This window comes from Triplophysa dalaica, chromosome 15, assembly GCF_015846415.1.
Source record: "Triplophysa dalaica isolate WHDGS20190420 chromosome 15, ASM1584641v1, whole genome shotgun sequence".
Lineage (NCBI taxonomy): Eukaryota > Metazoa > Chordata > Actinopteri > Cypriniformes > Nemacheilidae > Triplophysa > Triplophysa dalaica.
The window spans coordinates 2975776-3233521 of NC_079556.1; the positions used below are offsets into that span (position 1 = coordinate 2975776).

The window sequence follows — 257746 nt, forward strand, 5'->3', positions numbered from 1 at the left end:
TAATCCCTTACTTTACTTTTTCAAGAGAAAAGTAATAAATTACGGTAACAATTTACTTAGTAACTAGTTTCACCCAACACGGCAACCAACCATACATTGTCTTTAGACAATTTCCTAGTACAATATTCTTTGACGTACATGGGAGTATCATGGTATTTGTAATAAAACCGTGGTATGGTAATATAAAAGGTAGTAGCTTTCCTGTTGCTCAGTGGTAAGAGCATGGCATCATCAACGCCAAGGTCCCAGGGATTGTATATACTCAAAAATATTTGTATAGTTTCATGCAATTTAAGGCACTTTGGATAAAAGCGTCTGCTAAAAGCATTCATGTAAATGTAATCATTGTACTGCATAATACCATAGTTAATTATTTTTAGACCACCATAGTCCCATACAATTTTCAAATTAGTGTAACGCAAACAACCACAACAAAGTAAATGCTGGATTTTTTTGGTTTATTTGAATTTGACTCATTTCAACAATCAGTTTGGAGAGATTAGATAATCTAGTTTTTCATTCATTTTTTTTCCATTCAACTGATGACCTGTGAATGTGTCCTGGAATGTTTAATATCTATAACATTAGATACAGTAGTTGTGCCCATGTATCTTAGAGACTTCAAGAACTGTCCATTACAAGCACCAACTGGGTGAGTTTTTCACTTACTGCAGGATGTTGTGATCAACAATCCAGACAATTTGGGGACACCTAGTTTTAGAGAGAGGGCATAAAACACTAACATCTGCAATCAATCATGATACCAATGAGTTTACAATGAAAAACATCACTAGTGATATCCCACTTTGCCTGCGAGTTTACATGATTGGCCAGATTAGGTAACATTTCTATAAAAAAAAAAATACCCATCTAGACACTAATACAGAGTACCCAGATTGTGTGCTTGGCACTGCAATACAGCAAAATCCTGGTCCAATATAATAATCAAACAAAAACTGATAATAACAACACTAACAATAATTATTATATAAAGTTTTTGGATGTATTTTACTGAACGCAGCAGTTTTGACCATTGGCATCCTTGAAGCGCAGACGCATCTTGGGTTTGTATTTTTCAAGGTACATCAGTTGTTTGGCGTTGAAAGCCCCACGCCTTTTCCTAAAAATATATAGAATTTGCATAAAAACACACGTATTCCCATCAGAACTATGTGAACTATATTGTACTCTGTGACTCACTCTCGAATAAACTGGACAGCATCTTCATACATCATCCCACACTCGATCAAGGCTATAGCCACCAATACAGGAGCTCTGGACGCAAACATGAATGTAATTCAACAGAAATTGACATGATTAATCTACAGAACAGGACCAAAAGTTTCTAGAAGGACAGAGCAGATACTGCATCCACAAACAAGATAATGAGGCTGTAATAACTATGATTAATCAACAAAGAAACACCTGCTTACTGGTTCATAAATGTCATGATAATACTTACCGGCCCAATCCAGCAACACAATGTACTGCAATGCAACAGCCTGGTTCCTCCTTAAATTTACATTTCAGGAGATTTAACCACTCATCAACAATTTGGTCAGGGGGCGAACAGCCATCATCAAAAGGTCGATCCTTGAAAAATAACAAATTATAAACTGCTGCGAACAATTATCATTTAAATGACAAAAAAATTCCAATGTTTTGTTTTAATTCAAAACAACATTGAGCTAACTACAGGGTTTAATAGCAATTCTTACCAAAACTTCAATGCCTTCTTTTTCCACTGGAGTCTTGTCATAAGTCGCTTCACAAACCCGAACAAGCGTCTGCACTCCAAAACTCTTCAGTTCCTGAAAGTGTCAAATATTATCCATAGAGTTGATTTGTAATTCAGAATACTAGAGGAACAAGAATATTCAAGAAACAAAAAGGTAGCCTACAGATGAAACTCACCTCTGTAAACTTGGTCAGCTGTGAATTGGTGGGATTGTGGGTGATGAGAAACCTCATGCATTCATAGGTGATCTCGACTGGAGCTGGACGATTCATTTTGACACTTAAATGATTAATTGTACTTAAAAAAGAAACTTCCAAAACGGTGGGAAAAAATTATCTTAGCCACTTGGCATTCAGGTAAAACTTTGTATTTTCTAAACGTGAAATATTAAGAGTATTCCACTTTCACAATCCCTCGATTTGAAAATAAAAACTGAAGAAGGGAACTATCCTTCCGATTCGCAATTTCTAATTACCCCATTCAGGAGAGGAGAGGTGATCAGTTGGCACTAAAGAGAGGAAAAATGGTTCACTCTCTAGTACCTGGATTGGCTCAAACCGATTCATACACTAACTTTGGACAAAAACAGATGCTCCCCAAAAGTGCAGAATGTAAGATGGGCAGTCAGGTAGGAATATCTTCATATGGCAGGCCCTCTTTTCACTTGTCAACAATGACCAGGTGCTGTGCCTGGCAGAAGTCTCCACTCACACTGACAAACGCCATAAATGTGCAGCCTGGAAAAAGAACAGGATTAGTGGCAAATAACCAGGACGCTGGATCCTAAGGCGCATCACAACAAGCAAGTGCAGTGAATCAAAACACATCACCAATGACCTCAATGAACACTGGATGTAGCCTACAGCTGAGGAGAGACCTCATTCCAATGCAGTTAATATTGCACTGGCCAATGGACTCTCACCATAAAGCAAAGGCCTACCAGAACATTCTAACACGGTGAAATTATTTTATAATAAAAGAGAAAATATTTCGCTTATCTATTTGGAACAGGTTTATGCAAATACACACTTACTTTCAATAAGTGAACAGAAATAAAGTTGAGAACTCTGCATTCTATCCTCACCATTCGTGACTGTCTCTGCTTGGCATCTAAAAAAAGTCAAGAATGAAAATGTCAGTATAAGAAAATGTGAAATAATAATTAATAAAGTAAATAAATGAATGCTTAAACAGTAAATATATCCGTGGCACAACATAAATGCTTTAGTCAACTAGACGTATAGCTCACATCTGATGCCCATCATTTTTTCCCTAAAATAAATCTAACGTGTGGCCTAGAGGACAACACAATATCACACATGCCAAGCAATACACATTCACTATACACATTCACATTCACGAATTTGAAGTAAACACAACACTTGCTCTTAACGCAGAACGCAACAACAATACATCCCACCGCCTCATTGTGTAGATGATATAAATACTTTATGCAACCAGAAACGGTGTTTTTGATGAGCCCGGTAGCTGTGATTTTTCAATTCACTAATATAACATATAACAAATATTAATTTCACTATATCTACATTTGGACAGCTTGACATTCTCAATGTTTTGACGGAATTGCTTCGCTCTTGTCCGGCTAGCTCAGCTGCTTTAGCTGCTAACTGCTTATCTGTTTAAAACGTCACGCACTCCTTTACAATCCATTACAGGTTTAGGTGTTCGCAAATGACCGAAATGTATAATAGCATACAAATACTTACAAAGAATTGGCGGTACATGTGAATACCGTGACAAAGACGAAACGGTTTAGAGACGCTGCTAGCCGGCTAGCTCTCCTCTACCACAGAGCTCCCGTATCCAGGCGACAATTCCGGTTAGCATGAGTGAACGCCGATTGGCTGGAAGCATGTGACGTAGCTAAACGTCAACTGCTCAGCATTGAAATATACGCGGCTCATGGTGTTACTTTATTCACCGCGGTGGTGTTTAATTAAGAAATCCCAATCCATGTGCTTATTTTCCTATAATTTTCCCATGTTTGATTTGTTACTGTAACGTGGAAAAAAGAGATGACGAAAACATTTCATGCGTATAATAGTATTTATAACATATATACAGTGTACATGTAATCTTCCTATACTTTGGCAATGCAAGGGATATTCTTTCCTATATATGAATCTTAACTGTTCGTGAAACTATTTCACTAGCCTTGAACGTACAATATAACCACAGGAGTCTCAAACTTATAACTAAAAGGGAAGATGTCTGTATTTAAACTGGGCAAATCTTAAAACGCTCACTGAAACCAACGTTTGGCAATGTCTCCCTCTGCTGGACAGAAATGGCCATTATTTACGAATTAACCCAGGTTAATGGGATGATAGCCATTCTTTTTTATCCACAGCTAAAACAAAAGTCATTTTATCTTTGCAGCCTGCTCTAAATGTGTACTATCATCTTATACAAAGATCTGTTCTTGTAAAACAAAGCATCTTTATAGTTCTTTGATTATATAATGTTTGCATATTGCTGGGTGTGGCAATGACACACAACCATAGTTACATGTAAACTGGTACTTGCAAATGAGGCCTACCACATAGTTTGAAATTCCAGTCCCTGTATGTAAACACCTAAATGAAACGATGCATCACACACAGTACAGCGCCACACCTTTAAATGAGAAATACATCACAGCAGTATCACACTTGTGCTGTGGATACATTCACTTTAAACAGTGTTAGTTTCAGGTATGGCCGATAAACCCTCAATCAGGTTGGACTGGATTTATTGATGATTTTTTAAAGCTTTTTCTCATTTTTCTTGGCATTTCCTGTTTCTCGTATGTCTTAGAGCTTCCCGGCATTACACGGTAAGTGGAAATAAGTTTTGAAAATACAAATCTTATGATAATACAGGTCCAATATTTGGGTGCATGTTGTCATTTAGAATTTACTTTTTAGCAATTGAGATTTTTTTTGCTAATACCACAAGAGTGGTTGCCAGAGGTACAGTAGGTGAAATCCGTGACGATGTCAGTATTGAAAAGTAAAATACAAATATTAACGTGTGGATGAATGTAAGGATGGTGCAGGATAATTGTAAAAGTAGAAGTTCTTGTAAGTAACATTGTGTTGTATAGATGTCCTTTATAGGATCTTTTGGAGCACAAAGTCAATTCTTTCACTCTTCAGCATTTCATTGTATTATTTTAGCCTAAATTTATATTGTAATTTTGAAAATAACAAAATGTTTGTTTTGATGCACTTGTTGTTAATTTTGTAGCAGTTAAATCTTTATGCTTAATGAGATTTTATGCTTAAAAATTTAACGAAAGAGATACGAGTTTTGTACTTTGTTCTTAAATAAAAGTGCAATTCACACAGAATTTCAATTATAACCAAAAGTCTTTTTTATCTGCTCACAGCAAAAGTGACAATGTTGTTTTTCTCCTACGCATTTCTAAATATTATTTATTTTTCAATGGTGGACTGACTGGTCTAACTAGAAATGAAATGCAAAGTCATAGGGTTGTTACATTGCAATGTGTCACCATACTTGTAACATCATAATGCATACCAAAACGTTTTACAAATTCCATTTAATTGGAAAAGGGCCAGTGTTTTTCCACAAAACTTTGTGATCAGGCTTTGAAACAATTTGAAGTAACTGTTATAGATCGCTGAATGCCTCCAGAGTTACATATTAATCAAAGACCAAATCTCCACCGGCTAATTAAAAAGATAATCACCAACACAAAAAACGTCTTAATGACAAACCCATTAAAGTTTTTTCGGTAAATTTAGACCGTGCAGTCATGGCACCAGTTATCAAGAGATTCCTTGACCCAAACTAGGATGGCCTGGTTCTACGGATGTTTCCTTGTGCAAAAATATAACACATCAGTTGTCTTTCGTGATGTCTTAGAACATGTTTTGTGTTTTTCAGGACACCGGTGGTGATCAGGGATGAACTGGTCTGGACTAGAGTCTTTAATCAGCGGGGTCAATAAATACTCCACGGTGTTTGGCCGTGTGTGGCTGTCCGTGGTGTTTGTGTTTCGCGTGATGGTTTTCGTGGTGGCGGCCCAGCGCGTTTGGGGCGACGAGAGCAAAGAATTTGTGTGCAACACCAAGCAGCCAGGCTGCAATAATGTCTGTTATGACCATACCTTCCCCATATCTCACATCCGTCTGTGGGCTTTGCAGCTCATCTTCGTCACATGCCCGTCGCTCCTGGTTGTAGCCCACGTCAAATACAGAGAGGAAAAGGACAAAAAATATTTGACCGACCACAAAGGCACCCACTTGTATGCCAACCCAGGGAAAAAACGTGGGGGTCTTTGGTGGACCTACCTTCTGAGTTTGGTCATCAAAATATTGGTAGATGTCACATTTCTATATATTCTTCATTACATATATAAAGGCTACGACCTTCCCCGCCTTGTTAAGTGCTCGCTGGACCCGTGTCCTAATACGGTGGATTGCTTCATTTCCCGGCCTACGGAGAAGAAGATCTTTATGCAGTTTATGGTGATCTCCTCTGTGATCTGCATCCTCATGTGCATCTGTGAAATGGTTTATCTCATCGGAAAGCGAATAGTGAAAAATTGTACGAAGCCCCAAGAACGTCCAGAGCGTTGTAAGCGAGTTGACCCCACGAGATCCAGCAACCAAAGCTTGAGTTCACGGAAATCAAAGGAGACCAAATTAGACAAAATTGCCATTTAATGACAAAACCTTCAAACCTTTCAGACTCTTTATAAAACTAAGCTTATTTTCTCCGCCATTCACATTCAGATGAAACAAAAAAATCTTTATAGGGGTTAAAACCCTCAAATCTCATTTTACATTCAAATACATCTTTATTAATATATAATTTAGATCTTTCTATTGTAAGGTCTTAAATCTTATCTTCATTCACATGTAGAATGAAATCTATCAAAATGCTTCACTTTATAAATGTTCCGCCCCACTTTTGTAATTTAATACAAAACGTATCGGGGCGGTTTCCAGTTTAATGTGGTATTTGTAACTGTGACTGTATATGTCATGTTTATTATTTGTTGTTTTTGTTTCCATTTGTACATGTTGTGTACGTAACAATCAAACGTTCATTTACTTGTAGGTGTTGCCTTTGTTTTCTGGAGTCAACATGAGATGAGAAAGAAATGTATTTTGCACATTATAAACGTAAGAAAACGATGATGTCATATCAGGCTTGTACAGCTTTCTGTATGATATCCGTCATGCTCTCGTTCATTCAGTTTTCAGTTCATTTTGCACTTCGTTTGTACCCTGAATGCACTTAAAAACAAAATCTTTAGCACCCTATGCCCAGTGCACTTTAATTTACATGTTACATAAGAAACACATTTTTCCTTCAGCATCCAATGATCACATCCCTCCTACACACACATCTGTATCACACCACAGTCAAGCACTAAAAATGGATTTACTACCATCGTTCAACCATGAGAAATAAACTCGTTTTCATCCAACAAATCATTGAAAGAGATGAACCTGAAAAAATTCAAAGCATCGACACGTTAGCCTGCATATCGTCTCTTCAAACCTTCAGCGGGTTGACCAGAAACAGCACATGTCCTAATGTATGATTCACTCACTTCTGCGCTGCTCCTCCTACACATGTGCCCTGGCTTCATCTCAACCACACACTGCAAACAATCCATCCCACTCACAGACTCACACTCACAACCACACACACTTTTCTGAAATACCACATATCAACCAAAGCTTGAGTTCACGAAAATCAAAGGAGACCAAACATGACAAAACCGTCATTTAATGACAACATCTTGCAACCTTTTGGACTTAAAAAGAAGAATCTCCAACATTCATATACAGAGGATACAAAAATGAAGGACAAAACATAACCAAAAAAAAGCTTGCTTTACAATCGTTTAATCTTTGTAAGGGGTTAGAAATGTAAATTGTCAAGACCACTTATAAATGTTCCGACCCACTTTTGTAATTTAATAAAAAATATCAAACTCACTGTTTACTCAACAATGTGATTGGACGTTTTTATTTATAAGATAGCTAGACTTACACTCACCTAAAGGATTATTAGGAACACCTGTTCAATTTCTCATTAATGCAATTATGGTGGTGGTGTAATGGTGTGGGGGATGTTTTCTTGGCACACTTTAGGCCCCTTAGTGCCAACTGGGCATCGTTTAAATGCCACGGCCTACCTGAGCATTGTTTCTGACCATGTCCATCCCTTTATGACCACCATGTACCCATCCTCTGATGGCTACTCCCAGCAGGATAATGCACCATGTCACAAAGCTCAAATCATTTTAAATTGGTTTCTTGAACGTGACAATGAGTTCACTGTACTAAAATGGCCCCCACAGTCACCAGATCTCAACCCAATAGAGCATCTTTGGGATGTGGTGGAACAGGGGCTTTGGGCATCCCATACATCTCCATCAACTGCAAGATGCTATCCTATCAATATGGGCCAACATTTCTAAAGAATGCTTTCAGCACCTTGTTGAATCAATGCCACGTACAATAAAGTTCTGAAGGCGAAAGGGGGTCAAAAACAGTATTAGTATGGTGTTCCTAATAATCCTTTAGGTGAGTGTATAACTTGAATTGTATCAGTTTAGTTTACATTTTCAAAAGTAATTTTAAATGTAAATTTAAAGAATTGATGTAAAAAAAAATGACTAAGAAACATTACAGATAAAATTGTGATCACGGCATGACATTTTTACCATGAAGTTATGCAAATGTTATTCCTGAATCTTTTAATAGTTCGCTAAGAATAACCTTTTTAAGAACATTTAGCAATGACGGGAGTGTTGAAAAAATACTCTTTAAACCTTCCTGCAGAATTATTTTGCAACTTAAGACTGAATGTTGAACCTTTTGAGCCAAACTTCTGGGAACATCTGAACACATTATAGTTTGCAGCGGGATGCTGACATCATTGCGTCAAACCTTGTGACCATTCCATTTAGATAACACAAAATATATTTTTAAGGAAGTTGGTAACCCAACAACAACGATACCCATTCACTTCTACGGTATGGGCACAAAGTCAATGGGTACCGGCGTTATAAATATTTTCTTTTGTGTTCTGCAGAAGTGAGTAAAAGATGACAGAATTTTAGTTTTTGGGTGAACTTTCCCTTTCAGCCAAACCTGAAACATTCAGGTTGCACTGCAGGAACAACAGTGACGTTGCTGATGCTCATTGTGTTTAACAGATGGGGAACAAAACGATGACAATCTAGGTTACCTACTGCGATGGGCGGCAACAGAATCCTATGCGCCAGAATATAGTGTAAGTGGACACTCGACCCACTTATGTATTAACCTGGCACACAATGCTTTCGGTTTGGCCTCGTTTACACTGAACTAATTAAGTTACCCAAAAATAGCCCCTTTGGCCTCGACAACGCCACCAGAATTTCTCCTTCACTCCACTCTCAAACAATTCACATGAGAAATATACATATGTAGGCCATGACAGATGGAGCGATGGAAAAGAGGCTAAGGAGGGGTAGAGCTGAGAAAGAAGTCTGTCCGACAGCATGATACATAAACGGCTCAGAATGACGAGGAAAAAGACGTTCGCTTTCATCCTTTATTGAGAGTCCAGTGTAAAATACGTATTTGTGTTAACAAATGTATAAACTCCCTGTTGCTTTTTAAAACCACGTATACACATTTCACTGCATATCAAGCATTATCTGTGCTTCTTAAAGGAGTCGTTCACGTTCAAATTGAAAAGTCTGTCATCATTACCCTCTTGTCAATTCAAACCTCATGACTTTCTTTCTTCCACAGAACACAAAAGAATTTATTTTGAAGAATGTAGTTAACATTCACGTTACAATAGAATTTTTACAATCGATTTTTTTATATCTGATTTTGTGTTCTGCAGAAGAAAGAAAGTCGTACAGATTTGAAATGACAAGAGGGGTGTGTAAATGATGACAGATTTTTTATTTTGAAGGTGAACAACTCCTGTAAAGGGACAGTTCACTCCTTAACAAAAATACTACCATCATTCACTCACCCTCGAGTTGTTCCAGATCTTTGTAAATTTCTGACAAACATAGAAAAAGATATTTTGGAAGAATGCTACAGAACAAAGAAATGAAATAAGCAATTTTCCTCCTATGGTAGTCCATGCTGGCCAATATCCGTTTGGTTACGAACGTTCTTCCAAATATCTTTCTTTGTGTTCTTCAAAAACGTATACCAATTTGGAACAACTTCAGGCTGAGTAAATAAAGGCAGAATTTTCATTTTTGGGTGAACTGTTCCTTTAAAGACAATGTCATAATTTCACACCAATCGTCATAGTCATTCAATACTTGAGCTATTGTCAGTTCTTCAATTACCCCAGTGACATCAAACATTCACCATTACATAGAGCACACAGCAAATAGAGTATCTATTACTGACATTATGTTGTAGTGTGCGTCACAGTTTAAGCTTGTATGCTTGATGTGTGTAAAGTCATATTGCATCAACGATTACCTGTTATATATAGCCAGATCTATCATTTAACACAAATATTGTCCACCGTGACATAAACTTTACAACGGATATGCAGCTAAAAAGACCTAAATTGTGCTTCAATAAAACTGATTTCAACACTCAAGAAAACATCCAAATCTTACTTGCTATTTCTTAAGTTATGTTGGCGCCACTATTTTGATTTAATATGTACATAGTTAATTAATGAGAAAGAAACAAAAACCCAAAATACTTGCTCCTGACTGTTAGATTATTCTCCGAAGGCTCTGTAATACAATAGGTTTCCAGTGCAATAATAAGTGTTAGGATACAGACTTCACCTCAGTGTGGGTCTCTGCCCCCTGTGTGTACTGTGAGGACACCTCTTCCAGCTCAACTCTCTCCTGTAAAACAATAGCAGCCAACTCCCCATGCTGGCAGCAAATCTGCTGAGCTCGGTTGCCATGGAGCAGTTTGTCTTCATCCGATTGGTCCTCGCCGAACAGCTCCGGCAGCACCCCCTGCTCTAGCTCCTCCCAGCAATCCCACGCAGACTTGGAAGAGTTTGGCTCGGGATCAGAATCTGTGAGGTCTGAATCCCAGTCGCTATCCCCTCCAACCGCAGAGGCCAAAACATAATCAGCCTTAGAACCGCTGTCGTCCGATTCAGAATCTTTTGAGTCACCGTATACTGAGTGGCCCTCTGTAACCAGCAGGTGGCAATCCGGAGCAGCCAGGTAAACAAAACTGTCTGTGGAGAGGAAGTCACATTCGTCAGGGTAAGGGCAGGGTTTGGTAAAGGACGTTGGAGGTGACGGTTCCTCCACCGCAGGTTTGGTCACATTTTGCCGTACGGATGGAATCGGCGGCACTGATACAGCCAAGTAGACGAAACTGTCAGTTGCGACGAATGAATCTGTGTCAGTGTTGCCTAACAAATTTGGTTTAACTTCATGTTTGGAGGGGGACAGGGGCAAAGGCACATCACTCTCTGATGTGTTCACAGTGTAATGCATCTCTTGGCTTACAGTTCCTTTGTCCACGGGTTTCAAGCGTTCCTTTATTTCTGCAGCTTTGGTTGAAATCTCTTTACACAACGCTTGCCTTCTGGACTCTATGACGCTGTTAGATCTCAGTCCAGAGCGTTGTTTTGTGTATATAGTCACCACTTTATTTACCTTTGGGACTGACGTCTCAATCTTTCTTTCATCGTCCATCATCTCCTCTCCTTGGCTTAGAGATGTAGTACTTCCTAAACCTACGTCTGACAGAGGCCTATCGTTGTCAGGGGTGATATCCTCTCTACTGGTTTGGCTGGGATTGGACATGTAGATACCACTCGATTCTGAGTCTAAAGTCAGGGCGGAGTCTGGAGACTCACTATGGCTGTATTTGTTTTCCATCTGAGCGTAAATGGAGGCAAGATCCAAGCTGGTTGGAACCTTTGTATGAATAAGTTTATGTCCTGGCTGCGTCACAACGGTGTTAGTTTGACTCTTACATGCTTGTAAATTATACTGAAAGTCTGGTTCTTCGTCATCTTGGCTTTCCACGACCTCTCTGTTCATTCTTTCAATCTCTAGCATGTCTTCAGCACCCAGTTCTGAACTTGTACACGAGGGAGCCTGTGAGCCACCAAACCCAGATGGAGGATGTAAAAGAGGCCAGCGCCTCAGAGAACCAACACTTTGTGGATCCACATTCCACGTCTCATCCCAAAGAGAGTTAACCATCTCCAACACAGCCTCCCAGTTCTCTTCCTCACCCCCAAAAGCGGGTTTTTCTTCAGTGACCGGCTCTGCACTCTCTTGTATGGCCGCCATTTTGCTACATCCTTCTAAAGCATCCTCCATCAGGCTTTCATTTTGACTTTCCTCCTGTTCCCGCAACATCTTCCAGTCTTGAAGCGAGCAGTCCTTTAATTCTCTGGTTAATGTAGATCTCTCCGGCTGACGGTCGACATTGCCCTGGTGCTCAGGGAATGGTGAAAGACGAGGGATAGTCTTTTTATCGGAGACACTTCGAAATAACAAAGAGGGGAGTGGGGGGAGAATCGGGAGGTTGTGAACTGCACCACCTTGTCTCACCGTCCGCCTCCTTCCGATCAGCCGACGGGGCCAGGTGGACTCCATGGATGTGGGGGTGATGGCAGGTTTTTTTGTTGTCTGGGAGCGCAGAAGAGGCGTAGTGTCATTTTCGGGTTCTGGAGTGGTGGGTGGCAGTACTCTCTCAGGTTCAACGTTCTTGGGTTTAAAAGTCAGAAACAAATGATCTTTTGCCGTGTTCCCTTCATCCCTTATATATTGGATATCTCCTATATGGTCACCCTGGTCACATATTAGGGCAGTTACTGATAATTCTGCCAGGGGTGGTCTTGGTGAAGAGGGCTGGATGGGTAAAGACTGTCTATGGAACTGCTGGTGGAATGGCAAAGGAGAGGGCGAGAAGAACACAGAAGGTGTGTGCGTGCCAGTAGAGAACGGGGACCCAGAGAAGGGCGAGATCTGTGGAGAGGTGATGCTGTTAGGAAAAAAAACAACACCTGGATTTAAATAGTTCTTTTCACATGGAGACAGCTCCACTGGTTCTGGAAACTTTGGCGGGGAGAGAACCTTCCACGAGTGGCGACACAGATTGTCCTTCTTGCTGCTGTCCTGGTGATGATGTCGTTTGTTCACGGATCCACTCGGAGCCGAGCTGCAGGACACGCTGGGGGACGCCGACCGCACAAACCCTCTCGGCGACCTGTTCAGCTCATCATTTGCCAGTTTGAGGGAATCAAAAATGAACCTCTCGTCCAGTTTTCTGCCACCGCTGCCTAACATAGAAGACCTTGTGTCAAACATGTCTCCACCTGCTCCTAGCGAACCATTACTGGAGAAGTCAGTTTCACGACCTCTCCGGGAACCCAGAGTGCTGTGAGCGGAACTGTGGTCGATCTGTTCATTGATGCACATTGTGTCATAGATGGAGCGTTGAGGAATGTACCCATCTTCGTTGTAGCCCTCTCGGTCGTCTCCTTTTTTCGAACAACAAGGGCTCTGCCGTAGGCAGCCTGGACGACTTAATGGCTTTCCCATTCTGTCACCTCTTGACAGTGGATTTTAAAAGACCTCCAATACAATCCTCCGGAAATGTATAGCGCGAGGTTGCCGGAGCATGTGCACCAGGTCTTAATTATTGGAGGGAGACTCTTCGGTTTCACTAAAAAACAAAAATGCAAATATTTACTGGTCTTCTGATGCCTTGGTTAGCATTTAGAATCAAGCCTATAGTATCTCCACTGGAAATAAACATTTTCTCAAAGGTAAAGTGAGCAACTTTTTGAATCATAAAGCATTTGAAAAGAGTCCTTTAATAAACACACATAGAAAGCAGCACATTTACCGTTCTCATCAATTTGCTCTGACATAAGCTGCTCTGTTCCAAAATTAAAGCTCTCATGCACCCGAGACAAAATCTTATACTGTAAATATAAACAGCTTAAGATCAAAACTCACATGTTTCCCTCATTCAAACATGACATTACACCTCTCTGTGTTATTTTTGCATCGCTTCTTCATGTTGGTAAGCATAGATGTAACTTAAGCATTCATAGCATCTGAGCCATGACAGATGGACGGTCCCGGTCCCTCATGCGCTGGTGGTCCAGGTGTGAAGGCTGCTTAGGAATCCAAGCATCAAGTCGGTATTCCAGCATTATCTTTCAGCTGCCAGCCTTGTCCTTCCTCACACAGAAACACTGTTGGTTTGATAAATAGCCTCTTATTTCAGCACCAACGGCAGCTCTCTCTCTCTCTCTCTCTCTCTCCCTCCTCTCACAGCTCCCTCCCTTGAGTTTTAAGGCTGCTTCAGGGCTTTAGCACTTATCAGGAGCTTAGGACTTTTTTGCCTCACTCATTTAATTTCCTCTCATTCATTTTATCTCAATTTGGAACGACCTCTAATAAAACAGCTTAGAGTTTAATCAGACAGTAACTGCATTCGACAATAATTTAAATTCTTATTTAAATTGAAGTAGAAACATATATGGTTAGAAAACTGAGGGTTTTGGCATCATTTCGAATGTTAGTATAATACCATGGCAGTATTGTCCGAACCAGTCATGAAATGCCAGATTGTGTCTTTGTTGTACTCGTCTCTCCCACACACTCTCGAACCCTCTCAAATCACACCTCATCTGCCTGGAGCACGCCCACACTCTCTTTTGAACAGCCAACATGAACGTGATGTGTCCCTGAGATATTCGCTCTCTCAGTCCATCATGACCGATTGTACATTTACAAATGACAGTAAAAGATGGGGAGATCAGAAAACGAACGCCGTTACAACTTTAGACAAATAGTTTAACCGTCTGTCTTATATTTGCGATCCCAACATTAGCTTGCCGACGTTAGCGCTGCGAGGTAAATGAGTGGTCCTGATGGGGGATGTTCAGGTTCAGGTTCACTGTTCTGCACGACTCTGATTTTTCAAATCTGAGTTGCATGATTCTCAACAGCAGCACATTTAGAATCCAGTGTGAAGCACAAGCAACGGCTCTCGTCTCTGTTACCATGGTAGCGAATGACAATTGGCTTTACATCGTAGGCTGGCGCTGCATCTATCTCTGCAAATATCAGCATAATCATGTGGCTCAACATTGCTTATATGAGTCACCATTGTTGCCTTGTCAAGGTCCCGTCACTTGAACTAACAAAGCAGGAGTGCCCTCTGTTGACGGCGACGCCACACTTGGAATCCACCTGAAACACCTAAATGTATCTTTTCCGAGATATGAACTTACAAAGTCCAATTGAGGTGTTACAATAAATCGCTACAAGACTTTTAGTTAAACATTCCTTAAGAGCTACACAGCTATTCGAGGGCGTTATAAATGCGTTTTCAAATTGATATGCTAATGAAACCAGAGGAGGTTACAAGTTGCTGTAGGCGTTTCAATTCGACTGCTGTGACTTCGGCCGTTTCTCAATTCCAAGAACGAAAAGAATTGACTTGTGTTCTAGTGGAGGCAAGCAGCCTCGGAAGAACGAACTTAGATAGATGCTCCGCAAGGACTTCTGGGACTTCAAGCGGGTTCCGCAGGCACGCAAGGCCGTATTCGATGCATCCTTGATATCGAGAACACATCCGGGTGCTTTCATGCGTTCTCTGTTCTTGAGTTTTGGAACAGACTTTGACGGTTATTGATGACGCAGAGCGAGAACCTGAGGACACAAGACCGCTGAAGAACGCATATTGAGAAACGACCAGAGTCTTTACTGTTTGCCTTCTCAAAAAAAGCACCTTTTTAACACTGACAACCATGTTAGCGACACAGACATCCCGTACAAATCTACAAGCAACTCAATCGTACGTTTGAGAATTCAAATATATTTCCAAAGGTTACCAACAATCATGACAAGATGAACGTTCAAACATAAAAAGCTTTCCGCTATATAATTCTAAATACTGAGAAATGTCGTCTACAGTGACAAATAATTAAAAATCAAACAGTTTTCCTCGCAATTGTTCCTCTGAATTCTTGTGAAGTTAACCGTGAAGTTCACGATAGAATGAGAGCAGATGACTTCGAGGAATGTTTGTTGAGTGGGTGTACACAATGGGAAAGGACGTGTACAACGGTTTCAACCTAAAAGGTCATGACATTCCCTGTGCCTTCGAGTTCTAAAAAATATGTAGGTGTCAAATAACGTCTCATGATTTGTTTTCGAGTGAACATCCATGATTTGTAGTCTTTCTCTCCGATTCACAGATTTTGGATTGTCAATGAGAACTCTCTTCATCTGAAGAGTCTGGATATTTCTGCTGTGTAGAGTCCAGGTGAATGTCTCGTACAACTATGATGCGTGTGAGCATGCTCTCCATCATCGCGGTGTCCAAAGGCTGAGCTGAGTACCACACAGGGCTGCTGGGATGACAGGAGGTCTCGGGCTGCAGGTAGAACAGATCCGGACGCTGTTTCACGGTGTCTGAGCTGTGGACGTGACAGAGAATGAAACGTGATGAAGGATTTGACTAAACTAATGGCATTCAAATATGATGTAGAGTCGATGTGTTTGTTCTCACCATTTGGAGAGATAGAACTGGTAGAGTCTAACAGGACAGCGTAAAGGGTTCTCCGAGTTCTCGGGCATCTCCATGAACTGCTCCTCCGCCGTCTCCTCCTCCCGTTTCCTTTTAACAGCTGCTGGATGTTCAATAGATACATATCACAGGGATGCATACTGTAGTGATTCTATTCAGTTGTGAGATTTTTACAAAAACAGAGGTGGTTTTATCATCGGAACATCTCACCTCTCTTTTCTGTGGATTCCTCTTTGTTAGGTAGTTTGAATTTAAGATAAGCGGACACGCCATTTTTGATGGTCTTGGAACACTGGGTGACATTGGAGAACGAGAGGAGTTGATGCTGTTCGACCGTTTTGAGGTTTAGCATTTTGGCTCCGAAAAAGAGCAGCGTGTTGAGCAGGACGATAGGAGACAGTGCTCCCAACTGCTTACATTCCCAAAGGTATTCCTCTTCAACCCGTGAATTCATGTAGCCTAAAGAAACAGAAGAGCAGACCTTTTTTTATGTAATGCAGTATAATACACGTAACTATGTGATCAGAGGTGCATAAAGACCTTACATAAAGAAGTGTTATGTTTTTATTACCTTAGCGCTTTTTCTATCTACATACACCGCGGGTACCCTAACATTGAATTTACCATGTTGTTTCTACAGTAGCCCTAAAGGGACAAACTACTCAAAAGAGCGCATTCGTAAATACGTTATCTCCCCCGCCAAAGAAGAAGTAATGATATATTTGTCCTGTGAGAGCCACCGTAGTGCTTCAAAAGGGAGGGGTGAGCAATGGAGTGAGCCATTGCTTGCAATTAACAACCTCACTGCTAGATGCCGCCAAACCTCCACATTTCTTCCTATAAAGGAATACTTCATGTCAAAAGGTCTCAAAAGAACTGACATGTATAGCTCAGGCAAATTGCGGTTTGGTTATTTATTCTGTATTAGAGCACACGTGAATATTAGCCCCGTCAGCTAATGAGCGAGAGAGAGAAGACAAAAAGCTACTGATCATGTTGTAAATGAACACTAAAAAGTCAAAACCTGGGTAAAATACATTTTATAATGGCTAAAATCATAGTGTATATATAATTCGCAACGCTTTTGGTTATTTATATGTATGTTTATATTGTTTCTGACCAACAATATTCAAATGTATGAAAATACACCAAATGGTGTCTTTATATCCTTTCGTTGTTGTTTTAGCATTACTTTTATATATTTTTTTATCATACAGCACCTTATATTCACTGAAGAACTCATTAATGTGTCTGTGTTCAGTTTGGATGCCTGTGCCTGAAACCATTTTACGTCATCGATAAAGAACATGGCGGCCTCCTTAGGTTAAAATGAGTATTACATTTATTAACCCATATATCTCTCTTTACCCTGCGTTCCTTTTAAACATGTTTCAAATTGTTCATGATTTCACTGTTGCACATTTACAAAGTTTTATTTTTTACAGTATTGTTTGGTTATTCAAAGTTAAAGTAATTCAAAACAATTATGTGGGCATTAATTTAGCTGAGTTTTAGTTAAAAGCCTTATATTTACAGTAAATATGGATTCCATCTATGCAAATGTATTATTTTAAATGAAATACTGATAACTAATCGATCAAAATCTAAATTGAATTGAATTGAAACATATAAATAAGAATCGAATCGCCAAAATGGTCTCAAACCCAGGCCTAGTGTCTTGCATTTGTAAGTGGCAATAATGACAAAAATTACAATAACAAAGGCACAGTTCATCTAAAACTGAAAGATCCTTCAATTATTGATCCCTCCAACTCCTTTTACTTTAGTTTTTTCAACCAAACAAAACTGGCCCCACCGACTTCCATTGTAAGGACTAAATATCTTCTTTTGTGTTCCATAGAGGAAACAAAATCACATGCAGCTCGAATAAACGACAGAATATTTATTTTAGATGAACCAACCCTGAACAACATATAAACATTTCAGGACGCATCACACAACTAGTGTGATTTTACAGTGAAAGAAAAATAAAAGAACCGTCCATCTCCATATGATAAAAGAGATCCACAAGTGTGAGTAAATGATGACAACAGTCATCTCCAAGTAAACTCTTTCTGGAGTGATCTAATAAAACTGTGTGCTTAAATGCCAGTAATGTGTTAATTATTGTTTCAGAAAGAAGAGATAATAGGTGATGTTGAAACATTTACCCCCAAGAGGCAAAGTATTGCCCCAGTCTTTCAGCAGCATGGTGATCTCGCTGATGAACTCATTATAGAGCGAATCGGTGAAGATATTCTCCAGACGTCCCTTTTCGAGCAGACACTAAAAGAGTGAGAAAAAGATATGCACAATAACATCATTACTAACAAACACATTGAAAGATAAACACAATATAAATGCAAAACAGTACGACCATTTGCGGTTACTATGGTTTCAGTAATTTTCGCAATATGTTGGCAATTTCTAAGTAAGATCAGTTTAGTTTCGGACAAATCTACAATTTGAAAAACTAAACCAAATTATTAAATTTTGTTTAAACATCAAACCTGCTGAATGCCCAGGCACAGGTAGTAGACGCTATCGGGTTCATAAACCTCGCCGTTCGGCCTGCGGACCTCCTTGACGAAACGGCACAAACCGTAACAGAGTTCTGCAGAACTGCACTGTAACACATCCTCCTTCATAACCATGGGGCCCGCTGAAGACACAGTGGGAAGTGAAAAAGATGCTAAAACACATACTGGGTGAGAGCAATGTCACGCAGCAGCCGCGAGAGCGACCTTTACCCATGTGAATCATGAGGCACGGATTTCTCATTCTGACCAATCAACGTAAACTTACGGGACTGTTGCGCCCCTTCGTCCGATGTCTGTCCTTTTTTAGATTTTACCCAGCTGGTCCATGCTGCGACTCCGTACACTTGGTTAAGCTTTGAGCTGGAGGTGCTAAGCCAAACGCTGCTCGACGTGTCCGTTCCAGATCGCTTACGGCCCTGTAAGACACACAAAGAATATTATAGTTCAGTTTGATCTTGACGATGAAACCAAATTAAGCCGATAGGGTACATTTAGATTGATAAAGATGCATTGAATAAAAGGTCATTATGAATGAAAAGAAAGTGTAAACTTTACTATATAATCATAACCGAAACACACACAGTCTCACCTTCCCATTTATTCAAGCACCTACACTAAAAACAAAGTAAAAAAAAAAAAACAGCTTATGTGCCCCTGAACGCTGTATCAGATCTCAATACAAGTTGTATGTGTAAAACTGAAAACCATACATTTATTCACTCATTTATGACATTCTTGTTTTAAACTAGTAATATAGTCTATTATTTGTAAATTTTAAAATAAAACAAAAATAAACAGTTTGAGGCAGAAAGACATTTTAAGAAAGAAAGAGAAGGAAAGAGTAAAGCACATGCATGAATATAAATGTCACATGCACAGAATCTCGGACACTCGAGGAAACAGTTCTGTAAAACATTCAATTTTTATTAAGTAGGCAGCCCCTACAGAACGAAAAAAAAACATTTTGACAAAGACGCCTTCAAGCGTCCGTTTCCATCCAACACATTTGTCTCCTTTTATGGTGACTTTCTTCAACTGCAGCGGCCTCCATGGCAACCACATCTCCATCATCAACACCTTCAGCTTTTGCTTCTTCCTCATCTGGCCTGCACTCAGACTCCTTTTATTTTACCACAATGTGATATCAAAAAAAGTTCTGGATACCACTGCAGGTTTTTTTAAAGGGACAGTTCACCCAAATATGAAAATTCTGTCATCATTTACTTACCCTCAGATTGTTCCAAACCTTTATAAATGTCTTAGTTGTGCTAAACACAAAGGAAGATATTTGATAGAATGTCAGTAACCAAACAGATCTCATTCCCCATTGACTTCCATAGTATTTATTTTCCATACTATGTCAGTATATAGGGATGACATCTGTTTGGTTACAGACATTCTTCCAAATATCTTCCTTTGTGTTTAGCAGAACAAAGACATTTATAACGGTTTGGAACAATCTGAGGGCGAGTAAATGATGACAGAGTTTTCCTTTTTGGGTGAACTATCCCTTGAACAGCCTCAGACATTAAACAACAGACAGCCCAGTCCCTCCAGCAGGATATAAACCCTTCTAACTGCAACCAGACAGCATCCTCACTGGGCTAGTTCTTTGCTTTGTTGTTGAAATAACCATACGCTTTGCCACCTGTGATTAACACCAAGACACAAATAACAGATCAAAAGATGATACAAGCATGCTGACACGTATATTAAGTCCCACTGATATGTCTGTGGATACTGGCCAACTGTATCTGATATTATTATTTCCATTTTTAAATAAATTAACATGAAATCTGTTAATTTATCAATATACTGCACATTACTCATTAAGGTCTTAAAAAAGTTTCAGGAAACACAAAGTTAGCATCCTTTCAGAATAGGTTAAGAGTAGAGCAGACCATGTCTTTATTGTGTTTATAAAATCATATCTTACAGTCACATGCATTATTTACATTGAACTATATTACACACATCCTCTGAGCTTAAGGAAGAGTTAGGGGCGTAATGCCGAACTCAGCTCACAATTTGACCCAATGCACAATATTATGATGGTATTGTGAGAATTTGAACATATAAATATATATAAATAAAAGATTTATCTTCAAAACATGAACAATTTTAATGACATTTGTTATTTTGTAAGATAAATACAACATTCAAGATTTAATAGAATTTTGTATATATAAATGAATACAATTTAAAAAGGGATATCACAAAATAAAACTAATTTAACAAAATGAAAATAAAAAAGGAATTAACAATGCTAAACCTTAAAGGTCCAGTATAGAGGGAACTTAACCATGTGAACACCACGTGATCACGCCAGAGCGCGCCCCCATGGGTGGCAAAGCACTCGGCAAAATGACTGCTTACAATATCATTTAACGCAATTCTGCTCAACATTTCAGTGTCCAGGAACAGCGGATTACTTTGTACGTCGTGGGGAAGTCGTAAGAATCACCGTCAAGTCCAGCTGCTTGTAATTTCAGCAAATAATTGCGTGTTTTAGTCCTGGTTTCTTTGTTTCTCAGCTATTTTGCTAGATTTTTTGCCACCCAAGGGCGCGTGTCCCATTGAACTTTTTTTGAAGCGAAGGGAATACTTTATGTGTGAAAAACAAACCAAAATAAGGACTTTAATGATATTCTTCTCTGTCTTGTCAGTTTATAGTGCGTGTTCTCGAGAGCACTTTGACACATGCGCATTCGGTTTGAGAATATATCGATTGAAGCCGTTATTTTGATTTGTTTTCGCAAAAACTATTCTTGTTGCTTGACAAAAAATTATTTGAGCCGTTATGAGCGGATGGACCAATGTAACGTTGTCTTTGGTACTTTTCTGGACCTTGACAACACCTATAACCATGATGTCTATGAGGAGGGCTGGATATCTCTCGGATGTCACCTAAAATATCTTTATTTGTGTTCTGAAGACTTCAGGAGGTCTTAAAACATGTTGAAAGTCATGTGGGCGAGTAAAAAAATAACACACTTTTGATTTTGAGGTGAACTTTTCCTTTAAGAGAGAATTTGATCAAGCAGTAAAAGCAAAAAAAAAACTTAAGTTTTTTTAAGTTGAAAACAAATAATAAAATTGCTAGTTGGTGAAGTGGATGAAAATCTCTTTACAATCCTAACAGCAATTAATAATAAAAGTGCTATAAATATATACAGTTAATGACAGCAGAACATAGGTGAGAAACGCAGCTCTCCAGTTCACTTGTATGTGCAGATGTTTGAAGTGCATTCCTGCCCTCCCCAATATGGCGGTGCTCTGTTCAACCTACGCAACACGCTTGCAAAACTGCACAGCCTAACGTTGAATCAACACAATATTTACACGTTGTCTACTACATTAGAACGCAAACTTTCAGTTCCAACACCATTTTTTGGGGAGCGTAAGAACTCGTTGATTCTGTCCTTGACTTGCTTTTGATCAACCCTAGTCAAGCTGGGAAACCATTGGCAAACGCTTTCTATGATAAATTGTCTCATATTCAAAGGCAATGCATATTTGCCCCTTGCCCCATCCCTGTTGGAGGTCAACGCCCACTCCGCATAGAGCTTTTCAGGTAAGACAGCACGAATCAGCAAGCAACCGTATCGATAGGGCCGGCCTGGACTCTGAATCATTAACCTCTTCAACTGCTGCTTTGAAGGAGAAGTGATCTCAAAATCGGGATGGCATAATATTGGTGTTATTAAATATTGTCCTAGGGGGTCGTCAGAAGACGTTTTTTGCTTTTCATCGGTGTCCTCACAGTCCAGGGGAGTCCTTGGCGCCTCAGTTGTAGCATCCGACGCCTCTGTTGTAGCATCCAGCAACTCTGTTGTTGTCCCTGTCTCCTCTGTTATAGTCTTAGTCTGCTCTGTTATCGTCTCCACCGCCTCTGTTGTCATCTCAGGAGCCACTGTTGTCGTCATCGCCGCCTGCAACAGATACATCAGCCACCTTCAGAGGCTTTGTCATCTGCGGTTCAGGGCAACAGCGTCTCATAGCAGTTGTAGCAAATTTAGTGTAGCGCTTGCTTTAATCAACCAACCGTTTGACCTTAACAGTGTTTCGTTTTACTATCAGCAAATTAACAGTGAGTAATCCTATTAACCTTAAATCTTTTAATAAATATGAACTAGTTGTGTGTTCATCCTTTTTTATTATAGATAGTCTTGATGACGTACAGTCTATATTCTGATATGGCCTATAGATACTGCGCATTTAAATGCAGTACGTTATTTCATGCGCCACCTAATGGATATTGTGTGAAGCATAACAAATCTGTTTAGACTCTAAGAAGTCTGTGTGATCCATCGTGATGAATTGTGTGAAAAAACAAGCTCTAAATAGCCACATCTGTACGTCACAGCCATTTTTTACGTTGAAATATATAACTCAATGTATGACCCTATATCACTATCTTTTAATATTTCTAAGACGGAACTTGCACAGAAAAACAATGTTATCAAAAGCTGATAAAATATTTACAGGTTGCGAACTACCTCTGGATTAGACTGTAAACGTCCACGTCCAACACCAATTCTTGGAGAACGCAAGACTCAGTCTTTGATGCGCTTTCGGTCACTGCTGGTTAAGCTGGGGAACTTCTCCAAAGCGGTTTTGATGATAAAGTGCCTTAAATTGACAGGCAACGCTAGTTTGCCCCTTGCCCCATCACAGTTGGTGGTCGACGCCCACTCTGCATAGAGCTGTTTGGGTAAGCCTGCACGAAACAGCAAACAACCGTATCGATCGGGCCGGCCTCGACTCTGATTCATAAGAATCTTCCGCTGCACCATCGAAGGAGAATTGAACTTGAGATGAGGATGGCATCGTACAACTGGTGCGGTTGCCTGGGGAGTTGACAGAAGACCTTAAGTCCAGTTGAGTCATCGACTCTTCTGTTGTCGTCTCTACCCCCTCTGTTATCATCTCCACTGCCTGCAACAGATACATCAGCCACTTTTAGAAGGCTTTGTCATCTGTGGTTCAGGGAAACTGGGTCTCAATATGGATGAAGCAAGTTCACCGTAGTGTTCACATCAATAAATTAACAAACACTGACGTCTTACTATTAGCAAATTAGCAATTTCCAATGAGTAATATTTTAAATATTAAATTAAAAGTGTAAAATAAGTTAATTGCAGCTGCAATCTGTAATTTTTGCCATCTGTGTTTGAAACATCAAATTTCTGTTTATTTTCATTATGTCAGTTGAAATTATATACGACGGCTGATAATACGAATCATAACTGTAAGCTTAACATTGTGAATCAGCTTATGTAGAAGGCTTTGCATTTGCTTAAGCTCAAATGATTGTAGTTTATTATGAAAAAAAAAAATTACGGATTGTAGCTTTAAATTGTTTACATAATCATTTAATTTATATTTTTACTTGAATATGCCTCTTTATAAATCTGCAACAATAAAGAAGAAACTTATTGATCATGATTATTCGATTTGACAATACTACTTATTACACTTTATAAAAATAAGATATTTTTAAACAAAAAAAAATATAAACAAAGACTTGGTTTGTTATTATCGTACAAGTTTCCCAGTAGCGCAATAGCAAACTTTTCTTTGAGTAATGAGCTTTTAGTGCCATGCAGCAGTTTATAATAAATATAGGCTATAATATAAAATATTTTATTCATGTTTATAGTTTTCTATAGTTATACATTTTTCACAATCGCTCTTTACCATTTTTTTATTCTACTGTGGTGGATATTCGATTATTTATCTTTATAGATACTGTGCGTTTAAATGCAGTACGTTATTTTATGCGCCAACTGGTGGATACTGTGTAAAGCGCAACTAATTTATTTATATTCCAAGAAAGATTTTCTACGATCCATCGTAACGAATTGCGTGAAAACACTCGTTCTAAATAGTCACATCGGTATTGAAGTATATAACACAAAATGTTTGTGCCTATATCGCTGTTTTTAAACCTTTTCGAGACTGAACTTCTAAAGAAAAACGGTGTTATCAAGAACTACCTCTGAATTAGACTGTAAACGTCCACGTCCGACACCAATTCTTGGAGAGTGTAAGAACTCGTTGATTCTGTCTTTCGGTCACTGCTGGTTAAACTGGGGATCTTCTCCGAAACGGTTTTGATGATAAAGTGCCTTAAATTGACAGGCAACGCTAGTTTGCCCCTTGCCCCATCACAGTTGGTGGTGGACACCCACTCTGCATAGAGCTGTTTGGGCAAGACACCCCGTAACAGCAAACAACCGTATCGATCGGGCCGGTCTCGACTCTGATTCATTACTTTAGCTGCTGCTTTGAAGGAGAAGTGATCTTGAGATTGGGATGGGACCTTCCAGTGAGCGGTCTTGAAGTTTTGCAGGCAGTGTCAACAAAAGTTTTTGTTTGCTTCTCATCTGCGTTCTCACTGTCCTCGAGTCCTTCAGTTGTCGTCGCCGCCTGCAAGAGATACATCAGCCACCTTCAGAAGCCTTTGTAAGCTGTGCTTCAGGCCAACAGGGTCTCATCTGGGATGAAGCAAACTTACTGAAATGTTGGCATGTTTCTATTATCCACTTGACCAGAACAGTGTACTTTTACAACCGTTTCTACAAACATTGAAATATTTGTATTTGTCATTATTTTTAATAAGTTCCTACAGGTTATGAATAGCGTCTTTTTCTGTTAGATGTGCTTCATTTGAATTGTTTTCAGTTGGTAGGGAGCGTTTTGGGTGAAAAAATAATGAATAATTCACTGATAAATCAGACATCACTACATTATAGCTTGTGAGCGAGTATTATTTCTTACTACTCCATAGCAAATACTACCGCATCACATCACAACTACACAACTGACTGAATTTTACTTAATAAAAAAAAATACAATAATGACTAAACTGTCACAAAAATCCCAAAATGTTGCAGTTATGCTTGGCAGAAACAAGTACAGAAGTCCTGCAATCCAATAACTAATTTGCTCTAAAACAACAATTACCCGAAAATGAAAAGCCAAAATTAAAATTCTTTCCAAACCTGTATGACATTCTTCCGCAGGAAACAAAAGATGATACTGTGAAGAACATTGTTGAGCAAACAACATTGACTTCCGTTGTATGGACACAAAACCACTGAGACGTTTCTCAAAATATCTTTTGTGTTCCACACAAAGGGTTTGAATGTTAAACAAACAATGAATTTTTATTATTTGGTGAACTATCCCTTTAACATAGAATGTATTCTTTATAGAGGCACTGATGTTCATCTGCCAATTTACATTTGTTGGCTATCAATCTCTTGAATAAAGAATAAAAAACAGATGAAAGACAGATGAAGCAGAAAGCAAATCAATCATTTAAGTGTTCAAAAAATTGATTTTTCTTTTGTTAACATCTACATGTTTCAATTCAGCACAGCACAGAACACAACAGAATGAGAATCATCAAGTTAGAAGATCTTTGATGTGAACTTTTATTGCCATGCTTCTAGAGGAATCTCTCTATACAACTTAATGCAAAGTAGATCACACAACTTTATCACTGACTTTGTGTAAATGCACCCTTAAAATGCGATTATATAGGATTTTGGCAAAATTGTGATTACACTTTACTTCATGCAAATGCAAGCAGTCGATCTAAATAATACGATTAAGCTCATAATCGCAGTAAGACAACACAATTTACACAAACGTTGCGGCTACATTTTCTTAATTTTTCTGTATTTATCACGGTGCTGAATAACTATGAAACACATCTGGAGGAAGGCGTTTATCACAAATTCACACAAATAAATTAAAACGATAGCCAGTACAGTCCTCGAGAGCATCGATTGTACTGTGTGTTATAGCAAATAATCAGACTAATAAAACTTCCATGTAAACTGGAGTGAAGAGGTTTGCTCATGTCATGTCAACATGTTACTCTGATTATTGGAAATAATCGCAATATTGATGTGCATGTAAACGCACTCACTGATAAAAAAGACCAATTACAAACTGCACTGAAGGAATTTAATAACTTCAAATAAATGCTGTGCATAAATGATTTGAATCTGTTGTTGGTTTATAAATAATCCACAAATAATCAGTCAAAACTGTGAAAGCCAACATAAAGCCATTGCAAAAGATTCATTTTTAGTCTTAATATCCTTGACAACTGATACAGCCGAGTAATCTTATATGTTCAGACGATCTTTTATGAATATTCAGCTCCCTAGATAATCTTTCATCTAACAAATGACAAACTCTAGCGTCACAAAGTCAAACATCCCAAATTTTTTATTAAAACGGATTTTTGAAATGTCGAACTTCTGGACCGTCACTCCAAATCGACTCGAGTTCAACAACCATTCATGCCAAACCAGAAACATCTACACATATTGTGAAAACACTTCAGCCTTGATCTAAGTGTTTGGAAACACCACTCGCACTGCAAAGAAAGTTGAGCTAATTCTCCATCTCACATGAAACATCAGAGTTGACAATCAGCCATCAGATCTCTTCAGTCCATTTGTGTTACATACCCTTTTTTTGGCAGGGCAGCAGTCTCTGCCCTTCCTGCGCCGCTTCAATGTCAATACCAGTCTGCTCTCTTTAGCTAATCCAGGGTCAGCTAATGCTGGGAAATCACATGCTTTGGGTTAATTTATGGGAGATTTTACACATAATTACCAGCTTTTACAAACAAATACTTACCACGGGGAAAGTCATCTTCCAAATCCGGATGTTCTGGTGATGCTGTCGATGCCGCTACTTGCGGATCCTCTAATTCTGATGATGGGACCAATTGTTTCCTGCCGACCGCGGCTTCCTCATTATCTGCACAGCTGAAGGGTGTTGATGTGGCCTCGGACTCCAGATCTCCACTGTATGTGCTGACCTGGTCTGAAAAACGAAATATCATAATCAAATACTGCAGCATTCAGTTTGTCAAATCCCAACACGAACAAGGGCAAAGATTAGCAAAAAATGAAAATTCTTTCGCAGGTCACTCATCCTTATGTCATTTCCAACCAGTACGACTTTCTTTCTTTCGTGGAACACAAAAGATGATATTTGGAAGAACGTTGGATGTCATATACCTCCATTTACGAACACAAAACCAGATGTTTCTCAAAATATCTTTTTTGTTTCCCCGAACAAGTCACATTCAGGTTTTGAACAACACGGGTGAATAAATGACGACATGGGATTTATGTTTAAGTGAACCATCGCTTTAAGAGGGGAAGGTTTGGCTGGTTAGCGTGGCCACCTGGAGGTGGATGCCATAACTACACCATACTAACCTCAACCTGAAGTCATATTTTACATTTAAAACACCACAGCCAAGCTGATATTAAAGGAATAGTTCACCCAAATATGAAATGCTGTCATCATTTACTCGACCCTCAAGTTGTTTCAAATCTGAATACATTTCTTTATTCTGTTGAACACCGAGAGATATTTGGAAGTTCTTGTAAGCAAACGGTTCTTGGCCACCATTAACTACCATAGTAGGAAAAATGTCTTTGTTAATATTTTGAAGAATGTAGGAAAGCAAACAGTTCTGGGACACTTTTGACCACCACTGTAGTTTTTCCTAGTATGTTGGTCAAGAACTGTTGGTTACAAGCATTTTTCCAAATATCTTTCTCTGTGTTCATCAAAACGAAATTCATACAGATTTGGAACAACTCACAATGACAGAATTTTTATTTATTCCCATTAAGATCAATGAATAGCAATAGATCCTTTTAAAGTCCACGTTAACAAATGATCAAGCACGCAACATTTACCATGTGACAAAGGCTTGCCTTTTCCCTTGTCGCCCTCATCGTCCTCCACCGAGCTCTGAGCAGGCAGGCTGCTTTTACGCTCCCCTGGTTCATCCGCGTCTTGGGATCCAGGTATGACCACAGGTACAGGCACCTTGGACGATAACACCACAAAATAATAAAAGATGACCTTGTGATTTTTTCCTCATACAACCTTGTGAAAAGTGACCTACAGCTTTCGGGCCAACTCGGGGGAGTCCTCCGAGGAATCTCATTTAATCTTGTCCGGATAGGAAGGTCTGTGACTGGTATATTTTTACACAACACTTCTCATATATTTCGACCTTGGCTGAATCCCGTAAGTAAAGTCAAATTTAGCTGGTTCGATTATGGCTGGCAACGCATCTGACATACAAAGAGAATCAAATCAATCAGCATTTAGATCACAGGCCTGCTCGGTACGATGATGCACTAGTCCAGATCAGATGAACCGTCAAACTCATTTCTGATAAGCATGTAAAATCCCAGACATCCTCAAATAATTATTACATTGTTAAGAAAACAGAAATTCTATATTCTATTACATCATTCTACAGACAAGATACACAACGGTACTCACAGGTAGAGGAAGGCCCAGTGGAAACGGTGTGTACTGAGTGTACAGATGCATTGGAACGGGAATGTAAACTGGCACTGGAATGGGCACCGGGAATGGCACCAACCTCACTTTTTCTCCATTTTCATCAATCACTGCAAACGAAGAACATGTTCATTTATCATTCACCCGTGCATTGATCCATGGCTTTTGTAGTGATGTGCGAAATGCCTTCAGTTTGTGAAAGCCAACCTGTTTCAGATAGAGGTTGAGCTGTTGGAGGATCTCGCTGACACTGGACCCCTTGTTCTTCAGTGATGGGTCGGCACATGAGAGCTTTATTCTTTAACGTCCTGCGATGTGGAGTACCGGGCACTGCAGCGTCGGTCTGTGTGCTGGCCTATTAATGCAATGAGTACGTATTATTATGATTTATATTTTCAGATGTTTATACAACATGTGGAGTAGTGTTTGGTAATACTTACTTCACCAATGTTTTTGGAGTTGGCGTTCGAGGTAGGGAGAGCTCCTGCAAATGTACATTCATGCATTTAGTAGATGCTTTTATCCAAAGTGACTTACAAACATTTAGCCAATTTAAATCATGAAAACACAAATACCTGTAACAGCAGTATTTCCAGGTAACGTTGAGGCAAGTGACACCACACCACCAATAACAGGCATGTCCTTGGAAATGGATAACGGAGCTTGTACCGTAGTCAAATTAGTCAGAGTACCTTCAGTGATGAGAGGCAAAAAATGAGCGAATAAAAAGGTTGCAACATAATTATAACAATAGATTACAATACAACCACCATCAGATTACAGCATGCATTGTAATAATCGACAGCTCCATCTAAGAAAATCTCCCGACTGATTTTCATGGAAGTTTCAATGCAAAATGATGTCTATAGAAAATACAACATGACACGTACTGTTCCTAGACTGACGATACATCAGGGTTCTCGAGCAGAAATTCCTCAGACAATTCATGTTACAGAAATGTTTTTTGGATCCATATAAGACAAGGCTTTCCTTCAGCGGGCCCTGCTGTTTACAGTTGTAACATTTGGCCATCTGAAACACAAAGAGATATCCCTTCAAATCAACTTGATTAAAAAAAAAATTACATTTTAGGCACAGACAAAAGACATTAATGTAATGCTGTGTTCACACCAAACGCGAGGTATCGCGTTCCTCGCTGGAACTGGCGTTCGTGGCAATCTCGCAGCCAGTTCGCGTCATTCTCTTCACGCCTTTGCATTGACTTTGTATGTAATAAACTGGCGCAAAACACTCAATTTGCATTTTGGTGTGAACGCAACATTACATGTTTTTTATGTACTGAAACATTAAAGAGTTGATGCTTCTGATTTTATATATCCTTTATATGAGGGGTTTTCAAACTTTTTCATACATTTGAAAGTTAACATGCTTCTTTACACAAAAGTATTACAGATGGACTTGCATGTTAGAAAGGGGGACTCTCACAAAGATTAGTGTAATTTGGGGGTCCTTGGCATCAAACCATTGCTTTATACCATGGCTCCACCCATTCAAACACCTACAGGGTGTCTTACCTCATAAAAGAGCACTGTGTATTGAGACATGCAGTCTTCTGTGCAAAACTCCTCCAGCTTGCCTCCGAAAAAGTTCTGTACGGTTTTGTGTGTCATGTTTTGACAGTATGCGCAAAACCTGAACTGAACTCCTTGCCGTTTGGTAAGGTCATGCTTAAAAAGCAGTTTACAGCCTATGTAGGAAGAAAGAGTGAGATAAGCAGTTAAACATACATGTCAAACGATTATTAAAAACAACAGTTCCCTGTAAGATGTCAGACAATATTTCACTGTGCATTTCACTGCGCCAGGCAAACTTCCTTTTCAAATATTATTTAAAATATTATTGCATTTGAATTGTGTTTTTTCCCGATTACACAGATTAAAAATGCAGATTAATCACTGATGAAAAAATTAAGTCAGAGAATGAAATAAACCAAAAAAAAGGTTTACGCACCTTCACAACAAAAATATCGGAGCTGCTTTTCATAAGTGATGGCGTCTTTGACCACCTTTTCCTGTTTGCAATACTCGCAAAAAGCTGTCACATTATGCTCTCTCTTATAAGCGTCACAACAGGCTCGAGTGCAGAACGCCCCTGACAGACCCTAAAAAAAAGCAAGGTTGAATTTCAATGCAATATAAAGACCTATGTAATTGAAAAGTGTAACTGTAACATTATGTAAGGAACTGCAGACATGTCACAGACCACACACGTACCTTGCATTGAAAGACCTGAGGTTTGTCTTGGAACAGAACACGGCACTGCATGCACTCAAGTTCCTTTTTGTAAGCGCTTGGGATCGACTTGGTTGCTTTCTGCACGGTTTCTTGCGAGTTCACTGGACCCGGAGCTGGCGCATGAGATGGAACTGAATTTTGACTTTGGCCAGACAAATTAGAAGAAGAGGTCTGGGTGGGCGCGTGTTTCTCTGTGGGTTGCTCCGATGGTGCGCTTTGAGCGCCATGCGAGTTCCCGTTTATCTGGTTATGAGGTACAGATGTGTTCATCTTGTCCTGTACACAAGAGTACACAAAATTTGGCGATTAGCAATGAACGTTAAGATTTTTGGCAGATCACTTGTGATTCTGTTTTAAAAGCACAAAATATCCAATGTCAACAACCCAAAACAGAAAGAATTCAACACACTTGATTAAGGCTTTGTGAATACCTGAAATTTGCCGACACAATCTAATGAGCAGAAGTTCCTGATGGATCCGTCAGCGATGGCGAGGTGATACTGAGGAATGGCTAACTTCTTGCAGCTTGTACAGGGGAAAGAGGTCCCTAAATAAAAGAAGAAAAACACTTGAGGTGAATCTCACAAGACCCTGTAAGAAACATGTTTGGGAGAACTTCCACCCCAAAAGAAACTAAATTATAGTATTCTTATTTTGCACAAAGAAAATGAAGACGAATTTAGATGTAGATGAGACACTTAAATAGTTTTTATATTAAATTTACTAATAATTTATAAAAACAACATGTCTAAAGAAATGTACATCACAATGCAAACATCTTCACAGTGACTCCTTTTTAACTTTGAAATAAAATGATACACATGTACATTCAGCCGAAGGAAAATTGTGAATATTTTCAGAATTTACTATTTATAGGTGCGTGTGTTTCTCCTACGACCCGAGATTTGGTTTGGCTTGCATTTTAGATTTCTTCCAGCTATTTGGGGTTAAGAACCACCAATAAATATAATAACCAGATATTATCTTGGAACATTAGGCTCTTTTTGAAAAAAATGATGTGCACATGTGGACACTCGCTCTGTATCCACAAAAAACAATCAAGATGCAATCGTGTAACAAAGTGCAAATCTCTTTTATTTACAGCCCTAACGCGGTACCTGAACATTTTTCATAGTTACTGTTGCATATGTAACGGTTTCAACTTCTGAACATGGATATGAAAAACTAAATTCACAAGAAACAAGCTATCATATCCAAAAAAACATGACATTGTTTTCTCGTTTTTGTAACACTCCGAAACATTATCTACCCCAAACTAAGAATGTCTGTCTTTGGGAACAGATTACCGCACTTAACCGGTGTGAAAGACTGTGTAACAGTTGCTAGCAGCTTGCAAGCACAAGAACACTTTGCATGTTGTACATCGGACTCGACTTTTCCCAGAACAGCTTTTTGCTCTGCAGCGTGCTGCATTCTTCAGGGGGACTACCTCTGGAAGATGTGCATTAGCCCTTCTGCGGACTGAGATGATTGGTCTGTGCTGTCTTCATGTTCGGAGAGGTCTGTACTGTCTTCCTGTGAATTGTTATGCTGGGCCAAGAATGTCTTAGCAGCTTCCATTCGGAATTCAAGAAATTGCATGAAACCCTTTCTGTGAGTGCCACGTACTGTGTGGTCTTGGCGGTACAGTAGCCAGCTGTTGGCTAAAGCAACATCTGTGAAGTGCAAGAGCATTCGAAGCATCAACTTCTTGGTACGGACCCTCATTATATAGGAGCTGACCATCCTGTCTGCGAGGTCAAACCCACCCATGTTGTATTCACAAAAAATACTTGGTCTTCTAACAGACACAATTTTTTTCTGTTTCTTGTCCCATTGCTGGCAGGTGTCTTCGGGCTGTGCATCATGAACAACAGAAAGCATCAACACTGGCTTTTTGTCATACCACATTACAATACACATTTTCCCATCTTCAGTGGTAACTTGTGCTGAGGTACCTCTTCATCACTTGGTAGCTTCTTCACTGCTTCGTAAATCCGATTCTTCATAACCGTACCAGTTAGGTATACCTTCTTCTCCACCATTTGATTCACAGCTTTCATGTATGTAAAGAACCAACAGCAGTACACTTTCGTACCAGGCTTAAGAGTTTCAGACAGACGATCAATGTCCAAGCCTCCTAAACCCAGTTCTCCAGGTTCCTGGACCTGTGCAGTCAGTGCATCTCCACCCCGATATAATTCAAAGTCGAGAACGACGCCTTCCGCTGAAGCACAAACAAAGTTTTTCATGCCAACAGGATTTGGCTTCATTGGCAGATGTTGTTGACAAGGACAGGCTCTTGTAACTGGTATCATTTACAATCATGGACATTGAGGCACCAAAGAAATGATAAATCTCTTCAACTGATGTGTTAAGTGGGTGCCCACTCCTAGCTATTGCTGTAGCATTGGAGCAGCATGCAATCAGATTCATTACATCTGTATCAATATACTGGTTTACATAGTCCAGCGTGGTCCAGCCTTCTCTGTTCCGCTCCGCTTCCTCCTCAAACTGGTCTAGGTTTGAGGTCAATTGAGCAGGCCTCCAGCGCACTCCTCGCTCTTGCTTGGATTGCTCTTGAAAGCTAGGTGCCGGTGTTGACTCTTCAGTGTCATCATTTGAGCCACAAGTCTCATCCCGCGGAGTCTGACGTCTGGGAGTGCGTAAAATGGCAGTGCTACGGTCTGATCGATAACCAAAAGTTTCACCATAGAGACGTTTACGTCCCCGACTGGATTGAGGAATGGGGTCTTCACTCCCACTACTCTCCTTCTCACTGCTGCTTGGCTCCTGTTGTGGAGGATGGTAATCAACATCCTCTACGGTGTCATCAATCAAGTCCTCTACCTCGGAGTTGTCCCCAGAAATTGACTCCAGTACCTTTGACAGAGGAATATGCTCTGAAAATGATATCATGAGAAAATAAAAATCAATGCAAAGGTTTTCAACTAAGCTAAGTCTCCTTGTCCACATATGTGGACATGAAATCTACTGGCATAGTAAATCTTTACTGGTGCAAAAAGCAAATGTTAAAATTTGCATGCTATTTTAATCATTCACCACTACTATGAATAACTTATAAGTTGTTTACCTTGTCGATGTTTTGGTCTGATGTGGCTGCTTGACTTTTCAGGTGGGTTTGCCGCCATCTTGAAATTTCTATGTAAAGTGTTTTTCTCTTCTGACACCACCAGATGGCAGTGTGTATGTCCACGTTTGTGTACAACAGGTTTCAGTTACACAGAATGGAGTACTTTGGTGCACGCAACTAAAATTGTGATGTCCACATATGTGGACACCCGGTCGTAGGAGGTTTTAATAATTAAATATTTTAATGTAATTCGCTTGACTTTGTGAGTTGATAAATCCTCATAGTACTCCATCAAAACACAAAATGTACCTGTCAGACTGGGAGACGCTTGACTCAAGGCCACACATCTTTGGGAGCAGAAGAACTCTGTGACACCCTGTATGTTTGTCCCATCGATCATTTGATCTAAATTTTTGAACTCTTGGCAATAGGGACAAGAAAGCCTCTTGCCACTCTTCTGCAAGAAAGTCAGAAGGTTTATGTTAAACCACAAATTTGTGTCATTTTCATTAATGACAAATGCAAGAAGCTTTAAATGCTTTATAAAAGCTTTATATTAATAGTACAAACGATACGGTTAATATTCAGGTAGTGTCGATGTACCTGTTTGAAAGTAGTGATGCAGTCAGTGGTGCAGAACTTTTTAATACCGTCCTCTATCTGAACAAGATGATAGTTTCCCGAGGCGTTACAGTTGCCACAGTTCTCGCAGTAGCTCATGTAGAGATTTCTAGAGGATCGGAAGCGTGCAAAGCACTCATCGCTGCACAGCTTGTGCACAACCCCCAGATGAGTAACTTCATGCTGAATCTGCAATAAAAAAAATATTCCAATTGCATTGCATTTGATTTATTTTATTCTGTACTCACGTATAAGTAGCTTTGGATTCAACTTTATAATCTTAACACAAACGTTCCCATGTGCAAGAACCAAAACCAAAATGTTCAGATACTGAGTATTCAGCAGCGTCTTACCTCTCTGACCAGCTTACACACGTTGCATTGTGTGAATATATCCGGAGGTGCATTTTCATATCTGTCTTTATAAATATTTAGACAAGCAAGGCTACAGAATTCCTTTAGTGTATTCATGGAACCCACGGGGATGGTTATCAGGTCCTTCAGATTTACGATTACCCTTTCGGACAATGAAAATTAAAAAATGATTATTCTTTCCGTTCACATTTTAGTCAGTTTGTCACAAAATAAGTGGCTTTAGAAATCTTAGAATCATAACCTTAAAAGAGGCCGACAGCCTGGGGTCATTATACACTTTTTTTAATAAAAAGTCAAGTGACTAAGTGAATAGATATTTTTGAGTGAACTCTTCCTTTAAAGGGATACTTCATTGGCAAATCAAAATTTCCCCATGTTTTATTCCACCTCAAGTCATCCTGACTGAATATGGTTTTCCTCTCGAATAATAATGCAGCCGGAGTTGTAATACCATGAATCATTTTACTTCCAAGCAGTAGAATGGTTGTTGACTTATTGAAGCTCCATCGATCAAAGAACTGCTGGACACACCTCCGTGGTCTTAACAAAGGTCTTTTGAAGCGAATCAATGCGTTTGTTTTAGAGAAATATCCATATTGACAATGATATTAACGTTAATGTCTAGCTTTTGTCATCTCTCGAATGCACGTGAACCAAAGCCATTCTTTCCGGCAGATGACGGTAACAAAAGCTCCCGCTAGAGTAGACACTGTCATATTGGAACAAAACGAAAAATGCAGCATTCATCACAGGAACTGTCTGCGTCATCTGCCGGAAAATCAAGTCTCCGGTTCACATGCATTTGAGAGATGACAAAAGCTAGACATCAACGTTAATAGCACTGTCGTTATGGATAATCCTCTTAAACAAACGCATCGATTGGCTTCAGAAGAACTTGGTCAAGACCACAGAGCCGTGTCGAGCAGTTATTTGATTGACGGATGCACTTTTTGGAGATTGAAAAAGTCCAAACCCATTCCACCGATTGGAAGTAAAATGATACCTTATAACTTCGGCTTCTTTATTCTTCGAGAAGAAAACTATATTCAGTTAAAACATGGGGAAATGTTGATTTGCTAGTAAAGTATCCCTTTAACTTCATATTCAATTTTAAAAGACGCAACGCAAAGCAGATACACAAGCAGTACTCACTTAAGGCAGAGGTTGCAGGTTTTCCTGGGAGCAATAATGGGGGTAAACTGAACGGAGGGTAAACTGAAACTGGTCAGGCAGACCGTGGAGCAAAACAGCTGGTTGGAGCCTTTCCGCTGGAAGGCAGTTTGACCCTTCTGTAGGATTTTAGAGCAGCCGGAACAGCAGATCCTCACTGCTGGCGGGGGAGCATGGACCTGGGGGGCAGGGGGTTGGATGGGAGCCTGAGACAGTATTGCCGTCTGCGTCCGGATTTGAGGTTGCATTTGGGGTCTTGGCTGTATACGCAGCTGAAACTGAGGTTGGGCTTGGGTTGGCAGAATTAAAGTCCCTCTGAGTGAAGTAGACTGGGACATCAACGGGAATGATGTCTGCTGGACGGTCGCCACTGGAGCTGAGAGAGAACAATCCTGTTAAAGTAACACTTTACAATCGGGTTTTATTTTAAGTTAAGTTTTGTAAACTCAACTAACAGTACGGCTAATACAAGTCTCATTAAGAGTGAGCAGGGTATCTGCAGGTTTCTGAGAGTTAGATTTAAAACTTAAAGACCTTTTTAATACCGTGCAGAATGAAATTTAAGCATCAAAGCAATTTCCAATTTCATAGCATCAAAGTTGCACTTCCCCATGACTAAAGCTCTAACTTTTCTCCATGTGTTAATGTCCAGTCCACTCACCTAACGGACCCCCCCGGAACGTGTCATTTGTTAGTTGGTTCCGCCTATTTTGTTCTGCGTGACAAATAGACGTACATAATATTAAAATAAAAACAAAATCTTCTTTACGGTGTCGGTTCTAAGACCTTGGAAACGCTGATTTCATACATTTTAATGCTAATTAAGGCCTTATTTTGACATTATGGAAAATAAGACATTTTGAGGATCCGCGGACACCCTGAATAAAGTTATCGTTTGCAAAAACGGACATGAGCTCACCTGAAACTGTGTCGCTGTTGTTTCCACTAACAGAGAACACAGAGCTTATCCTCAACTCATCTGATGGAGAGGACGCCTGAAATGAGACAGCACATTGTTTATTATACCACACGTCTTCTCAAAATAGAGACTGAATTGAACATCGGAGCAAAATCATACCTCATTCTCATTAACCTCCTGTTTAACATTGCTGGTGTCAGACTGGGGTATTAATGCTTTATCATAATCCTCATCTATAGGTTCATCCTTAATTTGTATTACAGGTGGGAAATGGGTTTCTTTATCTGGCCCGGGAGGCTCTTTCTGTAACTGGAAAGGAAGGATAAGTGTAGAAAAAACATCATCTCTGTCGTGTTTAACAGTGAGAAGAATGTACAATTTAAACAAATCGGCCAAGACAGCGATATGGGAAAATTCACTTTATCCAAAGACTAAACAGTTACTCAAGCATCAAAATCGATATGTAATGTGATGTAAAGATGCGTTCACACAGTCACACAAAAGGGCCAAAGGTTTTGTCATTTGTTTATTCACACTTACATTGGCATCGCTTTGCGGTGTCGTAGTATCAACTTGTGACTGCGTTTCCGGGATATCTGATACAGTGTGGGGGGGATCAGACATACAGTTTCATAAACAGCCTCTAATGACACGTGACATTTTAGTGCTAATAAAATACAAATCACTTATGCACCAGAAAAATGAATATTTTTGTAATTTTTCAAGTACATTTGTACCTATAATGGCGTCAGATGAAGGCGTGAGAGGATTTTCCTCAGAAACTTTTGTTCTTTCTTCATCCACTTCTGATGATCCAATAGTAGAGGAACTGTTTTCGTCTATAGTCACAGAGAATCCCATTTTAGCCATTAAAACCAGTCAAGAATACATAGTTTAATTGAAACACACATATGTAAGCGAGTAAGATCTCAGACCAAAATGGTAAAGTTTTGGTTCTTAAATAATACGCCAAGTATGACTTCAGAAATGTAAACTTGCCTGGATTTGCAACAGTAGTTGGCGCTCCATCTCGGCTGTCATTTTTATCCTCGTCATCACTGTTTCTGTCTAACTGAGAGAACACCCTCTGACTGAAGGTACTGTCCATTTCCCAGTCATCGTCATCTGTCCCAAAGACAGGAAGTCCATCAAGCTCCTCTTCCATGCGAGCATCAGATGGACCACTGCTTCCCACACCCTGATCGTTCGATGTTTGAACCTCCAACTCTAAAATGGAACAAAAACAGACAGCATGACATATACCAGCTTGAAAGACTCCATTGGAAACTAAGATAAGAGTTTTGGATTTACCTGATGATTCGTCCATCTACTCCAAATCCACTAGTACTGCTTTGCTTTATAATAAAACAAAAACGTCAAGTTTAGTGGGTGTTTAACAAATATGTTATGGCGCAAAACAAAGCAACCAGATATGCGACTTAAAAAGGCATATTTTTAAGATTGAAAAGTTGTTTCTATTGCAAAAGAATCACCCTTCAAATCTTATACACCGGAGAACGTCAATAAAAAGAAGCAGGAATATATATATATTTTACCTAATAAACCAAACTTTATATTTAGGCGTACAGTTGACATACAGCTTATATTGTTCTGAAATTCCATCCATATTGTTCATTATTTTGATAATACAATGAATGACCAATACATATTCTGAACATCTCATCAATGGTTCTGATATTGTTACAAATAAAAATTTATATTGTATTTACAACATATGCAAATAAAACATCACATGGAAATGTACTGAAGTAGGTGTTGCTTATTAATTGTTGACAGATACACATGCCTACACAAGAAAATAAAAGCCAACCAAATTTACACTACATTTTTCAATTTTATAATGGCTCTTATAAGCCACGAGTTAAGTTCTATTCAGTTTAGAATTGAAATAGCGCATTAAAACCATACATACGGGAGAAAAAGCTACAGTGTTTTGGAGGCAAATTCCTTCTTCTGCGACAGGGATAATGGAGCAAAGTGACGTATTTCCGGTTCCCTGGATGTGAACAGAAGGCCGCCCCGACAGACCACCTCTACACATTTGGCAGACGATATTATCAAGACAACTTACAGTTTATTAAAGCTGTAGATGTCATTAGTATGTGTGTTTTAGAAAACGAACCAACGACTTTTGCACTCCTAACACTATGCACAGCGATGAGCTCACAGGAACATTGTACAGACCACATCAAATTTCTTCAGTGTACATACAAAGTGTACAATTCGCATAATACAAATGCATCATCAGACACACAACAATAACATAACATAACAGCAACATAATAATTTAAAAGCACTCATAAGGTAAAGATAGAAGATTAGACTAGATTTCATCTGCATTAAGAGCCTCCTGGCACTCATGCATGCATGCATCTTCATTGAGGAATGCCTAAATATATACATTGCTTTACACAAAGCTTCATTAAAGCTATCAAGCATAGAATTATAGCTGCAAATCTGCATGTGAAAATCCGGGGCATATGCATACTTAATTAAAGCATATTTAGCCATTAAAGCCAAACACCAATCTGTTATCATCAACATTCTGCTCATATACCTGCATTGCACAAACACGGTCATGCTAGCAGGCTAGGTGTGATAAATGCTATTCTTTTTGAAACGATACTTGTGTGTTTAAAGTACTTACGAAGAATGAAGGAACGACTGTCAAACAGGGACTCGCATGCGTAATATCAATTTGTTTTGTGTCCTAAAATCTTCACTTTTGTGTTGGACGTACAAAGCCTTTCACAAAAGCCACAACGGAAATCGACCTCCTACTGGTTTGCCGCGGGGCCGAATATGTTTGGCGCCCCCAAGCGTAACGGAGGACACGAAAAGCACGGAGTGGGGAAATAATAATATCCTGCTAAATAAATGTAAAAATAAAAAAATAATTGTTTATATATTAAAATAGTAAAATGCGTTTTTAGAAGTGTTTGTATAATATTACATCAATCACATTCTAGTATAACACGATTTATTTTAAGAGCATTCAACATCTTAAAAACATATCAATTAAATAGCAATAAAATAATACGCGTTTAACAATTTAAATATTTAACAGAATCAGAATTTACGTGTCGTTTTGGACTATTATTTTGAAAGGCAAATGTCTTGTTACGGTACTTCCGGTTGCTCAATGCTCTACACTTGAAGGCTTGAGCAGGTTGTTGTGGCTATTCAACCAAAAGTCTAAAAATATTGAAAATATTGATCATTAAACCGTATTGTCGTGGACAGCGATGTTTCGCAGAAAGCTAACAGCTTTGGAATACCACAACCCGACGGGATTTGATTGTAAAGGTAGGAAACAGCATAAAAGTCGCCGTCAGTGTTTCAGTGACGTGTTGCCTCATTGCCAATATTTCAAGATCTTTACATCAAGTGAACCTAAATAATTGACTAAAATAATCTAACGTTACGAATACGGTTCTCAACAAACAGTTGGTCTGTCGTATTGCTGCCTAACCAAAATATTTGTACAATGAAGTGACAGTTTAATGGAAACTGTCTGCTGAAGAAGCTATATACCCTGTAATGTTAATGTTATAGGTTATCAATATTCAGTGTTTGTTTTTCAATCTGCTCCATCCAGATGAAACCGAATTTAGAAATTTCATAGTTTGGCTGGAAGATCAAAAAATCAGACACTACAAAATCGAAGAAAGAGGAAACCTCAGGAACATCGCCAGCTCAGAGTGGCCTAAGTTCTACGACACTGTAAGTTAAACTTATTCTCAATTTATTTATCAAACAAGTTGACAACAAAAAGCAAGTGTAATTTTGATTGTACGCAACGTTTGCATGTCTTGCAGTATCTTCAAGATCTGAAGTGTCCATTTAACGGACAAGAAAGACAGGAGAACATCGACTGGCTTCTGGGTCTTGCTGTGCGCTTCGAGTATGGAGATAATGGTATGAAACGTTAATGAACATTTGATCTAATATTTGACCAGTGTGGGTTTTTCACACTAGATCACTAGATGGCAGTAGTTGCCCAGTTTGCAATACAATACAATAACATTCTGCATTTATCCACACACTACTGTCACATGATTGCGCAATGTATATTCAACTTATCTTTTGAAATGCTTAAATTAATTGTGTGATGGCTTAACTACCAAAAACGTCTAAAAAATATTGCTCTATGTAGCCATAGGATGTGGACAATATATCTCGCTTTTCCCCTTTCTTTTTGACATATGCATTGCAATGACTGCTCAAGTTATTTTGCTCTCCACAGTTGAGAAATATCAGAACTGCAAACCCATGAAGGAGGCCAATGATGATCAGAAGCCTGCAGACCCATTGATTAATCTGGACAGTGAGTGTTCTTCCTCTGTCTCTCTCTGTGTTTTTTATTTTAGCCTCAAGTAGTGAAGATGCAGAAGGCTGATTAAAGTAACCAGTCTGTCTACACTCACCGATTACACTCCCACCTCTCTCTACAACCCTCGATAAATGTGCTGAACCATTGACCAACAGCTTTGTGCTGATTACAATGCATCCACTATAAGAAACACAGGAGCCGTATGAGGCTGTTACTTGAATCAAATTCCTCTCTTGACTATAATTTTGGTATAAGCAGTTGGTTCAGTTGTCAATTTGTATCAATTGCGTTGGCTTCGTATATCAATGTAAATATGCTGTGGCAGTATACCCATTCCCTCTTTTATATGCTCTGGTTTCCATGTTCTTTTCAGAGATTCATGATTTTCCTTTCGTCGTTTTCCTCCGTTGTCATTAACTAAACTGATTGATTGGGTCAAAGAGCAGTTTTTCTTTTGACAAAAGGGTTTGGGGCTGTCTTGGCCAGAAACCATGGAACTTTAAATGAATTCCAGGCTCTGTGTGGATTCCTAGAGGGATATCTGAACTCCTGCATCAATAAGAATTTAAACATTTATCTCTTGCAGTGTAAATAATTATGAATGCTCTTTCTAGGTAACAATGCAGATTTTAAGGCTGGCGTCTTGGCCCTTGCAAACCTTCTCAAAATTCAGCGACACGACGACCATTTGGTGATGCTTAAAGTGAGTACCGTACAAGAAGTCAATAGTATGGAAGGTTATTCTCGATTAGCTGCAATTTAGTAAAAAGTTAATCTAATATTTGTTGTCACATAGGCCATTAGAATCCTGATACAGGAACGTCTGTCTCCTGAAGCAATCGCAAAGGCCAGCCAATCAAAAGAGGTAAATGTACTTTAAACACAAAAAGAATTTGGCTACACATTTCTTTCTATGTTTCACACCACTTTTTTCTCTGCTTTTTGTAGGGTTTACCAGTTGCTTTGGACAAGCATGTTTTAGGGTTTGATACTGGAGGTAGGTTGCACTAGTTTGAAAAAAGTCCACCATTTTGAAAAGTAAAGAGATTTTTTTTTCTTATTTGCTAAAAATGTAATGTGTGATTGTTTAAGATGCGACTCTGAATGAAGCCGCCAGGATCCTTCGCTTGCTTCACATCGAGGAGCTCCGAGAGCTACAAACCAAGATCAACGAGGCCATCGTAGCAGTTCAGGCTGTTATTGCTGACCCCAAGACAGACCACCGCCTAGGAAAGGTGGGCAGATAAAAAACATCTGCCTGAACTTTCCTGCAAAGACAGTCTCCACATGACATACTGCGTGAAATGTTTGTTTTCGTTAACCACACCGGAGATATTTGGGGGAAGGCATTCTTACAATGGAAAACAAAGGACTTGTTTCTTTTCTTTATTATACATTTGTTTTGCCAAGTTATAGAAAAGTCCCTAGATTTGTTGGAAAATTATTTGTACTTTGAATGTGGAGGCACTTATGAATAGCATAAAATGGGCTACATGCTTTTGTTGCATAATAAACGTAATGTAATAAAGGTTTATGGCGATACTGTAACTGTTTCACCACTTGAGCAAGAAACCCGTACCTTTTACTTGATTATACCTCATACTGTGCATGGCCAGAATATTCTGAAACACGATGTGAGCAGACATATGTTTCAATCACATTTTATTGTTATAAATATCACATCTTACAAAATATAAAAAGGATTAAAAATTAAACTAGTAAAAGACCATGTAGGTTCAATGCAATTTTAAGTGACATTGTGATGTATTTATACACATACAAATTACACACCTAAACTCTTGGGTTCATTATGTTTTTGGGTTTATCTTTTATTTTTTTTAACAAAAAGTCACATACAAAAGTACAGTAGAAAGAAATGAGGTATAAAACAAATTTACAAAACTATTCTGAGAAAATATTCGTAATTTCATGTTTGTAAATTTGCACTTTGGCATTTGCGACCGTTGTGATTGGCTCTCTCCTCGCTCCACCCACGACTGAAATTCCAACAGCGCGAGCACTTCAAGATTTGCCTGAAATAGCACCATGTTATGTTTGCTCTGTCATTAGCGTCTCCCTGTAACCAAAAAAACGACACTTTTTTAGAAAATCTTTAATAGCAAACGGCGTTTAGTGTAACACGGTAACGTTTCATTTTCTACCAGGGAAAATTGCCAGCTTTCACAGCTGTTAGTCATATACAAAACCTTACATTGAACTTTATGCTTTTTTCTGCACAGATCTAAAATGCTTTGAAGTGTTTCGTCACTTCTGTCAAAACCACAGTGATTTGGAAGCAGGTGCCTTCTACTTTTCTCTAAAGTGCCGGTGGCTGAAATATTTACTTCTCTGTCATTTGCTTGTAAAGTGTGGTTACCCACATTTCGCTGGCATGACTTGTTACTCTCATACGCTAAACTCAGAAAGAACGTTTCACTTGTAATACAACATTATGCAAAAACAATTTTAAATCATTTCTTCACCCTCATATACGTGCCATGCTTCATTTTCTGCAGAGCACAAAAGAAGATGTTTTGAAGAACATTTGTAACCACACAACGTTGGACCCCGTTGACTTCCCTTGTATGAGACATTTCTCCAAATATCTTCTTTCGTCTTCCACACAAAAGTCATGCAGGTTTTAAAAAACATGAGGGTTAATACATGATGACATAATCTCTTTAACAAAACTAAAAATTCATAACCACATACCTTATTAACAGTGTGAGGGAGCAACTGTAATTCCATACAGATGAGATCTCTGATCAGGTAAGAACTCATCTGTAAGCTGACTATCTCGACCGAGGCTGATAACTCCATCCCTGGATAATTCGAGAATCACATATGAGAGATAATATTCGTAATACACATCAGAGTTACGAATCGGTATAAAATAAATACCTCCTCCAGTCTGTGAAATAGTAGTGATTGGCGTAGGACACCATGCTGAAGGGGTAGTTTAGGTTACTTTGTATCACACGTCTGCCCGTCCCGTTTGGTGATATACATTCTATTCGCTTGGTTCCTGTCCATCACAAAGATGTTATATTGACTTCTTGGAAAAAGCGTTATAATAGAGTAAGGAGTCTTTAGAAGCGTACCTGCATCCCCCAGCAGACCTGCCGTGTGGTGGAGTCGTAGGTCAGAGCGTTGGGCAGTCCAATGCCGTCCCGCACCAGAACCCGTCGGTTTTGGCCGTCCACGGAGGAGCTTTCGATTTTAGGAGCTTCTCTATTCCAGTCAGTCCAGTAGAGGGTTCTGTGAGAAAATCAGGTTTTCCCAGTGAGAAGTCTGCCAGCGACTGAAATTCATGTTTTCCAACAACTTAATGAAGAAAGACAAAACCTCTCTGCTCTACTTAGAACTGATTCGAACAATATGTTTCAAAGAAACGCCTCAGAGAGAAATAAGGTCCCTCTGATAACACTAAATAAAAACAAGCATGTGCGGTCTTAAACGTTCCTCGTGGTTATGCAGAATCACTTGCCAAGCAAAAATATTTATACCCATAAATGATTTAAATGCTGTTGCTCTCCAGATATTTTCAAGCGTAAAATCACAATTTCGCATTATTTGATACAAAAAAATTGCGCAGGGAAGCGGCCAACAATGCAGTTTTGAACGATTATTTGTTACCTAAAACTCTCAACTAATGTACTAAACCTCAATCCAGACGACTTAATCTGAACCATGACATGCACACAAGCATTTATGTGGATTTACGAACAAATTACCGTACAGGAGTAAATTGTGCCAAAAAAAAACATAAAACATGCATTTGCAGCTTTTCTCACGGCCCATGAGGTTTGTATTATATCTCTGTCCTTCACCCGAGTTGGGGCGTTCAGCTCCAGATGTTTCAGACGCTTGCTGGCCCACACGTTGCCTGGCCTCCCCTGAGACCAGAGAGCCCGGCCAGATGCTGAAGCAACATCTGGCCCAATTTGTAGCACTAGTCTCTTATTTTCTCAATGCCATAACCTCTGTGCTCTCTCTCAATCTCTTGCTTTTTTTCTTTATGCTTGTTCTTGTTCGTTCCCCGACCCATTTAAAGTCACTCAGCACTACGCACAAAAGATTGTGAAGTGTCCTTGTAAAGGAAACATGGGAAGTCGATGAGGAAGAGGAAATGAGGCTCATTAAATGGAGTTTCCCCTTTCGATTCACAAAAGAAGTCAATTTCCAAACTGCCTTTGTGTGCCCTTTAAAGGCCGTTTCAAATTTAACTGAGTGACTGAATTTCTTCATGAAGGGCACTTCCAAATGGCCATTAGTGTATATAAGACGGTCAAACAGGAATCATTTTGTCATTAATGGGATGAATGTTTGGAGGGGGGGTGAACTAGCCCTTTAAATTTCAATGAAATAGGATAACGTGTTGCAAAATGTCAGTTTTGGCTTGGTAGAGCTCATTCTGCAGCACATACCCTGTAGAGGAGTCCACGATGATGGCTCTGGGGTTGACGAGGTCTGTGTCAAATAGAATCCGTCTGTCACTTCCGTCCAGATTTCCTGTTTCGATCTTATCCGGTGAGCTGTCCACCCAAAAGAGTTTCCTACGTGCAACATCTACAGCAAGACCTTCTGGACTCATCAGACCTGAATAAAAACATTAAACTTCCACATATTAATGGTCACTCCATCCAGGGTGTATCCTGCCTTGATGCCCGTTCCTCCTGAGATAGGCGCAGGCTCCCCGTGACCCGAGGTAGTTCGCATAAGCGGTAGAAAATGGAATGGAATGGAATATTAATGGTCCAGTGTGTCATTTTTTGGAGGATCTATTATTGACAGGAATGCAACATAATATACATAACTATGTGATTAGAGGTGTATACAGACCTAACGTTATGAAGCGTTATGTTTTAATAACATTAGAATGAGCTATTTCTGTGTACATACACCGCGGGTCCCATTGCATGGAATTAACCATTTTGTTTCTACAGTAGACCATAACGGACAAACTGCTGTACAGAGCGCGTTTTGATAATACGTTATCTCCTAAGGCAAAGATGCGAAAACATGAAAAGATCTTAGTCTTTTGTGAGCCACTGCAGTGCTTCGAAAGGGAGGGGTGGAGTGAGCCTTTGGTTGCAATTCACAACCTCACCACTAGATGCTCCTTTAAAAACGTTCCGTCTCTTTTGTGTTATTTTATTATCATATGTGCGGAACAGCACCTGTATTGATGATAATCTCAGGTTCTGATCCTGACTCCAGACCGGCCCTATTGATGGTCCTCCCTGCCAGATCTGTCCAATACACTTTCCTTTCTCTGCAGTCGTAGTCAATGCCCACCACTATAGATCCCTGTGAGAACACAGAAAAGAGTGATTACGCTTTTGTTAAACCTGCAGGGTTTGATCTTTCAATCTGTGTTATTAAAAAGAGTCTCACGTGTAGAGCAAGTAATACTGAAGATCTCTGCTTGTCCATCTGTGTGCCATTGAGAGGCAAAACTCCTATCTGCTGCCCCTGAGCATACAGCAGAGATGTGCCTGTTGGGGGCGGGGTCACGTCTGGGCGTGGCAGAGGCTGCATAGTGGGAGGGGCCACAGTAGGTATACCTGTAAAACAATGTGACATTAATATAGAAAGCAATAATTAATATTATACAATGTTGAATCTTATAATAAATTACATGGAGTGGTACTCACAGGCAGGTTTCACGGCATCGTTTGAGCGGGTTCCAGGTACCTCGCGACCGTCTCGGTCCACACACCAGCAGTAGCTGCTGTCTCCGTAGCACTGCACTGGGATAAATTCACCAGCGGAGTCACATTGCGGCAGATAGTGATGAGATTCAGGCTGACCTCCATAATGCTGCACAAGACTGGCTTTCCAGCGCTCACAGACTGACTCTGGACGCTGTGTTGGTAGTACGGATACTGGGTGGAGGGGAGAACCAAAACATGTTATTGATGGTGAGCAATGTGGGTATATAATGTATTTTAGCGTTCCTGTAGCTCAATGGTAAGAGCATTGCGTTAACAACGTAAGGTTGTGGGTTCAATCCCAGGGGATTGCAAATACCTATGTATAAATGTATAGGATAACGCAATGTAAGTTGCTTTGGATAAAAGCGTCTGCCAAATGCATAAATCTAAATGCAATGTAAATGTATTTTTAAAGATTAGAAATATTAAGTCAATGTTTTATTATTATTATGATTACATTACTCAATGTAGTGTTGTTATTTATAATAAAAAACAAGACACTAGTATTGTATTAATATGTTATTTTTATAATAATTATTATTATTAGTGATAATAATAATAATTAATTACATTACTAGGTTATTGTTACTCATTTTAGTAGTAGTAGTAGAAGTATTTATAAAAATGAATTATTACGTTCATAAAATAGTTGTACTATTTTCAATTATAATAGCATAATTATATATAACAATATTATAAATATATATTAATATTTTAAGTAATTCATTTAACATTATTATTAATATAATATTAATATATTAATAATAATTCATAATAATAGAGACGCTCTCTAACCAAATACCACTAATAATTGAGAAATGGGATTTAAAAAAAATCTGTTTTGTTCATGAAGAATTGAGACCAATTATTTGAGAAAGATGAATGTAAAATAACCAAGAATGCAAAGGTCAGGGCTGAAAGACACTAGTAAAGATTCTAATCTGTGTCAGAATACTAAATCACTTCATGTTCATCTTCATGGGTCCATTAAAGCCTCACATGCCCTCTCAAAATGTACTGCTAATCTTTACAAGCCAAGAAGACCACCAGCCACCTTTAAAGATCAGAACGATCTGACCTGAATTTACAACGCAGTACCATGCCGCGAAATGTGGGATGTGTAGGCATAACAAAAACACAAATTACATTTATTTTAAACCAAAGTCTGTTTAAATCAAACTCTGTGTACATAACAGGAGTTAAAACACCACGCCATGTGACCTCTTTCCCCTCACATATGCTCATATACAGTGTGCTTGTACAAAAATAAATGATTACAGTGTTTTTATCCAAAGTGAGATGGTACAGCATTGTGTTAGGTCATGGGTTCGATCTCCAGTGAACACACATACTGATAAAGTCTACTAATTTTCCAATTCTGTCCCACCGAACCAACCAGATAGTACTGGGTAAACTCCAATATCCCGTCTAAAGAACGACATGCAAGTTTATTTGTGTAATTTGTCTCCATCCCAAATTCAAAATATCAAAAGCAGATTTGCATCTTGTTCGTTTTTAGTATTTGGCAGAAGGACAGAGAAGCAGAAAAGGCATTTGTAACTGAGGTGGAATGGAACACATTCATTGACGGAGTTGACATGTCCAAACTGCTCAGCTTTTTTACTCCTCTATAATCTCACACAACACAGACCAGACTGGACTCTCTGTGGTCTGCTAGAGATTACAACGATTACTTACACATGATGAGAAACTACTTAGCAAATTAGAAAGCCTATCATTTGCGAGCAGCATTACAACATTAAAAACAGATGATGACCCTCAAAAACATGCTATGAATCCTAAAACATGTATGCCTTGAATGTAAATAAACGGAGCTTGTGTTGTAACCGGGCTAGCAAGTCTTGAGGTTTCTCAGTAGAGTAGACCTATCTAAAAAAACAAGATCTGATTGACTACGATTTTTCTATTTTCTATCAGTACTAATACAATTACTTGACCCTTCAAATTGAACACATCACACAAGCTTAGGTAAACGGCTCTCTTACCCTGCTCATCACAGTTTCTTGATGGGCTTCCGGGTGGCGTGCGGGTGCCCCATCTCTCCTGTCCCCTACTGTCCACACACCAGCAGTGACCTGTGGAGCCGTGACACTGCCGTGATCTGTACTGACCCTCCTCATCACACTGAGGAATGAACGCTCCTATCGGAGGAACATCACCGCTTCCGCTTTTAACACTGTCTCTGTGATGCTCACAATGGGTTTTGGGACGAACTTGGAATAGACAAAAGAGAGAAAACACAACGTTATTTCAAAATCCCTTTTTTTATATTGCGGTATAATACTTTCCTTAAATTCTCAACTAAAATCTCAAATCCCTGCTTCTTCTTGATCTCAATATGACAGTTGAATAACTGTTTTTTCATTACGGAGACGAATCATACCCTCCTTAAATTCTCAAGACTTTGTTTTGCCGAAATGTTGTGAGGTGTCAGTAAAGTAGCGTCTGGAGTTTGTGTAAACTTTGTATAACCTTAAAAAGCAGCAATTGCTGCCTCACAAATATATATGAAGACAATTAATTAAGAAAAATAGTAGAAATGTTAAATAAAACATGGTGTTATGTGACTATTCATATCAGTTTATTGGAAATATCTCAATCAAATTCTTGCATGTGTTCAAAAAAAACCTAACTGTCATTGAAACGCATGCATTTATATTAACCCTTCAAGTTAATATAAAAATGATAAAATTTCATAAATAAAGTACAATCTATAAATCCACACCAAGGCCCCCACATCTCCATTACAAACACATTCACTTCCTGTATCTCGTCTCTTACCCGGCTCATCACAGTTTGTCTGTGGGCTTCCAGGTGGACTGCGGGTGCCCGGTCTCTCCTGTCCCGTACCGTCCACACACCAGCAGTGACCTGTGGACCTGTGACACTGCTGTGTTCTGTACTGACCCTCGTCATCACACTCAGGAATAAACGCTCCTATCAAAGGAAAACCATCTGTTCCCCCCTGAGCACTGTCTCTGTGATGCTCACACCGGGTTTGGGGACGAACTTAAAGACAAAGCAGAGAAAACGAAATTTTAATATTCTTAAATCCTCTTATTCTAAGTAGTAAAGGTTGCCTCTCAAAACGATTAAAAATGATTATGAACGCATATTTACAAAAGTTATTTAAACATGAAAGATGACCTCCTGTGTTTTCTGTCTCTTTTCAAAAATCACACTTGACTTGACAGGTGACTGGTGAATTGTAAATATCTAGACATAACTCTTGCATGTGTTCACAACAAACACAGTTTGAGTTAACAGGAAATAAAACATTATGCATTTAAATTAACCCTTCAAGTTAATATAAAAATTATTAAATTTCATAAATAAAGTACAATCTATAAATCCACACCAAGGCCCCCATATCTCCATTACAAACACATTCACTTCCTGTATCTCGTCTCTTACCCGGCTCATCACAGTTTGTCTCTGGGCTTCCTGGTGGACTGCGGGTGCCCGGTCTCTCCTGTCCCGTACCGTCCACACACCAGCAGTGACCTGTGGACCTGTGACACTGCTGTGTTCTGTACTGACCCTCGTCATCACACTCAGGAATAAACGCTCCTATCAAAGGCAAACCATCTGTTCCACCCTGAGCACTGTCTCTGTGATGCTCACACCGGGTTTGGGGACGAACTTAAAGACAAAGCAGAGAAAACGAAATTTTAATATTCTTAAATCCTCTTATTCTAAGTAGTAAAGGTTGCCTCTCAAAACGATTAAAAATGATTATGAACGCATATTTACAAAAGTTATTTAAACATGAAAGATGACCTCCTGTGTTTTCTGTCTCTTTTCAAAAATCACACTTGACTTGACAGGTGACTGGTGAATTGTAAATATCTAGACATAACTCTTGCATGTGTTCACAACAAACACAGTTTGAGTTAACAGGAAATAAAACATTATGCATTTAAATTAACCCTTCAAGTTAATATAAAAATTATAAAATTTCATAAATAAAGTACAATCTATAAATCCACACCAAGGCCCCCATATCTCCATTACAAACACATTCACTTCCTGTATCTCGTCTCTTACCCGGCTCATCACAGTTTGTCTCTGGGCTTCCTGGTGGACTGCGGGTGCCCGGTCTCTCCTGTCCCGTACCGTCCACACACCAGCAGTGACCTGTGGACCCGTGACACTGCTGTGTTCTGTACTGACCCTCGTCATCACACTCAGGAATAAACGCTCCTATCAAAGGAAAACCATCTGTTCCCCCCTGAGCACTGTCTCTGTGATGCTCACACCGGGTTTTGGGACGGTCAGGGACTTGGAATAAACAAAAAAACAAATATTCTTAAACCCTCTTATAACACCCCTGGATATTTTTATCTCATATAAAAAAATATTATTTGCAAAAAAGACGTTATGCTAAGGCAAAATATTGTCAATAATATTGTTTGAAGCTAATTGCATTATGTTTACATATAAAGCTTCAACATTTTAGAGAGGAATGCATCAATGTACTACAACAGAATGAGGAAAATCTCTTAACAACTTGACAGCTGAATGAGTGTTTTATATTACGGAGATGGATCTTTTCCTCCTCAAATTCTTAGGGCTTGTTTTCCCAGAAACCTTTAAGCCTTGACTGAATTAACCTCCGGAAATCATGCCAATGAAACTTTCTAAGTAGCAATTGCTGCCTCTTAAAAAGTTTTAAAGACATCTGATTAAGAACGAATATTTAGAAATGTTATTGAAAGATGACCTCCTGTGTTTTCTGTCTCTTTTCAAAAATCACACTTGACTTGACAGGTGTTTGATGAATTGTAAATATCTAGACATAACATTATGCATTTATATTAACTCTTGAAGTTAATATAAAAAATAAACAGAAATTCATAAAAAAATAAAAAAATAAAAACAATTGAATTAAAATAAAATCAAAAAATCCACACCATGGGCCCCACATCATCATTTTTAAACACATTCACTTCCTGTATCTCGTCTCTTACCCGGCTCATCACAGTTTGTCTGTGTGCTTCCAGGTGGACTGCGGGTGCCCGGTCTCTCCTGTCCCGTACCGTCCACACACCAGCAGTGACCTGTGGACCTGTGACACTGCTGTGTTCTGTACTGACCCTCGTCATCACACTCAGGAATAAACGCTCCTATCAAAGGCAAACCATCTGTTCCACCCTGAGCACTGTCTCTGTGATGCTCACACCGGGTTTGGGGACGAACTTAAAGACAAAGCAGAGAAAACGAAATTTTAATATTCTTAAATCCTCTTATTCTAAGTAGTAAAGGTTGCCTCTCAAAACGATTAAAAATGATTATGAACGCATATTTACAAAAGTTATTTAAACATGAAAGATGACCTCCTGTGTTTTCTGTCTCTTTTCAAAAATCACACTTGACTTGACAGGTGACTGGTGAATTGTAAATATCTAGACATAACTCTTGCATGTGTTCACAACAAACACAGTTTGAGTTAACAGGAAATAAAACATTATGCATTTAAATTAACCCTTCAAGTTAATATAAAAATTATAAAATTTCATAAATAAAGTACAATCTATAAATCCACACCAAGGCCCCCATATCTCCATTACAAACACATTCACTTCCTGTATCTCGTCTCTTACCCGGCTCATCACAGTTTGTCTCTGGGCTTCCTGGTGGACTGCGGGTGCCCGGTCTCTCCTGTCCCGTACCGTCCACACACCAGCAGTGACCTGTGGACCCGTGACACTGCTGTGTTCTGTACTGACCCTCGTCATCACACTCAGGAATAAACGCTCCTATCAAAGGAAAACCATCTGTTCCCCCCTGAGCACTGTCTCTATGATGCTCACACCGGGTTTTGGGACGGTCAGGGACTTGGAATAAACAAAAAAACAAATATTCTTAAACCCTCTTATAACACCCCTGGATATTTTTATCTCATATAAAAAAATATTATTTGCAAAAAAGACGTTATGCTAAGGCAAAATATTGTCAATAATATTGTTTGAAGCTAATTGCATTATGTTTACATATAAAGCTTCAACATTTTAGAGAGGAATGCATCAATGTACTACAACAGAATGAGGAAAATCTCTTAACAACTTGACAGCTGAATGAGTGTTTTATATTACGGAGATGGATATTTTCCTCCTCAAATTCTTAGGGCTTGTTTTCCCAGAAACCTTTAAGCCTTGACTGAATTAACCTCCGGAAATCATGCCAATGAAACTTTCTAAGTAGCAATTGCTGCCTCTTAAAAAGTTTTAAAGACATCTGATTAAGAACGAATATTTAGAAATGTTATTGAAACATGAAAGATGACCTCCTGTGTTTTCTGTCTCTTTTCAAAAATCACACTTGACTTGACAGGTGCATCATTTTTAAACACATTCACTTCCTGTATCTCGTCTCTTACCCGGCTCATCACAGTTTGTCTGTGTGCTTCCAGGTGGACTGCGGGTGCCCGGTCTCTCCTGTCCCGTACCGTCCACACACCAGCAGTGACCTGTGGACCTGTGACACTGCTGTGTTCTGTACTGACCCTCGTCATCACACTCAGGAATAAACGCTCCTATCAAAGGCAAACCATCTGTTCCACCCTGAGCACTGTCTCTGTGATGCTCACACCGGGTTTGGGGACGAACTTAAAGACAAAGCAGAGAAAACGAAATTTTAATATTCTTAAATCCTCTTATTCTAAGTAGTAAAGGTTGCCTCTCAAAACGATTAAAAATGATTATGAACGCCTATTCACAAAAGTTATTTAAACATGAAAGATGACCTCCTGTGTTTTCTGTCTCTTTTCAAAAATCACACTTGACTTGACAGGTGACTGGTGAATTGTAAATATCTAGACATAATTCTTGCATGTGTTCACAACAAACACAATTTGAGTTAACAGGAAATAAAACATTATGCATTTATATTAACCCTTCAAGTTAATATAAAAATGTATGAAATTTTATAAAATAAAGTACAATCTATAGATCCACACCAAGGCCCCCACATCTCCATTACAAACACATTCACTTCCTTTATCTCGTCTCTTACCCGGCTCATCACAGTTTGTCTCTGGGCTTCCTGGTGGACTGCGGGTGCCCGGTCTCTCCTGTCCCGTACCGTCCACACACCAGCAGTGACCTGTGGACCCGTGACACTGCTGTGTTCTGTACTGACCCTCGTCATCACACTCAGGAATAAACGCTCCTATCAAAGGCAAACCATCTGTTCCACCCTGAGCACTGTCTCTGTGATGCTCACACCGGGTTTTGGGACGGTCAGGAACTTAGAACACACAAAGGAGACAAAACAATGTTTATTTATATAATGTTAATTTGTAAAGGAAAATATTGCTCGTCATATTGTTTATCGAAGCATAATGCATTATATGTGCCTATGAATGAGTGTTCTTCGGTATGGATAGTATAGATCACATCTTCCTCAAATTAAAAATTAAAAATCAGAAAAACCCAAATAAATATATAAATCTGCACGATGGCTTGCATATCTCCAGCCATATGATCTCATTCCCTGTAACTCCTCTCTTACCCGTTTCATCACAGTTTCTCGGGGGGCTTCCGGATGGCGTGCGTGTTCCCGCTCTTTCCCGGCCCAAACTGTCCACACACCAGCAGTGACCTGTGGAGCCTTGACACTGCAGTGGTCTGTACTGACCCTCCTCATCACACTGAGGAATGAACGCTCCTATCAAAGGAACATCACCGCTTCCGCTTTTAACACTGTCTCTGTTGTGCTCACACTGCGTCTTGGGACGACCATCTAGGTAAAGGACCAGAAACCGTTGAAATGCGTTTCATCTCAAATGCATAACAGTGATTTGTCGGTTTGGCTTTCATACAGAAAAACCAAGTCATTTAATGCACAAGCATCAGATTGGGCAGTACCGTTCTCAGGAAAGCACTGGAAACCATCTCCGTGAAATCCGGGTTGGCACTGGCAATAGAAAGATCCCGGAGCGTTGGAGCACAAGGCCTGGGCGTGGCACGGCTGGTCACGACATTCATCCACATCTGCACAAACAACATTTTATTCTGTAAGTCAACCAACCCAACCCAACGCAACCCAACATCCCAGCAGAAGACATGACTGCATTACTCCAACCCTAACCACATTTTTAGGATGTTCCTCTGAGTCATTTTCTCCCTCTAGAACTTTTACCGAAAGCTTCAAGCTCCCACAATCCTCTGCTGCAGTCGTGAGAGCTTAACAGGAGGGAGAAGAGTTAACTGTCTTCTGACCCCCTGGTGTTCTTCAGCTGCGAGTCTCCTACGCACATTCCCCAAAAGAGGACATTGGGTCATTGTTTAAAAAAAAAAACTTCCAAAAACATCTCTGGTTACCCCTGCCTCCGACTGGGTTTTTGCCAAGATGAAGCCTCTGTAACACTTCACATCCCACTGAGAAAACACAACTCAGCATGAATCGCACACATTAATAGCTGATCAGGGTACAGTACAGTATCCGTACAGTATCAATAGCATTGTTCAGAAAGTAAAACTCGCTACACACATTAAAATACACATTAAGAAATGCTTTTAAACAATAAAATGCTGCATTGTTTTAACACAAATGAATAATTGATGGGCGGCATCTGTTTTACATCAAAAAAATCAACGTTTTTTCTAAATCTAACCTGGCAGCTCAAATTAAAAACCATTATTCTTAGCTTGCCGTTGAGAATTGGGTTAAATTGGGGAGACACATTTGTATGTACTTGCTCATCTGGTTTATTCTCACCCAAAAAACGTTACAGATTGTACCTTTTAAAGGAATAGTTCACCTTTAAAATGAAAGTTCTGTCATCATGTATTGACCCTGTTGTCATTTTAAACCTGTGAGATTTTCTTTCTTCTGCAGAACACAAAAGAAGACATTTTGAAAAGTGTCTGTAACCAAAAACCGTTGGTCCCAATTGACCTCTATTGTATGCACACAAAACAAACGCGTCGATGGGAACCAACGGTTTTCTATTACCAACATTTTTCTAAATATCTTCTTCTGTGCGGAAGAAAGAAACCAATCAAGGTTTGAAACGACAAGAGAGTGAAACGATGACAGAATTTTCACTTTCTGGTCACTTTAAGATCTGTGACTATAGAGAATGTGAAGCTGAAGTCACGCCCTATGTTGCATGTTGCTGTGGAGCCGCCATCTTGGAAGGATAATACTCCACTGCTATAAATGTTTTGAAAAGTACCGTTACTTGTTTTGTTTGATATATGGAGAAATCGAAAGTAAAAGAACCATGGGCTTTTTCTGAACGACTCTACATAATGCTATTGCAGTTTTTAAAAACAGCAAGACCGACCTACCATAGTTGTATTTCCAAATTAAGCTATAAAAACTAACGCACTAGCAACATCTTGTCAAGGGGGCGCAACATTCAACGCAGCGAAACGTCGATTAACAAGCTCTATAAAGAAAGATACTTCTTTCAGTTTCACTTCAATTTAATAAAACCTAATTGTCGCTATTTTTCATTGATATGGTTGCTGTCAGTTAGAAACCATGTATCTCCATATTTTCTCATAAATCATCACTATTGGTCACTGGTTTGTTTGTAAGTTTTGCAAATATTTAACCATTGAAAAGTTTTAAAAAGAGTCAGTGATTTAGATATTTAATACCATGTTTATACCATTTCGTGCAAAGTTGTGGTTTTCAAAATACATGGTTTCAACCCGACTGCGTCAATATGTTCCTGTTGCTCAACATGTAAACACGGTGCGAGCCACACCAGGGTCGTAGATACAAATACAGGAATCCCACGAAACATAAATACTGACCAAATGTATACTTTTCATTGACAGTCTATGGATAAAACTGTCAAATGTGTACATATAAAAAATCATGTGAAGGCAGACCACACTGGAATGTCGGCAGAGTTGTGTTAAACCGAGGAAGAGGTCATGAGGAAATCTCTTACCGTGACATGTTCGTCCGTCGAATTTAAATCCGCTTTCACACTGACACCGATGGCTTCCGGGCAGGTTAACGCATTGAGAGTGAGCGCCACATGAATTCAGGCCTTCTGCACACTCATCAACATCTATAATTAAAAAGAAAGCATTTAGTTACGGTCCAGTTTTCCTTAAGTATTTTGAGACGTTGGGCAGGTGTGAGGTGTTATGGTGTCCATCAAGCACGTCTTCAGGTGCGAGATCTCAGGAGAGATTAACATGCCCTGAGATGCTGACGTTTGTGATGACAGAAAGACGCAGCGGGGGTCTCGTGTCTGTCGGTGTGCGTGAGAACAGGCCCGAGGCTCGGGTGGGTTAGTGGGCTGGTCAGCAGGAGACCTGGTTTTGATCATTGCTAATTACAGGGAGGGTAAAAAACCCATAACACCCCCCCACCCTTTTTTCATTCGTGCTTTTTCTCTGCTCTCTTTCCTGACCCCTTTATTATCTTCTCTAGACTGAGAAGTTGAGACAGGTGATGAAATTATCCTCTAATAGGAACATTCTGGCTCTAAACACACTCACGGCCACACGTAACCAAACCCTTGAGTGCACAGATAGAGAATCTAATCTACACTCTTTAAAAAAGGTGCTTCAAATGGTTCGGCGATGCCATTAAAGAACCGTTTGGTTCGATTTAGAACCTTTAACATCTGAAGAACCTTTCTGTTTTACAAAAAGTTCTTTGTGGCGAAAAAAGGTTGAGAGATTATATGTTGTTAAAAGTGGGTCTTCTATGGCATCGCTGTGATTAACTTTTTAAGCACCTTTATTTTTAAGAGTGTGTTTCAGAAGAAATTTGATATGAAAACTGTAAAAAAAACTGAAATGTTTATTTCTTATTTACCCATTTAAAAAAATAAAAAAAACTTAACAATGCATATAACTTACAATTGTAAAAATGAAAATATTTTACATATTTTTAAAAATATCTATTTCATTTTTTTATTTCTTATTAATCAATTAAAAAAAATCTAAAAGCCTAAACAATGCATATAATTAACAATTGTAAAAATCTAAATATTTTATATATTTGTAAAAAAATCATGTCATTTTTTTATTTAATGAAAGTATTTAATGTTTTTTTATTGTCTATAATATTTCATTTTTTTCTATAAAACTCAGATTTCAGTACAGCTGTAAACATTGTATAAAAGCAACTATTATATCAGCCATTTAAAAGGCCATATTGGTCGATAATAATAAAAGTTTTAATGAATGTTTTTTAGTTAAATTAAAACTATATATTCTCAGTATTGTTACCAATATTCAACATTCTACATTTGTATTTGTCACATACACAGCTATATAAGTAACTTGTGAAATGAAGTCTGGCTAACTCTGTAGCTTTTACAAAAATAAAATACAAATATATATTTACGAAAAATATAAATAAAATGATTTACAAAATCAGATCTGGAATTCTGACAATTACTATCGCATAAATTATGTTTTGAAATTAATGTTTTAAATAAAAAAATAAACATACATCGGAAATAAGTGATAATATAAAATCATACTTTTATGTATTTCAGTAAATGATTGAGTGTGTCCTCTGTCATGATCTCAACAGGTTGAGGTGAGACTAAAGACAGATCTTAAACAGGGGTAATTAACACATTTGTGTAATGATCTCTCTTCTTTTTTGGGGACCAGGTGTGATTTTTCATTTATTTTCAATCAAGGAAACATCACAGGACCTAAATGCCCCGTCCAACACACAGCTGAGGATGTGGTCACTACTTGTGTGCCAAAGCGACGTCTTTGTTTGTGTCTAGCCCTTTGTGTCATATGGCTCTGTATCAGTGGGAGGGAGAAAATGAGAGACATGAGGCCGAGAAAAGACCCTGGGTTTCCTCCACTTTGTGTCTGACTCATCGGATGACAAACGGCTGGTCGTGCTAATGTACGGCGGTGATGACCCCCCTCATGCTCAAGCCGTAGTGTTGATGTTACGCAGATGCGCGACTGTAATGATGGTGTGGTGCTGGGTAATTCCCAAAGCACTCCAGACCCTCAACATTTTAAACATACTGTCAAGCACCAGAACTTGAATTTACAGCTTATGCGTGTGTTCGGGAAGAAGGAAGATAAAAAGAAGATATTTACATGTAAAGTCTCTTACCGTAACAGTTGCGACCGTCTCCTATGTAACCCGTGGCGCACTGGCACGTGAACAGCTGTCCCTCGCCCGGCACACACTGCGCTGTTGTGTCACAGTCATGGTTTCCGGTGTAACAGGGGTTTAGGTTTTCTGGCTCTGGGTCTCCATCTGTGCAAATGGAGAAACAGTAAGTAAGAAAATGACATTTGATCTATTTCATTTAAATTTTTATTTCTCATAGACATCAATGAGATTAAATAGAGATTAAATGGAAACTTTAATCAATAGGTCACCATTCATCATTTAATCACCCAAAATCTGTATATATTTCTTTGTTCTGATGAAAACAGAGAACAATATTGGAAAGAATGCTTATAACCAAACAGTTCTTGGCTACCAGGAAAACTGACAATGGTAGTCAAAAGGGCCCAGAACTGCATGCTTTCCTACATTCTTCAAAATTATTCTTTTGTATTCAACAGAATAAGACATTTATAGACTGGGCATGCACAATTTCGTGACCCCGATTCAACTTCCGTTACACATTACAAAAAATAGAGTGCCTGTAGATTATTTCTGATAACAGTCAAAAGAAACCGAGAAGAACTGTTACTCGGCTAAACTTGCCTCTCCAGTATTTTGTATATAGATTGCGATACCAAGCTCAGCCGCTAGATGTCAATGCACCATACGGTTTCTTTAAATGCAGGACCCATTCAACAAATCGTTTATTTAATACAATTATTATACGGTAAAATAATAATAATAATGTATATTAAATAAAATATAAATTGTTAGATTATTAGAAATTACCCAGACATAAACCGGAAGTTAACTGGGGGTCATGCATGCGTGCCTCCGATAAATCGGTTGGCTATTTTTCTTACTATGGTAGTCAATAGTGGCCAAGAACTGTTCGGTTGCTACTATTCGTCAAAATATCTTTCTGTGTTCATCACAACAAAGAACTGTATACAGATTTGGAACAACTTGAGGGCGAGTATATGAACACAGAATTTTCATTTTTAGGTCAACTCTTCCTTTAAGATGCTGGGCGTCCCTACCACAATGGGGAACACGCACTGGAAATATGACTCATGGAGGCATGTTTGTGTGAGTCACTCCAGCTGTCACAGGATCCCAAAAGACACTCAGGGAAAACTAACGGACGCTGAAATATCAAGACCAGACATGATCCAAGTGATGTTAGGGAACCGCAGACGGCTTGCAGACGCTGAGTAATGTGTGTTAATGCTCATTCACGTGTTAACATATGGAGAGGTGTGAACTCGTTGCTTCAAATGTTCAATCCTTTCTCAAATGACCTTGGGGGTCAAAGCACTTGACCTGGAAAACACAACACCTTTCTTAAAGAGTCGTAAAACTGAAGGTGGTTCACGCACCATTAGGACAGACCACCAAGTGTACTGCGTTACAAGAAAGACGACATTACAGAACGTCTTCTATCGCCCCCATACGGACCAGCATGAGGGATCCATTGCTGAGGCCCTTGGGCCATCCTTACTGCCTTCACCCCCACCGAACGCCTACTCATCACACATTAAAAACGGCTTGATTGACTCACCTCAGGCCAGAGACCAATTTGGCCAATTATAAAAGGCAGACAGGAAGACTTTTGTTTGAGCGAGGGAGAATGAGAGAGACGGTCCCCTTTAAAGTGACTCCACAGGAGGTGGAGAAAACCCGAAGACAACATTGCCAAAGTGGGCAGGAGGGGGGTCCCTGGTTCTTTTAACTTGGTGCTAATTAAAGGGACAGCGATAGACCGGTGGGACGGAGCTCTGGGTAAGACAAGACTTTGAGGGGAACGATGGGGGAAGACAAACCAGGTGCGAAACTGCTGTCACAAGCAGGACAAAACCCTCACGATAAACTTTTGCTGGTAGGTGTTAAGGGCCCAAATTTTCTCTTTAATATAGTGAAACCTACTTGTGAGAACATTTGAAGTGGTTACCTTACTAAAAAAGGCCATTACAAATTCCGCAACACATACCAGTGTAACCGCGTATAGTCTGAATATGGTTTTAAACATGACAACAGCTGCTTTAGACTCTCAACATCTCAGACCTTTAAATAACAGCTGATCAGAAATGACTGTGAGGCTGTTCATGATACACTATGCATATTATTTTGGTAGTTTATTATGAATATTTGCACAGCTTTGAACTTTTCTTAATCTATTAATTATATATATATATATATATATATATATATATGTGTGTGTGTTTTTGGTCTTGTTTGTCTATGAAAAGTAAAGCCTGGTACATTGTCTTCACCGGACGTGACCAGCGACGCGACTCGGCAAAATACATAAGAAACGCATTAGAACCCATTCAAATTTAAAATTTTGTCCACTCTGGATGGGGCGCAACGTGACAAACCCATCAAGAACAAGCAGGTTGTCATGTCGGGTTGTAGACCAGGTGTTAGATTCACAAAGTGGTGATACGCCAGTGGTCCCCACATGAGAAATGGATTAAAAACATAAAAAACTGAAAAAAGGATTTCTGTGAGGGTGATGCTGGAAGTAGAGGATAGAAAACACCATTAGGTCAGTTAAAAAAAATAGAAGTCTATGGCAAGACCCTACAATATATAGCAAAACAAAACATATGTGGTTAAGGGAGAAAGAAGTGAGCAAAACCTGACAATTATGAAATGTATTCCGCTTTGGAACAATTTGAGGGTGAGTAATTTATTCAGTAAATAATACGCTGGTATGTTATTGCATTCCCAGCAACATAAATCCCTTCAACAGGACTATCGGGACATCTCAAGGTGATATATACCAGCGTGTGAATGTGATCCATGAATGTACCTCGCTCTAATCTAACATCCTTGTCATCAGATCTGATGAAGTGTCACCACTTTCCTAATTACATTACTAAATGTCAATCTCAAACAGACAGTGACAGCTGTGTTGTCAAGCCTCGGCCGGGGTCAGTGTGGAAGGAGATGCATGGATCTCTTGGGTAAAGGGATTCCGGGGTGTTTTTTCGTTTCCCACAAAATCACTCGGTAACTATTCCTCCAAAATTACAAATCGTCATAAGGGAATACTAAGAAAGCAAAACAATAACAGCTGGAGGGGATTGTACACTCCACTTTGCAGTCATGTCACAAATAACTTTTCTCAAGTCGAGTCAAATATCGAAGACATGATGGTGCAGTCCTATCGCTTCACTACTAAGGAAAGGAAGGTCATATCAGGTTTTGAGTCATGTGACCCAAAGGTCCTAGGATACGATCTTATTCTGCTTGCAAACTAGATACAAAACAGCTGGGGATATGCACATCCCAGCCTCACTTATCATCTTAAAGTCAACATCTACAGCAACGGCCAGGAACCGCACGGTCATACAAACCACAAAGCTGTCCCAGTAAACCCTCTCACGGGAACAACGCTGCCTTACAAGGACATAAAATCATAGGTCAAAATAGAAACCTTTGATTTATTCCATAAGAGAACTCGAAGGATTAAAGGGGTTTCTTACTAACACTAGCTCTATAAAATACTACAAGCCCAACAGTGGTATCGTTTCACAGACGCAGTTCATTTTAAGTGCAGTCGCTCCGCTGGGTCTAATGCCAGGCGGTGGTAGAAAGCAGCAGGTGGTTCAGGGTGGTTCTCCTATTTGCATGATGGGATATGAGCCAAATTTGAGCCCTGTGTGAAACCCAGACGTCTCATTGCTTTGTCTATCAGCGAGTTAATAAAGAAACTATTCCAAAAATGAGGGGCGGTATAAACGAAGGAAGAGGCCATATGCAAGGGGGCATTCGCCGTGTAAAGAGCTCCATGTCGTTTAAATGAGGATATTGTAGATTTCACACACGCAATAACTGAAATCTAAGAAGCCAAAATAAACAACAGATGTGATTTTTACACTAGAAAATGCTAATACGGTGTTATCCTAATCCTTAATAATTCAGGCTACGGGAATCCACCCAAAAGGGAAAATTCTCTCACAATCTGTGTATGACATGTCTGATGTATATGAAACACAGATGAAATATTTTATTTGTCAAAAAAAGTTTGGCATTGAAATATTCATAGCTTTACATCCTTAGGTTCACAAATGTTGACACTTCAAAAAGCACTCAAATCCATTCTAAAAGTAAAACAAACAACTGAAGTAGGTTATTAAATGTCTTTTGAAGTGAGCTCAATTCATTGGTTCTCATTGGACAGTTTTATAGACGGTTTCATCGGACCCACACACTAGGCTCAAGGTTCATTTCCGGTCTGTGTTTGGTTACATAATTTATTTAATAGTTAACTTATATCCATATCTTATGTAAGGAATAATTGACGACGGGCCGCTTCACGTCGTGGCCGCATTATTACCTCGGGTATGCATTAACTTTTGAATAGTTGCACGGACTGGAGTCAATTATTTCGCTTGTAGCACAGTTACCACACCACAGGACATTGTTCAAATGTTTATTTTCAGTGTTTGTCATGTTATAGTCTTTAAAATACTGTGATGGTAAGACTACTTTCTTGTGCATCTAATTTCCGAACGGAAACGGAAGTTTTAGCCACGTCTATCAAATAAAATTTGTTATCAGTTATCAGTTTATTAATGCATTTTGTTTTTCTATTTAGTTATTTAATCTATTCGATTGCAGTACATGTATTTCTTCTTTTTGAAATGCTTTGTTTATTGAGATGAAACTGCACACGTTTCCATCTACACCAAAGTTTGACATTATAAATGTCAGATCAAGAGCATAGAACATTTGTCAACCAATCAGATCGAAGCATTCAACAGCCCCGTGGTATAATGTATATTATTCTATTGAATCTAATGAAAACTACGCAAACGGTTATTGACTTTGTGGAGGTCAAAAGTTCAGTTTGGGCCACGTATAGTCTTTCTACTTCCTACATAACGTTTGTTTATATTGTTGCACAAAATACTCTTTTGTGTTCATCTGAAGAAAGGTCATAGTCAAGTCATAGTCACATGGCAAAATTTTGTAAATTTAAAATTTGAGAATTTTCATATTGAGTTAAACTTTTTCTTTAAAATTGCTCTTTTTTTCCTTTCTCAGTGGGAAAACATACAACAATTTCTAAAACCAAGTCATCACTATAAAAGCATCATTCAGGTTGTTTTATACTAGAAAATGTAAAGAGGTTCTTCAGCCAAGAAATGAAATTTCCCCATGTTTTACTCACCCTCAAGGTGAATATGGCTTTCTTCTTGAAGAATAATGCAGTCGGGATTAACAAGAGGCTTGTTTTTCTGGCAAATGATGCAGGCGTTTTGTACCAATAGGATACCGTCTCCTCTGTGCGGGAGCTTTCGTCACTGTCGTTTCCCGGAAAAACAAGCCTCTGGTTCACGCGCAGCAGAGGGATAACAGAAGCTAGACATTATCGTTAATAGCATTATCAATATGGATATTTCTCTTTAACAAACGCATCGGTTCGCTTCAGTAGATCAATTTTTAAACCACAGAGCCGTGTCAAGACGTTCTGTGATCGATGGATGCACTTGCCCCCCATTAACTCCCATTCTACCGCTTGTAAGAAAAGGTGGTATTATAACACCGACTGCATTATGCTTCAAGAAGAAAGTCATATATAATTAGGATGCCTTGAGGACGAGTAAAACAGCCTGAAGTAACCCTTTAACCAGTCAGCTGGGGACACGTCCCAAACACAACATGCTATTCTTGTCTTCTCTGCAGAACGCTTGTACCCAGAGACCTACCTCCAACGGGGCCGATCTTGTTGGTGATGGCATATCGAAGGATCCGCTCCTCTTTGACGAACATAACAAATATGCGTTCTATTCTCAACTCTTGTGTCTGGAGACGGCTGCGGGGTCCGTGACTGCAGTCTCTGTACGTGATGTTCTGTTTGACCTGGAGAGAAAAGGTCTCTGCTCCATTCTCAGCAGAAACAACTGTGAACCCACGCACCGATGATGAGGTTATCACTGTAAGAAAATAAACGTTAAAATAATTAAATGATCTTATATAAAATAAAACAAATTGATAAAAAAATGACAAAAGCACATGGCAAAATAGCTACAAATTACTAAATAAACTAAAATTAAGATAAAAAGTAAAAAATATCAAGTGAATAAACTGAAATAAAACTGAAAACAAAACTACAAAGACTGTAACTCCAATGTAATGCCCACGAAAACCTGTTGTCAGAGACTTAGTACACGACAACATTCTTCAAAACAATTCTTTAGGGTGCACCAACTTCAGACAGAGTTTCCGATGAAAGGAAATTTAGCAGACAGGAAAAGTAGCCTGTGTTTTTATTTCAATGTTAATTCTTTCTTACAGGCTAGACATTTGTCTTCCAACAGCCAATTGACCGAATACAGATTTATAGATCTGTTATCATTCCTTATAACTAAACTAAGCAAAATGAAAATGCTAATACATGCTTCTCAAGCGGAAAATGACTTACATGAAGGATAATACTGGTAAGTGTCTTTAAATGGCTCCATCTGCACGGTGGAACCAGGAGGGATGAAGGGTATGCTGCCATCTAAATGAGTGTCCACACTGAGGTAGTTCTGGTTGTCCAAACCCGTGGCCGTCTGGACGATGCTGAGACGCTGGTTACCGGGATAGAAAGTCACGTCAGCTCTCCTAGTGAATTCAGCACCTGTGAAAAAAATCATGCTTTTAAATTCAACGTGTTTAATGGCTCTTTGAGCTCACAGTACTCCTCACACATTAAACACCAAACAAATTTTAAGCTGTGAAATAACATCCAGATGGTGGTTACGAGGCTCGTTGTGGTGCTTGATAAACATTTGGTTTCTCCAAAAGAAAAAAATACACAAAGCCAAAACACAGAGCACCTGACTTAAATTAGGGATGAGGGGTTGAGTAAATAGTACGGGCCTTGAAACCGACCCCTCGTGCCCCTTAAGAAATGCTGCGGGACTCTATTAGCGAGAACAAAACCTCAGTGCTTAAAATCTCTCAGCGGGAGGCCATATGTTGAACAAACAGGCAACATCATAAAAGAGGCGGAAGGTGAGATCATGAAGGCCTCACCGGTGATACTGAAGCCATTACGGCTGTTAGGCAGCTCCAGGGCAAAGAGCCAACCGAACAGACCTCCGATGGGGGCCACGGGCATGAGGGCCCAGCCTACCGGCTCCGGGACCTCACTGATAGCGGTATACGCCCGTCCGTCGCCCACCACGATGTAGGCGTGCAGGTCGATGCTGTCCAGCTGCATTGGAGTACCGCCCACCGACAGGCTCCCCCTTACCTTTCCATTCACTCGATGAGGTGCACCTAAAAAGATGAAGCCAAATGGATGCACTCAACTTTAAATTAAACCATTATGTGACAATATTTATTGTGTGATTTTAACACTACCCAAAAAGGGTGGAAATGTATATATATTGATAATGTAATGTTCATATAATATTGAAGAAAATGTTGCCAGAACGTTTGTTTGGGGGTAAACTATCCTCAGTGGTTTGAATATTTTTGACCCACAGAGAAAATGGCAAGACCGTCCTGTTAGAAATCTGTCATGCCAGGTTCTCCCTCTCCACCACCCCTCTCTCTCTCTCTCCCTCGATTTTCACACAAAGCTCCTACTGTACACACGCATATCTGACAGCTGATGAAGTTTTTCCACTGAATATTTTCTCTCCGACACAAATGTCTGTCATTCAGCACACCCAGCCAGACGCAACACTTTGGAACGGGGCTCGAGGTTTCTTCCACAAACAGTCTTTGAATGGTTCTTAACAGGTACATTACAGTCAAGCGTGGCCGATGTGATGTCACGGCCTGTTCCCGAAACCTCATACAGGCCGCTGAAAGATTCGCAAGGGAATTCCTGTCAGGACCTTTTTTAAAACCCAAGTATTTCCTTCCACAAAATCTGTGTGGCAACCTCAGGAATTAGTTGTGGGTGTTTTGCACCGCAGTAAGTTAAGAGGAATGTTCGCCAATTACAGACAGTTAGCAGCCACACGGCACGCAAATGCTGCTGTCGGTAAACGTCGAGGTTTTGAGATGCGAGACGCAGCTCAACGGTGCGAATCTGACGGGGAATAACAGCGTATCGAACTAGACTGATGCGTATGCCAAATCAACATATTATCTGCGAAATTTGCATTTTATCACTTAAAATACTTTTTGGAAGAATCATGCGTTCCCAGAATTGCTGCTTTTTTGATGATCGTACATTCCCAGAGGTGTTTCACACATTTTAGTGCACAAACACTTACCGTTTGGCAGGCAGTGTCGGCCATTGCCGTAAAATCCTGAGTTGCAGTGACAGCAGAAGCCGGCGGAATAATCCGTACAGTCGGCATTCTGACTGCAATGAGTTTGGAAGCGTTCGCAGGTTTCCTTATTATTGGTGGAGTACTGAATCACTGCAGATACAAAAGTAGCGTTTAATTTTTTTCGGCTTACATATAAATCATATTTTACAAAAAATACATGAAATGCAGATAAAAATGCCACATGCGCATGAGGTCTTACCTCCAGAGTCAAAGTCGACTTTCTCGTCAACGCTGAACACTTGACCACCTGAGGTGTGTGGTGGGATGTCCTTCAAGCGGTTCGGGTACACCTGCAGGATGGCGTGCTTCGGGAGCGGCCGCTGTGGCTGGATCACGTCCGAGGGATAATGACGGGGTTCCGGCTTAGGAACATCTCCTGGACCAGAAACCGAAGGCTGAAGGGGCAAATTATTGAGGAACGTCTGCTGGTTGTGACCCTCCAAAACAGACGAGTCCTGCTCTGGTTCGATAAACTCTGTCGTGGTGGAGTCCTGGAAGTCTGGTTCTATTTGATATTCGTCTTCATCTGTGTACTCTTCATCAGGCGACAGGACAGTCATAAATGGGGAAACTGTGGTTAAGATGTGACCTAAGCCCTCATCTTGCGGAAGAACAATGTTTTGGAAAGATTGGCTGTTTCCAATGTGAAAAAGCCAAACTCCTGGCGTCCCTGTATTTCCCTTCCTAAGAAGAGTTATTTTGAGAAAGAAATATATTTAAATGTAGACACTGTTCTAGCTTCTGGGTATAAATATGGCATTTAAAATTCAGGTTTGCTTACTGATAAAGGTTCTTGATGGACTGCTCATTGCTGGTGACGCTGTAGTACGGACCCTCCTGCCGTGAGAAGATGAAATAGGACGTCTCTCCTCTGCAGAAGCCCACACGAGCTGGAAGCTCAATTTCAACATTGTATGATTCTTTGGGTCGAGTCCCAAAAAACTGCAATCCATCCTCAGGGTAAAGGAAGAGAGCGTATGTATCCTTCTCATTGTATGCAATAACCGCTTGGAATGTGTTTCTCTACAAGAATAAAAAGAGAAGAGGCATCAGTGTACAAAAGTCTATTTAAGCAAACCCTCCTTAATGTATCTGAGACGAAGCACCGATTAGCAGTGTTAGGACATTTTTATACAAAACTTGAAATATAAACTCTCAGGGAATGAATTTGTTATCAATATATTGAACCATTAGTTTATATTTTATAGACATCAGAAGCATATGAGTCGATAGATACACATTTTCTATATAAAAAAGGGAATATACAGGCATAATGGAAACGACGAAAAGGACTCTGTTTCTGAGAGGCGACATTTCTAAAATGTACGAACCAGAAGCAAAAAAAAACCAACAAATAGAGAAAGGATGGCTCTTGTAGTAATTACGTAATAATTTTTCATGTTCCCATTTATGTGACAATTCTGAAAGCGGCACTTACCTGATTATGGGAAACCTTGCTTTCAACATTAAAATTACTTTAAAACTTTAAGACACGACTTAAAAGCCGTGTGTCCGATGTCCGAATTACGCTTGTTAGACAAAGTCGGACCGAGTACCAAAACAAGCTTTTAGCCAATCAGCAGTAAGGTGCACAGTGCACAGGAAGGATGCTGACGAAACCGAAAGATGGGGTATGGGTGTGTCTTTTGGCTAAGAGAAATCGGACACTCCACCTTTAAATGACTATTTGAACCACAAAATATTGACATCTGAGCTATCTTACCACTGAGCTTTCCTGTAGCTAAGTGGTAATGGTGGTCTAGTGGGTTAAACCACTGAACTGGTAAATCAAAAGGTTGCTGGTTTAATCCCAGCAGCCACCACCAGTGTGTCCTTGAGCGAGACACTTTACTCCATGTTGCTCCAGGGGGATTGTCCCTGTAATAAGTGCACTGTAAGTTGCTTTGGATAAAAGCGTCTGCCAAATGACTAAATGTAAATGTAAACCCATTGCGTTAACAACGCAAGGTTGTGGGTTCGATCCCAGGGGATTGCAAATGTCTATGTAAAATGTTTGGGATAATGCAACGTAAATCGCTTTGGATAAAAGCATCTGCCAAATGTGTAAATGTCAATGTATCGGTATGGTGAAAACCTTCAACCTTTTTCATAGTAAGGTTGACCTCTGTATGGAATCGCCCATTAAATTCTGATCAAATAGAAAGTTCTCTGCATACATGATCTTCCAGTGCTTTTGCTTATTTGTACTGTCTTGAACTTCAACTAGAACCCAAATATGGTGTTTGCATGTTTCTGATTTTACAAAGCCTTGTAACCCAGCAAACATGTCAACTACAAAAAGTATTTTTAATACTACCGTTCGACCCATTCCTTTTGTCTTTCACACCTAGTTATGGGGCACTCAACACATCACTAAAGATAAGGTCATAGTCAAGACTATATCCACAATGAAAGGATTATTTCTGAATCCATGCAATATCTTCCCAAATTTAGAGTCATAATGTAACATAGTTAAACAATATTTAAAATATTTACTGGGAACAGAAAGGGTCATAATATGTGGCCTCTATAGGACAAATAATTAAGATAAGGGTTTGAAAATATGATAGTGTTGGTGACGTCAATCATTTGTTTCAGAGGCGTAGCATATCTAAAACGATTATAGGAACAAATTTACATTCATGCATTTGGCGTTTGTCCAAAGGCTTTTATCCAAAAGTGACCTAGTCAAGCTCTGCAATGTTTGTGCTGTTAAATGCATTGCTGTATCAGATACAGGAACACAAAAACAAAACAATTTTTAAATATTATTTGTAAATAGTTCGTACATTTTATACATTTTGTGTGTGACAAAAAGACATTTTTGTTTAGGCATTTCAGCACAAATATCAAAAGATGCCCCCACACCCCCCTCCCCCCTCTCACACGTACACACACAGAGGATGTGTGTGAAATTCCTCTCCTCTGTTTAGCACTCCTAGTTGTCCCTGAGCTTGAGCTATCACCTCCGCTTATAATCGACACCCAAACCATTCCTCAAATCTGTCTTACAGATAGCCCCGGGCCGCCTAATACCAGCCCACCTCAACACCGCCCAGTCCCCTCACCCAACCCCGCAGCTTCAAACTTCTAATTGCAGAAACATGCCATAAACAAGATCGTTTAAAGATGTTGTAGTACAAAAAAAATTAAGGACCCACTCAACCAGGCTAAGCTCAGTCTATAAGGATATGAGACGTTACCAATTATTCATTCAAAAAAACACAGGGGACACAAACACAAGTTTTCCACCATGAGGACCTCCTGACTTATCCAAAATCTTTACGGAGAGACCGACCGGAAGCATAGTAAATCAACTCGAGGATGAGCTTTCTACACACAACCCCTGTGGCTTAAATCTTTTCTGTTGCAATCAAGTGAAATTTAGTAAGCAAACATTGCTTAAGAGTGTAAACACTGTTGAGATCATGCAGAGCGGCAGGACTCTTAAGTCAAGGAGAATGACTGGGGTTTGACTTCCCATTGGGAATCCAATCCAGTTGGGCCAATTTGTCACAGTTATGAAGTCTGCTTTGGGAATCTCCACAGATTTATAACAGACTAGCCTATGTCTTGTGCTTTGATTAATAGCTCACCCCAAAATAAAACTGTCATCACTTATTCACCCTCGCGTCGTTCAAAACCTGTATGACTTTCTTGTACTTTGGAACACAGAATAGGATATTTGGAGAAAAGGCTTTTCATTTTATGCCCATACAATAGAAGTAAATGACAGGTGATGTTGTTTGGTTATCGGCCGTCTTTAAAATATCTTCTTTTGGGTTTGCAGAAGAAATTCAACCATACAGGTTTGGAGTAACATGAGGGTGAGTAAATGATAACAGAACTTAAATTTTAGGGTGAACTATCCCTTTAAATGCTTAATAAGCCAAGCATACGTCACATACATCCCAAAATGCACATTGCGAATTTGGTGAGTAATCGAGGTAATGTTCTGTACTGGACTAGGATATGTGCATTCAGGAAACAAACTTAAGACTTTATGAACTAGTGTGTTTCTGGAACCGATGAATAACAAATGATAATACTTTAAGAACCCTGCAGCTGTCTCTCCACAGCGGACTGGACCAAAGAGCCAAACATGCACCAGTAAAGAAAAGCTCATTCATGAATAGCCATTAGTAAACACCAGTGACCATCAGCATGTTTTTTTTACACCCAAAGACCTCTTTATACTGCTGACTGGACTTAAAGGAACAGTGTCTGGAATTTAACGCCATCTAGCGGTGAGGTTGCGAATTGCAACCAACAGCTCACTCCACCCTCCCTTTTAAAACACTATGGTGGCTGACACAGGACTGAGGTCGGCACATTTTCGCTTCTTTGACGAAGAATATAATATAGATACGAATCGCCCTCTGAAGAGCGGTTTGTCTGTTAAGGGCTACAGTTGAAACAACATGGCGAATGCCATGTAAGGGGACCCGTGATGTATGTAGATTAAAAATAGCTCATTCCAAGGTAAAAAACATCATCCTTTCTTAACGTAAGATCTTTATACACCTCTGTATATTATATTGCATTTCCGTCGACAGATCCTCCAAAAAAATGACACATTGGACCTTTAATAAAAACAACATCAACAAAACAATTTCTTAGTGAGAGATTTCAAAGAAGACCAGCGGTTTAATATGCAGCAGAAAATGTTATTATAACCAATTAAATTGATTTTTATCAAGCATTGTGTATTCCAGGACAACTACCCTGATGATTTATCTGCACATGTTAACATTCTATTTATTATTAGAACTCGCATGATTGAAAAGAAGAGAAATCCTCAAACACAAGTTTATGTGAATTGCGGGTGAAATGGAAGGCTAGGGGGTTTGGACGCAGATTAACCGGTATTAGGAGACGGTATTGTATGTGTATCCCCTCCAGGTTTAAGATTAGATTAGAAGAGTGGAACCAAATTGGGACAGACAACAGATGACCAGCTTTGATAACCTCTGCCCTAAAGGGGGATCAGGGTAATGCCAGACCTTCAGGGTCACATTCGGTCTCACAACATGAAGATCTTACCCGATTGGATGGGCTGGAGCTGCGGGAAACTTCCTCGTAAGCGGACACATTCTCCCAGGTGGCGATGAAGGCATGGTTAGGGGTAAAGACTGCGCCTTGAAAGCCTTTTCTTACATCCGCTTTCACCCGCTCCAGCACGGTAGTGGACTCCGTCTGCCTGTAGTAGATTGATCCTTTTCCCTTGCTGGTGTCAATGTCAGCCAGGAAGGGGGCGATGACAGGGAAGTCTGTGGGGATCCCGTCATCTACATACTGCTTCTCCATGGGAAGATCCGAGGTTGAGATGATTCCATTGGTGGCCACCTGGAACCAGCCAAAAAAAACAATAATCGGATTTGTAATAAAGTTGTATTTATATTCCTAGAACTTGAAATGGAAAATTCCTAAATAAGTCACTATAACACGTTTCTAAGCTCTGAAATAAATAAAAATTGTATTTATTTTAAGTCGAATCTACCAAACTAAATATGGTGGTTGTTAAGGACTAATATCTCTGTTTATTTATCTATAAAGTTACATCCTCTCTCTCTCTCTCTTACTTTATACAAAAGTATATGATATAGATAAAAAAAAATATGAGCTTTTCTCCACATTTCCAAACACTAAGCACAACAAAAACGCAACTGTATAAAAACACAACCAACATAGAAAATCACACATGTACTTACATATAAATTGTCAAAGGACGCCTCATAGAAATACAAGGGTTTGGTCAGGAATATCACATTGGAGGTCTCATCGTCTCCTTCTTGCAGAATAACATCGCCGTAGAACTGCCCATATGGATACATGTCCTGTCTTTCAATGGCTGTAACATGATGAAGCGTCCAGGAAAGTTGTAGAAAGAACAGCGCTATTCTGTCCCAGCCCATTGTTACTAGCAGCTACACATTCAGTTCGTATGAACCCGGAGCGGACAGTATGAATGAGTGTCGCCGAGATGTTGGGTATGAAGGTGGGAAGTTTCGGACCGAGGCCCTGGCATCGTTAAGAGGGAGGGATGTGGGAGGTCGCGGAGACGGTGATTGGCTACAATCGGGAGGTACACTGGACACCGTCTGGATTTAATTACATTTAAAGGATTAAGATATTCAAAGGAAAAATCTCGGTAAATTGGAATAAATATAAATAAATCGGTAACACTCTAAGGTACGATTAGTTGACATTAGGGAATTCATTTGCTAACATTAGCTAACAATAAACAATTTAGTTTTTCGTCATTTATTAATGCTTGTTAATGTTAGTTCGTGTCATTTAAATTATTCATGTCAGTTCATGGTGCATTGTCTAATGTTGACAGCAGTTCACGGTGACGACATTTGATTTTAATAACGTGCTGAAATTAATTAACATAAATTAATGTTAATAAATGCTGATCATTGTTAGCTCATGCATTAACTAATTGTTAGCAAATAGGCTAGCACATTATTGTAAAGCGTTACCAATAATACTTATACTTATTATTGTTATACATTAATAATAAAACAATAATTCAGCCTTAAAATTAGACCCTCGGAGTTCGCTTTTGAGGTCTTTAAAAAGTTGAGTATGCTACTGAGTGACACTCCAATGTGTATTGGTAGGTTTTCATCATCAATACACTCATATAGTGGAAAATATTTATTTACATACTTTATGTTTATTGTATCGATATTGTCAAGATAAATATATCCTGCTTTTCCTTCTTACAATCCCTAAATGTTGTAATCCCGTGTCCAGTCCAATTCCATTTGAACTCTTTGTGTATTTTGTAGTTGTTCGGTGATTTAAGGAGAGCAAATGGTTAACAACAAAACACGTGTAAGAATCTCTAGGCATTATTATCTTAGTGAAAAGTAAATATTTGGAAAAATTTATTTTTAAAATTTCGTTTTTCTGCCGCAGATGCAAAGATTTTACGTGTTTGTGGTGCCATCTTGTGGTCATACGAATATTGGTCATTGAAGTTTGGGAAAGTGGTTAAGGTTAAACATAGCCAAATAAACATTTATATTTCACCTCGAGAAATATTCGCAAGATCGTCAAAACAAAATCCTGTGCCAATCCGTCGGTTCTTCGGTGAACAGTACGCATGCGCAAACTGTAACCTAAACATAACGAGTTGGGATCCAAAATGACGTAACTTTGACGTTTTTACAATTGTTCAAAAATCATGTTTTTTTTTATTGTGCATTCCAATTTATAGCAATCAAATATAAATGGTTTGTTTTGATTTAAGCCATACTAACTAAAAAATACAGCCAATGAACACAATAAAAACATAATAAACACTTTTTTATTATTAAAAACGTGTTTATCTCATTTTGGAACCAAACTCTTCATTTAGTCACTTAACTTAATCTGCGAATTTAACTGTAGTGTTTCTCATTATACTGTTTATGAAGTAAACCAACAAAACAAACACATCACAGCCACTTCATTCATATTCATGATTGATACGTTTATAAATTCTTGCGTTCGACTACAATTGTAACTCCCTAAATTGCCCAAAATGACTCAGAATCCTAATTATTCCGTAAAAAAAATAATTTTCCGGTAAATAACCGAATACGCTCATGCTTCTCGAGAATCGCATCAGATGGGCTGCGTCCGAAATAGCCCCCTATACCCTAATGTAGTGCACTATTTGATGGTACATCTATTTTTTGTAGTGTTCGAATTCGTAGTGGACCTTATTGAGTGCACTCAACCGATGTACACTCACGGCAAGCCATCTATCACGTGATGCTCGCGCTGAGTGAATTCCCGCGTCTCGGCAGAAGATGGCGCCCGCAGCGTCTCCAGCGCACCGAGTGTCAGAACCCGGTTTTAAAAGTGAACTATATTAGTGAACTTATGTAGAGAATAGTGTGAATGAGGGTATAGTGGGCGAATTCGGACACAGCCATGGACTTCGGTATCCCATGAAGCAACGGGGGCTGAGGAGCGTTAAATTTAAATAGCAAAAGACGGAAATGATGTGAAGCTTTGAGAGATGCTATTTTCAATGTGCTTTATTACAATTTATCGTTACGTGTTTAATAACACCCCAGTAAATATTTGCGGTCTCGTAGTACAACACATTCGGGTAACATTGCAGACGACGTGGGTGTGATCTTTTATTAATGCATTTATATCACAAACATACGCACAAGTTGGACACAATAATATCGACGTTAACGTTGCATGTATCAAAATGCGTTTGATGGCACGCGATTTGTAATCCAAAGGTTTTGATGTTGAAAAGTCGCTAGTTGACGCCACGTGCTAATTTGCATATCAGCGACGTCATCACGTAGTGTCTGACAATATAAGCGCTTCAGGGCTGCCTCACATCTCTACTCTCTGAGCTGTTGTATATAGTATTGTATTAAAACAATTAAGCCAAATGCACGATAAATAGGTTCTTAAGTTCTATTCTATTTTATACTAATATAGTGTTTCTGTTAGCAGACAACAAGAACTATGTAATAGTGAGTGAACTCGACCCCTTAAAACTACACACCAGCAGTAATTTTCATTGAACCTCTCAAATCCGTCTGTGTTCATGTTTACACGTCCATAGTCATGTCACGTTTCCTAATCAAAAGTAGAGACGCAAACTTGTTTAGTTGGCAAAGTACCTCTTCGTTTTACCTCTAGAGGGCGCATGCTACCCTGTCAAATTTGACTACCTCAATCAAAACAGGACTAACCCCTCCCCTAACCCAACACCTATATGACCGCTCCCCAACCCAACCACAGCACGAGGGCAGCAAAATTCTATGGGTAGCACACATCGACAGAACACCTGACATAGTCAAACGATGAGTCATTCGAAGTTGACAGCTTAATTTGAAGACATGTTCTTGAGAAACAACTTGTATGTGTCCTTGACAGGCGACATTTAACCGTCCAAAATGACACGAAGATGTGTGTTGCTACGTACTAATGAAGCAAATGAAAATTGACCATAAACAAGGGGGCATTTATTTATCACATCATCATCAAACTAACCAACGTTAGTTATTAGAAAAGAAAATTGTAAATGCATTTTGTGAAAATAATATTCCTCATACCATAAAACATGCTTTGCATAAAGAGAAGCAAGCTTTGAGTAAATGAGGCAAAAAACCCTCTGGCTAAGCAGACGTGCAGAGACTTGCTATGATCGGACCGTTCTGTAAGGTCTCAGCTATGTGTCTCTTGAATCATCGTCTACAAAAGTCTTTTTAAAAGGTTTTACCTGGTCCACTCTCGTATTTGTCAAACAAATATGAAATATTTTGTATTATATTTAATCTTATAATAAAGTAATTTTGTCTAATCCTTAAAATGCCCATTAAGATCATTTAAATATATTTGAGCGATGTAACGCATATCAATTGGCTTTGACGCGCATACAGCATGAGGGGCTGTGTCATCATACGACCGGAAAGTCAACCTCAACACATGTTTAAAACGGCAAAGGTTTTTAGAAGTTTGCGCCTCGAGGGTGTGGCGTCAAGTCAATGACGTTGTTTCTTCAGTCAACTTTCTCCAAGCAAAGGAACTCGTGGCTCTCAGCGCATTCTCCCACCGCCTCTCTAAGAACGCGAGACAGCCGAAGAGTGTGGATGCGCTTTCTGGATAAGAAAATGCTCAGATTAACTCGATGCCTTTACTGCGGTGTGCAAGGGAACGAGAAATGACCACTGCGCAACGCACGGACTAAGAAAAGACTTTTCACAAACACTAATTTAAGCATTGCGGACGCCTAGGAGTCGTTCCAAGCGCTACACTTCAACAGCATGTGCGTTTTCTGGGAATCGAACCCACGGCAGTTACGCTGCTAACGCGACCACGGACCCATTGAGCTAGAGGGACGCTTTTCGTGTGGTTTTCTCGTAAACATCCCGACGTAAAGTTGTTTAAGAAAACCTAACTTAGTCGTGCGCACTTCAGAAATGACTACCCCATCTTCCAGTATGGAGGGCAAACACTGCAACGGCAACATAACTAATTTGATGCCAAACGAGGGACCGGCCATCAGTGCCATGATGTTCGCGGCCGGATTGATCGGGAATCTGGTCGCCTTGGTTCTCCTGGAGTGCCGCCGGAGGAAAGAGAGACACCGACAGCGCCAGTCGCTCTTCCATCTATTGGTGACCACATTGGTCGTTACGGACCTTTTGGGGACGTGTTTGGTCAGTCCCCTTGTGCAAACCGCATATTTTACTAACACCTCGCTGGTCGGATTGAGCGAGGGTCGGGAGGTGTGTGATTATTTCGCATTCACCATGACTTTCCTCAGTCTGTCGACACTTTCTATCCTCCTCGCCATGGCGCTGGAGAGGTGCCTCTCCATCGGGTACCCGTACTTCTATGGAAGACGTGTCACCAAGCGCTGCGGATACATCACAATTCCTTCTATATATTTAGTGTGCTTTACATTCTGTTTAATGCCTTTCGCAGGCTTTGGGGAATATGTACAGTATTGTCCTGGGACGTGGTGTTTTATCGCCGTGAATACTGACGGTAATGAGGACAAGGCGTACGCCAAAGTTTACGCAACGGCGATGCTGGTTATCATTACTTGTATCGTGGCGTGCAACTGTTTCGTAGTTTATAACCTGGTGTTGATGTACCGGAGGCGCAAACACAACCGAGGATCCGTGAACACTCGGAGTAAAAGGGACAGGAGATACTTTTCATGGGCAGAGGAGGTGGAACATCTCATACTTCTGGTCTTCATGACAGTCATATTTGTAATTTGCTCCCTGCCATTAATGGTAAGATTCTTACATACATTTAAGAAATATAAAATATGACAGATACTTGGTATAAAAGTGATGGTATTGGTTGCGACTTTACAGGAGTATTGAGGAAATGTAAGTTGCATACAAATTCCTCGATGTTGTGAATAAATTATACATAGGCTGTTTATAAACCTGCAAACATCCATTCACAGTTAAATGCATTTATGACGTTTAAAAAAAGGAAAAAGTTAAACATTGAAAACAAATCCCAAAATGTGGTGTGTAATAGTTACTGATGTTTCAGTTTATTGTCAGACAGTTACTGAAAAGGTCGTTTATATGAGGTACAATTTATAAGCTATTTTTCTGAATATTTCCCCGAAAATAGTATAGGCGTTATTTATTAAAAACAAGACAAACTGTAGAAACTACAGTATGCCAGAGTATTTAATTCCTTACAATATAGATTGTTAATCTGTCATTTGTGACTTGAGTTGAGGCCTTCCAAAAAAACCATGACGTGCCAATTTGGTTTCATTTAGATGTTGTCAAGAAGCAAACAAGAGGATTAGGGGAGCTTCCATTTAATATGAACGAGCCATTCGAAGCTTATGTTACCAGGCAAGGTTATATTAGGGTTTCCAAGTAACCAAAATTTATGAAAAAGTTTAAAATGGTCTAAAAGGGTCATAAAAATTATTGGAGAAGCCGGCACGCGTAATAAGAAATCGCATGGCAAATTTATAATGCGTGCATGCACATTAAAGGGAATTACGCACAGAGCTAACCAAGATCTTGTGTTACTGTGCAACAAGCACAGGACCATAGTGGCACATGAAACCGTTAACATGATCATCTCGTGAGCTTCCAACAAAAAGTATTTTCATTTTTAGAGAATTAGTGCTGCAGTGTGGGTTTTGTTCAGTCACAACTATCAGTTCTTGTTTTTATTTGGTAACACCTGTGCTGACACCAGACACTTATTCTACACCCATCGCTTGCACTTCAGTGGTCTGGAACAACAGCACCCATGTTAATAATTTAACATTAATAGTAGGTGAGATGATATGAAAGTATGAGATAGTTTAGCACACATGACTCCTGGTTTACACTTCACTGCACACACAGTTTTGTTGCTTTCCTTGGTTTAAATTTAAAGTAATAATTTTCAATCCCAGCAGGCCACTGACAAGGTAAACTACAGTTCCAAACCACATGACTTTGTTTTATCCAGACAAAAGGGAGATCTAAAAAGTTTAATTTTTCGTGTTTATTTGTTTTTTTTAAAGTGTTTCCAGACTTGCTGCCACGTACACAGCAAGACGACACCATTCTCATATCTCAGTTTTAGTTTGACTGCTCAAAACAGTCTTTTCTGTTAAAGGTGCAGTTTGTAACAATTGTGCTGTAAAATATGCAAAAACCAATGGTCTAGTGTTATATATTTTGTTCAGCTTAGTACTTAAAATATCTCAAATATTTCCAACTACTTGTGAATCGTGAGAAATTCACCATTCTAAGCAGTGTCACGGGGCTGTGCGGTCCTGTAAATGGTGTCATATATGTGTTCCCCTTTGTTACCGCCTTTCATGGCGTAGAAACCACATGACAACAGTGTCTGTTTCCAAGTGCGAAGAGCAGAAGGAACAGCTAGTATTAATGTCCTTCTTAAACTTAGCGAGAAAGTGTCTCGAAGACAACCGATCGCATCATTCCACGCTCCTTCACAGCGTCATCAAGCTACGCCGTTGTTGTTGTTTTGATTGTGTGCCCTCCAGTGTTTTTTTTTTAACAAAATGCACCTTTAAAGTCCGATGTAGTAAATATGATTAATTTACAAAAAAATAAATTTTTAGAGGATATTTTATTTAATTAATAAATTGTCATTAACCTTTTATGATCAAAGCCTTGAAACAGACAATTAATCTCCATAATCGCAATTATTTAATAGTAAGGATGAAACAATATTATCAATATCGTGTTATCGCAATAGCAAATTGTCTCTATTATCGTGGTCACATGACTGTATGAAATGATAGGTCTTCCGAGCCAGGATGTTTAGTTCATTTGACCCATCCCATACTATAAGTGATACCTCAAGCAACCGTTATGATTCAAGCATAAAGAATAAAAGGACGCTTATGGCACGTTTCCAAGTCATCATGTGCCATTTAAAATATTGCAATAAATATCGTTCCGTGGGCTTTACACCGAGGTATTACCGTACAGTGAGATTTTGACATTGTAACATCTGCATTTTAATAGAAAATGAATCATCAGCCAAATTGTATAATCGTGACAGCCCTAGTTCAGTCACCATTCACTTTAATGGCATCCTCATCAAATTACTGGAAGTGAATGGGGACTTTCAGTCTAATATATTTAGTTTAACAGCTTCCTTTGTGTTCTGATATATTTAAGTGAAGGGTGACAGAAAGTTTATTTTTGGGTAAACCGTCCCTTCAATGATGGAAGTGACCATAAAATTCCAGTCTGGTGAAAGGCAATGCATGATTTGTTTCATCAGAATTTCGTAATTCTTTCTTGCAACAGATCTTTCTATTAGAAATCAGTTTTTTTTTACAATAACTTTGTAGATTCAACCAGGATTTAATAAATTATTCACATATATACAAAAAAAATACCAAATGAATATGCACAGTACACAGACATATATTGTAAATATATAAACACAAACATTTATTCTGTATGCGATTAATCATTCAACAGCCCTATTTATATGCATCATTTTCAGCCATTTATCAAATAAACAGACTCTGACAGAGATTTTGAATGTTGCAGTAAGTTACTTTGTATATGAAGTTCAGATTTTAAATGAAATTTATTGAACAATACAAAACATTATGAACTGTTTGTAAAGTCACTGCCAGCTCAGGTGCAAGCTGTCGCGAAAACAAAAATAGGACATAACAAATTCTAAGAAAAAAGACTTTAAGTGGAAGTAAATACTTTAACATAAACTTTAGTCTGTTTAAAGTAAACACTTTACTAAAACGTTTACCACATTAAATTGGGCAGAAAATGTTTGATCTGTAATAAGTATTATCTTGACACTATCTTATGTTGTCTTAACAGATCTATTATCTGTTAATCTAGTTGATTATATTGATAAAAAGGATGAAAATCAATGGCATGTGGTATATATATATGTTTCTGAATGATCTTTCTTCTTTTTTTTGTAGATCCGTGTATACATCAATTCCACTGTCCCCAAGTCATTGGTAGCTATAGAACAGATCTAATAGCTCTGCGTTTCCTCTCGGTCAACTCCATCATTGACCCCTGGGTGTTTATCTTTCTCAGGCCGTCCGTTATACGCTTCATCTGGGGGGCTCTGTGTAAGACCTCCTACATCCCCTCCAGAAACTCCTTGTTCCAAACATCCATCACCAAGAATCCGGCAGGCCAGATCGAGCTGACGCAACCCAGTTCCACGTTTGTGGAGAACACTTGTCTCCACAAATCCGTTCAGATGGTTTGACATGTTTCGGACATAAGGTGATTTATTGATGACAGAGAACCTGGACGCAACAGAGATTGGATATGTGTATCCGGAACAGTTCTTAGCAGGACTGTTTAGCATTCCAAGAAAGTTTGGGTGTCTAAATATGGGTTTTGAAACCCCCTGAGGTTGTTTGTGATGGGAGATAAACACAACTGTAAGGTCAGATTGATGCCTTATGTTCCTACAACCACTACAATAATTGTTTTGAGACCAAGGAACTTGCAAACTGTGACCGATTTTCAAAAGTGGTTTTGGAGTGTCTGTAACGGTTTTATGACCTGAAGCTATTATTTCACATCATTGCTCATTCATGTTACTTGGATGTTGTTATGGTTTACGAAGTCAAAGGTTAAATGCTACTTTGTCCCATGCACATTGGATGTGTCATTCAGCGAATCATGATGTGGTTTCCTGTCGAGCAGTTGCATTAATGTCAGTGTTCCGGAACACACACTTGTAGCGGCTATCTGTTCCTATTTATTATATCAACAAGCAGTATTTATTGTTCTTTAATGTATGTTGATACAACAGTAAAACAGTGACACATCTCTCGCTTGAAATGCAGGCTGCCAGGATGGTAATGAATTATTTCTTTCATGTGAAAGATTATCGCTGTAGAAAATGTTTATGTTTTTGATTCTACAAACATGACTTATGCGGGTGTTGTACAGTAGCTGTAAATATATAATTTAAAGGCCTGTTTTATGGTGTGTGGTTATTTGTTTTCTTTGCCTTTGAAGATATTGAATGCACTGACTTGTAAAATAACGTGACGTGTTGTGTCTGTGCATGTTGTACATAGAATTTATGGTGTGTGGATATTTGCTTTCTTTGCCTTTGAAGATATTGAATGCACTGACTTGTAAAATAACGTGACGTGTTGTGTCTGTGCGTGTTGTAGAATGTATGGAGTTGCATCTTATACTACTTTGACCTTATAGATGAATATTGCTGTATTCAATTGTAAAGCAAAAATGTAAAGCTAAGGGAAAATGACCCTAAAATGAAAATTCTGTAAACTCTTGTCATTTCTAACCTTTATGACTTTCTTTATTCGACAGAACACAAAAGAAGATATTTTGAAGAAAGTTTGTTAGCAAACAGTATTGGCCCCTATTCACTTCTGTTGAACGGACACAAAACAAATGCAAGTGAATGGGGGCCAATAGCAGACGTTTTTCAAAATATCTTCTTTTGTGTTCCGCAGAAGAAAGAATGTCATACAGATTTGAATGACATGAGTAAATTATGACAGATTTTTTTTGTGTGGACTATCACAAGTGTACTCATCATAATGTCAAAAGTTTGTCGGACATTTTGCTGCAATGACACAATCTGGCTTTGCAGTGTTTTTTGCAAAATAGACAGTCATTTTTAGGGCATGGAGTTCACACGGGAATATAAGGAAGTGAATGCCGGTCAACACAACTTGACCTGTCTGACATTTTCATTAGTCAATGTCAGAGTGTTGCCGTAAAAGTTATGATTTTTAAAAGTTAAAACACATCACAGAGCATGTCTTGTTTTTTTATTCAGAAAAAAAAATTCAGAAGCAGTGAAATCTGTATAAGCATCCATAGTCCTCATCAAATACATATGGCGACAGAGCAAGACCAGTTTTCTACTAAATTGACTCTTATGTATTCATTGTTCGGTTACCATGAGGCCAACCCTATATCGTGCACAAAAATAATCATTCTATTTTCTCAGGGAGTCTGATGAAAGTAACTACTTATGATTTAAAATCACTTAGCTGTAGCAGAGATGATCAATACAACATTGTGCTTGTGGGAACGTGAGGTTATTGGGAGGCATGTGTAGAATAAGAACATGCGAATGTTTAGACAACATCGCAGGGTCTGATGGTCATGACATTGGCCCTATGGGACTGTGGGAAGCGGGACAGAGATCTTGATGTAGCTTGGCTTCATTTGGAGCAAATTCAAGCAAACCTCAGTTGTCATGGTGACGTTAATGGCGCAGAAAATACAGCTTGCGGTCATACGAGATGTCACGAGAGCTGTAATGTTCTGCGGTCCGTTCAGCTTTGTGACAAGAGAACCTAAAGAGGTGTCAGGGAATAACCTTTGCTCTGCGGTTGCTTTTCATGTAGTTCCAGATGGATATATTCAAGTACTTTTAAAAATTAAATAGACAAAAATTAAATCAAAAAATGTAAATTAATTTTTAAATAATTTACTATAGCATAGCTATTACTCACTTTATCTCCTATTTATTTTCTGTTTGTCATATGTTTGTCATACATACAGGAGCAGTGCTCCTCATTTTACAGAAAGCTTCTCTTTGATTTCTTTCCTCTATAGAGAGTTAACGGTCTCACCTAAAGAGGCTTTTTTTATCTCCTGATGTACAGACACAATGAGGTGTCGGTGTGATTTGTTTCTGTGTTTCCCATGATGTATGTTTATTTGCCCGTGGCCTGTGCAGTGACTTTATGATAGTATGTGTGCAGAATGTCTATTGATCTAGTCCATCGATACAGAATGCCATTTTCACAGCCTTAATATCTCATTAAAATGGCTGCACAAGCTGTTTCAGAGTTGATATAGTTGTAGACCTGCTAATCTAATGAACCATATGCAGAAACTGTGGTCATGACCTGTGGACATCTTGTTTTGTGAAGGTAATTGCATGTCAAACATCATTTGAAATAAACCGGTACGAAAACATCCTGAGCTTCATTTATTTTCATAATTGTGACTTAATGGGGCACTGCTGATGAGGGTTGTCACAATATATATGATAATTTAGTGCCAGTATCTGGTTGACACTTCAACATAGATAATGGTTTTGCACGCCACAAATTCTCTGCCTCCATACTTATATATAATATCACTCTTTGGCCAATACAAGGGCCCAGTTGTGCTGCATCTTAACAACTCACTAACTAGCAATTAGGATCAGTCATACTTTTCATATTTAAATTAGGCTTATCTACCTTTTTATGTAACTCATTCAAAGAAGTTATGACAAGTCTTGATGAAAACTTAACTTCTAAGCAGTTTATGCAACCGCTCCTAGGTAACAATTTTTTTTATAATAATTATATTATTATTATTATTAATTTCCATGATATCACGATAATATTGATATTGTGAATTCTTTTGGCCACGATAATGTGGAAAATCTGATATTTTGACAGCCCAACCTTTCATAAAATAAATGGGCTATTAATAACTTAAAAATATGATCAGGTCATATTTAACCTCAAAATGTTAATAAATATTTTGCATATATTTTTTGTTTATGTTGTGTAATATTCCATTTAAAGTATTTATATTTAAGTTTGTAGTGCCATGCATTTATGCCAATTAAAATTAAATCACATGATCATTTATTATCAAATTTATTTTAAATTGGATTGTAATTAAAATATAGGTTTGACCGTATCAAATTTTACTTACTGCTCCCTGAACTCACTGTAAGTCGCTTTGGATAAAAGTGTTGCTAAATGACTAAATGTATATGTTCAAACGTTGAAATTGCTTAATTTTGATAAATTAAAATGATGTAAAAAAATTGTGGCCACGACGTATCACATAATTTTTACAATGTACAGTAATTCCCCCCAAAACAGGCTTTATTTTCAATATGAAATTTTTTCTTTTCATTTCGGGTTGAAACGTGACCTGGCCATGTTTTATGCAATTAATCCAATTCCACAAATGATAATGGATGTTATCATAATTATCATGCATGAATGATGATAATGAAGACTTGATGATATAAGGAGATTCTCGCAGAAGCAGTTCATTAAATCTCACAGAAGATTTCATTGTAATCATATAAAATAGATTTATAAAATAAATAACTTTGAACCAAAGACAGGATCCATCTCTGTTTATTTCAGTGAGCCATGAGTTTATCTCGAAGCTCCGTCCAGGACACCAGCAGATGACTGGAAGGAAACAGCAGGAAACAGCTGCTCATCTCAAGGGAGATAGCTGATGCCACCTGTCACTGAAGAACCATCATCATGCATTACAAAAACACATCTATGACACATACACAGACAGACACTCAATACTGTCTTTCTCACCCGGGGCAAATAATTCAATTTATCAAGAGATATCTGGTGCTCTGTAAAGTTAATATGGAGTCAAATGAGGACATGTGTCAAGCTTAACCCTAAATTTACTGGTCTTCAAAGAAGAATTTGTCCCATTTGCTATTTACTTACCGTGTCCAAGTATGGACTTGGACAAAAAAAGATAAACTTTCATCCGATATTGGTATTAGCTAGTTTACTGCCGTTGCAGTACATGGTATTTTGAACAAGACTTGGTTTTGAGCGTTAATAATAGAGCAGCTGTATGTTTCATATTCCATAGAGAAGCCATTAAGTATTTGACCAAAAACATTCTGTGTTGACATGTTGAAACAGGAAGCTGTGGTAAAAGTCTTAGTTACAGACACAGACTTTTGATGTCATGCTAGTGCTTATTGTTCACAGCTGGTAATATGGTTAGAGGCATTTTAATGAAAGCCTTTTTAAATGAGTTGAATTCTTGTTATTTTTGGAAAGACTGTGAAATAAGTATACAGTTTATACTAAAAGTTCATCTGGGCAATTTATAGGATTGAGTTAGCATATAAAAATGTACATATGTATTCTTTCCCTATTAATTATTATTATTATGCATATTATGCATATTATAATTATTTGGGATTTAGTTTTTGTGTGGAACTATGCTTGCCTGTTTTTTAAATCTGAATTAATGTATGGTTATAGATGTGTATATTATTTATACATAACTGTATTTGTGTTATTGTCACTTTCTGTCAGACCTCAAATGAACCGAAGAAAAGAAGATTCATCTACTGTATTAGTAGCATTTCACATTTATATTTATTAATTTCATATCATTATAAAAGTGAATGAAAAAGGGCTTTATTCATCGATTTCAGACTATATATAGATTTAATTATATATATATATCTTGAGATATGATTAATGTCTTGCATGATGATGTCACCATGTGGGAAATTTTTAAATACCTAACCAATTTAAAATGAATTCATATTTATAGTTCGGGAAGTGACCGCAAATGTATTTTAAATGTCACCTTCAATCTCCTCCATATTTTTTTTCCTTTTACTCAGAAAGTATGACATCGTCCTGCATCTTCCATTATATCTGTGTCATGTAGAAAACCAACTATGAACGGATGCATTTTGATGCCAATTACTAACAAATAAGGCTGATTGGACACAACGTGATGCATGTTAGGATGAGTGCATATACAGGAAGACATATAAACTCATATCTGAAGGACTCCCTGGAATTCCCCAAAATAAAATGAACATTTACTGAGTAATTCTGGAATGCTTACTGAAGAAATTTAAACCTCAAGAGAGGCCAGCTCAGCTTTGCTGGTTATGAAAACTTGAGATTGGCAGGGACGATGGAGAATTTTAATGTGTGTTACGTGACAGAAGCTGAAAGTGATGATCTCCATATGAATCACAGATGAAGACAAATTGAGCGTGTGACTTGATTTACAGTCACACAAACTTCCACAATTAAAAGCAGGGGATGATGGATGAAGATGATGTTAAATGATTTTCCCTTCCCTATCACACACAGGGATAATTCATCCCAAATTGAAAATGTTTACTCATTCTCATGACATTTTAAACCTATATGACTTTCCAGTGCAGAACACAAAAAATGATAAAGTTGTTAACTTAACATCGTTGTCTCCAATTGACTTAGACACAAAACCACAGTTTTTTTAATATTTTAATAGTCACCCAGCTTTTGTTTCTTTTCTATTCCAAGTAAACATGCAAAGCATTTTAATGTCAACATTACACATTTCACCTTGAAGTGATGTAGCTTCTGTTGACAGCTCCGCATGCTGGATGATTTGAAAACCTTCTGAAGAAACCCTGAGCTCTATCCTTTGTTGACAACCTGCATTTATTAAAAGTGAACAACACATAACCAGTATGTCCATTCCATACACCTCTCGCTCACTGGCACATGAACATAAGGGTTAGCATCAGTAAACATGGTCAATAGTTACTTGCATAAGCAACAGATTGAAATGGAGAGTTATATAACGGTTGGACAAGGTAATGAAAAACAACGTTGATACCTCAAGATGGAAACACTTTTGAGTCTGCTTGGACAGATTAACTTTATTTGTTTTTATAACCAGGACCAGCAGGAGTGGGGGTGTATGGTGCATTTCAGCACAGCGTACCAAACTACAGAACAGGTCTCATGGTAGAAATGTAACAGACGTATGCAAGCACTCAACCAGGTTTTTTCTTTTTGGACAAATTAAAAGTTTGAGGTGTCTTGATCGAAAACAACTCGCAATGACATCTTGAAATATATCCGTGCCATTATTTTGTCTTAAGATGCACACCGGTAAGATTTTTGGGGAAAGTATGTTTCAAAAAACGACCTTAATATACTTTAATTTAGGAGACCGGAAGCCGCCCGATACTGTATATATTTTAAGTGAAAGTCTACTAGTCTTAAAAGTCTATATCTCAAGGCAAAGGGAGGGTTCACCCAAAAATGAAAATTCTTTCATTATTTTCACAACATCATATCATTCCAAACCGGCACGACCTTTCTTTAGCAGCACATAGAAGAAGATATTTGGAAGAATGTTGGTAACCAAACAACATCGACTTGACGTTGACTTCCTTTTTACTTCCATTGTATGGAGACAAACCATGGAGACATTTCTCGAAATAATTCCTTAAACCTACAAAAAAAAATAGCTAGATACAATTATGATGAATGCAATAAAATGAAAATTAAACATTAAACATTCTTACTTTCCATTTCTGACATTCTGTGACATTTTAACACCTTTTTTTTACAAAAAGTAATTTCTTCCATTGATGCAAACAAGAAAACTCTGAAAACTATTTTTAAATAATGCCATCTGAATTCAAAAGAAAAGCAGTTTCTGGTCTCAGACGTTTAGACGCCTCTGTGTAAGCAAGACACGTCTGTCTTCACTTTTAATGTCTGTGGATTTATCTAAATCCTTAACAATATTTTTGCTTTGCTTTCTAGGGGGAGAGTTAATTGTTCTCATATGTAAACATTCTTGTCTTTTGTTAAATCACAGATGAAACGACTGAAAATACCAAGTGCATTTCCCCACACACATCCACTGATGTTGTGATGTGATTGTCTTTGATGCTTAACAATATATGTTAGGACTCCAACTGTTGTTACATAACATATCAACACTGACCTTTGCCTGTCCCTACAGGTGCCACATGTTTGTTAATAATACACAACCCGTGTTATTTATAACAGTTTGTGACCTCTCTGCCGTAGGATGGAATTGGACAAAGGGCTATAATTCTTAAATGACCGACGGCACACTGGCCTCTATACACCATTGGCCTGGAGCAGGAGAGCTCTAAAGCCAGTGAAAGAAATAAAACCTGCACAGATGGAGAATATGGACACATCCATAAAAATAAAAGATTTGATCAACTGTTAAACTGCCATGTCTATATCTGGCAATTACTAATGCTTTGATATTATATACATTAAGTTTATTCATTTGCCAGATGCTTTTATCCAAAGCATCTTACAAACAAAAGAGCATTTGTCAATGAGATAATAATCGGGGAAGTAAAGAGTAAAGTTGAAGTTATGGGAAAGATATACAACATAAAATATTATATTTAATATAATAAAACCCAATCGTCACTTGCGTCAATTGAAAACCATTTCATGAGAATACGCAACTATTTTATGAGTTGGCTCATTTTTATGAAATTGTGCATGTGTATCGAACAAAAACTTTGCAATACTGAAGCCCCTCCCCTAACTCCACCCCTCAACCTAATGTCACTGGACTTATAGAATTCCTGTGAGATAGTCTTGGATGTTAAGAGTAGGCCAGGTTACACATTACTGTTACATTGACTTTTACTTGTAGTAGTTTAAACAGTCTATTGGTGGACAATAAAACATTTCAAAGGAATTTGTAATTCTACCAGGTTTCTGAAGAAGCCACACTCCTTAACCTACAGACGCAAACAAGATCAAGCAAATTTGCAAATTAACCACCACAGTAGTTACAAATTGCTGTGAGATTGTGTTGGAATATCATAAATATCAGGGGGTGGGCTCTTTTGACTTGGGCTAATAGACAAACAGGCTGTATCAAGTACCCACACTACCTTAGCAACTGCAGAAAAACACACTTGAGTGTAAACAACAGCTGAAACTGACCTGTCTGCTTTTTGGATGAAGTCAACAGCAAACATCAAATGTTGCTTTTGTTATCTTTAAGAGATGCAACACGATTCCCATGTAAGGTTTTGGACTATATGATATCGTGTCTGTCGGGCCTTGTAAATACCTCTCTGGCCCTGCCAATGTTCACCGGTCTCTAGGGCAGTGGGTTTTTTTTTTCGTTGTGCGGCATTGCTTTGTAGCCCCCCAAATAAAGATTTATGATCTTAAACTTAGAATTTAAATTGAACCACAAAGACATACTGTATTCAATTATACAACGCTGGAACATGAATTCTTTCTGTTGGTGGTATTAATTTTCCGTTTGATGGCACAAAATCTTTGATCAATTTCTATATTTCTTAAAACGCCTCACAAAAACTTGGGTCCCCCATGGACCCATCTTGGGCTCCCCCAGGGGGCCACAGCCCCAGTTTGAGAACCACTGCTCTAGGGACACAGACAATCAGTCAGTGTCTTGCATGGAGGAAGCACATGACGGCACAAGCAGATATTTGATTTGATAACAACTTTCTCCCTCTTCCCGTGAGGTCTCAAAAGCGGATATCACTCCTCACCCATTGCCCTGTGACTGGGCCAGACTGTTTGTTTCTGAGGCGCAGGACCTATCACCCGAAGGCTGTTTATGCCAGTTTGTACAAAGGTTAGTTTTGCAGATTCAGAGCACTAGTATTTTTAATCAAATGGAAATCTTGAATTTGACATCCATGGGATGGAGTCAAACTAACTTTGTAATGGAGAAAAAGTGGTCTGGACATTCCCAATGATTGATTAAATAGGGATCCAAATCTAAGTAAGGAATAGTTTGTGCAAAAATAAAAACTTTTTTAACTTTTACATATTCTACAGAACACAAAAGAAAATATTTTGAAGAATGTTGGTAAACAAAAAACATTGGACCCCATTGACTTTCATGGTATAAACAGAAAACCACTGGGACAAAATATCTTCTTTTGTGTTTCACAGAAGAAAGATTCATATACAGGTTTTGAACAACATGAGGGTGAATGAATAATCACAGAATTTTTACTTTTGGGTGAACTACTGCTTTAATGTCAACTGAGTAAAAAAAATAGATGGGTGCAAAGTTGAGGCATGCAGTTAACAAAGACATTTTAATACATGGGAAGATCTCTCAGGAGATTAAGCCCCTGTTGAATGTGGACACAACATTCGAAAGAAGATAAAATCAAAGTTACCCAATGCCCCGATAAACTCATTTTCATCCACAACCTGATTTGATTTCTTTTGAAGGAGGAGAGTTTTACTCACGGATATATACTATGGTGATAGACCCAACTACGAGATATGGCTTGAAGATCTTGCAGATCTAAACTTTGAGTCCAGTTTCACTAGATCTCTCTCCGTCAGGAACAAATTAAACCTGGAAATATTTAGATTATGTTTCTATCCAGATCTATCATTCCCCCCTCTTAATCATATGTGAAATAATTAGATTATGCATGATTATAAATCTTAAGGATTAAAAGCAAGCAAGCTCTCATAATCATGATAAACCAACAACAAAAAAACCCATAAAGTTTGGTTGATCAGGCCATACTTTTCCCTTCTCCATGCCCTTTAAACGGACAGGTCATTTTCTCTTTCATACCGCGCACTAGCATGAGAAAAGGGTTTGTGTCTAGTCTCAATGTGTCTAGTCTCAGCGTACGGATCTCAAGGTTGAAAATAGAGTGATGCCCCTCTTATCCAGTCTGCAGGTGGTTGACAACACGGATTGTCCTCTGTATGATAAGGGCTGAATCTCTCTGAATCTCCGCTGCCGACATCAAAAAGGAGAAAGAAAGGAGACAGAGGAGTTCCACATTCGAGGAAACAAATGATGTCATCAAACGGTGTTGAAAACGTTGACCTAATTTTAACTATTTTGACTCCCTTGCAAAAATCGAGCAGAGACCGTACGACTATGTAGTTTGATGTAAGCTAATAACCCATCGCCCTCCCCCCATGTTCATCGTGAGGGTGGCCCCAAGTCAATGAAAGACAAGGTTCTTCTCACGACGCCATCCTACAGCGATTCGCCGGCCTCATTTTGATTTTTGGGAGTATGAGCTTCCAGTCGAGCTAATGCCCTCTGATCTTTTCTCACATCCCCAACCTCTTTTGACCATTTAAACACTTCTTTGGCATTTGCAGGCACATAGTTGTAATGGACTTCATCACGACTCTGGATCTCACAATCCATTAACATGTTCCATCCTTTTTTTAATAAAAACTTCAGTTTTCTTTTGGCCTATTTTAACATCAACCCTCAAGGGTCTGAGTCTTGCCTTTGCTCCCTGAAATTCATCAGAATCGGTGTCTGTGTCATAATCAGTATCGCAGGATTTGAGGATTTTCCGTTCTCTCACAGAATGGGGTTTTTGGTTCTCTTTCTCCTGTTTACCCTGTTCAAACTGATCTTCTAACTCCTTGTACATGTCCTGTAGAGTTGTTAGTTCTACAGTCATAACTTCCTTCTCTTTGTTACAGTTTTCACCCTGGGATTTTAAATCATCACACCTATTTTGTAATCCCCTCAATTTGCTTTCCATAACATCTTTGTCTATTTTCATTTCTCATTTCCTGCATTTAGACAAGGTTACAAGAGTCCAAGGAACCTGCCTTGAATCTCTTTTCCTCATTCTCTCAATTTTTTCCATACTATCCAGATGTCATTAGGCTCCCAAATGCCACCTTTCTGAGGTTTCATCTTAACTTTTTCCACTATTTCTACCTCTGTTTGTTTAGTGTTAAAACATTCAGATAATTCATCTGACAATTCCCCAGCTATTTCGTGTAGTTTAATCTCTGCATCACCCTTAGTTTCAGACATCTTTTCCTCCCAATTTTTGTTTCCTGACATTGCCATACCCATAATGAACAATTAGAATCAATCCCCTAACACACAGTGTTAAACCAAGGTACCATTTAATTTTGATTCTTTAGATTCATTAGATGGAGGTGACAAACAACCAACTCACACTGTTGTAGGCGCGCCCCAGTTGCAGCAGCACGATGAGGAGAAGACCTGCAGCGTTTCCCTTCCTACCTCTCGTCTGTCATAAGTCCGGTTGTTGAGCTGTCATTCCATCCTGCCGACAACGCCATATGACAGATCCAACTATGAGATATGGCTTGTAGATCTTATAGATCTAAACTTTCCAGTCCTAAACTAAAGTCCAGTTTCACTAGATCTCTCTCCGTAAGGAACAAATTAAACCTGGAAATATCAACTCCGTTTTGAGTCAATCCTTTATCCCAACCATCAGGGAGATATAGAGCTGAAGCGAAGAACAGCAGGCAGGAGACAAAGTGATGTAAAATAAACAGAAGAATGATTTATAGAATAATCTCAGCTGTGTGTTGATGCTCAGTCAAGCTCTGTCAAACTTCGTCTGTCTAGAAACAGATTCAATATGTGTTTTTAACCATTCAAGATTACAGTATCAAGACATTGTCTCATGACATTATTATGAACCTTGAGATGGAGACCAATGGATGCTCATATCAGCATAAGTACCATTACAACTCCCAACAAGGTTAAACAACAGGCAAGTAAAGAACAAATAATACGAATAGAAGTGAATTATAAAATAAATTAGTGAATACATATGATAGATGAATATTGTAATAAATGAGATAAATGAAATAGAATAATAAAATGAAATAAAACAAGAAACCAGTTTCTATCCAGATCTATCAATGGCTAACCTCTAAACTCCACATTTCAGATTACCAAGATACACTTCTTTTAAAACAGTATTATCTGAGTTATTTAAAGGTTAGACATTTTTGAGTGTTGAGAATGTGGGTTTTTAAGTAACATCCGAGGTGAAACTCGCTGGCTGTCTAATTACCGGTATGGATTATCACATCCGCATTTTCCTGCAACCATTTATATTTATTGTGTAGTGATTATGGCATTATGTTACTCATCTGCCCTTCCTCTCTGATCATATTAGTCCAAAGCATCATTATTTAATACTGTAACCCTGTAAATTGCATTAGAGGAGATACATTGAACACTGATGCGAGCGTAATGTTTGCTAATGAGTCACGAATGAAAGATTGAGTTTTATGAGTGACAGCTGATGTCAGAGCCCATTGGACATCTTAGTATCCTCTCTGCATAGAAACTGCATGTCCTGTTTTCATAGCCTAGACTTACTTATTTTTTTTCAAAACAAACTGAGCAAAGCTTGCAAACTATATTCGAAATGATGAAAGTGAATAGGGACTGGGTCAAAACAGATGGTCTTTACAATGCTTGCCATGTCATTTCCTTTTTTCCTGTCATTTTCGAGATTCAGTACACTGTAAAAACATAAACCACAATGTTCTGTGTGAATACGTTTTTTTTACAGATGTTTCACCTGTGTTTTGAATTTTGCGGTCTATCATTTTATCTGTTAGGGTCAACGTAAATGTCTTACACTGTAAAACTTTGCTGTAGTTTTGCAGCGGGTTTGCCAGTAACTTACTGTAGATTTAATAACCTATTACTTCTGTTTTCAATTTGAGTTACATTTGACTTTAATCAAAACACTTTGACTTTTGAGATTCAAAATGAATGGTCTCATTATTGGCATTGGCACAGTTAAAATCGCATCATGTGGACCTTCCCGCTTTAGCTTAACCCAGGACTAAGCTGGAGTTGAATAAAGATATTTATGTCGCTATTATAAAAATGCCTTAAATTAAATTAGTGTCATTGTTTTGTCTCAAGATACACACCAGAAACGTATTATTCCAAGATATTTCTGGGCAAGTTATATTCAGCTACAACAGGTCACACATTCAGTTTAGTCTGGGACTAGTTTAATCCCAAGTGAAACTGGGCCAATCCTTATCAACTAACATTCTTTAATCTGTTTTAAACAAGTAAAGAACACTATTTTAAATGCTTCACCCTAAAAAACACCCTAAAAAATGCTGGGTAGTTTCGGGGTAAAACAAGCTTAAACTGGTTTTAAGATGAAAAAAAGTCCATATTCAACCCAACCATACATCATTTTCTGAGAGATGCCTTTGTTAAGATCTGAAATTATTTCCCGTGAGGGAAAATCTTGGAACATACTGTACGTGCAAAAATCCTTTTCAGTTAAAGTTGAAACTTTGAAACCGGTCTACCAAGTCTGCTTGTAGCTGCACGTAATGTATTTCACAATCTAAATGAACCAATAAAATAAAAAATAAAAAGTAGGAAGGAAAGATTGCCATCGGACACTCCCCACATACCAACTGCACAAGACAAGCTACAAACATCCCTTGATGTCACCCGCTTTAATTTTATTAAGCAGCGTTATCAGATCTTTAACTCCAAAACAAAAACAAATGACCACTTTGCGGTTCAACTTCCTTAAAATGCTGCTTTCTTTGAAAACGTACTGCACTTACTTGAATGTTAAAGGAGCTGTTCACCTTAAACGAAAATTCTGTCATCATTTACTCACCCTCTCGTCAAACCTGTATGACATTCTTCCTTCCCCAGAAAACAAAAGAAGTTATTCTGAAGAATTTTTTTTATCAGCCACCAACTCATTTATTAAAATAGAATGCTGTTCATTAGATTTGTTTTTCAACTTTTGTGTTCTGCAAGGTGAATTACACTTCAAAAGCAGTAAAAAATGTTTCTTGAGGCAGCAGCACAGAGAGAATTCTTCCCAGATATCATTGCGGCACTTTATCTAGTTTTTTATTTAGGGCTGAATCTTTTTGAATTTACTACAAATCACAAGCTGTTCTGATCCATTCTGATCCATTCCACCCACTAGAGAGTGTCAGCACAAGAGAGCGTTCCACACACAAGAAAACATAGCTCTGCAAAAAAGAAGTGCAACATCATTTTGAAACTTTGTTGACGGAGTTTTTGGCCACAGAGTTAACAACAGGAAAATCTATAACGGTAGACTGGAGGAGTGAAACCTTTTGGGGTTAGATGGTCTGATAAAACGTCGTTAAAATTCATGAGAATAAACCCAACACATGCTGTCATAACAGCGGAAGTTGATTTTATGTGAATGTGCAACACATTCTTCATAGCTTTCCGCCTGTCTCAAAATGACCAAAGCAAACCACAGAAAACCCATTAAAAATCCATTATAGTAATGGCAACCCTTACAAAAAAGAAGTCTGCTATTATTAGTAATACTTTTGAATTGAAAAACAGAAAGTATCACCATCTTTTTTAAGCAAAACAACAATCATTTCGTATTCACTGCTCATACTGCTAGTAGTCTTTCAATTTGTTTAACTGTTGGCCTATGGGCTATTGTAATTAGGATAATCGATTATTTGTTTATATGCGTCAATGTAACTCTACATAGGCTAAGCATTGCGATGCATCGTAAAATTAATACATTTTCCATAGCTCTATTAAATATATACGTACCACAGTTGACAGACACTTTAAATTACAATAGGAAGTGGGACAAACCCCAAGTCTAAATCAATTCTCAGCGTTACCACACGATCTCTCAAATGTACTCACTAAAAAAAAAATATGTTGGATTTCCATGAAAACTGTATGTACATCAGTTGCACAAAATAAAGTTACGTTTACTCGGCATAATCAAGTTATGTTCAAGTTGCCAAATGATTTCTTTATGTTGATGTTTCATACTTTAATATAGCGTTTTTAAAAGAAATGTTTCAAGTTAATATGACATCAAATTTTCTTTCATCTCTAACAAGATATTAAGTTCACAGAGCTTAACAGAAATTCATATTTGAAAATGTTAACGCCCACTACAAAAGCAAACGCAACGTATTTCTGAACAATGGTAACCACAAAACTGAATATGAATAACTTCTCTAAATCTTAAAGATAAATGAACATTAAACACGTAAAAAAACACATTAAACAACACTTACGCAAAGCATACTGGGAAATATAAATTCACGCCTAGTTGTAACTTATGTAAACACAACACAAATCATTTATGTAGTGCCAACATGAATGGATTAAGTTATATAACTGGACATGATAATATCATTTTAACAAAAATTGTGTTGATTTAATTTATCTAAATGAATCAGATTGGACGAGCAGCAAAAATAAAAAAATTCAATGAAAGCGTTGCATTCATTTTCTCAAACAAAATCGCATTCAGACCATGTGACTTGGTCAATCTGAGAACCTTGTCGGTGTGGACTTCTTCCGAGATACTCTAAATTTGCCGAAGATCGATATGACAGCTTCTAGTCAAAATCAATAAAACAGCAGATCGGTCCCAAGTGCATTTTTCTTAAGTAATGTAAATACCCTCTCAAAGCAGATCTTTCAAGACGGCGTGAGACACAATGTTGAGTGTTGAGATGTTGAGAAACATTGTTGAGAATGTTGAGAAACATTCACAAACAAACAACATCCCTTGACTCCCATCATAAAGACACAAGACCACTGAAGACATTTCTCAAAATGTACAGGTTTTGAACAACATAAATGATGGAACTATTGATAACAGATTTTTTGGGGGGTGAAATATCCCTTTAAGGCTTACTTCATTGTAAGAACGGTGTCTGTTATAGAGAAACCTGACAAAAAACAGACACTCTATCCGTTCAATGTTGACTCATGCAGGGCTGGATAATGATGTATATATGAAGGACTGGCATCCAAAAGAGTGTGCGCGAGCCACACATGGCGATCGGTGGGACTGAGACTTCCTGAAAATGTGGTATTTAAAACGTTTCACAAACACATCTGCATTATGTTTCACATGCCAGGCAGCACAGCGCAGAGGGGTTAGTTGAAAAAAAAAAACTGTTTGATTTAGAGAGAAGTTTCTTACTTAATGTGACGTAAATTGCACTTAACAATGCGATCCAGCCGAGATTCCTACGCAAGTCTTTCCATTATAGAAACAGCATGGTATTAAAAACACACTTCTCATTCCTCGTCTTCCGTGACTAAAGCAAGACGCCCATTTATGGATCCAATTCCATTTGTACTTCTGTATATGTAATGTGAACATAATCGAAAGTTATTCTGTTTTCAATTACACTTTTCATACAAATAAAAATAAGTGCTTAACTGGAGAAAGGAAATCATATACTGTAAATTGACGATGGCATTAGTTAGTCAATTATAAGATTCATATAATTTTTTTATAAAATTGTTACACTGAATGACAAAATTTGTATTAAAATATAAAAATAATAATTGGATAGAAGAAGTTCATGAATTGGAAAATACAACAGACAGCAAATAATCCGGATATTCAGATATGCAGTATCCACTTTTGTAAAAAAATATATGTATATATAAACAATAACAGCAGTGTAACACATTGACGATCAGATAACAAACATTCTGAATGTGAAATGCTCACACAACACTCCAGCAGCATGAGTCTCGCTCCTGAAGGAGTCTGACTTGACTCTACAGTTCGGAGTGCTTGTGAGGCGCTTGAGGTTTTGGAGATGAAAGTGTGGTTTGTCTTTGATTAGGGGTCATGTCCTGCTCTCTGTGGCCTCCCTTGGCACCAGTCTTCTTTTTAGGATCCCTCTGAGATGCGTAACCTGGCGCCTCTTGGTCCATTGTTGCCAAAAAGTCATAAAAGGGAACTGGAGGGCTCCATTTTGTGTCAGGTATCACACCTAAGAGTAAAATCATAGTCGAAATGTTACTGCACATCTAAGCAATAAATCCCAATTCCAATGACATATTCACAATATCACATCGCATTTCCTTTAGCGTATTATTTCTTATAACTCTTCGTCTTTGGAACAACTTTCTTCTGCAGGACACAAATGAAGAATTTTTATAACCAAACCACATTGACTTCCATTGTATAGACAACATAAAACCACAAGAGATATCTCAAAATATATTCTTCTGTGTTCCCGGACGTAAAAGTCATAAGCTTTGAATGACACAATGTGAATAAATGATAGGAAATTTGTATTTCTGTGTCCTTTAAGTTTTCACACATCGTTCAAATAAACTGTCAGTAATATTGAACAAATAAAAGCAATACAAATGAAGTATAGAATTAAAAGCAGTATCAAGCCAATATTCAGAAACACAAAAATGAGCGAATGTAAAATAAAACGGTCGTTTTTGGATGCGTAATATTCCTACCCTAAATAACAATGTGAAACAAAATCATACGAACGTCGTCGTCTCGTGTCAAGTCAGTATTGTGTGAACGTTCATAAAGAACATCCACCTTAACTTCTAGTAAACACCAAATGGACTGTGTACACACAACGTATGACAACAACCCAGACACAGTGAGTAAATGATGCTTGGTACCAGGAAATGTGAGGTAGGGTTTGCTAATAAAAAGTGACAACAGCTTCCAGATGTCAGTGTATAAAACTAAACTGATCTACCAAAGAAAAAAACTGACAATTGCTCACAACCAACATGATGTGAAAGCAGAGGTTTTCAAATTATGATGACACATGTTTCAGGTCTTTGCAAAGTAGTTGCCACATCACATCGTAAAAGTTAATAACAAATTAAAAGAACGTTATCTCAAATCTGCTCTACATCATTGCACTAATCGCCCTGTTGATGTTTATAGTTTGATAATGACCAGCTGACGTCTATTATGTCATACACGTGCAAGGTTAATAGGGGACGTTAATGGACCACGAACACTTTTTCTCATGCAATGACACGTGATGTCCGGAGATGAGAAATCACTGATGTCTGTGGTGTAGTGGGATTAAATGAATCCGCAGTAGGATGATTAGGCGCACTGATGAAATCCATAGTACTCAGTCCCATAGTTCCATAGTAACCATCCAAACAACATTGTTATTGCTCAAATTACAGGAAAACAGACATCATTGAAATCATTTTGAAAATGGGCGTTTATAATTTCAAACACATTTTAGGTGGTGTTTCAAGCATCTATATTTCTATTGCTCATACTATTGGTTAAGTACATTGCTGTGACCCACTTGGTAGGGCACAAAGACCCAGGGTGCACAAAAAAATTAAGTCGCTTGGGATAAAGTTTCCACCCAAATGCAGTAATGGGTTGGCTCAGACTCTCAATTTAAAATGGGTGTATTATCATTCACTTTTTTTTTTTAATATATTTATTATTTTATTTGAATGTATATAATTATAATATATATTGTATATAAAGTGACAACGGGAAAGGGACCAAAACAATATTAAAAGACTTATATCCGATACTTTTGACCCAGTAAGCAACTTTCCATGTAACAAACTTTCTAAGATCAAAATAATTCATCCTTGCTTAAACATTTTTCTGACGAATAGTTTTGATTAATTTTTCAAAGCTGCTATGTCACGCCAAAAACAAGCCTCCAGTCTCAGGAGTCCAGCACGAGGTTTCGGGGAAGTAACTCATAACAATCAGACACAATTAAAGGATAGAGTTTCCCCCCAGCTTCATAGGAAGCAGATGGGAGACGCTGAGAAGTGGCTATGAAACCAGCCCAAGTTTGACAAAGGCTTGACCCGCTCAGACCACATCAGTGCCAAGGAACGGAGCGTCTTTGGGGAGACTTTGTGAAAGCACCATTTGGAAAAGCATCAACAGAGCTGAGTGCTAAAATGAAGAGAATTGTTTTAGCACAAGTAACAATGGTAATTGTATTAGTGAGAAAAGGTTCTAAATGGACAGGGTGTGATCTCATGAACATTTGTGTATGTCCGAATATTTTGTGCCAGCTTTTCCAACTGGCGTGTGAGGAGTATTAAACCATGGGTGTAAGACACATTATACATCAGACATTCAAAACCAATAAAGGGACTTGAGGAAAAATAAAACAACAAAATCATATAACAACGGAAATGTTTTATGACAAAAATTTGTCAGACTAATTTAAATGTTGATTTTGAAATAATGAGCTTCAGAAATTCCACATGTTTTAACATATATAAATATATATATATATATATATATATATATATATATACACATACATATACTAATGTATGTATTAATTACTTAGTATATTTCATACATTTACATATTTTTTTATTTACTATTATTTAATTTTGGCCATACAGTGACTTGGTGTGCTGAAGCAAGTTTAAATTTACTTAAACTTTACCAATTTTTTGAAGTTCTGGACTAACATGCATTCCTCAACAAGACCCATTATATGAGGTATCACCTCTTAAACATTTTAGGGGTGTTGTGCAAATGCAAAATCACTTTCGTCAGGTTAGATCATACTGTACATCGAGATGAACGCAGAAGAAATTTTACTCCTGTTGTGTTAATGTGTTGCACATGGTTAGGACTCAAATCTAGCCCACTGAAATCTGGACCACATTATGTTGATTTGTGGTGTGAAAACCTCATAAAAAGTTAAAGGACTCGATGAAACTCACCTGCTGGCTGTTCATCTCTACTTTCCACACTTTGGAGCCACTGCAGGATGTTTTTTGCCGTAAGGGGGCGCTCTGTAGGGAACAGGAACACCTCTCCACCTGTGCTTAACTGTGACATCACCAAAGCAGGAAGTGGAGGTACAAACCCAAGATACTTCTCCAGGACAGACCTCCCAACAGGTGTCCGACCTCTACAACCACACGATTCCAATGATTAAAACTAGTGGCTAATATAGGTGCAATCCTGTAGCTAAATTGGAAAGAGCATCACTGAAAACCACAGAGACATTTCTCAAAATATCTTCATTTGCGTTCCACAGAATCATATACATATTTTAGTTGGGGTGAATTGTCCCTTTAAATGGATGCGCTTGCACACTTACAAATGAATCCAGCAGGGCAGGAAGGACGGCAGCGATCCAGAGCTCAGCAGATGTTTCATCTCTGTTAAAGATGTTTCTGTACGCTCTTCCTTTCCAACAAACAGCAGTAACAAGGGTTTCTCAAGCTCCAGATACCAGGGAAGATTCTCCACTGTCAGTTCAGGCTGAGGACAGATCAAACATATTAAACATGTCGCTTGTCAACCCCGTAGTGACTTTGCAACACAATCTAATAAAAACATTGCAGAGGAAATTTAGACTATCTGCCTCTGCAAAAAGCTTGTGCATGTCAACACAAGTGAAACTGTACACACTTCCAGGCTAACAGGAAACATTCTCAGAACATTGACTAATTTACCCTTAATAGTACTCTCAACATTTTTTAAACATTATCAAAAGCGTTTATGAAACAATGTTAAAAGAGCATTTTTTCAATATTATGTAATTGCTCTACATTACGCAATGTTAAAAACGTTGATATTAAAACAATATTTATAACGTTATGTAACATTCAGAACTTAAAGGGACAGTTCACCCAAAAATGAGAAATTCTGTCATCATTTACTCAGCATCAGGTTGCTCAAAATCGTTATAAATTACTTTGTTCTGCTGATCACAAAGGAAGATATTCAGAAGAACGTTAGCAATTTTCAGTGCTGGGACATCATTGACTACCATAGGAAAAACGAAGATGGTAGTCAAAGGTGCCCCAAAACTGTTTGCTTTCCTAAATTTGAAAATCGTATTTTGTGTTCAAGAAAAAAGAAATATATATACGATATTTTTTTCTACTATGGTAGTCAATGATGTCCAGGAACTAAAAATTGCTCAAAAAAATCTGTTGTGTTCAACAGAACCAAGAAATGTATACAGATTTGGAGCAACCTGAGGGTGAACTATCCCTTTAATGGGAATGTGCTGTAAGCAATCCATATTTTTGTTAGTTGGCTTTAGCTACAACGCAAAATACAACACATATGTAACTGAGGTCATTAAACAAAAACAACTAAAACTTGTTGTAACAAATCTCAATAAAATGGAAGGAAGGAGGCGGGAACCGGCAAACATTTAAACATTTAATAAAGTAATATAACAGCCGGCGGCCCCTCACGGACAACCGCCGGCGAACAAAACATAATATAAATACAAACATAACATACGTTCGGGCCCGGTCCTCTCTCTTCGACGGTCCGGTCGCTCGTTCCTTTTATATGCTCCCATCTCCTACGTGATTCGAGGCCGGTGTGCGCACAGCTGGCGCTAATTCACAATTACTCACCGGACTCGAACCACGGTCTCGCCCCGCCTACTCTACTACATACCCCCATCACCCCTCACAGGCCGGGGGATACCCCCGCGACTGTGCAAGCTCCCTCCCCCTCCCTCGGGGGGGGTGGGGTGGGGGGTATGCAGCGACGAGACGAGACAACGGAGACGGGAGCCCTCGGAGCGACCGGAAAGAGAGAGGGGAGAGAGGAAAAAAAAAAAAAAATCCGGTTCCCCGACATGCTGCCGCTCGTTCCTCAACCAGCCGGAGCTCTCCTTCGCGGTGCCTTGCGGTGGCCCTGGGGCTTCGGTGGACGGCTCGACCGTCCGCCCCCTGGCGGCCGGCGGTGGCTCCTCCTTTATCCGGGAGTCGGGGCGGGTTCCCCGTCCCCTGTTCCTCCCCCTTGGGCGGACGGACGCAGGCTCCGGCCTCTGGCAGGCGGTGGCTCACCCGGCACTTCCGCCCCCTGCTCCTCCCCCTCGGGGGACGGACACAGGCTCCGGCCTCTGGCGGACGGCGGCAACCCCCCCGCTCCCACTTGGACGAAAGCCACCCCACCTCGACCCAGGGGCGCGGCAGCAAAGGTCGCCGTTCCACCGAAGTTTTGACGGTGGCCGCACTGTGCACTTCCGTTTCCCCAGAGCCACCGCTTCGGGCAGCCACTGGCGGACGCCCTTCGTCCGCGCTGCCCGAACTCTCCGGCACCGCGAGGCCACTCGGCGGCGAGGACTCTCCGACAGCATGTCTCTCCTTCCTCCCGGGTTTCGGCACCAATGTAACAAATCTCAATAAAATGGAAGGAAGGAGGCGGGAACCGGCAAACATTTAAACATTTAATAAAGTAATATAACAGCCGGCGGCCCCTCACGGACAACCGCCGGCGAACAAAACATAATATAAATACAAACATAACATACGTTCGGGCCCGGTCCTCTCTCTTCGACGGTCCGGTGTTGTGCCGAAAAATGCACCCCTGCCAGATTAAGCACCCCCTTCTAACACACGCTGTCTGATTGGCTAATTCTAACCACTCCCCTCCCCACACCTAATCCTAACCCCTCCCCTAACACCTAATCCTCACCCTAACCATTGTGGGGATGAAGGGGTGCATAATCTGGCAGGGGTGCATTTTTCAGCATAACACCGGTCGCTCGTTCCTTTTATATGCTCCCATCTCCTACGTGATTCGAGGCCGGTGTGCGCACAGCTGGCGCTAATTCACAATTACTCACCGGACTCGAACCACGGTCTCGCCCCGCCTACTCTACTACACTTGTAAACTAGGTATTCTTGTAGCTCAGCTGGCAGAGCATTGTGTTCGATTTAACAAAGGTTACAGGATGGATTTCAAGGAAACACACTTTTCAATACCTTGTAATGCACTGTATGTCACTTGGGACAGTCTGCGAAATGCATAAACATAAATATAAAAAGTGTGATATCCAAATATAGAATCCAGAGACCAGACCCTAAATGCTCAATATTATAAATCTTTGAAAAGGTCCATAGGGCCTGTATCGATTTAAAGGGGCATCTCCGCAAATGTTCACTCTTTGTGTAAACAGACCCAGGAGGGTTTGTGATGTCTGGCACTAATGGAAGGTTTTAAAGCTGCTAATGTCAAATCCTTTCAGAAACATATAGCTACAATGAAAAAAAAGAGTTGTGTTTATACAAGAGAGTGCTGTTAGTCACCTCGATACGGAACACCAATCAATGTTCCTTAATTCCGGTAAAACTAATTGGTCTAAAGTGGCCCCGAGTCTCTGTGTCAAAGACTTCCAGAAGCAGCGGTTAAAAAAGAACTTACAAAAGGATCCGACACTGCTCTCTGTATGAGCGAGATGAGGTCATTAACTGAGAATGATGGGAGATTATAGCCTTCACGAGAAACTTCAGAGCCACGGGACAGCAAAACAGCGGGCAGGTTTACTGACAGCCCCTCCACCCTGAATACATATAAACATCCAGATTAAACAACTTCCTTCAAACTTGACTGAAAATCCAGATGTATCATCTTGTTAAGATGCGGCGAGTCAGCACGACTCGAACAAGAAGCTGCTTATCTCATGCGGGTTATAATCAATATTTAAGAAATACCATTTCTCTGCTTCTCGGTGCACAAAAAGTCCAAGTATTGCCTCTCCCCTCAGAAGTTTTGCTGCTTCTTTAAATGAGGTCACGCCTGAAACCAAAACAGGATTTATTACCTACGTGTCAGATGAATCAAGTTCTGCAATTCATGCTGAACAAACAAAATAAGTTTTGGTTGTCACATCAAAAGGAAAGATACAAATAAGTGATGAGACATTTAAGACTTAGTGCCTTTAAGACTTACAAAAATGGTTCAATTATTTGTGAAAAGTGCTGCAGATTTGTCTGAGGCAATACATTTTTCACAATGATGGAACCATTTAATAAATTAATGGTTGTCATTATGTTCTGATAGGTTGCTGAAATGTACCAAACTCTTCAATTCAGACCAATTTGGTTACCAAAGTTCTACAAAATATATGTTATGCTTTGAAAGTCATACAGATTTAAACCGACATGAGGATGAGTAAATGAGGAAATGATTTTTACTTTTGTGTAAACTATACATCCCTTTAAGGAACTTTAGAACGAGAGGTTTTACACAAAACAATGAACCTTTTTTACTTAAAATGCCGTTTAATTGATAGTCACGCATTGCTACCGTCCTTCTGAAACCTTGTATCTCCATATTTGGTTATTTTCCCATAAATCAATATTATAAGTCACCCTTTATGTTTGTCTCTGGGTTTTGCAAATATCTTACCAATAAAAAGCATTAAAACTTGCTTTTTAACTTTGGCAACACAGTATTTAATCATTTCAATTCAAATTCATTTTTTCCATTTCCTGAACAGCTATGAATTAGGTGAGGTTTTGGAAGGACAGTGACTATATTCTGTCATAGTGCATCGTATCACTCTTTCAATTTATATGCAAACACTGAATTACTTTAAGGTCTGTCCATACATTGCAAAAAAACAGCTTTTTTACCAGTGTCCATTGTAGAAGTAAACAGCCCCAGCACTCTAATCGGAGACAAATCTGCATGTTTGCTGTATAAATCGCCTTCTAAAAACGACAACACATCAGCCGAGGAAGATAGAGAGACAGGACCTGAGATCTGACTCCTACGATTAAAGAGAAAAAGACTGAGATACCCAGGCAACACAGACAGAAGGACGCATGAGATAACAGCGCATAACTCATCAATGCACACTGCATAGCGTCCATATGGATGAAGAGATGACCTGCTAATGCAAACGTTGCATGTAGATATTTCGATTAAGACAAATTGTCTTTCAAGACACGAGTTTAGTGTAACTAAATGGTCCTCGTGAGAACATCTATTCATTTACAGATAAGAAACCACAGTTATCTGCTGAAAGCGACATATGAATGTACAGAAGGTCAGAGTGGAGTCATGTAGAGCAGATGCACTTTACTCTCACACACTTCAATCATCAGACCTTTAATTTAACCCACTGACAGCCCTGTTTCAGGTTAGCGCTGTCGCTGAGTGACAGACACTTAATAACTCCCAGAGGATTTGACCTTGTGTGCCTAAAAGAGACATGACACTCACAGCAGTATGAACCTCTGAAGGCTCTCGGTTCCCAGCATGCCTCCGTAGGGCTGAGGAGCCTCCATGGGGCGGTAGATCATAATAAAGGGAAAGGATGTGATGTTCTGATCACTGCAGATATCAGTCCATTCTCCACAATCTACAGCCGCCAACACCAATCCGCTTGCACCTGACAGAGAAGAAAGAGGGGGAGAGAGAGAGATTTGCTGATATAGACAATTTCGGTGGCAACAACATTAGAAGTTTTAATTTAATACAATTATTATACAATGAAATATTAACATTAAAAATAATATAAATATAAAATAAATTGTTATATTATGACCAAACACAGACCAAAAATTCATGGATTTCAAGAAAATATTAAACTGTGTAGTATTTTTTCCAGATAGCACAAACACATTACTCAAGCACAATTTCTTTTTAGAAGTTGATTTTAAATGGTAAAACAATAGATTTACTGTTTTAATTATAGAAATAAAGAATTGAAATTTGGATGTCAGAAAAGTAGAACGTAAACATTAGAATTCAATGCAATTAACTGGTCTATTGTAACAGAACTGATAAAAAAAATAAGAAACATAAAAATTAAAGTATTAAAGATAAAAAATATACATTAAGAAAAAAATAAACAATAAAGCAATTTAAAAAGTAAGAACAATGTTTCACTGTAATATTGAGGATGTAGTTGAAAGAGGTTAAAAATACTTTTTACTTTCGATTTTAACAATAAGCATTGTAGAAATTGTGAATGATATTAAAGCTTATTTTGTAAATACCTTCCAGTGCATCAGCCACTTCTACGTATGTTTGCATGAAAGCCATACACACAGCATCCCCTAGTGGACAAACGTAACCATTACAGCGATATGTCACAAACAAATCCAAATTATCTTTAAAATGAGAGTCAAGAACTCACATTTTAAATAGAACAACACCACTGTGATTTCATTTTGCGTGACTTCAGATTGATAGTTTTCAGATGTGAGCTCTGTGATCGATTCCAGGTCCAGCATAAGATCCCGATCTCTGTACACAGATTCTGATACCTCATCATCAAGGATATCTAACAAAACAAAAAAATTAAACCGGTTTAAAAGAAATGCATGAAGGAACCTGAAGAAACCACTTTCTTACTACATATGGCACACTTTATTACATAAAACACAAGACGAGTGAGGGAGATGGCTAAAATTCACAGGCCCGGGCAACATTTTTAATGGGGGGCCCCCTCTCTCCTGGGACCAATAAGAAGGTAATACCATATGAAATAGAGTTTCTTAACCTTCACATGCAGAAGGGGTTCATGGGATGGTATCTTTTTGACTAGATTTTCTCATAAATTAGGTATTTATTAGTTTCATGAGTGTATACATCCCATCAACACATGTATTCCAGAATTGAACCCCAAACTAATAACCACAATTTCACTTTTTAATGAAGATAAACAACAAGATCCCTCCCATGACACGCAACTTAGGAATGATTGGCTAGAAGTCATCGTACCCAGGTCAGACCAATGTTCCTCATTTTCCTCCTCATCGTCAACCATCTTGTCTTGTAAAAGTTCTTCTTTAAGAAGTTTCATAACCTCTTCGGCACTATTCAGGGTAAAATATTTCACATCCTGTTGAGAGAAGTTCCCGTTATGGACAGAGACTCTTTTAAAAATGTCAAACATATTCGTTGAACAGACCTCCTGTGGAAGTCGGTAAGCGGCGTTGTACTGAATTGGAGTTTTAACGTCAGTACTGTCCCTAAAAAACACAAAAGGAAAAACAAGAAATAAATTAAACTAATTAGTTTTAAATGCATTTAAAATAGTCATCCCCAGTTCATCACTACCTATGAATGAGCACTACGCCGACCTCCCCGCGGAGCTGCAGGGCCAGACTTTGAGCGGTGGCCCGGTCCAGGTGTTGCGTTTGGGGATGAGAGAACAGATACAGCACGGGGACATTGAGATGGTTATGAAGCACGTCAACTTCAGAGGGGTCCACATTTGCCTCTGTCTGTCAGAAAACAAGCTTGGAATTAGTAAAGAGATATGCCACTTAAAATAACTTCTCCTATTCTTGCTTCGTTTGCAAAGACAGCACAAAGTTCAACACAGTTGAGCTTTGAGTAACCAATGGTTTGAATTTAGGGGCGGGACAGTCTCTTTTTCCAACCAATGGCAGATAAGAGTGAAACTTACCACAAGAGGTGCCTCCATCAGCTGGAGGAAAGTGTGTATGTTGATGGTGTCGAGTGGTTTTCTCATGGGAGTAAAAGGGCACTGGTCCATTTGCCTGGACATATCTTTACAGTGCAGAAACCAAAGACGGGCTTTTGAGACGGAGAGAGCGTCGATCCTTTAAATACACAGAAACCAAAGATTCATTCAATACACAATGAAGAACTGGAAGAATTTATTTGAACTTAGATTAGACCGTGTCCAAATATCCAACCTAAGATATCTTTAAACACAAACTTTATTTACATCATTATATTTTTGACTTACGTGCTTTGAGCATTTGAAACTTACCCCATGTGTTTTAAGAGTGGACCACCAGTCGTCTGAACAAACTGGTACTTTGTTCCATACACAAACGCCGCCTCCATTAAAGCCCGGTGCTCTTGTTTAGACACAAGAACAAGAGAAAAAGTTCTTTACAGACATGAAAACAGATTTTAAATATATAGAGGATACAAAACAAATCATACCTGGAAGCCCAAGCACTGGGATGTGACCAACCACAACATCCCTTTTTTGTTTGGCTGCATTCTCCACCTGAAGAAGCTCAGCTGGTGTATGAACATAGCGAACCTCATTGTACAGGACAGTGCTAAAAGAAAACCAGGCGAAAGGTTACATTCAAAGATCAAGTTCTTTAAAACAATGTGCAATCGTTATTATTTACATAGAACTCACAACAGGACGTGAGAAACTATTGCACTGACGTCAAATACAGTATCAATGTCAAAGCTCCTCAAGACCTCGGAACCTCTGGAATTATAAATGAAACAAAAAGAAAACTTTCAGATTGGTCATGATGCTGCCGTAAAGTGAAGGAGAACTCAAAAATGTAAATTCGTACCTGAGCAAATAAGTCTTTGTTATGAGCTTTTCTCCTGTGCAGTACTTTGCTATGGTTTCCTTTGAACAGTTCACCTGTAAGTCAAGTCAAGTCAAGTCAATTTATATATAGACCACAACTTTAACACAACCATAGTTGATCCAAAGTGATTTACAATAAAAATGGTAGATAAAAAGCAACAGAGATCAAAATTGAAAAAGGAAAAAATGTGATACAAGGAGAAAATTAAATCAAAATAGGTATAAATACACAAAACATTTATCGAAAGTAACGTACACAGCATAACTCAAATGCAAGGGTGTCAAAATTAGTCTTTAAATTTGATTTAAAAACACTGAGCGATAAATTGGCCCTGATAGTAAGGGGTAGTAGACTGTTCCAGAGTTTAGGGGCAGCAACAGGGAAAGCTCGGTCAGATAAGAGAAGCTGGTTACAAGTTCTTAATGAAGAGGTTGTAAATGGCTGGATAAGATCACAGATATATTTCGGGGCTGACTTTTGCAATGCCTCATATACAAAAAGAAGGATCTTAAAATCAACTCTGAGTTTGATAGGGAGCCAGTGCAATGAAGCAAGAACAGGTGTAATATGCTCCCACTTTTTGTTCCTGTCAACAATCTGGCTGCCGCATTTTGACCCATCTGAAGCCAAGATAGAGTGCTTTGAGGAAGGCCGACATATAGAGTTACAATATTCTGGCCTAGAAGAGATTAGTGCATGGATGACAGTAAAGTTTTACTTTCGCAACAGATCTGAGGTGGAAAAAGCTACTCTTTACAACCCAATTTACATCCTTGTCAAATTGAAGTGATGGATCGAAAAGGACCCCTAGATTTTTTACATGATGATGTAATTTATCACTTAGGGACTCTTACCTACTTGTAAGAGTAGTACTAAGTGCAGCGTGACCTAGCAGAAGCACCTCAGTTTTGTCAGTGTTTAGCAGCAAACCATTATTAGCCATTCATGTTCTTACTTCGTCAAAACATTAGAAAAGAAGTTGTAAAGAAGAGTAATTATCAGGTTTGATTGGAAGGTAAAGTTGGGATAATCGGCATAGCAATGATAGTTAATATTATATTTCTGAACAATGGAGCCTAGGGGAAACATGTAGAGCAAGAATAAAGGGCCAAGAATAGAACCCTGAGGAACACCATAAGGGATGGACGCAGAAGGTGAGGTAAACACCCCGATATGTACTGAAAAAGTCTTACCCTTTAAATAAGAGGTGAAAGGTTAAGAGACAACTACCACTCTTCTACAAAATGTATGCATGTAGTGTATTCAGGGGTTTATCCAGTATGATTTGATGGTGTTTTATTGGTTCCCATTGCCTGATAACATCCCAACAACAGAACCCAGCACATAACCAGTACAGTCCAACAAGTTTACGATAAAACTTTATCAGGATAAGTGTGTTGTATTATGGCCAAAAATACTTATATAAAAAAGTAAGCATTTTTGAAATGCTAGTTACCTTTACAACAGATATCCCATAATCCTCCAGTGCATCCGCAGACATCTCTAGCTGATCCAGAAAGAGTTGGATGGTTGGATTGACTAGGTGTATAAATAAATGTCAACTCCAACAAATTTATCAGATTCCTGTCACCTTACAAGTCTTACCGTGATTTCCAAAGTAAATGAAGGAAGTTTTTCCCGTCTTCATCCTCTCCGTAAAGCTCTGGCTGGAATCTTCTATTAGTTTGGTTGTGTTGTTGGAACATCGTACTGTTGTTATGCACAATATCAACGCAACCAAATAGAATACCCACATGTTGTCTTGTTAGCCTTTACCGATCTTTGAAATAAAATGTATGTAAATTAGTGTTAATGTTACGTTTCCTGGAATAAACGCTGGTAATTCCAAGCACATTCGCTATAAGAGTTATACGTAGTGTCTGCATACACGCTTGAGATCATTATACGACAACAACATCATCTTTTTGCAAATTAAATCGGGCTTATAATTCATTCAATGTTGCGAAAACCACTGCGTGCTACATTCTCACAAAAACGCACAGATTCGCGTCCACTAGCCAATCAAATAGCCGAAATTTCAAAGAGCGTGCTCAAAACCAATCGGATAGGCCAGAAAGCAATATCGGCACCAATGAGAGGCCAGAAAACACGGAGGCAGGGCATGTTAAAAGATAAATGATTGGTCGTTCGAAAGTAGGCGGGGTAAGACCCGCAGGCGAACCGCTGAGAAAAGATACCATTACGGCTCAACCCAAGCGGAATGATCCCATTCGCGTCTATTCGTTTTAGAGCCAACATGGCGACCCGAGCGTTCCAGTTTCCCGCCTCTTACCATTGGTCAGTAGGTGGGGCTCGAGCTGCAGCTGATCGCTCCTCACATTTAATAGCTTTTTTTCCAGAGTTGCCTTTACTGTGCTCAGAGAGAGCCGCTCTGCAGAGGCTTCTCTGTCTTTTACGTATTCTTACGTTATCTCGCGTATGAACATCCAATCATCTGCTTTTATCGGCTCATCATCTAACAGGATACCAACTTAGGACACATTTTATAGTCTATCTTTTATCTCACTTGTAATCAAGTTGGACGTTTCTCAGATTTCTGACGTCTGCATGAAAAGTTTGGGGCAGTTTCATCACGCCGTAGGAAACCGGTAGCGCGTTCTGTATAAGTCGCGCGCATCCCGTCGATATGTTGTTTTTTCTTCAAAACCAGGTCAGTGTTCGGACGGACCCGTCATCATCATCATCATCATCATCATCAGCCGAACAGATCGGGGCTGCTGTCCCCCCGTCCGTCCAGCTCGGGCTCACGGTGCTCTACACGGTCCTGTACTCGCTGCTCTTCGCGTTTGTTTACCTGCAGCTCTGGTTGATTCTGCACTACGGACACAAGCGCTTCAGCTACCAGACTGTTTTTCTCTTCCTTTGCTTGCTGTGGTCGGCTCTGAGGACGACGCTCTTCTCGTTCTACTTTAAAAACGTCGTGGAGGCGAACCGGCTGCAGCCTTTGCCTTTCTGGCTCTTGTATTGTTTTCCAGTCTGCCTGCAATTCTTCACACTGTGTCTGCTCAACCTTTATTTCACTCAGGTGAGTACCTGCATATGCACGATATTTAAATGCATCTGTGCATGAAATCTATTGCATTTGAGAGTTTGAGGTGTTCTTGCATTCAGAGTGGTTGTTATTTCATGCAAGGCACATTTGAGTTGGTCCCTCCCATCTAATGTGTTTACTTCATGTGACTTTGAACTTTATGTGTATGAAGCAATTCTCTGTTTATAACAAATATATATTATATAAACATCAAACATTGAGTTCTTGGTTACAATTCAGTCAATTTCATTTCTCATGCATATAGGTCATTCCTATTTCTTGTGTTGTATTATGCAGCAGCGTGGTCCGTGGTGTTTTGTCCGAGCTGTAAGGCCGAAATGACGAAGCTTGTCTGAAGTATTCAGAGATTCGCCACCTCTGTGATGACGGGACATGAGCGCAGCCGGAGGTCAACAGTTTCTGTTCTCAAGCTCCTATAGTTGACCACAACACATTAGTTGACAGGGAAGTCTGAATGAGGTCTATTATTGAGGCTTTCGGTCCATCCTTCAGCCCATCGTGGGATGCTGAAGTCTTGGCCGTCTGTGAATGCATAACCTCATCACGCGGGGAATGAAATATTGTTTATCTCTGATGCCTCGTTCATTATTGTCTGAACATTAGAGTCGTTTATTTCATTCTGGAAGCATTGAAGAAGGTCAAACATCAGATAGGAGAGGTGAGAGGTTTGATAGTAGCGTCCAGAGGTTGGAGGTTATTTGTTATCCGTTGATCTTATGAGGACACGGGAGGTTTAACTGTTTCCGTTGTTTATTGTGAATATTAAAGCATAAGTATCATGAGTGAATGTTTAGCTTTTTTGGGGCTTATTTGTTGCCTGTTGCATCTGGAGTTCTTGCGTCACTTAAAAAGATCCTTCTGTGTTTTCACCATAAAAGGCAAAAAAACCATTTTTCAGAATGTAATAAATAAAGTTCCTAAAATAACCTTGCGTGGCCATGAAGTTTAGAATTAGCCCTAATGTGTTTCATAATATTTTGACATGATGGTGAATCTGGGGATTTTATTTGCAACAAATCTTATTCTTCATCAATCTGCATGCCCAACGAATGTGTGCTCTGCTCTTTCTGTCCCGTCCAACATCAGCCGAGCTCTAATATTAAAAGGACGTTGCTTGTATTGCATTTTATTTCTTCCACAGTCAGCACACAACACGGTTACACATTGTCCTTTGTTCAGATTTATTGACATCTTTTGTTTTATGCATCTTCCAGTCATCCACGTCTTCAGCCTTTCTCCCTAACACCCACAGTGAGTTACGAGGGGTCGCTTGAGAGAGAGTTAGCGTTTGTTTGTGTGGTTCTCTCGGGATCTATTTGAGATGTGGGCACCGTACCGACGCCGCCTGAACTGTGCGAGTCGGCATTTGAAGCCGCAAACCAATCAGAGGCACCTGCTGCAAGAACATTACATCACCCTGCTCAATCCTGTTCTATTCCAGGCACAACAAAAGGGGTGTGCAGCATTCTGTTCCGAGCGCAGCAGCTACGCAGACAAATTCGGCAAGTATCTGTCAGTGGAAAACGTTTCGGATCGGTGGGGCGAGATGTTGTCTTACCCGCATGGGGTATATATTCAAGAGGGTGATTTAGTGTGGCGCAGTGATGTCACATGAACTGACCTCTGCGTGGGCTTGTGGCGCTGCTTTGTCTAAAAGGTGACGAATGAATCTTTAACATTGATGCAAAGTACCTGCTAATTCGATGTAGAGATTGAATAGTTGCTGCAGAAACGGTTAAAGTGATAGTTCACCCAAAAATAAAAATGTTTCATTGTTCGCGGTCATGTCATTTCAAACCTGTATGATTTTCTTTCATCTGCAGAACACAAAAGTAGATATTTTGAAGAATGTTGGTATCTGCCCCATTGACTTCCATTGTATGGGGACAAGACCACTGAGACTTTTCTCAAAATATCTTATTTTGTGTTCTACCCAAGAAAGACTCGTATACAGGATCTGAATGACATGAGGAGGGTAAATAAATGACGACCAAATGTTTGAGTAAGCTATCCCTTTAACTTTCATATGCAAGGGTCACTTATATTTATTGTGTGCTGGAGCTCATAATGACTTCTTTTATTTTACAGCTGAGTGAGCTAAAGCTCTTTGTAGTTGACTGCATATTCAATACTGTAAATAATGTGTTTTATTTTCTATGACTCCTCTGGGACAAGAAGGGAAAACTGTGAGATATGACAGAGGAAGAGCCAAAGTGATGACCGATTTATTTTTCAGATTACACTTTCAGCATCTCCGTGCGGAGGAAACGCATTAAAAGCACGTGTGCGAGTAATTCCCCTGTGAATCACGCCTGTGATTTCTGCATGTAGGAGTGTGCGTCACACGAGAGCTTAGCTGTGCGAAGAAAAAAGATGAGCCGTTTTTCAATCGAGAATTGTTTTTTGCTGTTAAAGCAGCTCGTATGCAGTTTTAGGTTCCTCAAGGACCGTTCAGAGGTTTATTTTGAACATCACTCTTTGCTATTAGCGCCGTTCAGACAAGAGGCCACAGGAGTCATGGCTGAAACAGCTGCACAAGGAAATTTGGACCAGCAAAGAGTAGTTTTGGAACATGGCGATGTGGGAAGAGTTTAAATGTATTACCGTGTTAAAACAGATTGATGTTTTTTAAGCAAGCCTCTAATATTTAATTGATTTGTCGAAGAGAGATGTTTCATTAGGTAGACAGACTACCTAAAAAAAGTTTTTTTCCCTAAAATTCAATATACAGTAGCTTGAGATAGGGAACAGATATGTATTATAATATATAGTAACATTAAGCATTATATAATGTATACAGTGCTTAACAAATTTATCAGACGAAAGGTAAGGTCTCCATTTAATGTTTCTTTAATGGTTACTAATATACCAGTATGTGTCAGCTTTTTAATCACAGAAGTATTTCTAAAAATATACAGTAATTGTTGTCATCCATGAATTTTACAATTTAAAATTGTAAAGCATTTTATTTTTGATAGATGCCCAATTAAAGTCAATAACAACGGACACTGTGGAAAAGTACCTAAAAACATTGCCAGCAAGAAAGCTAAAGTAGGCCATATAAAATATCAAGTTTTTGTCTTATTATGTGCATAAAGACTATTTAGTTATTTCAGTTTGTTATTTGCTTAATAAATGACGATACAATGTTTGGTTTTTAACAGATTTTTGACAAATAGAGAGAGCAGACAATAGAGACCGGATAAGGGCTGTTTTTTATTTGGCTCAATTCTTTTGCATGTTTTATCACATGACTGACAAGTCTCTGATGTGGCTAAAATGATATGGTCTGACTTATCTGTCATCTAACAGCCATAATAGTTTGATTGAATAAAAATGATGAAAACCTGCTTTGAATTTGACAAAGCTTCCCAGTTTGTTTTCGCAGCAGCATCAGCTGGAAGAGTCTTATTCATTTGCCAAGGAATTCTTTTTATACCCAGCCAAACAGAGGCATCACCCCCACATGGCTGTAAATGTGGTCCATAAGAGCTTAGTGGAATGTTGTTTCACAAGCCTCCTGTAAGCTTCATTGTCTTGGTTAACCATCTCCAGATATGCCCATTTGGTGTTCCTTGCTTCCATACATTTGTCTCCAGCGATTCCATAAATGTATGGCAACACAACCAGGTCAGTAGCAGACCTTTGCCACCTTATCTGTTTAACAAACAACTTCTAATAAAGCACCTGTTTATCTGGCTGGTTCTTACGGGAATAAATCTCAATTTGCCCTTTTGACAGGAGGTTCAAGCTAGAATTTTTCTGTTCTGTAATGATTTTAGCAGTTGTGTTGTTTGAGTAAGGAGAGATTTAGGACCGCTTTTGTTAACTAGGCCACAGTATCTTTGGCAGGGATCTCAATGTCCGGTGGACCTTGTTGTCTAATATTGCAAAGAAGTGGGTAATGGGGACAGCCCACAAGAGCATTGAAGAAAAACAGCTTTTTCATCTCCATGCTAGCTAAATTAGCCACTTGTTTGTTTAGTAGCAAACACGTTTTTTTTTCTCCATGATGTTGTATATATGACAAAAATAAGATATTTTGAGGAATGTCTCGGTTGTTTTTACTCACCAACACAATTGAGTCCATGTTGATTGATTTCATGTTGAAATATCATCTTTTGTGTTCTGCAGAACGACAGAGAATGTCAGAACATGACTGCATGTGAATGTTATATAAGGCTTTGTGTAAGGTTGGGTCTGTCAGGCACATGTACAATATGACTCATTCAGTTTGGGCTTCGTAAAGGACTCCAGCATCATTTCTGCTACCCAAACACACACTTGCCTGCTTGAACGACGGCAAGCTATTCAGAATCTGGTGGAAAAGTGGTAATGTGTCCCAAGGGTTGACAAACAGGTTTCTTTGAATCTATCCTTAATGTCTAGAAGAGAGACCGTGTATTTATAATCCAGGCTTATCTGTTATGGTCTCACAATGGTGCATTGTTTGGTACAGTTTTTATTTGCAGTATAATGGGATAACCCCTGTGGTTTGGGCGTGAATCTGCCATTCCTTGAGCCGGATGCTGTTCATCCTTCAATTTTGTGGCCGATAGGCATTGGTTACATAAAAACAATGATTTGCTGCTTGTCAATTCAGCCTAATCTTATAACTAATTTGTATGAATTTGTACATTAATAAATGGACAGTTCACCCAAAAATTTAAATTCTGTCATTCAGACTCAAGTTGTTTTAAACCTGTATCAATTTTATTGTTCCACTGAGCACAAAAGAATATATTTAAAAGAAACTGAACCATTCTGCGGAGAACTGTTTGGTTTCCTACAATATTCTAAATATCTTCTTACATGTTGAACAAAACAATGAAATATATAAAGATTTGAAACAAAGTAAATTATGACCGAAATTGAATTTTTTAGTGTAATGTACCTTTAAAAAAGCAATTCTAAAGCTACAAGGAAGCTGATCGTACAAAAACGTACGAGAATGTAGGAATCCATACGATTAGCCCATAAGAACATCTGATTCTGAACAAAAATGTTTTCAACACAAGTAATCAATATTTTTTTATCATTTTTCCTGTATAAACACACTAGCATAAAGATATTGGCCTTTAAACTTGAACCATTTCATCACCTCATACATGTGCATTTTTGAATTTGCACTATTTCTCAGTCGATTTAGATATTTTCTGTGTAAGCTGTAAAAGACAATCTGGCATAAAAGTTCAGGTTGATGAATGGCTGGTTTGGAAGTGCCTCTTGACATGAGGCGCTGAAGGGGAAAGCGTGTGTTCGCAGGCCTGCGTTCTGATTACTAAGAAGGAAAACAGGAAATGAAGAGTTGAGCCATGTATACACGTCAGAAGGCCTCCGTGTCCGGGCAGATAAAAATTTCCTTCTCTTCGGCTTTGGTAAATCAGTCATATGCACTGAGAAGTTGCATGTGATCTGCTGACTGGCTGAGCAGACCAGAGACGTGTCTGTGGTTTTTCAGTCGGGTGTACAGCTGCTCCCGTGGATTCTTCACGCAACAGAGAACTTTCTGGATGGTTCTGGATTTAACTTGTTTGGATGTCAAAAAAAAGAGATCTGCATTACAATCCTCGGCATAAAAAAATGAAAGAGCATCTTGCGTGTGTGTCACGAGTTCCCGTAACCTTTCACACCATCTGTAAAAGAGGAAGATGTCTTGGTGTCAGAAGGTCTTATGACAATAAACCGCAGCTCTCTGCAATTTCAAAAATATGACTCAGTGTGATGTGGACGTCTCGTGGTAAAAATGCATTTTAAGGAAAGGAAACTAATGTCTGCTAGTGCTTTGCAGAAAAGGCTCAAACCAAATATATTGCCCTATGAGTACCGCTGCCCATTTATCCCAAGAGAACACACTGGTGATGATCCGGAAAGGTCACGGCTAAAACATGTTATTTTAGATGTAATACAATGTGTATACACGACTTAAGGTTCAAAAACGCTGTATTTTCCACATAACCTGCATGTTTGTATCTACTTTTTGCCCCAACTCTCTGAAACACACAGATTTTTAACAAAGCTCATCGCTCTGAAAAGCGAGGTGTGCTATGATTGGCCAGCTAACCAGTGCGTTGTGATTGGTCGAATACTGCAAGCGTGTGACGGAAATGTTATGCCTCTTACCATATTTGGAACGTCAGGTTCCTCTAGAATTGTACTGACAGGTACGCCCACCTTAAATGTGTATACATTTGGGCGGTTTTAGTCAAATCAGACCACCAACTGACATAGATTTGTGGGGCTGTGGTTACACGAGGCGTTTCGGGGAGGTCTGGGTGAGCATTTGCTTTTAGACAGAATGCATCTTTTGTTCCAACATAAAACAAAGACACAAAAAATAATTTTCACATTACATGACCCCTTTAAAGGCTTTCCTTGACTTTATATTCAAGTGACATATATTGAACGTCTGTGTGAGTTTTGTGTTGAAAGTCATGGGTTCTTATTTTATCGCAACCAGTTTGTGCTCGTCATGGTTCAGCATCCAGTCCTATATTGATCTGTTCAGTCTCTCCCATCTTATGTTCGTATTTGCTTACGTTCGCTAGGATTTTTAGAAAATTCTTCTCTTACGAACGTTTACAGCAAGATGCAATATTTTTTTTAATGCTTTATTTTGCCTGAATTGGGTACAAAAATCATGAATCTTCTTATTCCCTGATCTCTACCATTTTTGCACCTTGTGACAAACAAGCAAGTGCAATATCTATTCCTTTAGTAGGCAGTGCCTGTGTTGAATGCAGTGCGTGCTGACCTTGTTTTTTCAGATGCGTGGGCTGTGTGGTTTAGGGTTGGGAGCAGATAGATATGAGCTTTTAATGCTGTGAGAGCTCTGCGCTCCGGGCTACATGGGTCCCCAGGGCCCGAAACTCTCTCGGGAGATGACAAACACGCTGCACGATGTTTATTTTGGGAGGCTTTCTTCTGCATTGCTCGGCATCATGGTGTCTGCTATCTGCTGCGTCCCTGTGGAGTCTGCTGACTGTGATGCTTATGAAAATGATACATGTGAACATGCACACATGCAGAGTGTCAACCATTTGTGTGTGTTTTGTAGCTTTTTACATAAACACATAATCACACGGTGACTGCTGTTTTATTTGTTGTGTTGTTAAAAACATTTAATGACATTATTTGGATTATTACGTTTTGCATTTTGTGTAGTAGTTTAGTAAAGTGATTTTTCATTCTTTTCATTTATAAATGTGTATGTATTTATATATCAATCCCTTACTTTATTTATCCCTTATGCGAAAATTTGTGTTAGACAAAACACATGTGTATGCCAATATGTTGTTGTGGCTAAAGTTGGATGAATTCAGAATAAACGTTTGTGTTTACTGTGCATATTTATTTTGCATTTATAAACACATACACATACATACAGTATATCTTAATTTTGGAAATATTTACATGCATTTATTTACAACCACCGATAAATAATTAATAATATAATATTCCTCAATATTTTTTTTCTTTGTACTTTTGTGTTAATTTTAAATTTTTCTTAAATATATGCATGTATGTGTATGTTTTTATAATGAAAAGCAAATCTTTATTCCAGATGCGATTAATCGTTTGACAGCCCTAACATTTTATCAAAGTGGTGACATTTTTAAATTCTCATGCCCCTTTAATGTTCTTTCTACTTTGCACAAATATGTGACATTTAATTCAGGTTATGTTTTGTAGATCATTTATTTTTTTACGTTTACTAATATTCCTAGCTTAATTCGTAGAATGTTGTGGGTTCGATCCTCAGGGAACACAGGCCAAAGCCACTTTGGAAGTGTCTGCCAAATGCATAAATGCACATATACAGGAAATGTCTTTTGAAGACAGAAAAGGCAGAAACAAAACTGTGCTAACAAGTTCAGTTCAGCATCTTCTTTAAGTTTTTAAATGTGCCATGGCTGTCAAACACAGACTGTGTGTCATACACCGGTGAATACACAAGCTCATACTCTCCTGCTGTGTTCACAGTTTTCCAGCCAGCCTGAACCCGCCTGCTTCTGCTGAGCAGATCCTGTAACTGATGTTCATTAAGAACCAGTGTATTGTCTTGTCAGCTTTGTCTTAATGCATCAGTGTGTCACTTCATTGATAGACGTCAAGTGTCCAATGATCTCTTGATCCGATTGACTGATTTCTAAGATGTAGTCATGAGTATTTTACCTACAGAGCTTCAGCACTAAAATCTCTGTATTTGATCTGGAATTTAGACGTTAAGTGTGAATTTTCACTGTTGTTTCTTAAACTGAATTTTGGTTACAGAACAACTGTGGTTTTATACAGTAGAAGTGAATGGGTACTGCCATTGTCCAGCTACCAACATTCTTCTAAATATCTTTTTACAAAGAAAAGTGATACAGGTTTGAAAGACCTTACAATATGGTATTTATTTAATAGTTTAATATCGGTTCTGACTTTTGGTGTGTCTGAAAATCTACAGAGTTTAATATGACTGAACGCAGTGTTCTCTGTGTTCTGGTATTAGTAAAGTGGCAGGTTTGGGTAGTGTGTGAGTTTATATGTTTATAGTCTGTACATCACCAGCTAATGGATGTTCTGAACTCTGTTTGAACCGCCTGAAGGTCACACTTTGAAATGAGTCCATGAGGCTTTGTGGACGCTTATCATCAACAACTGGTTGTGCAAGCTTTCGTAACCAAGCCTGTCCCAAAGGGTAGAGTAGTCCCGGGGATAAAACTTCTAAATCATTTAGCTTTCAGTGGTTATTGAGCTCTGATGGTGTTTGTTTAACCAGGAGATTTCTCTCTCTGTTCAAACAAACTCAGGTTTGGCCTGGTTCCTGGTCATCTTATCTTTGCTTAAGCACGAGCCAGTCACCACTTAAAGTACAGATAGCACAACTGGCCTGGTGAAAACAACTTTTCTTTAATAAACTTGTCTTAAAATGTTTGTAAGTAGCAAAAACGTTTCTTTGTTTTCTCTGCAGGTGATATTTAAAGCCAAAGCAAAATATTCCCCGGAACTAAACAAGTACAAGTAAGAGACTTTCTTTTCATTGCTGTTGAGTGTTTCAGTGTATTTTCACTTGGAGAGATGAATATAGCACGACGTATATAGAGAGAATAACCACAACAGACTTTTTCTTGTCTGGACTAAACTGCAAAGATCTCTGATATCTTGCAAAGCACTTTTTTGTTTATTTTTAAAGGTCCTATCTGTCATTTTTTTGGAATATCTATTGACAGAAATGCAATATAATATACATAACTATGTCTTCAGAGGTGTATAAAGACATTACATTTTGTTTTTATTTTCTTAGAATGAGCTATTTCTGTTTACATACACAGCGGGTCCCCTTGCATGGAATTCGCCATGTTGTTTCTACAGTAGCCCTAAAAGGACAAACTGCTCCACAGAGCACTGTTTCGTAAATACGTCATCTCCTTCGGCAAAGAAGTGAAAACGTTACCACATTTTGGCCACCGTAGTGCTTCGAAAGATAGGGGTGGACTGATCCCTTGGTTGCATTTCACAACCTCACAGCTAGATGCCACATCATTTCATACACTTGACCTTTAAAGTGTTCTCAATTTAAGAAATTTCTGCTCAACATTTGCTTTTGTGTTCAATAGAAGAAGAAAAATCATACATGTTTGGGACAACATAATGGTGAGCTAGTGATTTCGTAAAGAAGTTTTTTTGGGGGGTGAACTGTTATTTAAAATTTGAATGTCAGAAAAGCAAAAGCTAGTTTAAAACCTTTTATTCCATTTGGACTGTCAATCTGTACAAATATGAGCTTTGATCAGGAGATTAAAAACTGATTCTGAGTGAAAAGCTTGAATTCTGAGTTAGGATGAGTGGGCGAGAGGGCATGTGATGGCACGGAGGGGGAAGGGGGCTGAAGAAAGGATTGACACAGCTTGGACCCGACGGAGCTAAGCAACGGTTTTATGGTGCTCATCAGCAAGATTGAATTTATGTCTTTTAGCTGTATAGACTACCGAATGTTCTTTCCCAATGCTTTTAACCTACGTAATGTGTCCTATTCCAGAGTTAAACGGAATATGTGACTTAAAATAACATAGGGAGGGACAATTCATTGAGTACTCATCCTCATGTCATTGCATATCTGTATGAGTTTCTTACTTCTGCAGAACACGAAAGATGTTTTGAAGAATGTTGGTAATCAAAATACACTGAACCACATTGACTTCCATTGTAGGGACACAAAACCGCCAAGACATTTCTCAAAATATCTTCTTTTGTGTTTCAAACAATTCTTATTTTTGATGAAATATCCCTTTAAGACTATGATATTGTAGATGTCGGATGATATAATACTGCAGCTTTGTAAGAAACGGATATGAATCACATATGACTGACTCTATTCCTGTATGTTTGTCTAGTGTTGTGTGTTATTCTGTCTGACCGTCGTTCTCTCTCCGTCAGGGTACCTCTGCGGCTGGGCTTTCTACTGGCCAGTATCTTTTTTCTTGTGGTGAATGTGACGTGTGCCATGCTGGTTCAAGATGGCGCGGGCGAGAGTCAGGTGAAAGATGCCGTACTAGCGCGAGTGTTGATCAACGACAGCCTCTTCGTGCTCTGTGCAATCTCACTCGCCGTCTGTATTTTCAAGATCGCTAAAATGTCTTCTGCCAACGTCTACTTGGAGTCAAAGGTCGGTGGGCGGAGATCAACTTGTGTTCTTGGATTTAGGGTTTAAACTAAACATTTTAGTTTAATATGACATTTGAACCACGTCTACATCACGATTGGCACACTTCAGCCTTGTCAATTTAAGAAGATTTTAATTTCAAGTTTAGTTTTTGTACTCCCTTATTCAGACAGGGACACCTGTTATGTTTGGGTTTTTATAATGCAAATATATTTGTTTTCAATTATTTGAAATGTGTGATGTGTCATCATTATTCTTTCAACACAATCTAAACGTGATTATTTTTGGTTGAATGTGATTTAGGGAACATCAGTATGTCAGGCTACGGTCATTGGGGCAGTGGTCATCCTTCTGTACACCTCTAGAGCCTGTTATAACCTGGTTGTGGTGGCTCTTTCTCCTGAAGATCGGCCCAGCCCGTTCAATTACAGCTGGTACAATGTATCTGACCAGGTAGGCCAAACCGTAATCCATAGTCCAGTGGTTCTCAAACTGGGGGCCCGAAGATGGATCTGGAGGGGCATTTTATGAAATATAGAAAGTCATCATAGATATTATGCAATCAAACATAAAAAAATAAGAACACCAACCAAAAGAATTGATCTTCCAGCATTGTATAACTGAATATGTTTTTTGGTTTAATTAAAATTCTAAGTTTAAAATTAAAAGTCTTTATTTGGGGGGCCGCAAAGCAATGCATTCTACACAAAGTGGGACCTTACAACAAAAAAGTTTGAGAATCACAGCCATAGTCAATAACACACACTTATATTAAAATATCAAGTGGTTTTAAGTAGACTCCTCATAGACTACCATAGAAACAAACTTTAACTTTGGAAAAAGTGAATAAGATGATGTAACAAAAACTTATGGGGGTGTCAAGTTATCTTTTTCACTGTTACGATAATGATATTATTCCAGTATCTATCGAGATATTAATTTGATTGATAGAATTATTTATAAAACATAAATAATATTTAATTTAGTTCATTCAACGGTTGCTATATTATTTACTATAATATCATATTTGTAGAATTAACACGATATCACTGATTGTGTGGGGGTATATCACGGTTGCAAGTGCCGGTATATTATAAAATATATTAAGAAAATATTTGTGCAATTCTGATGTCAAACATTAACATACTTGTGCAGGGCATTTCAGCACAGATTCTTTTGTGAATCTATCAAGGTGATGGAAGCTTAAAAAAGCTGTGTTTGAGTTAACAATCAATGTTTTTTTCATCATCCGTGTACTACGGGAAAATCTATAACTTTGAAATATATTCAAATCTGTCATTTTCTCATTTGGGTATTTGTAAATTCCCACATGTCCTTGTGTTGTAGTGTATCCTGTCAGAGTTGTGTGTTTGTTGATGGGCGAGCGTTACCAACTATAATACACGCTACATAATGAATTATTATTTATGCATTTGTGTCATGGGGATAGATTCATTAATTCCAAATAAAAGTAGTTCAATCCGGATTACAAGGTCCGAATGAAACAATCCATTTGAGGTGATTTATACTGAAATGAGCTCTGCGGGGGAAAGGTTTTTGTTTTGTTATAAATAGCACAGGCAAGGCTGCTGTGCAGTTAGCCAGCGGATGGATGTGACCCAGTTTAAATTCACGTCTGAGACGGGCCAACAGGAAGACGAGGTTCTCCTGAGCAGCCTGTCCTCTCTTCTGACTCAGCTGGTTCTGTTTGGGTGCCTGTCTCTTTGCTTATTCTTCATAAAGCCATGTTGTTCGTCTCCTGTTTGGATGTGTTTGCCATTGTCTGCGTTTTGCTGGCAGGCATTTCATTCTGGGGTTGTTTACAACATTCCTAGTCTTGTGTTGCCTTTTTCTGTCTATTTTCGTGTCTGTGGTGTTTATTCTTTTGTTAGTCGCAGGCCAGTAACTGGGCTTTGTGTTTTGGGTGTATTTTAATAACTGTTTTGGAGCTGGGTATTCATTATTTTGTTCACTAAACATGAAAAATGTTTCATAATTTGTGCACCCTCGTGCGATCCCAGATGTATATGACTTACTTTTTTAAATCAAGTATTTCTTTTTACAAAAGTATAAAGGTTTTAGAAAGTTAAAGCAGCAACAGTATTGTCATTAGCTTAGACAACTTAAGTTTTGTTAGTAAAAATTATATTGAGAAAATTGCAATATACTACATGTATTTTAATTCCATTTATTCTGAGTTATATATTGTGAAGCTGCTTTGCAACTATACAAACTTGTGAAAAGTGCTTTTTAAATCAATTTGAATTGACGTGAACTGAAGAAAGACATAAGTCCACTATAAGAGTGAAACAAATGACTGCCGTTGGTAAATCACATGTTCTTAAACGAAACGATAATAGGTGAGAAAATGATTAATTCTCTAAATTCAAACACATTTATATTACAAAGCAGCACTTTAATTTAGAAAATCATCGATTATCGTGTCTCCTGACTAGACAAGACATTTTTATTTCATGATACATTCGCATATCTGAGCCCTAAACTGAATCAGATTGCTTATTTAATTTAATTATGATTTATTTTTAATTTTTGCTTGAACTAGTCCATTACTCAAAGGAAGGTTGACAATATGGTAACTATTAAGCTTATTTATTGTACAAATATTTCTAAAGCGCTTTTCACAATGCTTATTGTTTCACAGCCGCTTTACAGGAAGCACAAACTTTACATTGCCAAATCAGGAAAAAATTGGTTATTAGGGTCTCTTTGGGAAATGTAATGTTTTAAAATAATACAAACAATGCACTTATATCATGTATACATATAAGCAGAAAGAATGAATAAATGCATGTTGTGATAATAGTAATACAATAAGTGCTATTCCAAAAAAATCCTATTATCTCTTACTTATCACTGTAAATTAAACTGGGATAGTATAAAGTCAAATCAACACGCTTTAACTTTAAGATACTACTTTAGTACTGATAGGACCAAATTAATTGTATTTCAATCAATAACTGCCTTGTTTTCAATTGCTCCAGATTAAATGTGTCTTGCTGACTGAGATCTATTGACCTTTACACTGTCCCAATACATCAATGCAAACAAGAAATAAGAAAGTTCTCTGTGTTTAATTTGTCTCCCTATCTCTCTGTGTCTCCAGGCCGATGCGGACAAGATCAATGGAGAAGCCTTCGTGGTCTTCGGGGTCATTTTGTTCTTCTGGGAATTGCTGCCCACCAGTCTGGTCGTGTTATTCTTCAGAGTGCAGCGGCCCAATCAGAACCTGGTGAGAGTCTAATCCTGTGTCACTTCTCTAAAGCCCACGTCAATAACACAGCTGGACACTTACTCAATGACGACAGCCTGTGATCGGCTTTTTAAAGTCCCGCAGGAAAAGCTGTTTTCCCTTCAGATAGAATTAATTTAGAGGTTTGCTCCAGTCCCCAGAATGGAAACCTACAGACAAGCTGCTTTATTTGCCTGTCTGTGCATGCAAGCATGTGGTTTTATTAATATTTTGTGTGCAATGTTTCCACAGACGCCGGGTGGTATGATTAACAGTCACAGCTTTAGTTCCAGGGCGTATTTCTTTGACAACCCTCGGCGCTATGATAGTGACGACGACTTGTCTAGAAACGCGTCTACGCGAGGAGAAAGATGCAGGTTTGTGCGAATAAAAGAAATGAAAGGGGTCATATGGTGTGAATACGTGTTTAACTGTCTTTGGTGTGTTATAAGTTCCCAATTCATGTATTAGACACGTAAAATTGCAAAAATGAAAGTGTTTGAACAAGATATGTATTATGTGCAAAAGTGAAACGCCATGTGTAACCACACCCCAACAAATCAACGTCAGTTTCTGCATTCAATTTTAATGTCATTATTTGGGTTTTGATTCTCCAGCAGTATCACGTCATCCACACCTCAAGCGGGCCCAAGTTGGTACGGTTCGATCCAGAGGAACGGCAGCCTGACAGGAATCCCCCACCTGCTGAACGGACCCCAAACATCAACAGCCCCCCTTCTCTTCGCTTGCGGCAACATGCAGACCAACCAACACCATAACTACTATTCCACACCCCAGAATTACTACTCGCCCACTCAGACACACCACGCCACCCCTCAGAATTAACGCTGGATTTATCTAGATACGGACTGGACCGCAAGCCTCTCGGACATCTTTAAACAATACTTGTGGGTGCCTTTCCCTTTATTCAAATGATCCGCCATCTGCAATGCACCGGCCCAGCGAGCAGATTTAAAGGGACCTTAAATACAGCTGATATGACAGTGCACTTTATGTCAGAGTTTCTTCGTGGTATACTGGCGAGGTTCAGCGGTGAGCGCAACTGACCAAAAGCTCCCTAAAGATGTTCCCATCCCTCTTTTTCCTTAAAAATATCGATTCCATCAGACGTTAATAGGTCAAAACACGAGCACATGGACTCCTCTCAGCGTGTTTGGGTGTGTTTTTTGCACTTATTGTGGGCTTATTGGTGGATGGATGTAGATGAAGAGTGTTTATTATATCTCTTTGAGAAAGAGCCCGACAGACTGTCCTATGTCTTTCTTCCAAGAGGTTTTTGGAGACCAAGTGAAAAGAATTCTCAATATTTCGGATACGTCCAGGGGCGTCACTCACTAGGTACTAGCACCCAATTTGTGCACTACACATGAAATTCATGTGACTTTTAATATTATTACTTTGCCAAAGAGCCTGCGTTTAAATCCAGACTTCAGCAGATTTCCATGCTTCCCAAAGGTGAAGAATGCGAAAGACGAGACGAAAGAGTTGATTTTTCTTGTGGTGTATTTGAATGTACCGTGCGTGAATAGAAAGCTAACTCTACTTACACTGTCTTATATTTAGGTACTTAACTAGGCTTGTGGATGAATCTGCACGCGTATTTTCAGTACGCATATACTGTCGTGACATCTTTCATCATTTTATCAAGCATATCATTCTCCAGGGATGCCTAAAATGGTGCCATCGTAAAACTTTCCTAGAGAAAAACACATTGCACATTGTTTGTATCGCACATGTTTCATAAGCTTTATTCCTATGTAATTGTATTTCTGGAACGTGATTGGTGAGCATTTGATCTTCTAGATCCAGATTAAGTCGGGCGCACTCTTCCATTCCACAAAAAGGAATTGTTTTGTTTTTAGAAAATGAAAAATATGTTGTCTATTTTTATCGATTTGCTTATCCATGTGCATTACAGATTACGTAAAGTTAACAATCATTTGGCTTATGCAATCATTAAATGTGTAGCCTCATGTTTTAAAGATAGCCCGAATCTGAGTTTGTGTCACATACAATGAACGAATGAATAAGACTGTAATGTTGGAGCTCTAATGGTTTAGGCCACCTGCTCTAAATATATTTTTTATTACATTTATTTTTATTATAAATTCCATCATGCAGGGTTTTAAGAACCGGGTATAAAAAAAGTGGTGAATGATTTTAATTGATTGGATTTTTAAAATCAGCCTCAAGTGACTTTAATTCCTATCTTGTTGTTTTCCAGCTGATGTGTAGCATATGTGTGAAGCTATTCAGGTAGAACTGAACAGTGACCATCAATTGATGGGATTGTGCATCTAATGCTTATTGATACGCATAGTTCCAGGGATTCCGGTCGGTTCCGTGTGATGTCATTTCCTGGCATAAAAAGAGGCTGTGTATGAGTTTTCATTTTTTTCTGATTCAAAAATATTTTACTGTGAAATGTATCATGTTGTTTCTTGTGTCTGAGCAAGTTAAGCTTTTATTATAATTTCTTTAAATGTTTTGTTTGAGGCCAACGAATGTAACTTGTTTACCCATGTTCATAGTCCGTTAAAGATGTACACAAGCACTACCATTTCAAAAATAAAGTTTTATTGCACTGTTTTAGTAAAACAGCTTATTTGTCTTATTGTGTTTCATGTTGTAATTCTTAAGTTGTATAATATATTGATGACAAAATTGTAAAAATAAAAAACCTTGATGTTTCACAATAAATATCCAAAATGCTCAAAAAAGCATTAAGGTATAGTTCACCCAAAAATGAAAATTCTGTCACTATTTATGCACCTTCTCATTTCAAACCTGATAGACTTTCATTCTTCTGTTAAAAGATATTTTGAAGAATGTTGGTAACAGAAAACCATCGGTCCACATTGACTTGCATTGGTTTTGTGTATGCAATAGATGTCAATGGGGACAAACGGCTTTTGGTAACCAACATTCTTCAAATTAAACAAGTCATACAGGTAACAAAAAAAAAGAGTGCGAGTAAATTATGAAACAATGTCTACTTTTTGGTGAACTATCCCTTTAATTCCAAATTATTGTGTACATTTGTGAAATGTTAAAGACTATGTGCAAGTGTATGATTAACTGTAGAAGTAAAACATCCCTACTTTTTCTCCAGCGTTTTTGCTTCAAAATACCAGTGTTCATTTCTCTTGAGAACCCAAGTCTAATTGTGTTTGTTTCTTGGCTGAACTTCTGGCCACAATTGAATTTGCATTGGTTAAGTCACATTGGATCCTTGGAAACAGCAGGAATTAGGCCAGAGTTCCTTGTGAATCTGAGCTCCACGGCCCACATGAAAAACATTACAGTTGCCTATTCAGCACTTTATAATTCTGAGCTGCTGGATTAAGATGTTTAATAAAGAATTGCAACATTTGAGATTTTTGCATCTCGCACAAAAAGCAATGCGGAGATCATGAGCTCCAAAACCAGAAATCACATGCGGATGTGTATATAAATTATATCAATTATATATAAACACAGCCAAACTTCACAAACACACAGAAACAATAGCATGTTGTGTATAGCAAAAAAAAAAGATAATTAACAACAATATTCCAAAATAAAAGTCCTCTATTTATAAAAGGAAAATCATGAAAAATGTAATCAATATGTTCATATCTTCACGTGACTTAAATAAGCAAACATGTAAAGAAACTGTAACTTAACATCTGCGAAATAAATAAATGACTTTGATAAAAGTCCCTTTTGTAAACCATTTTGAACTAGATTTTATTTATGGTTTCCATTGGAGCTTGTAGTTTCTAAGCAATATTTAACAAAACATATTTCTATGTTCTGTAGAACGATTCCTAGCAACAGTTTCAGACTAAACTGCACAACTTCAGTGAGGTTGAACTGTGTATAAAGTACAAACGACTCTTAAGACAACAATTTATTCATCCTGGGGGCAAAAGCTGTGTCATATAATCCATTAGGGTGGACTTTTTAAGTCACTGTTTCAGATCTGACAACAACGAACGAAAATTCTCCAACTCTCTGACACTTGTGGAGATTCTAAAAAAAGCCATGAGACAACATTTAGACATTTAAGAATATTACAACTTTAAAAATCTGAAAAGATATTCCCTCATATTACCTTCCAAAGGCATTAAACAGGGAGACAATCTCCTGGCGACTCAGCTGGAAAGACGGAGTGCTATTTCTTGTGTTAGGCATGGCCTCTATTTGTCTTTCTGAGAACAGGATTTTGAGGGCTGTTCCCAGGCCCTGTGTCTACAAGAGACATTCATTCGGTCATTCACATATCAATGGTTGCGTTCAAAACCTTTCTTCCAAGCAACATTTATTCTCTTACCTGCAATTTGCCCCAAAGTCTGCATTTAAAACATTCAACACAGTCCATGATGCGTGAAATGTTCTTAAATGTACGCTTGAAGTCCTCCTAATACAAGGAATGATAGATAATTGCACAACTTTATTAACCTGCGTTTCTGTGAAATGGTTATAGCAAACTTCCATAAGAGCCACTCACTTTGAGTTTCAGAGCTTCTTTCTTATTTCCCGCAAAAAGTGTAGTCTCATCAAAATGCAGCGGAAAAGATCTATAAATGAATAATCAGATGTGCAATTTCAAACTATTAGACCCCAAACATCAGAATCATACTTTTACACAACCGCTGCAATGATCTTACTTTGCCACTTGGAGGAGCTCTAAAAGCATGTTCTTGTTTTCTGCATCCTGCTCAGACTGGCCGGTGTACAAATGAAAGGCGGGACGATCAAAATAAGGGAGGACTTTTGCAAGAGCACGCAGCTCGATGAGGTACAGGAAGTAAAGGTTCCGTAGTCTCTTCGGCCCCTCCCCTTTGGTCAGCTCTTCGTCAAACCTCACCTGGAACTCGGAGACATTGTGACCCCACTGCATCTCAAACCAGTTCTCTAACCAATCAAATCAAGACAAGACAAGATGAAGTGGATTCAATCGCACTTTTTGTCAAACGTCCAAAACTAAAACCAATGAGATTTCTATCATAATGGGATCAAACAAGAATTCAATTAGAATCTATTTGAGAACCTTGGACTTTACTTCCGACAGGACGTGACTCACCTTCTAGAAGAAATCTGGCACTGAGGTGTACGTTTATACTCGCGTGAAGTCCTGATATTAGTCTGAAGAAAGCTCGTTTTTCAACACACAAACCTGTAAAAATAAAAATCTCAGATAAACATTTACAAAATAAAAAATGTGATTTAGTGATAATGCACTCATTTTGCGTGGACACTTACCCTCAAGCCAGCGGTGGAATCCCTGACCTTAATAAAGAAGTGAAAGGACTTGTCAGAGTCTATCTGAATGAATTAAATGTAAAAAAGATTTGATTCAGAGAATGTAATATTACCGTCAATGTTTCCTAAAGGAGAAGGGGAGAGAAAAGAAAGAGAGAGTGAGAGAGAGCAGTTTACTAAGATTGAAAATCATCATCATTCTGATAATCGCACGTGCTTTAGTTCAGCCTGCCCCTCCCCCCCGCACGCACCGTATGATTTCGGAAATAATCGTACAGCTGTTTCTATCATTTATAAACGTGATCAAACTTAATACTCTTCGAAGATATAAAGGATGCAATACTACTCTATAGGTACTCAAGATTAATATGAGATCGGCAGACACCACGTGTGTTAGGGCCGCTTTAACAAAAGAAATCAGTCCAAAAAATACGTCAAATTAAATTCTAAGACTATAGAATGAAAACATGCTTACCGCTGTTGGACACCAAAGGATTCAGTGGCCGTTTAACTGAATACGGTCTGTAAATGTAAAAATGTTTGTGATAATATTTAAGATCATGTTGCCTTTCATTGAAATGCCAATTCATTTAATATATAACAACTTATACTGTCTTACAAATTCATTGCTTATCTGTAAAGTTGCTTCAAAACGATATGCATTGTAAAAAAAAAACGCTAAACAAACTATCGTGACTTGAAATAAAGTTTTACTTGAAACAATTCTCCTCATATATGCTGTTCCATATCCGCCACGCCTCTGGTCCTTTATAACCAGTGAAACGCTCAGGGTTCAACAGGAGGTCAACATACTGTGACTGGGGCGAATCTTCGTCTAAAAAAACACAAAACAATGTTTACGGCCTTAAACGTACAAATAAGGACATTTAACTGGACTTGCAACCCAATATGTACTTCCTTTTCATCAAACAAATGAAATTAAAGGCACATTATTCTAGGTGAATTGCAAACCTAAAAATAAGAGCGAACGTACCATCTAACATGCAGAAGCGGTCGGAATCGTCGTCGTGTTTCTTCCATTCACTGAGCGCCTGACGTGTCTCATCACTATACAGTGAGACATGGAGTAAGAATTTCCACCATTATGCAACATGTCAAGATACATTTTTGTTTATCGTGTAAGTTCTACAATAACAAAAAATCTGTTATACCTTAGGGAACCGTTGACAGCTCCTAGTTTCTCAGTCATGTCACATCCCTCTACATCCTGACTGGCTTCCTCTGAATACTATGATGAAACAGAAAACATCAACACCCGCCTGCACAAACATCTGTAGAAATACACAACATCACTTTCTTATAAACAATAAAGCAAATGAATACAGGCCTGATACCTTATAACTGCTGGACTTAATGCCCTCAGGTACCTCACCCTGCACAGAAATAAACAATGTTTATAATGTTTTATTCAGTTACTTACGAAATGAAAAATTGAATTAAACTCGTACTGGCGTGCATGATTTCACAGCACAATATGTGAGTCCACATTGACTGTGATCACTCCAGAACGGACAAGGGTTGTTTAGATTGACCTGGTGATCATATAACAACATGTTAGAAACTAAAAATATCACTAAGAGGGCAAAATTACAAATGACATGTTTAGATTTTATTTTCCACAACCTTGTAAAACCTGAAATAATCAGACGAAAGCAGTTTTTGCAGTTTGGGAAAGATGTCTTTATTGTTGAATTTGTCAATGGTCTCAACATCACATGCACAGTCATCCAGGGTCCCAGTGACCTACACAGACATAAAATCACTCAATTACTCAAGACACAAAGGTAGAAAACATTGTATTACAGGTGTATTTTGTTACATATCATAGTACAAGTCATTTTCATTTACCGTAGTATTTACATGGTATGAAAAACACGATGAGGTCTCACCTGGCAGAAACACCTGTGCGCAGCTGATTCTGCTGTAGTCACGTGGACGCTGGCGAGCACACACACCAACAGCATGAAAACGTTCATGATGAATGAAACGATGTTGTTGTGTTAGTGCTCTCTTGTTGTAATGATGCGATCGGACGTGTTTGTGTAATGTATATTCCAGGGGAATCACACGTCACATCTCGGATCACTTCCGATTCGATCCACCGGTACGTGAACTACGTGACTAAATGATTTCTGCGATGTGATTTAGCGCTGTAATGACGTCTGCTTGCCGATGTCTTATACTAAAACGCATAATTAAAACAAGAATTTGTAACACATTGAATACATTATTTTATAATTGGCGCCCAAACATATTAATATGACTTTAATGACGCAGATTCGTTCTGAACGTTGGTGTTTTACCGGCGAATCTGTCAGGCTGAAATGCGAAATACGTCGTGGTAGTTTCGTCAAATTAAAATCTCCGAAAATTGCGTTACATACAGATCTCCACGAGATGTCGCTAACGTTCTGTGTCCAGAACTGAAATAAACAACATTGAGTAAGCCATAGTTTTTTATTTAGGCAAAATGAAACATACAGTTTTGTACAAATGTAAGGGAATGTGTTATATATCTATCTATCTTCCTCTCTCTCTCTCTCTCTCTCTCTCTCTCTCTCTCGCTTCCAATATAAAACAGTGGCGTTAGAGCTCCATCTGATGGACGGTATTTGCAACTGCAACGCGCCTCAGTTACACTTTCAAGAATTCAAGGGCGGCATCGAGCGTATCCCATTTCGACACTTTTCTAACCCACTTTCGTCGCGTCACAGGGGGATATAGTTACCGTGTAACTTTCTAAAGCAAATACCAGCGCGAAAGCTTAAACTTTATTCATCAACCGGTCGTCGACGGGCTCGACGTCTAGCAACCCCCGCCTCTTTAAAACGGTGTAAACAAAACTGCACACTCGCTCCAATATCGTCGGGTTTGATGTGGAAGCCTAATTTCCCCTTAAAATTCCCCGATCCCCGGTCGTTCCGTCTCCTGTAGGATAAGCAACACGATCTCCTCCTAACTCCATTCTCTATTTTTGTGCTTCCTTGTGCTGCCAAGCCCCTGACGTAATGCTCCGTGTTAATTATTAGCATGTGGGAAGTGATGCCGAGACTCTCCTCTGCTGCTTAAACAAGAGCGACAGACTGCGGGGAGAAAAGCCTCGTCAAGATGGCCAAACACACTGACCCAGAGTGAAGGGACACCCGCTCCCCGTCCCGTCCTGTCCCGCGAACGGCACCCATGCAACTGCGCCTTTAGGTGAGTTAACGTCACTTTTTTACCACAGTTTTTCGAAGCCTACGTTGCACCATCTTTTGCTTCAGTTTCGCTGTAACTTCATGAGTGAAAGTGGATATGGTGTTTATGACAAATACGGACCAGGAGGTTTTAATCAAAACGTGGTTATAATAGGAATTCAAAAGGGGGGACGTTGGTTTGCTTTATATGGGGGTGACCCACCGGACTGCTGACCCCGAGTGGGTAAACGTGTTATCTCCGAATAACGTTAGTTATGAAATCTAATAACTGAATAGTGTAGACAGCCATGCAACGAGTTTTTGGGAATGTTCTGGACAGGCTGGGGGTTAAGTCCGGTTTTGTACGAGTCGACCGAGCTGCGCAAATATCGCCTATGATGTGAAGTACGTTGACTATGCGCATTAATACAGACCGAGACCGCGATTTATGTTCTTGAATGGTTGGGATTTGTTCATTTCTGGAAGCACATTTGGAGGTATGTGAGAGGTAACGTGTGTAAGTTAGGTCACGAGGACACCTTAAAATATGTTGCAGCATTAACGCGAAATTCGCGTAATATTTTGGGAACGTCCGCGCACACGTTTAACGTTGATCGGTAACCGATTCGTCACTCAACCATAGTAATGAACAATCTCGAGCTCGAGAGTGGAGCTGGCGCGATGTGTCAAAACGCTCGAGTATATGCTGGATGAAGCCGGTTTATTTTGGTCTCTGGCTTCTGTCGAGGCTAAAGTGGAGTCGTTTGGATTGGTAAACCTGCGCGTGGTTTATTTCAAGTACGCGTTGTGTTCCGTCTAAACTTGAAGTCTGAAGCAACAGGGTTGCGTCGCGTTGGGGTTTAAACTCCTATATTACAATTATACATATTTTCTCTGAAAAAGACATTCGCTTTGTACTTTCACAGGTGGATGATGAAAGTGGTTTTCTGTTGAAAATGCCACCAAGAACCAAGCTGGACGGACACTGTATGCTGAAGGAAAGCTGAGGAACGGTTTCTAAGCCTGGAGGGTTGGAGAGCTCTTGCACCATCTCAAAGCTTCAACAGGGATTCCCTAACGCCCAGCGTCACACAAAACCTCTCATTGGATCCCAGTAGCAAATAACACCTCCGAAGAGTGTTTGCCGTCAGCCAAAAAAGTAAACGCAGGTGTCAGTTTTGGATACATCACTAAGGTGATCCAGCACATTCGGAATCCAAAGTGTCGCAGACGTTTCACTTCCTCTCGACAAACCCGAGTCTTGGTGCCCGTGCCTCCCCACTAGATCATGATGTTTCGTGACCAAGTGGGAGTCCTCGCCGGCTGGTTTAAGGGATGGAACGAATGCGAGCAGACGGTGGCGTTATTGTCGCTCCTCAAGCGCGTCAGTCGTACCCAAGCGCGCTTTCTGCAGCTCTGTCTGGAGCATTCCTTGGCTGACTGCACCGAGCTGCATGTCCTGGAAAGAGAAGCCAATAACCCAGGTCAGTACCGAGGTTCTCCCTCTCCTCCCAACATGAACAGAATGAGAGCAGGTGGTACTGGGCCGTACAGGTGCAACATTTTTGGTTAATGTTTGGTCGTTTCTCTCCTTAAGCGTTGCCTTTATCTTTAAATCTGATGTATGTAGCTGGTTAGCTTATTTTGAGCCCACCTATACGTGAGAAGCATGTGATGTTGTATCCCATTGCTCTGGTGTGGGCTAACCCAGAATTATAGGGATACTTTTGGTTTGCTACAATGTGCTGGATTTATTTGCGCCATCTTTTGCATAAACAAATTTTATATGAACGTTTGGACATTTTATCATACTGGTGGGCTGGGACGCTGCTTCTCTGTATCTCGAAATTGTGTGTGTTTTAATGGATGGATTTTTATGCAACGTTGTCATTGTTTTCTAAAATATCAAAACCAGAACTCGTGAAGTTTTTTAAGGCGATATGCTCCCAGCCCTTGTGCCTACTGAGATTAAAGCCAGCTGAAGGGGTGCAATGCATCTCCATGTCTTTATCGGACGCTTTTATCCAAAGCAACTTTTTGGTCAATATGCTGAACAATTATTGTAGATCATGTTTACAAGTATGACGGGGGCTTGGGTGCTGCAGCTTTGTTTTTACGTGGCGATGGGTTGTTATGTTTTTATTGCATATTTCCATGCACATATTTGGTTGTCACATTTGAACTTAATATCATTGTGTCTGTGCTTGCTTACCTGTGCGATTGACCTAAGGCAAGATTAGGCGATCGTGCCTATGTCAGCTTCCTATTACTCACCAGACAGGAGGATTCTTTGGTTAATCAGCATGTTTTCATTCATTCAGGCAGACGTCTGGTTTTGCTCTAGCCCAAAATAAGTATCTGAAACGGGACACACTTCAGGCGATTTTTATTGTTTGACGGTTACGTTTTGACTTGTTTAGCTAAGCCAACTTTTAAGCTGTCTTGCATTTATATTAACAGTTTTCAAGTGTCGGTGTGGTTTTGTATTTGTTAGCAGTTTGGGGAGTGTCCATTTTTTGCTCGTACAGCAAAAATGTAAATTAGCTAACGCATCTGTCATTGTATCAAATAGGTCATTCTTAAGCCATTTGGGAAAATGATATATTATTGCGTTTGGTATGAACAGAGGGCTGTAAGGGATATTTTAGAAAAAGTGGTCACATCCATCCTCAGAAGTTAAACACCTTTCATTTTATAAACCAGTAAATAACTAATACCCGTTTGTTAAGCGGTGCGCACGGAGTTAACTCGCAGCTGGAAGTTGACTGGAAAGATGCGACTGCGTGGAAAGAACCGCTCCAATGACAGAAATCCTCACTGACCTACTTATTTCTCTCGGAGAAGGAGCTGCCTTGTTCCCTTGACCCAAATGATGCAACTGATTTGCCTCTTGTCAAAGTATCACACACTGTAACAAAATTGGTGCATTTGTGATTATATTTTGCATTTGAGTAAATGCAGTATTTTGTTTATTTGCGTTTGGCTCTGTACACTTAATATGCTGTTTTGTTCTTTTGATTGATTTTATATTACCTTCATCTCAGAATGACATTAGTCTTTTTATATGACATTAAAGCACGAGTGTGTGTCTATGTGTATGTTTGAGAGAGAGAGTGCATGTTTGTCTGAGCTGGTGTTTAACCCTTGATCATTTTCCACCCTCCACCTCTCAGCCCAGAGGCGGATTCAGGCCGGGACAGGAGGGGCACTGTTGTTATGAATGACTGACTTCATACCTCTGTATGTGTGTTTGAGATGATGGAGACCATCTCACGGAGAGAGAGTGCTCAAGAGTTGGTTTTTCCAACATGGTGGCCTCTCTTTAAAATACAGTGTAATGTAATTTTAGAAATCGAATGCACTCTTTACTATGGTAATCGGTTATGTGAGTTATTATGGAATCCTGATATTTGTAACTTTTTAATGTTAAACTTTGTTTCGGTGAAGTCATAATCTTAGGGATTGCAATCTATCCATACAGTATGATCATTTGGATGTAGAATGTCTCTTTATCGACTGGATTTGGGACACACCTTCCCTAGTAACCACTGTCCAGACTCTTCTCCAGTCTGAGTCATTTGTTCATTCCCCTGTTGCCTTTTCCAGATTGTCACTGTGCTTTTTGGAAAAGCAAGTGCTTGTCTCTTGTTTGGGTGTTGAACTGTTACATTTCACCCACGTAACAGCAAGATGTTTATTTCTTGCCCTCGCTGAGTTTTGTGAACTCGTACACAATCCAAGGCATAAGGTACAGCCATGAAGAACCAGAGAAAGTTCAATATCTTCTGCATCAAACACTTTTTTTAATGCTTTTCAGTACAGTCATACCTGAAAGCATGAGATGAATGAGTCTCGAATACATCCACAGTTTTTTCCTTTTTTCTTTTCTTTTTTTTTTACCCTGAGATCAGTGCTCTCTTCTATCTTATCTGCAATATTGGTGTTGCTGTTCTTAATTAAAACATATTATTTCTTAGTTTTTTCCTTGTGGGTTTATAGTATTTCTTACTTCATAAAAGGTTACACTTGTTTAGTCCCTCCCAGACTACAGACCTTAAGACCCTCATATTCTTGTTCAGCAAGAATGATTTATGACTTGTTGGTGGAAACATTAATAATCACCATCAGCCAAATGTAGGTTCATTTCTGTATTCATCTGAACTGTCTTCAAGGGCTTTGGCAGTTGTTACATTCTTTCAAACATCATTACGAGATAGAGAGGATTAGATTTGGAGAGATAACATTTCCTGTATTAGTTATTTTCAATCTTTAAATACTTTAGAGTAAACCATGTTCACAATTACTAACCCAGATTTCAGTACTGATCTTGGCACTCAATCTGAGCCATTTGTCTCTTTACGTCTTTAAATAATGTATTGGAGTCGCATCATAATATAAACATAAATGTATAATCTAAATGATAAGCATAAATTAACATAACCAAATAAATTATAATAAATTAACCAAATTTATATGGTTCCTCATTCCGGATCAGCAAATGTTATAAGATATCTTCATCAATCTCTACGACTCATCCATCAAATAATTGTCTCCGTTATTGCGTTGTATGAAGTCTCAATGTATAATGGGCGCTATTTCGTCTGAAAAATAATGTATACAGAAGCACAGGTGAGCATTAGTTTTTCACACGAGTATTGACACTTTTGCGCCTGCTAAGGTGTCTAGGGATAAATCCTGAGCTTAGATGACATCAGCACTTGAGTCAGTCTTGGAAACAACTCGGGCATCACCTTTACTGTTTTTTGTCCTAGTGAATGACCAAACATGCTCATTTTAGCATACAGGAATGGATGACATGCAGGTACTTGAAAGGTGTATATCATCCTTGCTCACTAACAAAGGTTTCCTTCACCGTCTGCTGTTGTTAAAGAGACTTGACTTGCAGTCAAAATGTCGATCTAAAATAACCAGTTTTTCAGCTAATAGGCATGTGATCAATTTTTAGTACACATGTGTGTTTAAATTAATTGTTACTTCTTGTAGTATGTTCTGTAGTATGTTTTTTCCAATGTTTATGTTTATTTTGGGCAGAATATGTATAGAAATCAATGTATAGAAGGTGAGTGTGTATTGCACACTGTTGGAATGGCACTTGTAAATGTTTAGAAATAATGCTTAATGACTTAAAAAACATATACACCCTGTATTTAAATTTCAGACAAGCACATTTGTCATATGTTGAGGTGTCTCTTAGTTAATTCTCGACCTCACATAATTAACCATTTACATGCTTAAGACATTTGCACTGTAAGAATGTACTGCGAGACGTTAGATATCAAAACAGGGACGGTAAGTAACTGTTTTATCATTAATATGTGATAACGCTATTAATTTAATAGAATGTTTGGGCACACCAACATGACATCATTGTAATGACGTCATGAGAAATGTATATAGCTCAATGGATTTATGTTTAATATCCATCTTTAAATGTACTGCTGTGATCCAATGTAAAATGACTTTAATCGAAGTCGATTACAACACACATACATGTTGTTTATAGTCCTGAGATACTAATGTCTGATTACTTTATGATATGAATTAATGTAGACTATACATGTTGTAATATTATTGGTCAGTGGTGGCCCCTTTATGGATTTAATAGTTTTCAGTTTAATTTCTTGTTACTAATAGAAATAGATACCTCTGTTGACATTTAGTAAGAGCTTTAAAGTTAATGTGCACATCTTTACAATTTCGCTTCGTGTCGTTCCTTGGAAAGAAGTGATAAATCAGTACAACAAAGGAAACCGAGCAAACAAAAATGATTTCGATCAGCCGAGTACAGGTACAGGTAATGTTGTTTGTAACCATTGCTTCAGTTCTGACTTTTTATTATTACCCTTTTAGTATTATTGATTGTTGTTATTTTACTGTAAATAATAGTTTTCTGTGAAGTTTCATTTGCTTTGGTAAACATGGGCCCATGGGAAATATCGGTCAAAAATGCATTTGTGTTTCTGTGAAGATGGTTCATTTAATGGTTGGTCATGTCGTTATATCATTAAGTACATCAAAAAGCACAAAAAAGATTATAGGGTGAAAGTGGATTAATGTTTTTCTTCATTAAGATCCTTATAATTTTTTTATTTTTGTCATGCACAGCTGTGATGTAGGTATCCAACTAAAATCTGATATTGCAGTTCATAGCCACCGATCATTTTGTTTCCTCAACCTCCTGCTCATGCTCTTCATCTCCCACGCCGTCAGACCGGCTCGGTCACTCCTGTCACACTCGCAGCGATCTGTCTGCGCACGCTTAACTGCAGCTGAGAGGGGCCGTTAGAAGAAACATGCTTGGTATTACACAAATGACAAGTCTGTTTTCTTTATATCAAATATAGCAATGCAGACTCTGGTTGGTCTGGTGTTGTCTTACTTCTGCTGCTGTTCAGCGTGTTTTTTTCTGCAGCTGGTAAATGCAAAGCGCAGGCAGCTGCATCATGGTGCCACAATGCTGGACTTTGTTGGAAAGTGCTGATTTTGCTTTTGAGAGGTCAGGCTGAGATTACCCCCTGCCACAGAAAAACTTTCTTTTCTGTGTCAGCTCCCTCTCCAGATGGTTGCTAAGCAAAAGTGGGTTTGTATTAGAATCAGAGAAGACGTGTTCCTAGCAGTGGCCCTAAATGGGATCTTTTGCACAGGCTGGCTCTCATTCTTTGTAGACTGCATTTATATAACCTCAGCGGAGGAATCTCTGAACGTTTCTTTTTTTCCTCTCCCTGCAGGTAATAAAAGATTTAAGATTTCTTCCAAATAGGAAAATGTCCAGTCCTCTATGAATGAGGACTAGCGCAGGGGCCCAGACATTTCCTTAAATAGGTTTCTGAGCTCGAATCCGCAGACTTGAGGCTCTCATTCTTGGAATAGTACCCGGCTGTGACATTCTGCGCCATACAAACACGCACAGCCCCTGGAACGTCCACAGGTAGACAAAATGAACGTTCCAGTCCATCGCTGCTTTTACGGCCGGTGCGGTCGTCAGGTTACAATGGAACTTCCTGTCAGGGGTTTGGTCTGTCTGAGGGCATGAATAGAGCCGATTTCGGGGCCGGAGTCTGAGGCCTCAGGGTTTCCTCCTAGATTGCTGGTGTGGTTAAATATGACGACTCTGTAGTAACGCTTTCACTGTGTTAGATTTTCATTACACAATTATCTTGGCCAAAAGAGTTCACAATAACGAGAATATCATGGTGTATATGAAATGATTGCAATGTTTTAATGGGCAAAATTATCCTTATTAAGGCTTTCACACTTTTAATATGAGTCTTGGGAGGCCGTAGAGAGAGTTTGTAACTATTGTGGCTTCTAAGGCAAAACTTTTAACGGTGTGTAAAAATTCACAATATTATGTGTAGTATTGACACGATACCGATAATTGTGAGTTTTACTGCCACGGTTATTGAGGTAAACTGGTATATTATGTCTAAACTGGTAACAATTATGTATTGTTGACATTGTCAATGATGGAATGTTACAAACCATGACAAAACTATTTATTTATGTAATATTTGAGAGATTATTCATAGTCATCCAACTGGATCTTATAAGAAAACATATTTTTTTATGAGGTCGCAATAAATCGTATGATTATTTGAATAAGCAAGAATGAAGCCCCTCCCCTAAACCTTACGTCACTGGGTCAAATCGTATTGATGAATTATCTACCTCCATAAGATCGAGTCAATGTATTTGTTACTGGTCTTTGCAGTTTTCTTTTAAGTTAATTGCGGTCTTATAAGTGGCATTGGATAAAAGCGTCTGCTAAATGTACATGTGGATGGAAAGGCACAGTCGCACAGATTGAAAGCTCATCTGGTCTTTAATCCAACACTGTGAAGATCCGATACAGATATCACTTCAGGGTCACTCTTCAATGGGTCTCCGGGTTCGTACGTTTACCGCGACGCGCTTCCTGTCTTTTAGAGGAACAGCTCATCCTCCGTACCGAACAATAGTGATGACTCTGAGCCACTGAGAATGCTTGGTCTAATGACAGAGGCAGGTGTTTCCCACTTTGTTGTCTGTCCAGCTGAGCTCAATGGATAGTTAGCCTGCGCTGCTATTTCCAATGGCGAACAGGATTAGCGTCCGTAAATATAACTGGCTTGAAGGAAGAGAGGAAGAAAGCGTGCGCTTATACGCAGACAAACTCTCGGCACAAAGCGTCTTCCAAGCTAAATTTAGAACTGCCGGCCTCATTCTCTAATTTCGACAGCAGACGTAACATTTTGCGATTGTGTGTGAAGAGGAACTGGGGGGGTTAGATGACCCGGGGCTTTGACACACGGACTTTAGGGTTATTAATCAGCTGATCGAGAACTTGTGAGTGTGAAGACTTGAGTGTTGGAGTCAGATGGGCAGCTGGTGGTTCAGGCAATCCAGTAAAGGGCTAGTTCACCAAAATATATATTTTTTATATGTGTCTATCTTCTGTGAAAGACAAAAGAAGATGAGAAATGTGTCTGTGGTTTTCCATACAGTGGAAGTGACAGTGTTGTTTGGTCATCAACGTTCTTCCAAATATCTTCTTTTGAGTTCAAACATGTTTGATTTGAACTCAAAAGAAGATACTTATGAAAGAATTTTCATTTTTTGGTGAACTGTAGCTTTAAGTTAAGAAAAACATGGTCATATAACCAAAGGGTTTTCTTGGCTCAGAGGTATTGAGAATCTATCCATACTAATTTTACCTTCGAGCTGTGAGAGCACATTTCAACACATAGCTTAAAATGCTACGGTTTCGCAAGTGAGTATGTTTATTTGGGAACATTAGTGTGCTGACATTTGCTCTATTTTTAGTACTTGCATACTTTTGTGTTTCGGATAGGATGTGCATGTTCATTTTGTTTAAACATTTTAACAAGCAATGGAATTTAATTCGTCGTCTGTGTTCCTTCACTATCAAGTTTTTTTAAGGTAACCAATGAAATGTTTTCTGATGTTGATAGTGGTTTGAAACCAGCGGGTATAAGAGGCCAGTGCTGATCTTGTTTTTCCCACTTTTTCTTTGGTGGACACTTGAGGAATGAGGCCAGATTTAGCTCAAGCTCACCTGGTCGTCTTGACCCAGTAACTATACAAGTATATTACAATGTATATTGGGGGCTCTTCAAGGCCCTGGCAGGGTGCCGGTGGGATCCGGGCCTGTACGGGCCTGTAGAGACCCAAACCGTTGCCTGCTAAAGCTGCTGTAGAGGAAAGGTGGGGCTTGTGAATGAGAACGGGGTATTTGCCAATCATAGTGTCAGCCTCTCCAAAACCTTACTCACACTCCCTGTGGGTGTCATTTCAGGATACCACAAAATTATTTCATTGATTCAGACATTTTTCATTCTTTCCTTTCCCTGGCTTATTTCTTGGAGTGTCATCTGAGGATTTTCTCAACATCCCACTCGCAGGAGTGTCTTTTTGCAGATTGGCTGCGACTCATGGGAGTTCTTTTCAAAAGGGCTCTGTCCGGCCACATGAAACAGGCGATTAGGTGGAATGGTTTAGCTATTCAGTATTTCTTTCTATCCGTCTTTATCATTGATGTCCCGCTCTGTGTTTCTCTCCACCCCCTGCTCTGCTGAATGCATTAGATCTTGGGGAGCCCGTTTAAGGAAGTGTTTGCTAAAGTAATGTTGCAGGGATGATCTCAAAAAGAAAGTATGTGTCTAACCAGCGTTGTTTCGGATGCAACGCGCCCAAGTCGGAAACTGCGCATTCTTCTGTTGGTCCTGTGGTATGCCAGCACATTCCTCACTGCTGAGCTGGAGCGAGCAGCCGGAGGGATGGGTGGGGCGTGCGCTTTCTCCCTCTCGCTCTCTTTGTAGGCACTTTTTCCAAATAGGCCATTTTTCCCTTCCCCACTTTTCCTCCTGGAAAATCTTGTTGATGCAAGTGTCCACAGACCAGTTCCAGCGTTCCATTTTTCCCCTCATAAGGGAAAAACTATACAGACAGACCATTCAGACACATTTTTAGTCCCCCCTTCATTTTTCTCGGTTGCCTTTTTAAAAGATCTGGATGTGCTATAGAGCAGACGTGGTTCTTTTTACAGCTGTGTCTGGTGTGTATTGGCAGTATTTCTCGATCTGTTTTTAGGGTCATTGAGAGTCAGAGTCTGTGATTGTAGGCGCTGTCTCCCTCCCCAATAGATTTAAGGGGTGGAACACCGTCCCAGGAACAACCTGTGAACTGTGTCCTGGCCATGTTGACTCAACAACTTTCAAATAAAGAATGATCTGTTCGAAACCACCTCTTGCTATGTTTGTTGTCCACCAAAACAAATACAATAGCAGGATTACAACTGGGAAGCCGCAGTATGACATCAAGGTGACTCCATGTACTATGATTGCTTTTTTTGAATTATATATAAACATACACAGATAAATAAACATATCAAATGCATTCTATACAATGTGTAAAGTGTTTCAAAGTACCATGTACATTTTTAAAAGGGTGACAAAGGTGAAAATGGGGTCTCGCACAGACACTCTATTTAGTCGCCCTTCTTAGTGCGCTCTGTGTCAGCATAGGGTGTGTGCGTGGTTCACATGATGCATCCGCCGATGGCCTCGTATAAATAGGGCGTTATCACCAGTCCACTGGTGTATGGTGTTGGTGTTTTGGTCGACCTATTTTTGGAACAAGAGAGTCATGTGTCTGACAAACAGATCCTCCCAGACGTGGGTGTGTGCATGACTGCGCGCGTGTTCTCGACAGCCGCCGCAGATCGTGTGCGTGTGTTATTGGAGCATCTGTGATGCGTGACGGCGGTCCTCTGTTATCAAAGCATGTGTCCAGGGCGAGAGTGTGTGGAACACTGATGTGATGGTGTTTGGTGAACTGTGGGGTTTATATCCGGTCTTTCATTAAGAGCAGCTTTTCAGCTAATTTAAAGGTGGAAATGTCCGTCTGTATACAGTCAGATGAACAGCATCTGTCTGTGTTTGGGTTCATTTCCTTTTACTTTTTCACTCATCGTGCCTTTATCTATGCCGCTTATTTAACGTAACAACATTTTCTGACATATTCCAGGAGATGCACTTGGATTAATGACATTCTTGTTGTATAGTTCAGTCTCTACTCTTACTTTTGAATGGTCTGTGTTGTTAGGTTTGTTTTTTAGCACCAACAGGAGCAGTTCTTGTCATTTTATTCTGTACAATGCTATCGATTTTAGTTAGCCCTTTTCACACAGTAATCCTGGTAAATGACCATGAAATAACTAGAACAACTTTTCTGGTAAATACACAATTGTGGTATTCGTGTAAGCAATGGTGTGGTCTTTTTACTGGTAGATTTTGACACTGTACCTTTAAGAAGACGACTGACTTTTCCAAGAGACCTGTGCGTGGGATGGATGTCATTCCCGCCCGATTCAGCAGGAATCTGTATCACTGCTGAGTCCTGGCAATAATACATCTTATTTTGTCCTGCTTTCCGCACGCATCATTCACAATGTGTCCTGTTTTCCTCCGCAACATTCACAATTTGTTGTGACACCACAAAAGCTTGCAGGTAAAGCCTAATGTTTCAGTGCGCTGTGCTTCAACACACAGATCTTGTAATATTATAGGCTATTTGTGTAATTGTTGCAGATTTAATAAAACAGGAAAGAAACCGAATATTTTTTTTTTCTTATATTGGCTCCTGTGTCACTGAGGTGCTGCGTTTGTAAGTCCACTATGATAAAGCGTCTACTGTATTAGGCTTATACATATATTGACTTTGTTTTTAAGTCCCAGGCCGTCACCAACAAACGCTACACATTTTTCTGTTGTTTCATTTATTAGTGCACATGACCCTTTCAGATGACTTGTTGTAAATGTCAGGGAAGTTTGGTCTGTAACGTTACACGCGCTTCAGATCTGAAGTAACGTTAGGCTGCTGTAGAGATCCACCTGCTGCTCTTTTACTGCATAGCCCCGCTACCACCGACCTCGCTCTTTAAAATAGTTTTATTTGAATTTAGTTGTTGTTGCTCTTGTGCAATATATGAATAACAGTTGCATTTAGATACTATATATTTAGAGCCTTTTTTGCGGGAGTCCAGCCATTCTGCTGGACTCACGAGTGTCTTACTGCCAGAACCCATCAAATCTTGTTGCAAAACATTCCCTTGCTCATATTTATTTATTAATGACGTCATCAACTACTCGACGTTGACGTGACTTTAGTTGCATAAAAGTCGACTTCATAAAATCTGAGGTCGTTCAATCCCTAGTACCAAAATACTGGTGAACTTTGAGATGGAATTAACGGAACGGTTCACCCAAAAAATGGTGTCTTCTTTTACTCACCCTCAAGTTGGAAGAATACGTGTAAACAAACAGTTCTTGGTCACTATTGACTACCACAGTAGGAAAAATTGCTTCTAAATGTCTTTCGTTCTGTTGAACAGAAAAGAAAATATTTTTAAGAACGTAGCAAACTGTTCTGGGGCACTTTTGACGACCATTGTCATTTTTCCTACTATGGTAGTCAATAGTGGCCAAGTTTAAGCCTCATTCAGACAGCCATGACTAGGTCGCTCTGTGTTGCTTGTCACTTACTATGAGATTGCTAGAAAGCGTTCCTAGTTTTTGTTTTCCTAGTAACAGTTTGGACAAACCGTTCAGTAACTGACGAGAGACTGATGACGTGAGCTTCACTGCTTTACTCCTGTTGGTAGTTGCTTGCAAAAGCTGCCCATCATTTGCATAAAGTTGAACAATTCTCAACTTTTGTCGCTTGAGTCCCGTCGCTGGGCATGCCCACTTCCTGTCCCCACCGGTCACTGTCGCCGGCTCTCCATTGAAATGAACGTGATTGCATCGCTTTGTCAATGCTAGTCACTGGCGGTCTGAACAGGGCATAAAGTAGACATCACAAACGTCTTCGCAATAGCCGATGTTGTGACTTTTGAGACCGTACGTACATGGTTTGTAGTTTTTTATTGCAAATGTTTACATTCATTTAGTTGCCCTTGACCCAACTTAAGTATAAATTTAAGTATAAGATGACTTAAAACAGCATTTCTGAACTGGTTGTTTGACATCCAAGGAAAGAAAACATGAGGTCATGGGTTCAAATTTCACTCTTCAAATTCTTCTTCAATTGTTGCTGTGACAAAGATCTCTTGTCGCAAGGGCAAGAGCTTGTTTCCTAGTGTAGTAGTAAATATTGTGTTGCTGAAGAGAGGCCTCTATTTTAAACCAACAGGAAGGTTAAGTGGAAGGGGTAAAGGAAATGCTAATTACAGCCGAACGCTGGGATGTTTCAAAGCTACACCCTCGACAGACAGTTCTGTTCGCTGAGAGCGTGTGCCACGTTTGCTAAAACGCATTTGTTTAACCTACTAAAAAATGACTCTAAAGAAGGGCTTTCCTCACCACTGTGAATCGACTGTGATTCATAGATTTTTTCCAGAATGTTACTCATGTTCGGTTTATCCCTGTACAGTAGCTCAGCTGGTATTGTCATGTGTTCGATTGGACGAAACACTATAGAAGCATTACACAGAAAGGCAGAAAGTGAAAAGTCGGAAAAGTTTTCGGAGGGAAGGAAGATGAGAATTCTGCTCTGTGTTTAGTTCTGTACCGGTCTGCCTGCGTTTTCTCTCTCTGTTGGATGATGTTAGCATCTTTATACAAAGGGCTTAAGATGGAGGTGTGGGCAAAGCAGAAGGAGAAACATATTCCTGTGAGCAGCCTGACTACTGCGAGATGAATTTGTTTATCATCACTGTACTTCCACTCCCTGCATGTCCAGATTTGCTGTTTTTAAGAAAATAAGATGTACTTAAATAATTCAACACTGTTGATTTAACAATTTACAAATGCTTTTTAATGGTTATTTCCTAAAACTCTGTGGTTAACATAAAGGATTTATGGCAAAAAAAGTAAAGTCACGAAATATGGAGATACAAGATTTCAGAAGGACAGCGAAATGTTATATTCTGTGACCGTACGTTCTGCTGGATGTCCATAGATCTTTTTTCAGCATCTCTGATATCTAAAAACATTTCAATTTACAGTGACGCCTAAATATCCTCATGGTTATTGGCTTTGAACTTAGATGAAGCTTCCAGATAAATCACATTAAAATGTCTTTAATTTATCCATTTTTAATTTGAGCCTTTTTTATTCTGTGAGAGTTATGGCTTTAAATTATGTCTTAAAAATGATTTTGAATGATATTTGCAATTTTAATCTCATTAATGTCCACGATGCATTTTTGGAACGAAGGGCATAGATGTGAGCCGTGTTGTTAAATGTTTACAAGTACATTTGATGCACAACGCACATGATGACGTTGAATGGTTTTGCAATATCTGCTCACTCCATTCTTGCAAAAGATCAGATTCATTCATGACACACGAAGAAAGCAAGAGTGTGAGACAGAACGAAAGAGACATCTCTCTGGAAGCTCTAGCATCAGGTTGTGAAGGAAGTGAACGGGGGGATGGTGGCAGAGGAAGTCCGAATCCCTCAGATGAGTAGGCTGCATTGTTTTAGCTGGAGCGCTCCCTCTAAATCCAGCTGGATGGGTGGAGCGAAGGAAGAACTGTGTAATGATGGAGGGTTTTTTTGCCACGGAGGAGCTGGCAGCCGCTGAGGTAGAGCAGGACCGTGGCCAAGTTGAATGCTGGGCTGTAATTTTAGTATTGGAGTGTTACTAAGGGTCACGAGGACGTTATTACCAGATAAACTCATCACAACCTGTGGCACAAACTGAACAGAGACGAGTGGTGACACGTAGTGGTGGATGTTATTTACAAACAATGTTTTTGAAGTAGCTTTTTGTCTGATTTAATCTTAGTGGTAATTTCAGTCCTCTTTATCATCTGGCAACCCCATGCTGATTTCATTTATTGATTGTCACGGTCGAATAGTCAAGTATAGTCTAACAAGACACGTGTTTTATTTTTTTGAGGTAGCTTAAGGGAGAGTTCTTTGACCCTCAAGTCCACATCTGTGTACGTTTATTTGTTCTGATGAACACAGAGAAAGATATTTGGAAGAACACTTGTAACCACACAGTTTGTGGCCACCATTGACTACCATAGTTTGAAAAATGACAATGGAAGTCAAAACTGCCCCAGAACAACATTCTTCAAAATATCTTATTTTGTGTTCAAGAGAACAAAGAAATTTGTGGATCAAATTTTTCTACTATGGTAGTCGATGGTGGACAAGAACTGTTTGGTTACAAGCTTTCTTCCAAATATCTTTCTCTTTGTTCATCAGAACAACAATATGTATTATAGGTTTGACATCAAAGTCACTGAGTGCAGCTGTGACGCATCAGAGGAGACCTCGACCTCCCGGCTGAGACTGGTTTCTCCCGAGTTTTTTTTTCTCCATTTATTTATCATTGGAGTTTGGGTTCCTCATCACAGAGCAGTGTTGGCTTTCTCACTGGGAGACTGCATTTGTTAGATATTATTGACTAGAATGATCTTGCTTGTTCTTTAAACGCCATGCTTTGTGCTGTGTTTTATCTTTACTGTGTTTTTCTTATTTTCTTCTATAAAGCTGCTTTGGAACAAGCAAAGTGTGAAAAGCGCTGTATAAATAACATTGAATTGAAATGAAACCTGTAAATGATGACAGAATTTACATTTTTAGGTGAGCTGTTCCTTTAATCGAAGTTTCCTCCAAACTCCTTTTACTTGTACTTTACTTTACTTTTAATTGTCTTAAATGGCTGTGGTTAGGTGTTAAGGTAAAGTCTAACTGTGCGATCAGACCGCCACCACCGAGAGCGTCAAAAATCGCTCTGGCCGCCCTGCCAACAACGCTGTAGAAAGAGTATTGGGCGCTCTGACGCTCTGACGACGTAGATCGAAATCTTGTCTTGTATTTAAAGGGGCTGCAAAGCAAACAAGCTTGTAAATCTTGTGCCGATTGACCACAAGAAATTGATCTGTGGAAAGAACTTTATTGTAGTTACACGTTTGCTAACGAAATAATATTCTGCAGCAGTAACACTGTGTTCTGGTGCAAAGTTAAGCATGAAATTCTCGCTTATTTACAGAAAATGTATAACATTCATGCACATCATCAGAAACTCACCAGGAACACAAACAATCTCCGACACCTTGGACCACGCATCATTTTTTTATGTATGTCCCTGTACGCAAACAGGGCCGCCTCATATGTGATTGGGAAACCTGCCACAGCAATAATCAACCTCTCCTCCATTTTGGGAACAAATGTGGTCTGAACCAAAGTTTACAGGGCTGCGCTCTCTGGAATCCTCTCAGGCGCTGGTTTTCTACGTTCCGATTGGTTACCGCCGAACTGCGTCATGGTTCATTACCAAAAAGCTGACCTGATTTCAACTCTCCTTCACACCCTCAACGTCCAAGACACCCCGCTGCTCGCTGCCGGCTCACATTGAAAATGAATGACTTCCGGCCACTTCGACAATCTCGACGGCGGCGGTCTGATAGCACAGTAACTGGTTGGAGATTCTAAGGAGAAATCATTTGTTCCCTAAAGCATGCCACCTAACCTCAACAGATTTTATCACACTCATGTTGTGTCAACCTTTATGACTGCACTTCTGATTAATACAAAATTTGACGTCACCATTCCCGTTTTATTGCAAGTGTATAGTGACTGAGCTGTAAAATTCTTCCTTAAGCCCATTGCACATTTAGTCTGAAATTTGCATAAAACAATTCAGAACGGGCTCGATTTTCTGCACTTTTCGCGTACGCAGCAAGCATTTTGAGTGGCCTTTTTTAACAATTCGGAGACACCGTACAAACAAGAGCCAAATACGAAAAAACACACATACGAAAATTTGGACTGTATGTGCAAAGACCTTCACAAATAAAAACATATTTTCCATAAATACATGTTTTGAATATGTCAAATGCTTTCTCTGTCTTAAAAATAAATGATTTAATAAAACACGCACCATCTCTTCTGCTTTTACCTCTCCCTCTTCCGACAGGTGTTGTCACTGATAATTGTTGAAAATGTCTAACTTCGTATAGTACTTCTCTTTATATTTCCTACTTGGAAAAAGGAACTTTCTCACTTTTCTAATTTGCTTTGGATAAAAGCGTCTCGAAATGTAACTTTTCAGAACATACGTGCAAGTAATTATTTTGAGAACTATCCCTTTAAATAGCATTTGTACATCATCACCACAAAATAAAAGAGCACTTGGGGGATATGAAGTGGCTTCATATACTTGCCCTCTGTAAGCCTTGTGGTCCATCTGTAAAAATGGAAGCGCCTGAAAAAGACTCCCAGAGAGACACTTAATCATGAATCCCCGTCGTCCTCAAGTCTGCATGCGTCTCTCTTTAGGTTGACAGTGGTATGAGCTCTAAACAAGCACAACATCCTCCTAAACATGACGGAAGACCCATAAAACATCTTGGCTCGTTCATTTTCAATGAAACATCAAGTATCTTTCTTTTTTATCGTAATAACACGACAAAAAATGTGAATCCCTTGACCTGCTGTGATCTAATTATATTTGTTTTGACAGGCTGTGTGAGGTGTTGTATTGTCTCTGTTATATGATCTGAAATCACTAGGTTACCTTAGATTTTTTACATTTCATCTAAAACCCTGAGGTGCGTGCATACAGTAAATATTCTATATGTGACAAACTCATGACCATGTATGAATTGCACAAGAACTACATTTTGGATTTGACTAACCCTAAGGCTCCAGGCCCAAAGAGCAAATGAGTCATCGACCATAGCCAGGGATAGCCAGAAGTTCTCTCTGCGGCCGGCGTTCTCTATTATTGGTGGTGAACAAAGCCTCTGTCGTGACCTCAAAGTATCTATAGTTCCAATAGTTCATTTCTGAGGCATGTTACATTAGGTTGCATGACCCTGGTTATGAATAGTGTCCTCAACAAATATTTAAAATGTGGCAGCTGAAAAACAGCGATGACTTTGATTTGTCCTCCAACCTTGGAATTCCATGTAACTTATTCAATTCAACCGAATTTGATTCATAAGCGCCCATATTAATGAGATGCAATGAAATGTTAGGTTTTGAGTTGTTTGGGATTTAATAATGTTTTGAAATGCGCCTTTGCTTTTTTCCTAGATCAATTTTGATACAAATGTTAAGGGGATAGTTGACCCGAAAATGTCAATTCTGTTATCATTTATGTACGCTGAAGTTGTTCCAGACCTGCATGAAATTATTTGTTCTTCTGAACAAAGAGAAGATATTCGGAAGAGTGTTTGTAACCAAACAATTTTGGGGCACCATGGACTACCATATTAAGAAAAACTACCACTATGGTAGTCAATGGTGCCCCAAAACGGTTTAAAGTATCTTCTTATGTGTTGAACAGGACTAATTAATGTATACCGGTTTGGAAAACTGGAGGTTAAATAGATGATGACAGACTTCTGATTTTGGAGTGAACTGTCTCTTTAAATCCGTCTCCTCTTGGTTCAGCTTTAATGTCTTCAATTGAATTAGTTTTAACTGTTACATCTCTCTGTTTTGTCATTGCAGTTCTGATCAGTCAGTGGCAGACCGAGCCTAAAGAGCGGGTTATCTCTTTGGTTCTGACCCATCTGCCTCTACTGAAACCGGGTAATGCCGAGGCTAAAGTGGAATACATGAGTCTGCTACCCAAGATCTTGGGGCACACTATCGAACATGGGCGCCACCTGGAAGAAAGCCGTCAGCTTCTGTCGTACGCTCTCATCCACCCCGCGACCTCTCTCGATGACCGGGCGAATCTGGCCTCTTGGCTCAACCACCTGGAGGAACGGGCGGCCGCCCGAGGAATTGGAGACTCCTTGGAGCGGGCGCCTTCATCTCATCACGGGCAGCCTCCGCATCCTTACCCCCACCACCAGCGCTACAACTCAGATGACCGTCTTAACGGCTGGCAGAGCTCGAGAGACTCTGGACTTGGAAGTTGGCAGCAACAGCCGCAGCAGGGTTGTGAAAACGGACACCTTTCGCTGTACCCATCATCCTCTGTTCCTTCCACTATCAACGCTGTGGGTACAAGCAGTGGGACCAACACAAGTGAGTCGACTTTTCTTCTTCACACGGGAGGGTGTTGCTTAGTCTGTCCATAACCCCAGGTATTTTGTATAAGCCAACTGCTATTTTGTTTGTAGTTTAGTGGATACGCCTATGGCAAAAGAGATTAGAACGGTTGCGGATAGAAACCTGCTAGTTGTCAGACACCTTGACACAACTGACCCAACATCACCCTCTACACATGTTCAAAGACGCCCTTCAAATCTCCACCCATTTCCTCCCGAGACAGAGGTCACAACCTTTCACTCATGACTTCAGGTTTATCTCTCGCTTGGAGGAGTGTTGTGAACAGTCGCCAGCAACGGGAGCGAAACGAAAGGGGAAAAATGCGACCATGCGGCGCTGCCGTGCCGAGGGCATAACAAAGATAGTCAGATTGAACATATCTGTGGTCGGAGCAGGGTATTTGTAGCTAAGAATGCAAGGATCTTTTTTTCCTGATGAAGGAGACAGCTGGGGATAAAAATAAGGGCACATTTAAAGCGCTGATCCACCAGATCCTCTTTATTTTTGACTGCTTAGATTTTTAACGGCACAAAGGAATGATTTCACAACTTAGTTCTAGCACCTGAGGTTACAGACTTCATTGCTCTTCATTTGGGCAAAATGCTGCTGTTCACTTTTACCCGTCATATAAAATGGGGTCTGGTTATGTGAAACCTTGCTTAAACAAAAAACATTTTTTAAGTTTTTAACCACATTTTAAGTTGTACCCAGAACTAGAGGTTAAGATCTTTGTGACTGTGACTGTAATTTGTGAAATGTTCTCTCTTAAGATAAGGCAATAAACCCCCTTTTGGTTCTTACAGGAACCTTTACTTCCTTTTTTAATGTCCCCACCATTGAGATTCTCATAATTTATAACACAACTAGCTGTTTATCACCAGTTTTCCTGTTTTATTATGGAGAGCTGTCATGCAACTTATGAGAGTAATGCATTTACGGATATAAAAACATGCAAATTATCTGTTTTGATTAGGGATGCACCGATATGTAAATTTTGGCCGATAACCGATAAATCTTTAACATTGGAAGCCGATGACCGATATATTGGCCGATATACAGTATCTAAATATTAATATAAAATTCCTTATGACTGAAACAAAAGAGAAAATGTGGAAAACTGCTTTCATTTGAAAACATTTACTGCAGAACATAAGGTTACCGTTACTTCCCTGAAAATCATTTACAAATTCTACTTTACACTAGTTAACTATTTTTTAACCTTCAAACTTTTCTGTTATATTTTTTATTTGATAGACAAATGAAATATGTTCTTCCAGAGCGACCCAGCATTCTTTTCTTAATAGCCACATGTTTAACAGGTCTCCAGACAGAAAGCATTATGACAATGTTCCTCTGTTCCTATAATTTACACATTCATAAATACTGTATCTACATACTAATCCTACATCAACAAAGTTTTGCTGATAGCAGTATTTATGATCACAACAGAATGATAGTACTGTACTGTACTTTAACTGTGAGCAGTGTGCAGCTGAAGAAGTTAAAACAGAGGAAATGATTTATGATTTATCGGCTATAATATATCGGCCTAAATTGTTTACCAGCCGATACGGCTGATAATTTATTATGCATCCCTAGTTTTAATTGTTGTTCTGGACAAAGTCTTTAAAAACAGACTTTTTTAGCTTGGAATGTGTTATAATGAACCTCATGAAAATGCATGAATCTAACATTAAATATATGTAGTGTTAATATATATATAATATATAAATTAATATATAGTGTTAATATAATATATCATATTAAAATAAACATTGTAAAAACAAAAATACAAAATATAATACAACAATACGTCATAAACAAAATATTTTGGTGGCCCTTGAAGTTTTGAGAATATGATAAAAAAAATGCCAGTGGAGGCTGTTAACTTCAAAAACCTTGACAGCAAAAGAATTACAGACACAGTTCACCCCAAAATCATAATTCTGTCATCATTTACCCTTGATTTTTTCCCTAATTTGTATAAATTACTTTCTTCTGATGAACACAGAAAGATATTTTGAAGAATGCTTGTAACCAAACATTTCTTGGCCAACATTGACTACAATAGTAGAAATAAGTAACAATGGTGGTCAAAAGTGCTCCAGAACGGTTTGCTTTCCTACATTCTTCAAAATATCCTCTTTTGTGTTCAACAGAACAAAGAAATTTCTAAAGCAATTTTTCCTACTATGGTAGTCAATGGTGGTTTGATTACAAGCATTCTTCCAAATATCTTTCTCTCTGTTTATCAGAACAAAGAAATCATACAGATTTGTAACAATGTTTGGGTGAGTAAGTAAATGGAGACAAAATTGTCATTTTTTTGATGAACTGTTCATTTAAGCATATATAATGGGATTATCCAAGAAGCATCTGTTCACGGATGAGACATTTATAGGAAGGAAAGTTGGTCTGTGAAAGGAAAGCAGCCAAACACGGTAAAATCTTCACCTTCAGCTTGATTGTGAAGCAAACCATCAATAGTATCCACCATCATAAAATGTGATATGATCTCAGAATAAAATGAACAAACATACGTAAACACTCTTCACACCCGTGGTACCTCCCGGCTGGGCACCGCATACCATTGCATCTCTTCCCTTGTAAGGTATCCTTTGTGGGGGTCTGTATTTAGGGTAAATGGCTAATATTTAGGGACTGGAACTTGTAATGTTAGCTGGGCCCTATTTTAAACTAGCCCACGACGACCTATACATAGTCCAAACATTTACAGCCGCGTGTAGGAGGAGAGAGCAAACTTTACACGGCTATAACGTATCTTCTCCATCTCACGATTTTGATTTGCTTTTACATCTTCTGTTTATCTTTGATGGGATAAACATTTTCAGAGGAAGACGGGCAGCATAGCTTGTTTGACTGTTTCATGTTTTCCCCCTCATATAAAACAAATAAGCTTGTGTCGGTTGAAGCTGGAGCGTAGGGATCCACAAAGTGTTAGTCAGGCTTATTCCATTTCCTCTGTCTGTGTAAAGTGAGTTTTACAAACGCTTTCACACTAGATCTTTTGATTCATAGCGAGTCTGTTTAACGTCCGGATGGTTTGGCTGGCTTGAAAGTTGTTTATGAATTCAAGTGTGTACCAAGCAAGCTCACTTGTATATTCTTATGGTATAAAAGTGTACTTTGGGTTCCATCCACTTTCATTCATATGCATGTAAATGTGTCAAGTGGGTATGCAAGGATATGCAAAGAATTACATTTGTATACTGCACGCTCTAGAATATTTTATTGGCTTTTTCTTCCCTGTAACGCAAAAGGAGATATTTTGTGAAAATAGTTTTTGCATGCACACGATGGAAGTCAATGAGGTTACTAACGTTCTTCAAAATATCTTCTTAAGTGTTCTGCAGAAGCAAGAAATCAAGTTAGGTTTGACATAACATTTTCTGTACCATCCCTTTAAATTGAATGTATGTCATGTTTCATATATTCAAAGCAGAATCTAGGTGCATGACATCATATCCTCTCGCTCACTGTCATTGCACTGTCTGACACAATTTCACGCATGTGACTGTCCCTTTAAATACTATTCTCTGATTCGTCTCCCCTGACTAGACAGAAAATAAACAGCGACAGAACAGAGCTACTAATAAGACTGGAAGCTTGTCATTTAAAAATGTAGAAAGGCAAAGGCTGCCAGAAGTGTAACTCGTCCTTTGGAAGAAGGGCCTCTACGATGACTCTTTCATCACATGTGTTCTCATCCTCACAGTGCTGACGGGCGGGCAGCACAGTCCTCTGAGGCGTTCGGTGTCTCTCACCCCTCCGATGAGCGGCGGATCTAACCAGCCTCTGGGGCACGGCTGGCTCTCCCAGGAGGACCTGCGTCCCCGCGGGCCGGCCCCCGACCACGCCCCTCTCTCGCCTCAGAGCAGCGTGGCGTCCTCGGGCAGCGGAGGTAGCGAGCATCTGGACGAGCACGCTGCCGTCCGGAGTACATTCCATGATGAGGGAAGCGGAATGAGAGGTGAGTCGATGGTTTTTGTGCATTTTAAAACTTTGTAAGGCTGAAAATTGCTTGGGGGGAAGTAACATGTTTCACTTGTGATTTTGTCTTCAGATGTGCCGGGGTGGTTGAAAAGTTTACGTCTCCACAAGTACGCAGCACTGTTTTCCACCATGACCTATGATGAGATGATGTACCTCACCGAGCAGCAGCTGGAAGCTCAGGTTTGTGTTCTCATCTGTGCTTTGAATGATATCAGCCATCATCTTCAATACAGTAACTGTGTATAGCTTACAAAAATACTGTGTAGCTTATCAGGGTTCAGAATGATGCTTTGATTGAGTTTAGCATTGTCTGTGGGTTGCAAAAGTCAGAGACTGAGGTCTGAGGATAAACTTTTAAACAAACTGAAAATAGCATTAAATGTGCAGTTTATAAACTGCTCACACAATCTATTGGCAATTCTTCAAGAAACAGTTTTTGGCCACCATTGTCTACTATAGCTTTATAAACGCTTTATAAAGAAGATATTTTGAAGAATGTAGGAAAGCAAACAATTCTGGGGCTCTTTTGACTACCTTTGTAATTTTTCCTAATATGGAAATCATTGGTGGCCAAGAGCTGTTTGGTTGCAAGCATTCTTCTGAATATATTTCTCTGTGTTCTTCAAAACAAAGACATTTACACAGATTTGGAACAACACGAGGATGAGTAAATGATGACAGAGGTTTTATTTTTGGATGAACTGTTCCATTAAGTATTGTACCGATTAGCCACCTTGTTAAATAGATCAGAACCTGCATGAGACTGGCAGAGTGTAAAGCATGGGATTTAAGTATTAAACTTGCGCAGCCCTAAAAGAAGGGAAATTTATGACAATGAAGTTAGAGATAATTCAATTTATCAATGTTTTTTGGTGTAACATAAAATACATTTTTATTTTGCTGCTGCGCTTCTGAAACCTTGTATCTCCATCTTTCGTGATTATTTTTTGTTGTTGTCGTAAATTAACTATTATTAGTCACCCTTAATATTTCCAGCTAGGTTTTGAAAATTCTTACCGAATTAAAAAGTGCTTTTCTATTATTTAAAAAGTACAGTGTTCCATTTCCTGATTTGCATATTCCACATTCCGAAGGAATCCCATGATCGTACATTCCAAATACAAGAAAATGTTGTTTATTTTAGAATAATTTAAAATCTATTTTACTACTTTAACTGTTAAACTGTTTTGTGTAGAAGATGGTATATTAAATTTGACGAAATGAATAGAATTTCTACTAGTAGACCCTTTGATATATTTCTTTACATTTTCATTCTTCACATACATTTATTAAGTAAGTGTATTTAGTTTGATAAGTGTATAATTTGTAATAAAAGAGCAGACACCCTAAGGGATACAGCTACAAAATGTAATTGTTTTTATTATACATTATATCATTCTATTTAATACTTTTCTTCCAATCATATACTGCAGCACGTCACCAAAGGGGCACGACACAAGATCATCATCAGTATTCAGAAGCTGAAGGACAGACAGAACATGCTGCGCTGCCTCGAGAAGGTCAGAAGCTCTCTTGCTCCATCTCTGTTTATTCCACCTGTTATCAAGATCAATATTAAGTGTTGATCACTAACTTAATATTGGTTTGATTGAACTACTTTCACCTGCAGCGAATATTATCTACCAGGTTTAATCAGCCACACAGATTACTTTTGTCACTTATCTTCTTTGTGGCCTCTGTTGTTGTCCATTTCACATGCGATTTATCACATTCATATCTGTTGATTGTAAAATGGCATCACTTTAATGTGAAGATGCGATTTTTGGAAACAACAAGAGACAGGAAGGAGCCAGATGACTTCTAATTTCAGTACAACCTTTTCAAGCTTTCAAACTCGATACATTTGTAGCACCAGAAATAAGACACCTGCTCTTGATAGCCTCATCCATTTAAAGTTTTAATGCGCTGCATGTGTCGCGTCCGGAGTTGCACGGCGCGACGGAGAAACAAACATGCACGTATTTTTGGTAGACCTTTATTTTGTCCTCGCATGTCATTTTCCACCTCATTACATATCTGAAATATCCTGACACCTGACAGTTGCTTATTGAATTTATGTAAGCTTTAAAATAATTCTCTCTCTCTCTCTCTCTCTCTCGGTTTGTCTTTTAGGACATATTGGAGGGCGGTAATCTACGTGCTCCTTTGCAGGAGCTCCATCAGATGATCCAGACCCCCATGAAGGCCAGCAGCACAGAAGAGACGTCACAGCGCCACCTGCTGAGCGCAGAGGGGAAGAGCACCATCGCCAGTTCACATCTGGGCGGAGGAGAGACGGAAGGCAGCTCTACCGTCATAGCCGAGGGAAACATACCCGCTCAGTTCACCCGTGTCATGGGCAAAGGTCGGCACATAGTTCTGCTTGTATTTGGAGAGTCGTTTTGGATTTTTAGGAATGTTTAAAAATGTTGCTTTCCATTGCCCCACCTCAGATAAAAAAAAAAGGTGTCAGAGGGTGTCACACAGAAAAACAAAGGTTTTGCATTATAGTCCAAGCTAGTTTTTGTGAATATAAATGTGCTTTAGGGGTACTATGGATTTTTTGCGTTTCAAATTTTTGGTAAAGAGTGAAATCAAAGTTTTGAATGAATATATAAAAATGTTCATGCCCATTAAATGTTTCTCGAAAAGCTGCTCTACTTATACTTCACCAGCAATTTTGTCATATTTTACTTATGCGTGTTATTTTGCTTCCATTTTTTCCGACAGTTTGCACACAGCTCCTCGTCTCTGGATCAGATGAGGAGAATATCAGTTCATATCTACAGCTTATTGATAAGTGCCTTATCCATGAGGTGAGTGTTTAACAATATTGACCTTCTATTACCAAACAACAGATCTGGGATCAGTCTGATCATAAAATGGTTTGACAAACAATTTACTGTGTTAGCTTGTTTTGCCGTATTGCCAACCAAGGTCGGTTTGTGTTGTTGTGTTTTAAAGATGAGGTTGTTCTTTAAATGCCCGTTCTCGTTTAAAATAGCTTATATTTAGGACGGTCAAACAATTAACAATTACGTGTACTGTGCATTCTAATTTTGCATTTATAACATAAACATAAGTGCATATACTTCAGAAAAATATTTTATATTCAATTTAATAAACATTTATATATCATGTAATAATTGTTAAATGTAAATAAATATATATATATCCTAAATATGGATATATGTATGTGAATGTTTTGTAAATACAATATTAATATGCATAGTACACAGACATATATTATGCAAAATTTTATTCTGGATGCAAATTAATCTCGACAGTCCTACTTTTATTGGATTAAAATCTGTGTTTATGCCTCTGAAAAAGATGATGTCATCAAAATGTTTGGTCTGGTTCTTTTGTTCCAGATAAAATAAATTATTCATTTATAAAGCGTCAATTGTTCTGTTATGTTGAATTCATAATCTTAAGTGTAAAATCTACAAAAACTATATCTTAATTATTATTTAAGGGATGTATTAAATTCTCTTATCCATGTCAAAGCATGCAGCTCTCTTTATTTTCTTTTTCTTTATTAATAAAACTCGAGCCGAAACCGCGTAGCAAATCCCTCACACGGTTTAGAAAAAACGGAATAATCCCATTAGACGATCAGATATGAGGTGTAATGTTCCTTTAAAAATAAAGACACGGTGAGCTGCTTTCGGCTGTAATGGAAAGCCTGAGTCACTCTTATCCCCCCTCTCACAACACACAGGCCTTCACGGAGACGCAGAAGAAAAGGTTGTTGTCATGGAAACAGCAGGTGCAAGTGCAGTTCAGGTCAATCTCACGGAAGACTCTGCTGGACCTGACAGGACCCAGGCGAAGGTAAAGTGTGGATTGGGATATTATCACTACACAGCTTTTGAATACATGATTTTGATTGGTCGACTGTGAAGTTAAGTTTTTCTACAAAGCTTTTATATAAAATGCGTCTCTTTATTTCCATATTACAAACTCTTTCTTTTCCAACACGTATTTTTTTCTGAATTTCATTGGCGTCTCAAAAGCGGCATTTTATACCGTTAGCCATTCAACAAGTTTACTAGACACATCTTTGCCAACACATTGCGTCATACAGCAATATCCGAACGTTTCCACTGATGAATAAATTTCACTTTCCATGACAGCTTTGTCATCCTGGCAAAACCGGGAGAAGTTTTGTTGCAATTCTGCAATTCTTCTAGGATTAGATCATACAGCGTGCCCAAAGCAGCCAGACCTTAGGCAATAACAACCCGTTTGAGGGTTACCCTGTCGAAAACTGCGAATGATGGAAACCCAACGGCCAAATTCATCCCATCTGTAGTTTGATTTATCGACTAAAACTATAATATCATCAGAAAGCAAAGACCACAGAGGTCTCCTGAATTGCATCATGGTCTAAAAATAGAGAAATGCGATCGTGTTTGAAGGGATAGTTCGCCCACAAATTATAATTCTGTCATCATTTACTTACTATCTTGTCATTTTGAACCTTTATTCCGCACAACACAAAAGAAGATATTTTGAAGAATGTTGATAACCCATTGATATCCATTGTATGGACACAAAACCAATGCTGCCATCCCTGTTCAGTCAACAACGTTTAAAATATCTTTTATTGTGTCTGCGGAAGAAAGAAAGTACATTTTGGGCGAACTATCACTTTAATACCAAGGTGTGAGACATCACAGGCTTTTACATGATACGTTTATTTCATCTAAGAGGTTTTATCTGCTTTTGATCTATTCCAGCAGCCGTTACGGCCAGTCCAACTCCCTCCCGACCACGGGCTGCGTGGGCAGCGGAGTTCCCACCCGAAGGAACCTGCGGCAATATCAAATGCGGAACTTGTCTGGTATGAGAACCCTTCTGGGCACCACCGGGTTGTTCGGACCGACCCCCCGGAGCAGCAGTAGCACACCTACCGGCCTGAAACAAGGAAGACAGGTTTGTTATTTCACAAACATGCTCGACTCACAGTGACTTCGGAAGCATAACTTAACCGTCACCACTTTTTTCGTGTTGTATGGAAATGTAAGCAATTTGCAGCATTCCAGAAATACAACATCACCGTTGAACGGAACGGCCGAGGAACCGCTCGTGGAGATAACCTGGCATTCTTGACTGACGGCTAGAATATTTTCCGTGAGGTTTTTAACAATGGGAGGAAGCTCCCGGTTCAGAGACCGCGGATTAGGTGCGTGAAGCGACCGATGAGTCATATTTTGGGAGAAACGCTTCTGGAGGGGTGGAGAGAGGGGAGAAAAGAAGGGAAAGAGAAAGCGAGTTGGAGCGAGGGAGCCGTTCAGAGGCAGTGAGAACAGTGCGCAGGCATTTCCTGTTTTTCCCTGCCGCTCTGTACGGGAGGGCCGGGAAAGGGGACGAGGGAGTCAAATGAAGGAGAGTGAATGAAAGCAGAATTACAGGTTAAGAGGGGGCTCTCTGTGAAAGGGTTTGTTGCTGGGTCATTCTAGGAAACGTCACTTCATAGTGAATGAAGGAGACTGTAATTTTAGCCTTTAAGTAAACCGATTTCGAAGGAATAGTTCACCTTCAGAATGAAACGTTTGTCTTCATTTACTCGCCCTCTTGTCATTTCCAACCTGCATGACTTTCTTTCTTCTGCAGAAGTTTGTAAGAGAAAACCGTTGGTCCCCATTGACTTGCATTGCTTTTGTGTCCATACAATAGATGTCAATGGGGACCAACATTTTTTTAAATATTTTCTTCTGTGCTTTGCAGAAGAAAGAAAATGACAACTGGGTGAGTAAATAACGACAGAATTTTCAGTTCGAAGGTCAACAATTCCTTTAATGTAAACAATCTATTACGTCAGTCCTGGAACATTCACACATGTGAGCACAGATTATGGCATGACGTGATGTTTTAACTGATGTGTTTTTTTTGTTAGGGTTTGTGGTTTGCCAACCCGGGGGGGAGCAACAGCATGCCCAGCCGCACCCACAGCTCCGTTCAAAGGACTCGTTCGCTCCCCGTCCACACCAACCCACACACCCTGGCCATGTTCCAGCAGGCAGGTAAGAGACAAGAGCTAAAACAAGAAACATTGATCTTTGATGCACGGTCTGCGCCAGTTTATCTTTTTTTACTCTGGGTGTCTGAGAGTTCGCAGTGGTTTGGCCTTTATTATTAGTAGTAGTAGTATTATTGGGGAAAGGGATTTAAAGGGACAGTTCACCCAAAAAAAGCTTTCATTTTTACTCACCCTCATGTTGTTCCAAACCTGTGTGACTTCTTCTGCAGAGCACAAAAGATGATATTTGAAAGAACTTTGGTCACCATACAACACTGAACCCCGTTGACTTCCATTTTATGGAAAGAAAACCACCAAGACATTTCTCAAAATATCTTCTTTTGTATTTGACAGAAGAAAGCGTCATATACAGGTGTTCAATGACACGAGGGTAAATCATTTTTGGAGTGAAGTGACTAGTGGATCAGATAAGACCAAACATCTGAAGCTCTAAAGTTTCAGTCTGATTTGTATAAAGTAAAAAAAGACTGTCTCGCGTTTATTAAAAAGGCATCTTTCTCACACCCCAGCTCAGAGACGGGTGTTCCACTGACACACATTTCCAGGAGACATGTGATCCTCTCACATTCTGTGCCTTCAGTCTGTGATGCTCCAACTCACTTCCTGTAGCGCGCTGTGTCTCATGAATTTACAAACACATTGCAGAACTCCCGCGGATGGGTGACTGGAGTGTTTCCGACATTACAATGAGTTTCTTTGTGCAGCATGCATGGCTGGCACTTTTGAATTCTTTCTATCTCAGTGTCACCCCGAATGCGTTCGTACGAAAGCATCAAAAGGGCCAGCGGAGAGGCCCAATAGAATTCGCTGCTTAAAAATAGCAGGTCTTCTGCTCCGTCCAGCCGGTGGTTGCCTAACTCAGCTCTTCTTTCCCACAAGGGATTTTCAAAGGCTTGTTTGCTGTTGACTCAGCTAAAGACAAGAGCGCTTGAGAGCAGCCCGGCCCGAGCAGCGCTGCAGGAGACCGGAGAGGCTCGAAACTGCCCCACTGAGAGTGAAAAAATAGACCCAGTACAGGGTTCCGGTTTGATCTTTTACTGAGGGACCTGTGAACTCCATTAGTTCAGGGCCTTTTGTGGATCGTAATGGCTATGAATTGGAGTTTGTAGTTGTTTTATCTGTTGTTCAGTTGTATGTGTGATGAGGGTAGTGTGTGAATAAGAGACATTGTTCAGACTTCAGAAAGTTAAAAATGGATCTTTGTCTGTTTTTTTGGCCTGTTAGAGTCTTACCCAGATAGAGCTTTTACACAGTTATCATTATCAGATTGTAAAGGGGTTATATTTGTGAACTTTTGTCTATGAGAGGCATGGTGTAGATGTTGGTTTGGTTCTGTAGCCAAAAAGAAACTTAAGAGTTTATGTAGATCTATGATCTATGTAGTGCAAACCTGAATTAGTGTAAAGTAAAACTGTGAAAATATTTAAAATATATACAACCAGGAAAAGAATGAAGGGCATAATGTTTTGTGGCCATTCCAGTCCAGTGTTTCAACTAAATCAAACCTCAGGAGAGACATAGTCATCCAACAGCAATGTGAAATAAAAAAAAATTGAATATAAACTTGGTTTCTTTAATACAGAGCATCTTTTCTGTTATTTTGACCTGATACTCCGGTTAAAATTTTCTGCAAATAAATACAAATAGAAACAATATTTCAATTGTAAATTTGGGAGATTTTTTTAGTAGTTCACAGAATGATCATTTTACCTAAACACACTTTTTTCTGCGGCTGTATATAAATAAAATATGCATAAATGCATTAGACAGAAATAAAATACAGCAAACATTGATTTGCAAAAAAGCCTAATATCCATTTAAGTAACTGACAGTAAAGTAATACTTTACTTTAATACTTTCACTCTTGAGCTTTCCTGTAGCTCAGTGCTTGGAGAATGGTGATAGCAACTCCAAGGTCATAGGTTCCATCCCAGGGATTGCACATACTTAGAAACACATGTATAGTGTACAGTATAATGCAATGTTAGTCACTTTGCATAACAGCGTCTGCCAAATGCATTAATGTAAACGTAATACTGACTCTGCACTTTAAGTCACGTTGGATAAAATCTTCTGCCAAAGGTTTAAAACTGGCCAAACAGGATTTCTGATATTTTAGCAAAACGCTCTTCTCCCAGATTGCTCTGGGGACGTTAGTGTTAGCCTTCAATAAAGTATCAATGACGATTTTGATAATCACTGGTTAAAAAAAAAGCAGATTTACGGTTTATGATATATAAAGGCTTTACATACTTATGTCTACTGCTATCAGATGTTATGTTTTTATATTCTGAAAATGTGGTGAGGTTGACATAGTTTTTCATTTTTCAGATTTGCAGGTGCCGGTGACTGAGCCCGACATCAATAACCGGTTGGAGTCTTTATGTCTCAGTATGACAGAACATGCTCTCGGAGGTACGTGACCAGTTTTTTTTAAATAGTTTATGTAGTATTGCACTGTTAGCCTTTTTAGTTTACCACTCAAATCTACATCAAACAACCTCTTGTCCGTCCTTTCTGGTTTTCCTCTCTAGCATCCACCACTGGATCCATTCACTGAAGATGCACCATTCATCCCTGAAACTGTACTCGTCTTGTCTTGAAAATGTTAACTGTGCTGGAAATTGAAGGGATAGTTAGCCAAAAATGAAAAGACCCTCAGGATGTCGGTGACATCTTCAGCAAAGACTGAAACTTGGGGATTCGTAAAATGCAAGTGCACATGTGTTAAGAGTAAGAATATGAGATAACGCCTGAATATTTCAGAAGGAGGGATTCGTTTGGTGCTGCATGTATCTGCTTTTTGAGTCTACCGGTGTTCTTGCATTTCATGAATCATTACGGACCACCAATTTTGAGGGGAAGTATTACTTTAACAATACTGTTTGTTTATATACCGATCTGTGTGAGAACAGAAGTAAAATCCCTGATCCGTGAGAGCGGAATTTGAGGAAACGGTTTGCATCTCTGCTGAGTGTCTGGGGCCGTATCGTGATCGCCCACAGGAAAACTTTTGTGTAATGAGGAACATCCTCGCTGACACTCTTTAAAAAGGTCAAAAAGCCCACTGATGTGCTTGAACCGTAAACAAGGCTTTGCGTTTTTCCTCTCTCCACAACATTTAGTTCACTTTTTGAAGCGTGTCTTTGGTGAAAGCTCGTCTTCAACAGACGGAAAATATTGTGACTGTCGGTTCCAGACGTGACACAACGCATCTTTGTGTCCACACTTCGCAGGATCGATGCGAAAAGCAGTCCGGTGTGAAGTGGAGGCTTTCTTTGCATAAAGAGCGTTTCTGTACAGTGTGCTCAGCGCTGGACAAGCGCAGCTTTGTGTGAGGGGCGAACGGAGAGACAGACAGGAGAGGCAGACAGACGGCTTGAGCAGAGAGACAGACTGAAGCAGTGGGCAGCTCTGTGGTGAACTCAGGAATGCCGGCTTGTTCCACGGCTGTCAACAGAGCCCCTAGTGTTCTTATGCCACCTTACCCCTAAACTTTCCCACTCCTCCACCCCTGAACCACCTTCTCAGGTCAACAGCAAGCCTGAGAGATTTATGTGCACTTGTTTACAAAATCCGACGACTTGCACAAAAAACCTCTGTCTGGGTAGTCCGATCATTTTTTGCGAAAACCAAAACTTACGTATGTAAGCATTCATTTTATCCACAGAAAGTCTGCGCCATAACATCCTGTGATGTCGCTTGTTTCCATAGATGGTGTCGATCGAACTTCTACGATCTGAAAAGAGGACGGAGAAGGACGACGGCATGCCTGGCAGCAGGGGAAAAGGTCATCGCGAGGTCACGAGCCCCTCTGTCTACAAACCCCCCTCCCCCTTCACCTGCCAATCTACCGCCACAGCCAATGGTAGAGGTGGCATTCGGTCTGGGGCGTGGTCTACACAGTGCCAATCACATTTTTCGAAAGGCTTCACACAAGCAAGCTCAGTCACAATGACTACTGTGTTTACATTCGATTTTGGGAGAATTTTGAACGCGACGTCTCAAAAGCAGGAAAACCACAGAGGGTCTTTGTGTCGGCACGGCGGCCCTCCCTGAGACCGCTCGCAACGTTCAGGTCGCTGTCAGGGAAGAGATCCAAACCAGCTCGCTGACAAGTTTTGTGTTAAGCGCCCAGATGTTTATACAATGAAGTCACAAATATTACGTCATTATATGTTGTTTACACATAATGTTGTCGAGGATATCAGGACAGTCATTTTTATTTTTGTTCAGGTGCGAGTGCTAAACGTAAAAGCTTTAGTTTACAATAGTGTTGTTGTTGTTTTATTACATTTTGTTTGTAGTTTTTCTTTTGCGCCAGCAGGAAAGCTGTTTTAGAGCTCTATCAAGACAGAGACGGGTGTGGGTACTCCAAAAAAAGGCAAAAGGGAATGTGAGAGGTCGAGAGAGATGGAGAAGAGGGTTCAGGCGAGTGGATACGGGAAACAGGAAGTGGCGTAAGCGAAGGGGTCTGGAGATGTGAAGGGAGCGAGGAACGTCGCAGATGGGCTCTGACGTAAAGAGCAGAGGTGGAGGGGAAATCAGGAGGTTGTCTCTGAAGTCAACAGATATGAGCAGAGAGGTCTGGTTACGTATTTGGGAGAAATGCCAGCAAATGCAAGTAGATGGAAAAGTTGAGGGCAGGTCAGAGATGTGAGCAGACATTATTTTCTGCACTTATTTTGAGGTCGATTGGGTAAATGGAGATGATAGTACGGTCTTATTCAAGGCTTAAAGAGTTTCAGATAAAATTGTTAATTCACAGCAGGATAGAAATGTTGATGTTGAGTGATGTATAAAAGTTTCTACGTAGCACAGGATTTATATTGGGAAATCTCGGCATGTGGTACACTGTCTTTGTTGGACACTACAGAGACATCAATGTTGGTCTTTATCAACAGAGAAAAGTTACTGTAACAGATTTGCAACACTAATCCAGCAGCTATTGGTCTGGAGCTCCGCCTGGTGGTGAGACTAATGCATGGCACCTCTTCTGAAACGGTTTTCTTCAGTATTGTCTTAAAATCAGCCATTAGTTAAATATGCCAGGTATGAAATGTAGTTTGTTTACACTAAGAAAGGAGCTCCTAGGACAGCTTTCGACTCTATACACGTAAAGATCTGATTTTCGGCATGGAAACACTTCTGGGACATTAACGTCCCTTTATGAGGGTGATTGTCGACGTTTCTTATTAAATTTTTACCTACAATAACTTTTGCTTTTCTCGCCCTTGGTGCTGTAAATCTATGCTGAAGTCATCATAAGTGAATTTGCAATGTGCAATAGACTTTCATCAGCAGCGCGGTGTGATGCATGATGGGAGCGTGGTTTCAGAAACATGAAATAACCCCGCCCCCAATTATTCCTTTCAAACGCTACATCGCCAAACCGGAGGACTTTATCGCTCAGCTCTTTTGGAGGGATACGCTGGCGACATGATGCACCTGCCCACACCTGAAGATATTGTTTTTTCTGCGCATCCAAAGAAACCAGTATTTTGACTGACAGAATATTGGTGCTCGAGCACAGGGTTCCAGGCACTTTCACACACACACACAGACTTTATCTAAAGATAAAAAGCAGGTGTCAAGGCACGTGTGCTGTACACGCATGGTAAATGTGGCCTGACAGAATGTCTCATGTATGCCACTCAAAGACTCTGTTTTAACCGATACGTTGACTGCAGCGTGTCGACCAATCGGCTTTGTGAGTTATGATTGGTTTGTCCAATCAAGTGCTTTCAAAGTGCATGAAATGCCTTAAATGGATCGGTAGCCAATGTTGCATTATAAAGCATGTTAAAGGATTGACGTATAGCGTTAGAAACCGTCGTGTGGCATGTTGTGTATTTGTACACTTGCGTCTTGTTTTGGGAGATGCATTCGTTCGTGTATGAAAAGCCACTCATCACTGCCATTTGAATGAAAACATTTAGCCGATTCAAATGATTATTTATTCATTTTTTCTATTATTGATGCAGAGGTTGTTGTATTCTTTAGATGTATTATTTAAGAAACCTTGTATTAACTTTGCTATGGCTGGTAACCATAAGTACATCTCAGATAACCTAGTTATTTTTTGACTTTTGTTTTTTCGACTTTGTCTCAAATTCGTATCTGATAGTCAAAAGAAACTTGAGTTTCTTGGTAATGTTTGGTTTTTTTTTGCGATGGCATATAAGTGCTTATATTTTCCTAACCCTCTCCCGGATGGTGTACTTGTGTACTTTACAGAAAGTGTTTTTTTTACTTCGTAAACAAAGAGCCAGTTTTGGGGGGATTTTTCTTTTTTTCTCATATTTTTTGTGATGTTGCTGTTATTTTGTTGCTGTTTTGAAAAAGGTCTCTTGATGTCTGACCACCTCAGCTGTTACATTTATATTAAATGCCAAAATGCATCCAGTCCCAGATTTTTAAAAGAATGCTGCTCTTATATGGCTGTTCAAGTGTGATGCTTATTCAGCTCCAAAACTGACAGCCAGACGTCCCCAAATGTAATCACATCTAGATCCGCGAATCATATACTTCTCGTGTGAATGAGCTTCTGTGCTATTCGGTCCGATGGCATTGGACCGCAACCATGCAGCAAAAATAAAAGATGCTGTAACAGTGTTAACATATACATGCTACCTTGATATTCCAAAAAAAATGAAAATAGATGTTTGCGATGATGAAGCCTTTATCGTTAGATTCCTTTGTAAGAGGCTCTGCTCATTAGCATATTGGAGCATGTCCGATGCTGATCAAATTTATTTTTTTATTTCGTTTTTTGTTTGTTTCGTATACATGCATCTATACTGTAACAAGGGTCTTTTTTGCTTTACTTTTTGTTTTCATTTTGTTACTTTCGAGAGCCGATGTCCTGTATTGACTGCAGGCTGACGTACATATACATATATAAAATATATATATTTTAAAACAATCTTATGAAAAAAAAAGAGTGAAAATAGCAAAAAAAGTGAAAATGGAAAAAAGAACAAAAAATGTTTAATTTATATTTTAGAGATGCATGCAAGAGGCTGGGAAGTCGTATCTAAAATATCTAGAATAACTGGCAGTGCCTTTTTTTGTATTCTGACATTACCCCAAATGTAAATAGTTTTATATGGCTCTAAAATATAAAGAGAAGCAAGACGCATTGATGGTCGAAACATCAGAACATACAAAGTCCATACGAGCTGATTTTGAAGTGCCTGCTCCCGTCCGTCTAGATAAAAAGTTGGAGGGAGCGTACTGACGGTTCATGGGAATCTGTATGCTTTAGGTACTCTCAGTGCTGATATGAAGTTATGAATTTACTTGTCTGTACAACACACAGATGTACATATGGTTTTGTTTTCTATGTGTGTGAATGTGACACTGTGTATCCAGGTGAGGAAGACACCAGATTTTTCTAATTTTGTAGATGTCCTTGTAGAAAACGGTGCAACATGGCATGATTTATTTTATAAACGGCTGTTTTATTACTTCCTGTTGTATGACACCCAAGGGAAGAAGTCACAGCTCATGTTACAGCTTTCTGCTCATTTAAGCACAGGTTTATTACAGATCTGGTTCAATTTACAAATGCTTTCACTCCAAAAGGTTCACTTCAGTCAAAAAGAAAGGATCTCTGTTATATCCTTTAATCTTTGACTGGTCAGTGACCAGCCGTGTGTTTATGTGTGAGTGAGGAAAACATGGGAGATTGTACTGTTTGTGTGTGTCCATTGAATGTGTTTTCTGTTTCATTGGGTCTGTGTCAAATGCTTGACATCTTTGTAATAACCACAGACAAAAAGTATTAAAGTATTAAAGACTGTTTTTTTTGTTCTCTCATTTCAAAAAGCCGTGACTTTTGCCCCTAAGAACTGCACGAGAGGAATTTACACCCTCCTCTCGACTTCAACCAATGAAAGCAACAGAAACGGGTTTTAGTTGCCAAGAGGCGGAGCTTCCTTAAGAGAGAGAAATGCTGAGTCAGTCTCTTTCAACTCATTTTAATGAACTCGTATATATCATGGGTCCAAAGACACTCACAAATGTATACAATGTTCCAAGATAGAAACGCAGATTACATTTAAAAAAAGAAAAACATTTCAGCTATATGTATATTTGCATAAAGAAAATTATAAGCTTGTCTTTAGGCTATTAAAGGGATCGTTCAACCGAAATTAAAAGGTCATCACCACCAATATATATTTCTTTGTTCTGCTAACACAAAGGAAGATAATGTCAGTAACCAAACAGATCTCATCTCCAATTGACTCCCATGGTCATTTTTCCGTACTATGTAAGTAAATGGGCGATGAGATCTGTTTGGTTACTCACATTCTTCCAAATATCTTCAGAATATCTCCTTTGTGTTTACCATATACTGGTTTGGAACAATCTGAGGGTGAGAAAATGAAGACAGAATTTACATTTTTGGGTGAACTATCTATTTAAGATAGTTACGTTTTACAAAATGTGCATTTGTTAACATTAGTAAATGCATTAGCGCATGATCTAACAAGAACAATATTTCTTCAACATTTCTTAATCTTAGTTTATGTTAATTCCAGCATTTGCTAATACATTTTTAAAACTGTTTACATAAGCAAATGCACAATGAACTAACTTCTTAAAATCTTAATCTTAAAAGCTTTTATTTTGGAAATGTTAGTTAATATCGGTATATAAGATTGTAACATTGTTTAGTTTCTACCAAAGGTTTCACTGTTCTAAAGAATGACAAAAAACAGCAGAAACAAATGTAACATTTCTTGAGATTTATTTAAACTGAAAATGACAATACATCAAATGTAAAGTCTGAAATATTTGAAAGACTCGTCGAGTCTTTCCATTAAAGAAGGCCACATGAATAACACTATAGAGTTTGAAATATCAAGTTCTTTTTCTCAATCAATCCACTGCTATGAAGTGAACACGACACTGAAACATCTCAGACACCGAGTTTACAAGCGCATCAAAATTGAACTTTTCAAAATAAGAACAATATAGTTACACAGGCAATACAACAGTATAAGTAAAACCTTTTTTCTATTTCTAAAATAATACATTTATAAAGTTAATATTCTGCTGTAGCTCAAACACTTATTATAAGAACCCAGACAGGGTAAACGTATCAAAGTAAATGTACAAAATATGTTCTACAAATGTAAAATCTTATCTCACGTTAGTTGGTAGGTTTCCGTCATGATTTAATCACATTTGCAATTACAAAGAACACATTTACCGATACACATACTCGATGTAGTTGGCATTCAAGCATAAAATGCAAAAACTCTTCAAATGTGCAAAATCACAGACTGCGTTGACCTTGACTGCACCTTTGGTCATTTCACCCCACAAATAATAAAGACGACCTTCAAAGCGCAAACAATATCGATCACTCGAAGACAGAACATTTACAAGGCTGGATCTGCTCATCACTTTAACGAACAACATCCAACACATTTCTGACAGCTGATTTTAAAGTAACAACGGTGCACATTGTTAGTATGTAAATACTATGAACAACATGATGAAATGAACACTTTGCTTTATCAAGCGTAGAACAGATGATACTATGAGTCTGGGCAGAAATATTGAATGATGCACAGGACACATAACAAATTACATTAAAAGATCAGCACGGCATTTGAAATTGGTTAATCAGTTAAGTACCATTTTAGAAAAGGTACAATGTTAAATCTATGCTTTTCTGGTAATACCATAGTCATCTTTGAAATTCCTTGGAGTAAATGTTGAATATCACGATCAGAGTTGGGTAAGTTACTCTGAAAAAGTATTTAGTTACTCATTACTAATTACTTTCTATATCCTACATCAACCTTGATTAGTTAAGCGAATCAAGAATATACATGAAACGGCTTATTGAATTCATTCAAATAATATTATTAACTGACCAAAGTATTACAAATGTGAGAATTATACATTAAAGCACAGATTTTAAAGTAAGACTTTGAATTTTGAAGTCAATTTCACCTGTAAATGTTTTTATGTCACTCTTTAAACATGTGAAAATAAAACCCTTTCTCATGCATCACCGGCAACTCGATTGCGTTTAATAGTGCCCAAATGTGACCTGACAGGAAAGAGATGTAAACACGTTTTGCCAAATTTGACAGTTTAGCGAGGTCGAATTGTGCTGTTTTATCAAAGATGTCCTTCAAAGTACAACATTTCCAATGACCCCACTCGTGTCAAACATCCCCCACATCCTCAAAAAATAACCTTGAATGAACCACACAGCACAAAACCTACAAGACATACACACAGATAAACACACACATGAAACAGGAGAGATGGATTTACCGAGGGAACCGCCCCGCAGACGGGTGGGACACTATGATACACAGCAGCAGTGTCTTTTCCGGGGGCAGAACCAGAGATGGTCCAGCGAGGCATTAGAGAAGAGGGCTGGTTCGAGTGTTTTGGCAGTGGAGGGGGAGGACGGACCGTCTCAGCTTCTGATCAGGGTCAGGAACTCATCACGTGTCTTGGGGTCTTCTCTGAACACGCCAAGCATGGTGCTGGTCACCGTCTTGCTGTTCATCTTCTGAACGCCCCTCATGACCATGCACATGTGACTGGAGAACACAGAGAAGTTGAAACAAAACCATGTAAAAGCATGAAACATTCGTAATATATATTTTTATTAGTTTATTATTATTTTTATAGTAATGCTGCTTGTACGTACGTTGCTTCAATAACAACCCCGACACCAGCAGGCTGTAGCGCTTCAGTGATCGCCACGGCAATCTGTTTAGTCAATCGCTCTTGAACTGACACAAGAAATACATCAAAACACGAAAATGATGCAGAAATGCTGGTGTTCAAAATCACAAATAGATTGTGTTACCTTGCAGTCTTCTGCTGTATATCTCAACAATCCTGATGCAAAACACAGGGTATAGAGTTAGATTGACAAGTGACGACAGAATTCTTACTTTGTTTGTAGTTTTGTGATATTAACATACATACAGAACCAGAAGTTATAATCTAAACTATTAACAGCCAGAAAACAGTATGAAAAAAATATATGAGGTGTGGAAAAGCGTAAAAAATATATGTAAATATCATGTTAATCATAGTTAATTTAGAAGTAACAAGTTATATTTTGATGGGTGTGTGTGCGCATGTGTGGTATTGTGTTGCACGGAGTACCGGTGGTACGGTAGCATAGCGATGTACAGCAGCCGGTTGTATCACAATGAAGGGGCTTATTTCGCGATAACAACCGGCTGCTTGTACATTATCCCGCTTATTACACGGCTACTTACCACATGAGAAAAAAAACTGAAATGTAAATAAGAAATATTTAGAAAATACAAATAAGTGCTATAAAAGTAAATCTGACTTGACTATATAATTAGATATTACATATCATTTCGTAATAAAACATTGTTGCACATTTTATCGGTGAAAACTCCAGTGTTATGTATTTTGTTAAACTGCTTTTTAATCACATAATTAGAAACACCACATGTATGTTTGCACTTGCTGAGTGTGTCCCATCGGGTTACAGATACTACATGCTCACATGGGATCTTCACGGCCACTAGAACACTTGGACCAAAAACTGTATGTAAACTTTAAACGTGTACTGTGAAGTATACATTTAGATCTGTGTATTAAGGATTTTTGGTAGATTTCAATTCTGAACATGAATTAGCACCGTGATACTACACGGTATCGTGATACTTCAGCAGGCAAAGCATCGTAAGATTCTGATGTGCCGTGTTGTTGTGTGTGTTCATTAGAAGAAAGCAGTATTATGTCTGGTACACAGTCAGTGAAAGGGCTTAAGCCACAGGTATTGGGGTCAGATTGGATCAAGCTTCTTTTTGTCACTCGCACATTGTATCTAATCCTCTTACAGACAATTATTCTCTCCCTGCTTCAACACAAACACACGCAGAAGTGTTTTGATTCGCAAACAACACCCCTGAGGGAAAGACAGACTTTAAAGGGATAGTTCCCAAAAATCCCTCATCATTTATTCACCCTCAAAACCTGTATATGAATCAATCTTCTGTGGACCACGAAGAAGATATTTAAGAGGTTGTTTCGTGTCCATAATGGAAGTCAACAGGGTCCAGTGTTGTTTGGTTATCAACGTTCTACAAAATATCTTCTTTGGTGCTCTGAAGTAGAATCTCACGCAGGTTTTGGATGACATGAATAAATTATGAAAGAATTTTCATTTTGGGGAAACCATCCTTTCGGTCTCATTGAACACCAGGAGAGTTGTACTTACCGTGCAAGTTTACTTAGACCAAGAACCCTCTTGTTTGGAAGATAACCAATGTGCACCTGTGAAAAACAAAACACATCAACTAAGACCAGACAAATCAAAACCTTCTGCGCTCGTGAAAATAAGAAGAAAACCATCTCAGAGAACCTGGTGTCACAATGCTAAAAGCTCGGGGTTGTTGTTGGGGTGTTGATACGCTATTGTTGGTTCTGAGTTGCTAACCGGCTTTTCACTGACTATATAACATAAGAACCCCTGCTATCCTCAATGCAAGTTTATGGTTTTAAACGTGATTTCTTGAGGAATCATTCGTTTCAATAAGTCCAGGATATAAATGACACGTCAAAGTTCATTATTTAGGATTAAGAATAGTTTCTATCACTAAGTATAAAAATATTATGATACACTGGGAAGCCACATGGCACAGAACTACATGACTTATACTTCAATGTCCCCCCCCACCACCCCATTGTTAAAACGGATTTACAAACAAATAATCTTAATAGTTCATGTGCACGGAAATACCTCTACATCATACACCCTCGCTCCCGGTCTTTCCATCTAACCTCCTCTCTCCGTCAAACTGAAATGTCACAGACAATTTGATGAAGCGCCCCAGAAAAGGGCAGCATCAACAGGCTCGCTAGGACTTGTTTCTTTGGCTCTCTGTTCTGATACGATAACTCCAGACGTCATTGAACCCCAAACTCCACTCGACATTCTCTGAAAGCCGCTCACGCTTCACCGCTAACTCGATAACCGAAAGGCATACAGATAGCGCTTGGAAATGAGCTTGAAAGTGCTTTTTGCAGCTCAGACCGGTAGGTGAGCACAAGATATGTCGGATAGGTTTTTGGCACACCTGATCGGCTCGGTGTTTGTGACGGACAATTAAAGAGACTTTGAGCGAGTGAAGTGAAAAGGAGAGAGGGACAGAAATGAAAGACAATAAACACATGTTCCTTTGAAAGAAATTGGCGAGTCATTATCTTGTTGTAGATGCGGCGAGGTAAATAGATGAGAGGGATAAGAGGCCGCGCCGCTGACGACAGGGAGCTATCAGCGGGGGCAGCAGCGGAAACGCCGGCCTTTCCAACAGCATCTGACAAACAAAATTGCAAGTAGCGGGAAAAAAACGTATGTGTGATCAATGGCTCGGTCTATCATCATCGACCGTTTGCGGCGTGAAAGGATCGTCAGTGTTTCTTTTGTCTTAAATGGCAAACACCTGCAGGGCTGAGAGATGGAGGGAGGTACTAAATGTCAAACCTGGAGGATTACGAGTGGGAGAGTATCAGACGTGATATTCAAGATGGTCTGAGATAACTTCTGGATTTTTCAGCTTGGATGTTGACAAGTCACATCACTTTTTCAGACGTTTCATAAAACAGAAAGAATTGTTCTGGTAATATATATAATAAGAATTTATAATTATATCTGATTATGTAAAGAAAATGAAGCCTATTTGGGGACTCTTTTTTGTGGCAGTATTGTCATAACAATTTCAGTACATAATTCTCTTTGCCATAGTAAAGAGGAGTTGTCATAACTGGAATGAAAGTTATTAAGACACAGTATTAAAACCAGGGTGAGTAAAATATATTTCAACAAATATTACCAAAATACATTTAAGTAATATCAGAGATTAAGATGTCAAATTTGACATCAAAAGCATTCAAATGCGTTTTATTGTCCTGAACGAGATGTTAAAAAACTCAGTGGACCTTAAAAAACGGTTTCTTTTCTGTATGCAAAATCTAATTTCTTGTTTTTCTTATCTTTTGAAGTAAAATCCAGACTTTTCAGATGTTTGAAATAAATTGTTAATGATATAATTGTATTAACGTTGATTAAAATGAAAAGAAAATGTTTAATTTACATGAAATGTGATATAGTTTTAAATGATAAATTACTAAAGATCTTATGTATTTGTTTAGTCGCATTAGTCAGAGAAAGTAAATTGCTCAATCTTACCCGACCAAAAATAGGAACCAAATGATGCTCACACATGGAAAACATGTCAATATCCTTCACAATCACCATCTCGTCGTGATCTTCATCAAATATTGCGTCATTCAGGACATCTGCAGGGAACAACAAACAGGTAGAAGTCAACACGTCATCTCACCGCTTCATTCACCTTTTCTGGAAAGTACAAAATCAAATCGTAAACAATGTTGCTGTCGTTTCGTCTATCATTTCTCTTATCTCATATCATTCTGCAAATATATCCTGTTTTATCTAGTTGTGGGTAGACACTTTTCCCTCTTTGTGGGCCTTTTTTAATTTCCTGGCCGCCTATCTCGGAGAGGGTTTCCAAGGAAACGTTTCCAAGGGATTGCGAGGCTTCAAGATCCAGTTGTGATGTGACTTCCGTATATGTTTTTGGCACTTTTAGGCTGTTATTGTAAAGCAAAAAAAAAAAGATTTTTTTAAGTTGATCATCAGATCACTTCAGCAACAGGTGCAACACGGTATGATGGCACTAAATTGTAGACATTTTACAAATAAATTGTCAAATTATCTTCTTAATATCTCAGTTGTTTCTCTTAGACATCAATAGAATTAAATAGAAAGCAAATAGAAACCTTTGCTTAAGTCTCCTGTGTCTCAGATATTTCTCCATGTGAAATAGACTCAAAAAGAGTTTAAGAAGAGATCTCAACAATGTCACATTTGCCAAGTCTGTAATCAAAAGTCCGTATTATTGAAGATCTCAATATGTACTCAAACATTTCTTGTAAAAAATGTACCCAGATGATTTTACCTTTACAATCTACATTCATTAGATTCATTTCTAATGACCCAAAAAAGTAGGGCTGTCAAGCGATTAATCGCGATTAATCGCATCCAGAATAAAGGTTTGTGTTCACATAATATATATCTGTGTACTTTGCATATTCATTTTCTATTTATAAAGACAAAACACACACACTTGTGTTTTCATTTATATTTGCCAAAAATTTAAACTCTAAATAAAAGTTTATTAATAGTGATATTTTATATTTTTCTTGAATATATGCATTTATGTGTATGCGTTCATAAATACAAAATTAATATGCACGGTACACCGACGTATATTGTGTAAAAACAAACATTTATTCCGGATGCGAATAATCACGATTAATCGTTTGACAGCCATACTAAAAAGTAATAATAAATATGCTCAATAAATATGTTTTAACGTGATACTCTTATGATGTCTCGTGATTTCAAGAAAACCTAGAAAAGATTTTTCCATAAAATCAATGTTCATTCTTATCGGGTTGAAGAAAACGCTAACCAGGATGCCGTTCAGAAAACGGCTGTTGCGTGTGTGCCGTTTTTTCGGCTAACTACAGAAGTCGATCTGAGCATCAGACGCACTCGGCTGAATTCACCCCGAGGGCAGCAGCTGTAAAGAGGGAACTGTCATCACGCTAGTCTTAAACAAACAGCCACACGAAACATATGAAAGGGTCTCACGTGTGACGCTGCCACCAACAAGAAGAACAGGAAATCAAATCATCCTGTCCCTGAAGTCATCTTTCAACCCCGTGCCCCCCCCCGCCAACCACACTCGATTACACTCACAAACTTGCTTGGACACCAAAGCAAACATACACTTGAAATACAATAAGTAACCATAGAAACCATTTCAAATTGTCAGGATGTCAATGAGCAGAGCTCTGGCTAAGGGTAACGTTCAGGGCTCGGTTTGTTCTGCATCCTTTAAATAAGAGACAGGCATCTCTTCAGGCAGTGGGGGCGGGGAACAACGGAGCGCATTGATGGGTAACACAGCAGAGACTGTGCAGAGCAACAGAAATGATCAGCGTAAAGCAATAGCACTTGACTTTGTGTGTTTTTTGCTTTATTGTGCTTCCTTGAAGCAAAAATTGTAATACCAAAACAAGGCATAAACTAAGAGACAAAATGCATGAGGGTATTGCATAAAGCAGTGGTTTTCAACTGGTGGATTTGCCTCGATCTTAAAGGTATGGCTGAAATAAAAAAAAATGCATCGCTGAGCTTTTATTATATCATTAAAATATTAACCTTTGTACAATAAAATTTTTGTTACTGCGTTCGGCAATTGATGTCCAATGTACTTTTGACATACTGTTTGACAAAAGTTCACCACCTGTAATATCATAAACTATAATATCATTGTCTGGTTAATGTGTCACCAGTTTGTAAATTGTAAATGTTTCGACGATGCAAAATATTGATCTTTATGAAATTTACGCACCATAATATGTTCATGCGTCAGGCATACAGAACAGAACCCCAAATACCAAATGATCCAAGCGGACCTCTAATATTCATTTTAATATTCATTAAAACATTGCGCACTTAATAACACTGGCATAATAAATGCACAATATTGCACCACAACCTCGCATAAATGCTCTGAGACACACTCGTGACCAAAAACACCTCAAATAGGGAGTTTAAATCACTTAAAATGAGGAAAACCAGATCCAAGAATTTTATTGCAGGGGTGGTGATCCTTTCAACCAATCGGGTCTCAAAAAGACAAGGAGTTTCTTATCGAACGCTCTTATCGTTGCACACCTCACCGTGACATTGCACATCATAACACTGTGAACTATGTGCGAGAGATGCAAGTCCTCCGAGGTCATCGGGGGCAAAAGTCTGCTTTAATGTGCATTTCCTCATTTTTGTATAGAAGTGCAACAATAACAGATTCCATATGCATGGGCCCTAAAAAGCCGAGCAAACTAAGTCCAGATGTGCCGTTTCCTATGTGGGGCCGTAATTGGTGGGCAGCACCCCGGCTCGACCACTTAAACAACACACTGACCCATGCACAAGTGTGCAAGGGTGTAACCTTTGCTATCAGATGGAGTACCTGTTGATCCAGTTCATCGTATTCATGCAAGTGAATGATGAAGAAACACTTTTAGTTGCTTGGCTGTGCATTGGACAAAGATGAATAATAAATGTTTGCATGATGATAGAACAACAAAGTTGTATTTGATTTAGTCCAGAACGCAATTCATTATTAAAACTTATTGGCCAAGTAGAATAAATATGGCACATAAACAGATAAGTTCGTATTCAAAGGGGAATTTGTTCAATAATTCAGTGCTTTTAGTGACGACAATAGGCGGCACGTGTCTGTTTTAAAGGGCGTTTTAGACGTAAAGCTCTTTTATCCAAAGCGACATACATTTCTTTTTCCTATACATGCAATCCCCTGGGATCGAACCCACAACCTTGCGTTGTTAATGCAATGCTCTTATCACTGACCTACAGGAAAACACTTTCTAGGTTTTCTGTATTTGACAACTTGCCGTGTTTACAGCCACAAGCGTTGCGTTTCAAAACCCCGTCAAGTTTAACACCTCAACTCTTTAAAACTTGTCAAATGTGGGGAATGTTGCGAAACATAAACTAAATATTATTTCAATTCAATTTTTTCTCATCGAATATAAATGTTGCTCATAACTAATAATACTGTCGTGTAACTCACCGATGATCTTTTCTTGGTAGCCTTTGGTAAAGAACTGCATGGCAGTTGCGGCTCTCCACGGAGTTTTGAGAAGTCCCTGCCGCTGCGGGTCCTCCCCGAGTCCCCGGAGGATCGTCGTGTAAGCGGCGGCGATGCTCGGCAGACTCGTCTCGTTGTCCTCCACGCTGCGAGTGCGCTCCTCTCGCCAGCTCTCCATCACGGAGGGAGACGCGGCGCTCGCGCTCCCGCCGGGCAGTTTCACCCGCGCGTCAAGGTGCAGCCCGTTCATCGCGGTTTCTGTACCTGCCGTGTCACTTTGTGTCTGTTTAGTGCGCTCCATGTTTGCCTGAAACAAGCTTCTTAAAGTCTGTTTTAAAGATACTGTGTGTTTCCTGTTTGAAGTGTGATGGACAGATTTTGTGAAGTCTACCGGTTGTCAATCTCCGCGCAGAGATCGCAAGTTGGCACATTTATAAACATCGGCTAATCCGCGCAAGTTCCTATTGGTGGAGAGGCGCGATTGCGTCATGCCGCAGAGATCCAATTGGTCCAGAGTCGTGATTGCGTCACGCAACCTGCGTCTAGTAATAGCACGAGGTCTCCTACTGGTCGAATTCGTTTCTCAGAGTCAAGAACTAAAAATGATCAAATAAGATCTTTATTTGTTGAGGTTTTTTTAAACATCACATGTAATTCTCAACTTTTTCGAGAATCTTAACTGTTGTTTTTTCTAATCTATTTTTTTACAAACGGAGTTAAAGTATCTTTTAAATTGATACACCGATTTGATCCTGTTAAGACTTCAAAGGTTTAGATACAATATTGAGATTTCATTTTGAACTCTGAAGTACACTTATTTTGGTTGTGCCAATACACAAGAGATAAAAAAACACACGTGAATGATGTAAAGTGCTTGAATTAAGTGTACTTTCCTATATGTATGAGATGTATCATATTTTGACTCAAACCTCACAAAAAAATATTCTTCTTAAGCTAATTTTGTTTAAATCAATGTAATGCATTGGGTCTTATCAAACACCCGAGGAGACTCGACAGCCTTTTAAGTTATGTTGAGATATAAAGTGGTACCTTGTCAAGTTTGATGATGTAAAATACAGGTCACCTTAAACATTAAAAACCTTCACTTAGAATTGAAAGAATGCCTATCATTACATCATCTGAAACGCCAGCAAATATTCCAACCATGCATTCACATTTCCAAGAATCGAATACAACAGATTGATTCTAGATTAGTTCACTTTTATTATGATAGTTAACATACAGTAGAAAAGTTCACAAAAACATTATGTACAAATAATACTCCAGAAAGGAGACCTAGTTATTGACCGTCTTGTCATATTGCGAAACGTTTAACAAAGCGTCCGGGCTTCATTTAAAATGCAAATGAGCTACGCAGTGAGCTCAAACTTGAGAACATAAATTAAAGATCAGAACACAATGAACGGCTGTTATACATGAAACTACAAGAGGACAGAAAACTACACTGACCAATGAATAACATCTATTAAAAGCCTCTTTTTCATTCACATTAAAACAAGTTGTAAATATACATATATATGAACAATTCACGAATTCACGCCAAGTGTTATTCTTTGTTAAATGCGAATGCGGAGAGTTTTGCAGAACTATCTGATGGCTTTTTCTTTTTGCCCACGCTCTCATCACTCTCCATTTCTTCATCTTCCTCTCCTCCGTGCTCACGCTTTCTTTTCTTCGGGTCAGATTCACTCTTTGCTTTCTCAGACCACTCCTGAAAGAGAAAGTGGAATTTTTGGTATCCCAGAACTGTTGTGCTTTTCCTCATACAGCCTGAGCTTTCAAGACCATATAGGATTGTGATTAAAATTGAGCGTGCCAGCGGAAACACCTTTGCGAGCGAATGTTTGTCGAGAACATTTACGGACATGATGAGTCACCCGACCCATTTCACATATGAGCACCGGGGCCCATTCTGCACGTCCTCACGACACGCCATTCATCGATGTAACACGCTCTTTCACGGCCTCATGCCACCCCCCATGTCATTAACATAAGATCAATGAGCGCAGCAAACAACCCCGGCAAGGGTTTCCAGAGCAACAGGCGTCCTAACCATTCCCCCTCTAGGCTGCTGGAGTGCGTGAAGAGTCATTCAACGCTGCACTGAGTGGCCCTCTGGGTGCGGGGTCACGAACAGATCCTTGTGCAGGTGGAGATCATGATTGTTTGTCTGTGAAGCCCACGCTCAGGTGATGGGACATTAGAAAGCAAGATGATATTGCTATGAACTGCAGGGTTAATCTGGATTTAATGTGCTGTGTCTAATAAAGGAAAGTAAACTAGAATAACAGGCGGTTGGATGCATCTAAGACTGGAATCTTGTACACACCCAAAATCAAAACAAGGAAATTCCCAGGTAAGCTTTCCGAGCAAACAAAAGGTCTAAGAATTTACGATCAGAAATGTCATGCATGCAGGTAACGCACTGTTGCTATGAATAGGAAATGACTTACGAGTCGCTCCTCGGCGGTAAGCGTGCGGAAACGGCCCATGCCATCCTTGATAACATCCATTTCCTCAAAGTCAGGATTGTCACAGAGAATACTCTTCCTGTTCTCATCAAGCCACAGCTGAAACCCCGTCTTTGGCCTTAAGGAAGTCAATTCAATTCTAGTTAAATAATGCTAAGATGTCTTATCAGTTCCTTAAACCAAATCATTTATTATTTCATTAGAATTGCACTAAATTAGTAGTGACAGACCATCGCATAGGCCCGTGGCTGATAACTACGTCTGTTTTGCTCATTAATGTGATTAGATGTGTTTTGCACATCTTCATTTTTACATTGCAAATTGATCTATGTAAATAAGTCTCGTTTTAGTAAAAAAATATGAAATTTTAGTGAATTTGTGCTTAAAACAAGCAACAAAAATACTAAATTCTGTTAATATAGCACATCTATTACTTTTCAGTAATATGTGTCATTTTCATACAATATACCATACACAACACGAATATATTAAAATACAGATATTGGCAACGATATTTCAAACCCCAAATTCAAACAGTTTACATACACAGCAAAATTTGGGAAATGTTGAATAAATATGAATTTCTGAAAATGTAATTTAGTACTACCCTGAAGAAGTTATTTCACATAAGTGTTCAAATATTATCAACAACACTGAACAGAAGGGCAATTTGCACCCATCTCATGTTTTTAGGTTTTTACACCTGGCTTTCAATATATCACGTTGCATTCTTGTGCATCGGTAAATGTTTGTAATTCTGCTAATATTTGTCTATGAGTCTCTTCAATGTCCTCAGCTTAAAAAGATGATCTCAACATGACACAGCCTCTGTTGGAAAGGGGTCAAATACGCATGGATGCTGGAAATGCAACCATTTGACAGTTTAATGGCTCAGCACAAACAAATGACTCATGAACAACTATCACAAGACATAAAAACAGTCATTGATCAACCATATAACACCACACCATTTTAAGAATCAAGGGTGTGTACTTCTGCAATGGGTTCTTTTTATAAACTCAGTTGTGTCATGTACTATATGTCAACATTATGCGCAATAGTTTGTTCAGAACGGTGCTAAATTAAACGCTTCAATTATAGACTATTCATCATTTTCAAGATTTTAGAGATTCTTCTATGCATTTGTAAAGTTATGACCACAACTGATTTAATAATATAAATCTAGTTATCATAGAAAGTGTTTTAGGTGTTAGGGTCTATCTCTTACTTTCTGTTTTCTGTATTCTCTGCAGATACCGGAGGTGTCGCAGCAGGAGCCTGTTTCACAGACTCTGTTCCTGATTGGCTCTGCTGTTTCTTACTGCTGACTTTAGTCGCGCTCATCTGCAGTAGAGTGGCCTGGGTCTTTAAAACAACACCAATAAAAATGAGGTTTGATTAAGACATGATAATATAAACATCTTGGACATTTCAGGATCGTTATTACAAAATTCCCAGTGCCAAACGATCCGGGATTTCAGACAGATTGTGAGGGAGTAGTATGGGGTCAGACAAGGTTTGTGACCCTGCGTGGCTGGAGAACATGTGTGTTTGGCCAGCACACCGTACCTTGGACTTGGCTTTGGGTGCCAGGGGCTTCAGGACTGGTGCTTTGCCCTGTTTGGATGTTCCGCTGAGAGCTGCAGGTTTTCTGCTGGACATCGTCATACTGTCCAGTACATTAGTCGTTCTGGACTGACCGGCCGGTGAACCTGATGACTTTCCTGCACTAGATACCTGTACAATAAAATAGATCATAATAAGCGATCATTGTCTAAAACGCATGATGTTAAAAATGCTAATAATACGAATAAAAAAAACATTCACCTTAAAAGGATTCGCACGTACTTCTCGGTTTACTGTAACAAACAAAATTGTTGGTTAGCAGTATCGCCCACAACATTGTGCCACTCAACAATAAAACGAAGGATAATTAATTCGAATAATATGAATGAGTTTGGTTAAATGAAATCTAACAACAAAAATATACCAAGCAAATAACAGATTTTGCATTTATATCAACCAGTGTGTTTTAAACAGTTTATTTAATACTACTAATAACATTTTATAATCGCTAATGCCAATACATTATACCTGGTTTAGGGGAGGGCCTTTCAGGGGATTTTGCTCCTTTTTTAAATGGATTCAAACCTGCAATGTCAAATACGATCAAATGAAGTCATAAATCTGTAATTCTTTGTTCCAGAAACAAAACGAGTATCCCTGTAACAGTTCTGTACACTACAGTATGAATGGCCGACTCAGGTACTTACATGGTTTCTTGGTCTCTGATGACTCTTCTTCATCCCTTTCCTCTTCCTGTGTGTATTCTTCCTCCACATCCTCATCATCGCAGCCGTTCATCTGACTCGATCCTCTAGATTCTCTTCTAACATGGTTAAACCTACAGACACAAGAACATATCAGCATCACTGTCCTTAAAAGTGAATGGAGGCCAGTGCTGTTCGGTAACCAGCTTTTTTCAAAATATCTTCTTTTATGTTATGAGAATGAAAGAAAGTCACACAAAAAAATACATTTTGGGTGGACCTTTCCTTTAACATGCAGCTCATGTACCATTCCCATTTAACAATAACAACAAAACATTAACAGAAGATACATAGATTAAAGCAACTCCTTAATACCGTGGATTTTGTGCTACACTCTGATAGGCCGGCTCCTCTTCTTCCTGCTCCTCCTCCTCATACAGCTGATTGGCCTTTTCCAGAGCGAGTTCATTGAGCTTCTGTGCCAGAGCCATGCGTCTGGAGCGAGATGCGTAACGGATGGCGAGCGTCACCACGTTGTGAGTCATCAGCTCCGCCAGCTCCACACAACGAAACTCTCGCTCCAGTTTACATGACAGCTGGGGGGCAAACACACACACACACACAGACACACAGACAATGAGTCGGCCGGAAGGGATGTGAAAGCCTTTATCTCATCAAATGTGTGCACATGAAGCACATGTAAAATCGTGTTATAGAATTCAGAGGGTAAAAGCCAGCGAAATCCAATCCAGGCACATGCAAATGAATTTAGCCAGGGCACAACTTCCTGTTCTGACCGTGAGAATGACTTACAGCAAACATTTTCATCAACAGCTCCTGCTGCTCTTTCTGGGCTCGAGACTGGCCCTCACTGTCGATTTCATAACCGCTTGATGACTGGAAGTCATAGTGGTTATGGAAGAGCATCGAACGCCAGTACTGCTCCTATAAAACACACACAAGGCATTAACCTCTTCTACGTTTCATGATATTTACAATCATTCACCTAATGTCAAATTAAAGCAATAAGCCCCGAATAAGTGGGTAACGGTGCATTTACCAACAGCTAAGGGCGTTGTGGCATGATGCGAAGCGGAAAAGCTGATATTAAATGCAATGTAACACACTGCTTCACGGGGCTTATTGCTTTTATAAAACGGTTTCTCAATATGCTTAGTAAGGTTTCCTAAAATAAAGTAAATAAAGATATTGAGGCTATGTGGTGCAGTCAGCGGGTATTTTATAACGGCTCAGAACTCCCCTCAGCCAATCAAGAACAAGAACTGACCGTTTTACAAACTACCTCAAGATATGGCAACATAGAAAGCTTCCTAAAAAACAACAACAAAGCTTGCTAGAGCACTCATGAATAAATTTGACACGGTTGATAGCCTTAGCAAGCCCCGGAAATGTTTTTTTCTTTTAATTTTGTGACATCTGGATTGGTGTGGTGAGGTCTGTACAAATCTAATATATCTGTGTCTGTATCTGACCCGACATCCAAAGTGCACATCCCGACATGATAAACAATTTGACTTTGTCTTTGACAGGCAATACCTCCATCTGGCCTTTCTCTGTGGTGGTCTGGCAATAAGGCAGTTTGAAGGGCAGGACAGCCACAGCAGGGCGAGGTAGGGTGGGTGGATAGCGGGAACCTTTGCATGGGATACACCTGAGATAGAAAATATTATTCTGAATTAGAATTTCAAAGTTGTCAAGCAGACTCGTCGGCGGATAAAAATAATCATCAAGAAAGCCCCACCTGAGCTGCTGAGGGTTCTCGTGAACTCCGACGACCCAGTAATTGTCAGATTTGCTCTTGCAGCTCTCTCTGGTGTTACACACCGGAGTCCAGGTGTTTCCCAGGGTTCTGTTCAGTATACGTACGACCCCCTCAGAATCAATACAGCAGGGGGTTCCTGCAAAATAATTGGAGAAATGACCGAGAACCTTATTTAATAAGCAACTCAGCACATTTTTACCATTGACGAAGAAGCATAAAAGCCACAGAAAATGACTCGCCTTCAGCAGTAAAGCCCATCCACGCCAGGTAAGACTTCCGTGAGAGAGGCAACCCCTCTCCCTGGATCACCTGCTTTCTCTTCCGGCCAAGCTGGATCAGCTGTATCCCAAGAGACTGATCTCCATCAAATCCAGTACCTAGCAGCGTACATGACAACTGATCTTAAACACTTCCTTTACACAATAGCCCCTTTCAAACCAAGAGGTAACATGAACGACGTCATAGAATTAGAAATAATGGTATTGAAAAAGCCATTATGCAATTATATTGACCTCTATGATAGACTATAAGGAGCTGCTCGCCGTGACCCGCCATGCACACCACAGCTCCAGGCAGGCTGAACATCTCCCTCTGTACACCACCAATGGAGAAGAGCCTGACCATTAGGGTGCTTGTGGCCACGGCAGCCCAGCCCTGACCCAAACACAACGCACGCGCATCTTCGCCTTTAGGAAGATCCACCATCCACTCCTTATGTGTGTCCCAGCAGGAATAATGCAAACACTGGATCTTGCTGTTAAAAGATAAATGTGTGCCAATGAGAGCCTAAAATCCGCACGGCCATAATACAATTACAATAAAAAATGAAATAAGCAAAACTTGATAAATAATGCCTTGCACAAAAAATTTGTAAAGTCAATATGACCTCTATTAAAATAAAGTCATAAAACTATATAACAAACATCTTTTACATTTTATAATAATTTACATATATTATCCAGCCCTATTCTTTGGTCAATCATTTTTGGTCTAGGTAGAAACTGAAAATCAGAACGACATATTCTAGCTTCAAAATGGCAAATATCTCCTTTTTCATTAGAAGGCAAAGGGCAAACTTGGCTTGCAAACAAAGATAACCAAACATAAAGGACAAAGGGGAAACAGAACCACAGAACAAAGTTCATACGCATGAACTTCTGATGAGAATCAGAGGGCTGTAATAGTAACTGGATTAAAAATAAACCCCAAATTCAACGAATCTGACAAATCACAAAAAAATCCATCACTAAATGTTAATAATGCACGACCTTTGGTAAAAATGCTTTACCTGGCTAGCTCATCAGTTCCCTCACATGCCAGCAGCACGGCCTCCTGGGATAGGTCAACCATAGTGTGGCCAAGTGTGTTGGTGAGGTGCATGGCGTGATGGATGGCTGTGTCGTGAAACTCCACATCAATGGCGTTGTCCTGGTCATCGTTATAGCCACGGACGATACCAATAGAGTTCCACATCTAAAAGATAACGCAGTGATCTTTAAAACAAATGAATCAACTTGAAAGTTATTATATTGTGATATAAACAAATACTATATACATATACTACTGTATAGGCATCATATATTGTTTGAATTATTACACTCGGTAAATCATCATTATTACCCAATTGCATAATATACTGTATTTTTCCTCTATACTGTGCCTTGAAAAGTTAATAGCAGTTTTCTCCTCACCATGAAGCGATGCATGAGGTGCACAGGGGTGGATCCTGGTTGGAAAGCCCTTTGGGGTGGGGTTGGCATGGGACCCTCATAGACTGGACGGGACACAGCGGGGACCACAGGAGGAAGAATCGCGCTGTTTCCATCCTCATCCGGAAGTTTATCCAGTTTTACCGACGCTGCATCTGCGAGGATACACTATTAATTGGCTTATTTCTGGTAAATTTGAAAGATGTATGAGTTCATCTTAAATTGTATTATGCTCACCACTGAGAAACCTTATGTCAACCACAAGATTGACATTTCTATTGTCTATAACAGTAATATTTTTGTCACTACACGATTTGTAAAGTTGACCTCACACAGATCATACCAAGAGAATTGTCATCATCCAGAAACGATGCTCTGTTTCGTGCTCGGCCCGTGGCGGGCATGAGGTCGTCATCATCATCATCCTCAACGAAGGCTTTCTTCACCGGAGAGCGCGAGTCGCTCATGCCCTCGTCCATCATCCGGTCATCGTCGTCATCAAACAGGTCATCATAATCTTTTTTTTCCTTGGCTGCAGTAGCCTACACATCACAAGCCAAATCACAAAGTACCCAAGTAGACACAATAGAGTCACGCTCATGTTTAAACAAAGTTTATGTTATTTAAAACAAATATTCCAGAAGCACACACAGCCTGAGAAGGTCGTCTAAAGATCATAAGTCATCTCTCATGACATTCGGTAAGTGATCTCACTTCTGATGCTGCATAAGCAGGAAAGAAAAGGTGATGCTGGAGATGATGACTGACCTTGGTGCTCTGGGTGGTCGATGAGGAGGTGGGGGCAGAGGCGGAAGACACTCCATCCAGGAGGCCGAGGCAGCCCTCAGTGTCAGTGTAAGCGATCCGACCCCCTGAGGGATGCCAGGCCATCCCGCACACAGTGAACCCTTTCTCGTGTTTCTGTCTGTTAAACAAGACCATCAACATTACTATCTGCATTTCTGAACCCTTTAGATACACACATGGTGCATGTAAACTGCATAATAATAACTGATTATTATCTCATACCTCTCGACACACAGTTTGGCCTCAACATCCCAGATCAACAGGTTTCCTCCAACAGTTCCAGCAGCCAGAAACTTCCCACAAGGCGACCAAACCACAACATTAGCAACCTGAAGAAAACAAAGATAGGGGAAAGAACGCTTCATTATGTCGTAGTGTCCGTTGTAATAAAAAATATGAAAGGCCAAGACAAAATCATAATGCCAGTAATGTTTTTCCCACCTGCTAATGATATTTGTCTAATTATATTGGCCTTATAAACCAAAATTACTGTTCCAGTTTAAATGTCTGGACGTGGATTATTCCTCCACTGACCTGTGTGCTGAGGTCATCTGAGAGCGTGCTAACATGTGTCCACGTGTTTCTGTCATACAGCTGCACGGTGGCGTCCACTGGTATAGCCAGAAGCTACAAAGACATGAAAAACATCAACAATTTTCATTTAATGGAAAACTCACCTTCAAAATGAAAATTCTGTCATTGTTTACACACCCTCTTGTCATTTCTAACCTGTATGACTTTTTACTTCAGCAGAACACAAAAGAAGATATTTTGAAAAGTATTGGTAACAGAAACCGTTGGCCCCCATTGACTTGCATTGGATTTGTGTCCATACAATAGAAGTCAATGATGAGCAACGTTTTTTGGTTACCGACATTTTCAAACTATCTTCTTTTGTGTTTTGCAGAAGAAGAAAAAAATTACCCAAGTTTAAACTGACAACAGTATGAGAAAATGATAATAGAATTTTCATTTTGAAGTGAACTATTCCTAAAAATTCACTAAATTTTCAGGAAGTAAGGCAGACAAGACATGCAAAATACTTCAATCTCAAAAGAGGTTTGTGAACCGGAGGTTGTGATAGTCTTCCATATTTTTACGCATTCCCAAGTGTAAGTACTTCTAATGAGAAAAATTGTGGCCGTGGCTTTTGTCTCCCGTTGCGATTTGATTGGATGTATAAAAACACCCGTTGCATTTTAAAATGGAACTGGCAGCAGACTGACAGTTGAAGGGGAGGAGTTAACAGATGCTCTGCCCAAGCCATCTAACATACTTTATTAAAAGGTGATTGTCATTATTGTGCATTTACAGATTTTAGCTAAAGATTATGAGGGCACAGAAATTAAAAAAAGAGAATTGATAACATTGATAAACTATTTACAATGAAGGGCAATATTTCATGAAAAAAATAGCCATAGGAATTTTTTATTTTACTGGGACTTTAAAAGTGTAAAAATGTTCAATACCCTTCCAGAACGAGGCTGCCAGGCAAGTCTGCAGAGAGATTTTGCAGTGCTCACATCACTTGACTTCTGAAGCACTTTCCAGTGAGCAACCTGAGTCTAGAACACAGAATAAGGATTCACAACCTTCACGTTAGATGCTGTGTGTTGAGGTGTATTGCTGTACTAAGATTTATCTTCAATCAATATTAAAGCCTCATACCTGCGACTCGACGGACCACACAGCGACTGAGCCATCACAGCTGGAAGAAGCCTGTCGAGAAGTGACATCACATGTTATAAATGTCCAGCTCCAACCCTGCACTAATGTGATGCTTAGACCTCTACAGGAATGGATGAGATGTTTCTCGGTCAGAGGAACTTGTACGACCCAATCATCTTCACCCCATAAGCAATGGCCTTGGGTAACTACGATACTTACGAGGAACTCATCAGAAGGGTCAAAGGCCACGCTGAGGACAGGCGCTTCATGACCACGGAGAGTCGTCTGCCTGCTGCTGTCCATCACCTCCACTATCTTCACCAGGAAGTCGCTAGAAAACAGAATCCCAAAATCAGCGCGCTATTTTCAGGTCTCCTATTGGAGCTGTAGATCTTTCCGATCTGAAGCAGGGCAACAAATGAAAACTCATTTCCTAAATCTACAGGAAGAGAAATCAAATAACCTGTTTGGAGGCCCAGGTGCCAACGCCGCCAGTGCATCAATATTCAAGCAGGGGCAGCGGGATAAAACCGCTCAATCAATGCAGTGACATGCTCCCTGCCTTCATTCATGCCATACGTACTTTTCAAACAATCCATATATCCAGCAAAAGGCCATTTAGGACAAATAGAACTAATCATAAAACTATCAAAACAGTTTCCTCTTGGTATTGATGCCGGTCAGAAGCAGAGAGATGTGAAGATTACAATCATACCTGACATCCAAGCACCAAATTATCTACATTCACAAACCTGTAATTTACATATAAATAACATACAGCAGCGGAAAAAAAATAAGAGACCATTCAAAAATTGAAAATGAACTTGTCTTTTCTGTTATTTTAACCTGATTCTCCAGTTTTTATTTTCAAGAAATAAATGCAAATAGAAACAATATTTTTATTTAAAATATGGGAGAAATATTGGAAGTCGTTCATCGAATGAAACAAAAATTATCATTTTACTTCACCACATAACTATAAAAAGTAAATTCAGAAAAACTGAATGTTATATTGAAATGGTCTCTTATTGTAGTTGTATGTAAATTTGCAAAATATTATTAACTGGTTACACTTAAATATCAGTTTAATTTCTGTGAGCATTTGTTTTTTATGCATTTTTGGCATAATAAAATAAACCGTATATCCTGTGACATGATAAAGTCTTTTCTGTCAAATAATCTTGTCCAATTTGAAGGTTCTCTTGTGTCTACCTTATCCTCATATTTTAATGGTTTGTTTAAACCTGCAGATCTATAATAAAAGGCAAATATACCCTTCAGGCATCACTTTTGGCCACTAATGTATGACATATACATAGTGTTTTTTAACCAAAAAAATAGGATTGCATTGCAGCTTAAAAACAAACCTCGAGCCTACAGCCACTTTTGAACCGCTGGTGCTGAATGTGACGTGGTTTGCGTTGGTGGTAAATCGAGTGAGAATTCCATCTGGATCTCCCTCTGGAAAAGTGTGAATCTGAACCGTGTTGTTGGAAACCGCAGTAATTAATTTTCCATTCTGTGTGGGAGAAAAACAATGAAATGAATTACCTTAAAAAAAAAAAACATTTAATCAAATCAGTATGTCTACAAAGCGCCAAAATACCTTCAAGGCCACAGAGAAGGCCTTCTCTCCAACATTTATAGATTTAGGATCATCGTCATCAAGACTTTCCCATATGCGGACATCTCCATCACTACCACAGGTGACAAGAGACCTGAAAAGATTAAATGACGGATTTAAGATCTTAATGCGCCTTAACCTTCTAAATTCTGATCAAAACAGGGTGAATGAGGTTTTTTTAGGGTAATACTCACTTTCCCTCATCATCAAAGCAGACATCAGTGAGTCCCTCTGAGTGACCGTAACGCATAGGCTTTCTCTCACAGGGCATGATGTTCTCTGGTCAGTAACTGCTGAAGGAATGTGGATCAGGCTTTGTTAATAATGTGCGTTATTTAAATGTACTGTAATACTTAGACTAGTAACACATTTAGATGAAATACTTTTTAGATTTAGTTTATTATTTCTTTAAAAAAATGTATTGGAGAACTATTACAGTATCAGCAACTTGAGTCAGGTTAATAGGATTGAAATACAAGAGCTTTGTTGTACATTATTATCTGATAATGTACATTAATAACAGATTACTTAAGTAAACAAATATCTTCACTGCCCTTTGACATAAGTGTCAACGCACCTGCTTTATAAAGTTGATTTTGTTTTAAATCAATCTAAACTATATTTTATCAGATGTCTATTATTTAAAAGAGAAATTTACTCCAAGACAGCGGAAAATATGTCAATCAAAAACATAAACAGTCTTTTGTCAAATTCAATTTTAACGCGTTTCGTCAATTTTTGGAGTACAAAGACAGTGTTAATGCACTTTAGCTGCACATCAACAGCATGTAACAACAATCACAGCACATAACGCGTAATCCACCACTGACTACACACCAGTTGTGATCGGACAACAACACAACAATAAATGTTTTGGAATTGTTTCGTTAATACAGAACTTAAAGCTTACGTTTGGCGGCAAATGTCTGTATTTCTCCTCGCACTTGCTTGCATCTCCCGCGCTGAAAACGATGACGTCAAAAGTAGGACGAACCTTTATGTCTTCTCAAACGCCATTGGCCGAATCGTGCCTGTTGATCCCGCCCCACAAGTGACATGATTGACATTTCCGGGTGTTCGTCTCCATGAGGCGCTGCACGGAGTGGTTGGTATGTATAACATCATAGCACCGCGAGAGTGACTTGAAAGCCGTGATTTTGACTTGCTCTCGCGGTACTTCGATGACATTGTCAGATCGGTGTGCGCAGCGCCGCATAGAAAAACGCAACACTTCGACTGAATAATTAATAAACTACAACAAAAATATAATTATTTGTGGTTATTAAATGTTAATAGTACTTGTGTACTTTAAATATTGGAGTGCGTTGTAGACAATAACTAAATGTTACACGTTTTCAATACAATAAATAAACGCCCAAAAGCATACTGTCTTAAAGACATCAATAATTGAATACAGCCTGGGGTTTGTTTGATATAGTCGTTTTCAAGAGAACATACAAATTACACATATATTATTTCTTAAATAATTTGGTGTGTTTTGCATGAAGGAGCGTTTAGCTTGCAATGTCAAATGCAACACCAAGATGAATGACCCCTTTGAGACATCTTATATATCTGCATCATCTAATGCTCTCCCTCCCTGATTTATTGGTATTCTCTTTATTATAAATCTAAAGTAAAACAAATTTATTTTTTAACCACCTAGACTCTAACGCATTGCACAAAAACATGAGCTATTTCTCGAGGTAAAGATGCTTTACTTTAAATTCATAATGAAGATTGGATCATCAGAGGCACATAAATATTTAACATCAATGGGTTTAGCAGATCAATAGTTATGGCTTCTGTCTCACTCAATTGAGAATAGGTTATTCAAGGTGAACACACATAGTTAATGAGGAGGATAGCCAATCTGGGTATCATGTTGATGTACCTCATTTTATGCTCACTGACATTTACTGGAACATAGATAATCTTTAAATTACGTTCCACATATACAAAGGCCTAATGGGAAAATCATAATGTAACTTTTTTCACACAGTGGAAATTGCTGTGATGAGAAGAAGAAACTAAATTGGTGTAAAGCACATAAAACATCTTAATTTACCTTATTGCTTTATTGAAAATAGATAGCCAAGGCAATTGTTGAAAGATCACGAGAGATATGTCAAATAATACTGAAAGTTGAATAATATATTGTGGTTTTGCAACACAAAACAAGGAGGCACTGGTCATTTCTCAAGTTTAACAAGCAATCCTAGTTGTGGCTAGACGGGATTCAGTTTCGGCAGGAAGGGATGAAAGATCTCCCCATAAAATTATAATAAATTGTATTAGCTAAGCCTACTCCTACCCCAAACCTAAACATAACCTTACAATAAAAAAGATATTAACTTTCAAAAATGATGCAGTATTGACATGCGCATGCGCAGTGGGGGTAGCTGTATCCCTTTTAGCCTGAACATAAAATCTTTCAGAGTGTCAAACCTCACGTCTGCCATCTAGTGGAAATTGGAAATACTACAATAGAAAACACAACCATCAGATAACACTGTTATTATTTTCATGTATTTCATGAATCTGGGGTATGAAGCTCTTTATTGCACACCAAAAGTTTAAACCAATTATATTAAGAAATGATGGTCTGGGGCGGTGGTCTCCAACGTGGTGCCCGCGGGCACCTGGTAGCCCGCATGAACTCTGTAGCCTACGGTGCCAGCCAAACATAGGGATCAACAATAATGCTCAGGACAGTTGATAAATCTGTGCCTATAGGGATCGGCCAAGTGCTAAATCATCATGTAAGCTTTTATCATTTCAAGTGCCAAAATATGCGAAAGAAAAAAGAATTTGGTCCTGTGAGCCTAAAAATAATGCATCACATGTTTTAAGTTTGAAAGTAGCCCCCTAGATGATTTTATATCTACAGGTAGCCCTCGCTTACAAAAATGTTGGAGACCCCTAGTCTGGGGTATTCAGATATAAAAAATACAAATGAAACTGGGAAAAAGGGTTTAAAAAGAGCTTTGCATGTCTTTGTTTTTTTTTGCACACGGAGATAGATTAGATACACAAAGGGCATTTGCCCTGCATGATAACTTCCTCCACCATAAATTTGCATTTATTAACCTTTTCACACTCTTCAAAGTGTTTTTAAGGACCATTCAAATAGCAGCATGTCATTTTGTCCCTTTTCTGTGCTGTTTGTTTTCTTCAAATAGCACAGGCTCCATTGCATCTATAGTGATACTGCCTTAGGAAGTGCCTCAAACTTTGGGGTAAAGGCAGGACATCAATGCCCGGATATGTTGTACGGCTACAGATAACCGCCCTGCACATGTGCTGTAGAGAAAAGGGGAAATTCCTAGGTAAAGGGCGAGAGAGAAGAGGCTCAAAAAACAGGCAGGTGGAGGGGTCGCTATAATGCTTCAGCAGGCCCGTGACACTGGAGTCTCTGTACATGCACGGGTCGCGCCCATCAAAGCTAAAACGCTTCCCATTTTGCTCTATCCGAGCGTGGAGGGAACGACTGTAGCGTCTGAAGCTAACCGAAAAGAGATATTCGTCCTGGGCAGAGTCTCGGAGAAGAAAAGTGCCCTCAGGTTGTCCCTCCAAAAGTTGCTCGGCTTCGAAACGGTCCAGGACGCCCCAGTAACAAGGGCTGTTGTTGATCTGAAGAAGATCAGGTACCAAAATGTAGTCAGTGTGAGAACAACACTGGCTGTCCCCATTAAAAAAAGACGGATCCCAGTCGTCCAAGCTGGAAGCTCCATTGGAACTGATCTCCTCCCAGGAAATGAGCGTCGGAGGCGAGGAAGTCAACACGGGCCTTTTGGGTTCCGCTGCGATGTTTAAAGGCGAAGGTTTGGTGCCGTGCTTCTTGATGAGATGCCAACACTGAGCTAGTTCAGACTTTGGGGAGAAGGGACACTTATCCTCCATGAGCTCAGAAACGTGAATCTTTCGTTTGGACCACAGAAGGACGGAGAACGGACGTGAAGAACCAGACTGGTGATGATGATGGTGGTGATGACTGCGAAGAGGAAGACACTGACCAACGGCGTCCTGAAACTTTTGTCTCAGGGATCGACGGGACAGGCCTTTTCTGCAAGGAGAGTCAGAATCAGGTTCTCCTGGGATCGTGCAGCTGCACTTTCTTTCCCTGCGTCTCCGGGGACACGAGGCGGAGCGCATGCTCTGGTCATCCATTCCCTCCCCCTCATCCGCTCTGGGAACTGTCTCGTGGCGGGACCCCCGGGAGCGTTTTTTAATGCTGCGGATGTAACTATCGGCACTCCAGCTCCGAAGGTTCTTGGGTCGTGCGTCTGGGTTTTTGGGCTTCTTGTCTGACATTTCTGCAGGCCGTTTTCAGACAACTGCTGCATGGAATTTGGAAATAAAATAAGGTTAGGAAAGAAAAATGTATTGAATAATACACTGTCTGGCATGTCTGGTTAGATATTAATTGTATTATACAGTATATGCACATTGCAAAAAATTTAATCTTATCGAATGAAATATAACAAAATTAACCAATGCACAAAATATTTGAAGTTGGATTCAGGGTCAAAATTTGCACGGTGGAGTTTTTGTCATTTTATGTACTTTGATTCTAAAGAGCCACATTCATAATTAGTAGCATTAAAAAAGCCCCCCAAAAAAGTGTAAAAATTAACCAGAAAACTAAAAAATCGCTTTTATCTGATTATATATCCAAGTGAATAATGCAAGAAACATGACCAAAAAACTACAATAAGAGAAACACACATGATTTCACAAGAAGCATGCAAGAAAGAATTTTGAGAAGTATACATAAATAACCTAGTACACATCATCATTTGCTTAAATTAAAAAAAGGTTAATAATTTTAAATGATCATCTGTCATGACTTATAAATTATAATATTCAGTAAATGAGAAAATAACTTGTCAGAACTGTGCCAAAACTTAATGTCAGAATTTTTGCAGTAATGTTTAAAAGATGTTATACATAAATTGGCAATAACACTTTCTAACATTTACCTTTAATCTAATCAAAGTTTTTTAAATAAAAGATAATTATACATTTCCTACCTTTATAGAATATCAGATGTAAAATCTTAGCTCTTCACAGCGCTGTGGTGAATTTGTCCATGTCTGAAGTTCATTCAGTGAGAGCTCAGCGTGAACTGAATGGGGGATGCACATCTCTCCTATTTAAAACCTCTCCAGTATCAATTCCTCTGAGGAATACTTGCCCTTCAATGGACGGAAGTGTGTACGTTTGTCAATGGGCAGTTAACCTATCATATCCGACAATGAATCTGCTGTCCTCAAAAAATGTCATTGACTATAGTAAAGGTACATAGTATAAGTATACTATGTTATAATAGTGTAATCTGTATAAGCTTTAGACTAAATCATATACTGTATTACATGCCTTTTTTATTCTTATAGCCTAAATGTGCAAACATCTTTTAAGGTTTATCTTTTGAATTTCGACTCATCATCAAATCAGTGAGCACTGAATCGAATTAGTCAATAATCACAGACATCTATTTACAAGGGCAACCTTGTTAGGAAGGAAACGGGTAATGTCCTAGCAGACATTGAAAGCTTCGCTTTATTGATCTATTGATTAGAGTCCTTCTTTAACTTTAGAACTTCCGGCGCAGAAGATCTGCACAAAAGCAATTTTTAACACCCATTTCAAATGTGTTCGGCGGCCCGTTCCCAGCTTCCAACCGGCAAGTGTCAAATATCAAAAGTAGTAACAGAGGGATGTGCATCCGGTCTGCTAGCATAAATGGATTGCAAATAAATTCAATAACTCATTACGGCCGTGTGGTCATTAGGTGATGTCATTCTCATGTTTTAAAATATTCTACTCTCATTTTTTAATGTCACAAGTATTCTACTTTATAGCAATGAATTATTTATTAGAGCAAGAATGTTATCATATTCAGGCTCGGGGTGGAGGGAATGTCATAATTTAGAAACAGAGCTGAACTGTTGGGGGGCATAAAATGGGACCAAATGTAACCATTTGCATACAAATGTAAAAAACATGAAACAAAGCCACAAAAGGGAGGAAAACTTAACAGCTTGTGACCAGGTTCAATCAAAAACTTAAATTCTGTCATCATTTACTCACCTTCACGTTGTTCCAAATCTGTATACATTTCTTTGTTCTAATGAACACAGAGAAAGATATTTGGAAAAATGTGCTCGTAACCAAAGTTCTTGGCCACCATTCCCTACCATAGTAGGAAAAATTGCTTTATACATGTCTTTGTTCTGTTGAACACAAAAGAAGATATTTTGAAGAATGTAGGAAAGCATACAGTTCTGGCCAAACAATGATGGCCAAGAACTGTTTGGTTTCAAGCATTCTTCCAAATATCTTTCTATGTGTTCATCAGAACAAAGAAATGTATACAGATGTGGAACAAATCGAGGGTAAGTAGATGATGACAGAATTTGTATTTTTGTGCGAACAGTCCCTTCAAGTGTAGAAATTGCTAAATGGTATTGCATTTAGATCGTGTTGGTGTAATGTCTTCTTTCGTTTTGCTCTCTCTCTCCAAATGTGTGTGTGGCTCAGACAGGATAGGATACAGGAGAGTGAGTGATAAAAATGGATTTGTTAAAAGTGGTTGATCAAATCAATGTGTAAAGGCACACAGGATTTAGTACTCCAGGTCACATGGTGGGTTGTTTGGACATCTCCTTGGCATCTTTCAGATCCTGTCAGTCTGTTAACAATCCTTTAATGCGTTTGAATGCTTGTAATATTCATGTTGTAATATTCAGAACAGCACCATCCTTTTCCCTCCAACCTCTCCTTTCTCTTCAGCGTTTTACCAGAATGCTGCCGCTTCAAATACTAAATTTGGATTCGTCCAGACCACACGCGGTACACGTTTAGCTGGAAGAAGTAACAAGATCATGCAACTGGGAGAACAAGCTCCTGTGTCCATCCATGTGTGCAGAACTGTAGCATATCTGCAAGAAATCATCTCTATGCGGACAGAGGACGGTAACTCAGTACACCCATTAACATGGCACAGTTTATCAAAGAAAGGGAACCGTGCCAAAGACATCTCATACGTGCCAGCTATTACTGCTCTATCGATCTGCTACCCAGCAGAACAACCAAGGATATGATGAATATTTCATACCACCGTGTTGTCAAACCAAAAGACACAGGGCCATATGAGCCTCACCCTTATTTTATGAGCACATGAACATTCTCAACACCTCCCTGATGACTTGTTTATGATAATATAGAAGTTTAAGGCTCTTAGTAAACAGACTTAGGTAGGCCCTACAGTTATAATGGTTCCATAGTCTGCGCCGGTTCGCAGTACGTCTGGCAGATAATATCGCATGACCATCATTCGAGTATAGATGCACTGATGTTGCTTGAGAATGGTGGCTCTTTGAGTGATGGAAAGTCTGTAATTAAATCAACAGGAAGTCTCTGGCTCCACGGCTCTGGCGTTCATGTTCTCTCCATTGATCTGTATCTGTTTCTGGACAGCTGCTCTAACTGCTGTTGCAGCCGGAGTGATCTGTGCAATGTTGTTTGGATTACACCTTATTTTCTATGAGTTATGAAAAAATACTTCACTACATAAACTATTTTTAGTTTTTCTAAATTTACTATGAATAGGTATGCGTTTAGGTACAATTATCTTTTTGTTTCATTTTACGAATTGTTAATAACGTTTCTCCCAAATTTAAAAAAAAATATTGGGTCTCACTTACTAAGCATGCACAAATTTATGCGTGAAAACTGCGTACGAATGCTTTCATTCGAATCATGATTCACAAAACTTTTGTACTAAAATTGATTCTAAATATAATAGAAAAGATAGGAACGGTTGAAAGCACACATACGCAAAAATCACCAGTCTCTTACTTTCCTTCTCTCTCTCTCTCTCTCTCTCTCTCTAAGACAAAATGAATTTTAAAATAATAAATATATATATATGCAGTATATAATATATAAGCATATTTAATAAATACGTAAAAAATAGCCAAATTCTTGGTGAATGAGACCCATTGTTTCTAGTTTTTGCATTTATTTGCATAAAATGAAAACTGGAGAAAATATGCTCTGTATTTTTTCAGGCCACAAATACTGCTATCAAAACAAGTTCATAGTCAGTTTTAAGCAATGTCACAGTGATATTGTACATGTATTTTGATAGATTTTATGGGTGTACTGATTTAACTACGAAATGATGAAGCAAATCTTAACTGAAAAGTGAAAACACAAGGGTTAAGTGTATATACTATGTATTTTCAAGAGATTTTGTTTTCTACACCTTTCAATTTCATTTGGCACAATTCAAAATAAACAAATAATTCCTAAAGTTTAGAAAATGGTAATTGATCCAACAATATTACAGTGCTCAATTCTAGTAAAGCTATTTCATTCAATTCAAATACATGATATAAGGCAAATATTTGCTGTCTCATTTTCTGTCTATGCACAGCCATTAAAGACAAACAGACAGTATTTCCATGATTTGTATCATCCGCTCAATGTAATGATCCATGGCGTAGTCATGTGAACCAGTATATCAGCTTTCTGCAGGCATTTTTCATGCTCTCAGCCTCCCTATTTCCCGCAAGGTTCATTCAATACCTGCAGTCTCCCTGCTTCGCTTTTCATGCATAGTTATTGAGCTTATTAAGGATGCCTTTTTAAGCAGTAATAGGAGATGCATTATAGAGAAACTATGTTGTCACAAGTGCTTTGTCTCTGTTATTTCAATAAATGTGTGCACCACACATTGACAATCCACACCATTCAGGATTCATCAATAATTCTGATTTATGTAATAATAAGTAATGAAAAAGACCTAAATTTTATTGCCTTAATTCAATTTTTGGTCTTAATTGCTGGAACTGGTACCTGTATTAAAAGGTTTAAGCACCCGTTACATGGACATTTACCTCATTTTTCCCTCTTTCATTTCATCTGGTAAATGCAGTTTACACTGGCGAAATAGTTTCCAGCCTGCATTCTGTATACGCACCGATCTATTGAAAGTAGTTTAAAATAATTGAAAATGTTTACTCTTTTTTTTTTAGACACTTGAGAAAATCAATAAGCATTTGAAACGAGATGAATGCCAGTAACCGGTGCTCTCTGAGAACACAGAAGTCTGGAAAACACTTAAAACAGTCTGACATGGAGCCTGGTGTGAATCAAGAGTCAAAAAGTGGTGTACATCCATCCCCACACTTTGACATACACTTGCTGGACAGCAAATGATAAGAACAAAAAGGAAGCTTTCCTACAATTTTTTACATATAATGGATTGGAATTAATAACACAAGATGGCTTTCCTGTAGCTCAGTGGTAAGAGCATTGCGGAAACAACGCAAGGTTGTGGGTTCGATCCCAGGGGATTGCAAATACCTATGTGTAAATGTATAGGATAAAGCAATGTTAGTCGCTTTGGATAAAAGTGTCTGCCAAATGCCTAAATGTAAATGGATACACGCTGTAGCTAAATATAAATAGCCTAACTTACGTGCTTTTAGAATAGGGGTGTATTATTACTCTTTATAAACTCTTCACTTTAAAAGGGCGGATGCTGACTGTATACTGACTGTTTGTGGAATAAAATGTCTCATGACAGCCGTCATGGTTAGTCATCCATCTTTCATACAAAACAAATAAAACCAACTATAGCAACTAAGATTTTTATCATACTGTGGTTCCCATGACACAGATTCTGTGTGTTTTTAAATGGTAGTCACAACGAAAAACGCTTCTCATCTTAACTTGACGGTCTTGTCAAACCTGATGACAACAAATGGTCAATTTAAAAACATAAAGGTAAACCTCGTGTGTAAACTGTTTTTTCCAGCTCAGTGAGACATCACAACACGGATGCAGACGTCATTCCATCGCGGTCGCGCCCACTTTAAAAGCCGTGCCACGTCATGTTCCACGCAAGCACACAGAGGGAGGAGCAGGCTTTACCCGACAAATCCCCGCCTTCATAATTATTCTCTACAGTGATTGGTGTAAACAACTTACTCATGAAGACAAGCAGCTCATGATTGGACAAACTAGAAGCCTGTCATTTAGATCTACCGATGTGATTGGATGAAAGGCGACACTGGCAAAAATGATAACGTAGGAGAAGGAAGTGTCATACTGGAATATTGAATATCCATGCTAGTGGACTTTTCAGGATCCATTCAAACACTTTAGTGAACAGTTCACATGTCTCCGTAAGTAAATTGCCTTCTTCATTAAATCTGAACATAAATGGAGACGTTTTAAGTACTTTTATTAGCTTTCTAGAGATTGGACGTTACATATAGATGGCATTTGGTGTATTGAGGCTTTATTGGGAGTGTAGGTCGAGTGGGTCTTTAGGCATTGAAACGATAGATTAAGATAAGGGCTAAACATTTGTTTAAAGGCAAATACGACTGTGGTGGGTTTATGCCAAATGTATTGGATTGTGATCTTTATCATTTAAATGTTGCTTGTTTTAGGAACTACCATAACTTGCTATGAGGTAATCTCTTTGATTTATCACTCAAAAATGATTAGTTAGTACTGTCTGGGAGGATACTAAATTAATGTGTAATACCGTGGTTTTGTTCATATATTAATAATACACACTTTAGATTTAGTCAATATTCAAATTAGTTACAATAATAATAATTATATATTACAGTTTATCTATTTCCTGCTGAAAAAAGAAAAAAAGTTGTAATGGTTTCCATCACAAGAACAGTCATGACCCTTAGCTGTTTACCATTAAAACCATTACAAAATTCCTTTTAAGTTGCGCTTCGGACCTTCTTCCAGTAGAAATAATGGTGTTCTATTGGTTGTGAAATAAGCCACAGAGATACACAGAAATAATTTTAGTTTCCATTACCATTACCATTCCCATTATAACCATTTAATCCATCGGTGATGGTCTGTTGCTTTTTGTTGAGCGGGTTTGGCTCCTTTTTAAGTAAAGACAACGGCACTCAACTTTGAAATGTAAATGTTTCGACAATCAAAGTCCAAATAAAATGCTGCCAGTAATGCACATTTGTTGATATAGAGATGCTTCATGCCTGATAAAGTTGTATAAACTTAACATCACTGATAATGTTTATTACTTTATTATACTTTACTGTATATTTAACTCCAGAATCTCTACAATGCTCGACGACACCCCGCTGTTCGATCCTTCTCTGCTTCATGAACTGGACTGGAGCAGCAACACTGTCTCCTTCTCACCCCCGATTTCCCCCTCTCAGCCTGGGGAGGGTCTGGTCCTCAGACCCCTGTGTACAGCTGATCTAGACAGAGGTACAGGTTAACTTTTCAATCCTGATCAGCAGTGTGCTCTATAGTTTAAGACATAGCCATATTTTTTACATTTAGCCTTTTTCAGGCTTCTACAAAGTCTTATCGCAGCTCACAGTAGCCGGCGAGGTGACAGAAGAGCAGTTCAAAGGTATTGCAAACCATTCTTATTCGACATGTGATTCAATGCTCTTCAAATAGATAAAATACATGTGTTTAAATCAAATTTTATTGAGTATGTTATTATTTTGTCTTCGTTTCTTAAGCAAGTTTTGAACATATGAAGAGAACTGGAGACTATTATGTCATTGTGGTGGAAGACACAAATCTTGGACAGATTGTTGCCACGGCAATGCTTATCATAGAACACAAATTCATCCATTCTTGTGCAAAGGTACTTGACTTCTCAATGGAACATTTGACAATATGTATCATTTCAAACGATTATATGAGGGTGTTCAAGACACAGTACTCAAATTTGATTCTGATATTGGAGTTGATCTCAAATACTAAATTTAATCATTTTAATTAGCATTGTTTTTTTATTTAAAAAAAATACGTACCTAAACATTGAGTTTCATCTTTGACTTGACCTTATTCTGTCAATAATAAAGGTTATTTTAGTTTTTACATTATGTACTTAAAACATTTTAAAAGACATTTTACTGTTGAACTGTGTTTGAACTATTTGTTTTGTTCTGGCAGAGAGGACGTGTTGAGGAAGTGGTTGTAAGTGATGTATGCAGAGGAAAACAGCTCGGAAAACTGTAAGTTTGGGATTTGAATGCACTTCTCTATTATTGTATACGAAGGAATTTAATGCTGATGATGACCAGTTTTACACATGCATTATAATTTTGTTTGCCTGGATTTTGTATTATTCTTATTTATCTTTTAACCTTAATAAAAATGCTGGTATAACTATTTAGGCAGTTTTATTTGTTTTTCAGGTTGGTATCAACATTGACGCTCCTCAGCAAAAAATTACAGTGCTACAAAGTAACACTGGAGTGTGCACCAAAAAACGTGGAATTCTATAAGAAGTTGGCGTACTCCGCATCAGACGAGACTTACATGCAGTGCCGTTTTTTTGACTGAACCCAGAAAGATCTAAAACATCATAGAATGTTTGGTGACTCATTATGAACTGTTATGAGGTCTTTTCTCTAAGTTGGTATGATCATACTACCTCGAAGTTGCACCTTTTAGCCGGCAAAAAAAGAACCGTAAAACTTGATACTTTGATGACAGGTTATGTGATATTAACTAGGCATTGTGAATTGAGATTTTTAACATGACTGCAACACAGAACAAAACATAGTCATGAATGTTCTGTCTAAATGTTTCAAGCACTTGCTTTGAAATGTGCAGTTCTTTCCTCTAAAACATGACACTTTTTTCAGAATTCGTATGAAGACCGCATTATAATTTGATCACATACTTAATACTGTGGCCTGCCAAAGAGGAAAGACCCAATTGGTTTGTCGTAATGTACTTGAATAATTTCTAATGGTTTCATACAGAGATCTTTCTGTACTAGGCGTTGTATCTTTTATTGTCGACGTCAAAGACAGAAAACAATAATTTTTCAGCTTTGAAGTAGTTTTAACAACACTATTTACAAAACTGCTTGTTGAAGGGTTTCCACTTAGAGGTATGGTGTAGTTTGTGCTTTCTGTTCTTTAAAAGGTACCGAAACGAAGATCACGTTTGTCATTATGTGTATTCTATGAAAGGTGAATTGAATCTGTCTGAATTTTAATATTCTTCTCATCAGCAGGTACTTGGCTTTAATGTAGAAATCAATAATAGAATGTTTACATTTATTTATTATGCTGATGTATTTGTCACAAGATTTTGGCTCTAGTGCAAGCCACTGTTGATATACAGTATATATTGAATCAATAGTTATGTACACATCAGAATGAAGGCAAATAAATTATTTTGTTGCAAAATATATCCTTATGCAACAAATTCATCTTTATAGAATAAATGCATCTATTTTTGTACTTTCATTGACAGCAAAAAGTGGCATTTAGTTGGACAGCTTTCATCTGTTCATTGTGTCAGTCATCAATTTTTTTAACTGTATATTGAAATTAATGTAAATCCATTGAATGACAAGGTGAATGGGTCTAAACTGTTACAATACTGTTATACTGTATTTAAATAAAGGTTTTAAATCAAGTTTGAGTATAACTTTCAATGGCTTGTCATCTGTAGCAAATTAAATGAGCAGTTAAAGCAATGCTCAACAATAAAGCCCTTCAGTCTTAATCTTATCATAAACAGTCAAAGATTTTTTTTGAATGGACTGATAACACTAAATACATAAGGTGAATAGCCATCTTTTATTGAGCAGAGGGATGTTAATTCTATGGCAAACATATCTCAATTTATCTCATCGTAATTCCTTCCCATATAGACTGATCCATACCACCAATTCATTGTTATGGCAGTGACAGTCTTTTTCCTCCGATATCCCGCCCACCCGTTCAGCGACAGTAGTTCAAGTATCAACAGTGCATTATTGCAATACTGTCCCGCTGCAAATGCAAAATGTTTTAAATACTATAAAACTGCAAAAATGTTCAGTGCATACAGCTCAAAAAAAAAAAAAAATCAAATCTTCCCCAACTCCAAGAGTCACAAGGAGCAGTCACTCCCTCCCAACCCTCTCCCCTGTACAAATATTTACATTTTTAATCCCAATAAAAATGTAAAAAGAAACGTCCGCTGCAGTAAAGCACGTAATGGTAAAGCCTATCCGTTTTGTGCCGCTGTAACTTGCATACTCCCGAAATCTTCGTCCTCCTCTAGTGTTCGCTTTAGGCTTCCTGTAGCACAACACAAATGCATGATGCGTAACTGTATATATTATGATCTCAGCTCTGTACATTAATGTACCAAATATAGATCTTGCTCTTAATACAATCATCCCAGTAATTTGTCATGATAAATGTATATGGACATACATTCAAGCATTTAACTTAAGTGATTTTCAAATGAGGAAAGTCATTAATCAACAGGAGCCGACAATATAAAAATTATTTTAAAAAATTGACCGTACAAGTTCAAGCTAGCATAAGAGTCTAAATGACTTCATAAGAGTAAACCACAAATTATACTAAAAAACTGACATGAAATGTCCCTCACCTGGCATCCCAGCTTGAATGGAGTAAGATCTGCCCAACTGAATGGGTGACATCATCTTGATGGTTAACTTGGCAAGATATATTGCTTCATATTCCTGAATGTTAACAAAACATCCATTTATTAGTGAATATAATGTGGTAACGCACAGTGAATTATGAGTGTGTTGAGGTTTCTTTCAATCTTACCTGTAGCTGATGAACAAAGCCCACATTAGGATTAATGCAAAATCGTCTCTCCTGTACATGACTAAAGGCATCTCTGTGATCGAATAACATACAACAGAATCAACTATAAAAGAATACTAACTCTGCATTACTTTTTACATTAACATATGTTGGTCATTTTGGTTGACTAAAACCGAGTTTCGACTATTACCTGTATTTTACACCAAATGTTTCCATAAGGTAGGCAATAACTAAGGCAGCACTGAATAAGAAAAACACCACAGTGTAAGGTTGTCTATATTTACTATTTTTAATCAAGCAAAATTAAATTGTGTTCATAAAAAATAAAGACATCCAAACATCATGAATTTGTTTAGCTGTAACATACCTTCTTGATATCCCTGCATTTCCGTGAACAAGTACCTTCCCTGCACAACAATGTATTAAAAAATAAAATCAGTTAAATCAGACCGGCTAAAATGTAAAACATGACTATCTGGGTCACACTACCACATGCAAACATATATTTTTATATATATATAATAATATTTTAGTGCAAAAATGCTGTGCTGTTATATACTACCAACTATGTCAATATGTTTATTATTACCTCCTGATTTTAAACATCCATCAATAAATTCTTTAGTCTAAACAGAGAGAGAAAAAACAGGTAAATGCATTGTTTATACAAACGAGGCAAAGAAAACACTTTTAATAGTTGAATTCAAGAAAACGTCCGTCTTACCATTGGGAAATATCGAATTATATTTTCCACAGGGTTATCTGCTATATCTAAAACAAGGTACCTATAAACAATAAAATAAGACATTTAGTCTTATTTAGAAACATGAGAAACAAATAATAACAAAAAAAAAAAAAACAGCGTAATACCTAAATTTAGAGGGAAAGTTTGGCTTTATGAAGTTGGCCTCGATGTCTTGTCGTACACACACAATGTGAGTTATTCCCTGCTTCTCCAGTATTGAGAGCTAAAAGACAGAAATGTGTTATAAGATCAAATCGAAGCACAGACTCTTTAATCTCGATGAACCTGAAATCATTCCCACGACACCTTGCTCTTCATAGCAGCCGAATAGGGACCAAGAAACAAGCCTGGGAGGATTTCCTAAAATCAAAGGAACATGCATTAATTCAGCAGACCACGTGATCACTTACATTAGAGATTATATTACTATTATGACAAACAGCTCAACTTCAAAACCTCTAAAATCACCCACCTGCATCTCTCTTCTCATTGGATATGCCCAATCCTGCAGAAATTGCGAAATTATATCATTAGGTTTTACACACATATCATATGTTACGTCACTAATATTACATGCAATTTCAGATTGAGAAATCTCCTATTATTAGCAGAACCATGTCTCTGTTTATAATCAAACCCATAAGTTTAAAAGCATAAATAATATCCAAGACGGCCTGTCATTTGCAATTATATATATTATGAATCCCATGACTTCTGTGCTGTTGTTATTATTAAGCACAGAAACTAAATAGCAAATGTCAACTGTTCTTCAGCAAGGACTCCAATAAGTGAATGTGGACCAATGTCCTCATTTATTTATGAACTTATATATTAGACAAACGTGCGTTGCTTTAACATGCACATATATCCTTATGGTGACTGTAATTAAACTGTTGTTAGCATTGGGCTAATATCTTTATAACATACCAGCTGCTCTTCTTTGGCGACTGGCAGGGACGGGAATTGAAGTTTATTCCCTTCGTCCATCCTGCGATTTATATTCCAGCTTTAATGCGTTCACGTCCCCAGTGATAAAGTGAATCTTAAGACGAACTAAGTGCAAATAAAGTGGACTTTGTGAAGGAGCTTCGCACGCACGCGCGCCATTCTGCTTCAACCCAGGTCGCTCACGTGACAGGGAGGCGTGGCTTTCTTTGTGTGCCACGCTTAAGTCATTTTGGACAGAGCTTTCCATACTTTTGAGGTATCCAAGGCCCTTTATTGTCATTTTTGGAAATTGATATTAATTATGCTCAACCCTACATTAAAAAAAAACGAATTTTTTGTGTAACTGTTGAATTTCCTAATCACAGCAAATGCAATACAATACATAAATGATCTCTAAACACATTACTTTTATTATTAGTTTACTTACATTTATAAATTCTATGTATTAAAATAACTAATAGGCCTACTGTAAACAATATATAGGAATACACATATTCTGCAAGGCTCCAATAGTCAAAGTTATATTATCTTATATAGTGCTTAAATGTTATTTTACGTAGTGCATTTGATGTGTATACATGACATTTACATTTACATTTAGGTATTTGGCAGACGCTTTTATCCAAAGCGACTTACATTGCTTTATCCTATACATTTTACATAGGTATTTGCAATCCCCTGGGATCGAACCCACAACCTAACGCAATGCTCTTACCACTGAGCTACAGGAAAGCTATGACATGTTATTTTGAACTAGTTTCATAATGTTAGCGATCCTCTGACTCTGTAGTGGTGTCTGTTTGAACACTGTCTAGACTCTCAGCTTTATACATCAAGTAATTTAGTCCGTCATTGCTGAGCACTGGAGAAAGTCCAGTTTCCATATTTTCATCTTCATCCACCCCTGTGCAGACCTCCTCTGGCAAATCTAGAAACAAAAGTTACCATTAGCACAATACTGTATGTTGAAATATACCAGTCTGCAAAATAGTTAGAGTCCCATGCAAACTCTTGCAATGTAATCCAGATGAATTCAAATAAATCACATTGAGGAAGGAACGCAAATATGTTGATGCTGATGTTATACAGTGGCTCCAAAATGTGAAAAAAATTCAAGCACTTTAACATAAACGTTTCTTACCATCCTCCTGATAGGCTTGGTTTACATGACCGTGCGTCATATTTTGGCTTGTTTCTTTATCAGCTTCATAGTCCCGCAATTTATTCAGGGTTTCTTGTAGCTGGTGAAAGCTTGGCCTCTCAGACGGCTCTTTTTTCCAACAGTCCATCATCAGATTGTGCCTATACAATACAATACAATTGAAATAAAACACAATACAATGTGCTGTAATGTAACATCATTTTCGGGCACGGATGAATTAAAAAAGTTTATATTTGATGTGTACCTTTTACATTTAAAGCTACTAGTCAATATATTTATTAATTATTTATGGAACTCACAGTCTCGGGGCACACCCTGTTGGTGAAGGCATTCGTCCACCTTGGCTGATATAATTTAAGACTTCATGGTTGGTGTAGGTTGGATATGGCTGCTTTCCTAATGTCATAATCTCCCATAGGAGCACACCAAACGCCCTGGCAATTTGCAAGTTAATATATCGGTTTATTTGGATGGACATGCATGCTACTTAAAATGTAAAGGCGATATTTGCAATATTTACCAGACATCTGAGAATTTATTGAAAATTCCATCCGTTAAGCTTTCTGGTGACATCCAGCGGACGGGAAGCAGACCTTCGCCTCTCTTCCTGTAGTAGTCATTCTTATACACGTCACGGGCCAATCCGAAGTCTCCTATTTTAATGATTCTCTTTGGGTCCATGTAGCTTTTCACTGAAACCAAACAGTTTCTTGCAGCAATATCTCTGCACACGAAAAAGTAAAAAAATTCACTGTTGAATAGAGTCCAATACTTTCTAATAAAGCGTCCCGCAAGTTAGTCAAAAGAAAGAACAGACCATATCAAATCTTTACCTATGAACAAAATGCATCCTTTCTAAATAAGCACACCCTTTAGCAGCATCCAAAGCGATGTCCAGAAGACTGGTCAGATTTAATAACTCTCTGCGTTTCTGAGAGACATAAAATATTTCAAAGTGATAAAAACTAAATATTAAATTGTGGTTATATTTATATGAGTCTATAAAACCAGAAACATGAAGCTTTGCATTTTTATACACGATCTGACAAATCAAAGGACCAGTCAAAATAATCTTCGCTGGTAATCTACAGAATGCGACAGATAAAGTTCACATAACTAGATTTAAGAAAATAAGAATAAGACACTTACATTTGTAGGACGAGCTCCTCTCAGGTAGGAAAGGAGGTCTCCTCCCTCCATCAGCTCCAGGATGAGATAATGTGGTTCGTTCAGCAGACAAACTCCAAGCAAACGCAGGATGTTAGAATGATTGAACTGGCTGAATACCCAAAAAACAAAACAATGCATGTTTAAATAGTTTTCTGTACCATAATGATATATAATAAATAAAAAATTAAAGAATATGTTTTATTATACCTCATTAAAGAAGCCTCTTTCAAGAATTCAGCTTTCTCGTATTCACTGGCACCGGTGTGCAGTGTCTGTGAACAGTTTGTAACACATTATACAATTGTAAAGCAGCTCAGGCTTGTGTTTATAGACATGTTTCTGTATATAAATTTGTGGAAGAGGTTATTTGTCAGTTGCAGAAAAAAAGAGATTTAAAAAGATACAGTGAATGTCCCACTATGAACAGATTAAATAGCACAATAATACGACTTCAGATCCAGTCCTACCCACGATTAAATTGCTCAGGATTCTTAAACAAACAGAGCACTGTTGTGAACACAGACCCAATGTTTTTAATATTTTGGGGAAGTCAGCTTAAGGCTTACTTATTACACCACCTTTATGTGATTTGTCCCCTAACTTTACTTATGTATTTCTGGGAGCTTTAAGAGATCGAACATACAGGACCTTATGAAAGGTCTATCTATACTTTACCTTAACAGCCACTCTTTCATCTGACCCTATTTCTGTGATTTGGCAGCCAGTTGTGATCCCTTCATAAACCTCTCCGAACGCTCCACTGCCCAACAGCCTTTGTAGTTTCAGACAGTCCCGGGGAAATACAGGAAGGGACTCTATCTCTCTTTGGCCAGGTATGTCACTGTCGATATTTATGCAGAGATGAATACACTTGAATCTTTAATATGCATTAAAATGATCAACTGTACAATGAAACTGAGTTTAGATATATTTTTGTTCACCTGACAGCATAGCATGCGTTGCCAAGACCAACCAAACCCCGAATATACTCCAACTCCTCATCGGTGTGGAGATGCACACCTGTTTGTTCAAATGTCCCTGGATCTTGCTTCTTGTGAAATCTTTGCCAAACTTCAGAAAAACAGAAGCATGCACAATTTTTGTTAATTGTAGTATACATTTACATATAATATGAAGGTGAGTTGTGTGCTTTTTTTACTTACTGACTGCAGCCAGGATGACAATAATTGCAACACAAACACAAATCGCTGTGATCACGATAACCAATGTGATGTCTGTATGTTTCGGAGTGTCTGTTGGATGACAAACAGAGACATATTGAACACACACAAAAAAAACGTTTCATTATACTAACAGTGTAAAATTCAGTGCAATTGAATTTCATTATTTCTGTGCAATTGTTGTTCAAATAAGCTGATTTATATATTCTAATTGAATGTAAATACAATGACGATGAAGCTTTCTTACCCATTCCTGGAGTATACAGAATCATGCTTGTTGATGCCCCTTTACCCCAGTATGAAAAGGGGGTTATGGTGATGTTAAATTCTGCGTCCGGCTTGAATCTTGTCACATTTATGACTGGTTTAAAAACTGTATTTCCAGGCGGACAATATCTGGTTGGAAAGTTCTGCAGCAATGAGTAAAAATACATAATTGATCCGATATAACGTTGAATAAATGAATACATATAAAATTGTATTTGTATTATTTGTAATGCTTTTATTTTTGGTACATTTTGAAGTTGTTCAGCATTTTGCGACATTTCCTTGGACACCACACAATAAAAGACACTCCCAAAGTCAATATTACTGGCATCCCAGAGAATCTGGAAAAATGTGTGATTCCCTTCAAGACGAACTGAGGTTTTGGGAACGGCGGGTGGAATGACAACAGGAGGAGATAAGAACCCATCTAGAACACACACAAATATATTCAAAATGCATAAATATTTTGCAAAAGAAGGGTTACGTTTGCTTTAAAATGTTCAGACATCAATATGAGATGTGAGCCGCTGACCTGGTAGAGGTTTGAGCATCTCCTGTACTAAAGAAAAAGCTGTCAGTGGGTTAGTAGAAGACATGCGGACACTGGTTGTCTGGTTCACCTCCTGAATCCTTAACTGTTTGTTTTCATCCAACCACAGAAGTCGCCCGCTGTAGTATCCCACATGATGATTGAAGATTTGAGATGTGGTCCATTGGACATATTCTACCCCTTTAGACGTTTGCATCCTTTATGGCAAAATGCACATTTATAAATATAAGCAAATATTATGACAGAATGAATGTCAATTAAACAATCCTGTTACACTACTTACAGTCTTTTTTAAGGGATACTTCACTCAAAAATGAAAATTCTGTCAAACAAATCTGTATAAATTAGTTTGTTATGATGAACACAGAGAAAGATATTTGGAAGAATGCCTATAACCAGACAGATTTTGCCCCCCATTGACTACCATACCAGTCAAAAGTGACCAAGAACTGTTTGCTGTACTACATTCTTCATAATGTCTTCTTTTTTGTTCAATAGAACAAAAAAACGATCAAGTAATTCTTCCTTCTACGGGAGTCAAGATCTGTGTGGTTAAAGCATTCTTCCAAATATCTTTCTCTGTGTTCAAAGAAATGTTTACAACTTTGAAACAACTCGAAGGTGAGTAAATGCTGACACAATTTTCATTTTGGGTGAACTGTCCCTTTAAATATTTGCTGTAAACCGACCTGTCTCCTCTAAAATTTGCTGTGTACAGATTAACCATGGTACCATCTTGCACCAACCAATATAGACTTCTCTCCATCACATTCAAAGTAATTCCAGCAACCTACAATGGAAGTTTAATAACACAAACAAACAATATTTGACCAGACCAGGATATGTCAGACTCGTACATGTTTGATATTCTACTGTATGTGTATATCGTACCTCTCTACCAGAGAACACACTCATTTTATCCAGAAGTTGGTATCCTTCTCCATCCAGTCTACAACCCTCCACGGATGTTTTAGTGGTCCAGTAGATGGCAGCATTCAATGAATCAATTACCAAACTGAGAATCTTATCATCTGCCTGGTGAAATATCTCAACATGCTGTGCGGATGTAGACCCTTTGCATATCTGATTTCAGAAACAAATGTTTTGCATTGAGCTTTCAAAGTGTCTCAGACTGAAGTCAATTGGAGCTTCTATTTGCCATGTCTTTAGATAGAAAATTTTGGACACTTTTAAACAGCACAAGGACGTACTTGGTTTGAGTTGCAACTCCAGTACAGATACTGACCCAGCCAGTCAAACGCCACAGATTCGGCTCTCATGGATAGTGGATCTGTGATGACGTTGCCGCTTAGAGACTGGTCACTCAGTTCAACCCAGTTGATGTGACCTGAACTGTTGGTCCAGTAGATGGTTCCATTATACGAGTCAATGTCTATTTCACAAAAAAAAGATTTATTTAAACACGCAGCCCATCACATACTTACACATGTACAAGGGTTTTAAATGTAAAATATCATATTTATAAATGGGTTTAAATAATATATGATATTTTTATCTGTCAACACCTTTCACATCTTTGATGTTAGACACCAGGGGCTCCAGAAAGTCATTGCTATCCAAATCCTGCTTCCAGATGCCATGACCGTCAGCAACAACTATATACGGTGCTTCATCCACTGATCGAGAAACATGAAATCTTATACTGTGTTTGTAAACACTACAATAAAGCTATGATCAAATGTATGAGAATACTCACCAGCCTGAAGAGTTGATCCTTCAAAAGAGACTGATCTCGAACATCCACCAGGAGAACAAGCTCTGACAGAAACACAGTACCGATGCGAGCTCTCCAGATCTGATACTGTTACATGTGTGCTAGTTACTCCACTGAAGCTTGTCACCAGCAGCCCATTCAATGAGCAGTTTACAAAATATGTCCAATTTTGCCAGCCGGATGAACCTACAGTGCGGAACAAAATTGAATTTGCATACTGAATCACCTTTATAAGCCAATTTCAAACTCAACCAACCTTCAAATAATAAATGACAAACGCTTATAAAAACACTTTGCTTCCAATAAGAAATCACTCATTTTTATCGTATAGGGTTTATGCTGCATGCAGTGATTATCAATCAGGCATTACGTTTTTAAATATATTTTACTTGCACAATTTTCCTGTGATTTATACCATCTTCTGTAAATCATCTTTAAATCATTCAGGGTTGCCAATTCTGCAATCTTTCCACACTTTTAAATTGTTGTCACGGGTTTTTTTATTTGGCGAGTTAAAGGTAGAAAGATTTTGTTACATAGGTGGTCATTCTTAAGATAAGATGAAGTTCTTTTGAAAATCAACTGTGTTTATTATTACCATTAGCCTACACAGCTATTTTCTATATGAAATTGTGTAGACTATAACGTTGACTGTAAAATATTTAGGTAAAAGAGCGGCAAAATTTGTGGTTTCGTATATTTGTGCTGTGGTCATTTGGTGAATTTTTAGGGTTGTTTTAATCGGTCATCGTCTTGTTTGTTTTTTTTGGCCTTTTGCATCTTTGTTTGGGATTCGAACTCGGGTCACTGGAAGTGCTGGAGCACTTGACGCCAACATCGTCTTGTTTTTAACCGGGATCTGGCAACCCGAAATCACTTCCCACTAAGAGAAGTTAACTTCCAGTCTGTGTTTGGCTACAACATATTTATTTTAGCTATAATTTATATTAAAATGTTATTGTATATTAATTGAATTGCATTAAAACTAATCAACAATTAAGTTATGTTCGGGCCACCTAACGTGTGGTTGCTGAAACATTCTACAGAAAATAAATTGAATATGAACTTAAATACTCACTTGCTCCGATCGTTATTTCCGGTTTATCCCAGTACACATTGGCCTTATCCGATCCAAACAGGATTTGTAGATTTCTCGGTCTTTGTGGCACCGGATATGGTTGCGCCAATGGACTAAAATAGCAAATATTTCCAAATCCTTCATACTGACTACTAAGGTCATCACAGTCCATAGGGAATTCATTAAAGATGGCCACCTGACCCTGGCCAACCTCTTTATAAAGTGCACGGCCATCAGAGAACATGAAGAAATCCTCCTCATAAGCAAAGCTGGTTGCTTCAAACATAATGCTTGTGTACAGTGTAACCGCATGTAACCCATCCAGAGATACAGCTTTGAGTGTCTGATCTCTTCTATCATGAAAAATAAGCCTCTTATTGGGGAAACTGACCACCAAGTCATACAGAGCATTTGGGGATGTGTTCACAACATGACTTATCTCATCTTGTTGGCCAAGAAGAGGGGCGCGGAATATACCGTTGGATAGCAGCAAGAACAAAAATCTGACGAAACACAATTTTTTTAGTTTCAGTAATTTACTTTTTGTGTTAACGTTTACAAAATACAAGCAATGTTTTCATGGCGTTGTAAAATAGTGTTTCCAGATACTCACCCATTATATGGATCTGCAATAATGTCCAAAGGGTCACTGGGTAGGGTGAGATTTACATGGACTGGAAAAGTACAGTCATCTATTCCACAATAAAAGACCTGCATTTATTTTAACATGAAATAAAGAAGATACAAATGACAATATTTTAATAACACAGCGATTAAACAAACACGATAACCCAGAACAATAAATCCAGATGGAAGTTTTAATTAAAAGTAAATGATGTACACACACTACCGCTGGAGACATAGTACATCCTCTGATAAAGCCAGTCGACTGTCAGTGCTGTGACCTTCACATCAACAGAGAAAAGAAGCTTAAGATCCGAGTGGTCGGTGAGATTTTCTGCTCCTTTAACCCAAATATGCGTCCCTTCAGCAAAATAGACCTTTTTTGAACTATAGTGCATGGCCACTCCTGTGAAATCATCAGACAGATGTCAGAAAGTAAAAGAACTTCACACCAAAGCAAAATCTTGTTGCATAGAGATTGTGGATTCATAGCTCAAGAGACATTATGTAGGGTCACAGTTGTACTAAAATAAAAATACAGGCATTTTAAACAATCACAGCATCAAGTTTACTTAAAAAATCCTGTTTTCATTTGAGTGAACCCTTAACATTATTTTACTGGTGTAAGTCAGGTTGATTAAGGAAATATAAATGTATATTTAAAACAAAAAATGATGCACAGTACAGATTTTTTGGTTTCAATGCATTTGTTTTGTCAATGTTTTGACTTAACTTTTATTTTGAAATACGTCATGTTTCTTTCAATTCATTCATTTTTAACATGTTTAAGTTCAACTTTTTAACCATTTTGTTATGTGCATTTGTTGTGTTAATATTTTTCTTCATTTAACTATTACCAGTTGTCATGTTAATGTTCATAAAATTATTTTAATATAGCTATTTATGTTAAATTTCTTATTATTTAAGTTAAAGTAAGTGTATCTATTTCCAATTACAATGCCACCATTTAAAGAAAAAATGGATACAAATTTGATTCAATAATATTTAGTCCTATATTTTAATTTATTTTAATGAACATAATTTCGATTCTATGAATTGTACTAGCTAACAATAATAAATCTGCAAATATTTTAATTTACACTGTAATCTCTGACTTGGACACTTTTGTTTAGGAAGCATATATGTGACCCCGGACAACAAAACCAGTCTTATGGGTCAATTTTACATAATCTGAAAGCTGAATAAATAAGATTTCTATTGATGTATGAGTTGTTAGAATATGACAATATCTGGGTGAGATACAACCTTTTAAAACTCTGTAATCTGAGAGTGCATAAAAATCAAAATATTGAGAAAATTGCTTTTGAAGTTGTGGCAGGCCATCCACACACAAAAAAATTAAGTTTTTATATATTTAAGGTAGAAAATTTCCAAATATCTTCATGGAACATGATCTTTACTTAATATCCTACTGATTTTTGGCATAAAAGAAAAATCGACACACAATGTATTTTTGTCTTTTACTAAATATGTTCCCATGCTACTTAAGACTGGTATAGTGATCCACGGTCACATGTTTATAGTGATGGACCTGTGATGTTGCTCTCTATAAGAGTATCAGACAGACATTCCGCTGTAGTGAAGAAATCAGCATTCTTTGCTCTTCTCCTCAGTGTGTTCCATCTGGATGCAAACACCCAGCGGCCTCCATCCTGCTCTGAAAGTCAACAGACAATGACCAATTATTTCTTCTCTCAACCCACTGCATATGTGCATCTGCCAGAAATGATAGCAAATGGTGTAACACTGTGGTAACATGATAGAAGCTGATCTGACCATGCAGGGCATGTTTCCCGATCGAAACCTTTGTTGCTTATAAACAACACTCATATCCGCCAATTAGATTCGATTGATTAATGGATGTTGATCCAGAAAACTGTTGGCAAAATCACTAAAGGACAACATAAAACTTTCAACTGTGAGTTGCATACCAACTTGTTCCGGTGTTGTTATACTGGCTTCAGCTACTGAACCCTGACCTTCTCTGTTAACAGCGGCTATAGAGATCCTGAATGAGACACAGTGAGAAACAATGACACTCGCTATAGTCATTATTGTGATTCACATCTCCAGGAGACCGTATCTACCTGTATGCAGTGTTGTAGAGTGTTGGGAAGAATGTGGTGAAGAAGATATTTCCTCCGGTTGCTACACTTATGACATGTTTGTTGGTGGTAAGGTTGAGGTTAAAGCCTAAGATGGGTCCTGCTGGTTTCTCAGGTGGAGACCAGTGGACGTCCACACTCTCTCCAGACACGCTCTCAATACTGTCTATGGAAGGACTGGATGGCACTTAAGACATGATCACAAAAATGGATTAGCATCCTTTAGTTTATGATTAGTTTATTCATTTTGAAACCTGAAATAGAAATACTTCACTTACGCCCAAATGGTTCTGTTTGATACCAAAGGCTTTCTAAAGAGCACATGTGTTCTTCTGCTATCACGGCCCAGACCCTGAACTTATAACAGGTGAAAGGTTCCAGCTGTTCAACAGTGTATGTAGATTCTGTAACATTCTACAATGAGGGAAATAAAACTGTTCAATGCAAAGAAATGCTCAAAGTTAAACAATTTGAAAGGTCCAGTGTTTGAAATATAGTGGCATCTAGTGGTGATGTTGCGAATTGCATCCAACGGCTCACACCACCTCTTCCGAAACACTACAGTTGCTGACACAGGATAAAAATGCTGTCACGTTTTCACCTCTCTTCCAAAGGAAGTGATGTTTTAACAAAAAACACGCTCTGTAGAGTAGTTTGTCCGTTTAGGGCTTCCGTAGAAATAACATGGCCAATTTTATGTAAGGGACCCGCAGTGTATGCAGATAAAATATCTAATTCCACAGTAAAAAAAGTAAACATAACGCTTCATTATGTAAGGTCTTTAGACACCTATGAAGACATAGTAATGTATATAATTTTGCATTTGCGTCAATAGGTCCTCTAAAAAATGACACACAGCACCTTTAAGTAAGTGAATCTCATGATCATGATCACACCAATCAAACCACACTAAAAAAATTTTTTATGGGATTAATCATAGAATGCATAATATTTTTCATTCAATATTAAATTAAGAACAAAACAATAATTTAGGAAAGAAAAGAAAGTCAACCGGGATTTAATTATCTTAAAGGGACAGTTCACCCAAAAATAACCTGAATATGAATATTCTGCGGAATGCAAAAGTATGATCTTCATTAATGTAGGCATTAAAACGAAGATAATTACAGATATATACCTCTGCTTGAGCCCAAACCCCAGACAGACTGGGACCAGTCCATTGAGGAATATATAAAACATCCGACTGATTTAGAGCTTTCCAGGTCAAAGTGATATTATGAGTTCCAATCCAAGATGCATATGGTGCTGTGAGCTGACACAGAACATCTGAGCAAGAATGAATGCAAATAAATGAAATAAAAGAAATTGAGAGACAAACTGTGATTTTGATTCCATTGCATGTCTACTATTTGTCCGAGTTTTTACTCACTTTGGCAAATGGCACCAGTATACTCTCTGGGACCACTTTCGGTTGTCTAGAATAACATTATTTCAGACATTTAAAGTAACTAAAAACAGTCTGGTCTATTTAAACATTGCATAAATAACTCTTTCAGTCTTACCATGGGTTGCAATGCTCTATCGAGATGGCATTTGTCACATGATAAGGCTCCGAGACAAATTAATAGACAAAAAAGTGTTAAAAGAGTCTCCGAACGACAAATCTTTTTCATTACTGAATTTCTAAAACCAAAACACAGCTCGCCACCACTGTAAATACAGCGTAAATGTTTACAAGACAGCAGACATCACCAAAGCCTAAAAAATATCAATCAATGAAAAGTAACCATGGCCGGACACTAGCACGTTCTGTATTCTGTAGTCACCTGGTCCGTGCGTCACAGGTGTGTCCTGAGCAGAGAGACGTGAACCGTGCAGGTGTTTCGTAAGAAACTCTAAAATTGTCATTCATTGGTGGATATCAAAGACAAGAGAATGAACTATGGACACTTGACTATAAAGTGTGGAAGTTGTTATCTTTACAGTTGTTGTAGGCCGATACAAGGAAGTGTTTATTTAATGGTTAAAATGTAATTGCCAACTAATCAAATGGAGCCAAATAAAAGTGCAAATTTGGTCAATAACAAGAACCGTCATTGTTTGATACAATTGTACAAAGTTTTTTTAGTGTCAGATATACCATATCCAAGATACTGTATGTATAAAAGCACATTCAAGTCACAGATACACAAGATTATTGAGGCTGGTTGCTCAGATCAAAAAATGTGTTGCAGTATGCTTTCACTGTACAGGCCAGAGTTCACCACTAGATGGTGCAACTTCGCATAACCATAACTTGCATAATTTAGGCATGTAATTTTTGCATTAATTAAAAAAGTAGGTTAAATGTAGTAAGGGGTGATGCATCTCACTCACATTATTTTTTCCAAAGATTAAAAACACACTGGTTTTCTGATCTAAACGACACGAGATTTAGAGTCCAGACTTTTTATTTTTTCGCCCACATTTGATAATAACAGCAGACTCATGAAAGCTAAGGAATAACACAAATGTAAAAAAACAGATGTGAAATATGTTTTGGGACTAAATTGAAATAAAACAAAATTAAAACAAAGCTAAATAATGTGTTTTATATTTAAGCATATTAAATTCATTAAAGGGGTAATTCAGAAACACGAGGTTTCACCCTGAAATGCTTTTTAAAGACTATTGAAAGAATTTCCATCTATGCTGGCCTCTCATTGGTTCTTTGGTAAACGTCATCTGTAATGTAAACTTTTGTAATAGAATTTCTGTTTAGTAATGAATGAAACGCATATAAAAACTAATTTAGTCAAGCGATATACATAAATGTGAAGTTAAATGTGAAGATGTTTTTCTACAAGTTATACAAAAGTTTTCTACAAAATATTAAGACAAAAACAATGCATGTTTATATAAGAAATTTGATTACACAACCTGAAAAACAAAGCTGACATTGGCTGTTTGTTGTTGCATGCATTTTGATTGAACTAGAGATAGAGGTTTTGATCATTTGCATTTTGTAAGTTAATAAATGCATCCAGCATGCAAATCTTCAGATACACGGGGACATGATGTGGGGTCATTTACACAACAACCGGACTTCCAGCCATGTGTCCCATTGCCAGTCTGTATCAGAGTAAACTATGTCGATAAGAGGACATTTTTTAAACCCACAAAGTCCTTTGTGATTGACCCCGTGGTGTGACAATGAAGCACATGTACTTGTATATGTGTTGATCACATGAGGTCTGACCCGTTAATCAAACCTTATAAATAGCAGAAATGTTTTTCCACTCTCTTCATCCAAGTTGTATCTACGCCAAGCCTAAAATATCACACAGTCACAAACTGAGTACATTGCGTGTTTAAAAGTAGCCTAAAAGTACTTGTGCAATATTTTATTTTTCTATTCTTGCTATTTGGAACTCCAATGATGGTCATATTTTCAATGTCCATAATAAACCTGGTAACAATTAACAGTAATGTTGTTTTGGCTGACATCAGTGAATGCATCATGAACTGAAAAGTAAGCAATACTTTTACAGCAAGCATTTACAAATATTTTTTTACAAATCAAAACTTATTACTGTTAACATTAGTTAACGCACATGAACAATTGTGTTGACATTAACCAACATTAACAAACATGAATAAATGCTGAAACTACATAGATCAATGTTAGTTTATGCATTAACTACTGTACAAACACAACCGTTCGTATAGTATAACTTTTTTTTTTCTTACACACTTGCTGTGTGTCATTTCTGGGGAAGATCTATTGACAGAAATGCAATATACATAACTATGTGTTCAGAATAAAGACCTTACATAATGAAGCATTTCGTTTATATTATCTTAAAATGAGCTATTTCTATCACGGGTCCTCTTACATGGAATTCGCCATGTTGTTTCTACAGTAGTCGTAAACGGACAAACTGCTCTTCGTTTGCGTTATCTCTTTCTGCAAAGTAGTGAAAACGTGTCGACATCTTAACCATCTGTCAGACACCGTAGTGCTTCAAAAGAGAGGGGTGGTGTGAGCCGTCGGTTCCAGTTTGAGACCTCACCGCTAGATGACGCTAAATTTCAAACGCTGGACATTTAATACTCATTCATGGTCATGTTCGTTCAAAAAAAATTAATAATGTTTTTCCACAGTCAAGCATCTTTCAGGAGGATGGAGTCCACCTGAGTCGACTATAAATTCACAGTCATGTCTGCTCCATTCCTGTATTACAATTTCCTTCACCCACCCAACCAAGATTCCATTCATAAACATTCATTCCATGCTGTGTAACACGGCTTTACATTCAAAAGGTTGTTTACGAACTTGTTTGGGTGGGCATCTAAGAAAACCATGCCATGGAGGACCTCATTCAGCAGTAACATTATAACAAAACAAATATAACACAAACAGCAACAACAAGACCTTTTATGGAAGTTGTTTCACGTGAGTCATTTTCTAACTATGATTGACGACAGTATCGTCATCTTTCTACAAATGTTTGTGTATCTATGAAAGTCCCTCACACCTGCTTAAGACATTTAAGAGCGAGTGTGCGCAGGGCTCTGGGACTCAACCGCATGCGAATGAAACATGCAAGTTTGCTCGTGCGATTCTCTCAGGATCAGGATCGGACCGCCGTGCCAGTTTTGTTTAGACTGCAGAGGATTTGTGGGAACAAAGAAGGTTTATTTTGGGAGACCCTGTTTGTCAGTGGTCAGCGGCAGTCCAAGAAAATCCCTAGCAAAGCTATGAGGGATGAAGCTTCTTGATGCATTAGGCATTGTAAATTCACAGAGCACAGGGTTGACTGGGACATTTTTCTTGTCTCTGGGATAGATCATGAAAACAGGTGTTAAATGTTCATAAGGATTTGTTTGTTTAGCATGGGGTCACTTGTAGAGCCCCCGCCCCTAAAAGATGGCCTTGGACTGTTAATGAAGAGACACAAAAGTTGGATTTTCTATTAAAATACTGTGGCCTGTTGAGTTGTGTTTCCATAAAAGGCCTGATGTGAATGTGGGGATAAAAATAGTTCAAGGCATTCTTCACAGCCCATCGCTCTAAATCCCTCTAAAGTGCTTTTTAATTTACAAAGCCTGGCGAAGCGTCTGTCTACGGCTAATATGTGTGTCAATAGCTGGTTGTGTGCGAATGCTCCTTTAACTCTTGATAATAAATCATGTATTGGTACACCTCTTCTGCATGTTTTTTGCATATTATGTTACCTTCTGATTCCAAATTTTGCATGGATATTTACAAATTGATGAGCGCACCAAAAAAAGGCTTGCAGGAATAAACAACGAATGAACTAACTTCATGTATAGTACCATGGGGGAAAAAAGAGACAACTTAAAAATTATTTTTAGTTTTTAGGAATTTACTTTAAATAGGTATGTGTTTAACTAAAATGTTTATTTTTGTCCCATTATACTGACAATATTTATTCCTAATTTATTGCATTTATTTGCAGACAATTGAAATTGGACAGACTGACCAATATAACAAAAATGATGTATGTTTTGCAGATCATATTCATTTTAAAGCAAAACAATAGCCAACTAATAGTCATATTCTTGGAAAAGTTCAGAAATGAATATTTGAGCCTGATTTTAAATTATGCATTTCATGCGTCTGGGCATTCAGTTTTTTTCTGTTGAAATTGTACAGACACTCGAATGAAATGGACACAATATGTGCAGAAATGCTTTTTTTTAAAGAAAAAAAATATACTCCTAAAATCATCTCTGCTCATTATAAATTTGCATGTATGCACCATCTTGAAACACTTCCAGACCAAAACTGTGAATCCCTCCTCAAATAACCTATGAAGTTCATCAGCTGACCTCTCGCCACGATGCATCAGACGCCACCACCAGATTGTCAGTTCTATGTGTCATACATGCAGGATCCACTCCTTATCCAGTGGAAAAGCAGCACCTTCTTTGACCTGACATTTCTGTGAGGAGCCATCCGTCTACCGCGACCGTGAGGTGTTGACAGGATCCTCTGCATCATCACTGTGAAGTGGCACGATTGCTCTCTCTGAAACGGCATAAAACAGATGGAGCTTTGAAAATGGAGAACAAAAACAAACAATGAAGGAATTGCCATCCGGCTGGAGCCCACATTGCATAGCCCTCCTCTTGTCTACTTATTAGGGGCGTGACAATATACCAGAATTGATCACAAGTAATCGTGATATTAATAACTGTGATTTGATACTGTGTTAATACACATAGGCTATCGTCGCTGTGCTTCCAAAACCTTGGATGTCCAAATTCGCTTCTGTTCAGGAAATGGAAAAATGATTAAATGGTGTTGTCAACGTTGACACGCATTTTTTTTAATAATTTTAATTGGTTAGATATTTACAAAATCCAGTGACAAACCAAATAAAGAGTGACTAATAATAAAGGTTTATGGCAAAAATTAAAACGTGATTTGACATGATATAGGCCTGTCATTATTTGAGTGATTAAATTCCTTAGACTAAAAAAAGACAAAACAAAAGATGAATTTGACTGATAGTGATGTTCGCTTAGTTGCAGTTGATATCACAACAATACGGATATCGCAAATTCTTTTTACCACGATAATTGTGTAGCCTAGTGAAAACCTGATATTGTGACAGCTTATAAATAAAAGCAATGGCAGGTAAAACAACATTACATTCACGCATTTAGCTGATGCTTTTAATGCCTTCAGGACGGACTTTTATCATGCATTTTCTGGATAGCAACCAGTTGAGCCGCAGGAAATCCAAACGCTTTATTAAAGGAGATTCTGAGTTCATAGTGTATCACAAAGTACAAGATAAAAGTAAACCACATCCATAGCTTTTCATTTAATTCTGTGCTTTTATTAGAGAAGACACTCCAGTGCCAACAGGGTTTATGCCGTGGAATCAAACACTTGTGCCTCCACATAGCTGCTGAACAGCAGGAGATTTGGAATCACGCCAAAGGCAACAACGGCAAATCCAGGGAAATCACAAGCAGCACACATTCCTTTACCCCTCCCTGGATGGTAGATTAAATCAGCGAGCTTAATTGTGTTCATCAAAGCTTGATTTAAATTATCCAAAGGAGTCGCCAATGTTTTTACTTTTATGCATTTGACAGATGCTTTAATCCAAAGCGACTAACATTGTAATATCACCTTTATACATAGTTATGTGCAAAACACTAGGATTGAACCCACAACCAATGCTCTTACCACTGAGCTACAGGGAAGCTTCCCAAAATACTTGCATTAAAGGGATAGTTAAACGCAAAATAAAAATGCTGTCATCATTTACTCACCCTTTTGTAATTTCAAACATGTATGGGTTTCTTTTATGCAGAACACAAAAGAAGATATTTGAAAGAATGTTAATAACCGAACAACGGTGGTCCCCATTGATTTGTATTGATTTTGTGTCCAATAGAAGTGAATGTGGTCACACCTTGATGAGTAAAAGATGGTATTCAAACCTTTTTTCATCCCTGTTGGAAAAAACAGCATATTTGTTTTGATGCTGGTGTGACCAGTTTAAACCAGTCTGATCAGCACGTGACCAGCTTAAACCAGCACAAACCAGCATCAAACATACCAAACCAGCATATACTGTTTTTTTCAACAGGGATGTCTTTTGTTTAAGAAACTTAATGGTATTTTGTATAAAAAGCACTTGCATGTGAATACAGCATCTGTCAATTTTCAGTTTTCTGTCAATACGTTGTGTTATTATATTTTCATTGGAAATCCTTACAAAATCTATTTCAAATTCCAGCTGTAGCACTTCACTATCGATATTTACTGTAATCTACCATAAGGTTTGGAGAGATAATTGTCCACAAAAGACTTCCTGCATTCATGTATTATCAAAACAAACATGAAATAGAAGGGTAGATACAAACAGGCTTGTCCTCTCAGGGACGTGCTTCCTTCTGTATCTACCCCGATACACAGAATACAATCCTCCTGTTTGGTTTCTCCACCCCTTTCAGTCCCTCCTATAAACTTTGTAACGTGTTGCGAGAGTTTGCGTTGAGTACATCCAGCGTTTTCCTGCTGGTTCACTCTGTGCCTTTCGTTTTGAGGACGACTTGGATCTGGGTGCAGTTTTACGGGTGAGATATTAAATCCTTAGTTTTAAGTTCATTTGAAAACGTCAAAACATTACAATAACTGCTTAAGGAGTTCTTTTGATCTTTCTATTTAATATTTGGCATATTTGTATGTTTTTTTTCATTGCTAGTCATTGCATATGGTTGAAATCAGATAATAGAGAGAGTCATCCAACTAAAATAAGCTGTCAAGAAAAAAGCACATTTGCATTCTGAACTGAAATGTCACTCGAATAAAATTTGTTTCCATGCAAATGAGTGAGCAGCAAACGGAGTATTCATGTTTTGAAAGTCTAAATAAACAATTGATGAATTTTTTTAATTTATTTTCTCTACAAAACACTGTCTCCATGTTTAGTCTTTAGAAGTTGAAGTCTAACCGCCTTTATTTAACATCAAAACAGTTTGGTAACAAATGCAAGTCTTTACATTACAGCTGAGCAGTTACAATACAAACGTCACTGGATCACAAATGGAGCCTTCATAAGAACTGTTTTCTAGTCTTTAAAATGGGATTTAGTAAAGTCATGTACACACTTGACTTTTGCTTTGATATTTTTGTCTTCTAACTGATGCGTGATTACACAGAACAAACAAAGTTAAAGGGACAGTTTATTCAGAAATGAATATTTATCATTTAAATGACATTTATTTTTGAAAGTGAATAATGATCAGAGGCCGACAATCTTGGAAAACAACATCAATAAACTATTCTGGATGATCATAGCAGAAGCCCACATCAGCAATATTTCCATATGATACATGGCCTATGTAAGTCTAAAGCTGTTTGGGAGGAGAGGCTGTGGTTTGCAGATATTGATGAATTTAAATCTGGTTTATGATAAACATGAGAATTCCTTTGTAACGCAACAGCCTAAAAATCTTACATCATCACAACGGTAAAGGACATTTTCAGTATCCACGTTCATTGTATGTTAAATAACAAAATCTGCACAACAAGCTCACGCATCAATGTAGAGGAAAAGATGACTGAATTTCTATGTAAGTTAAGAGTTAAATGCGTATGTGAGGCAACAACAGCTTAATCATTTTTTATAGAAATTCAAAAGCACATGTACAGGGATTGCATGGTCTTACAACATCCGCTTTATGATGTAGTGACATTTCCCTTCTGCAATTCTCCCGAGTCTTGTCTCTTTTTAATGCTCAATTAACTTTGCTTAATATGTTGTTAAAACAGTATCAAAGGGTTTTCACATCAAATGATGTCCTCCTAGGAATGTAGTCAACACATATGAGCTTTAGTAGAAACAAAACTAGCACTTCAAAGAAAGTATTAATGATTTTAACATCATTTAATTAAGAGCGAAGAAGAAAGAAAATCGACTTTTAAAGTCCAAGTGAATCTGTCAAGTTCAGTAAGCACATGGCAGCTGGAGACAGTTGATAATAATGTTAGTTGTTAGAAGTGGTTGTTACTTATGAGTGCATGTCATTCACAGCTTTTAACAAGAGTACAGTACCAAAGACAGGTGAAGAGTCTGACAGCGAATACTCGTAAAAAGTGCTACTACACAGTGTTCCTCTGAGACGACTGAAAGAAAAATATGTGCTTATGGCAAAACTGATCAAATCAATTCTATACATGTCAAATTGTATTAATATTTTTTTAATTGTAGTTTTTTGTGTTGTAAAAAGATTTTTAGCAATTTTGCTATGTGCTTATGTCATTTGTATTATTTATTTAGTCATTTTATATACATATATATATATATATACTGTATATAATACATATTGATAAATATTTTACTATTTTGTTACACATTTTTGCTAAGGCAGGATTTCTAATTTTCATTTTGTTTGAGTGTTTTTTCTAATATTTGATTTCAAATAACAAAAAATGCAAAATAGTTTTAGAAAACTATTTATAAACCTGTAGTACATAAAAATATATTTAGCTACAATGATTCAATGTTTAAAGGAGCAATGGTGGTCTGAAAGCAACATCACACCTGGTTGTTAAAAAATGCCTTTAAAGACTATAAACTATATATATATATATATATATATAAATATGTAGAACACAGATTTACAACTTATACTCTGTCACCTGCCATCATTTGTTTCCTAAAACATAAACAGTCTGAAATAAATTCATCTCTCTTTCATTTCCCATGAAGCACCACTAGAACGCAAACACCATCATCTGCTGAGATCCATTCTCTTTGCTCACCCGTGTCTGCAGTCTTGACTCTCGCCCTTTGGAACCCACCAGGATGGAAAGAGTGCAGCACATGACACGCTCAGCCATTCGGAGGGCATCCAACATCGAAGTGAACCCGCAGACCAAACGCAACTTACAAGATCTCATCATCAACTTTTCCCTCATCCTCATCTGCCTTCTGCTCATCTATATTATTGTCTTGCTCATGTGACAACCGGCCAAGATCTTGGACAGTTTTGGGAAACTGAATCTCCTCCTGATGATGTGACAGGTGTCAATTTGCTGAAATGTTTGCACTTTTCTTTCTCTATTCACCTTTGTTGCAACAATATATTTGACCTTCTTAATGTCAAAGAGTTTCACACATGCTTACATAGAAATAGGCCTATATGCTAACAAAAGGCTGGAAGTTGTTCACAAAAGCAGAATGACTTATAAATCATTAACTCTTGTGAGGCTGCAAATATATTTTACACTGATGCAACAGTTGTTCTTTGTATTCGTTTAGTTAAAATGCAAAATGAATAATCAGAAATCATTTATTATGCACAGAGTAAAGCATGTGGACACTGATGTAAACTAGCTTGTACGTTTAAGATATTGATGTCTCTTGCTGTGAAAACGATCAGAAATTACAAATATAGAGGTTATATGGATATTTTTAAATCTGCAAAAATGCTCTTATATGTTCTTAAAGATTAAATGAAGCTCAAGTAGCCAGAGAAGTCTTCCTGTTGAAGTCTTTGGAATTGCAGCATAATAAAAAGCACTTAAAATAATATTTCTAATGACAAAAACCCTTTTTACTATGCTTGTAAAACTACCACCCAACAAAAGATAGAAATTTCAGTATAAGATGTTTTAAAAACGTGTTTGGAATCCAATATATATATATATATATATATATATATATATATATATATATATATATATATGATACAATCTGTTTTTTTACAGTTGATGCATCGTTCGTAACAGACGGCACAAAAGAGTTTTGCGTGTTTGTGCGATTTATTGTCAAAACTGGCAAGACATTGGTATTCCAACAGTTTCAGTCCATCCAGAAAAGACATATATATTAATTCTATATGAAATTAATGTGCATCTTCTTTTATATTGAATAAATGCCTATATCAAAAGGGGAAAATAACAAAAATCACAGTGAAATACCGAGGACAGACGATGAACTATTGAAAACCGCAGTTTTACATGCTCTTTAGTTGAGTGTCTTGAAAACTTTAAAAGGAGAAGTACTGTGAAAATAGCTCTTGTGGTTCCTCTTCGTTTGGTGCTACAGTTGCGTCCTCAGACTCAAGAGGGCTGTACAGAACACACAGAAATCAAACACAACCAGTCACACTACTGTAACTTTAAAGATAGCATTCTAGTCAAACACGGCCCGCGTTGTCTTGATACTATGATGCATTATGCATATAGCGACCTTTAAAGGTATTTTCCACGATCAAGCCACATTTACTGTTAATGTTTATGAATGCATTGGATTTGGGGCAAGGTAGCGCAAATGGCTCTTCTTATGTAAAATAACTAATGTCAGAATACTAAAGACACGCAGTGAAAATAAGCGCTGAAAATGTATGGACACAGCTGTTTTCGTGACTGACCTTATTGAATAGGAGTTTCCTCTTAAGAGGCAAACTTTATGGGAGTAGATTATGTAAATGAATCATGCAATGTGATTTACTTTTCTATGGATTGCGCTCGTCTTTGTTCTGGTATTTTTGGTTTTATTTAACGCAAAAAACGTATGCCTTAAAGTCCAAGTGAAATTAAAAATGACAAGGTTGATTTATTCACGTTTATTGTGAATAGATTATCAATGTGGATCGTTCTCTTTTCAAAATTTGTGTGCCCTCATAATCTTCAGTTAAAACCTAAAAATGCACTTCGGTCCTTTAATGACTATTCACCTTAAATGATGTATGTTAGACGGCTTGGGCGGAGCATCCGTTAACTCCTCCCCTTCAACTGTCAGTCTGCTGCCAATTCCATTTAAAATTGCAACGATTGTTTTACACATCCAATCAAATCGCAGAGAAAGACGAATGCCACGGCAACTATGTTTCTCATTCGAAATTCCATTTCACTCGGAAATGCGACAAAATACGGAAGTAAAAACTATCGAACCTTCCGGTTCACAGGGACTTTAAACACTGCGCTAATATGTGAAACACCTGCAGACTTTTCACTCCCATCGGTGCGTTTTTTAAATTGCGCTCTGCGCTAGTAACAGCTTTGAGAACACTTAATAGGCAAAATGTAAAAATAATATGTTTGTAGTTGATTTTAAAAGATAAAACAATTGATATATTTTTGAAAAAACAGAACAAGAAGAAAGTCGAAATGCATGCAAAAAAAGTTTTTGGATTTGTTTTAACCCAAAATCAGTCAGACTTGATTGAAACTTAAATTATTTATCCACTAGAATGACCTGGAGGGCATTTGTTAAAACGTCTTAAAAAAACTAATGAAAAGAGAAATGAAAGGAATAGTTTGGTCATAAATTATGTTGTAATTGTACCTATATGACTCTTTCTTCAGGAGAACACAAAATAAGATATTTTGAGAAATGTCTCAGTGGTTTTGATCCATAATGGAAGTCAATGGGGTCAATGTTGTTTTGTTACCAACTTTCTTCAAAATATTGATTTTGTGTTTTGCAAAAAAAAGGTTTGGAATGACATGGGTGTAAATAAATGAAAGATTTTATATTTTTCAGATCTATCCCTTTAAATCTGCAAAACAATGCAGCATTATGTTTATATGACATTTGGTTTCTTATGCAAAGAAGTGTGGCTTGAGTGTCCAAAAACTTTTTTAGGCGAGTTTAATTCCCTTTTGCAGTATTTTTTTAAAGTTAGGTATCGTTTTGGTTGACAGCAGAAGAAAAATGTGACATAAGTAAATATCGCAGATTGACCGATAGAAAGCTGTGCTTCTCTGTTCAAGCATCAAATTAACCCCAGGCACCAAGCAGTCATGCTGAACTTGTATTTCCTCTAAACGCTAAATAAAATATGGGGCAGTGCCAGTGCTGTCTAACATTATCCCTCAGCCCGAAGCTTTGCGCAAGACTGCCGCCACGTACAGTAACTTGTAAAGAACATCAGGAATACCACAGATATAAGGAGATCATTTGAATATCTCATTTTAAAACCACAAAAACAACATATGCATGAAATGTAAAGGATGGAGTACAGCTAATGGGCAGGTCACATTCATGTGTTGTTGAAGGCATGTAATGATGTCATGAGATCAAACGCATGCTCGCTCTGACTTTCCAATGCCATTGTGTGATCACACACAGTTTGTGAAATTTCAGTCCTTTCTTCAGTCTCAACGGTGCAGTTTTGTGATCATTCAATAAACGTCAACTGTACACAACACACACACATCGGACAGAATTAATACGCATGATTTACCATGCGTATTAAAATAATAGCATTGGATACAAACTGTGTGTGCTGTTTACCCATAGAGATGCAGTAAAAAGTGAGACAAGCATATCAACAATTCACTCGGGACACACACGGCTGTGTTCTCGCATCAAAACGTCAACAGACAGACTGACGGTTCTGCGTCTGCAGCGCAGGACTGAGACCGTGTGATCCAACCAATGGCAGACAGCTCTGTGGTTTAAGCATGTCTCTCGTACGGTATGTGAAGACAAGAACGTCAAACGGCGAGGCGCGTCTCACCTCCGAGCGGAGTCGGCCTGAGGCGGAGGGGTCGGAGGGGGTTGAGCTTTGCTAGACCTGAGCTCAGGGTGGTGAATGGGGGAGATGGGGAATGACTCAAGGCAGGAAGAAGGAACGGACCTGCCCGTTGCCCCTTCACTTGGGCTTGGAGAGCTGGCGAGATCGTTCGCAGGTTTTCTACTCTTATGCTACATTAAAAAGGACACACACAGAAAGGAATTGTGGGAGGTGGAAAGTGGTGTCGAATCGTAGCTTCAGAGTTAAAGGGACAGTTCACCAAAAAAAACCAATTCTGTCATCATTTACTCATCCTCGAGTTGTTTCAAATCTGTATTAATTTCGTTGTTCTGATGAACACAGAGAAAGATATCTGGAAGAACGCTTGTAACCGAACAGTTCTTGACCACCATCATAGGAAAGGATGACAATGGTAGTCAAAAGAGCCCCATTCCTGTTTGCTTTCCAACATTCTTCAAAATATCTTCTTTGTGATCATCAGAACAAAGAAATGTATATAGATTTGGAACAACTTCAGGGTGAGTGAATGATGACAGAAAATGTATTTTTGATTGAACTGTCCCTTTAAGGATGACATGGCAATGAATGTCCTCATGAATGCAGACAGGGAGTAGAAATGGCAGACAATGACAGCTCTGTTAAAAATCTAGTGAGCAGATAAGATATGTACATTAGATAAAATAAGTTATAATGTGATAAAGATGTACTGTCCTCAGAATCTGCATTGCGAACATTTATCCAAAATCTGAGATATTGATTTTAGTATATTAATATATATGTATATTTATGTAAATAAATAAATAAAATATTTGAAAAGTATCAATACACAATAGTTACTTCACAGATCAGTAGGTTTTGAAACAGAGCTTATGAAGGCATGGAGGAACTTAATGCATGAAAGAACATGGATATAAAAGACAGACGATGGCGACTCAACAAACACAAATTATGCCACAGAAATAAACTCAGCGAACAGTAAAGAATTTGAAATAGTATTTTCAGAACAGCCCATTCCAGCAGTACCTTTGTAAAATACGTAACCTTTAAAGTATTTTTTATAATATTAGTTTTACGCTGAGCTCCATAAACTGTAGATGGAAGACTTTAAAAAGCTTAGGATTTATGCACCTTTTATTATGAACTCAGATCAGTATGACTCTCTAACCTTTATAAGGGGGTTTATGACCCCAACATTAGGGTTGGTGTTGAACACTTTGTTGAAGCCAGGCTCTCGATTCACCAACTCCAACTGATAAAACTTCTTGTCATCCTGGAACAGAAAGGCATAGTCAGACAGAATTTTGTGCGGAAACAAAATCAAACTGACATTGACTTTCATCTGAAGAGCTGTACTGTATTGCTTGGGGACTAAACGAAAACACTCTATAAAAAACAACATGTAGTATCACAAACAAAACCAAAAGTCTTATTGCTCTACCGCGATATGATAAACTTACCACGAGCTTCTTCACCAGAGATTCTCTCTCACACACCATTTCTCGGAGGTCAGCGATCACCTGGAGATCTTCTGGTCTGCTCTCTCTGTTCCTGAACTTATCCTCCGTTCCTTCCAATCTGCTCAGAAACAGACATTTATAATCATACATCAGTGAAAACAAGCTCGTTTACATTTTTATGCATCATAAATTGGTCATGATGCAAAGACATTTTCAAGAAGCAGGCATCGGAATAATACGAAGTGATAAAAAATTAAATCACTTAAGTGGTTTATTTTGCTTAGAATGCTGCTGCCTACATAGACAGCAAGGTCTAGTCTGGAAAGATTCTTGCATCTTAAAAATAATTCCCATATTGAACAATCTGTATTCGGTCATCTGCAGATGTGATGATGAACTCACAGAATCTGCAGAGCAGAGATCTTGTCTTTAAGCAGCTCTTGAGCTTTGTTAAAATCTGACAGCATGATCTGGGTCTCTCGGTTGTGGGTCGCGTTCAGCTCTTCAATCTCCCTCTCCAGTCGCTTAGAAAGGTCCTGTTCATGAGCCCTGTCAAAAAATGAACATATTGTAGCAAACATACAGCAAATAGGGGCAACTAAATACGGGTATCTGGGGCAACTAAAACGGATTCCTCAGCCCCAAAAGCACAGGATCTTTTTCATGTACTAGAAAGTAGCTCCTCATTTAAATAAAACCACAAAAACAACCTCATCTGACCTTGAGGCTTTTATATGGTGACAATAGAAGACTGTGGTGGAGGCTGAGAAATATTCAATTAGCTTCAGCTAGACTGACCTTTAGATACAATATAACAGATTGTGAATGCATAACACTTATGTAAGATGTTTCAACATTGCTCTTTACATAAAATAAATATATCAAAATTTTTACACTAACCTTTACATTAAAGTACAGTATAGGCCCTTTTCACAATGATGTAACCTAACGTCCACCTTTTGCAAAGCAGTGTATCATAACATCCGTCTTGCAACAAACAACAACAAGAAGAACTTCCGTTTTTCCGTCGCGCTGGAATTTAACAACAGTCCGAACACGTATTCAAGTACTTATCCTAGCACCTTCGCTACCACAAAGAGTAAACAAAACACTTACGCTCATAATCAAACAGGTACTGTTCAACAAAGAATTTGTATCCTTTATCTAGCTTTGATCTTGTCGTAAGCGAAAATTTGTCTGCAAGATGTTGTACATCCTCTAGTTGTATTTGTGGAAGCTGTTCAAGGGACTCCATTCTGAGGCGCAAGCGGAAGTAACGCTACACTGCTTCGCGGCATAACGGAAGATGCGTGACGTCATGTGTAAAGGGCCTATTACCATGTGCCCTGCAATTTCCTGGCTGAATTTTAAAAGCTGAAAAATGCTGCTCTCAGCAGGAATGTAGCAAGACAACTCCAAATCTAATGTTTGCTTCAATTCTTTTCTCCTGATATACCTTCGTATGACTGTTTTCTATATCAAATCTTTCTATATAATGTAAAGAACATTCTGTGAAGATATACTTGAATGTCAAAGACTGAAATCACAGCAAAATTAATGGTTGAAATTAAACTTTGATGGTTGTTATATCAGTCTGGTTTACAAATTTGAGTTATACTTTTATACTGAGATACTATTATTGCCGTTTTTAAATATATCATTTTCATTCCCGAAGCGCTCAGGAATTTTCTGAGGCTCTGGAACAAAAATAACAGAGTTGCTATTGTGTGGATGGCCTGGCAGCTGCCTGAGCTTTAAAACACAGCCCCTATTTCTTTATTTTTTTGTTATTCACAGAGATGGAAGACAAAAAATTATGAGAGAAGACAGGCCAATGGGATCAGGAAGTGACAAGAGCCAGACTCAAGACATCCACATAAACACAATGGGCCTCATTCATGAAACATTCGTAAATATATACATTTCGAGTAATTTGTGCGCAAAACAGACCTTCCCGAAAATTTTACTCCGGATTCATAAATACTTCGTAAACGTCAGATTTCATAGTAAAATGTGTGTATGTTAATGAATCGAGTTGATGCAACTTTCTCTCTCAATGGCTCTGTGTTTAGGTATGTATAGGTGAATACTACAAATAAAACAAGTTCATATTCACAATACAACAGTATTATTTAAACATATATTTAGGAAAAGACAAAAACATTTATAACCTCAGTTTTCATGTGTCTTGTCATTCTGCCATTCTTTCAGATTGCTACTGGATTTACTTTGTCACTCCTGAGGTTTGAATTTGTTGAAATTCAACATACACTGTAATTGCCAAAATACATCTAGAAATGCTGATTACATGAAAATGTAGATTTATGCCCTGAAATTTAAATGATAAATAAAGGTCAAATATGGCTCTTTCATCTACCGAATCATTTATTGGAACATTTTACTTAATGTAGACATAGTCCAACTAGAAAACCAAAATATCCTGCTTATTAAAATTTAAATGCTTAGTTGAAAAGTCTGTCATCACTTACTAACCTATGAGTTGTTACAAATCTGTATAAATGTATTTGTTTTGATGAACACAGAGAAAGATATTTGGAAGAATGCTTATAACCAGATAGTTTTTGTCCCCCATTGACTCCCATAGTTGGAAAAAAATGGTAGTCAAAAGTGCCCCAGAACTGTCCTACATTCTTTAAAATATCTTATTTGTGTTCAACAGAAGTAATTTTTCCTACTATGGGAGTCAATGGGGGGCAAAATCTATCTGGTATAAGCATTCTTCCAGATATTCTTCTCTGTGTATCAGAACAAATACATTTGTACAGATTTGGAACGACTGGTAGGTAAGTAAATGATGACAGAATTTCAACAAAGCATTTAAATTTTAATAAGCATGAGCTTTTGGTGAACACAAATAAGATATTTTGAAGAATGTAAGACAGCAAACAGTTTTGGGGCACTTTTGACCACCATTATTTTTCCTACTTTGGGAGTCAATGGGGGGCAAAATCTGTCTGGTTATAAGCATTCTTCCAAATATCTTTCTCTGTTGGAACAACTCAAAGGTGAGTAAATGATGACAGAGTTTTAATTTTTGGGTACAATATCCCTTTAAAAGCTAAATTGTGAAAATGAATAGATCACAGATCGTGGGACTGAACCAACATTACAGACCTAAACCAAAATGTTTAACCACTGGGCCGCACCATGTATAAAGGACAAACAGAGCAGCTACCTGATATGTATGTTTGCCTCACTGCGAACACGCAGAACTTCTTTCCCTTTAAGTTCCAGTTCCTTGGTCAAAGTGCTTATGGTCTCATTGAGAGTGTGGATTTCATGGTCCAGATCAGCGATCCGGTTCTTTCTACAGTTCACCTCCTGCTGTAGGTCAGACATACGCCCAAAGAGATCTTGCTCCTGTAGGTGACATACAAAGAAACGCGTAGAGATATAACCTTCAACGAATGTCTGAAAAGACAAACACAAGGGTAATACTTGAAGCACACTTGAATGATTTGCTTAAAAAGTATTGCAAGAATTTGTTTCAAACCAAGGGGCTTTCAAAATGTGAATATAGGTACATTGTAATCTATTTAATTATGATGCACTAAGTGAAGTGAGACAAACATGAGACTGAGAGAGAAAGAAATGGAGAGAGAAAGAAAGATTATAAATCAAATATGAGAAGGAAAAAGTAGTGTTAAGGCAGGCTAAGAATTCCCCCATAATTCAGAGCTCAGAAGCTCATTCTTTATTCATTGCGGTTATTCTTCAAATTCATGTAAAGTGCAGCTTAGCCTCGAGACATTTCATTATTGCCACTGCTTTCGGTTCTCAGAAGAACCCATGCTCACGCTCTATTCTCAGAAACCACATGGACGTCTTGAAGCCGAGAGTAGAAATGTATCATCTTGTTTTATCTTTAAGAAATCCAAACAGACAGCCGGCCCGACCCATAAGCTGAAACATTAAGTTATAAAGCCAATGTGAGGTTTGGTATTCAAGGTTGTTTATAGGTAGTGTAAACTATCCCTTTAAGACCTGAAGCAAACGGACAAAGAAGAAATGCTCTGTCAGATTGCTCTGTCTTTAAAAAAGTCTGCTATACATAAGAGTGGAGCTCGAAAAACAAAATCCTGCAAAGCTGACAGAAAATATGAAAATCTTTGATTTAACATTGAGGATAACAATGATACATATCATCTGTGGATATCCGGTTTTGCTCGGGGTCAAATGCGCTTTTCATCTAGTTCATCAAGTTCTCTTGGCCCTCTTGCTCTGACAGAAAAAGCTTCAAACACAGACAGAATTCAGGCTACGACCGGTTCAAGAACAAGCAGAGAACCTAATAAATAAAACATACACGGGGTCTTCAAACACCACCGTTTTAAACAACACATATATGAATGAACCATGACTCAAGTCAAGTCTTAAAAAGTCTTATTAAAAAGATGTTATATTTTAAAAAGTATTCATTTCAAAGGTCTTTGCACATATAGTCCGACATTTTCGTATACATTTTTTTGTATTTGGCGCTTGTTTGTACAGGGCTCTGAATTGTCAAAACAACTTTCAAAATACTTACTACGGATGCGAAAAACGCAGAATAAAGAAACCAGTCGAATTTTTTTTTATGACGGACGAAAATATCAAGGCCGTGTATAAATGTGGTTGACACACGTGATGTTGTATTTATTTTTTTAACATGCGAAAATTTTGGACGCAAATTTCAGATTCTATGTGCAAAAGGCTTAAGTATTTCTTAGACAAAAGATCTTCTGTAGCTAATGAGTATTTTTTTTATTATATTTTATTCATATTATACAGTATATATGTATATGTATGTATGCATGTAAGTGTGAAATATTTATGATATTTATATATTTTTTAAATAACTTTAAACCAATTTTTTATTTGCAATGTTCACAGAACCTATTTTATGTGCCACCTGAGTCCAAAAACCAAGATAGTCATCCATCACCAAGCCAAGAGGACAGGTTTGCTGATAACTCAGATTTCTAAATGGTTTAGCCTTCCGCTGCATTTTGTTATTGAGATGGTAATTTGTAAGTTAAAAAAATTCTCACGTGTTCTTTGCAGCGCTCAATAGTGTCGTCCAGGTCTCGTTTGGCGGCCTTGTTCTCCTTCAGATGCACTTGTCTCAGATGTTCAATGGCGGTGGCATGAAGATGATTGAGCTCTGACCGCAGGGAAGCTTCGGCAAAAACATTTTTGTCAGTATTAACCCTAAAAAATCAACATCCTTTTCCGTAAAGATACAATAAGTGAGTCACACCCTATTACCATCAAAGTCTATTATCCTCATGGTCTATTATCATCATATAGGTTAAAAAGTCGCTTTGGATAAAAGCATCTGCAAACAATAACTTGCATAACACGAGCACATACTGCATGAAAAGACCCGAATGACCCGATTAATAGCTTTGAAACTGGGTGTTGTGTGTGATGTTATATTTAATGGGGATGTGTGACTCACCCAGCATGGCTTTGCCCTCATCCTCCAGCTCAAAGCGTAAGGTCTGCAGCTCCTGCTCTGACTGTTGCCGAAGGATCTCAAGGGTCTGTCTGTGAGCATCTCGCAAAGCGTGTAACTCTTCCCTCTGTTCCTGCTTCATACGGTCCTCCAGGTCCTACACAAACACACACATTCACACACAAACAAAGGAGATGGTTAAGAATGAAAAATACATACACAACTGCTAATGTTTAAAGTCGCTTTCTAATTCTATGTTAATATTTGAATTTTAGTAAACGCATCTAATAGAAAAGCATATATTTAATTACGGTTATTATATTGTAGCTAAAAATAAAAAATGTAATGATGTTATTTAGTAATTATTTTAGCATCTTCTAAGTATCAACCATATATCGGATCCAAGTGCTTAATTTTTACAAAACATTGAACATGCAATTTCATATGTATTTTTTAATATATTGTAATACATAAACAATGCATCATTCTACATATTTTCAAATTTATATTAAATTATTTAATATGTTGAGAGTTAATACATAGGAAAATAGACAGGGTCAACAGGCTAGGATGCTTTAAAAAAAACAGTAGTATTGAAGGATACCGAGTTCTTATTGGCTGTTATTGACAGTCCATCTGTTACTCCATGTCTTTTACCTATAAACTTAAAAAATAAATAAAAGCTAAGTCTTAACTTGCTGGCACAATTATATTTTTGTCAATAAAAAATGTCAAACATGTATGATTTTATGACAAGGAGAAGTGACCCTAAACTTTTGAACAGTAGATTATAAGAGAAAACCACATGCAATGAATAGAACAAAAGGGATCTTTTGCAATTATATGCAAGATGATACAATGATAACAGAAAACAGCATCATTTAAAAAGAGAATCATTCATTTCAACCCATTTCATGTCTCATCTAATATATAGTTTTCGACTGCCCCTCTGGTTTGAGAAGACTGTGGAGAGTTGACAGTCCACCCAAAAACCCATTCTAACCCATAGTGGTACCTACTGCATTCAAATTCCAATAAAAAAGGAAAGAGGTAATGATGCTATATGAGAGCTGGCTCTTAAAGAAATAGTTCACTCAAAAATAAAAAGTCTGCCGTCCCTTACATGTTGTTCAAAACCTGCATGACTTTCTTCCATGGAGCACAAAAGGAGATGTTAAGCAGGATGCTAATTGACAGCCTCAGTCACTCTTCACTTTCATTGTACGGAAAAAAAACATAATCATCATCCTTTAAAGACGGATCAAAAGCGACACATCCTTAATATGAAACATGTATATTATTTGGGACATCATGATACAACATCAGGTCACAGATTGAAGAAGCACTACCAAATAGAAAAACGTCTCAATATTGACTCGAGTGTGATTCCTGGGTTCTCGCCCTCATCTGAAAGCTTACGTGTAGCCTGCATGTGTAAGTGTATGTCTTCCACATGTCGGTTTATACGTGTTCGTGTTAGCCGTGCTGGTACAGTTACCCTGAGCTCCATCTGTTGCGCGTCCTCCATATCCTGCAGGGCGCAGCAGTGGACCTCCTGCAGGCGGCACTCTCTGTGCTGATGCTCCATCGACAGCTCCTGCAGCTGCTGCGCCAGGTGCTCGCGCTCCTGGCTAAACTGCGCCTGCAACTGCTGCAGAGCGTTTTTTGACTGCGACATCTGCAGCTCCAGGCTCTGCTTCAGAAGAGAGATCTGACACGAGAGAAACAGGTTAAAAAGACTCGCAGGCGTCTTACAGAGAGAACTGTGACTCTGATTTGAGAGAAGCTCACTCTTAAAAATAAAGGAGCCTAAAAGGTTCTTCACAGATTGGTTCCATAAATACCTATTTATTTAAATGTTACTTAAAGAACCATCACTTTCTTAACTTTTTATAATCTGAAGAACCTTTTGTCACCACAAAGAACCTTTGAGGGGTCTCTGTGAGACAGAAAGGTTCTTAGGATGTTTAAGGTTCCTTATGGAACCATTTAGACAAAAAAACGATCATTTAGTCAACAGTTCATCCTTTTTTACAACACAAAAAAACAAAAGTTGAAATTACTAATAAAAAAATCGATCTATTTATTATAGCAAGTGAGTATAAAAACACAACAGTTTGTCATATTTTCCTTCCACACAAGATAAATACACTTTGGAAGCAAAATTGCATTAGAAATGAAGATTTGCTTTCAGAGAATATATCTCCAATTAAGTTTATCCCATCGGCAAAAATTATTTGATTTATAAACATAAACTCATTAAATTGAGTTAGATTTTAAAGAAACAATGTACCAGTTGGGTAAGAACAATAAACTTATATCTTCTAAAGATATGGAAATCTGATCACAGTTTTGATAATGGCATACATTTGTTGTTATTACAGAAAAACAAGACAACAGTACGCACTCAGAAAATAAATTTTCTACAATAAATAGAAATATCTCTGAAACGGATTCGAAAAACAAAACAGGAAATCAACATGTACAGACAGGAAGCTGCTATTCGAATCTCCACGGAGCTGTGTCATGAGTAATACAAATTAAATATTCATTTAAAACCATTTTTTTCTCTCCAGTACCCCTAGGTAACCTGAAATGAGAAAAGTAATGTATTCATAACAGCTCAATCTGCAGGAGACGAGGGTTTTAATTCTCTCGGACTGATAAATAAGATAAGAACAGGATTAAGATGAAGCAGCGGAAATAGTGAGAACATCTCCACATGCAGCAAACGGCAGGCCCAAAATAGGCACAGAGGCAATAAAATGAGGCCAACAAAGAGGAGAGCGTTTCGCTGGAGCTTCAGGATGAGGTTATACTGCCTTTGAAACTGGCTTTGAGTTTTGTCTTAACATACTGCTGAGGGATTTATTAGATTCAGGATTACGTGAGGTTGAGACCACGCTAGAGTTACTGCACTGGAAATGAAATCTGTCTTGCAGCTTGCTATTTTTGCCTTCCAGTTAAAATATCCGAACCTCCTTTAAAATGCATTACTGCATGTCAGAAGTAAAATGACAGTAGATATAAAAGCTATGCATTTTTTCAGAGACATTTATGATAGAAATAAGGAACTATTACAGGGTAAAAAATACGTAAATGGAAACTAACAAGTTGTTATTACTTACAAATATTGACCTATAGCTGTCATCTTCAATTGGCGGACCGCGGTCTGGAGCTTAACATCGTTATATCCGGACCGCAAGAAAACCTTATAAACCATTTTAAACTTTAAAAAAATATATATATTTGTTTGAATTGAGCCGCACGTCTAGAAAACGGAGAATAGCATCACACGCGCTCTCAGGAACATTTGTTGATATTTTGACCCTTTATCCTCTAATAACTTTATCTAGCGCAAAACACGCTTCATGTGAACCCTTTCTCGTGAAGTGCAGCAAACACATGGCATGCTTATTTTAACAGTAGTGCAGACACAGAGCAGGTAAATGACAAAATCGTCAAATATTAAAGCATTTATATCTGTCGGCCTGTTTACTGTTTGCTGTATGTCTCCAACCTTTCAACCAGGTTTGTGATATTTTATCAACAATTACGTTTAATCTAAATTTAGCATTTGCATCATTGATCAGCATGTAAACATTTTTGACCGTTTTTTTTATTTACAAATATGAAATATTAGACTTAGAAGCCACAGATCCTAACATACATACTGTGGATATCAAAATTTTAAATACATGGCCTGATAAAAGATCACATCTTGTATACAGTATATATATACACAGCATTTAGTCGATCATGATGAATTATTGCAACCGTTGTAAACACGACAGCTTTCTCCTTACATCAGACTACTTCGTGGCGTTTCCAGGCAGACTGTTAAAGAACACGACACACACGGAAACCCTGTGAAATTAAACCAATCAGATGACGACTTCGAATCAGACGTTTATACAACGGTCCATAGGCGTGTTATCTGAGAGTAGCTCTACCCTTCCCTTTGGGCGCACTACGATGGCTAACACAGAACTCCTTTGCAGGAGGAGATAAGGTATTTCAGGGCTCTAGACTAACTTTTTGCACTGGTTGCACTGGTGCGCCTTACTTTTTTTCTTGGGTGCACTAGCACAAAAGTAAGGTGCACCCAAATTTTAGACCGCATCGCATTTAACATTTACCTGCTTTGACCAGTTCACTTTTGTTTAATGTCCATATGGGCAAAATTTACTTGTAAATGTTTATCTTACAAACTGTTCAACATTAAGTTCTTTATTTGAAGCACAAATCTACAAGAAAGGTAACTTACTGAAAAAGTGTTTGTCCTTCAGTGAAGAGAAATTTAAACTTAAAAGATTTCAAGATAAATGGTCAAGGGCTTGAAGGCTCAGTGTCAGAGCATTGCTTGTGATTTTTGGACGGATCAGGCCTTAAAATAACATAATTTACGAAAAAGTTGTGAATTGTTCTTTTCATCTTCTCTCATCATCCCCTGCTACATTCACTCTGTTTAACTAACAGCATTAGTCTCCTCACCTCTCTGTCTCACTGCAGCACACGCATTTTCAAACGTACACACCAGAGGTTGCGCTACAGTTTTTTTTGTCCGTCATTTTGACTAACATGCTCGTAAAAAATCCGTCATAATCTGTTATTACCCATCACTATGGTTCAAGGTGGCGTTAGGTGCTAATTTGTATGTTCGTGACGTCATCACGCTGTACTGGCGTCTCAGAACTTTTTTTTGGCGTCCTGGAACTTGTTGTATTGTGATACAACCGAATGCCCAATAAAGCCGATACAGTTTTTGATACCATATTCAAGCCCTTTCCAAATCACTTTTTATTTTGCTCGTATCTTGTGTTTGTAACAAAAGTTATGGCTGATGTCGACTGAAGCGCTGTGATTTTTAGGAACGGAATTTGGAGTAAATCTTGTGTAAATTTCAGTGATGAAATTAAAAGCACAACAGTCCAGTATCACAAATAAAAGTCACTTTACAGTGGTGAGAGACTTACTCTATTAACAATAAAAAAAAATCCTAGTGTTGAAGTCTATAAAAATACTGTACAAAACCGTTTGAATAAAACGTAAGTAATGAAAATGGTGCAGCACACACATAAAGAACGAGAGCTCTGCCATTATCACTACACAAGGAAACTAACAAACATCACGGACAACAAATAATAAGCAATGAAGCAAGTTTTACGTTGTTTATCATGTGCATGTCTGGACTTTTGATCATCTCGTTTGTTTTGCGATCGAGGTCCGGCTCGCGTGAGGAGCGGAGGATATGTCTAGTCAGTAACAATAACAGGTGAAAACACGCAGGTCGCTTTTCGAGCATATCACGCTGAAGGGAAACGGGGATTTACAAATTTCCCTCATTGTAATCCGCCAAAATGATGGGCGGCCATCAGATTTTTCCGTCACGGGTGAAAAATCCATCAATGTCAGAGAATTTTGAGTTAACGCGACGTCGCGACCTCTGGTACACTCACGTGCAGGAATATCTGGACCACAGCCAATCAGAGGGGGGTCCGCCCTTCACTATCATTGATTGGTTTGACCACGATATGGGTCTAATGTGTGTCTGTTGTTGAATCACAGGAGACTTTCAGGGTTGCGGAGACTTTTTTCCCCCTCGAACGGCTGGTCGCACCGGTGCAACCTCTGATAATTTTAAGTCGCACCATTGAAAAATAAGGTTGCATGTGCGACCAAATTAGTCGCACTCTAGAGCCCTGTATTTACCAAAAACACTGTAGAGCAGTTTTGGATTTCCTGTAGCTTATTGGTAAGAGCATTGTGTTAACAACGCAAGGTTGTGGGTTCGATCCCAGGGGATTGCACGTACCTATGTATAAATGTATAGGATAATGCAATGTAAGTCGCTTTGTATAATAGACACAAAATGGCGAATTCCATGTAAGATGACCGGCGGTCTATGTAGACAGAAGTAGCTCATTCTAAGATAATAACAACAAAACGCTTCATTATGCAAGGTCTTTATACACCTCTGAAGACTTAGTTTTGTACATTTTACCCCAAAACGATACATTCAACCTTTAAAACAGCAACCGTTTAATTCTTATTGTCAGATAAGGGGCGCCTTTTCACTTTGTGTTACCTGTTCCAAAAGGTCCTCCACCTTCCTCTGCCAGCTCTCTCTGGCTGCCATCATCTCCAGATCTCTCTGTTGGGAAATTTGCGTCAGTGCCCCCTGTTTCTCTGCCTGATACTCGGCTGTTAGCTCCTCTCGCATACCCTTCAGCTCAGCTCTAGAGACGCAATAACAAAGAGACAGATAAACAAAGAGCACAACTGACAGACACAAAGATTATTTTAAAACTGTTTATCTCGCATAAACAAAAAAATGTCTCATCCGACAACAGTTGTGCAGATTAGATGGATAAAGCATGTTTTAATCCAAATGCACGCTTCGGGGAAAGGGATTTGTTGGATCGGTTTTGATGCAGGACATACTGCCTCCATTTATATTTGATTTAATGTGTGCTCCAAATACCAAACACTCAGTACAGTCAGTTTATTTAATTAAATGCGGCGTGCAAATCTCAGCTCCATTTTTAGCACCGTGTACATCGTTCAGCACCTCAGAGCGTCGGTCCACTTCAGGTCCAGCTCCTCCGTGATTTTGTCCATCTTCTGCTTCTCCTCCGTTTTGACGGCGATGATTCGAGCCTCGTGTTGCTGTTTCTGTGTCTCGATCTCCTCCTGTGAGTGTTTGAAGTGTGGATAATGATTCATCATGGGAAAAGCAAAGAGAGACAGTTTGCTGTAGAGCTTATTATAACACAAACTGGATTTTAAGGCACGCTATCTTTTTCCGCACTTTGCGGCCTTCAGCGTCGCACAAAAGTGGCCGTTTTGGGTGCCTTCGAAACTGAATGAGGCTTAATTTTTCTTTTAACATCACAGCCACGCTCCATTATCCGTTTCCTATTGCAGTTATTGCCACGCGGAATGCGCAGTCTCAGTTTAAACACATTCGTCACGCTCCTACAGAGTGAACGTTTTATATCGATAGCCTGCCTCTGTTTTTCTAGCAGAATGAGAGATTCAATCATTACGCAGGTTGTAAGAGATTAATGGAGTATAAAGAAGAGTGTTTTACTTGTAGGTCTGTGAGAAGGTTGCTTGTCTCTCTCACTCTCGCCCTGGTGACGTCTAGCTCGATGAGAAGCTTTTCCTGGCTGTCTTTAAGACAGGAGATGTGGCTTTCAGCGCTATCCAGATTTTCTTCGCTCTCTTTGACAAGATCCTTCAGATGAGCCACCTGAGATTAACCACAATGACACTCAAATGCACATAACGATTCACTTGATTTACATTTTATGCCGAACAAAGCAGTGCTTGCTAGGTTTAGGGAAACTTAGATTTGGCAACAATGAATAAATGTGGTAGTCTCTCTGCAGTGTTCAATATACGGTCTAGAGGAAAATGTAGCACGCACATTTACATTTTGAATGATGAGAACTAAATGTTTTTTAAGTATTAAAGGGATAGTTCACTGCCCTCACTTTCTAACCTACTTGTTATTTCAAACCTGTATGACTTTTTTTTCTTCTTCAGAACATTAAAGAAAATGTTTTTTGAAATGTTTGCAACCGAACAGTGGCGGAACCCATTGACTTGCATTGGTTTTGTGTCCGTGCAATAGAAGTGAATGTGTACCGGCATTGTTTGGTTACCAACGTTCTTCAAAATATCTTTTTTTGTGTTCTGCGGAAGGAAGTATGTCGTACAGATTTGGACGAGAGGGTGAGTAAATGATGACAGAATTTCCATTTTGGGGGAACAATCCAAGTATAAAACATGTGCCTTTAAAAACTAAAATCACGTGCACACCTCAGTAAGGATAGTCATTTTAACACAATTCCTTGTATTTTGGATGGATAGTATTTGAATTGGGACATAAGACAGTGGTGGATTTAAACCTCTTGGTTGGCCATATTTAGCTTTGTAGTAAGTTCCTCCCGTATGGTCTCCAACTGCTGCTGCAGGTGGTTCCGCTGCTCCTCCAATGACAGACATCGAATCTCAAACTGTTGTCGCATCTCCTGCGTCAGCAGAAATGAAAAGGCAACATTAGAAGAACCATAGCAGAGAAATTAAAGAAGAGGTACATCTAGACAGTGTGACAATCTGCCGATGGCAGATGGAGCGGATTTAATTACAGTGAGGAAAAAGCTTTGTCGAGGAAAGAGACATTTTCAAAAAGTAAAGTGACGTGACTGCCAAGAGATGACAAGTAGATTAGTCTCGATATCCGTCGTGATTGAAAGCTATTTTTGTGGCGCAACAAAACGGGAATGATATCACGGTCACTTTGTCAACATTGCAATGAGAAACGGCTGTTTGAATAACCAACACCATTCAGTGAACGGCAGAAAATGTCATGTAGCGGAGCTCTCGGGAGCTTTTAATAGAACTGAATATATATACACGTTTCATTTGTCTTGCATATGGGAAGCCCAGCTCTGATACACTCAGGAGATGTTAGTTTATTTTTAAACAGTTTGTTAAACAGAACTCAGAGAATAGTGAAAAACTGCTACTAGAACAAACCATACAGCAAACAGAAACACAAATGTGTCTTCTTTGGCAAATCTAAAGCTCCAAATCCTTACACATACGTGAATATGTTCTTACATTGAGTAACTGGCTCTTCTCTCTCTCTGCGGCATTACGTGCGCTCTCCTGCTGGATTGTGTGTTTCTCCTGTAGTTCTTCTAAGGAATCCGTATGGCTTTCTTTTAGACGAGACGTTTCCTCCTCGTATTTGGCCCTGACACGTGCCAGCTCCATCTCGTAGTTCTGCTTTTCCTCACGGAGAGACTGCCAAAACAACACAGTTCTTCATTTACACCCTTGTCAGATCTTAACAGTATCATGGTGAAGACCATGATAATTGTTTCCAGTCTTCAGTGGTGGATTTGTGACTTTACACACTTTGTGTAGAGTTTCTGTATCGTTCTGCTCTCTGGTTTGTATCAATGTCACCTATTTTAGGACATCCGCATAACAGTGTAAAAAATCAGCTATAAATGGAAACAAATGAGAAAAAAAAGAAACTGCAAAAATGTCGACTGTTTGCAAGTTTCCTTTAAGCGATGAGGAATGAGTTTCTCTCATCTGCTGATTCCACACTGAAAAACGTATTTCCTTACCTAATATTTTGGTTTTGTTTTGCAGAACAAATATAAAATATTCTTTAAACAAGATAAAATGACATACACCTTGGGTCCCCCTGAATGGAATCCACCATGTTGTTTCTACAGTAGCCCTAAACGGACAAACTGCTCTACAGAGTGTGTTTCGTATATACATTATCTCCTTAAGCAAAGAAGCGAAAACGTGACGACATCTTTGTCCTGTGATAGCCACCGCAGTGCTTCAAAAGGGAGTGGGGAGGGGTGGAGTGAGCCATTGGTTGCATTTCCCAATCTCACCACTAGATGTCACTAAATTTCATACACTGGACCCTTGAAAAAGGGTCCACATAATGTTTTTTTTTGTTGTTGCCTATAGACATTTGTATTGATAAACAAGACACAAATACTAAGAAAAAAAATTTGTTCGCAATGGGGCCCCAACTCACACTTTCGGTTAAATCTATTAGTGGAGCCAATGTTGCCACATTACGCTTAAAGAAAGAAAGATTAAAAGCACATAAAAGCACTTTGGGGTGAAATCAACCTTATAAACATTTGCATGTGCATTGCAGGGTGGGATGGGAGAAATTATCTGAAAAATAACACACCGAGAGAGGAAAAGCCAACAAGTGATGTACCTTCTCTAAATTGAGGATCTTCTGGTGCTGTTGTTCTTCAAGTGTATGCATCTGTTTCTGAAGTTCCTCTCTCTCCTCCTCCAGCTGTAGGATCTTCTCCTTCAGACGGTTCTGCTCGGAGCCTAGATCCCTGATAGTGGCCTCATGGCTCATTTGGGTCGCTTGAAGAGAGCCAATTTGACCTGTAGATAAATCACAGGAGATATTCAACAATTTTCCAATAACAGATAAATAAAAAACTAACTTTGCGTCAAGAGAATTGTTCGGGTACGTGCTCATCGTACCTATGTGACAGGTTACATAAAGCCGGCCTATCAAAGCTGCCGATATCAGCCATTAATTGCCCATTTTTGTGCAATACGCATCAGATGGTCAGTAAACAGACTGTGGGCGGTCAGTGGGCATGCTGTCTGAGGCTCCAGACCAAGCTGACCATAACCCTGTCAAACTTAAATCACGAAAAAGCAATCTCTCTAGAAAAAAAACTCTCATACAAGGCAAAAGAATGTAATTTGGCCATGACATTAGTCTCACTGGCTTTGTGAAGGATTTCATTGGCCTGCTGCTGAACTCGGTCCCTGCTTCCGTCCAGCTCATATTCTGTGTCCTTAAGCTGCATCACCCAAATCTCGCCGTCCTGTATCACCTCCTCCAGCTGCTTGTGTAACTCCTGCCAAAAGAGAAGACTTATTATTTCTATAATTCTCAGCTCTTGAATTTAATTCTTTTATTTTGACACCGTTTAATGGTGTTTAATCTGGGCAATAAACCACTTTGTCTCTGCTAACATGCTTTACATGCGTATCAATAATTTCCAATAATCAGAGTAAGGACTTAATCGCAGTAACATGTTTACATGACATGAGAAGACCTCTTTGCTCCTGTTTACATGGAAGTTTGATTAGTCGGATTATTTGCTATAATACAAAGCACAGACGCTGATCTCCGGTACAGTAGCAGTGTGTTACTAGCTATCATTTTAATATATTCGTAACCGTTATGTGGCTTTAATTTATGGTTATTCGGCGCCGTGATGAATATAGAAGGAATGTCTACGCAACGGTGATGTACGCTGTCATCGCGTTCGCACTGTTTCTGTAAGAAGATAAGGAGCAGAGACTGCTGACAGCAAGTTGTGTTGACAGTTAAGCCGCGGTCACACTTGACTTTTCCCTTTGATTTCCATTCATATGCATGCGACAGACCGGAAACATAGGCCCTTCCAACAATATTCCGCATTTTGCCGCATAGCAAAGTTCGAGTTAGGTGAACTCTGACATGCGAATTTGCATCATGAGAGTGCGTGAGACCAAGAGAAGGTCAAAACGTCACAGCGTGACCTCTCAGTACAGAAATGTTTAAATAGGGGAATTGCGCCCGCCCATTATCTAAAACGATCTTTGCATGCTCAAAGTCAAGTCTGACCGCGGCTTTAAACTTCGATTGTCATGTTTACCATGGATTTGTGCTTATGGTGCATGACAGAAGCACATGGGCACCTTGATCAGAGCAGCATTAATGCGTATAAGGTGTTTACATGCCTTCTTATTGCGATTTAAACCGGCGTACGCCACATATAGTATGCTACTTCGGTTATGCTTACTGCGATTATGAGCTTAACTCTTCACCGCCATTGACAAGTTATCTCGTCAATTAAAAAATACGTTTCCCCGCCAAAGACAAGTTATTACGGCAATCAGTGTTTGTACTGTTGTACAGCAGGTGGTGCTATTACACACTTTTGGGAAAAAGTACAGAATCCAAGAACCTAGAACGTATACGTTTTAGCAGTTTTTAATGATTGTTCTGAGTGTAACCTGGGCGGAATCTTGGAATCTTTGACAAAAAACGTTAATTATCTCAGCTGTTTAATCAATAATCGCATTATGAGGGTGTAGGTAAACTTAGTCGATGTCCAATAATAAAAATGGTTTTACTTTTCATTTACTATAATATACTCAAATTTTGTTTCTTCTCCAGAGCACAAAAGAAATTTTGAATAATGTTGGTAAGCAAACAATGACGGTCCCCATTGACTTGCAGTGGATTTGTGTCCATACACCAATATCAAAATATCTTCTTTCTGTTCTGCAAAACGGACAAGAGGTTAAGTCAACGATGACAGAATTTTGATTTTTAGATGAACTATTTCTTTAAATTTCTGTAGTTCTTAGAATGTAATAATTCATATTCTTATGATAGACTTCGTGAGTACACTCTGGCTGTGGGACAAGGGTAAAGGAATTAAACTTTACAAAATGCCAAAGACTTTTGAAAAGAAACAAAAAAGATTGAATGTGACCTTCGTAAATCAAATAAGTCAGATTATTTTAATAAAAAGACAACTCCTGGGACATAAAAGAGCACGTTGCCGAAGTAACACCCATCTCTATGAGCGTGCTGAAATCCACACCTTGATCGTGACCTCCGCGTTGTTGAGAGACGCCTGCAGTCTGTTGGTTTTGTCTCTGCTCTCTCGCGCCACCTCCTGAGCTCTGTGTAATTCAGCGCGGAGCTTACACAGCGTCCTCTGAAGCGCTCCCTCTTGCACCTGAAACTCCTTTCTTAATTCCACCTCCGTCCTCTTCCAGGCCAGCAGGTTCTCGGTCGTGAGCTGTTGCGTCCGCCTCATGGCCTCCAGCTCACGCTCGTAGAACGCCTGGGCCTTGCTCAGTTTAGCATCGTACTCCTCCACCAGCCGGACCTTGTCCTGCGTCAGCTCCTCCACGCGCTCCATCAGCGACTCCAGCTCGGTACGGTGCATGTCCGCCAGCTTCTCCTGCTCCAGACTGGAGGACGCACTCTGGTTCTCCTGGCTTTCCAGCAGCTCCTCTACCTCCTGCTGGTGGCAAGACTTGAGCTCCACCAACGCCCGCCGCTTCTCCTGCTCGAACTGAGCCTGCACCTGGCTGAAAGAGCGCAGCTTCTCCTCGAACTCGTGCCGCATCTCCTCCACCTCGCGGGACATGGAGACCACGCGCTGCGTGTGCTGGGCCTCCGTGCACAGCTGTGTGTCCTCCATGCGCTGGCGATACATCTCGAATTCGGCCAGGGCTTGACGTTTCATGTGCTCGTGCAGTTCCACGGATTCCTCCAGGGACTGGAGGCGGCGTTTCAAGTCGGCTTCGTCTCCGATCTTGCTCTTGTATTGGAGGATCTTCTCTCGGGTCTCTGTCAGGATGTGCTGCACCTCATCGTCGTGAGCCTCCTTGAGAGACTGAATCGCGTCTTCATGCTCGTCGTTTTTCGTGTTGAGGGCATAAATGACCTAGGAGATAAACAGTTAATGTTTCGGCTTCTCTTTTGCATCTTCTTTAAAGTGTCCACAAACACTTGATAATGCATGACATGAATAACTTAACTAAAATGAGGCAAAATGAAGGCAAGAGACAGATACCGTTACTAATACTCAATACAAATAAGAATCGTCAATGTAAATAAACCCAAGGGATCAAACTTTATATTGTACGTAGGGGTCTATACTTAAATTCACTTCTGCAGTCCTTCAGGTTCGATCGTCTCCTCCAGCCAAGCATTTCATCATTATCGCAGCTCTCTTTTTTTCGCTTAAGAGTTTCACATCAAAGCCAACAGCCCTCACTTGATGCTCTCACGCTGCCATGCTCCTTTTCATCTTTAATTGATTCCTTTCTGTCGCATCCCATGTTATTAACACACCGTGTAAGACATTCTATGTTGAACAATTGTAATTTTGCACTGTAGCCTTAAGTAGGTTACCGATACAGTACGGAGCTCAATTTCTGACCTGTAAAACTGAATTTCTTCACAGCTCACTGTAAGCGTCAATCGTGTCTTTTACGTCTCTAAATAACCGATGAAGGACAGGAATCATCCTTGAATTTCATTAACACTTCTATTCTAGTCTGAAAGATTAGTTCGATTTCGAGTCTCCTGTTGATGCGTCACAGCTGTTCCTAATCTTGATCATTAACTATATCGAACATGCATCAAGCCATCTTCAATAAAAACAAGATTCTCTGATCTGATGGTGTTCACGTATACAAGCATATCCCTGCCAGATGTTTATTGCATTTTTCTACGATATGTTTTACTCCAGTCGAACTCAAAACCAAACAGAGACAATGTTTCTGTTGGTATTGCACATTTCTGCAACGTGTTATGTGCATGCTGTGACAAACCAGGGTTTCAACGTCAATAATATTTGCCTGCTGGCTTTTGTTTGGTCAGGAGAACACATTCAAATATTTGTTATCTGAAATAACAGACTAATGTTTTTATTTTACACGTAACATCGACCCTCTGGGACCCCAAACGTAAAACTAGACTGATCTCTGCATTAAAGATGCATTCAGGACTCATTACATAAAGGTTTTCAGTCATTTTTTTGGGGTTGAAACTAATCATATAAGAGCAGCTTGCAAATCGTGTCTAGGATTATAAACAGATTTTTGCTGAGGAAAAATCCTGTGGTGCAATATTGCAATATGTAGGGCATCTTCTCTGTGGGGGATAAAGATTAAGCATCACGCAAAATATAAAAGTTGCAATAAATTGCGCAAAAATGTGACATGCTTCCTGAAATCTAAAGCAGTCGCCAGGTCATATGATGATAATACGACCAACCTTAGTGAGTTGTGCTATTTTTTTACTCATCTTCAGGTGCAGGTCCTGAGTGTACTCCATGCTCAGAGCAGAATCGTACAGAAGATTGCTGGATGTAGAAGATGGACTGGTCCCTGATCCAGAGGCAGCGGGAGCATTGATGCCTGGAGCTGAACTGTACGGCTGCTGCCATCCCGTTCCCGTCGCCATCTTCACGTACCGTCACGGAATAAAGATCCCCGCGTGTGGGTTAAGGATGATGCTGCGACACCGCACCGGTCATCCGTATGAATCCATCCAGACCGAGCGTGCTATTCCTCATCCTCATGTCATTCACTGCATTTGAGAGCACCGACGAAAGGGCTATATGTTCAACATTCAAGGAGATTTCAGTATTCCGAACGACTGGCATCAGATGCGTGGCGCGCGTGCGAAGGCATGTCATTTGGGTCTTTACGCATGCACGACAATGGGATGGACGCCCGTGCCTCATCACATGCTGGCGTATGCGGACTCTGAGCGGGAGTGAGAGAGATGCTCAGAGTGAGGAGAGAAGTGAGAGAGAAACAAAGAGTGAGCGAGAGAGTTGTAAACGATGACGTAAGAGCTGTTAGATCAGTAACGCGCGAGCGCATCGGTTACCTCATACCGCTGTCTCGTTTATAAGCAAGACTTCTGCCGCAATTACGTATATTTTATTTATGTAAGAATACAAACATGTAGAGTAGATTTACCAGATCTGTAAAAAAACTCGAAAACTATCAAATGGCCTCTAGTGCAAAACAAGCACCATATCTGTCGATTAAAACAAACTGACATTTTACACAGCTGTCGTCTGTAATATAACTATTATGCATTATATAAATGTGACCCGGGACAACAAAACCAGTCTTATGGTCAATTTTTCGAAATTGAGATTTTTACATCATCTGATAGCTCAATAAATAAGCTTTCTATTGACGTATGAGTTGTTAGGACAATATCTGGTTAAGATTGTTTAAAACTCAGAAATCTGAGACTGTAAAAAAAACAAAATATTTGAGAAAATTGCCTTTGAAGTTGTTAATCAGGGGCACTGTGGCATGCCAACCAAAAATAAAGTTTTTATATATTTAAGGTAGGACATTTATAAAATATCTTAATGAAACATCCTTTTTACTTAATATCCTAATGATCTTTGGCATAAAAGAAAAATAGATCATTTTAACATACTGTATTTTTGTCTTGTAGTAAAAATGTTCCCATGCTACTTAAGACTGGTTTTGTGATCCAGGGTCACATATGCTGTTTTTGCGTTTAGCAGACGATAGCACATTCCCTTTATGGAATGAAC

The 257746-nt window shown here is 38.6% G+C and overlaps 19 protein-coding genes across 37 annotated transcripts; 6 read left to right on the forward strand and 13 right to left on the reverse strand.

Moving 5' to 3' along the window:
• Positions 1 to 441: 441 nt before the first annotated feature.
• On the reverse strand, positions 442 to 3574 carry ptp4a2a (protein tyrosine phosphatase 4A2a). 2 transcript variants are annotated; one of them, XM_056767722.1, is made up of 7 exons: positions 3466 to 3574; positions 2772 to 2848; positions 1915 to 2475; positions 1719 to 1811; positions 1463 to 1593; positions 1201 to 1275; positions 442 to 1120 (listed from the first exon to the last, which is right to left on the reverse strand). In XM_056767722.1, the coding sequence occupies exons 3-7, from the start codon at positions 2008 to 2010 to the stop codon at positions 1009 to 1011; spliced, it is 507 nt and encodes a 168-aa protein (XP_056623700.1). In that variant the 5' UTR covers positions 2011 to 2475; positions 2772 to 2848; positions 3466 to 3574; the 3' UTR covers positions 442 to 1008. The 2 variants fall into 2 exon arrangements, with proteins under 2 accessions (XP_056623700.1, XP_056623701.1); XM_056767723.1 differs by having other exon boundaries at positions 2823 to 2848; positions 3466 to 3571.
• A 797-nt stretch (positions 3575 to 4371) lies between these two features.
• gjb9a (gap junction protein beta 9a) lies at positions 4372 to 9175 on the forward strand. Its single transcript, XM_056767037.1, has 2 exons — positions 4372 to 4574; positions 5651 to 9175. Exon 2 carries the CDS (start codon positions 5671 to 5673, stop codon positions 6430 to 6432), a length of 762 nt encoding a protein of 253 aa, XP_056623015.1. The 5' UTR covers positions 4372 to 4574; positions 5651 to 5670; the 3' UTR covers positions 6433 to 9175.
• A 136-nt stretch (positions 9176 to 9311) lies between these two features.
• On the reverse strand, positions 9312 to 14954 carry LOC130436409 (uncharacterized). The gene is made up of 2 exons (XM_056767036.1): positions 13707 to 14954; positions 9312 to 13410 (listed from the first exon to the last, which is right to left on the reverse strand). Exon 2 carries the CDS (start codon positions 13284 to 13286, stop codon positions 10530 to 10532), a length of 2757 nt encoding a protein of 918 aa, XP_056623014.1. The 5' UTR covers positions 13287 to 13410; positions 13707 to 14954; the 3' UTR covers positions 9312 to 10529.
• A 618-nt stretch (positions 14955 to 15572) lies between these two features.
• Positions 15573 to 40423, reverse strand: si:ch211-266o15.1 (zinc finger MYM-type protein 4). Of its 7 annotated transcripts, XM_056767031.1 has the most exons (31): positions 40297 to 40415; positions 39562 to 39682; positions 38940 to 38983; positions 38628 to 38855; positions 38366 to 38467; positions 38169 to 38224; positions 37788 to 37937; positions 37629 to 37704; positions 37371 to 37424; positions 36692 to 37085; positions 35519 to 35681; positions 35148 to 35354; positions 34854 to 35001; positions 31882 to 31997; positions 31430 to 31726; positions 31167 to 31317; positions 30731 to 30903; positions 30086 to 30227; positions 29771 to 29887; positions 29636 to 29679; positions 29403 to 29550; positions 29175 to 29305; positions 28577 to 28709; positions 27498 to 27686; positions 27326 to 27420; positions 19099 to 19249; positions 18804 to 18955; positions 18465 to 18579; positions 16504 to 16752; positions 16276 to 16396; positions 15575 to 16183 (listed from the first exon to the last, which is right to left on the reverse strand). In XM_056767031.1, exons 3-31 carry the CDS (start codon positions 38953 to 38955, stop codon positions 15973 to 15975), a joined length of 4329 nt encoding a protein of 1442 aa, XP_056623009.1. In that variant the 5' UTR covers positions 38956 to 38983; positions 39562 to 39682; positions 40297 to 40415; the 3' UTR covers positions 15575 to 15972. The 7 variants fall into 7 exon arrangements, 5 of the variants coding, with proteins under 5 accessions (XP_056623011.1, XP_056623009.1, XP_056623012.1 ...); XM_056767033.1 differs by lacking the exon at positions 39562 to 39682 and having other exon boundaries at positions 15573 to 16183; positions 28595 to 28709; positions 40297 to 40423; XM_056767030.1 differs by lacking the exon at positions 39562 to 39682 and having other exon boundaries at positions 15576 to 16183; positions 40297 to 40423.
• Positions 32833 to 34836, reverse strand: LOC130436411 (uncharacterized). The gene is made up of 2 exons (XM_056767038.1): positions 34545 to 34836; positions 32833 to 34353 (listed from the first exon to the last, which is right to left on the reverse strand). Exons 1-2 carry the CDS (start codon positions 34600 to 34602, stop codon positions 33653 to 33655), a joined length of 759 nt encoding a protein of 252 aa, XP_056623016.1. The 5' UTR covers positions 34603 to 34836; the 3' UTR covers positions 32833 to 33652.
• A 366-nt stretch (positions 40424 to 40789) lies between the features above and the next one.
• Positions 40790 to 43514, forward strand: rtraf (RNA transcription, translation and transport factor). Its single transcript, XM_056767942.1, has 8 exons — positions 40790 to 40955; positions 41248 to 41372; positions 41468 to 41567; positions 41896 to 41976; positions 42597 to 42685; positions 42779 to 42847; positions 42931 to 42979; positions 43075 to 43514. Exons 1-8 carry the CDS (start codon positions 40895 to 40897, stop codon positions 43227 to 43229), a joined length of 729 nt encoding a protein of 242 aa, XP_056623920.1. The 5' UTR covers positions 40790 to 40894; the 3' UTR covers positions 43230 to 43514.
• Positions 43515 to 43627: 113 nt separating this feature from the next.
• On the reverse strand, positions 43628 to 74284 carry nid2a (nidogen 2a (osteonidogen)). 2 transcript variants are annotated; one of them, XM_056767940.1, is made up of 27 exons: positions 73795 to 74282; positions 73127 to 73429; positions 68865 to 69106; positions 68283 to 68767; positions 68024 to 68173; positions 66828 to 67073; positions 66229 to 66429; positions 65513 to 65740; positions 59790 to 59936; positions 57631 to 57753; positions 55589 to 55714; positions 55233 to 55463; positions 54735 to 54968; positions 54100 to 54327; positions 53324 to 53557; positions 52691 to 52918; positions 51768 to 52001; positions 51135 to 51362; positions 50502 to 50729; positions 49706 to 49933; positions 47640 to 47870; positions 47380 to 47549; positions 47163 to 47292; positions 46410 to 46581; positions 44884 to 45240; positions 44695 to 44804; positions 43628 to 44059 (listed from the first exon to the last, which is right to left on the reverse strand). In XM_056767940.1, the coding sequence occupies exons 1-25, from the start codon at positions 73996 to 73998 to the stop codon at positions 45072 to 45074; spliced, it is 5400 nt and encodes a 1799-aa protein (XP_056623918.1). In that variant the 5' UTR covers positions 73999 to 74282; the 3' UTR covers positions 43628 to 44059; positions 44695 to 44804; positions 44884 to 45071. The 2 variants fall into 2 exon arrangements, with proteins under 2 accessions (XP_056623918.1, XP_056623919.1); XM_056767941.1 differs by lacking the exon at positions 52691 to 52918 and having other exon boundaries at positions 73795 to 74284.
• A 2876-nt stretch (positions 74285 to 77160) lies between these two features.
• On the forward strand, positions 77161 to 85038 carry ptger2a (prostaglandin E receptor 2a (subtype EP2)). Its single transcript, XM_056768587.1, is given in 3 exon segments — positions 77161 to 78855; positions 82026 to 82061; positions 82064 to 85038. Coding segments are annotated over 3 exon segments (1122 nt in total). The 5' UTR covers positions 77161 to 78030; the 3' UTR covers positions 82325 to 85038.
• An 11299-nt stretch (positions 85039 to 96337) lies between these two features.
• On the reverse strand, positions 96338 to 112306 carry txndc16 (thioredoxin domain containing 16). 2 transcript variants are annotated; one of them, XM_056767346.1, is made up of 19 exons: positions 111916 to 112306; positions 111767 to 111849; positions 110290 to 110363; positions 110124 to 110198; positions 109916 to 110037; positions 109737 to 109827; positions 109407 to 109563; positions 109055 to 109221; positions 108906 to 108966; positions 108716 to 108836; positions 108129 to 108275; positions 107989 to 108048; positions 107210 to 107378; positions 106618 to 106754; positions 105694 to 105778; positions 105404 to 105542; positions 102327 to 102490; positions 101944 to 102134; positions 96338 to 99218 (listed from the first exon to the last, which is right to left on the reverse strand). In XM_056767346.1, exons 1-19 carry the CDS (start codon positions 112064 to 112066, stop codon positions 99001 to 99003), a joined length of 2412 nt encoding a protein of 803 aa, XP_056623324.1. In that variant the 5' UTR covers positions 112067 to 112306; the 3' UTR covers positions 96338 to 99000. The 2 variants fall into 2 exon arrangements, with proteins under 2 accessions (XP_056623324.1, XP_056623325.1); XM_056767347.1 differs by having other exon boundaries at positions 111767 to 111817; positions 111916 to 112023.
• Positions 112307 to 112688: 382 nt separating this feature from the next.
• On the forward strand, positions 112689 to 129905 carry gpr137c (G protein-coupled receptor 137c). Of its 4 annotated transcripts, none has more exons than XM_056767355.1 (8): positions 112689 to 113356; positions 116939 to 117013; positions 122343 to 122392; positions 123809 to 124037; positions 124338 to 124487; positions 127159 to 127284; positions 127537 to 127661; positions 127905 to 129905. In XM_056767355.1, exons 1-8 carry the CDS (start codon positions 112958 to 112960, stop codon positions 128128 to 128130), a joined length of 1380 nt encoding a protein of 459 aa, XP_056623333.1. In that variant the 5' UTR covers positions 112689 to 112957; the 3' UTR covers positions 128131 to 129905. The 4 variants fall into 4 exon arrangements, with proteins under 4 accessions (XP_056623333.1, XP_056623335.1, XP_056623332.1 ...); XM_056767354.1 differs by having other exon boundaries at positions 112692 to 113356; positions 127902 to 129905; XM_056767357.1 differs by lacking the exon at positions 116939 to 117013 and having other exon boundaries at positions 112691 to 113356.
• On the reverse strand, positions 129861 to 134601 carry ero1a (endoplasmic reticulum oxidoreductase 1 alpha). Of its 2 annotated transcripts, XM_056767351.1 has the most exons (16): positions 134463 to 134601; positions 134197 to 134316; positions 134022 to 134105; positions 133908 to 133946; positions 133725 to 133801; positions 133547 to 133620; positions 133267 to 133387; positions 133028 to 133074; positions 132666 to 132677; positions 132553 to 132579; positions 132374 to 132466; positions 131958 to 132204; positions 131798 to 131867; positions 131621 to 131707; positions 131402 to 131538; positions 129861 to 131319 (listed from the first exon to the last, which is right to left on the reverse strand). In XM_056767351.1, exons 1-16 carry the CDS (start codon positions 134547 to 134549, stop codon positions 131256 to 131258), a joined length of 1386 nt encoding a protein of 461 aa, XP_056623329.1. In that variant the 5' UTR covers positions 134550 to 134601; the 3' UTR covers positions 129861 to 131255. The 2 variants fall into 2 exon arrangements, with proteins under 2 accessions (XP_056623329.1, XP_056623330.1); XM_056767352.1 differs by lacking the exon at positions 134022 to 134105.
• Positions 134602 to 135636: 1035 nt separating this feature from the next.
• samd4a (sterile alpha motif domain containing 4A) lies at positions 135637 to 172664 on the forward strand. Of its 3 annotated transcripts, none has more exons than XM_056767348.1 (13): positions 135637 to 135771; positions 136676 to 137233; positions 154247 to 154771; positions 158532 to 158786; positions 158880 to 158989; positions 160243 to 160329; positions 160943 to 161174; positions 161540 to 161625; positions 162534 to 162646; positions 163555 to 163750; positions 164715 to 164841; positions 167190 to 167273; positions 168573 to 172664. In XM_056767348.1, exons 2-13 carry the CDS (start codon positions 137038 to 137040, stop codon positions 168599 to 168601), a joined length of 2040 nt encoding a protein of 679 aa, XP_056623326.1. In that variant the 5' UTR covers positions 135637 to 135771; positions 136676 to 137037; the 3' UTR covers positions 168602 to 172664. The 3 variants fall into 3 exon arrangements, with proteins under 3 accessions (XP_056623326.1, XP_056623327.1, XP_056623328.1); XM_056767349.1 differs by having other exon boundaries at positions 163558 to 163750; XM_056767350.1 differs by lacking the exon at positions 168573 to 172664 and adding an exon at positions 167393 to 168564.
• A 932-nt stretch (positions 172665 to 173596) lies between these two features.
• gch1 (GTP cyclohydrolase 1) lies at positions 173597 to 182993 on the reverse strand. Of its 2 annotated transcripts, XM_056768139.1 has the most exons (6): positions 182582 to 182993; positions 179077 to 179186; positions 177106 to 177161; positions 175708 to 175739; positions 175546 to 175630; positions 173597 to 175435 (listed from the first exon to the last, which is right to left on the reverse strand). In XM_056768139.1, exons 1-6 carry the CDS (start codon positions 182898 to 182900, stop codon positions 175309 to 175311), a joined length of 729 nt encoding a protein of 242 aa, XP_056624117.1. In that variant the 5' UTR covers positions 182901 to 182993; the 3' UTR covers positions 173597 to 175308. The 2 variants fall into 2 exon arrangements, with proteins under 2 accessions (XP_056624117.1, XP_056624118.1); XM_056768140.1 differs by lacking the exons at positions 173597 to 175435; positions 175546 to 175630; positions 175708 to 175739; positions 177106 to 177161 and adding an exon at positions 179691 to 179787 and having other exon boundaries at positions 179153 to 179501.
• Positions 182994 to 183799: 806 nt separating this feature from the next.
• wdhd1 (WD repeat and HMG-box DNA binding protein 1) lies at positions 183800 to 195924 on the reverse strand. 2 transcript variants are annotated; one of them, XM_056767053.1, is made up of 26 exons: positions 195863 to 195924; positions 195147 to 195245; positions 194935 to 195046; positions 194696 to 194847; positions 193548 to 193659; positions 193329 to 193379; positions 193130 to 193225; positions 192195 to 192287; positions 191883 to 191989; positions 191622 to 191778; positions 191197 to 191395; positions 190836 to 191008; positions 190433 to 190617; positions 189657 to 189898; positions 189384 to 189521; positions 189124 to 189280; positions 188919 to 189033; positions 188175 to 188306; positions 187737 to 187957; positions 187365 to 187495; positions 187186 to 187242; positions 186919 to 186950; positions 186661 to 186828; positions 186320 to 186456; positions 185074 to 185209; positions 183800 to 184331 (listed from the first exon to the last, which is right to left on the reverse strand). In XM_056767053.1, the coding sequence occupies exons 2-26, from the start codon at positions 195221 to 195223 to the stop codon at positions 184167 to 184169; spliced, it is 3345 nt and encodes a 1114-aa protein (XP_056623031.1). In that variant the 5' UTR covers positions 195224 to 195245; positions 195863 to 195924; the 3' UTR covers positions 183800 to 184166. The 2 variants fall into 2 exon arrangements, with proteins under 2 accessions (XP_056623031.1, XP_056623030.1); XM_056767052.1 differs by having other exon boundaries at positions 195147 to 195242; positions 195863 to 195923.
• Positions 195925 to 198126: 2202 nt separating this feature from the next.
• socs4 (suppressor of cytokine signaling 4) lies at positions 198127 to 200099 on the reverse strand. The gene is given in 2 exon segments (XM_056768507.1): positions 198127 to 199298; positions 200003 to 200099. Coding segments are annotated over 2 exon segments (1269 nt in total).
• A 4931-nt stretch (positions 200100 to 205030) lies between these two features.
• On the forward strand, positions 205031 to 208422 carry gnpnat1 (glucosamine-phosphate N-acetyltransferase 1). Its single transcript, XM_056768716.1, has 6 exons — positions 205031 to 205151; positions 206078 to 206238; positions 206324 to 206386; positions 206502 to 206629; positions 206941 to 207002; positions 207186 to 208422. Exons 1-6 carry the CDS (start codon positions 205144 to 205146, stop codon positions 207331 to 207333), a joined length of 570 nt encoding a protein of 189 aa, XP_056624694.1. The 5' UTR covers positions 205031 to 205143; the 3' UTR covers positions 207334 to 208422.
• A 145-nt stretch (positions 208423 to 208567) lies between these two features.
• Positions 208568 to 211444, reverse strand: styx (serine/threonine/tyrosine interacting protein). The gene is made up of 11 exons (XM_056768715.1): positions 211249 to 211444; positions 210794 to 210826; positions 210628 to 210681; positions 210447 to 210544; positions 210301 to 210361; positions 210166 to 210202; positions 209944 to 209983; positions 209767 to 209817; positions 209577 to 209649; positions 209392 to 209485; positions 208568 to 209072 (listed from the first exon to the last, which is right to left on the reverse strand). The coding sequence occupies exons 1-11, from the start codon at positions 211306 to 211308 to the stop codon at positions 208999 to 209001; spliced, it is 675 nt and encodes a 224-aa protein (XP_056624693.1). The 5' UTR covers positions 211309 to 211444; the 3' UTR covers positions 208568 to 208998.
• Positions 211445 to 211629: 185 nt separating this feature from the next.
• Positions 211630 to 222927, reverse strand: ros1 (c-ros oncogene 1, receptor tyrosine kinase). Its single transcript, XM_056767923.1, has 28 exons — positions 222686 to 222927; positions 222553 to 222598; positions 222301 to 222449; positions 221441 to 221576; positions 221145 to 221349; positions 220989 to 221065; positions 220589 to 220714; positions 219258 to 219442; positions 219026 to 219123; positions 218413 to 218915; positions 217317 to 217520; positions 217126 to 217236; positions 216811 to 216992; positions 216491 to 216682; positions 216289 to 216389; positions 215582 to 215796; positions 215298 to 215476; positions 215030 to 215192; positions 214765 to 214854; positions 214543 to 214672; positions 214277 to 214442; positions 213809 to 213873; positions 213581 to 213710; positions 213265 to 213362; positions 212952 to 213155; positions 212731 to 212865; positions 212411 to 212571; positions 211630 to 212197 (listed from the first exon to the last, which is right to left on the reverse strand). The coding sequence occupies exons 1-28, from the start codon at positions 222794 to 222796 to the stop codon at positions 212037 to 212039; spliced, it is 4323 nt and encodes a 1440-aa protein (XP_056623901.1). The 5' UTR covers positions 222797 to 222927; the 3' UTR covers positions 211630 to 212036.
• Positions 222928 to 232364: 9437 nt separating this feature from the next.
• Positions 232365 to 257049, reverse strand: fam184aa (family with sequence similarity 184 member Aa). 2 transcript variants are annotated; one of them, XM_056768526.1, is made up of 17 exons: positions 256435 to 257049; positions 254243 to 255097; positions 252364 to 252499; positions 251830 to 252011; positions 250689 to 250874; positions 249974 to 250096; positions 249151 to 249312; positions 248629 to 248750; positions 248146 to 248296; positions 243556 to 243768; positions 242061 to 242214; positions 241651 to 241778; positions 239796 to 239980; positions 237002 to 237148; positions 236600 to 236717; positions 236308 to 236412; positions 232365 to 235312 (listed from the first exon to the last, which is right to left on the reverse strand). In XM_056768526.1, the coding sequence occupies exons 1-17, from the start codon at positions 256621 to 256623 to the stop codon at positions 235121 to 235123; spliced, it is 3348 nt and encodes a 1115-aa protein (XP_056624504.1). In that variant the 5' UTR covers positions 256624 to 257049; the 3' UTR covers positions 232365 to 235120. The 2 variants fall into 2 exon arrangements, with proteins under 2 accessions (XP_056624504.1, XP_056624505.1); XM_056768527.1 differs by having other exon boundaries at positions 232367 to 232728; positions 256435 to 257044.
• Between the last annotated feature and the right edge of the window lie 697 nt (positions 257050 to 257746).

Coding starts and splice junctions, on each gene's coding strand:
- LOC130436411 (XM_056767038.1), bottom strand. CDS start 34,602: ATGGCGGCAAACCCACCTGAAAAGTCAAGCAGCCACATCAGACCAAAA. Junction 34,354..34,544: donor CAGACCAAAACATCGACAAG/GTAAACAACTTA, acceptor TATCATTTTCAG/AGCATATTCCTCTGTCAAAG.
- si:ch211-266o15.1 (XM_056767031.1), bottom strand. Junction 19,250..27,325: donor GCTGCCCTGCCAAAAAAAGG/GTATGTAACACA, acceptor TGTGTCTTACAG/GGCCGTAAGCGATCTGGAAC. Junction 18,580..18,803: donor TGTGCCTGGGCATTCAGCAG/GTTTGATGTTTA, acceptor TCACTCTTTTAG/TGTCTGCTCGAAAAGGGACG.
- nid2a (XM_056767940.1), bottom strand. CDS start 73,998: ATGGGCTGGGACAGAATAGCGCTGTTCTTTCTACAACTTTCCTGGACG. Junction 67,074..68,023: donor CCGACACTGCCTGCCAAACG/GTAAGTGTTTGT, acceptor TCATCTTTTTAG/GTGCACCTCATCGAGTGAAT. Junction 66,430..66,827: donor TAATGGCTTCAGTATCACCG/GTGAGGCCTTCA, acceptor TTTTTTTCACAG/GTGCTGAATTCACTAGGAGA.
- gjb9a (XM_056767037.1), top strand. CDS start 5,671: ATGAACTGGTCTGGACTAGAGTCTTTAATCAGCGGGGTCAATAAATAC.
- ptp4a2a (XM_056767722.1), bottom strand. CDS start 2,010: ATGAATCGTCCAGCTCCAGTCGAGATCACCTATGAATGCATGAGGTTT. Junction 1,812..1,914: donor AGCTGACCAAGTTTACAGAG/GTGAGTTTCATC, acceptor TGACACTTTCAG/GAACTGAAGAGTTTTGGAGT. Junction 1,594..1,718: donor AAGAAGGCATTGAAGTTTTG/GTAAGAATTGCT, acceptor TTATTTTTCAAG/GATCGACCTTTTGATGATGG.
- txndc16 (XM_056767346.1), bottom strand. CDS start 112,066: ATGTGGGTATTCTATTTGGTTGCGTTGATATTGTGCATAACAACAGTA. Junction 110,199..110,289: donor ACAAAGACTTATTTGCTCAG/GTACGAATTTAC, acceptor TTATAATTCCAG/AGGTTCCGAGGTCTTGAGGA. Junction 109,222..109,406: donor TGATGGAGGCACCTCTTGTG/GTAAGTTTCACT, acceptor GTTTTCTGACAG/ACAGAGGCAAATGTGGACCC.
- ero1a (XM_056767351.1), bottom strand. CDS start 134,549: ATGAACGTTTTCATGCTGTTGGTGTGTGTGCTCGCCAGCGTCCACGTG. Junction 133,947..134,021: donor CTGTGAAATCATGCACGCCA/GTACGAGTTTAA, acceptor ATTTCTGTGCAG/GGTGAGGTACCTGAGGGCAT. Junction 132,205..132,373: donor TGCCAGATTTCTTCTAGAAG/GTGAGTCACGTC, acceptor TTGATTGGTTAG/AGAACTGGTTTGAGATGCAG.
- samd4a (XM_056767348.1), top strand. CDS start 137,038: ATGATGTTTCGTGACCAAGTGGGAGTCCTCGCCGGCTGGTTTAAGGGA. Junction 154,772..158,531: donor AAGCAGTGGGACCAACACAA/GTGAGTCGACTT, acceptor TCATCCTCACAG/TGCTGACGGGCGGGCAGCAC. Junction 167,274..168,572: donor GACAGAACATGCTCTCGGAG/GTACGTGACCAG, acceptor TTGTTTCCATAG/ATGGTGTCGATCGAACTTCT.
- rtraf (XM_056767942.1), top strand. CDS start 40,895: ATGTTTCGCAGAAAGCTAACAGCTTTGGAATACCACAACCCGACGGGA. Junction 41,373..41,467: donor GGCCTAAGTTCTACGACACT/GTAAGTTAAACT, acceptor CATGTCTTGCAG/TATCTTCAAGATCTGAAGTG. Junction 42,686..42,778: donor ACCATTTGGTGATGCTTAAA/GTGAGTACCGTA, acceptor GTTGTCACATAG/GCCATTAGAATCCTGATACA.
- gpr137c (XM_056767354.1), top strand. CDS start 112,958: ATGTTGTTTTTTCTTCAAAACCAGGTCAGTGTTCGGACGGACCCGTCA. Junction 124,038..124,337: donor ACGTCTACTTGGAGTCAAAG/GTCGGTGGGCGG, acceptor AATGTGATTTAG/GGAACATCAGTATGTCAGGC. Junction 127,285..127,536: donor AGCGGCCCAATCAGAACCTG/GTGAGAGTCTAA, acceptor ATGTTTCCACAG/ACGCCGGGTGGTATGATTAA.
- LOC130436409 (XM_056767036.1), bottom strand. CDS start 13,286: ATGGGAAAGCCATTAAGTCGTCCAGGCTGCCTACGGCAGAGCCCTTGT.
- wdhd1 (XM_056767053.1), bottom strand. CDS start 195,223: ATGCCCTGTGAGAGAAAGCCTATGCGTTACGGTCACTCAGAGGGACTC. Junction 193,226..193,328: donor TGTGGTCCGTCGAGTCGCAG/GTATGAGGCTTT, acceptor TCTGTGTTCTAG/ACTCAGGTTGCTCACTGGAA. Junction 189,899..190,432: donor GGAACTGATGAGCTAGCCAG/GTAAAGCATTTT, acceptor ATCTTTTAACAG/CAAGATCCAGTGTTTGCATT.
- fam184aa (XM_056768526.1), bottom strand. CDS start 256,623: ATGGCGACGGGAACGGGATGGCAGCAGCCGTACAGTTCAGCTCCAGGC. Junction 252,500..254,242: donor ACGCGGAGGTCACGATCAAG/GTGTGGATTTCA, acceptor CTCTTTTGGCAG/GAGTTACACAAGCAGCTGGA. Junction 237,149..239,795: donor GAGGCAAACATACATATCAG/GTAGCTGCTCTG, acceptor ATTTTTTGACAG/GGCTCATGAACAGGACCTTT.
- gch1 (XM_056768139.1), bottom strand. CDS start 182,900: ATGGAGCGCACTAAACAGACACAAAGTGACACGGCAGGTACAGAAACC. Junction 179,187..182,581: donor CTACCAAGAAAAGATCATCG/GTGAGTTACACG, acceptor TGTTCCCTGCAG/ATGTCCTGAATGACGCAATA. Junction 175,631..175,707: donor ATACAGCAGAAGACTGCAAG/GTAACACAATCT, acceptor TTCTTGTGTCAG/TTCAAGAGCGATTGACTAAA.
- ros1 (XM_056767923.1), bottom strand. CDS start 222,796: ATGAAAAAGATTTGTCGTTCGGAGACTCTTTTAACACTTTTTTGTCTA. Junction 221,350..221,440: donor TCAAACAGAACCATTTGGGC/GTAAGTGAAGTA, acceptor TCATGTCTTAAG/TGCCATCCAGTCCTTCCATA. Junction 214,855..215,029: donor TCTGTATACTCCAGGAATGG/GTAAGAAAGCTT, acceptor GTCATCCAACAG/ACACTCCGAAACATACAGAC.
- gnpnat1 (XM_056768716.1), top strand. Junction 206,387..206,501: donor GACAGAAGAGCAGTTCAAAG/GTATTGCAAACC, acceptor TCGTTTCTTAAG/CAAGTTTTGAACATATGAAG. Junction 206,630..206,940: donor TCATCCATTCTTGTGCAAAG/GTACTTGACTTC, acceptor TTGTTCTGGCAG/AGAGGACGTGTTGAGGAAGT.
- styx (XM_056768715.1), bottom strand. CDS start 211,308: ATGGACGAAGGGAATAAACTTCAATTCCCGTCCCTGCCAGTCGCCAAA. Junction 210,682..210,793: donor CAATGAGAAGAGAGATGCAG/GTGGGTGATTTT, acceptor CTTTGATTTTAG/GAAATCCTCCCAGGCTTGTT. Junction 209,073..209,391: donor CATTCAAGCTGGGATGCCAG/GTGAGGGACATT, acceptor GTTGTGCTACAG/GAAGCCTAAAGCGAACACTA.